General features: G+C 45.8%; 1 protein-coding gene across 2 annotated transcripts; it reads left to right on the top strand.

The window, feature by feature from the left end:
- The first annotated feature begins 53,002 nt into the window (after positions 1-53,002).
- CNNM3 (cyclin and CBS domain divalent metal cation transport mediator 3) lies at positions 53,003-207,793 on the top strand. Of its 2 annotated transcripts, XM_069214401.1 has the most exons (9): positions 53,003-54,377; positions 148,246-148,389; positions 149,620-149,775; positions 179,757-179,926; positions 180,504-180,600; positions 185,319-185,449; positions 191,394-191,532; positions 201,654-201,729; positions 204,677-207,793. In XM_069214401.1, the coding sequence occupies exons 1-8, from the start codon at positions 53,051-53,053 to the stop codon at positions 201,701-201,703; spliced, it is 2,214 nt and encodes a 737-aa protein (XP_069070502.1). In that variant the 5' UTR covers positions 53,003-53,050; the 3' UTR covers positions 201,704-201,729; positions 204,677-207,793. The 2 variants fall into 2 exon arrangements, with proteins under 2 accessions (XP_069070502.1, XP_069070501.1); XM_069214400.1 differs by lacking the exon at positions 201,654-201,729.
- Positions 207,794-288,358: the final 80,565 nt, after the last annotated feature.

Genomic DNA, 288,358 nt, shown 5'->3' with positions numbered 1-288,358 from the left:
ACATCACCTATATGGGGTCCAGAGAGCACTGAATAATCTGCCAAAACGGTCCTTGGTGGGACGCACTCCATATGAGGTTCTCTTTGGGATACCTATGTATGTCCCAGATCTTGATGCCCCTGGTATGGTGGCAGCAGAAACACCATTTGACATAAATGAACGTCTAACTGTTTTACAGGAACTTCAGCAATTTTGTGATGATAAATCATCTGCAAGTGCTGCCACTTTAGGAATAAGGGATTTAGCGAAAACTTCGACTGGCTGGATTCCTAAAGCTGGGGATCTGGTTTGTGAGAAGATCGCAGTGAAGAAGGAGTTCGGTCCATCACACAGAGCTCCTGTACCGGTCTTGGGAATAAAAGGCACCAGGACTGTCATCTTACCACCACTGTGTGGTTCTAAAACGAACAGATTCATCTCCATTGATGACATCAAACTACACCATGTGGCCGATCCTTCACAGTAGACCAAGAGGTCCCTTTGGTGGTTCCCGATCCCCTCTCACTACCCAACAGGACATACATCTACATAGTGGGATGAACATCACTACTACACACTATGCAACACTGTCAACCGCTGTTCCAGACACCTCCTTGACCATGAGGAGGGCGGAAAATAAACTCTTGTTGGTTCCAGTCACTACTTCAGTGATCACCCCTGTTCAAGATCTAGCTATTTTTTACAGAAACACATCACAGACTAACAACACTGTCTACCAAGAGCCCCCGTGTGAAGTGGACCAAAGTACGGATGGTGCACCGGCTCCCGTGTTTGCAGAGACTGCCTCTGGCTATTTCGCTGACATTGATTATTTTTCTTCAGACTCATCCACTACTGTGATTGACAATGTTTCAAAAAGTAGTAAGCTGTTCCAATGGCTTAAAAAGAACTCTTTGAAATACCCATGGAACTACTTATGGTTCTGTTTGACATTCTTTGCATTATTTTTATGGATTGGTTTTGTGACGGTTTTCTTTTTGCTTATAAATGGTCACTGTAGTGCTGATCACTACTCTGTGGAGCCTGTTGATGACGTTTTTACTCCACATCGTTCTTCACATAAGGTCTGAAGAGATTTGTCCCCTGTGAATATTACAGTAATACCGATTTCTGATGGGATTGTGTGGGACAAAGTTCCATTCGATATATACAGGCCTACTGAAATTATTCAAATACCATACGTGTTCAAAATTTCAATGACTGATGTAATTACACCTGATGTTGTCTCTGATGAGTGGGATGTCCAAACAGTTGATTCCATGCTAACTGAAATGAAGGACTATTCCGCTTTTGAAAGTGATGATGTATATGAACATAAAAAGAATTATGGGGAAATGTTCTGCTATAACAATTGGGGACATTAATACCTACACCGTGTCACTAGATAAAGGCCAGTATTAAACTACACACAGTGGGAACACTGTTCTACACCACAGGTGGGGAGCCCAAAGCACTATAGTGATAAATGTACATACTTTTCTGGGCATGACACAAGAAAAGCAGGATCGTATTATTTTAAAATACCTCTGGCACAAATTAGGAAAATTTTGCTAACTGATACAAAACTGATTTATTCAGATCCCTTTTATTTCCCGGTTTTATTTCCCGGTTTGCAGTTGAAGCTTACGAATACTGTAAGAGCACTATTGATTTGAAAAGTGTATGGGGAACACAAGATTGGCAAATACAGGGTAGGGAGGCTTTATTTCGAGCATGCCTGATTCCTGTGCAAATTATTTTCTTAAATTACACTATTCACCAGACATCCTGCCTGGGGTTAGCAAAAATTAAAGACCTGAACACGCCCAGTATCCCCACTCCGGCAAGGTTTAAAGATTGATAATACTTCCTTAATATTACAGAGGACAAGCTAGATGCAATGGTCAAGGCAGGTACCTACACTTCTTCAATTTCCAGTCCCGGCGGGTGGTTTAAATGGCCCACTGACACTAATGAGTGTCAAGCACATTTTTTGAACTCTTCAGGGAGTTTTTCAATTAACAGGCCAGACCCTCGCTTTGTATCGGGACAACATACGGGTATAGTTACGACATACAGTGTGGGTCAGCTGTGCCAGCAATGGGTACAGACGAACACGTTAGCCACAGTTAAGAAACACCTGAACACTCTTTCTGAATATATAGACTTGCAGGATTTTCTGCTGGATCCTAGGAAAAAGCGCTCGAAAAGGTTTTTATATGTTATGTACAATGAAATTTGGAAACTTTCCCAGATTGAGGCTGCTGCACGATTAAGGCAATTGGAGAAAGAAAATTTAGAAAAGGCGTTAGCTGTTGTCGACAACGGCATGAATACACTGTCCAACAGGATTTATTCACTATCAAATATAGTGTCATCTGCTATTGATATCACTCAGACAGATTTGTCCCGGTTATATCGTGGGCAAACACAGCTACGTTCCATCATGCAGCTGGGTTGGACTTTACAGACACTGAAAAATTGCCACATTCGATGGAAGTATATATTAATGGGAGTGAATTCTTCACTGCTTTTAATTTTTCCAAGGAACAACATACAATGGCTAAAAGGGAGGCTAGTTTCACCATGCTTTGCTTAGAAAAATTAGATAAGTTGCCCTTCACGGTAGCAGAGAGTCCTTCAACTATCTGGCTCTTACATGGCATAATTAATTTACCGATTTCGACCTTTCGTTTCTCGAGCTGCCTGAAACATCTTGCAGTGGGAAGGTACGAGCAACTAGGAGATAGCTATATTAAGGAAGAGTGGGCGCTGCCCTTTGACTATAAAAGTCTGAACGGTGAAACAGAGGTCTTTCTTCGCGGAAGCGAATGTGAGACTGCTGTTCGTCATTCCATGATATGCAAGCAGGTGTTGCTTCACTGTCTTTGCAATGCGGGGTCGCAAATTTGGCCTGTTTGCTGAAGGGTACTCCCGCCACTTTGATTTGTCCGGTATTTCATGTACTTTCCAATGGAAGTTAGGTAGTACTGAACGATCAAAGTTGTTGCGGCATGCAACCAGGAATTGCCTACGCAATCTCGGTCTCGAAGGTCGTTACGTGTTGTGGACATGTTTTGTTTCCCCCCCACACGAGAGATAAAAGTATCTGACATGTGGCCCCACAGAGATACTATTAATGTGAACTATGACAAGCTGAGCAGGCTAAAGGTCTTATTGTTTCAAAAACAGGTCGCCTTGACATCCGCAAAGGAGACGTATGCTCACAAGATTGCAAGATCATCAGCCGAGATACAATCCCTATTAAATACCAACTTCCCCAAGCACTTTGGAGAACCGGGTATCCAGAATATTCAATGCTTCGAGCACCACTGGGATTGTTCATTTCTTTAAGGCTGTCGGGTCTGGTTTCATGTCCATCTTCCAGACTGTCTTCGTAGTCATCCCGTCAGCCACCCATTCGCTCTTTTCAAGTGTGTTTGGTGGCTTTCCAATTATTTTGGCTTTGATTGGCAAACTATTACTGCTATTTCTTCTGATTCGCAGTGGTTGTTTCTTTCCAGCTACGCAGAGCAATGGAGCCGCTCCCACCAACTCCACTGTGCCGTGAGTGCATGGTTCGGGTCTTTGGTGCACCCTTGCTGGTGGAACTGGAGCATGACTGGTCGTTGCCATTTCGGCCCCTTCTCTGGTGCGTACAACCAGTCTTCCGCTGCATATGGTGTCACTTTGAACATCTGCCTATGGTCTGTCTTGCTGTTGCACCGACATCTCCTGTGGACCATTGACTGCTGATATCCCCGATGAGGGTTCATACACGGTCATGCCCCTTGAGACTTAGGTTGCTCCGCGAGGCCACCTATGAGCCTTCCGTTTTGAGATCTACCATGGACGAAGACACTGCAACAGATAACGTTATACTGGGAAATACTGCTCACTACTGCTCTGTGGATCCGTTTGTCCGCCCAGCACTCGATTTGACTTCAGATGATGTTGACTCATTTTTTATGTCCTTGGTTGGTGACTTCGATGACACTCTTCAAGATCATGCGTACAGCAAATAATTTGATGAATTGACTTGCCATTCCCGATTTAAAATTATGCATTTACATTAACTTGCTTTGGCACGCTGTGCTTGTCATGGTTGACATTAACATCTCTCTATGTGTTTTAGTGGATTTGTTTTTAATATATTTTTTACACATTTTAAAGATTTTTTTAGCTTGTTTTTATGCTTTTAGCTTTTAGTTCAGAGCAATTTTTAGCGTTTGGGTTCCTGTACCTTCGTCATACCTGTTACGGCAATGGGGAGGGTGTAGTGAACCCTAGTATGTTTTAATGGGATAACAGGAGTTAGCTTAGCCTCTGGCTTGCAGACTCGGCCCCCATCACCTAGTGACTTTTAACCAACTTAGCTTGCTCTGTCTTAGCACATTTAATTATTTAATTCTTCTAAGATGGCTGCCTTTGTTTATAGTTAGGCTACTTGTTATGAGTTGCATAATCAGTGTCACCGCGCTAAGGCGTCAGGATCAAGCAACAAAGACAAACAAACAGTAGGTGTTCACACTTAGGGATTTTCCCTCTATACTTTTGAGGGATTGATTATATTAATTGCCGTCCCAAGCATGACTGTTATCTATTGTTTGGGAACACACCTATGTCAGGGGTCCTTGTAGATCTGTATAAATATATCACACTTTAGACAGATAATCAGAGGGATTCTGACCAGAGGGCATCGCCACCATCGCTGATATCGATGCTGCACGTCGTCTTGACGCTGACCCAGTCTTCGTGTCCCTGCGGAGTCTGAGATAGAGACCCCATTCCAAGGTAACGAGGGTTGGGGGCTCCTATCATGGACATGGCATTGGAAGATTAGGTTTAGCAAACCCAGCTCTCCTTTAGGTAGGATGTTAGGCCTATCACATTAGGGTATTAGGGCATATTACATCTTGTATGTCTTTCCTATGCATTGCAAGATGGTGGGGGTCTTTGTAATAATGACTTTCGTCTTCACAATTCTGTTCCTTGCATTATTCATTATCCTAATCATTGCAGCCCATGCAACTTATTGCAAATAGCAGTTATGTTAAATAAAAACGATTGAAACTTTACTGCATCTTTGTCATTGCCTGTGTTTGTATGAGACATGATATATCTGTGAGAAAGGGGTAATCTCCGTTTAACCACGACACTCCCTGAGATGTCTTATTCTCGAGTCCATGCGTAAAGGCTGCCACAAATCACCTTTTACTATTGTTTTTCTGGTGAGGTGCTGCTAGTGAGCCGGTAAGGTTGGGACAACAGTTGCGACTTGTTGTAGGAAAGGCGTAGTCGCCTACAAACAAAAGTACTGTCATCCTTTAACCAGCAGTCTTGCCCAGAGCAAGAGTCCAAACTACGACAACGCTAACCAGGTACTTTGTGCAAAATCATCGTTTCAATTGTTTTCTATGAAGTAAGACCCTTATTGTTTTGAATATTCATATTTTAACTTGTGTATGTTGGATTTTTGCCGTTTTGGTCTTGTTTGATTTAAATAAATATTAACTATTTTTCTAAACTGGTGTGGGGTCCATTTTGTAATGTTTTCCCTGTGTTACTGTTTGTGTTGTTACAAATACTTTACACATTTATTCTGAAATGTGCCTGACTGCTTGTTCCAAGCTACCACAAGAGTAAGCAGGGGTTATCTAAGTGTGTTTCTCCATTACCCTGACTAGAGTGAGGGTCCTTGCTTGGACAGGGGGTGTCCTGACTGCCAACCAAAGACCCCATTTCTAACACTGGCGATCTGTGGTGCCTGGAATACGTTGTAAATTTTAGGTACACTTATAATTCTTACAACTCACCTAGCCACTGTATGGTCGTTGAGGACGTGGGTTCCTCGTCCCAGCAGCGCACAAGTCCTAAAAAAAGAAGTGGGGGACTAATACTCTAGGCAGTATGCAAGTGACATCACGTGACGTGACAATACAGCACGTGACATCACACGTGGCATCACAGGAGGTGGCATCACAACTCATAATTTTACAGGAAGTGATATTACAAGAAGTGACATCAGATCTGTGGTAGAGTGCAAAGTGTGGGGCCGGACTGGAAGTGGGGCACTTCTCAGCATGCCGACTCTGGAGAGGAAGAGGCGCCACTTCAAATAACAAAACGCCGGGAAGACGCAGACAATGAGGGCGGCGCGGACAAGGAGGAAGATGTGGACAACGAAGGAGGTGCAGAGAAGGAAGGAGACGCGGACAACAGCAGAGTTGGCGACGCGGAAGCAGAGGAGGCCTGCATACAGCTGAGCGAGCAGAAGGAAGGCAATCGACGAGGCAAGCACAGCGGAGAGCCTTGGCGTTCAGTGGCAGGGAACACCACATCGGAGCACATCTCTAGGCTGTTGGGGGAGAGACGGTGCGAAGGAGCCGGCCACGTTCCAGGAGAAGCATGGCCTTACCAGGTACGGTAAACAGAGTAGGGAGGGGGTGGAAAGGTTAAAGGGCATTAAGAGTTAGGAGCACTGGTTTGGTCCATTTTTGTTTTCAGAAACCCTTCGAGCAAAACAATCACTGAAAGAAAAAAACCAAAAGACGTCAAGGAAAGGCACTGGGTGAAAAGAACCACAGTACTAACAATTAAGAGACAGAACATAAGAAAAGGAAAAGGTACATTAAAGGCGGTGAGATAGGGAATAAGGGCATTAAAAACGGGTGTAGTGAAGAGTCTTCTGGATACTAACAGACGCATGGGAGGAAGGGCAAAGGAGGAACAAGGAAAATAAACGAAGACAGAAATCAAGGAAAAGAGACAAACAAGACAGGAAAGACCAATACCTACCAGATAGAAGAGAAAAAACGTACCTTCACATAATCAGGGTTCTTGTTTTTCTCCATCTTCCGGTGAACGGCCTTCTGGATCCCTGAGGTGCCAACCTATAAACTAAACAAAACGACAATAAGAAATAGGAAAGAAGAAAAGAAGACTACAGTCTACACACATAGAAAGAAGCAAAGATAGAAAAATTAAGACAAAGAAAGAGACAACAATTAGAGAATACAAATACAGAGTAAATACGTAAACCAAACAAAACTGCCTATCACGTCTCCATTTCTACTTACTTGTCACAAGATCTTATGATCTCACACATATGTTTAGCACGTCTATCATGAGTACTTTTAAGCACATTACGAGTATACATGCAACCACTCCTGTTTTAGGCAGTAGACTCACCCTTTTGAAAGCTACATATAAAACAATTTGCCTTTTGTCAGCGTAAAGCTTTCTTTACCAAAGGATTGAACAAACTAACTATGCTGCCATCCTACTCCAACAGGCATTATATTCCATATGAAGCACATTTCCATGTACATCTGATTGCTTTAGCTACCTGCGCTCTGTAGAGGTGCAATGCTTTCTCATGCAAAGTATGCTTACTCAGCCCTATCCACCACTTAATGTGACTGTAGTGGGCACCTGCACTCATTTTAGGAGATCAGGGCTCATTTATCACCAACAACAGTGACCCAAAGCAAGAAAGGACTGGAAGAAAGAAAAAAGATAGATAGGAAAACATTGATGAGGGCAGAAAAGGGGATGAAAAAGGAACCTGCAGGAATAAGCAAGTGTAGAGTAGTGAAAGAAAAAGGTTATGGCAACATTGGCATTCAGCAATAGAACCCTAAGAAAAAGTTCGACGTTTTGCATTTACGTTTTTATAAATTACAAACTGTCCTCCAAATTGTCACCTCCACATTTAGCAGCAGACATCCCTCATGTTCTTATTGTTGGCATAACTAAATCTAAACCACCCTCACATTCACCAGTGCAACCTGACATCTCACCCTGGAATCTGTACCATCAGAATATCCAGACTAGGAATGGACCATACATTTCAAAGGAAGATGTAGGAAACTGCCACTGTTGGCATGGTCACCCCCCCCCCCAACACACTTTGGCCCTCATTCCAACCCTGGCGGTCCCTGACCGCCAGGGCGGAGGGCAGCGGAAGCACCGCCAACAGGCTGGCGGTGCTTCCAGGGCTATTCTGACCGCGGCGGTAAAGCCGTGGTCAGAAAAGGGGAACCGGCGGGAAACCCCTGGCCCAGGGAATCCTGCAGCGCCGCCATGGGGATTCCGACCCCCTTCCCGCCAGCCTGTTTCTGGCGGTTTTCACCGCCAGAACCAGGCTGGCGGGAGCGGGTGTCATGGGGCCCCCTAACAGGGCCCACGGGTGCCACTGCACCCGTCGCACCCCTGCAACTCCACCGGCTCCATTCGGAGCCGGCTTCATTGTTGCAGGGGCTTTCCCGCTGGGCCGGCGGGCGCTCTTTTGGAGGGCGCCCAGCGGGAAAGTTGGAATGGCCGCTGCGGTCTTTTGACCGCGGTGCGGTCATTCGGCGGTGACTGCATGGCGGGCGGCGGCCACCGCCCGCCGCAGTCAGAATGACCTCCTATGTGCCTAGTGTTGATGCCAGCTTTGATTGGAAGTGTGCTGGGACCCTGTTAACCAGGCCCCAGCACCAGTGTTCTTTCCCAAAAACTGTACCTTTGTTTCAGCAATTGGCACACAGTTAAGTCTCTTGTAAAAGGTACCCCTGGTACCAAGGGCCCTGTGGCCACGGAAGGATCCTAAGGGCTGCAGCATGTAGTATGCCACCCTCAGGGACCCCTCACTCAGTACATGCACACTGCTTTGCAGCCTGTGTGTGCTAGTGGGGAGAAAAAAGACAAAGTCAACATGTCACTCCTCTCAGAGAGTGCCATTCCCACAACCCCCTGCCTGTGCCATAGGTAAGTCACCCCTCTAGCATGCCTTGCAGCCCTAAGTCAATTGTTAGTCATCGTAAGTGCAGGATAGCCATACTTAGTATATGGTCTGGGAGTCTGTCATTAGGAACTCCACAGCACCATAATGGCTGCACTGAATACTGGGAAGTTTGGTATCAAACTTCTCAGCAAAATAAACCCACACTGATGCCAGTGTGGGGTTTATTGAAAAATGCACACAGAGGGCATCTTAGAGATGCCCCTGTATGTTAGCCCAACTGCTAGTGCAAGGCTGACTGGTCTGTGCTAGCCTGCCACTTCCTTCCAAACCAGTTTCTGACCACATGGGGTGAGTGCCTTTGTGCACTCTATAGGCAGAAACAAAGCCTCTCCTGGGTGGAGGTGCTTCACACCTCCCCCTGCAGGAACTGTAACACCTGGTGGTGAGCCTTAAAGGCTCAAGCCTGGTGTTACAGTGCCCCATGACACTCCAGCTAGTGAAGAGGCCCGCCCCCCGGATGAGCCCCCACTTTTGGCAGCAAGTCCAGAGGCATAAGGAGAAAAACAAAGAGGAGTCACCCCCTCCAGCCAGGTCCACCCCTAAGGTGACCAGAGCTGAATTGACCCCCTCCTTGAGAAATCATCCATCTTGCTTTGGAGGAGTAGGACCAATATGGATAGGGATAAGGATGTGCCCACCTCCCCAGAGGAAGTGGGCACAAGGAGGGTGTAGCCACCCTCAGGAACAGTAGCCATTGGCTACTGCCCTCTGACCCTAACACACCCCTAAATTTAGTATGTATTTAGGGGTGACCCTGAACCCAGCTCTTCAGATTCCTGATGACCTCAAGAAAGAAGGACTGCTGAGCTGAAAACCCTGCAGAGAAGAGAAAGAGGCATCAACTGTTTCAGCCCCAGCCCTACAGGCCTGTCTCCTACCTCGAAAAACTGCAAGAAAAGAAGCAACGCGTCTTGCAGGACCAGCGACCCCTGAAAAGCCTTCAAGGGACTGCCTGCCTCACCGAGTAGCAGGAAACTCCTGTGGACAGTGGACCTGTCCAAGGAAAAGACCAAGAAACCAACTTTAAAGGGACTCTCACCGCGCTCCAGAAGCATGAGTCCAACTACTCTCCACCCGATGCCCCTGGCCCGTGTCCAGAGAAACCAACAATCCAGACAGGACCCCCGGATGACTCTGATGACGTGTTCACCCAGGGCTGACGTCCCTGCACCCCCACAACAACGCCTGCAGAGGGAATCACGAGGACCCCCATGACCACAACTGCCCGGGGCGAAGATATCCGACGCCTGGAGAAGCACTGCACCCGCAGCCCCCATGCTCGTGAGAAACAGACCACCGGTGCAGCAACGACCAGCAGGCGGCCCTCACATTTGCCCAGTCAGTGGCTTGCCTGAGAGTCCGCCCTGTGCCCTGCCTGCAGCACCTAAGTGACCCCCAGGTCCCTCCATAGAGTTCTATTGAGAACCCGACGCCCTGTTTGCACACTGCACCCGGCCGCCCCTGTGCCTCTGAGGGTGTGATTTTTGCACCTACTTGGGGTCCCTCCAGTACTCCTACAAACCCCCCGGTGTGTCCTCTGTCAGCGCGGGTACTTACCTGCAAGCAAACTGTAACTGGAGTACCCCCTGTCTCCATAGGCGCCCACGTTATTTTGGCTCCTTTTTTACCCCTGTACCTGACCGGCCCTTTGTTGCTGGTGCTGGGTGTTTGGGGTTACCTTGAACCCCCAACGGTGGGCTACCTATGCCCCAGAGACTGAATCTGTAAGTGTGGTATTTACCTCAGAAACTGTACTTTACTTACCTCTCCCAGGAACTGTTGAAAATTGCAGTGTCCACGTTTAAAATAGCTTTTTGCCATTTTAAAGGAAACTATGTACAATATTGATTCTATTCAAAGTCCTAAGTATTACTGTGCAAAGTACCTTTCATTTGATGTACTTACCTGGTAAATTAATCTTGTGGTTCTAGAAATAAATTAACTAAAGAATATTTTACTATATAAAAACCTATTGGCCTGGAGTTAAATCATTGAGTGTGTGTTTTCACTTATTGCTTGTGTGTGTACAACAAATGCTTAACACTACCCTCTGATAAGCCTAACTACTCGACCACACTACCACAAATAGAGCATTAATATGATCTATTATTGCCTCTTGGGGAACCGCTGGACTCTGTGCACACTATGGCCCTCATTTGGAAAATGGCGGGATAGCCTGCCGCTGACCATGCTGAAGGTCGACAGAAGACTGCCAGCGGCAGAGGCAGGCATCCCGCCATATTCCGACATAAGGAGCCTCACAGCCATTGATGGCAATGAGGCCTGCCATGCTGGCGGTCGGTGGCGGCCTCACCGCCACGTCAGTCCATACCCCGCCACGCCTATAATGATGCAGTTATGGGTGTGGCGTTGTATGGAGACGTGGTGATGCCGGCAGAGCAGCATCCAAGGAGTTCGTTCCCTCCCGGAGCAGCGCAACGGAATAGGTAAGTGCTGCCCGAGAGAGAAGGGGAGAGGATGTGTGCGTGAGTGTTTGTGAAGGGGGGATGTGTGTCTGAGTGTATAAATGTTTGTGTGCATGTAGGTGTGTGGGTGCATGAGGATGTTGGGGTTTGGGGGGGACCTGTATGTAGGGAGTTGGTGGGGGATGGGGAGGAGGGAGCTGGGAGGCCCACATGGAGATTTGGGGGAGGAGGGTTGGTTTTCAGGGTTTGGGGTGGGGACGGTTCTAGGGGCTTGGGGAGATGTGTAGCGGTAGTGGCAAGGGGGGGGCTGGTGGGACACATACAGGTGACAGGAATAAGAATTCCTGTCACCTGTATGTTTTCCGCCAGGGATTACCTGGCGGGGTATCTCGCCAGGAAATCCCTTCTGAAAATGGGATCATAATCCCACCGCCGGTCGAGCCTCCACCGCCGGGTCGAATGGGCCTACCGTCGGCCCGGCGGTCGATTCTGGCCTGACGGTGGGTGGTAGTGAACTGGCTGCTTTGTGTTCAGTATATGCCGTCGTTGGCTGTAATGGCCGCCACCGCCGGCGTGGCAGTCATTGTAGGAGGCTGGACTGGCTTGTAGTGAGTACCAAGGGGTACTTACACCTTGCACCAGGCCCAGGTATCCCTTATTAGTGTATAGGGTGTCTAGCAGCTTAGGCTGATAGATAATGGTAGCTTAGCAGAGCAGCTTAGGCTGAACTAGGAGACGAGTGAAGCTCCTACAGTACCACTAGTGTCATATGCACAATATCATAAGAAAACACAATACACAGATATACTAAAAATAAAGGTACTTTATTTTTATGACAATATGCCAAAGTATCTCAGTGAGTACCCTCAGTATGAGGATAGCAAATATACACAAGATATATGTACACAATACCAAAAATATGCAGTATAGTCTTAGAAAACAGTGCAAACAATGTATAGTTACAATAGGATGCAATGGGGACACATAGGGATAGGGGCAACACAAACCATATACTCCAAAAGTGGAATGCGAACCACGAATGGACCCCAAACCTACGTGACCTTGTAGAGGGTCGCTGGGACTGTAAGAAAACAGTGAGGGTTAGAAAAATAGCCCACCCCAAGACCCTGAAAAGTGAGTGCAAAGTGCACTAAAGTTCCCCAAAGGACATAGAAGTCGTGATAGGGGAATTGTGCAGGAAAGACACAAATCAGCAATGCAACAACAATGGATTTCCAAACGAGGGTACCTGTGGAACAAGGGGACCAAGTCCAAAAGTCACAAGCAAGTCGGAGATGGGCAGATGCCCAGGAAATCCAGCTGTGGGTGCAAAGAAGCTGCTACTAGGCAGTAGAAGCTGAGGATTCTGCAGGAACGACAAGGGCTAGAAACTTCCCCTTTGGAGGATGGATGTCCCACGTCGTGAAGAGTCGTGCAGAAGTGTTTTCCCGCCGAAAGACCGCCAACAAGCCTTGCTAGCTGCAAATCGTGCGGTTAGGGTTTTTGGATGCTGCTGTGGCCCAGGAGGGACCAGGATGTCGCCAATTGCGTCACTGGACAGAGGGGGCGCCCAGCAAGACAAGGAGCCCTCTCAGAAGCAGGCAGCACCCGCAGAAGTGCCAGAACAGGCACTACAAAGAGGAGTGAAACGGTGCTCACCCGAATTTGCACAAAGGAGTCCCACGCCGCCGGAGGACAACTTAGAAAGTCGTACAATGCATGTTAGAGTGCCGTGGACCCAGGCTTGGCTGTGCACAAAGGATTTCCGCCGGAAGTGCACAGAGGCCGGAGTAGCTGCAAAAGACGCGGTTCCCAGCAATGCAGTCTGGCGTGGGGAGGCAAGGACTTACCTCCACCAAACTTGGACTGAAGAGTCACTTGACTGTGGGAGTCACTTGGACAGAGTTGCTGGATTCAAGGGACCTCGCTCGTCGTGCTGAGTGGAAACCCAGGGGACCGGTAATGCAGTTCTTTGGTGCCTGCGGTTGCAGGGGGACGATTCTGTCGACCCACAGGAGATTTCTTCGGAGCTTCTAGTGCAGAGAGGAGGCAGACTACCCCCACAGCATGCACCACCAGGAAAACAGTCGAGAAGGCGGCAGGATCAGCGTTACAGAGTTGCAGTAGTCGTCTTTGCTACTATGTTGCAGGTTTGCAGGCTTCCAGCGCGGTCAGCAGTCGATTCCTTGGTAGAAGGTGAAGAGAGAGATGCAGAGGAACTCTGATGAGCTCTTGCATTCGTTATCTAAGGAATTCCCCAAAGCAGAGACCCTAAATAGCCAGAAAAGAGGGTTTGGCTTCTTAGGAGAGAGGATAGGCTAGCAACACCTGAAGGAGCCTATCAGAAGGAGTCTCTGACATCACCTGCTGGCCCTGGCCACTCAGAGCAGTCCAGTGTGCCAGCAGCACCTCTGTTTCCAAGATGGTAGAGGTCTGGAGCACACTGGAGGAGCTCTGGGCACCTCCCAGGGGAGGTGCAGGTCAGGGGAGTGGTCACTCCCCTTTCCTTTGTCCAGTTTCGCACCAGAGCAGGGCTGAGGGGTCCCTGAACCGGTGTAGACTGGCTTAAGCAGAAATGGACACCATCTGTGCCCATGAAAGCATTTCCAGAGGCTGGGGGAGGCTACTCCTCCCCTGCCTTAACACCTTTTTCCAAAGGGAGAGGGTGTAACACCCTCTCTCTGAGGAAGTCCTTTGTTCTGCCATCCTGGGCCAGGCCTGGCTGGACCCCAGGAGGGCAGAAACCTGCCTGAGGGGTTGGCAGCAGCAGCAGCTGCAGTGAAACCCCTGAAGAGGCAGTTTGGCAGTACCAGGGTCTGTGCTACAGACCAGTGGGATCATGGGATTGTGCCAACTATGCCAGGATGGTATAGAGGGGGCAATTCCATGATCATAGACATGTTACATGGCCATATTCGGAGTTACCATTGTGAAGCTACACATAGGTAGTGACCTATGTGTAGTGCATGCGTGTAATGGTGTCCCCGCACTCACAAAGTCCGGGGAATTTGCCCTGAACAATGTGGGGGCACCTTGGCTAGTGCCAGGGTGCCCACACACTAAGTAACTTTGCACCTAACCTTTACCAGGTAAAGGTTAGACATATAGGTGACTTATAAGTTACTTAAGTGCAGTGGTAAATGGCTGTGAAATAACGTGGACGTTATTTCACTCAGGCTGCAGTGGCAGGCCTGTATAAGAATTGTCAGAGCTCCCTATGGGTGGCAAAAGAATTGCTGCAGCCCATAGGGATCTCCTGGAACCCCAATACCCTGGGTACCTCAGTACCATATACTAGGTGTGAGAAGGTAGCCTCTTTCTAGCCTTGTTACCCCCACTTTTGGCCTGTTTGTGAGTGTATGTCAGGGTGTTTGTCACTGTTTTCACTGTCTCACTGAGATCCTGATAGCCAGGCCTCAGTGCTCATAGTGAAAACACTATGTTTTCAGTATGTTTGTTATGTGTCACTGGGATCCTGCTGGTCAGGACCCCAGTGCTCATAGGTTTGTGGCCTATATGTATGTGTCACTGGGACCCTGTCACACAGGGCCCCAGTGCTCATAGGTGTGCATGTATATGTTCCCTGTGTGGTGCCTAACTGTCTCACTGAGGCTCTGCCAACCAGAACCTCAGTGGTTATGCTCTCTCATTACTTTCAAATTGTCACTAACAGGCTAGTGACCAATTTTACCAATTTACATTGGCTTACTGGAACACCCTTATAATTCCCTAGTATATGGTACTGAGGTACCCAGGGTATTGGGGTTCCAGGAGATCCCTATGGGCTGCAGCAATTCTTTTGCCACCCATAGGGAGCTCTGACAATTCTTACACAGGCCTGCCACTGCAGCCTGAGTGAAATAACGTCCACGTTATTTCACAGCCATTTTACAGTGCACTTAAGTAACTTATAAGTCACCTATATGTCTAACCTTTACCTGGTAAAGGTTAGGTGCAAAGTTACTTAGTGTGTGGGCACCCTGGCACTAGCCAAGGTGCCCCCACATTGTTCAGAGCCAATTCCCTGAACTTTGTGAGTGCGGGGACACCATTACACGCGTGCACTACATATAGGTCACTACCTATATGTAGCTTCACAATGGTAACTCCGAAAATGGCCATGTAACATGTCTATGATCATGGAATTGCCCCCTCTATGCCATCCTGGCATAGTTGGCACAATCCCATGATCCCAGTGGTCTGTAGCACAGACCCTGGTACTGCCAAACTGCCCTTCCTGGGGTTTCACTGCAGCTGCTGCTGCTGCCAACCCCTCAGACAGGCATCTGCCCTCCTGGGGTCCAGCCAGGCCTGGCCCAGGATGGCAGAACAAAGAACTTCCTCTGAGAGAGGGTGTGACACCCTCTCCCTTTGGAAAATGGTGTGAAGGCAGGGGAGGAGTAGCCTCCCCCAGCCTCTGGAAATGCTTTCTTGGGCACAGATGTGCCCAATTCTGCATAAGCCAGTCTACACCGGTTCAGGGACCCCTTAGCCCCTGCTCTGGCGCGAAACTGGACAAAGGAAAGGGGAGTGACCACTCCCCTGACCTGCACCTCCCCTGGGAGGTGTCCAGAGCTCCTCCAGTGTGCTCCAGACCTCTGCCATCTTGGAAACAGAGGTGCTGCTGGCACACTGGACTGCTCTGAGTGGCCAGTGCCACCAGGTGACGTCAGAGACTCCTGCTGATAGGCTCCTTCAGGTGTTAGTAGCCTATCCTCTCTCCTAGGTAGCCAAACCCTCTTTTCTGGCTATTTAGGGTCTCTGTCTCTGGGGAAACTTCAGATAACGAATGCATGAGCTCAGCCGAGTTCCTCTGCATCTCTCTCTTCACCTTCTGATAAGGAATCGACCGCTGACAGCGCTGGAAGCCTGCAAACCTGCAACATAGTAGCAAAGACGACTACTGCAACTCTGTAACGCTGATCCTGCCGCCTTCTCGACTGTTTTCCTGCTTGTGCATGCTGTGGGGGTAGTCTGCCTCCTCTCTGCACCAGAAGCTCCGAAGAAATCTCCCGTGGGTCGACGGAATCTTCCCCCTGCAACCGCAGGCACCAAAAAGCTGCATTACCGGTCCCTTGGGTCTCCTCTCAGCACGACGAGCGAGGTCCCTCGAACCAGCGACTCTGTCCAAGTGACCCCCACAGTCCAGTGACTCTTCAGCCCAAGTTTGGTGGAGGTAAGTCCTTGCCTCACCTCGCTGGGCTGCATTGCTGGGAACCACGACTTTGCAGCTACTCCGGCCCCTGTGCACTTCCGGCGGAAATCCTTTGTGCACAGCCAAGCCTGGGTCCACGGCACTCTAACCTGCATTGCACGACTTTCTAAGTTGGTCTCCGGCGACGTGGGACTCCTTTGTGCAACTTCGGCGAGCACCGTTTCACGCATCCTCGTAGTGCCTGTTTCTGGCACTTCTCCGGGTGCTACCTGCTTCAGTGAGGGCTCTTTGTCTTGCTCGACGTCCCCTCTCTCTTCAGGTCCAATTTGCGACCTCCTGGTCCCTCCTGGGCCCCAGCAGCGTCCAAAAACGCTAACCGCACGATTTGCAGCTAGCAAGGCTTGTTAGCGTCCTTCCGGCGGGAAAACACTTCTGCACGACTCTCCAAGGCGAGAGGGATCCGTCCACCAAAGGGGAAGTCTCTAGCCCTTTTCGTTCCTGCAGAAACCTCAGCTTCTTCTGTCCAGTCGAAGCTTCTTTGCACCCACAGCTGGCATTTCCTGGGCATCTGCCCATCTCCCACTTGCTTGTGACTTTTGGACTTGGTCCCCTTGTTCCACAGGTACCCTAGATTGGAAATCCACAGCTGTTGCATTGCTGGTTTGTGTCTTTCCTGCATTATACCTCTAACACAACTCTTTTGTCCTTAGGGGAACTTTAGTGCACTTTGCCCTCACTTTTCAGGGTCTTGGGGAGGGTTATTTTTCTAACTCTCACTATTTTCTAATAGTCCCAGCGACCCTCTACAAGGTCACATAGGTTTGGGGTCCATTCGTGGTTCGCATTCCACTTTTGGAGTATATGGTTTGTGTTGCCCCTATCCCTATGTTTCCCCATTGCATCCTATTGTAACTATACATTGTTTGCACTGTTTTCTAAGACTATACTGCATATTTTTGCTATTGTGTATATATATCTTGTGTATATTTCCTATCCTCTCACTGAGGGTACACTCTAAGATACTTTGGCATATTGTCATAAAAATAAAGTACCTTTATTTTTAGTATAACTGTGTATTGTGTTTTCTTATGATATTGTGCATATGACACTAAGTGGTACTGTAGTAGCTTCACACGTCTCCTAGTTCAGCCTAAGCTGCTCTGCTAAGCTACCATTATCTATCAGCCTAAGCTGCTAGACACCCTATACACTAATAAGGGATAACTGGGCCTGGTGCAAGGTGCAAGTACCCCTTGGTACTCACTACAAGCCAGTCCAGCCTCCTACATTGGTTGTGCAGTGGTGGGATAAGTGCTTGAGACTACTTACCACTCTTGTCATTGTACTTTTCATAAGAGAAAAATATACAAAACAAGGTCAGTGTATATACACATAGCCAAAAAGTTTTGCATTTCCTCTTTTCATTCTTTTCTAAGTGCTGAAAAGTACTTCTAAACTTTCAAAAAGTTCTTAAAAGTAAAAAGTTTTTTCTGTCTTTCCAAAAAGTTCTGAAAACTTTTTTCTCTTTTTCTATCACTTTAACTCTCTCTAAAAAATGTCTGGCACAGGCCAAAGTGTTGATCTGTCCAAACTTGCATATGACAACCTTAGCTGGAAAAGAGCAAGGAGTCTCTGTATAGAGAGAGGTTTGAGTGTAGGGAAGAATCCTGCCTTGGAACTGTTACTTAACATGCTTAGAGAACAGGATAAGGCCATAGGGGCCCCATCTGTTGAAAAAGTACCTAATAGTTCCCAATCTGATTCAGGGACTCCCCCAGGAAAAGATTCAGGGAAGAAACTTCCTAGCCTGCCCATTACTAGACAATCTAGCATAGATGGTAATGATGATGAGCCACACCAAATAAATAGTGTTGTCTCACATCATAGCAAAAGCATTTATTCTCACCATACTGGTAGTAATGTTTCTGTAAACCAAGCTGTTAGGGTGGCTTCTGTAAGGGACAGGTCTCCTTCTGTTCATTCCCATCATAGCTCTGTTTCTAGAAATGTCCCTCCCACCAACCCTGATGACAGAATGTTAGAGAGGGAACTCAATAAGTTGAGGGTGGAACAAACCAGACTGAAGCTTAAAAAGCAACAGCTGGATTTGGATAGACAGTCTTTTGAATTAGAGAAGGAAAGACAGAAGTTGGGTTTAGATACCCATGGTGGCAGCAGCACTATTCCCCATAGTCATCCTGCAAAAGAGCATGATTCCAGGAATCTGCACAAGATAGTTCCCCCTTACAAGGAGGGGGATGACATTAACAAGTGGTTTGCTGCACTTGAGAGGGCCTGTGTTGTACAGGATGTCCCTCAAAGGCAGTGGGCTGCTATCCTATGGCTATCATTTAGTGGAAAAGGTAGGGATAGGCTCCTTACTGTGAAAGAAAATGATGCCAATAATTTTACAGTTCTTAAGAATGCACTCCTGGATGGTTATGGCTTAACCACTGAACAGTACAGGATAAAGTTCAGAGAGACCAAAAAGGAGTCTTCACAAGACTGGGTTGATTTCATTGACCATTCAGTGAAGGCCTTGGAAGGGTGGTTACATGGCAGTAAAGTTACTGATTATGAAAGCCTGTATAACACAATCCTGAGAGAGCATATACTTAATAATTGTGTGTCTGATTTGTTGCACCAGTACCTGGTAGACTCTGATCTGACCTCTCCCCAAGAATTGGGAAAGAAGGCAGACAAATGGGTCAGAACAAGGGTGAACAGAAAAGTTCATACAGGGGGTGACAAAGATGGCAATAAGAAGAAAGATGGTGAAAAATCTCAAGATAAGCATGGGGATAAGGGTAAAACCAAAGATCCCACTTCAAATCTTAAACACTCTTCAGAGGGTGGGGATAAAACTAATTCTTCCTCTTCTTCTCAACCTGCACACATTAAAAAGCCTTGGTGCTTTGTGTGTAAAAACAGAGGCCATAGGCCAGGGGATAAGTCCTGTCCAGGTAAACCCCCTGAGCCTACCACCACTAATACATCAAGCTCTAGTGCCCCTAGCAGTAGTGGTACTAGTGGTGGGACTGCTGGCAACAGTCAAGCAAAGGGTGTAGTTGGGTTCACTTATGGGTCCATAGTGGAAACTGATGTAATCAGTCCCAAGACAGTTTCTGTCACACCTAGTGGCATTGGCCTTGCCACACTGGCTGCTTGTCCCCTAACAATGGATAAGTACAGGCAGACAGTTTCAATAAATGGTGTTGAGGCCTTGGCCTACAGGGACACAGGTGCCAGTTTCACTTTGGTGACTGAAAACCTAGTGCACCCTGATCAACACATCATTGGACAACAGTATAAGATTATTGATGTCCATAACTCCACTAAGTTTCTTCCCTTAGCTATAATTCAGTTTAGTTGGGGTGGAGCTACTGGCCCTAAGCAGGTGGTGGTATCACCTAGCTTACCTGTAGACTGTCTCTTAGGTAATGACCTAGAGGCCTCAGGTTGGGCTGATGTAGAGTTTTATGCCCATGCAGCCATGCTGGGCATCCCTGAGGAATTGTTCCCTCTCATTTCTACTGAAATGAAAAAGCAAAGGAGAGAAGGCCTGAAAACTCAGGAACCCTCTCCATCAACAGGTAAAAAGGGTATCACAGTATCCCCTAACCACCCTACCATTCAGGATACCATTCCTGTGGTGGGAGAAACCTCTCCTGGGGTGGCACCTGTTCCAAGGGAATCATCAGTTGGCAAAACTGTACTCCCTGAGGTGGAAGTACCTCTCTGTGGGATAACTAACATTGGTGAGAAAAAGAGCACCATTTTAGTTAACATGGAGCATCCCTCCAACCCTCCCAGAGAAACTTTAGTGCAGAAACTCTGCACTGCCTCACAACACTTAGGACAGCATCCCTGCCCTAGTGTGGAGCTGATAGGACAGCATCCCTGCCCTGCTCCAACCCAAGAGAAACAGCATCCCTGTGCTCTCTTCCAGCCATATGGACAAAGTTTTTGCCCAGCTATGGCTTTTCTGAGACAGCATCCCTGTCTGGCATTTCCATCACTACAAATAGGTTCAGTGGACAATTCCCACTGCTCTAAACTAAAACTTACTGATAGAAACTCTGAAAATACATCTTCACATTGTTGCTTAGCTAAAAAACTTCAAACAGGGTGGTTTACATCCCCACAGGGAAGTAACCATATAGTGGATGATAAAGGGAGTAACCAGTCTATTGCAGAGCTACTCTCTACTTATCACCACTTAGACAATAAAGTCTCAACTGGCCAAGGTTAGCCTTATTGTCCTTCGTTTGGGGGGGGGTTGTGTGAGAAGGTAGCCTCTTTCTAGCCTTGTTACCCCCACTTTTGGCCTGTTTGTGAGTGTATGTCAGGGTGTTTGTCACTGTTTTCACTGTCTCACTGAGATCCTGATAGCCAGGCCTCAGTGCTCATAGTGAAAACACTATGTTTTCAGTATGTTTGTTATGTGTCACTGGGATCCTGCTGGTCAGGACCCCAGTGCTCATAGGTTTGTGGCCTATATGTATGTGTCACTGGGACCCTGTCACACAGGGCCCCAGTGCTCATAGGTGTGCATGTATATGTTCCCTGTGTGGTGCCTAACTGTCTCACTGAGGCTCTGCCAACCAGAACCTCAGTGGTTATGCTCTCTCATTACTTTCAAATTGTCACTAACAGGCTAGTGACCAATTTTACCAATTTACATTGGCTTACTGGAACACCCTTATAATTCCCTAGTATATGGTACTGAGGTACCCAGGGTATTGGGGTTCCAGGAGATCCCTATGGGCTGCAGCAATTCTTTTGCCACCCATAGGGAGCTCTGACAATTCTTACACAGGCCTGCCACTGCAGCCTGAGTGAAATAACGTCCACGTTATTTCACAGCCATTTTACACTGCACTTAAGTAACTTATAAGTCACCTATATGTCTAACCTTTACCTGGTAAAGGTTAGGTGCAAAGTTACTTAGTGTGTGGGCACCCTGGCACTAGCCAAGGTGCCCCCACATTGTTCAGAGCCAATTCACTGAACTTTGTGAGTGCGGGGACACCATTACACGCGTGCACTACATATAGGTCACTACCTATATGTAGCTTCACAATGGTAACTCCGAAAATGGCCATGTAACATGTCTATGATCATGGAATTGCCCCCTCTATGCCATCCTGGCATAGTTGGCACAATCCCATGATCCCAGTGGTGTGTAGCACAGACCCTGGTACTGCCAAACTGCCCTTCCTAGGGTTTCACTGCAGCTGCTGCTGCTGCCAACCCCTCAGACAGGCATCTGCACTCCTGGGGTCCAGCCAGGCCTGGCCCAGGATGGCAGAACAAAGAACTTCCTCTGAGAGAGGGTGTGACACCCTCTCCCTTTGGAAAATGGTGTGAAGGCAGGGGAGGAGTAGCCTCCCCCAGCCTCTGGAAATGCTTTCTTGGGCACAGATGTGCCCAATTCTGCATAAGCCAGTCTACACCGGTTCAGGGACCCCTTAGCCCCTGCTCTGGCGCGAAACTGGACAAAGGAAAGGGGAGTGACCACTCCCCTGACCTGCACCTCCCCTGGGAGGTGTCCAGAGCTCCTCCAGTGTGCTCCAGACCTCTGCCATCTTGGAAACAGAGGTGCTGCTGGCACACTGGACTGCTCTGAGTGGCCAGTGCCACCAGGTGACGTCAGAGACTCCTGCTGATAGGCTCCTTCAGGTGTTAGTAGCCTATCCTCTCTCCTAGGTAGCCAAACCCTCTTTTCTGGCTATTTAGGGTCTCTGTCTCTGGGGAAACTTCAGATAACGAATGCATGAGCTCAGCCGAGTTCCTCTGCATCTCTCTCTCTTCACCTTCTGATAAGGAATCGACCGCTGACCGCGCTGGAAGCCTGCAAACCTGCAACATAGTAGCAAAGACGACTACTGCAACTCTGTAATGCTGATCCTGCCGCCTTCTCGACTGTTTTCCTGCTTGTGCATGCTGTGGGGGTAGTCTGCCTCTTCTCTGCACCAGAAGCTCCGAAGAAATCTCCTGTGGGTCGACGGAATCTTCCCCCTGCAACCGCAGGCACCAAAAAGCTGCATTACCGGTCCCTTGGGTCTCCTCTCAGCACGACGAGCGAGGTCCCTCGAATCCAGCGACTCTGTCCAAGTGACCCCCACAGTCCAGTGACTCTTCAGCCCAAGTTTGGTGGAGGTAAGTCCTTGCCTCACCTCGCTGGGCTGCATTGCTGGGAACCACGACTTTGCAGCTACTCCGGCCCCTGTGCACTTCCGGCGGAAATCCTTTGTGCACAGCCAAGCCTGGGTCCACGGCACTCTAACCTGCATTGCACGACTTTCTAAGTTGGTCTCCGGCGACGTGGGACTCCTTTGTGCAACTTCGGCGAGCACCGTTTCACGCATCCTCGTAGTGCCTGTTTCTGGCACTTCTCCGGGTGCTACCTGCTTCAGTGAGGGCTCTTTGTCTTGCTCGACGTCCCCTCTCTCTTCAGGTCCAATTTGCGACCTCCTGGTCCCTCCTGGGCCCCAGCAGCGTCCAAAAACGCTAACCGCATGATTTGCAGCTAGCAAGGCTTGTTAGCGTCCTTCCGGCGGGAAAACACTTCTGCACGACTCTCCAAGGCGAGAGGGATCCATCCACCAAAGGGGAAGTCTCTAGCCCTTTTCGTTCCTGCAGAAACCTCAGCTTCTTCTGTCCAGTCGAAGCTTCTTTGCACCCGCAGCTGGCATTTCCTGGGCATCTGCCCATCTCCGACTTGCTTGTGACTTTTGGACTTGGTCCCCTTGTTCCACAGGTACCCTAGATTGGAAATCCACAGTTGTTGCATTGCTGGTTTGTGTCTTTCCTGCATTATTCCTCTAACACGACTCTTTTGTCCTTAGGGGAACTTTAGTGCACTTTGCCCTCACTTTTCAGGGTCTTGGGGATGGTTATTTTTCTAACTCTCACTATTTTCTAATAGTCCCAGCGACCCTTTACAAGGTCACATAGGTCCATTCGTGGTTCGCATTCCACTTTTGGAGTATATGGTTTGTGTTGCCCCTATCCCTATGTTTCCCCATTGCATCCTATTGTAACTATACTGCATATTTTTGCTATTGTGTATATATATCTTGTGTATATTTCCTATCCTCTCACTGAGGGTACACTCTAAGATACTTTGGCATATTGTCATAAAAATAAAGTACCTTTATTTTTAGTATAACTGTGTATTGTGTTTTCTTATGATATTGTGCATATGACACTGAGGCCCTCATTCTGACCCTGGCGGTCGGTGATAATGCGGCGGCCAAGCCGCCAACAGGCCGGCGGTCCAAAATATGCAATTCTGACCCTGGCGGGAACCGCCAACACAGCCCGCCGCATTAACACTCCGCCCGCCACGGCGGAACAAACAAACAGCGCGGCGGTCCCCGCCAACAGCCAGGCGGCAGACAATGTACCGCCCACCCTATCACGACCCACCAATCCGCCACCTTTTCCGGGGCGGGAGCACCGCCGATAAAAACACGGCGGAAACAGACTACGAACGGGAAAACGCTCACCTCTACGCACTCCACGCGAGATTCCGGCAGTATGGAACCCGAGTTGCAGGTCATCCCCGCACTCCTATACCTGCTCCTGTACCAGGAGCACGCCCGGCGGCGCGGAAGACATCGGTGAGTACTGCACCTACGACACAGGGGAGGGAAAAGAGTACCGGCACACACCCACCCACCCACACCCACTACAACACACACATCAATGCATTCCCACAGATCACTGTCACAACCCACAAACCCCCCCCTCCGAAATAATGCAAAGACCAAAAGAAGAGATCATAAACGGGCAGATATATTGAAATATGGACACCAGTAATCCCAATAAATAAATAAACTATGTACAAAATATATACAGCTACTAAATGTAGTCCAACCACTGTCCGTGGACCACAGGGGTCCTGTGCAAAGGGGCAAGGCCCAGTCCCACGACAAGAACTCCACGGAGAGAACACTGCAGGGGCATCAGAAAGAAAATAGGACAGGCACCTCAGGGGGAAGGGAAGGGGGGGCACCTCAGCCACTTGAGTACACGACGCCAGATCCACGAGGGGACTCCATGACCACTGGCCCATCCTGGGGAGAGCAAAGCCACAGTCCATACAGTCCATACAGTGGGTGGCCTGCCCTCTGGGCCATCCTGGGGAGAGCAAAGCCACAGTCCATACAGTCCATACAGTGGGTGGCCTGCCCACTGGGCCATCCTGGGGAGAGCAAAGCCACCGTCCATACAGTCCATACAGTGGGTGGCCTGCCCACTGGGCCATCCTGGGGAGAGCAAAGCCACAGTCCATACAGTGGGTGGCCTGCCCACTGGGCCATCCTGGGGAGAGCAAAGCCACAGTCCAAACAGTCCATAACAGACTCCACTGCCACTGGAGGAGGCATGTTGGCCAGAGGACATCCTGCAGCCCTGCCCGAGACAGATCCTGCCCTGCCACGTCTGCCAAAGGGCCCGCGGTTCTTGCCTTGAAGGGCCCAGTTCAGCGCTTCTTGCCTTGAATGGCCCAGTTCAGCGCTTCGTGCCTTGAAGGGCCCAGTTCACCGGGTCTTGCCTTGAAGGGCCCAGTTCAGCGGTTCTTGAGACGGCGGTCCCCAGCGGAGCGGTGCTTGAGACGGCGGGGCCCAGTTCAGCGGTGCTTGAGACGGCGGGGCCCAGTTCAGCGGTTCTTGAGACGGCGGTCCCCAGCGGAGCGGTGCTGGAGACGGCGGGGCCCAGTTCAGCGGTTCTTGAGACGGCGGTCCCCAACGGAGCTGTGCTGGAGACGGCGGGGCCCAGTTCAGCGGTGCTTGAGACGGCGGGGCCCAGTTCAGCGGTTCTTGAGACGGCGGGGCCCAGTTCAGCGGTGCTTGAGACGGCGGTCCCCAGCGGAGCTGTGCTGGAGACGGCGGGGCCCAGTTCAGCGGTGCTTGAGACGGCGGGCCCAGTTCAGCGGTTCTTGAGACGGCGGGGCCCAGTTCAGCGGTGCTTGAGACGGCGGGGCCCAGTTCAGCGGTGCTTGAGACGGCGGGGCCCAGTTCAGCGGTGCTTGAGACGGCGGGGCCCAGTTCAGCGGTTCTTGAGACGGCGGGCCCAGTTCAGCGGTTCTTGAGACGGCGGTCCCCAGCGGAGCGGTGCTGGAGACGGCGGGCCCAGTTCAGCGGTGCTTGAGACGGCGGTCCCCAGCGGAGCGGTGCTGGAGACGGCGGGGCCCAGTTCAGCGGTGCTTGAGACGGCGGGCCCAGTTCAGCGGTGCTTGAGACGGCGGGGCCCAGTTCAGCGGTTCTTGAGACGGCGGGGCCCAGTTCAGCGGTTCTTGAGACGGCGGTTCCCAGCGGAGCGGTGCTGGAGACGGCGGGGCCCAGTTCAGCGGTGCTTGAGACGGCGGGGCCCAGTTCAGCGGTGCTTGAGACGGCGGGGCCCAGTTCAGCGGTTCTTGAGACAGCGGGGCCCAGTTCAGCGGTTCTTGAGACGGCGGCCGGTCTATGGCCAACTGCTCATTGCCTGGTGGTGCCCTCCTGGGCAGCGGGGATGGTGCTCCTTCAATGCCCACCTGGGCTGTGGGTGGTGGGGCCCTCCTGGCCAGCTGGGCTGGGTCCTCCCTGGCCAGCGGCTATGGGGGTGGTGGGCTCCTCCTGGGCAGCAGGCCTGCAGCCTGACCTCTCCGACTTGCTGCCCTTGCCCTCCTTAGTCGGGAGTCTGTGGCCCTTTCCTCCCTTTGGAGCTGTGGCTGGTGACTGTGTCTGGGTGGTGTCCGGGGGGGATGTAGAAGCCGGGCTCCTGCGGCGCCCCTTCCGCCTTCTGCTCCTCTTCCCAGGGGGTGGGCTGGCTGTCCCCTTGCTGCTGGGCGAAGATCCAGACATGCGGGCTGGTGGGCTCCAATACCCCTGCACCCTTGTCAAGGGGGCTGCAGGGCTGGTGGTGGCTGAGGTGCTCTTCTTACCCCGACGAGAAGGAGGGGGGGGCTCAGGGTCAGGAAAGAAGTTAGCAGTGGCGAGGAAGAGTTTCTTGGGACAATGGAGAGTGGTAGGTACAGTGGGAATGGGAGTGGAGGGAGAGGATGTGGTTGTAGGTGAGTCACGTTTGCTGTCTTTGGGTGCAGGTGCAGGAGGGATAGGCTGTCGTGAGGTGGATGGCTGTTGGGTGGGTGGGTGGCTGCGTTTGTGTGGTGTGGAAGAGGGGGTGACAGACACAGTGGGAGAGGACACAGGGGACGTGTAAATGGCAGTGGGGGTGGTGACTGCACGTGTGCGGACTGGACTGGAGGGTGTGCTGGTGATGGAAACACTGGCTGATGGTGAGGTGAATGGAGGTGTGAGTGTAGACGTCACAGGGAGGGAGGAGGGATACGAGGAGGTGGGGGTCACAGAGGTGGTAGTGACTGTTGGCATGTCTGCATCGGAATGTTGCGTGTGTGAATGTCTGCGTGATCTGTGGTGCTTATGTTTGGATGAGCTTCTCTTGGGTGTTGAGGTGTGTGCAGGCTGGTCTGATGGTGTGGGTGGGACAGGCAGAGGAACAGGAGACTGGGAGGAGGGAGTTAGTAGAGGGAGGCAGGAGACAGGGACAATGGCTGCCGTCAGTGCTGAGGCCAGAGCCTGGAACGATCGCTGATGGGCAGCCTGACCCGAATGAATGCCCTCCAGGTACGCATTGCTGCGATGAACCTCCCTCTCCACCCCCTGGATGGCATTCAAAAGGGTAGTCTGCCCAACAATGAGCGTCCTCACGAGGTCAATGAGCTCCGCACTGAGGGCAGCGGGGGTAACAGGGGCAGGGCCTGAGGTGCCTGGGGCGAAGGAGATGCCCGGCTTCCTGGCAGAGCGGGCACGGGGCGAACGCTGAGGGGCTGCTGGGAGGGCGGAGATGGTGCGCTGGGTGGCGGCTGTACCTGTAATGGCGGGGGGCACGGATGGTGCCACCCCCGCAAGGGAGCTCCCTTCCGAGGACGTGTCCGTGTCGCTGCAGGGTCCAGTCGTCCCCGTTGTGGAGCTCCCCTCGCCCTCCGTCTCACTGGTCCAGTCAGACTCTGTGGCATGGCCCTCCTGGGCCATGTGAGATGCAGCTCCCTCCTGCCCCGATGCCACTTCTCCTCCGCCTGATGATGCTGATGCACACAAGCACAGAAAGACAAACAAAAAGGGGGGGGGAGAGAGAAATAAAGGGATATTGAGTACATGGATCTCCGGTACAGTTAGCGGACATGACAGACACAGATGCCCCCTGCACTAAGTTGCGCACTTGGGGTCCGCTACGCATTCCGTGGAACATGCCCTACACGCCTAGAGTTGACAACTGCACCCATGGATGACACGGCCCAGGGATGGCTCTACTGACACACTACTGAGGGTGGTGGCTGGGGACACAGGGGCTTACGGGGGTGCCCAGCCTACAGATATCGCCCTGGCCTAGGGGGACCCACAGCCCTCCTCCCCCACCCAGACACCTCCACTGCGCGACAACAGAGTAGATAATGCTTGGACTCACCCCCTTGTGTCTGCTGTGCTGCCCTCACGCACCCATCCAAATCAGGGTAGGCCACCGCCAGGATCCGGAACATCAGGGGGGTCAGTTGACGGCAGGCACCCCGCCTACGTTGGGAGGCCGTCCCCAGCAGAGACTCAGCGGTCTTCTTGGTCCCGCGTCGGATGTCCTCCCACCTCTTGCGGCAGTGGGTGCCCCGTCGATGGTGGACCCCCAGGGTCCGGACTTCCTTGGCGATGGCACGCCAAATCCCGATCTTCTCATGGGCGCGGACCTATGTGACACGTACAGGGAGGGAGAAATACCACGTTCAAGTTTGTCTGCATTTTCGTTGCCAGTGGCCCAACGCCCCCCATCCCCGCCAGGCCCCCCGCCATGCCCCCCGCCAGCCCCAACATGCCCCCCATCCCCGCCAGGCCCCCCGCCATGCCCCCCGCCAGCCCCAACATGCCCCCCATCCCCGCCAGGCCCAACATGCCCCCCATCCCCGCCAGGCCCCCCGCCATGCCCCCCGCCAGCCCCAACATGCCCCCCATCCCCGCCAGGCCCCCCGCCATGCCCCCCGCCAGCCCCAACATGCCCCCCATCCCCGCCAGGCCCCCCGCCATGCCCCCCGCCAGGCCCAACATGCCCCCCATCCCCGCCATGCCCCCCGCCAGGCCCCCCGCCAGGCCCCCCGCCAGGCCCAACATGCCCCCCATCCCCGCCAGGCCCCCCGCCATGCCCCCCGCCAGCCCCAACATGCCCCCCATCCCCGCCAGGCCCCCCGCCATGCCCCCCGCCAGGCCCAACATGCCCCCCCATCCCCGCCAGGCCCCCCGCCAGGCCCCCAAGCCAGCCAGTGGCCCCAAATCCATATTGAATTAAACTCACTTGTTGGTCTGGAGGACCGTAGAGTAGCGCATACTGGGGGAGGACCCCATCCACAAGTTTCTCCAACTCCTCTCCAGTGAAGGCAGGGGCCCTTTCCCCAGTCGCAGCAGCCATTGTCCCTTCCAGACCGAGGTCACAGCAACACTTGCAGTATAGGTCCTCTCCTGTGAAAGTTCAAGTCGCAAGTGGATAAGTAGATAGAAAATGGCGGTCACGTCCGCGGCGGTGCGTACCGCGGCGGTGCGTACCGCCACCGCCGGCGCCCTTCGCCATTGGCTCCTGAAACCCATAGGCTTCAATGTTAACCAATGCGGCTTCGCGCCGCGGTCTTCGACCGCTGACCGCCGCGGTGTGCCACGCCAGCGCATTGACCTCACATCCCATTGTCACACTTCACAGGTCAGGCAGCCGCCATTTCGAGGGTCCACATGGCTCAATTTCAACTGCGTCACGCAGGCCTAGGCCTTGCATAGCCACTCAGACACGCCATTCACTGCATAGAGAATCGTTTACTGTGCTAGCTGTGAGTACGTACCTGTGGGTTGCTTGACTGTGTGCTCCATGTTGTCCTTCCTAGGCACCGTCCGCTGGGTTTGGCGAGGAGACGGATGAATCCTCGCGTGTACCGACCGCTGGTGGACCTGTCGACAATGGAAGAACGCCACATTATCCTGACCTACCGTCTTGACCGTGCCACTATACATGAACTGTGTGCCCAGCTGGAGCCCGACCTGATGTCCCCCATCCGCCAACCCACAGGGATTCCCCCTCTGGTGCAGGTCCTGTCAGTACTCCATTTCTTGGCAAGTGGGTCATTTCAGACAACAGTGGGAATTGCTTCTGGGATGTCTCAGCCCATGTTTTCGAAGGTGTTATCCAGAGTGTTGTCTGCCCTGATGAAATACGTGAGGAGCTACATCATTTTCCCTGAGGTGGGCGAATTGGCTACAGTGAAGGGTGATTTCTACACCCTTGGACATATTCCCAACGTCATTGGTGCCATTGATGGGACCCATGTGGCTTTGGTTCCCCCAAGAGACAGGGAGCAGGTGTACAGGAACAGAAAGAGTTACCATTCCATGAACATCCAGGTGGTGTGTTTGGCTGACCAGTACATCTCGCATGTAAATGCCAAATTCCCAGGGTCAGTGCATGACGCCTACATCCTGAGGAATAGCAGCATCCCTTACGTGATGGAACAGCTAGAGAGACACCGTGTATGGCTATTGGGGGACTCTGGGTACCCCAACCTGTCGTGGCTACTGACCCCAGTAAGGAATCCCCGGACCAGGGCAGAGGAACGGTACAATGAGGCCCATGGGCGTACTAGGAGGGTGATCGAACGCACCTTTGGCCTCCTAAAGGCCAGGTTTAGGTGCCTGCATATGACAGGTGGATCCCTAATGTACTCACCTAAGAAGGTGTGTCACATCATCGTGGCCTGCTGCATGCTTCACAACCTGGCTTTGCGCCGCCAGGTGCCTTTCCTGCAGGAGGATGGTCGAGACGGTGGTGTTGTGGCAGCGGTGGAACCTGTGGAGAGTGACGAGCAGGAAGACGACGGGGCTGAAACAGACAACAGGGACAGAATCATTGAACAGTACTTCCAATAGGACACAGGTAACAATTCAAAGATAATTTAGTAAATCTGAACTACTCTCCTGCATCTCTGCTGCCTGTCTATTTGCCCCAGTGTATGATGACTGAGTTGTGGCTTTTCCCTCCCTATTTCAGATCTGGGGTCCCCACTACGAGTCCTGTGCTTCGTTTCCCCATGGACTACAGCTTTGTGGCAGCTGTTTGTTGACTTCACTATGTACAAGGACATATTTGCACTGTCATGTCAATTACAATATTTTGAAATCACAGCCAGACTCCAGATAGTTTTGTGCAAAATAGGTGTTTATTTCAGTGCTCAAAATGGGATGGGTGGTTTCAAGTGGGTGGGGGCTATGGTGAAGGAATGTCCATGGCAGAGTCCAGAGTAACAGTCACACAGGTGCATTGTCCAGAGGCCTGTGGAGAGATGGAGCATGGGCAGTTCAAGGATGGACAGGGTGACAATGTGGGACAGTGGGATGACATCAGGTGGTATCCTTTGCTGGCGGGGGTCTTGACATCCTACTCTGTCTTCTTGCGAGATCTCAGGGCCCTCTTGCGGGGTGGTTCTTCTCCTGCAGGAGGTGGGGGTCTGGTGGGCTGCTGTTGTGCGGGGGCCTCCTGTCCACTAGCGCCGGCGGAGGTGGTTGGCTGTTCTTGGTCCAGGCTAGTGGCAGGGGCCCTTTGTTGTTGTTGAGTGTCCGTCCTGGTGTTGATGAGGTCCTGCAGCAGCCCTACCATGGTAACCAGGGTGGAGATGAGGGCTCTGATGTCCTCCCTGTACCCCCGATAGTGTTCCTCCTGCAGTACCTGGATCTCCTGGAACCGGGCCAGTACCGTCGCCATCGTCTCCTGGGAGCGGTTGTATGCTCCCATGATGGTGGTGAGGGCCTCGTGGAGAGTGGGTTCCCTGGGCCCGTCCCCCCCCTGTCGCACAGCTGCCCTCCGAGTTGCCCTGTTTCCCTGGGCCTCTGCCCCCTGGCCGGTGTGCCCACTACCACTGCCCCCAGGTCCCTGTTGTTGTTGGGGTGGTGGGTTATCCTGGGTGCCCTGTAGTGGTAGACACACCGCAGATTGACGCGCCCTGGAGACAGAGGCATGGGCCCGCTGGGTGGGAGCTGTGCTGGTGTTCCCAGAGGGGTTTGGGTCTGTAGTGGCCTGTGCCTGTGTGAGGGGAACCGACTGTCCAGAGGTCCCCGATGGTCCGGGCTGGTCATCAGTGTCCAGGTCGACAGAGCTGCTGTCATCGCTGACGGCCTCTTGGGTGGGGGGTGTGGAGAATTCTGGGCCCTCCGCGGCGGTGTGTTGACGGTCGGGTCCTGCAGGGGTATAGAGGTATGGTTATAGTTTCAATGTGTGGCATATGGGTGTATCTGTGGGTTCCCGTGTCCCCAAGTGCTGGCATTCGTGTGTGGGGGCTTTGGTGAGGGTGGCTTGTGGGGGGGATGTGTATATGCATTGGGCATGCTTTGGTGATGGGTGTCCATGCTTAGTGGACGCATGCAGGCCTAGGTTTTGGGATGTGTGGGTTGTGATGGTGAGACATTGGCAGGGAATAGGTGTGCTGGGGGTGGGGGTGAGGATGGTGGTGGGGGTGAGGATGGTGGTGGGGGTGTGGGTGTGGGTGAGGATGGGGGTGGGGGTGAGGGTGGGGTTCGAGGATGGGGGTGAGGGTTGGGGTATGATTTGGCATGCAGGTGGGGGGGAAGCAGTAGTGAAGCTTCAACTTACCAGTATCCATTCCTCCGCCGACTCCTGCGAGGCCGTCAGGATGCAGGATGTTCAAGACTTCCTCCTCCCATGTTGTAAATTGTGGGGGTTGAGGTGGGGGTCCTCCGCCAGTCTTCTGCACGGCGATGTTGTGCCTGGATACCATGGAACGCACCTTCCCCCGTAGGTCGTTCCATCGCTTCCTGATGTCTTCCCGATTTCTGGGGTGCTGTCCCACAGCGTTGACCCTGTCGACAATCCTCTGCCATAGCTCCGTCCTCCGGGCAATGCTGGTGTATTGGATCTGTGTGCCGAACAGCTGGGGCTCTACCCGAACGATTTCCTCCACCATGACCCTGAGTTCTTCGTCTGAGAAGCGGGGGTGTCTTTGGGGTGCCATGGGGTGGTGTGTATGATGTGTGGGGTGGAGTATGTGTAGTTAAGTGTGTTGAGTGTGGTGGTGTGTGTTGTTTTGTGTGTGGATATTGTGTGGGTGATGGTGTTGAGTGGCTGTGGCTGCTAGTTTGTGGATGGTGGTGTCTCGCTCTGGCCTTCTTTCTGAATTTTTGGTCGTAGGGGTTTGTGGGTGATGTGGGTGTGTGTTTTATATTGTATTGTGTGTGTGGGAGTGGTGTGTGTATGTGTATCAGGTGTGTGGAATTCAAATCTGCCAATGTGGCTGAGTTTTGTTCGTTTGTGTGTATTCTGACCGCGGCGGTGTGTCCCGCCAATGGAAAACCGCGTTTGAAAGACCGCCGCGTGGATTCGTGGGTCGTAATGGCATGGGCGTATTTCTGTTGGCGTGACGGTGGAGGTTTTGTCACCTCCACTTTTCCGCCGACCGCTGGTCTGGCGGTCTGTTGTGGCTGTCGGATTTTCGGAGGTTTGGCTGCTGCGGGTCAGAATGACCGTGGCGGGTTTCCGCGACCGCGGCGGGATTATGGAGGATTTCTGACCGGCGGTAGGCGCCTTTTACCGCCGAGGTCAGAATGACCACCTAAGTGGTACTGTAGAAGCTTCACACGTCTCCTAGTTCAGCCTAAGCTGCTCTGCTAAGCTACCATTATCTATCAGCCTAAGCTGCTAGACACCCTATACACTAATAAGGGATAACTGGGCCTGGTGCAAGGTGCAAGTACCCCTTGGTACTCACTACAAGCCAGTCCAGCCTCCTACACTAGGGAATTATAAGGGTGTTCCAGTATGCCAATGTGAATTGGTGAAATTGGTCACTAGCCTGTTAGTGACAATTTGGAAAGAAATGAGAGAGCATAACCACTGAGGTTCTGGATAGCAGAGCCTCAGTGAGACAGTTAGTCATAACACAGGTAACACATTCAGGCACACTTATGAGCACTGGGGCCCTGGCTGGCAGGGTCCCAGTGACACATACAACTAAAACAACATATATACAGTGAAAAATGGGGGTAACATGCCAGGCAAGATGGTACTTTCCTACACAACTCCCCCCCTATCCCCCCCAAACGAAGGACAATAAGACTAGCCATGACCTGATGGGTCTTCATTGTCTAAGTGGAAATATCTGGAGAGTCCATCTGCATTGGAGTGGGTACTCCCAGGTCTATGTTCCACTGTATAGTCCATTCCCTGTAGGGATATGGACCACCTCAACAATTTAGGATTTTCACCTTTCATTTGTTTTAGCCAAAGTAGAGGTTTGTGGTCTGTCTGAACAATGAAGTGAGTGCCAAACAGGTATGGCCTCAACTTCTTCAGTGCCCAGACCACAGCAAAGGCCTCCCTCTCAATGGCAGACCAATGCTTTTCTCTAGGGGTCAACCTCCTACTAATAAAAGCAACAGGTTGATCCTGGCCCTCAGAATTAAGTTGTGATAGGACTGCCCCTACTCCTAATTCAGATGCATCAGTTTGGACATAGAATTTTTTAGAGTAACAAGGGCTTTTCAGGACAGGTGCAGAGCACATGGCCTGTTTCAGCTCCTCAAAAGCTTTCTGACAGTTTGCTGTCCATAATACCTTCTTAGGCATTTTCTTTGAAGTGAGGTCATTAAGAGGGGCTGCAATGGAGCCATAGTTATTTATGAACCTCCTATAGTACCCAGTGAGGCCTAAAAAGTAGTAGGGGGAACCCAATCAATAATTGTTTGGATTTTCCCCTGAAGTGGTGCAATCTGTTCCCCACCAACCATGTCCCAGATAAACCACCTTCCCCTGCCCTATCTGGCACTTTGAAGCCTTGATAGTGAGGCCTGCCTTTTGCAGGGCCTCCAAAACTTTCCATAGGTGGACCAGGTGGTCATCCCAGCTGGAGCTAAAGACAGCTATATCGTCCAGACATGCTGCACTAAAAGCTTCCAGCCCTTGCAGGACTGTGTTCACCAACCTCTGAAAAGTGGCAGGTGCATTTTTCAATCCAAAAAGCATTACTGTGAATTGGTAATGGCCTCCAATGGTTGAAAATGCAGTTTTTGCTTTTGCACCTACTGATAATTTGATCTGGCAATACCCTGCAGTCAAATCAAAAGTGCTTAGATACTTGGCAGATGCCAGTGTATCTATGAGCTCATCTGCCCTGGGTATAGGGTGAGCGTCAGTTTTGGTTACCTGGTTGAGACCTCTGTAGTCTACACAAAACCGCATTTCCTTCTTTCCATCTTTGGAATGAGGTTTTGGTACAAGTACCACAGGAGAAGCCCATGGACTTTCAGAGTGCTCAACCACTCCTAGTTCTAACATTTTCTGCACCTCTTGCTTTACGCAGTCTCAACATGGTCAGGCTGCCTATAGATCTTACTTTTGACAGGCAAGCTGTCTCCAGTATCTATAGTGTGATCACACCAAGAAGTGGTACCTGGCACAGTAGAGAAGAGTTCAGAAAACTGACCCAGGAGATTTATGCAGTGGTCTTTCTGCTCAGCAGTAAGACAATCTGACAGTACAACCCCTTCCACTAGAGCATCTTGTTCTGTGGAAGAGAAGAGATCAGGGAGAGGATCACTGTCTTCTTCCTGTCCCTCATCAGTTGCCATGAGCAGGGTGAGATCAGCCCTGTCATAGTAGGGTTTCAGGCGATTGACATGGAGCACCCTAAGGGGACTCCTGGCAGTGCCTAAGTCAACTAAATAGGTGACTTCACCCTTTTTCTCAACAATTGTGTGGGGTCCACTCCATTTATCTTGGAGTGCTCTTGGGGCCACAGGCTCCAAGACCCACACTTTCTGCCCTAGTTGGTACTGAACCAAAACAGCCTTCTGATCATGCTGTTGCTTTTGGAGCTCTTGGCTGGCCTGGAGGTTTTTACAGGCCTTTTTTATGTACTCAGCCATTCTTGATCTGAGGCCAAGTACATAGTCCACTATGTCTTGCTTTGGAGCTTTTAAAGGTTGTTCCCAACCCTCCTTAACAAGTGTTAGGGGACCTCTCACAGGGTGACCAAAAAGGAGTTCAAAGGGGCTGAAGCCCACTCCTTTCTGGGGTACCTCCCTGTAAGCAAAAAGGAGGCATGGTAAAAGGATATCCCATCTCCTGTGGAGTTTTTCAGGGAGTCCCATAATCATGCCTTTGAGAGTTTTGTTAAATCTCTCCACCAGTCCATTTGTTTGTGGATGATAGGGTGTGGTGAACTTGTATGTCACCCCACACTCCTTCCACATGGCTTTTAAGTAAGCAGACATGAAATTGCTTCCCCTGTCTGATACCACCTCTTTTGGGAAGCCCACCCTGGAAAAGATTCCCAGGAGGGCCTTTGCCACTGCAGGAGCTGTAGTGGTCCTTAGAGGAATTGCTTCCGGATATCTGGTGGCATGGTCCACTACCACCAAAATAAACCTATTGCCTGAAGCAGTAGGAGGGTCAAGGGGGCCAACTATGTCAACCCCTACCCTTTCAAAGGGAACCCCAACCACAGGCAGTGGAATAAGGGGTGCCTTTGGGGTGCCACCTGTCTTGCCTCTGGCTTGACAGGTTTCACAGGACTTACAAAAATCTTTTGTGTCCTCTGACATTCTAGGCCAATAAAACAAGGGAACAAGCCTGTCCCAAGTTTTCATTTGCCCCAAATGTCCAGCTAAGGGAATGTCGTGAGCAAGAGTTAGGAGGAACTTTCTGTACTCCTGAGGAATCACCAATCTCCTGGCAGCTCCAGGTTTTGGATCCCTTGCTTCAGTGTACAAGAGGTTGTCCTCCCAGTAAACTCTGTGAGAGTCACTGACATCCCCATTTGCTTGTTTGACAGCTTGCTGCCTTAGACCCTCTAGTGTGGGACAGGTCTGCTGTGCCACACTCAGCTCCTCCCTGGCAGGCCCCCCTTCACCCAAAAGCTCAGCAGTGTCTGCTTCCAGCTCCTCTGGTGTAGGTTCTGCACAGGGTGGAAATTCTTCTTCCTCAGAAGTAGAATCCACTGTAGAGGGAGGGATAGTAGGTAGTGCTTTACTTCTACTAGCCCTAGCTTTAGGGAGCACTTGGTCCATTCTTCCAGGATCCAAGTCACCCTGTCCTTTTTGCTTTTTGGCCTGAGCCCTGGTCAAAGCAAAAATATGCCCTGGAATGCCCAGCATTGCTGCATGAGCCTCCAACTCCACTTCTGCCCAAGCTGATGTCTCTCAATCATTCCCTAATAGACAGTCTACAGGTAAATCTGAGGCAACCACAACTTTCTTTGGGCCAGTAACCCCCCCCCCCAGTTGAGATTCACAACAGCCATGGGGTGGCTAAGGGTGTTGTTATGAGCATCGGTTACTTGGTACTGGTGACCAAGTAGGTGTTGTTCAGGGTGGACCAGTTTCTCTATTACCATTGTAACACTGGCACCAGTGTCCCTGTAGGCCTGAACCTCAACACCATTTATTAGGGGTAGTTGCTTGTACTTATCCATGTTAAGGGGACAAGCAACCAAGGTGGCTAAATCAATAGCCCCCTCAGAGACTAACACAGCCTCTGTGGTCTCCCTAATCAGACCAACCCCAACTAAGTTACCAATAGTGAGCCCAGCTACTCCCTTGGATTGGCTATTAGTAGGTTTGCTCCCACCACCACTGCTATTAGTAGGGACACTAGGTGTAGCAGTAGGGGTTGTAGTGGTAGGAGGCTTGGTGCTTTTCTTTGGACAACTGGGATCTGTTGTCCAATGGCCTTTTATTTTACATAAATAGCACCATGGTTTCTTTTCTTTGTTTTGATTAGAAGAGGATTTGGGCCCACCACCCCCACCAGAGTGTTTTTGTGGGCCTGATGAAGACTCATTTTTAGATGTGTCCCCACCCTTGTTAGAAGACTTACCATCCTTCTTCTTATTGCCATCTTTGTCACCCCCTGTATGAACTTTTCTGTTCACCCTTGTTCTGACCCATTTGTCTGCCTTCTTTCCCAATTCTTGGGGAGAGGTCAGATCAGAGTCCACCAAGTGCTGGTGCAACAAATCAGACACACAATTATTAAGAATATGCTCTCTCAGGATCAAGTTATACAGGCTTTCATAATCAGTAACTTTACTGCCATGTAACCACCCCTCCAAGGCCTTCACTGAATGGTCAACAAAATCAACCCAGTCTTGTGAAGACTCCTTTTTGGTCTCTCTGAACTTCATCCTGTACTGTTCAGTGGTTAAGCCATAACCATCCAGGAGTGCATTCTTAAGAACTGTAAAACTATTGGCATCACTTTCTTTCACAGTAAGGAGCCTATCCCTACCCTTTCCACTAAATGATAGCCATAGGATAGCAGCCCACTGCCTTTGAGGGACATCCTGTACAACACAGGCCCTCTCAAGTGCAGCAAACCACTTGTTAATGTCATCCCCCTCCTTATAAGGGGGAACTATCTTGTGCAGATTCCTAGAATCATGCTCTTTTGCAGGATGACTATGGGGAATACTGCTGCTGCCACCATGGGTTTCTAAACCCAATTTCTGTCTTTCTCTCTCCACTTCTAAGGACTGTCTATCCAAATCCAGCTGTTGCTTCTTGAGCTTCAGTCTGGTTTGTTCCACTCTCAATCTATTGAGCTCCCTTTCTAACAATCTGTCACCAGGGTGGGTGGGAGGGACATGCCTTGAAACAGAAGTATGGTGAGAATGTACAGAAGGAGACCTGTCCCTTACAGAAGGCATCCTAACAGCTTGGTTAACAGAAACATCACTTCTACTATGATGAGAAGGAATACTCTTGCTATGATGTGAGACAACACTATCAGTATGGTGTGAATCTACATCAGTACCAACTATGCTAGGCTGTCTGGTAATGGGCAGGCTAGGAAGTTTCTTTCCTGAATCTTTTTCTAGGGGTGTCCCTGGATCAGATTGTGAACCATTAGCTACGTTTTCAACAGATGGGGCACCTCTGGCCTTATCCTGCTCTATAAGCATGTTAATCAACAGTTCTCTGGGGGGATTCTTCCCTAAACTTAAACCTCTTTCTATACAGAGACTCCTTGCTCCTTTCCAGCTAAGGTGATCATAAGCAAGTTTGGACAGATCAACAGTTTGGCCTGTGCCAGACATTTTAGAAAGTGTTTAAGTGACAGAAAAAGTGAGAAAAAAAAGTTTTTCAGAACTTTTGGAAAGACAGAAAAAAAAAGTTTTAAAACTTTTTAAGAACTTTTAGAAAGTTTAGAGGTACTTTTCAGCACTTAGAAAAGAAGTGAAAAGAGGAAATGCAAAACTTTTTGGTTAGGTGTACATACACTGAACTTATTTTGTATATTTTTCTCTTATGAAAAGTACAACGACAAAAGTGGTAAGTAGTTACAAAGCACTTATCCCACCGCTGCACAACCAATGTAGGAGGCTGGACTGGCTTGTAGTGAGTACCAAGGGGTACTTACACCTTGCACCAGGCCCAGGTATCCCTTATTAGTGTTTAGGGTGTCTAGCAGCTTAGGCTGATAGATAATGGTAGATTAGCAGAGCAGTTTAGGCTGAACTAGGAGACGAGTGAAGCTCCTACAGTACCACTAGTGTCATATGCACAATATCATAAGGAAACACAATACACAGATATACTAAAAATAAAGGTACTTTATTTTTATGACAATATGCCAAAGTATCTCAGTGAGTACCCTCAGTATGAGGATAGCAAATATACACAAGATATATAATACAATACCAAAAATATGCAGTATAGTCTTAGAAAACAGTGCAAACAATGTATAGTTACAATAGGATGCAATGGGGACACATAGGGATAGGGGCAACACAAACCATATACTCCAAAAGTGGAATGCGAACCACGAATGGACCCGAAACCTATGTGACCTTGTAGAGGGTCGCTGGGACTGTAAGAAAACAGTGAGGGTTAGAAAAATAGCCCACCCCAAGACCCTGAAAAGTGAGTGCAAATTGCACTAAAGTTCCCCAAAGGACATAGAAGTCGTGATAGGGGAATTCTGCAGGAAAGACACAAACCAGCAATGCAACAATGATGGATTTCCAAACGAGGGTACCTGTGGAACAAGGGGACCAAGTCCAAAAGTCACAAGCAAGTCGGAGATGGGCAGATGCCCAGGAAATGCCAGCTGTGGGTGCAAAGAAGCTGCTACTAGGCAGTAGAAGCTGAGGATTCTGCAGGAACGACAAGGGCTAGAAACTTCCCCTTTGGAGGATGGATGTCTCACGTCGTGAAGAGTCGTGCAGAAGTGTTTTCCCGCCGAAAGACCGCCAACAAGCCTTGCTAGCTGCAAATCGTGCGGTTAGCGTTTTTGGATGCTGCTGTGGCCCAGGAGGGACCAGGATGTCGCCAATTGCGTCAGGGGACAGAGGGGGCGCCCAGCAAGACAAAGAGCCCTCTCAGAAGCAGGCAGCACCCGCAGAAGTGCCAGAACAGGCACTACGAAGAGGAGTGAAACAGTGCTCACCCGAAGTTGCACAAAGGAGTCCCACGCCGCCGGAGGACAACTTAGAAAGTCGTACAATGCATGTTAGAGTGCCGTGGACCCAGGCTTGGCTGTGCACAAAGGATTTCCGCTGGAAGTGCACAGAGGCCGGAGTAGCTGCAAAAGACGCGGTTCCCAGCAATGCAGTCTGGCGTGGGGAGGCAAGGACTTACCTCCACCAAACTTGGACTGAATAGTCACTGGACTGTGGGAGTCACTTGGACAGAGTTGCTGGACTCAAGGGACCTCGCTCGTCGTGCTGAGAGGAGACCCAGGGGACCGGTAATGCAGTTCTTTGGTGCCTGCGGTTGCAGGGGGACGATTCCGTCGACCCACGGGAGATTTCTTCGGAGCTTCTAGTGCAGAGAGGAGGCAGACTACCCGCACAGCATGTACTACCAGGAAAACAGTCGAGAAGGCGGCAGGATCAGCGTTACAGAGTTGCAGTAGTTGTCTTTGCTACTTTGTTGCAGTTTTGCAGGCTTCCAGCGCGGTCAGCAGTCGATTCCTTGGCAGAAGGTGAAGAGAGAGATGCAGAGGAACTCTGATGAGCTCTTGCATTCGTTATCTAAGGAATTCCCCAAAGCAGAGACCCTAAATAGCCAGAAAAGAGGGTTTGGCTACTTAGGAGAGAGGACAGGCTAGCAACACCTGAAGGAGCCTATCAGAAGGAGTCTCTGACGTCACCTGCTGGCCCTGGCCACTCAGAGCAGTCCAGTGTGTCAGCAGCTCCTCTGTTTCCAAGATGGCAGAGGTCTGGAGCACACTGGTGGAGCTCTGGGCACCTCCCAGGGGAGGTGCAGGTCAGGGGAGTGGTCACTCCCCTTTCCTTTGTCCAGTTTCGCGCCAGAGCAGGGCTGAGGGGTCCCTGAACCGTGGCTTATGCAGAAATGGACACCATCTGTACCCATGAAAGCATTTCCAGAGGCTGGGGGAGGCTACTCCTCCCCTGCCTTAACACCTTTTTCCAAAGGGAGAGGGTGTAACTGTCGCGCCGCACCACGCGAGCCGAGCATTCGGCTCGCGCCGCACAGCGCGCCCTCAGGACGCGGCGTGCCCCGAGCCTTCTGTGCACCTCACGAGGCCCCAGATTTTGCTTGGGGCCTCGCTCTGCTTTTCCTTGCGTTCCTGGTGCCCCCTGACCCCTCCTTACCTGTACTTTTTTCTTCCTTTCTTCTTTTCTTCTTGGGGCATTTTTGTTGTACTTTCTTTATGTTTTTTCCCCCTTCCCATGTTACCTTTCTCTTCCCAGCATTCCTTGTTCCTTATTCTCTATGGTTCCTACTCTATTCTGTTCTATGTACTTTTCCCTATCTAAGATGGTGTCCTTTTACTTCCTGTTGATCATTTCCTGTTTCTTGGTATTTAAGGGTTCTGTTTTCTCCCTTTCTTTGCGCTGCAACACTTTCTGCTCTGATTGTGTCTTCGCTCCTGATTCTTTGCCTTCGGTTCTGAATCTCGTCAAAATTAGCGTTTACCTGCATTTTGTTTCTTTTTGATTCCTGTTTTTTTGTTCTTGTTTCAGGAATCTACTGTTTGGAGGTTTTTTCCCCTTTTCAGGGGGTTTTTCCCTCTGGCGCTATTTCTGAAGGGCACGGTCTGTTCTTGGCGTTACCATTGCCTACAGCACCGTAGCTACTAGAAAGAGTCGCCCCTTTCTGGGCCAAACCCGAACACTCAAGACCCACGCCACTCGATCTGCGGATTCCAGGCGTAAGCAGCACGTGAGTCGTGACAGATTGCAGCGCGAAACCATCCCGACGTCCTCTGACACCATGGATGATACAGTGGCGGCTGCTGCAGATCCAGATCAATCTCTTCTGACAACAATTCAGCAACAAGCTCAGGAATTGCAACAACTACGCAATGAGAATGCTGTATTACGACAGGCTTTGGCCTTCCGCAGTGGCGATGTTCCGACTATCTCTGCTTCTACTCCTCGTTTCTCTGGTGAACCAACTAAACTGCGTGAATTCCTTGATGCATTAACGGTGTATTTTGCCTTCCGACCTACCCAATTCTCCCATGACAGGACAAAGGTGGGATATCTTATCAGTGCGTTATCCGGTCCTGCCTTGGCCTGGGCAACTCCGATGGTGTCATCCAACGATCCGGTATTGTCGGACTATTCCGCTTTCGTGACTCGCTTCAAACAAATGTTTAGTCGTCCAGGATTGGAGGCCTCAGCGGAAGAAGCCTTATGTGACATCCAACAAGGCTCACAAGATGTCCTTCAATATATTACACGTTTTCGTCAGTTAGCGGCAGAGACCACCTGGGTGGAGCGTACCCTGGTGACTTTGTTTCGCAGAGGACTTAAAGAAGAAATAAAAGATGAATTAGTACATTCCACCAGAGTTGAAGATCTTCGTGGCCTGATGGATCAAGCACTTTCCATCGAGTATCGTCTTCAAGAACGACGAATGGAGAAGAGAAGGAGTAGAGGGTCTTCCCAGCCAAGCACTTCACGGGTGTATCTGCCTCGTTCTGAGGAATCTCGTCCTCCTGCTAGAGACATAGAGGGGGAACCCATGCAAGTGGATACTACTCGAGGGCCGCTCTCTCCTAGTGAGCGGGAAGACAGACGTAAGAAAGGATTGTGCCAGTACTGTGGTTCTGCTGGTCACATGCTTCGTACCTGCCCTGTACGTCCACCAAGACCATCGGGAAACGCCACTTCCCGTCCTCTGTAAGAAGGGAGGGGGCGGGATCATCAGCTATACCTTCCATCAGTTCATTTAATGACAATACTACATACTTGTTCATGTTACCTGTCATGTTACAACTACCTGACGGCCGTCAAGAAAGGACTATAGCATTACTAGATTGTGGTGCTAGTGGTATTTACATGGATAAGACTTGGGCCACTAATCAACAGATTCCAACACAACCCAAAGAAATGCCTGAACAAGTGCACACAGTGGATGGATCCTTGATATCCTCTGGTCCAGTCGATACTACTACCCTGATGTTAAATTTACAGTTTGGTAATCATCAAGAACACATCTCCTTTGATCTCATATCATCCCCCAACCATACCATCATTCTTGGAATTCCGTGGTTTACAAGACATAATCCGTATGTGAATTGGGTAACCCGGACTATTTCTTTGTCCTCACAGTTTTGTCATGAGAACTGTTTTGCTTCCGACAAATATTGGTCACCGAACAGATTAACACCTATTAAAAGTACTACGGAATATTCCATCAATACTGTCCAAGGAGTCCCTGAACACTATTTAGAGTTTCAAGATGTGTTCCAAAAACCATCCAGACCTGTATTACCTCCACATCGAGAATATGATTGTGCTATTCCCTTGGAACCTGGAACTGTCGTTCCCTTTGGAAGGATGTATTCCCTCACGGAACCTGAAAAGGAAGTTCTAAAGGAGTATCTGGAAGAAAATGTACAGAGTGGTGTTATTGTTCCATCGTCTTCTCCGGCAGGGGCTCCTCTCTTTTTTGTACCCAAGAAGACAAAAGATCTTCGTCCTTGCCTGGATTTTCGAGGCCTGAATAAGATAACTATAAAGGATCGTTATCCTTTGCCTCTCATCAAGGATATTCTAGAGGCAGTCAGAGGGGCTCAACGTTTTACCAAATTGGATCTTCGGGGAGCCTACCACCTCTTACGTATTAAGGAAGGAGACGAGTGGAAAACAGCATTCAGGACACCATTTGGTCATTTTGAGTACCGGGTCATGCCTTTTGGTCTTACTAATGCCCCCGCAATATTTCAAAGATTTATGGACCCAGTGTTTTCTGATCTTTTGAACCAGACAGTTGTAATCTACTTAGACGATATCCTTATTTATTCCAGACACCCCGAACTCCATTCTTCCCATGTGAAACAAGTCCTTCAAAGACTCCGGGCACATCAACTATTCTGTAAACCCGAAAAGTGTGAGTTTGATAAGACGGAAGTCAAATATCTTGGTTATCATTTAAGTCCCACCGGCATAGCTATGGACCAAGAAAAAGTACATGTCACGACTCACGTGCTGCTTGCGCCTGGAATTTGCAGATCTGGTGGCGTGGATCTTCAATGTTCGACTTTGGCCCAAAAAGGGGCGACTCTTTCTGGTAGCCACGGTGCTGTAGGCAATGGAGACGCCAAGAACAGACCGTGCCCTTCAGAAAATAGCGCCAGAGGAAAAACCCCTTAGAAAAAAAGGGGAAAAAACCTCCAAACAGGAAGATTCCTGGAAAAAACAAGAACAAACAAACAGGAATCCAAAAGGAGCAAAAGTCAGGAAACACAGAATGCTGAAATCCAGAACCAAACGGTGAGGAAATCAGGAGCGAAGACACTAACTGAGCAGAAAGTGTTGCAGCGCAAAGAAAGAAGAAAACACAGCCCTTATATACTAAAAAACAGGAAGTGACCCACAGGAAGTAAAAGGACACCATCTTAGACAGGGAAACAACACATAGAACAGAATAGAACAGGAACCATAGAGAATAGGGAACAAGGAATGCTGGGAAAGAACAGGAATCTGGGAAGGGGGAAAAGACATAAAGAAAGGCACAACAAAAGACTGCAGGAAAGAAAAAAAAAGGAGAAAAAGAAGAAAAAGAGAAAAGAAACTAAAAGACAGGTAAGAGGGGTCATAGACCCCAGCATAGTGGAGAGCAGAAAGTAGAACGAGGCCCCATGCTATGTCTGGGGCCTCGATAAGCGCAGGAGAGGCTGGGTGCGCGCCGCGTCTTCAAGACGCGGTGTGCGGCCCGAGCCGAACGCCCGGCTTGAGTCGAGCTCTCGGCTCGCGCCGCACCGCGCGGCGCGACAGTACAAGCCATTCTGGATTGGCCTTCTCCCTCTTCTACTAAAGAAACACAATGTTTCCTAGGATTAGCAAACTTTTATCGGCAGTTCATTTTAGACTTTGCTAAACAGACCAGCCATATAACTCACACTTTAAAGAAGGACAATTTAACGAAGGGGTTTGTCTGGACTAAGGCGGCTGAAACAGCTTTTCAAGATTTAAAGAAGGCTTTCACTCAAGCCCCCATCTTAAGACACCCAGATACCAACAAACAATTTATTGTAGTTACTGATGCTTCCGAAAGAGCCATTGGAGCTGTCTTACTCCAACGACAAGAAGATGATGGTCTTGAACATCCTGTTTTCTATTTGTCCCATATACTCTCTACAGCAGAACAACATTACTCAGTACTTGAAAGGGAGTTATTAGCTCTGAAAACAGCCTGCCTAGAATGGAGACAGTTTCTGATGGGTTCCAAGGAGCCTTTTGAGGTGGGAACAGACCACCGTAATCTACAATGTCTACGTAATTTTGTATGCCAGAATAGTCGCCAGGCCCGTTGGGCCTTTTTCTTCAGTCAGTATGATTTTTACATCACCTATATTCCTGGATCCCAAAATATTCTGGCTGATGCTCTGTCTCGCCGTTATCCAGATTGTACTCCTTCCCCATCTCAGTATCTACTTGAACCTAGTAAGATCATTGGAGTTGCTCAGTCTTTCCTGGAGGAGGTACAACTGGAGTACTCCAGCCTGTCTAACCACGAAGTAGAGAGACTAAGAACCTTTTTATGCAAGAAGAAAGGATACTATTATCATCAGAATCTGTTATTCCTCCCTACTAACAGAGTTCGAGACAAGGCATTACAGATGTGCCATGATTCGCCTGTTGCTGGTCATAGAGGAATCAAGGCCACACAAGAACTTCTCTCACGATCTTTCTGGTGGCCTACCTGGAAGTCGGATGTTGAAAGATACGTTCAGGCTTGTCCCATATGTGCTCAGGTCAAGATTCCCCGTACCAGACCTGCAGGATTACTACAGCCTTTGCCTGTTCCACCAGCTCCATGGCATACTATTTCTACTGACTTCATGTGTTCACTTCCACCATCAGCAGGAAACCGGGTTATCATGGTCACTGTTGATTCCTTTACTAAAATGGCTCACTTCACTGCCCTAAAAAAGTTACCTGCATCCCAAGAATTAAGCCAGATATTTATCGACCATATTTTCCGTCTCCATGGACTTCCACATACCATTGTATCTGACAGAGGACCTCAGTATATTTCCCGGTTTTGGAAATATTTTTGCAAGACACTAAATATCAATATAGCACTATCATCCGGTTTCCATCCTCAGACCAATGGACAGACTGAGCGTCTGAACCAAGGATTAGAGCAATACCTTCGCTTTTTTTGTAATTCTACCCAAAGCAACTGGAACACTTATCTCCCTATTGCTGAATTTTCCTACAACAATACTGTCCATAGTGCCTCCAAAGTCACTCCTTTTTTCTGTTCCTATGGTTATCATCCTACCTCTTTTCCTACTTCTCCTCAATCTACCTCTCCTCTGCCTGCGATTACTTCTTTTTCCAAACGTCTTCTACAAATCCATAGACTAATTCGATCTAATTTATTAAACACCAAGAGATATATGAAGAAGATCGCAGATAAGAAACGTGGACCCACTCCAGATTATCACCCTCAAGATAAAGTCTGGCTTTCCTCCAAATTCTTGCCCTCACGCCTTTCTCTAAATAAGTTCACACCTCGCTATTACGGGCCTTTCCGTATTCTTCAGTTGATTAATCCTGTCACTGTTTGTCTTCGCTTGCCTCATACTTGGAAAATTCATCCAGTCTTTCATGTTTCCCAGCTCAAACCTTATGTACCTGACCCTTTCTCTCATCAGTTTCCTTGTCCTCCTCGTGTTGGTGAATGATGTACCTGAATATGAGGTTCAAGAAATTTGTGACTCTCGCCTTTTTCACAAACGTCTTCAGTATTTGATTCACTGGAAGGGATATCCTCTTAGTGAATGCTCTTGGGAAGATGCATCTTCTGTTCACGCACCTCTTCTGATTTCTCGTTTTCACCGTTTGTTTCCCCTCAAGCCTGGGCCTTCGGGGGGGGACCTACTGTCGCGCCGCACCACGCGGCGCGAGCCGAGCATTCGGCTCGTGCCGCACATCGCGCCCTCAGGACGCGGCGTGCCCTGAGCCTTCTGTGCACCTCACGAGGCCCCAGATTTTGCTTGGGGCCTCGCTCTGCTTTTCCTTGCGTTCCTGGTGCCCCCTGACCCCTCCTTACCTGTTCTTTTTTCTTCCTTTCTTCTTTTCTTCTTGGGGCATTTTTGTTGTACTTTCTTTATGTTTTTTCCCCCTTCCCATGTTACCTTTCTCTTCCCAGCATTCCTTGTTCCTTATTCTCTATGGTTCCTACTCTATTCTGTTCTATGTACTTTTCCCTATCTAAGATGGTGTCCTTTTACTTCCTGTTGGTCATTTCCTGTTTCTTGGTATTTAAGGGTTCTGTTTTCTCCCTTTCTTTGCGCTGCAACACTTTCTGCTCTGATTGTGTCTTCGCTCCTGATTCTTTGCCTTCGGTTCTGAATCTCGTCAAAATTAGCGTTCACCTGCATTTTGTTTCTTTTTGATTCCTGTTTTTTTGTTCTTGTTTCAGGAATCTACTGTTTTGAGGTTTTTTCCCCTTTTCAGGTTTTTTTTTCCCTCTGCCGCTATTTCTGAAGGGCACGGTCTGTTCTTGGCGTTACCATTGCCTACAGCACCGTGGCTACTAGAAAGAGTCGCCCCTTTCTGGGCCAAAGCCGAACACTCAAGACCCAAGCCACTTGATCTGCGGATTCCAGGCGTAAGCAGCACGTGAGTCGTGACAGTAACACCCTCTCTCTGAGGAAGTCCTTTGTTCTGCCATCCTGGGCCAGGCCTGGCTGGACCCCAGGAGGGCAGAAACCTGTCTGAGGGGTTGGCAGCAGCAGCAGCTGCAGTGAAACCCCTGAAGAGGCAGTTTGGCAGTACCAGGGTCTGTGCTACAGACCAGTGGGATCATGGGATTGTGCCAACTATGCCAGGATGGTATAGAGGGGGCAATTCCATGATCATAGACATGTTACATGGCCATATTCGGAGTTACCATTGTGAAGCTACACATAGGTAGTGACCTATGTGTAGTGCACGCGTGTAATGGTGTCCCCGCACTCACAAAGTCCGGGGAATTCGCCCTGAACAATGTGGGGGCACCTTGGCTAGTGCCAGGGTGCCCACACACTAAGTAACTTTGCACCTAACCTTTACCAGGTAAAGGTTGGACATATAGGTGACTTATAAGTTACTTAAGTGCAGTGGTAAATGGCTGTGAAATAACGTGGACGTTATTTCACTCAGGCTGCAGTGGCAGGCCTGTGTAAGAATTGTCAGAGCTCCCTATGGGTGGCAAAAGAATTGCTGCAGCCCATAGGGATCTCCTGGAACCCCAATACCCTGGGTACCTCAGTACCATATACTAGGGAATTGTAAGGGTGTTCCAGTATGCCAATGTGAATTGGTGAAATTGGTCACTAGCCTGTTAGTGACAATTTGGAAAGAAATGAGAGAGCATAACCACTGAGGTTCTGGATAGCAGAGCCTCAGTGAGACAGTTAGTCATAATGCAGGTAACACATTCAGGCACACTTATGAGCACTGGGGCCCTGGCTGACAGGGTCCCAGTGACACATACAACTAAAACAACATATATACAGTGAAAAATGGGGGTAACATGCCAGGCAAGATGGTACTTTCCTACAGTCATTACCGCCATGTTCATAAAGACCACCTATAGCTCATTTTCATCTAGTATATACTGAGCCAGCTTCCTAAATAAGTGGTATCAGCTCCACATCAAAAAGAGTGTTTTCCACCCAGGCTCCAAGGATGAAAAGGAAATGGTGATAAAGGTAACTCATAAGAAAAACACCCATGCAATTTCAGTCACAACTAGCACCTTCAAGAAAATATTGGCCTTCAGAAGGAAATATGGCTAGGTTGCGTAGAAAAACTATCCAAGTGGGGAGATGTAAGAACATCAAGAGACACCACAAACTATGGCCAGTAATCAGAATCTACACTAGAGTATGCTTGCTAATAAGAACTCTGCATATCCTAGACATGTTACACTGCCCACATGGTGCACTGGAGATGGGTGCTTGACCTACTTGTTTACAGTAACATTGATCTGGGGGCTCATCTATTCACTGTAACCTTGTCCTGAAAGAGCCATCTCTAAGTAAGCAAAGATAAGCTTTCATTTCATACACAGCTTAACTCTGAACTACATCCGTTTCCCAGACCTAAGAACATCATAGCAACAAAACTACTGTTTGTTATTGTGTTACAATACAGTACATTGCAAACTTTGCAACATAGCTGCAGTGGGTATATGTGAGAAAGGCAAAAAAACATGACCACTCATACTCCAGCAGGGTAACAACTTGGCAAAATTTAACCCTGCCATATACAGCGCTCTTGTATTTCCAGAGCTACCAAAAAGCAACTTGCCTTCCTTTCAAGGGAAACAGCTCTTCAACATTTAGTGATTGGAACTGGTAAATAAAGCACATCATTTCCCATGTTTGGAAATCATTTTGTGTAGCGGTGTGATGGCTTTAAATACTTCTGCACAAAAATGAAAGAATTAGGTCATGGAGGACCCAGCAAGATTATGCAGAGCACTCCTTACTTGAATTGAAATACGCCCAACTGCGGCATTTGTCTACCACCCACTCTCCAACCTCATGTACAAAGAATTAAAGACAAACATTAACCTTTGATGGGAATAGGAGGAATAATGTTATGCACATTTAGTTGCTGCATTTCACAAAGTGAATGTAGGAAACCTGTGTGCTGCCCATGACCTCCGTTTGTCTGCTGGGTACTGCAGTGATGATTGAGGGCTGTTGCCCTGTACATTCCTCTATTGAGAAAAGGACCAGAGAACCTTCTTTCTATGCAACGCTGTGACCTAAAAGGGCTATTTCCCAGTGTGCACTGTTACAAACCCTGTATACTAGGAGGAGGGCTGTCGCTATAGAGCAGTATGCAGCTGTGAAGGAGAAGCAAGCAATTACCCACAGAGGAAAAGCAACAATTCAATTATTCAACAATCTAGGATGGCGGCTGAATTCAGGGAGACTTACCACTAAGGTGGAGGAGCATGAGGAATCCTACCATTCTTATCATAGCATCCAGACTACTGCCCACCCCCGGGCCGCAAATGTGTAACAAGGCACTCCGAACCTCCACTCTAGCAAGAGTGGGTAAGACTGTACACTGGGCCACCAGGCGTAGGGTGCAACTTTAGCTGACTGAACACGGTACGGTGTGGAGGCACTTTAACTTTCTCAAAGCCATCATGGAACTTCTAAGACTTTAACTCAGTAGTGAGGCCTAGCTGGAATGTTGCCTCACATAAATTGGGAATAGCCATGCTCCTTTGACATGACATTGTGACTCGGGAGCTGACCCAGAATTGCTAGTGTGTCTACACAAAATACATGAGTGGATGTATGAGATTGCCCATCCACTACCCACGTATGCTTACTTGGCGCACAGTAGTGCAACTGTCTTGCTGTCATTTTTTTTTTTTTTCACTTTTTTAACATAGCCACACAAAAACTATCCTTTGAGGCTATTTTCTCTTTGCATGTGTGCTGCAGAATGCAGCATACATGCAAAGAAGAAATAATGAGTAGAAATAAATACTTTTCTCCTTGTTATACCAACCTCAGATAGACTCACCAGACTGGTGCCGATCTGTGTTTGCAAGTCTTTGTAAATATGGGTTTGTGTCTAAAAACGTGGGTTAATGCATCGTACGTCCAAGCACCACCCATGCAATACCTACCTGACGCATTGCAGGGCAATGTGCTGCCTTGATTTAGCTTTTTTTGTTTTTATTACAAAGCCATGAAAAAGGATTTGTGTGGCACTGTAAATCCCAAACCAGATTTTGCATCAAGGTAGTGCTAAAAAAGTGACACAACCCCTGTGCAAAATCTGGGCCTGAACTTATACATTTTTAAAAAAAAATCTGCCACAAAGAAATTGGCAAAATGAGAAATGTGGCAGTAAGTCTGTTCTGCTTAATTGGTTGCAAAGTCTGAATTTTAAAATATCGTATGGGATGAAGGCACCTGCTGCAGAGATGTTTCAATTTCCAGTATATCAGACGAAATTATAATGGTAAAATAACTCTGGCGGTTAACGGATTTGCTAGAAAGATATGTGTTTTGTCCAGTCCCAGTTTTGACTCAAAGTAGGATAGAGGGTTAATGTGTCTCCTGCAAAGAACATTATGTAAAATGCAGATGACAGATTTGTATTTAATGTAGCTAGGTAAGCGGGTTACTGCTTTTAACACAGATATATTTTTGTTACTCACAGTTACATTGTAATCCTTTATGTAACATATCCTGTACATTTATTTACAAAGTTGTATGATTAATTGCCAATATAATGTGTATGCATAAAGTGCCCTGACACCCTGCATTGGGATGAGTAATGCCATAAAAGGAATAACAACAATAGTGGTATTTAAATTGTTATTTTGTGTAAGTACTGTGACAGGCCACCACATCTGATATTCTTAAAGTGCATGCATTTCTCTTACCATGCCAATAGACCAGATTCAAACGGGAGACTCACGATTTTTAAAGCAAATAATGCTTTATTTTGTCTATCTCCTGCCTGAATTTACCTGGGCTTCAATAGACTTCAATTGGGACATACATTTGCCCGATTTTTTTTTTTATCTCCCAAATCCCTCTTCAAAAATGTTGGCATTTGTGATACAGGGGCTGAACAAAGTCAAAGGTCTGCCTCTCTTAAGTACGTGTGAAGGGTTAACAAGCTCTGCCCTTATGTTAACTTTTCACTGTATTTGCATCTAGGTGCGGGGCTACCTATATTTTCCAGCAAGGAGACTCGAACAAAAGAAGGCCAAATGGCCCCTTAAGTACGGTCTTTGTTATGGGCCCAGCTGGAGTCTGAAATAAGAAAGGCCCCACAGCGCGGCGTCTGAACGTTGTTTGTTGCTCAGATCCAAATCACACAATGTGCAGGCACTGCCGAATGAGAATTTCACAATATTTTACAATGAGGCCTAGCTTCTTGGCAGGGTGGACGGCGTTCACCCTGTGAAAATAGTGGTTGGACACCGTCCACCCATGTGTACCCCCGACTTCTGCCCTGCTTGCCAGGATCACTTAACTCTTTGTCAAATATGTAAACATGTAACAGGAACTCGTAGAAGTTGTGTATGTTTTACTAGAAAGATCCTGGTTCAAACGTGCCACAGACACAACTGGCACTCCTCCGTGTCTCTTCCAAGTTTCAGCCCATCAGTACATTCCATTACGCAGGACTCTACGATTACAATGCTAACACTCTAATCCCTCAGCTATTACAGATACATTCTTTGTCAAATTAATATATCTTGCAATAGCTATTGCTATATCAAAATGTATCATTGGAATAAAATGACTAGTGCCTAATAAACACCAAGCGTAAATAACAAGAACTTAGCTGCCAGAAACATAATGTTCTATGTTATATAATAGGGGTAATGTCGGGTCCAACTAGTGGGGTTACAGTAACCACGATGTCACAGTATGGGTACATAGAATGTTGGGGGTGAGATTGGGAAAGGTGACAATTGATAGTCAGCAGGCAAGGTAGAGGCTCATGCTTTAGTTGGCTTCAAATAAACGTACTAAACATTGGTTCCTATAGTGGTGTATTCTTCAACAAAGATCACATTTGCTAACTTAACAGCAAAACCATAATAAAGTAAAACAGCAAACTGAGCAATGCTCACTGCAAGCAAGTTCAGCTCTAGATGTTAAATAAACGTATGATAAAAGACACTCCCACAAGCTCTTGTTTACAGGACTACGTTCCGGTAACCAGCTGGACGGAGTACTGGAAATAATAGAACCATAACGGTTCAAACGCGCATTCCCGCCATCTTGAAATGGCTGTCTCTCTATGAATAATTAAAGTTTCACAAAAAAGAAAAGAAGCAGCAATATATTGAGGATCATCTCGCAAAAGGTTATTTAAAAAATAACAAGGCTCAGAACCCAATTGCTATATCACAGCTTTGTAGAATTGCTTATTTTATGAAGTCTTATACCCACACACAATTTCTACATTTCATTTTTAGGAGAGACTATATTTGTTACGGAGACACGTGACGTATAACATACCGCTAAAATAAGAATTACCGAGCCTACCATTTATAGTCTGTTTTCTTTTTAGCGTCTTGACGAGTTTATTAATCCTTCACCTCTCTCCTTATTGGTGGTTCTCTTTCCCTCTCGGACCAATGGGAGGTGAATGGCTGTGCGGGGCGTGTTTGCAGCTTTGCTCCTCCTAACATGGTGTTGAGCGGCCGGACTAAGATGGCGTCTGGAGAGTGGAGCTGGAGGTTGCTGGTGCTTGCACTGCTCCCGGCGGGCCCCGCGGCGCAGGCCCCGCCCCCCGCGCTGATGGGTTTGCAACTCGAGGATCTCAAAAGTGCATCCTTTAACGGGGGTGTCATCCGCGTACCCCCTGGGCGCTCTTTCAGCCTTCGCCTTAATGGAGTGGGACTACTTAATGCGTCTTGGGCCTGGCTGGGTTTCTCAGGAGGTGGTGTTGGAACAGCTTGCCGTGGACTGGGGCCCCAAGGTGAGGGGCCACTGCAGCTGGAACCTCAGGAATGGGGAGGGCATTGGGGTCTGGTGACAGTGACTGTCCCAGAGGGGTCTCCTGCAGGGCTATATCACCTTTGCACAAGGACGGCTTCGGACCAGCCCTGGGATACCTTCGCTGATGCTGTGGTGGTAGTTGATGGGAAGGTGACTCCAAGTTGTCCACCCTGGCTCCTAGGTATCCTGGCAGCTCTGGCAGTGGTGCTCTCGGGTCTTGCACGCGGCTTGCAGCTTAGCTCCTTAAGCTTGGACCCTGTAGAACTGCATGTGCTGCGCGAATGTGGTTCTCAAACAGAACGCCGCAATGCAAAGCGCCTTGAGCGACTGCGACGATGTGGCACTGTGGCCCTCGTGGCAACTGTGATCCCGGCAGCGGTGGCCAACGCAGCGGCTGCTGTCCTGCTGTACCTGGCTTTGGGATTACCAGCTCCTGCCATCTTTTTGGCTGCGGGCTGCCTTATGTTGGCAGGCGAGCTGGCTCCAGCTGCTCTCGCTTCACGCTGGGGCCTGGTGCTGGGCGCCCGCTCTCTCTGGCTGACACACTTGTGTATGGCAGTTACTTTTCCTCTTTCTTTCCCGCTTGGCAAGCTGCTGGATCTGGCTTTCCGTCACGATATCAGTAGGTGTCTGCTGCGAGAGAAAGTGGTGGACATGATGCGCAATGGTGATCCTTATAACGAGTTTGTGAAAGAGGAGTTCAGTAAGGGTGCTCTGAGGAATAAGACTGTGGAGGACATCCTGACGCCGGTTCGAGACTGCTTCATGCTGAGTGCGGGTGCAGTGCTTGACTTCAGTACCATGTCACAGATCATGCAGAGCGGCTACACTCGCATCCCTGTCTATGAGGAGGAGCGGTCCAACATTGTGGACATCCTCTATGTCAAAGACTTAGGATTGGTGGACCCCGATGACTGCACGCCCCTCAGCACCATCACAAAGTTCTACAATCACCCACTGCACTTCGTCTTTAATGACACTAAGCTCGATGCCGTGTTGGAGGAGTTCAAGAGAGGTGAGGCCTAACTTGCTTAAATAGCATGGTTTGGAATTTAAGGGCACTGGATGGTATTTAGTTCTTACTGTACCTTCGCTATTGTCTGCCAATCAGTTTCAGAGTGTTTGCGAGCTCTAGTTTCTGTTCCTGCACAATACTTCTAGCCACCCCTTTTTTTCCTCTGTCCCAAGACGCAAAATAATGACAATAATAATACATACTTTTTTTGCTGTTTACAAGGAAAATGTATGCTAGCTTTGCCACCTGTACTTTTTGTCGCTTTGAAGTATTGAGAACCAACTAGACACTGGCTAGTATTTATAGTAGGCTGTTTTTAGATTTTCTTTTGTTTTCATGCATAATGTGAAGTGAATTGAAGTGTATTCTGCTGTCAGTACTGTATGTTTAGAGAGGCACAGAAGGTGTTAACAGCCCTACATGCCAACATTGTTTGCAGAATTAAGTCCTATTACTCCGGTTTTAACCTGCTTACAGAAAGAAAAGCGTGTTTGCCTAATTGGTAAATTGTTTATGGTATTAGCAGTATACCTAATTAAACTCATGCATGCTTCTGTGTGTAACTCTCGCGTAGTGCTTTTTTCTGTAGGGTACTTTTGTTCCTTGGCACACATATTTAAGGTTCAGTTTATAGCCCAGTGATGGTGGGTCGGGCAATACTATTATTTAAACTAGTGCCTTGTTTGTTTTGAGCAATGCTAAGAAGATTAGGCAAGGTAAAGACACAAGAAAAGGCTGAAATACCTTGTATAAACTCATTGTGAACATGACTCCCTTCAACATTAAGAACATGCAGGACAGTAAAATAGTTTGTCTTCTCTTAGTGTGGATTTCATAAATGACTCCAATCATTAAGGAGGGATTGGAACAAACAACATTTGGTATCAACACGAGAACATGGACTAAGACCGTAATAAAATCAAAGAGTAATGTGTAGGGGACTCAATGAAGTTAAACAAAACATCTTGGCAGGCTATTCAGAGACCAGGTGCCCAGAGAAAGGATTCACCAGAAACACAAAGGTAGCAAATAAACCTAATTGGCTGTGGTCGGAAAGGCAAATGCTGCAGGGAACGTATAGAGCAATGTTGCGCAGTCCTAGCAAAACAGATACATTTGGCAGAGAGGTGACATGAGCTGTTTCGGTCTCTGTTAAAGTTCAGAAGTGAGGCATTCTCTTGAAGTTCGTTAGGGAGAAAGTTTGACTTTGGGAGCCACACCTAAACAGTTATCTCAGCCTGGATTGTTTCTGAAAAGTGAAGACTACAGACATAGGTCATGACTTCTCAGAAGGTGGTGTTGGCTATTAGTATACATAGAGACAAGAGTCTTGTGGACCAAGCAGGTGGCGTTAAGAATATTCCTGCTAGCCAAAGAAACCAGTTAAAAAAAATACAAAGATGAGCACAATGTGGTAAAACACCTGGTCCAAGTTGCATAGTGGTCTGCAACTGTAAGAAGACTGAGACAAGTCTTGGTTGGTTCTTTCAGGAGGGTATTGCCACAATTCAATCGAGAGGGAACACAAGCTTAGTCACCTGAAAGCTTGCAGCAGATGCAGCGCTGTTTTTTTTACGTGGTGCAGTAGAAGTCTCTTTTCACCCAGGTTGAACCCAGAGGACTTATAGTTGGAGAGAAATCAGGAGTTCGTATTGGGGAAAGAGGAAACCCGGGATGTCTCGATGACATGGCAAAGAGAAGAAATTCCGTTTTTTGAGGGTTCAGTATAGGCAGCTATGATTGGAGGGAGTTGGATTTGGAGTATCATAAGTATATCTTTAGTAGAAGCTCCTAAATAAAGTTGCATATTGATGGTAAGATGCTCTGCAGTAACTAGCTCCCTAGGTGAGTCCTGACAGTTGTGGCTTCTGTGTACCCCGCCATTTTGTTTCCAAGAATGTTTTACATGCTTCAAACTATGGATAGAAATTAGTTTCCTCAATTTAATATCCCATGATACTCTGGTATTTGCAGACTGTTGTAAAATCCCTCGCATCCTGCCTCCCCATATGTCTCTGAAACACACCTCTTATTTGTTTATGGACAAAATGTATGGGACAGAGTGCAACCAAAGCCTTAAACCTATGTGGCATTCTGAGGAGTAACAATGTGAGCAATTTGCTATGGACTAATGCTGCAGGATTAGAGCCTTCGGTCTGCCAGGACCTAGAGGATCTGCCATCTCCAGATGTTTTTGAAAACTAGATACCAAGAGGAGTCCTGGGAGTTGTGATGTAGGTGTATCTCGTCACTTCTTGATATTCGCAATGCCCTGGAAATGCCAAATGATGACCATATAAAACAGTTTCCTCAATTGTATGTTCTTAAAACTTTATGATTTGCCAAATCTGCCAAACTTCTTCGGATTATAAACCGTATCCCTAATGCTTTCTAGTGCACGTCACACAAAAGAGGAGCCAACCGAAATTGTGACCATACGAAGTCAATGCATTCTTTACATTGTTTTCGTTATTGCCTCTTGTCCACTACATGATATACTCGCCCACACATGTGAAGTAACATTTGTATTGGCAGTCTAAGAATGCAGAACAATGGGAATTTTTCCATTGTATGAACATTTTAGTTTTTGACTGAACACAAGTGTTGTAAATTTTTTTTTTTTTTTTTATAGGCCCAATTTGACAACATCAAGAAATTCTGGGCAGAAAACTAGTGCAATCTTCGAAAATAATGCCTCCTTGGGTTACACTGGTATTCTTGTGAAACATGTCTGGTGTTTGTACTGATGACTGAGTGTCTGTTGAGGCTAAATACTAGCCTGGTTCTGTCATGTTTCATACCCTCAGCCAGGGATCTGTGGGATCTTGTTGTGAATGCAGGAGTCTACAACATTTTGAGTTAACAGTAAATTCCCTTGAATACACGTGGATAAATGTGAGGGAATAGTACTTTTGACCAATAATGTGCATTTGCATGGTAATATTTTCGAGGTGAATTTGCACAATGTGTGCAAGTCACATCATCTTTGATTCTCTTGTGTCACTACGTTTCAAAAATATGCGGGGTTGGTAGGGTTTCATTGGTTGCTTGGAGAAAGCTGTAAACAAAAATACAATGACACCACACTAGACAAATGTAGACAAAAAATAAATGGAAATCTATTGGATCATATGGAAACACAGGCAGACAAAAAGGCGCACAAACTAAAAGTGCCTTGTCTCTGCAGTATGCCTTTTTCTGTGCCTCAAATGTCTGTTCCCCAGTCTTGTGGTGCCGCATGGCACTAGCGCTGGGTACTCACGTTAGGGAAATCAGCAGTAACATCAGCGCTAGCTTGTGTGGAATAAAAACGGGTTCCAAACATTGGAGGTGCAGACCGAGCCGGGTTGCACAGAGACCTGGCACAGGTAGTCTGTGTGCAGCGATGAATGGTGGCGTCGGCATGCGTTAGCATATTAAGGTTTGATGTGTAGGTTTTACTAATGCTTTTAACTAATTGTCTGGTGTCTCTAAATGTTAACATTTCATCCCGTTTTAGAATTGGATCATGTGTTTAAAAAGTTGCCTGAAAAATCCAGTTTTAGAGCATCTGTACATGGCAATGCTTTATGAAAGTCATGGTCCATAGTAGAGTCCTTACTGTCACAAAGGAAGGTTTAAAGTTAGTCTCAGAAAATCTGATCACAATGGAGGGGAGTTGCTCAGTGTTGATATCAAGGAAACCATAAATCTCTTTCGCTGCCAAGTGACGGCTGTAAGAAATTCCTTCTCAGTAGTTTAGGAGTTGTTGCATTTAAGGCAAATCCTGCCTCCCAATCAGTTTTTCTGCTACGGTCTGTGATGACGGCAGATATGGAACTTGCATTTGAGACTCATGCAGTCTCAAATGTTCAGCTTTGATGTGATCGGTAATGGATGGGGTCACATGGGTGAGAGAAAGGGATTATTCCGAGATTACCTGGCCACATTCATATTTGATTGTCTTCAGGATTTATAAGCTCTGGAGTTTATGGTAATGGGATGTGTTGTGATATATGTGATCACGTCATATTCAGGAGTGTGGGGCACATTACAAGTAATATGCCTGGAAGAATGCTCTGAAGTATTAGAATTGGAGTGCGGCTGACTCTTCTGGAGTGGAATTGCTGAGTGGGGGTTTGAATGGGCGCTTAAAAGAGCAGTTTCGGGAAGGAGAATGCTTTTGGAAGGGCGATGAATGCTGGGTTTTTCTGTCTTTGTGTATTCTCATACATGTGAATCGGCTTCACTTTAATGACAAAGCATTTCACTTTGAGGAATAGCTAAGAGATTAGTTCACTGGTCAAATTACTGTAATACAATATGGAATGGGTAATTACACATGTGAATCATGCCAATGGGCTGTTTAGTTCTGCTGCTGTTTTGTTGCAGATGGGCTTCAACAGGAGGTTGGTTGGCCGAACAAGAATTGATTCAAGGATGGTGGTGGCGACTGCAAGATCATAAAGTTTGGTTCTTGAAAGTACTTGTGGTTTGTTTCCCTAGCTTTGATCCAGGTTACTGTACACATTACTTCAATGTACGCAGGCATTTTGCAGTCTGCTTTCGTTCTCTTAGGGCTGTGTGGGTCTTAGGTACAGGGGAGCAGATGATGTTCAACTCATGTGGGAACCAAACCCCACTAATTCATTGAACCCTAGTAATTCAGACACTCCTAAATATACATTTGCCGGTTTGGCTCCAGTTTGAGAATAAAATCAAATAGTAACTGGTACCACTCAATATCTGAGTTTGAGATCAAAAACAAGTTTAGAGATTTATTACAGAAATCTTAATATACAAGTACAGATAAATGTAGTAAATGCCATGAAGGCTCAGATACAAAATTATAAAATCAAGAATATTTAAATCCTAATTAAATGGAAATACCCCTCTAAGTATTTAAGTGTCAGACTCACAAAGAGGATTGACTGCGTCCTAAGGGAGAAGAAAAGTCTTAAGAAAAATTGATATTCTAGGGAGTAAAATGAGAAGTCACCCGCAAGCTTCCAAAACTATGGGTATTTATACAATTAAAACATTTAGCAAAACTGCAGAATCCGCATGACATGAACATCATTAGCTCACACTCACATTGGAGAAATCAAAAGTAAGAATGTTACTCTAAATTTTCTTTAGCACTAACCCATTTTCTAAGGTAGAAGAATTCTTCCATAACTTCCACAGCAACAGTACCGCGACTTTTGCAGCTACTCCGGCCTCCGTGCACTTCCGGCAGAAATCCTTTGTGCACAGTCCAGCCTGGGTCCACGGCACTCTAACCTGCATTGCACGACTTTCTAAGTTGGTCTCCGGCGACGTGGGACTCCTTTGTGCGACTTCGGGTGAGCACCGTTTCACGCATCCTCGTAGTGCCTGTTTCTGGCACTTCTCCGGGTGCTACCTTCTTCAGAGAGGGCTCCTTGTCTTGCTCGACGTCCCCTCTCTCTGCTGGTCCAATTTGCGACCTCCTGGTCCCTCCTGGGCCCCAGCAGCGTCCAAAAACGCTAACCGCACGATTTGCAGCTAGCAAGGCTAGTTGGCGTTCTTTCGGCGGGAAAACACTTCTGCACGACTCTCCACGGCGAGAGGGATCCGTCCACCAAAGGGGAAGTCTCTAGCCCTTTTCGTTCCTGCAGAAACCTCAGCTTCTTCTGTCCAGTAGAAGCTTTTTTTTTACACCCGCAGCTGGCATTTCCTGGGCATCTGCCCATCTCCGACTTGCTTGTGACTTTTGGACTTGGTCCCCTTGTTCCACAGGTACCCTAGATTGGAAATCCACAGTTGTTGCATTGTTGGTTTGTGTCTTTCCTGCATTATTCCTCTAACACGACTACTTTGTCCTTAGGGGAACTTTAGTGCACTTTGCACTCACTTTTCAGGGTCTTGGGGAGGGTTATTTTTCTAACTCTCACTATTTTCTAATAGTTCCAGCGACCCTCTACAAGGTCACATAGGTTTGGGGTCCATTCGTGGTTCGCATTCCACTTTTGGAGTATATGGTTTGTGTTGCCCCTATCCCTATGTTTCCCCCATTGCATCCTATTGTAACTATACATTGTTTGCACTGTTTTCTAAGACTATACTGCATATTTTTGCTATTGTGTATATATATCTTGTGTATATTTCCTATCCTCTCACTGAGGGTACACTCTAAGATACTTCGGCATATTGTCATAAAAATAAAGTACCTTTATTTTTAGTATAACTGTGTATTGTGTTTTCTTATGATATTGTGCATATGACACTAGGTGGTACTGTAGTAGCTTCACACGTCTCCTAGTTCAGCCTAAGCTGCTCTGCTAAGCTACCATTATCTATCAGCCTAAGCTGCTAGACACCCTATACACTAATAAGGGATAACTGGGCCTGGTGCAAGGTGCAAGTACCCCTTGGTACTCACTACAAGCCAGTCCAGCCTCCTACATTGGAAGCAGCGACGGGATAAGTGCTTTGAGACAACTTACCACTCTTGTCATTGTACTTTTCATAAGAGAAAAATATACAAAACAAGGTCAGTGTATATACACATAGCCAAAAAGTTTTGCATTCCCTCTTTTCACTCTTTTCTAAGTGCTGAAAAGTACTTCTAACTTTCTAAAAAGTTTCAAAAGTTTTTTTTCTCTGTCTTTCTAAAAGCTCTGACAAACTTTTTATCTTTTTCTATCACTTTAACTCTCTCTAAAAATGTCTGGCACAGGCCAAAATGTTGATCTGTCCAAACTTGCATATGATCACCTTAGCTGGAAAGGAGCAAGGAGTCTCTGCATAGAGAGAGGTTTGAGTGTAGGGAAGAATCCTTCCTTAGAACTGTTAATTAACATGCTTAGAGTACAGGATAAGGCCATAAGTGCCCAATCTGTTGAAAAAGTAGCTAATGGTTCTCAATCTAATCCAGGGACTCCCCCAGGAAAAGATTCAGGAAAGAAACTTCCTAGCCTGCCCATTACTAGACAGTCTAGCATAGTTGGTAATGATGATGAGCCACACCATATAAATAGTGTTGTCTCACATCATAGCAAAAGCATTTATTCTCACCATACTGGTAGTGATGTTTCTGTTAGCCAAGCTGTTAGGGTGGCTTCTGTAAGGGACAGGTCTCCTTCTGTCCATTCTCACCATACTTCTGTACACTCTAAGATACTTTGGCATATTGTCATAAAAATAAAGTACCTTTATTTTTAGTATAACTGTGTATTGTGTTTTCTTATGATATTGTGCATATGACACTAAGTGGTACTGTAGTAGCTTCACACATCTCCTAGTTCAGCCTAAGCTGCTCTGCTAAGCTACCATTATCTATCAGCCTAAGCTGCTAGACACCCTATACATTAATAAGGGATAACTGGGCCTGGTGCAAGGTGCAAGTACCCCTTGGTACTCACTACAAGCCAGTCCAGCCTCCTACACTTGCTCTGCCTCCTCGTGAGACTCCTTATGTTTTAATAGAGGTGGAATGAACTATGTTTTACGCTTGTGCAAGCTGCTGCTTCTTCCCTTCAAACTGGAGGATGGCCACTGTTGAAAGCTGACTTCATTTAGATTATTTAGAGTTCCATCAAAGGTTTGAGGACCTGCTATTACACAATCCTTTCCTGGTTGAGTGGGTGAGGAGAAATTTAAGGCATAGCCCTGTTGATTATGGATGTTCCTACCCTTGGGGAGCAGTTCCAGCAATTGGGAGGACTGGGCCCTACTTTTTTTTTTTTTTTTTTTGGAGACCTTTGGATTTTGTTTTAGCTTTCCAGTGTATGCTTCCTCTGTCCTCTTTGCCCTGGTGGACCTATTTTGGTTTGCGGTAGATGTTTGTTTATACTTGGTGTTTTAGTATTTTTTTTAAAAAAATCTGTGAATTGATTAAGTTTTTTTTTTTATGTGCTTATTGTAGCTTTTCTTTAACAGTAAAACTATCTTTAAAAAACAATTAAGAATTTACATATAAAAATAAGATGAACTGAAAAGGCAAAAGGGTCCTAGCACCTTATAGGGAAAGATACAACCACATATGTATTTATAGTGCTAAAGTACAAGGTGCTACTAAGCAAGTAACATGCAAATCTAATGGCAAATTTATCTTAAGTGCATCTGTGGAGTTATGATTTGGGATTGTGAGATGAGGCATTTTTAGATGTATCTCGTATGTCTGCTCTAGTGTCTGTGGATGCAAATACTGCCAACACATTGAGTTTGAGACTATGCAGCTCGGTTTCCAGTACACAACACCCAAAAATTATTTTAGACTAAAAAAAACACCCCAAACAATTGAATGTCATACCCAGTTCAAAAGATAGTTTGAGGGTCCCATGGCCTGTACATCAATATCTTTATACAGAAAAACAATTGCTACATGGCATGTGCAGTCTGTCCAGCAGTGAGCCCAGATAAGGATGAATCAGTCTTCTCACTGATTTTTGCTTCAGTAACATTGGTAATAGTAGGTGAGCAGCCATTACAGAGTATGTCAGGAGTGCTTTTTAGATCAGTTTCTCCGTTTAGTCCATGATTCAAAATTCACAATCACCAAAATGACTTTGTTCTCCATTAAGTGAAACTGCATCAGAATAAAGGATGCACACTAAATGAGTGAGACCAAGGCGTTCGACTCCTATCCACTGAGTGACACTGTTTTAAAATGTAAGACAATGTGCTCCAAGAAGTGAAACCAGTGCCCAGTGAATGAGACTGCGCTCAAAGCGTCTGATATAAACCTAATAAGAGAAACTATGCAGCAAGGGGTTTGACATGTACACAGAGGAACTGAGCACACATTTGTGGGGGAGAGACTATGCATCAAATGAGTGTGCCTATACTCCAGAAGTGGGTTAGCAACCATGCGAGTGAGGCTGTGCTCCCAAAAGTGAAACATACAGTGAGCGAGATCACTAAAACTCATCCACAAAGAATTGTATGCTTCTTAGAAATAAAACATTTAGGCGACAAATTATTGCAGTATCATCATTATATCAGAGCTTTGATAAAGCTTCTCTGTTTATGCAAGGGCTTATATTAGGCCAGAGTCTGGATCCTAGCAAGGCTCTGATTATGCATCCTTGCGGATTTTACCGGACTCCAAATACTATTCCCAGATTCTGCTTGTAGGTTTAGCCAACTTTCTGATCCTGGTAGGGCTCTGAATGTGTCGGCACCAGTTTAGCTACCTGCAGTGTTCAACAAATATCATTGTACAATTTCTCTTATTCTTACATAAATGTTCGAAGAAGGAAGGACTTAATTTTCAGAGGAAGCGACTTGTGAATTATTGTGAGCATTTACTCGTGTTATTGTAAATATACCCAGATTTTACTTGTGGCAGTTGATGACTGGACCACAAGAGGATCAGCGAACCCCCCCCCCCCCCCCCCGCAGTCTGACCTTTTCCCCCCTGACCGCACTACCACTTGAGCAAATTACTTAATCACAGTGTGCCTCAGTTCCCGTGTTGCCAGGCCCCTTGTATATGTGTGAACGCTTTCGTTTTCACAACTAGATGAACTTTGGAAGGTCTTGTTAGAGTTCAAATGTTATAGACCCAATATTTAGGCTATTTAGAAGTGTCGGTTTGCCTTACATTAACAAAAGTTGGTTTTTACTCAAAAGAATTTACTCAGATTATGATTTCCATATTCACAAATCTACTCATGGGCTGGAAACCGGTTTAAAGTGGTAGTTTCATGGCTGGAATGCCCACTGAGTTTATGCAAACTTAAATGCTTAACTATTTTCATCTCTCCAAATCCTCTCCACTCTGGTAAAGATTGAGACTGCACTCCTGACAAAACCAGAAGTGCACTATTCGTAGAAAAAGGAGTTCCCTGGTAGTTTAGGTCTGGAAGGCTTTCACCCTATAGAGCAAAAGAATATGATGTTTTAGAGAATTTGCACTTGCTCAACACCGTTTACATTGAGCAAACGTATGGTTGTTTGTTCACTGGAATTTACAGCTGTTTGCTAGGAGTGTGGAAAACTGCAACAGTTGTAGGTTTGCAGAAAAACTTCTGGAAACGTTTGTGAATCACTGAAAGTTGTATATCTACCTTTATAGATATGAAGGCGAAATTTGTGAATTTCCTTAGCAAAAGGGCCACACTTTTGTTTTAAGTCAAGCCTAGGCAGCGCATATGCACGCTCTCTCGAGTGCTGCATCTGCTTCTGTGGGCATTCACCAAACCAATCATTTTCATTCATTCCTTGGCCCTCCTTTCAAAATTACTTTGGTTTCTTTGGTAAATGCTTCACATTTGTCCCGCCTTTTAGTTGTTTTGTTACCGTCCTGGAGACTGACCCTGTCACATGGATCAGTTTACTTCTCGCCATTTAGTTAGTTTTGACGCACTACTTTTTTTCTTCTTTTGACTCTGCTTGCTGTGGTTTCCTGTTAGTGTTGGCGCCTGTCCCAATTCAGTTAATCTCCCTCTGCGGCACGTCCCTCCACCACCTCCAACCTGTCGTTCTGTTTGGTGTGTTTTTATTTGCAGTTGCTCATGTTTCTTCTTTTTCCCCCTCCCATCTACTACTCGGATCGGGTACTCTGTAGAGTTGAAGGCAAGAAGCATCTGCTTGTGCCGCTTTCGCAACTCTACTTCTGCTGGTATTGTGGAGAGATTTGCTCCATGGAATGCATTTCTCATGAGATGAGCCTCAGTCACTGCCCTGTCCCTAGTGTACCGTCTGAGTGATTCACTGCTGCACCTGTACTGCAAGCCAGCCTGCCATTCTCATGCCTCTCGGTGAATGTTTGTTATTATTATATAGAATTGTTAAATTATATTGTACTTCTAAAGCAAAGAACTTGTGCCCTTGTGTAATGATATTTGTGTTTTGACCACTGACTCCATGTTGCACCACATTGCACATAGCTTGTCCACCGTCACGTAAGCGGTCATCAGATGGAGACTTCATTTTGTATTTAGCTTAGCCTTAGCTTCGCTGCCACGTTAAAAGCTGCAAGTATTTTCCATGCCCGTGTTATGCAACAAGTTTTTTTTTTTTTTTACTCATGTTTTTATTATACGTGTCTGTTCTTTCTCATCAAGAGCTAAGGCATAACATGGGGGAGTTAAGCTGATAAGAACGTGTTAGGATGATGTTTGTTACGTCAGGGAACGTTTTTGTTTTGGGAGAGGCACCTTGGGATTGTGGCCAGTTTCAAAATGTTCGTTTCAAAACGGACCTAGCCAGCATTTTTGAACAACAAATTGTGGAGTGGGGGGTGGGGTTCTAGAAATCCCTTCTCCGGCCTGCTTAAAGTATGTAAAAGACCAAAGGTTGACGGTGAGGAGATTCAGAGACCTCAGTCAGGCTCAGGACGCTGACTCCTGTTGTCCCGTGAGGGTAGTTCTCACTTTCTCCTGACAGTCGATCTGGGGTCTACGACTTGAAATGCTGGGAGAAAGATGAAGGGGCAACTGTGCCCCATGATGATGAAGTTTTACTATTTAGTTGCTTTGCATTGTGTTTAAATGGAGAAAAAAAAATACAAAAAAAACATATATATATATATATATATATATATATGTGTGTATATATATATATATTTATTTATATCTCTGTATCTTTGCATGTGTATATATTTGCTGTTGATTGAAGATTCTTTGTACATGTTTTCATTTAATTACTGCTCACATTTTAAACGTGCACTTTTGGTTGTACTGACCTTCCTCTACGAGCCTGCCAGCGTGATTTAATAAACGCATTCAGTAGACTAAGAGGTGCATTCCAGAGATTCTTTTCAGTGTGTGCGTGTGTGTATTTCAGCTCTGTCAGCAGTGAAGCAAAGCACCTTGTCAACACAAAGCAGCATTTTATTTTATTTTTCTTTTATCGGAACATTGGAGCATCAGCATTTCTCCTCCCTGCATTGGTAGATTCCACAGCCTGTCTTGTTCTTCCTCTCCTTCAGCGCCCCCACCCCCCAAGTCTGGAATTACTTGTCTGAATGTTTGTCGTCACCTGCCTTGTATGCTCGGACTGCACACAATAACATGCCCTGGCTGCAGCATGCATTTGGGAAGAGTGTTTTTACATTGGAAGGAACACATTAAGCAAAAGTAATACCCTCTGGGTTGTTTGACCCCCTAGTAAAATTTTAGAACGCATCAATCTTCACTATTACGAGTGAATGCGTCTTGTGTGCACTTTTCAGGCTGCTGGGACAGTCGGGAGATCCGTTAAAGTTTACTTCGTAAAGCAAACTTTTTATTTATATGTTATCTTCTCTGTTATAAAACAGTATTTAACTGGCTACACGGAAATCTCTGCCTGCCTTCAGTTAATTTAGCGAAAAAACACACAATAGCAATTGTTAGTAGGTTTTACGGCCAGGCTTTCCCCTTATTCAGTGATTCCTGGATTACAGCATTTGAAGGAATGCTGTGGCAATCCAGAGTGAAGGTGTGCAGTTTCGCTAGGTCATTTATTGGCAGACACCTGTAGTTGTCAGCAATAGGGTGAGCAATAAATGTCTGTAGCCCTAGAAAGCCCAGAGTCAAGGGCTGCAGGAATTCATGACTGTGTTGCAGTACTAGAGTACAAGGCGGGGCAGGAGGGGGAATACCCGGAACAACTGGCCAACTCTATTCACAGGCCACCCACCCCCCCCCCCCCCCCCCACCCCCGCTGCTCAACATGCCCCCCTGGGCTTGGCCCTCCCCCTATGGGCCACCAAACCAATTCCAAGCCCCGTTGTATCCCCAGCCACAAACGACCTGGTCCTATCCCAATGTTCCTTTTTTTGGGAGAGGCCCCGGACGGGGAAAGGGCAGGAAAAAAGGGAGTAAGTTGGAACCTAAAGGAGGGATTAACAGACGAATCCCCCAGTACAAGCAGAGTATTAGCAAGGGATCCACCACCGTTGTCAACCTGAGCCCAAGAGTACTAAATACCAATGAGCTCCAAGCCCTAGAGAAAGGTCTGGGTTTTGTCCCTACCCCAAAACTTGATATCTTCAAACTAAGGATAGAACTAGCAGAGTTCTTTCGCAAGATCAGACTGAGAACCTTTTTTCTTATGAACCCCGAATCCAATATAGAACAAGAAAGGAACACCGGGCTACGTCCCAAATCCAAGTTCACTCCCTCCCCTCACCTGATGCCACCAGAAGTCTTGGCATTTGAGAAATCAGTGAGTAGGAGGATCGACAACTTACAGAACACACAAAGGGAGATCTTCCACAATATCAGTACCGAAGAACTCACAGCCCTCCAGAACCTTAGCAATGACTCCTCCATCACTATTAAACCAGCCGATAAGGGCGGGGCCATAGTGATAATGCCCACAGTGATGTACAATACTGAATGTCTACGCCTACTGAACAACGACCATCACTATAAGAAACTATCAAGGGACCCGACAGAAGAGGTCAGGGAAGAAATCACTTTCCTGATCGACAAGGGTATGAACAACGGGTGGATCACTAAACATGAGGCCGCCTTCCTCAACCAATCTGACCCCAAAACTCCGTACTTCTACATCTTGCCCAAAATTCACAAAAATAAACACCCACCCCCGGGAAGACCAATAGTCTCCGGGATTGGCTCCATACTAGAACCATTGTCCCAATTTTGCGACTGGTTCCTCCAACCACTCGTGAAACAAATTCCCACATACCTCAAAGACACAACAGATGTGCTCTCCCTTTTAGATACCCTGGAATTTGATAAAGACAAAGAACATCTCATAACACTAGATGTGGAATCATTATATACCAACATTCCACAGGAGGCAACTCTGGAAGTGGTTAGTGACCTACTAAATAGGGGTATCTGGAACTACATTACCCCCCCAGAATTTATCCTGGACTTAGCTCATCTGGCCCTTACTAGAAACTTCTTTGAGTTCGATAAGAACTTCTTCTTACAGATCCAGGGCACTTCTATGGGTAGCACTTTCGCTCCAAGCCTGGCATGCCTATATGTGGATCACTTCGAGAAAGAAATGGTCCTCACTGAAGAGAACCCATATGTCAATCATATCAGGCTATGGAAGAGATACATTGATGACATCCTGGTCATCTGGAGAGGCACAAGGGAAGAAGCAAATATTTGTATCACTTGGCTGAACACCTTGAATCCCTTTCTGAGATTCACAGCCACACTGGGTGACCCAGCGGTCTCCTTTCTTGACTTATTAATAACAGAAAGAAATGGCTCACTGGCAACAGAAGTATTCTACAAACCTACTGATCGAAACACTCTCCTTCAGTTCCAGAGCTTCCATCCACGCTCCCTCAAGGAAAACCTGCCAGTGGGCCAATTTCTCCGTCTTCGGCGGAACTGTACCGAACTAACAGATTATAAAAAACATGCGCAGCAGCTCACTAACAAACTTCGAGCAAGAGGATACCCGGACCATCTACTGAGAAGAGCCGATAAACGTGCTCGTGTGAGCCCTAGAGACACCCTACTGCATCCTAGCAGCAGAGCTAGTAAGGGAGACCCATTGATCTGTGTGACTACATTTAACCCAGCGTCTGATATGATCAAAAAGATACTAAATGAAAACTGGAAAATCCTCACTTCTGGGGGTCTTCCCTTTCAGATTCCAATGAATGCCTATAAAAAAGCAAAAAGTATTCGGGATATGATCCTACATACACGCCCACGGGTAAACCCTACCACAAGTAGACAAAGGACCCTTTGGGACCTGCCTCCCCCCAAAGGACACTTTCCATGCGGCAGCTGCAGCGTGTGCGCACTCACCAAGAAAACCCTTACACTTGATTTAGGACTACGGACGCCCTGGGAACTGAGACAATTAACAAATTGCAACAGCAAAAACGTGGTATATATGATCACATGCCCCTGTGACAAGAGATACATTGGGATGACAACGAGAAAAGTGGGCACACGCATCGTCGAACATAGGAGCACCATCCGGTGCAAAAGAGATGCCACAAGACTCACTGAGCATTATATCTCCAATAATCACCATCCTGACCACATGCAATGGGTGGTGTTGGACCAATTGAAATCAACAACAATCAATGCCAAACATAAACTATTACTATATGAACAGAGGTGGATATGGAGGCTGCAAACAGACACTAGAGGATTGAATGACAATATCCAGTGGTCATCTTTAGCTTGATGACTAGATGTCTTTATGATTCCCTCCCCATATGAGAGTCCCCCCTGGGGCCTTATAATGCCCTACTGCGGGTTCCACTACCCACCCGCTTGTTATTATTTTTGACCAGGGGAGTACCCCTATTAACCAGATCAGTCTCCTCTCTCCTGCCATCAGAGCTATTGTCGCTCATTTTCTCTCTCTCTCTCTCTCAAATCTTGTTCCTTTCCTCTTCTGCACATACCCCTCTATTCTCTCGTTCCCTGTCGTCTTTTCCCTCCTCTTTCCCCTTTCCTTCTTCCTTTTCTTCCCCCCCCTCGTCGCTCTCCCTCTTTGATACCCTCTCCTTTCCGCATACATCCCGTCTGTCTCCTCTCCCCGACCCTTGTGTTCCTTCCTCAACTTCCTTCTGTCTTTCTTCTTTCTTGTCTTTTCTTTCCCACTTGCCCTCTTCCATTTTCTTACACCCTTTTTTCCCCCCTCCCCCCCCCCTTCTAGCCTTCCTTTTTAACCCCTTTTCTTTTCTGTCTTCTTCTCCCCCCCCCCCGCACCCCCCCACTTCTTTCTTTCCCTTTTTATCCCCTGGCTTCACCCCTTTTCCCCCCCATCCCCCTCCCCTTTTTTAGCCTTTCCTTTTTTATCCCTTTTCCCTTTTCCTTTCCCTCCTCCTCCTCCCTCTTCTCCCCCATTCTCCCCCCCCCCCCTTCCTTCCTTCCCTTTTTGTTCCCCTGGCGCCCCCCGCCCCTTCTTTTCTCTACTCCGCCTGGGCGTCCTACTAGGACTACCAGGCGCGCTCCGCGGGACTCCATTTCCCAGAGTCCCGCGAGCGTAGATCACGCGCCGCGCCTTCCGCGACGCGTCTCGGCAGGACGCTCTCCGCGCCTGCCAGCCGCGCCGCATCCTCATCACGTACTTTCAGCACGTCTCCCGCGGGCCTCGGTTTCTCAGAGGTCCCGCGGGTGGATCCCGTATTAAAGCACCGGCGCACCCCGCACGGGGGCGCGGCCGGTCTATGGGCATGGCAGCAATACTCCTTGAGAATCGGGAGTCTTTTAGGCAATACGCCCGACACACCTGACAATCCTTACACCGGACCCCGCCCCCAGGCTCCCCAGCCTCTTGCCAATTGGTTGTTGATCGACATAAAATTGCAGATCAGCCCTCTAGTCAGTACCAGAGCGGCCTGGCTCTGGCATGTAGGTACCCCCCATGGTATTCCCTTTGGAGTGGTAAGTGTTGGCCTCCCTGGCCCCTTGGATTTTTTCTTTGCCTTTTTCTTTCACCTCTTCTACCCTTCTTTCCCTCTTTTTGCTTCCATTCTGCCTAGCTTCAACCCTTTTTCTTCCCCCTTTTTTCCTGTTTTCCTTTCTTTTCTCTTTGTCCTTTTTTCCCTTGTTTCCCTCTTTTTTCTTTTTTCTTTCTTCCTTTCTCTTTCACCAACCGCCAACTCCCGCCCCTTTTCTTTCCCTTTTCTCTTCCCTATGTCCCTGTTATTGCTTTCCCTCTCTATCCTTACTTCCCTCTCTGGGTCTCCCTCGTGCCCTCATGTTCTGCCCTTTCTCTATACATTTTTTTATCTTCTTCCCCTCGTTCTTCCCTACTTAAACTCCTAATCTCCTCAGAGTGTGACTACAAGGGAAAACCCCTCCCCGGCACTAGCCAGACCAGAGGCAAATCGCCCCCTACCCCTTGGTAAGTCACATCTGCATGCGTGTGTGATTGCCTTTTACATTTTTTACATGTTTTCACCTTTTGCTGTGTGCTTTGCAGTGGTTTGCCATGGTTTTTCTCACTCTGAATATATTCTGAATAAATTGTGGTTTATTTATTTTCTATCACAGACCTACCCCACCGTGAACTACCCGTTCAGGTAGGCCATTCATTATCCACTCTGAGCACCCCACTTACCGCGTGTGCTCCGACCCTGACGAATGCCCCTGACCTACCAGCACCTAGTGAGGGCAGAAACATGTTGGTCACCCATTTTTCATTTTAGACTCCAGGAGACATTACTCTCTAACGAGCCTCTTCCCCTTGTTTTTAGTCTTACCAGCATGCACCTATATTAAAACTAGTAGCAATTATCGGTGACATGCTTGGTAATTTTATTACTCACCTCATCTGGATCTAAGTAACTATCCAGTCAGTTTAATTTCAGTACTCCCTCTGGTTCTTTTAACCAAGAGGTTGAGTCCGCCCAAGCAGTATCATCTTGCTTGGGTGGGGCTAGGTGGTCATATGATGAAGCATGACACTATTATGTGTGTGAAACCACCTAGTCCGTAAGGGAAATTCCCCCTTCCCCTGTAGGACAACACAGCACCCCCCCCTGCCTGGATATTCTCCAACAATGACTCCCCTGCTTTAGGATCCAAAGCAACCTAACCAATACTGGACACCGATATAAGACTGACCCAGTCTTACCTTCGGTTCCCTACTACCCCACACCTTCAGTGATTTATATAGATTTCTTTAGGGAGGCGGTGTGGGCTAGCAACACTCCCAGAGCTCTCCTTTTGTGTATTTGTTGCAGTACTAGAGACCTTTAAATTGAATTGGTTGTCTACGCCCCAGGAACCAAACCCATCCGCCTTTCAAACTTTAAACTGATTTTTTGTTTCACGTATCCAGATGGTAAGTGGTAGGAGTCTCTGATTCATAAAAAATGTATTTACAATTTGAAGGTTACTCTCCCTCGTGTATGATTCAAGGGTTCATAAAATATTTCTGGAACAGAAGAGTGTGTGTGTGTGTGGCGGGCGGTCATTGCCCTCGACAAACACTCTTCACAGTGTATATGTACAAATAATTTTATGTTTTTAACCGTATGTCATAATTTCTAATGTTTAAAACATTACAGGACATCTTCTCTGAAATGACCAACATTTAATTTTTCACATATAAAAATGTGCACCGTTATATGTTTGTTTAGGTATTAAAAGTGGATGCCACAGCGCACGACCTAAGGACACCCCAGAGACCCTTAAAAGGCTACATGTCACCGGTAATGCAATTGCATTTCTGCCTTAATGGATGGCATTGTTTTGAGGGCACATAAACCAAACAAGCAGTTAGGAACAGCAGCCTTAAAACCTAAAAAAGAATCGGAGTTCTTGGATATAAACTCCCAGCAGCCCAAAGCCACTTATGGTTTCTATGATAGCACATTTTCTTGCTCTTTTTAGGTCGAGCGCACAAGCCCTTTATGACTTGTTGTCATCTATCTGTGGGCTTTTAACCACGCTCACCTCACGCCCATCACTTTCACTCGTTCGTGAGCTTGCCTTTTCAAAATCTTGTGATGTCATTGGTAAATGCTTTACGTTTGTCCAGCTTTGGGGCGTTTTTGTTATCGTCTTGCCGACTGACCCTGTTTCTTGGTTAACACCTTCGCTGCCAGGCCTTTCCCCCTCCTGTGCCAAGCCTTTTTTTTTTGGGGTTATTTGGGGGCAGTTCGCGCGTAGGCCCTCATAACTTTTTGTTCACATAAGCTACCCACGCCAAATTTGCGTCCTTTTTTTTCCAACATCCTAGGGATTTTAGAGGTACCCAGACTTTGTGGGTTCCCCAGAAGCAGGCCAGGAAATTAGCCAAAATACAGTGAACATTTTCGTTTTTTTTTTAAATAATGGGAAAAAGGGGCTGCAGAAGAATGCTTGTGGTGTTTTCCCTGAAAATGGCATCAACAAAGGGTTTGCGTTGCTAACATCACTAGCTTCCCAGCTTTCAGGAACAGGCAGACTTGAATCAGAAAACCCAATTTTTCAACACAATTTTGGCATTTTACTGGGACATAACCCATTTTTACAATTTGTTTTTTTTGTGCTTTCAGCCTCCTTCAAGTCAGTGACAGAAATGGGCGTGAAACCAATGCTGGATCCCAGAAACCGAAACATTTCTGAAAAGTAGACAAAGTTCTGAATTCAGCAAGGGGTAATTTGTGTAGATCCTACAAGGGTTTCCTACAGAAAATAACAACTGAAAAAAATAAATATTGAAATTGAGGTGAAAAAAACTGCAATTTTTCTCTACGTTGTACTCTGTAAATTTTTCCTGCAATGTCAGATTTTTGAAAGCAATATACCCTTACGTCTGCTGGACTCTTCTGGTTGCGGGGATATATAGGACTTGTAGGTTCATCAAGAACCTAGGTACCCAGAGCCAATAAATGAGCTGCAGTGGGTTTTCATTCTATACCGGGAATACAGCAATTCATTTGCTGAAATATAAAGAGTAAAAAATAGCTATCAAGAAAACCTTTGTATTTCAAAAATGGGCACAAGATAAGGTGTTGAGGAGCAGTGGTTATTTGCACATCTCTGAATTCCGGGGTGCCCATACTAGCATGTGAATTACAGGGCATTGCTCAAATAGACGTCTTTTTTTACACACTCTCTTATATTTGGAAGGAAAAAATGTAGAGAAAGACAAGCGGCAATAACACTTGTTTTGCTATTCTATGTTCCCCCAAGTCTCCCGATTAAAAATGGTACCTCACTTGTGTGGGTAGGCCTAGCGCCCGCGACAGGAAATGCCCCAAAACACAACGTGGACACATCCCATTTTTTTACAGAAAACAGAGGTGTTTTTTGCAAAGTGCCTACCTGTAGATTTTGGCCTCTAGCTCAGCTGGCACCTAGGGAAACCTACCAAACCTGTGCATTTTTTTAAACTAGAGACCTAGGGGAATCCAAGATGGGGTGACTTGGGAGGCTCTGACCAGGTTCTGTTACCCAGAAACCTTTGCAAACCTCAAAATTGGCTAAAAAAAAACACATTTCCCTCACATTTCGGTGACCGAAAGTTCTGGAATCTGAGAGAAGCCACAAATTTCCTTCCACCCAGCATTCCCCCAAGTCTCCCGATTAAATGATATCTCACTTGTGTGGGTGGGCCAGGTGCCTGCAACAGAATAAGGCCAAAAACTTGTAGAGATAGAGGGGATAGCACAGTGAGTTGATAAGGACATATTCTTCTTTTATACAGCTTTAGGCTGACTCTGCTTTGGGGACCCACACAAGTGAGGTGTCAGTTTACTTGGGAGACTGAGGGGAACGCTGGGGAGTAGGAATTTCGTGCTGGAACGGTGATCGTACAAACGAAAGTCAGGAAAATATGCTTTTTTTAAGCAAATTTTTAGGTTTGCAGAGGAGTCTGGGTAAGAAAATGTTGGGGGATCCACGCAAGCCACACCTCCCTGGACTCTTTGAGGTGTGTAGTTTTCAAAAATGTCTGGGGATTCCCTAGATGAAGGCCGCACCCAGGACCAAAAACATAGGTGCCCCCCCCCCCCCAACCACAGGTAGTTTTTTAATATATCATTTTGATGTGTCCACATACGTCTGTGATGTGCCAAACACTACAATTGTGAATAGAAACGCACTTAGGTTATGTGAAAAAGACTCCTCACCCACCAACCAAGTTGGTGGCATGCTTCATCATCGGGGTCCCACCCGAGGCACCTAGCGTGTCACAGGTGTGCTGTGACGCCTGATTAAATCGGAGCAGGTTTTGTCATTTCTACCACACATACTGGTTGGATTTGGCACGAGGGTGAGTGATGGTTCAGTGGATCAAATTGTATTAACGAGATTTCACAAAAATGAAATGCACTGTTAATAACTGAAAGGCCAAAAAACTGAACCAATGACTCATAGCTCGTGAGCTGTAAAGCCATGGCAAGGCACCAACCGCTTTACAGTCCATTCACACACCTTTCATACATGACACGCACAAGACCATTCACGCCGCCAGCCACGGGCCCAGCACATTACAACACTCGCATCGACAGACAGCGCCACTCAAGGGTCCATCACTTACATACGCCCACATGCCTGATACAACAATCACACCAGCTATGGGAGTGTGTGGACTGGTGTTTGGCTGGCAGTGTGTTGCAGTAGCCAACAGCAAGTCAATATGTACACTAAGTACACCCTCAGCCAAGCCCCACTCCACACACAATGGCATCACTTTTTTTTTATTTTTTATTTTTTTTAAACAAAGAAGCCCCTAACTAATTAGAAATAATTACAAAACTACAAACACAAAAGCACTAACTAAGTACATGACAAAAATGCTAACCATGAAACTGAACACATGAAAATACAAAACAGACATGAGTTTACACTCCTGGTTGTTCCCAGTAATTCTTCTGGGTGTGGTAATTCTTAAAACAACCGCCCACACACAGCCAAGGCTTTGAAGGACAATCTGGGCAGTACATTCGAGTCTCCCTCTGGATACCTCTTCGAAAACACACTCTACATTTCTTAGCTGGAAAGTCTTTTTTGGGTGTGGGAGGAATGTGATCTGGATCTTAAATCTAGCCACATCCTCCACCACTGCTTCTCTAGGAACTCTGGCCTGTTCCACCACAATAAGGCTCTCTATCACTGACTCCTGAAATTTCACAAATGTCATCTTTGACTCTGGAGACCTATCCTTAAACACAATAAAAGCATTAAAAGTTGCTAAGTGGAAGAGGTGAATTGCTAACTTCTTATACCAAATGTAAGACTTACGAATAGCAGCATAAGGTTCCAACCTTTGATCAACTCTATCTACACCTCCCATGTGCTTATTGTAATGTAAAATGCACACAGGTTTGCGCACTTCAGCAACCTGGCCCCAAACAGTCACGGGGGAAGTACTTTCATCATGGATGGTACTTAGCATGTAGACATCCCTCCTGTCTGAAAACTTCAAAGCTAGCAGCTCATCATTCCGCAAGGCACTACACTGCCCCCTCTGAAGTGTTTTACAGACAAGCTCCCTTGGATAGCCTTTCTGGTTACAACGAATTGTGGCACAAGCAACAGTGTCCACTCTAAACAATTCCTTGAACGACTGCATTCCAGTGTAAAAGTTATCTACATACAAATGGTGACCTTTGTTGAACAGTAGTCTACCAAGTTCCCACACAATGTTCTCAGTAACTCCAAAAGTGGGAGGACAAACAGGGGGTTCAATACTGGAATCCCTACCAGTGTAGACACGGAAATTATACACATATCCTGTACTACTTTCAGACAGCATATACAATTTAATTCCACATTGTGCCCTCTTGCTAGGAATGTACTGCCTAAAAACCAAACAACCCTTGAAGAGGACCAAAGACTCGTCCACAGCTATTTCTTTGCCTGGAACATAGACCTCTGAAAACCGATTTACAAAATGATCAAGGACAGGCCTAATCTTAAAAAGACGGTCAGAACCAGGGTGATCTCGTGGCAAGGCTAATGCATTGTCAATAAAATGCAGCATCCTAAGAAGAAGCAAATACCGATTACGACTCATTGTTGCAGGAAATATAGCTGTTGCCATCAAGGGACTAGTAGATCAATAAGAAGCCAGTGATAGCTTCCTTATCAACCCCATCAAAAGAGTCAAACCTAAAAACCTTTTCATCTCCTCCAAATGTGTGGGAATCCACTAGGCAGCTCTAGAGTGCGGCCTAAGTCTAGCAGCGTTGTCCCTCAAATACTGCTCTGCATACAAATTAGTCTGCTCAACAATCTCTTTCAAAAACACATCATCCACAAATAACTCAAATAAATTGACAGGCAAAAAGTTCTCAGTATTGCCTCTACACCCCGGAAGACCAATAAAGGCAGGCAACTCTGGCTGCTCCATGTTTGGGGCAACCAAGATTTCAGGTCTTCTTCTAACGGGAAACCTTTCAGCCCCAGGTTGCTGCACTAATGGCACATCAGTGTCCTTCCCTGAAACAGGCCCTTCATCTGCACTGAGTGTGCCTTCCTCATCAGAAGATTCCTCTCTGACAGAAACTTCACTGCCAGAATCCCTCACCTCCTCCTCTGCCTCAGATGCAGAGTCAGTCTCAGAATCATGATCAGACAATGACTCAAAAAGTATACCAACCACCTGCTGAATGGTCATCCTGCGGCTAGCCATGATCTTTCCTACGAAAATTAACTGGACAAATGCACCACCAACAACCAGCACTGTGTAAGATAAGTAATAAAGTGTAGCTTTATTAGTAAGAGTTATAAATTCAAAAACTATACCGCTCACTTGTCTGAAAAAGCTTGAATCACCAGCAACTACTCTGCACAGACACAGCAATCACCAATAATATCCCACTAAAAAGAAAGAAAGAAAAGCAAATTAGGAATAAGACAACACAAATATCATTGTGCACAAATCTAAGGACAATTTCACACAAACCTGCATTTAGTACACCACCTACAAACATGTCATTCATGCATGGCAACAATACTCATTTGGAGTAAATTGTTTTTACTTACCTAAAACATGCAACTGTGCAAACTGCAGGTCAACCACCGCCAAAACCGCAAGGAGCCACAGCAAAGAAAGCAAAAGCTTTGAACTAGAACAAAAAGGAGGAAAAAAAGTATAAAAAATGCAAATACTTCGTCAGTTGACAAACATCCCACCATCAAGCATTTAGAAATTGGTGCCCAAGTGGACTCTGCCATAGGGGCAGATGGGCCTACTAAAAAATAGGCCTATCTGCCCCAAGGAGGGCAGAAAATAGTAGTGTGTCCCCAGGGGGAGCGACCCTTGCCCAAGGGCCCACCCCAAACAAAAAACAAACCCCACACACACACTCTATCCCTGGTGCCTACGTGGCTTCTGTCCCCCTTGGGGGGCAGATGGGCCTAAAAAAAATAGGCCCATCTGCCGCCAAGGGGGGCAGAAATGGCCAACAGTTCAATGCCCCCCTTGGGGGGGTGCCCCTTGCCCAAGGGGACGCCCCCCACATAAATAAACATTTTTAAAAATCCCTGGTGTTCTAGTGGTTTGTGCCCCTCTTGGGGGCAGATCAGCCTAAAAATAATAGGCTGATCTGTCCCCAAGGGGGGCAGAAATGGACTTGGTACACTTGCCCCCAAAGGGGGGGGGGGCGACCCTTGCCCAAGGGGTTGCCCCCCCTTCCACTAACACACACACACACTATCCCTGGCGTCTAAGTGGCTTCTGCCCCATTGGGGGCAGATCAGTCTAAAAATTATAGGCCGATCTGTCCCCAAGGGGGGCAGAAATGGCCACAAGAAACATGCCCCCAAAAGGGAGCGACCCTTGCCCAAGGGGCCGCTCCCAAACACGTAAACATTTTCTACAACAACAACAACAAAAAAATCCCTGGCGTCTAGTGGATTCTGCCTCCCTTGGGGGCAGATCGGCCTAAAAATAATAGGACGATCTGCCCCCATGGGGGCCAGAAATGGCCAACATAAACATGCCCCCAAAAGGGAGCGACCCTTGCCCAAGGGGCCGCTCCCAAACACATAAACATTTGAATCATAATATTAGAAAAAAAATCCCTGGCGTCTAGTGAGCATTCCTGCTGCCCGATCGCAATGCAACCGTAATGCTCAAAGAGACACCGGGGGAAAGGAGAAGCCTTTCCTTTCCCCTGGTGCCTCTTTGGCCCAAACCCCCCACCCGCCGGAGGAGAAACTCACCTGTTTCTCTCCTCGCCGCACTGGAAGCAAATGGCTTCCAGTACGACTGGCAGTGGGTGATGTCAGCACGCTGACGTCATTACGGGGGAGGTGGGTTGGAAGGGAAGGTCTTCCCCTTCCATCCCTGCCTTGGGGACTATTACATCCGCGGCACAAAAGGGGTTAATTGCACGATTGCTGATATCCTGCAACTACTTTTTTTCTTTTGTCTCACCCCTTCGTACTCCATGGCAGCCATAGCCCTCATAGTGCCAACAACGTGAACTCTCTTGGCGGCATTGAATCGCTGGTCAGATTGTTCACACTGTTACTTAATCAGAGTCATTTCTTTTGGCTCTCCCCTTTGCACTCTATAGCTTTCCCAAAAACACTTATAATTGATAAATGGTTTACTAAAAACACAGAAATCTGCAACATGGCTGTCCCGGCACAGTGGGAGATCCGATACTTCAATATTCACTGCGCTTGGGGGAAAACGTGACCCATAATGCTTTGCAAGCATTCTTTGTCACAACATTTTTGCCCATAACTCAGCCTGTGGTGTCCTAGGACAAAAGGACCACCACCAAAATGTTCAGCACAGCACATTCTTTCTGTTTAGATCATCTCTGGTCCCCACAAATTTAATGGGCACCCCAAAATAATACCCCTCCTACTCCCATTGAGTCCCTTTTTAAGCTCTTTTATGGTTGAAACTTTTCTTTTACAGCTGAGAGTAGTTTATTCGGACTTAGTATTGCAGTAGGCCTGCTAGTCCTGAAAATATGTAATGCAGATCATCTCTGGATCCCCACGCTAAGCAAGCAGGGACCCCAAATTAATAATCCATCCCACCATTTAGTGTCTTTTTAACCTCAATCATAGGTGAATTTTTTTTTTTAATGAGAATAGTCTGTGCTCTAAGGGTCTTATTATTGCCGTAGGCCTGCTAGATCTGAAAGTGTGTGAGACACTACACCCTCGGGGGGGCTAAATATATGGTTGCACTGCATTACTTTATTCCATCTGTTTTCATTTGGTTATGCCCTCTAGGGGGGGCTTTATGGTTATGTGACCATGGTGTCCTCTAGGGGCTGTTCTGAGCATTATAGTTAACACACTACAACATTTGCTGCTCTTGGTCGTCCCATAATGCTTTGCTGGGCATTCTTTTGCAAAACATGTTTGCTTATAACTCAGCCTGTGGTGGTCCCAGGGCAATGGGGTCACCTTCAAAACGTTCACTACAACTTGCTCTTTCTGTCTAGATCATACCTGGGTCCCCACACTAAGTTGGTGAGGATCGCAAAATAATAGCCCCTCCGACCATTCAGTGTCTTTTTAACCTCTGTCATGGCTGGAACTTTTGTTTTACAGCTGAGAGTAATTTGTGTTTTAAGGAACGTGTTTGTAATATCATTGCAGTCGGCCTGCTAGCCCTGCAAATGTGTAATGCACTACACCCTCTAGGGGCTAAATATATATTTATACTGCATCACTTATGGTCATTTTCTTTTCATGTGGTTATGCCCTGTAGGGGCTAACTATATGGTTACATGGCCATGTTGCTTACAAATGCTATTTTCATTGTGGTGTCCTCCTGGGGCTGTTCTGAGCATTACATTCTAATGCCAAACGTTTATTTCTGAAAAAGGTTTTTTAATGGCTTCATATAATAATTGTATATGTTTTATTAATCTCTCCTTATTGCAATTATGACCATGATTCAGGCCAACTTAACATCCTTATTACACTTTGACAGTTTGAACACTCTTGATATATTTGGATGACACTTCTAGTTTATTTCTCTTGTTACTCCTCCATGGCTGTCTTGTGTCTTTTTTTGGGAATTTTATTAGCCAGCCTGCAACTCTGATGGTGGGGCGGTGAAAGTGGTATTCTATTGGAATTAGCATGGCAGATTTAAATTGGGATGCTAAATGGCTATATTTTCATTTTTGGCTATAGATAGAGGAAGAGGGTAAATGGAAGTGCTTTAGTTATATGCAGGGCCACTGGAATTATGTGGCAGGAAAAGACCAAATTATGAGACAGGGTTGGCCAATATATTTGGCAAGAAAAGTCCAGTTATGAATTTACAACGCCAATAGCTCTAACTTAAGCAAATGCGAGACCTATTGCATTGCAAATGCTTGTTACTTGTTTGTGTTGCTGCGGAGCAGTTGTCGAAGGAACTCTGGTGCAGCTGAAAGATTTGCGCTGGTGATGTTTCTTTCCGCATTTCAGTATTCTCCTAAACACTCTGGTACTGAGTTTTGCCCATGTTTTCACCCAGCACGTTGTCATGGAGCATCTAGCATTTAAAAGATGAAATACAGAATGATAGCTTAAGAATCACACTCCTCTAAAGTTCTGCAGTTTCTTAGTAGACACTTAGTGAAACTACATTTTCATAATGTGCGTTTGTGTCTTAAAAGAGCTTTGTTATGTAAAGTGAAAGGTGCATAGTTCATAGTAGCATGCTAAAATAATAAGCAAGTTAGTGAACAAATCAATTGCATAGCCCTCCCATGAGCAAACTTTGAGGTGACTTGATTTTGGCTTTCAAAGTGCTCGGCATCTGACCATAGTTAGAAATATAGGCCTCACATGTTGCTTCTGTACTACACCAGATGTCTCCTGCATGTAAATGGCTGCTATTTGCCGTTGGGCATGTCTAGGTCCGTAGTTTAGATCTTGAGGGCATTCCCAGCTCTTCAAACAGTATTCCTATTAACATGACATACAGCGCCACAAAATTCCTTATGGTACAATTCACTGCCACTCAATTCAGCACTACCTAACCTAATTACATTCCACATAATACCATTCAGCGCAACATAATTCAACTCCACATAATTATATTCGCCCCAGTACCAGATAAATACTCCACACAGATAACCACTTTATGCCATCTAGCAACAAACCACAAAAATACAATGGACACCATGCCACCAAATTCCAATTAGCAAAAGTTCCCTCCACACCACACAGTTCTGTGCAAGACAGTTCAACTCCACACATTTCTATTCCACACCACAAAATTAGACAACAAACCACATTTCAACACAATTACACTACGCATCAAATACATCGAAACCACACCACAAAACTCCACATCATGTCACAAAATTCAACAATACATCACATAATTAAACTCTGCTACATACCACTCCACATCACAAAACACCAATCCACATAATTAAACTCAATGCCACATAATTACTATCCACTTAATTCCACTGCACACATGCCTCATAATTCCACCACACACAACCATTCCAGACCACACTATTCCACACCGCACAATTCCAAAACTAACATTTCCAATCCAAACCACACAATTCAATTCTGCACCACATAAATCCACTAAACTCTATAACACATTGGCAAAAGACAGTGTCATTTACAACACCAATGTTTAGTTTTAGGCAGAGACAGCCCACATCCCACCCGCTCCTCCGTTGTTCCCCTAATTTCCTGTTACTGCTGCAGCTCACACGTTTGTCCTCCTAATTAATCTTTACAGCCCCCAACTCCTATCCGCCATGACGCATAAATTCACTCCACACCAAAAAATCCCACCTCACACAGTTCTACAACGAATTTGAATCCAACCCACATAATTCTACTTCAAACCTCATTCATCCACTCCACTCCAAACCAAAACACATGGGTAAAAGACTTTGTCATTTACAGTGCCAGTAGTTCTAACTCCCTCAAATGTGAGACCTATTGGCATTGCCAAAGCTATTTATATTTTTTATTTTAATTTTTCTTTTTTTATACATGTTGCCAATAATGCCTTTACACAGATTCTGTACTATTACCTTTTTAAGTATTGGCATGGATCAAACATGTTTTATTAAATAGTACGTTTGAGAATGGTATCTGAGATTTCCCTTAAAGTTTGCAGTGGTGTAGCAAAACTGTCTGTATTCTGTGTGTTTATTTCATGTTGCAAATATGTTTGATTTCATTTTCTTTATTTTTTATTTATTTTTCAATCCCACAATAATTTTGCAAAACGTGAATAGTCATCCATTCTCTTCTTTCAGATTGCGAGTATTTTTCTAATCTAATCTTGCTTACTTTTTTCTGCTTGAATGTGCATACAGTAAATGAACTACTGGAGAGCATTATGAATAGACACAGTTTGCTAAAATTTGCAAACTTGTCCACATTTCTATTTTCGAATCACTGTCAATAATGGACGGTCCGCTCACTGTATTTTCGTAGAACACTCTTGCTTTAAATGCTTTGCATTAATGAATAAATTGTACCATTCTGAGCATCTTCTGCGTATGGATGCATATCCTACCCTCAAAGCAGAAAAATCCTCTTTGCCACAACCATACTGTGGCAGTGTAAAATGGCAGCCAAAGGGATCATTCTATAGAGCAGCAGTTCATAATCGGTGGTCTTTTGGAGCTCTGCTAGCCTGCGATGCCTCATGGGGTTAGCAGCTGCTTAGAATTTCATCCGTTGTGTGTTTGTTTGATGAATACTTGTTTTTGTGTATTGTTTTTAGGTTCAAATCATCAAAGCTGCTTAAGCTGGGGCCCCCAGCTTTCAGAAATGACTCGGTGGGGGCCACAGGTTCCAATAATGATTCACTGAGAGTCCCTGGATTCCAGTAATGATTAAGTGGGGTGTCTGCAGAACACGAAAGGTTAAGAACCACCGCTGTTCAGGGATATTTCAGGCTTCTTGTTCTGTTGACCAAATAAACATGAGTACATGTCCTTAAGCCTGTACAATAAATATGTACTGGGCATTTGGTGATAGTTATGCGCCCCTTCAGAATTCAAAATGGCCACACAGCACCCACACCATACCTGTCCTAAGACCTCCCTACCTTCTTATTCCTGTAAGCAGTCTCTTCGTTCCTGGTTCCTCTGTATGGAGACTATACATACTTGGGAAAGGAAGACCGCTAAGCTGAGAGAGCTGCTCTGGTAGACTGAGGCAAGAGTCTTTGAACGTTTGTGCTGGAGTACATTCAACATGGCTACCTGGCTGGAAGGACCCAAAGCAGCACTACACACCACAGTGGATAAGTAGAAATGGGAGCAGCACCTAGATGTGTTAGAGGCAGGAATTTTGGACTTTGTTTTTCTGAGTGGAGTGGGAGCCAGAATGCCTTGTACTTACTATTTATATGTGCAATTTCACAATTATTGCTTTTTGATCATAATTTGGGTGTAGATGTCGGGCAGTAATTTTATTTTGAGTGTAACATGTTTCACATTTTAAGTCGGTTGTTATTCATACTAACCCCGTAGGGTGTTAGTTATGGCGGTATGAGGGCCTTGTTCAGGAAGTGTAGTGACTGGGCATAAGGTATTGTATTTTTTGGGGGGGTGTGGCAGGATGTGACCTTTAGGGTCTCCTTCTGAAGAGTTTGCAGGTCAGGACACCGGATACGGGCATTTTCTTTTGATGGTGTGAAAGTCGTTGCAATGTTTGATGGTTGTACAGGGTGTGTTGTTTGGGGGGGGTTTGACAGGAAGGAATGTAAAGAGGGTTGGCTGAAGGTTCTGGGCATTTTGTATTGTTTGTCTGTGTAGTGTAGTGTTGGAAATGGCCCTTTCTGCAGGGTTATCCCCAAGCCTTTTGCCTTTCTCCTCATATTTTTCTGACCCTATTTTTGTTGGCTTTAGGACTCTGGGCACTTTACCACTTCTAATCAGTGCTAATGTGCATGTGTTCTCTCCCCTTTAACTTGGTATAATTGTCTTACACCTGTTTGGCATATTTAATTAATATGCAAGTCCCTTGTAAAGTGATATACCATTTACCCAGGGCCTGTAAATTAAATACTACTATTCGGCTTGCATTGCAGATTGTGCCACCCACAGAAGTAGCCTTTCAAACTTGTCTCAGGCCTGCCACGGCATCACCTGCATGTGCAGTTTACTGCCACATTGACTTGGCAAGTCAAAATACTTGCCAAGGCCTAAACCCCCTTTTTACTACACCTAAGATGAGTCCTAGATTGCCCTATATGCAGGTTGCTGTGTATGTAAAAGATAGGACATGTCCTTTCATGTTTTACATGTCCTAGTAGTGACAAGCTGCCTATTTCGCTTTTCACTACTGTGAGTGCTGGTCTTCTCATAGGCTAGCATTGGGAATTTCCTTATATAATTTTAAGTGGTAATTTTTGATCTGAAAGGAGTAGCGTGGGCATGTTTGGAATGGTAGTGAGAAATCATGCTTACTGGCGTGGTTTGATTTTACATTTACTGTTTAAGAAATGTCACTTTTAGAAAGTGAGCATTTCTCACTGCCTATAACTCTAGCGCTTTGCAGCCTGACTCCAAACCACATCTGTGCAGAGTGGCAGCTCTACTTGGTGCATACTTTCCAGGCAGCGATAACACAGGAGGGGCTGGGTGTGACAGAAGAGGCAGGCCTCGAGAATTGTACTTACCCACTCGCTATGGGGAGTCATATTTTATCAGTTTGAGCTATTTTTTTAGGTCCTACTCGACCCTTCTGGCGAGTTAACAATGAACAGATGTTCTGTTCAGTTAGAACGTGAAGGGGTCCTTTAAATCTTATTCTTGTCACATTTGCTCTGTGTTCAGAGACAAAGGTCAAAGTTAGTTTGTCTTACAATTACTTCTCCTTCTGAATGCAGAGTTCCAGGATTTTGTCAGTTTTTTCCAAACACACAACATTTAAATAGCTAAGTCAACTGTACAAACATTTCAAAATATATTCCAGTAGTTGTGAAAACACATTGTTTGTACTTCTGTGTGATATAAAAAATATTTTAACAGGATGAAAACAAATCAGAATACTTTTACTTGGTGATGCGCAAAGAATAAATGTTTTCGGAAACCCGATTTTCACAGATTTGTTAACACTTTATATAGTTTTATCAGAAAAGCTGCAAGTTAGTGGGAAGGATTTTGGACATTTCCTGGAAATGTTATCTTTGTAAATGACATTGTGCGACACATCATGCTTTAGTACTATATTTATTAAAAATTAGTGTTTAATCATAAACCTAGAAACACTTTTGCCCTGGTAGCACTGCTGTTAGTAAAGGCAAGTAGTGGCTTATGTATCCCCTATATGTAGGCTACATTCGTTTCATACATGGAGTGAATGTTTATTCCATTTAATGAAAAATAATTTTTTTTTTTTTTTTGTACAGCTGAAATGCTGAGCTCACATATTTGAAGGTACACTCATGTAAATAAAGGAAAAAGGCATCTTCTTAAAGTAAAATATTTGCCTGGAGTCACACAATTGCGACCCATTTATTGGTCAAGTACATTATTACAGTTATGGTTGAGTAGATCATTCAAGTTACTCGACCTGCAGGTCCAGTAGCATCTCTAATTTTAAAAGGCCTGCTGATCATGTTCCTGAGCTGGGCTGAGGGAGGGCTGTTCACACGTTACATGTGAATAGGCGGGGTCCTGCCCTCGCACAATGGACTGATTATCTCCCACAACCAAACCCCCCCCCCCCCAACCTACTGAGTTCTGCAAACCGGACTGGCTTGAAACGGTTTCTTTGAAGCTACCCTCTAGATAAAGGCCCTTTTGGAGTATAAGTACAGGAGCTCTTGCCCCATGATTCTTAGAGCATTTTTGTAACTGGGACTGAACCTCTGCCGGAAGGACTGCTGGACTGCTCAAAGGACTCAAGCTAGACTGCTCTCCTGTTATTTGCCGGCTGCCAATTATCTTCTGGGTGGCACAAAGGACTCCCCTTGATTGCTTTTCTGCTTGTTGCCCTGCTGCGAGCTGCTCCCTGACTCTGGTCCTCCCCGCAAAGCCCTGGGGTACTGCCAAGAGGAACCGCACAGGGAACCTTAGCTGTGTGCTGGCCTGCTTTCTACCAGCCCCCTACCCTGGGCCCGTGCTCTCGAAGGGGCCTGCTGGTTTGGCCCACCTGTTCATTGAGGAATCTAGAGTACCCTAAAAAATTCCTCCTGATTGCTATTTTGCCTAAAGCAAGGAGAGTACGTTATTGCTTTACATCGTGTGTTGAACGCTGCCTTTGTTTCCCTACAGTAATTCTCCCAGCTCTGCACCTGGTGAGCGCTTACCTTTTCCCCATGAGCTTCTATCCCGTCTGGGGCCGTGGGAGGAGTTAGCGCAGTGTAGTCACAAGGACAGTGAGCCTTTTGTGTGGACTCCCCAGACAGCCCCACAGGAGGAGGTCAACCCGTCGGAAAGATGAGCCGCTAGAGGGACTTGGTTACTATTGGGAACCACCACGCTTGTCTTTCAGAAATCTCCAAGTGTGCCCCCCTGTGTGTGTGTGTGTGTGTGTGTGTGTATGTGTCTGTGTGTTTTTATCACATTGGGTGAGCCCTAACCTAGATAGAGCTTGCAGAGAAACGTTTATGTAGGGCTCTGTACAACTTCACCTGCTGCATAAATGGATGATGTGGTCCAGTACAGAGAGTTCGAGATGGGAGAGAAAGAGGGAGAGGTGTGTTGGAGATGGGTAAGCATCGAAGAGAGGTGATAGGAGGTGGTTATGTTACACAGCACAGGCATGAAACTGTATGCTTTCTAGTTAACATGAGATCCAAGTACAAAATCTATGGAAGTGCGCAGTGGAGTAGGCAGTGTGTAACTTGCCCCTAGTGCAAGGAACTAAATAGATTCTGTTTAAAATATAAAATGAAGCAATAGTCTGGGTTCAATGGGCCGCTGAGGCCTCAGTGTCCTGGTGCCACTGCATTTGTTGCATGAATTGAAAGTACTCCATTGGAAGCACAGGTACCAAGGCTAAGGACAGGAGAGGAATGTTGAGCCTTGAGAGTAGTGATGTTGGGGGGATGGGTAGTGTTAGAGAAGGACACATACGCATAATTTGTATGTCACAACGGAAGCGGGCTCAACATAGTGGAAAAGGTGCGTAGTAGAGTAGGCAGAGTGCATTGGATTGTGGTTCAAGTAAGGAAATGTACTCCAGCCTGGATTGCGAAATAAACCAGTGATCTGGGTTGAATGTTTTTTTGTGCCACAGTGCTACTGTGCCTGCAACACAGAAACTACGGCTCAATACGTGAAGTTGTATAAGCTATGGAGGGGAAAGGAAGACGGAGAGGCATGTTGTACGTGTGAGTGTGGGGGGGGCTTTAGAACAACATGTTGTTTTTTTAAGCAAAGAAGACAGTGCAAAAAAGTGGATCAGGGTGGGGAGAAAGGTAGAAATGTTAAATGATGTGTGTTGTCAGGAAGCTGGAATGTGATTTTGTTTTTTGACATTAAAGTATGTGCTGCAAGAAGGGTGAGAACATAGAGAACAAGGGAAACACATGCATTCAAATAGAGTGTTTTTACAAAAACAAAAAAAGTGTCCAAAAACAAACAGTTGTGGAAGGATAAAATGAGCCAGTCAGAGACATGGTAAACAGGCTATGTTCCACAAGCGGGCCAAACTAGAGATGTGCAGGCTAAAACAAACAAAGTAGGAAAACAAGAGTGACAAAACAAAATGCTGTGCAGCTGTGCTGTTTGACAGACTACGACCTAAAAGGGCTTCAGATAAAGCAAAGGTAAAAAACCTTTACTTGGTGTGTCTCCAGAGATTTGAAGAATGCTGTGTTTCCAGCCTCCATGGTACTAGATGAAGAATCCACTGCTAGTGCCTAACTGAAAAAGAGAGCAGTCGCATACAGGAAGCACTGAGGAGTTGGACTGGAATGGGCAGCCCCTGGTTAGTTAAAAATTGGGCTGAAACATTAAGGGCAATAGCACAAGAACCCTTGATTTCTTAATTTTAGAATCGGCTTGATGATGCATGGTATCATGTCTTTGATATGTATGACTAAGACAGACGGTTTTGTTTCTTATTTCCTTTTCCTTGTGTATTTCATTTGTTCCAAGAGGGTAAAAAGGTATTGGAGCTGGTATGGACTCACCACTTCAACATGTGTTATTCTGCTTATGTATTGTGAAGGCAGTCGAAGTTGGGTAGGAAGGCCGAAGACTGCCTGGGGTGCCTGTGAAAGTGCTGCCACACGTTTTCTTACATTTAGTGATTTTTTTTTTAAAATATATATTCTGAGGAGTGAAAAAAACAATGTTTTTTGCATCTGTGTTTGTGTAAAGATCTGGAAAACAAGGAGCCTTTTTACATCTTGGCTAGACAGAGCATGCACTCTCTTGAAGAGACCTATAGGTTTCAGTCTGGGGCTTCAGCCTGCCCATAGGTTTACCATTTGCTTGCTCCATCATCCGTTGGCCTCCATTTCTCCATGGTACATGTGTCCTGCCTCTTCTTGTGTTTAGACCTTCTTCAGAGCACCGACTAAGTACTTCGGTCCATCCATAGCTCCAGTTTATGATCTAGTTCAGTGGTTCCCATCCTGGGGTCTGTGAAGCCTCCTCAGGGGGTCCACTACTGCTTAGAAAATTAAATAATATTAACGGATTAGGTCCCTAGCTTTCAGTAATGACGCAGTTGGGGGGGGGGGGGGGGTTGTCCCTGGATTCCAATAAAGATTCATTGGGGGGTCCCTGGGCTCCAGTAATGATAAAGTGGTGGTCCACAGAAGTCAAAAGGTTGAGAACCACTGATCTAGTGTTTTTTCTTTATATTTCAGCACTCCACTCGAGTGCTTGCATTTTCACTTGCGTCAACAAACAAAATGTTTTGTTCACTTATCTGAGTTCTTAGACCCTGTCACAGTCTGTCATGGTCATTGGAAGTTAAGTACTCTAGGAGCTGTTCTGCAGAATGGTTGGTTTTTTTCATGCTTGTGCCGTACTTTTGAATTTCTGTGCTCAGACATATTCGTGGGAGTTACACCAAGAGAGCTTCACTCAGTTGCCTTCGCTGTTTGGATAGATGTGCTGGTTGTGTCCGATTTTGGAATGCGCATAGTCCTTTTATATGCTTGGTCATATAGTTATGGGCTTGATTTGTGCACATGGGGAAGACAGCTGCGTAGAAAATAAAGTATAAAAACTTCACTAGCACTTAACAGTTATTGCAAATGAGACTGGAAACGAGAACGGGATAACTTGGCTCTCTCATTTGCTAAATCGTTTTACTTCATCTGTCTTGAGTGCATTAGATTTACAAGGCCCTTCACGGAGACCTTTCACTTCCGCATTTATTTATTCTACCACTTCGGCAGCAGCTTGGTCAAAAGGTCACACTGTTGATGGAGAAATACACAACACAGCTGGGTCTGGGACAAAAATGGGTCTGGTGTTGGGGGCTGTGCAAGTACCTGGGAATTGGCCAGGCCAAGGAGCATCTATGGGAGCTGGGCTCAGGAACGTGCTGGTCGGGCGCTTTGTTTTGTTTAGGGTTGAGTCTGCGCTAGCATGTGCATCTTGCTTCTGAGACACTTTAGTATATAGAAAAGGGCTTGGAGCCTGCTCTTGCTTACCATTTGTTGGTTTGCGTGCTCCTCTTCTTTACAGCTAACTGGCTAACTGGCTCACCCCCCCCGCCCCCCCCCCCCCCCACACACACACACACCAACGACCCCAACACAGGAGCATACAACCTCTCGAAATGGATCACTACCTGTGCAGACACACTAGCCCCCCTCAGAAAACACATCGCCACCCGCAACATCAAGAACGCCCCATGGTTCACCCCGAACTCCAAGACTCCAAGCGCAAATGCCGCCAAGCAGAAAAAATATGGCGACAAGAACCCTCTACAACCAAATTCTTTACCCTCAAAGCCACCATTCGCACCCATCACCAACTCATACACACCACCAAAAGAGATCACTACAAGACACGTCTTGACAACAACTCTCAAAACGGCAAAGAACTCTTCACCATCATTAATGAACTAGCCAAACCCAAAGCCAGCAACATAGACCCCTCACACACACAGCCCCTATGTGACGCCCTCTCCAACCACTTCCACCACAAAATCCTACACCCACAACAGCCTCATACCACACACCCCTCACTCACCCAACTCAACCCCCACTCATGATCCCCCCCCCCCCCCCCCCCACCACACTCACCACCTGGGCCCCCACCACACACAAAGAAACTGAAACAACCATGAACTCATCCACTCCGGATCCCCCTTCGACCTCTGTCCACATCTCATCTACAACAAAGCCAGACCAACCATCGCCCCCACACTCCGCGACATAAACAACTCCTCCTTTTGACTCCACCACCTACCCAGACCCCTGGAAGCACGTGGAAATCACTGCTCTCCTAAAAAACAAAGCCGACCCGGAGATCCTCTCCAATTATCGCCCCATCTCCCTCCTCCCTTTCCCCGCCAAGGTCGCTGAGAAACTAGTCAACACCCGCCTATCCCACTTCCTCGAAGAAAACAACACTCTTGACCCCTCACCATCCGGGTTCCGCAAGAACCACAGCACGGATACCGCCCTCATCGCATGCACTGACAACATTAGGACCAAAGTCGACAAAGGCGAGACCTTCGCACTCATCCTCCTAGACCTCTCCGCAACCTTTGACACTGTCTGCCTCTGCACACGCCTCCATAACATAGGATTTCGCCACAAAGCCTTAGACTGGCTCACTGACCAGACCCAGAGAGTTCGCCTTCCACCTTTCCACTCCACCACTACCAAGATCATCTGCAGAGTCCCCCAAGGGTCCTCCCTCAGCCCCACACTCTTCAACATTTACATGATCCCCTAGCCAACATCCTCCGATCACACGGAATCACTAACTCTCCTATTCTGATAACTCCCAACTCATCCTCTCCCTCAACTGCAACCCCACCACCGCCAAAACGAACCTACACGCTGCTCTCCTCAACACCGCCAACTGGATGACAACTAACCACCTCAAGCTTAACTCCAACAAAACTGAGATCATCATCTTCGGCCCCAACAAAACCATATGGGACGACTCCTGGTGGCCCACCGCCCTAGGCCCCGCCCCCCGCAAACCACACATGCAACTTCGGCATCATCCTGGACCCATCCCTCTCCATGACACAGCAAATCAATGCTCTAACCTCCTCCTGCTTCCACACACTCCGCACTCTAAAAGAAAATCCTTCAAATGGATTCCCCCAGAGACCAGGAAGACAGTCACCCATGCACTCATCAGCAGCAGACTACAGGGAGTGCAGAATTATTAGGCAAATGAGTATTTTGACCACATCATCCTCTTTATGCATGTTGTCTTACTCCAAGCTGTATAGGCTCGAAAGCCTACTACCAATTAAGCATATTAGGTGATGTGCATCTCTGTAATGAGAAGGGGTGTGGTCTAATGACATCAACACCCTATATCAGGTGTGCATAATTATTAGGCAACTTCCTTTCCTTTTGCAAAATGGGTCAAAAGAAGGACTTGACAGGCTCAGAAAAGTCAAAAATAGTGAGATATCTTGCAGAGGGATGCAGCACTCTTAAAATTGCAAAGCTTCTGAAGCATGATCATCGAACAATCAAGCGTTTCATTCAAAATAGTCAACAGGGTCACAAGAAGTGTGTGGAAAAACCAAGGCGCAAAATAACTGCCCATGAACTGAGAAAAGTCAAGCGTGCAGCTGCCACAATGCCACTTGCCACCAGTTTGGCCATATTTCAGAGCTGCAACATCACTGGAGTGCCCAAAAGCACAAGGTGTGCAATACTCAGAGACATGGCCAAGGTAAGAAAGGCTGAAAGACGACCACCACTGAACAAGACACACAAGCTGAAACGTCAAGACTGGGCCAAGAAATATCTCAAGACTGATTTTTCTAAGGTTTTATGGACTGATGAAATGAGAGTGAGTCTTGATGGGCCAGATGGATGGGCCCGTGGCTGGACTGGTAAAGGGCAGAGAGCTCCAGTCCGACTCAGACGCCAGCAAGGTGGAGGTGGAGTACTGGTTTGGGCTGGTATCATCAAAGATGAGCTTGTGGGGCCTTTTCGGGTTGAGGATGGAGTCAAGCTCAACTCCCAGTCCTACTGCCAGTTCCTGGAAGACACCTTCTTCAAGCAGTGGTACAGGAAGAAGTCTGCATCCTTCAAGAAAAACATGATTTTCATGCAGGACAATGCTCCATCACACGCGTCCAAGTACTCCACAGCGTGGCTGGCAAGAAAGGGTATAAAAGAAGGAAATCTAATGACTTGGCCTCCTTGTTCACCTGATCTGAACCCCATTGAGAACCTGTGGTCCATCATCAAATGTGAGATTTACAAGGAGGGAAAACAGTACACCTCTCTGAACAGTGTCTGGGAGGCTGTGGTTGCTGCTGCACGCAATGTTGATGGTGAACAGATCAAAACACTGACAGAATCCATGGATGGCAGGCTTTTGAGTGTCCTTGCAAAGAAAGGTGGCTATATTGGTCACTGATTTGATTTTGTTTTGTTTTTGAATGTCAGAAATGTATATTTGTGAATGTTGAGATGTTATATTGGTTTCACTGGTAATGATAAATAATTGAAATGGGTATATATATTTTTTTTGTTAAGTTGCCTAATAATTATGCACAGTGATAGTCACCTGCACACACAGATATCCCCCTAACATAGCTAAAACTAAAAAAAAAACTAAAAACTACTTCCAAAAATATTCAGCTTTGATATTAATGAGTTTTTTGGGTTCATTGAGAACATGGTTGTTGTTCAATAATAAAATTAATCCTCAAAAATACAACTTGCCTAATAATTCTGCACTCCCTGTAGACTATGGTAACGCCCTCTACGCCGGCACCACACTCAAGCGCAAACTCCAGAGAATCCAGAACCCAGCCGCACGCCTCATCCTTGGCCTATCCCGCCACGAAGGAATCTCACCACACCTCAAATCCCTTCACTGGCTCCCCATAAACAGGAGAATCACATTCAAGATCCTCATCCATGCACACAAATCCCTCCACAACACCGGCCCGACCTACCTCAACGAAAGAGTGAACTTCCACACTCAAACCCGCAACCTCCAATCGGCCGACCTCGCCCTAGCCACAGTCCCCCACATCCAACGCACCACCACAGGAGGAAGGTCCTTCTCCTACCTCGCCCCCAAAACCTGGAACCCCCTCCCCACCAACAATGGGAAAACCAAAGACCTCCTGCTCTTCAGAACGAACCTCAAGACATGGTTGTTTGAACAGTGACCCTCCTGCCCTCCCCCTTGCCCTTCCCCCAACCCCCCCAAGCGCCTTGAGACCCTCACGGGTGAGTAGCGTGCTTTATACGTTTTTTTGATTGATTGATTGATTGACAGCTACGTAATAGGTCACTGCAGGTCTAGCAGCATTTCGGTTACTGACCCTGGAGCAGAGGCCAAGCACTGAGTGATGCAACTTAATCATTGCCCGTCCTCTGCTCCTGAGGTGATTGAGATAGTATGGTATCATTTTTAAATTCCAGTGCCCTGCAAACAGAAGACGTGTGGGTGGCAATAACGTGACCAGCTGGACGATGAAAATTACAAAGTTTTCTTGTCCATAGTTAACTTTTGATATTTTGCCAAGTGCTCTTTGCTCACTTTGCACTCATGTTTTGTTTTTGCAAGTGGCCGCTGTTCTTAAACGATGTCTATTATCTTGTTCTAAATATTGCAAAGCAACATTGTTTCTTTCTTATGATTAATTTTCGAAACTATGCATCAACACATAAATTTGCAATCCACTCCAATCTGCCCCTCTCAATCCAAAACAGTTTGCCCCACTCCAATCCAAAATTATCTGTCCTGCTCCAGTCCAGCCCGCTCTGCTCTAGTCCACCTCACTCAATCCAATCCACCTCACTCCATTCCAGTACACCACACTTCAGTCCACCCCCCCTCCAATCCAATTTAACCCTCTCAATCCAGCTCACCCCACTCCAATCCAACACACCCCACTCCTATCAACCCAACTCCAATCCAATCGATCCCCCCCATTTCAATCCACTCCACTCTACTTGAGCCCACCCCACTTTACTCCAATTCACCCCATCCTGTTCTAAACCACCCCATCCCGCTCCAATCCTCCCCACTCCATTCCAGTTCTCTCCTCTCCAGTCCACCATACTCCATTCCAATCTACCCTACTCAACTTCAGTTCAGTCCAGCCCACCCCACTCCAAGAAATCTACTCGCCACCCCACTGGATGCCAGTCCAGCCCAGCCCCCTCCAGTCCACTTTATCCAATCCAGTCAACCTCACTTCAATACACCCCACTCCAACCCACCCCACTTGACTCTAGACCAATCCAACCCACACCAGTTCAGTTTACCCCACTCCAATCCATCAGGCCCACCCACTTCAGTTCCTTCAATCTAATCCAGTCCACTCTCCTCCACCCCAATCCATCCACTCCAGTCCATCTCACTCCAATCCAATGAATCCACGCCAGTTCACCCTAATCTAGTTCACCCCACTCTTGTTCACCCCACTCCATCCCACCCCAGTCCAATCCACCCCACCATTGTCCTATCACTTCAGTTTAATCACCCCACTCCAATCCACATTGCCCCATTTTAATCCACCCTACTCCATTTAATCATCCCTATTCTACCCCATTAACACCAGTCCACCTCACTCTACTCCAAACCACCCCACTCCATCATAATTCCACCCCACAACACTTCAGGACACTGAACTCTACTCAGCTCTACAACACTCTACTCCTCCACTCCATGACACTTGCTTTCAGCCAAATTGAACAGCAGTCACACTGGTGTACAAAATGGCAAAGAAAACATTGCCAATAGCTCTTGTGCAGGCGTGACCTATTGGCTTTGCCAAAGCTTGTTTTAAGAGATACTGTTTGTGTACTCTTGCTCAAATATTTTATTTCACCAAATTGAATCCCTTGTTAAAAATGCTTGGGAGCAGATTGTCCGCATTACAGGAAGAAACTAGGAATTTCCACATAGAAAAGACTGTACCTATAACGCCACCCATAACATGAAGCGACAATATCTCCTCAAAGTAGAAAATAAGCATAGCAGAGACCAGAGTTTGTAGGGGACCTATAGACTTGAGCAATCTGAGTGACACCATGATGCAACACAAGCCTAGGCGCATTAAGAAACCATGGTATAGGATTGAGGGCAGGTGGGTGGCGAGGATACGGGGGGTAGTCTAGAGTTGAATGGCACTGAGTATCATTGTATCCTGGTTTATTGGTAAGAGAACTATGCACATTGTTTCCCTCATGCATACGTATACAGAGACTAGACATAATTAGAGGGACATCGGAGTGAATGCTATATGTTTCTTCCAACCTGACCCTCATGCTTTGTGACTATGTGATGACAGCTAATGCCGCGAGGAACTTATCAAAATATGTTCAGTGATTGAAGATATATGTATAAAGATACTGGGCCATTCCCGGTAATTGAATGTTGTTGAATTAAAAAAAAAAATATTTTTTAAAAAAAATCTGTTTAAAAAAAGAAAAATGAAATCCCTTTCAAATATGCGAGTTCCAGAATAAAGCTCAATGAGTTCTGAATATAGCACAGTGGGCTCCCGCCAAATATTTTATTTCACCATAGCTTCTTTCTTCATTATCGCCCATGAAAGCGCTTTCAAATATGAGAGTTCAGAATACAGCACAGTCTGGGTCATTGCTAATTTTTTACATGACTTTCAGCCATGCTGAACAGCAGCCTTGCTGCCATTTAGCATGGCTGAAATACATTGACAACTCTAATAGCTCTTAGATTGCCCAGACCTATTGACTTTGCCAATGCTTACTTAAGAATGTGGACTTGCCAAAGTCTGTATGTGTGAATCATGATTCTATGTCAGTTGACATAGTTTGAGGCGATGGAGAACTCTGTTTTACAGTGACTGTCATGGATTGAGTGAGTTTAAAAAAAAAAAAATATTTTTATGTTGGATTGGAATGAAGAAAGGAATGTTCCCATAAGTCACCATTCCATCAGTTTTTCAGATTTTCCAATTGTGTATCAGAACTATTATGTGACTTACAAGTTGTAAACTACTGCAAGTTAGTGTTTAATAGGCACAATCTTCATTTGATATTGAACAATTTCGGCTCTGATTTGAGTTTGTTATTACCGTTGTGGTATGGCTTCCAGTAAAACTTCTGTCAAATCTCCAGAGCGTTCTCCACTTTTTTCCCCAATGGGGTAACACATTTTATTGAAACTCCCTGTATGTACGTTTGACCCAGTTATCTCCCTGATTTAATCCATTTCCACCCTAAGTGCTGACACTTCTTCCAGCCTCTGAGATACCTTAACCTTCAAAAATCTAGGATTTACCATGATTGTCTACTTCTCTATCACATGATCTGGTCAACCTACCCCCATTGATTGCTTAAAGTCTCGTAGCCTTGCCCTCCTCATCCCACCCTAGTCTCTGAAATGGCTGAAACTCAGAGTTAGTCAGTCTTTCCCTCAAAACACCCACCCTAACCATCACACTTCAAGAATGAGACAGTTAAGGAAAGGTTATGTTTCACTACTCAATACATTTCTCATTATTTTTACTCCAGTACCCGTCAGTACTGTACCCTCTTGAAGAATGCTAAGTTTTACTTTTGATGGGTATACATGCCTTGCTTATCCTGTATCCTTTTTCAGATGCTGCTGTTTGAAGCCTGAGTTGAGGTGTTTTCTGTGCATGCTTATATGATACATTAGTAATCAAGGGGGGCGTGGCTTGCCGGCTAAGATGGCAGGCACAAGTTGAGTGCACTTTGTGGCAACACCCCAATTATCCATACATTATATGGACTTGGGGAGCTGATCGGAACCTGCACCAGTGCTCATTCAAATGTAGGACCCCCCTGGAGCTGGGGGGGAACTGTTCGGGTATGCTGTGGAAGCATCTGGACCGCCGTCAGAAAGGCTGGCCCGTGCATGGGGACAGGAGTTGCGGCCTGCCCCAAAGCCGCCACGCAGCCCAGACCGGTGGCGATCGGACATACGCATCGGTGCCACCAGACCTGAGGGAGGCAGCGGAGGCGGGGAGTGTGCCCGACGCTGTGGTGACCATCGAGTTCAAGTTGGGCGCAGAGGTATGGGGGCCACCTGGCTGAAGGTGAGTGACTGGCCAGCTCAGCCGTGAAGAATTGGCTGGACGATACTGTGGCCCTGTGGTGGCTGGGTGCGCGGGCCCTGCGATAGTTGGGCTTCCGAGGCGACAACATAGAGCCGAAAAAACTGTGGCAAATCAGGAAGCAGTGCTTGGTGGGGCCCTGGGCCCTATAAGTGGTGATGGCCTGCTGTGACTTGTTTTACTGCTCCCCGGCGGCAGAGGGGGGGAGCGGCTGAGGCTGTTCCTGTCACGGGACCTAGAGTTGTGCACTGGAGGGTGGGGGCCAACAGGTGGAAGGCCGCTGCCCCGTTCGGCCGGCCTCCCCACCCTGCAAATCTTTGTTTGCCCATCCAGAACTGCCTGACATTATTGCAGCTGACCCCCGGAAGTAACAGATTGGTGAGATCCCTGTGCATCTGGACAGCACGGAGAGGGAGGCTGCTCATGCTGCTGCGCCTTGACTGTAGTGCTCTGCATGCAAGTGAGCCTCCTGCATGGACAATAACACACGGGCTCCCACGCTTGTGACCTGAGTTAATGCACGTAGCCCCCCCCCAAATGACAATATGGCAGGAGCGGGCCGCCTCCGCTCTGGAACAGGAGCCAGGCTGCAGATGCCACGATCAGAGACCCTACCCCTGGATGGCAACAAACTGGATGTGGTGCTGGAAGCTGTGGAGCACATAGGCACCTCTTTAGATCAAGCTCAGACCTCATTAAAGGGCAAAATTGGTAAAGTGGCCAGTGATCTTGCCCTCCTGCACGCGGACCACCACAAACTAGCAGATAAAACGCGCACACTACAAGGCCAGCTCCAGGACTTAACACATAAGACGGACCGACTGGAAGATTCGCTGCAAAATGCACTGGACCGGATAGGGATCCTGGAGCACCATGTAGAAGATGCAGAGGGCCGCACCAGATGGAACAACATCAGTCATAGCCCTACCGGAAGGCGCGGAGGGCCCAGACACAGTTGCCTTTGCTGAATCCTGGCTTCAGGAGCTGATGCTGAGGGCTCGTTGATGCCCTTCTTCTCAGTTGAACGAGCCCACAGAGTTCCTACCAGGGCCCGCCTGCCAGGCGCTGGACTGAGACCTTTCCTTCTCAGGCATTTACATTATGCAGACAGGGATATTATTCTGCAGGCAGTGAGAACACACCCCGCAATCCGAGTGCACAATAATCCGGTTATATTTCCAGACTACACCATTGCCGTACAAAGAGAGCATGCAACCTTCTTGCCAGTTAAGCGCAAACTCTGTGCCCTCAATCTGTCGTATTCCCTTCTCTTCCCAGCCAAGCTGCGTGTAGTAGCTGATGATAAAACACATTACTTCAGCACACCAGAGGTGACTTGGGACTGGCTGGAGTCTTCAGAACTGGTCAGTCAGGTAGACCCTGATATAGCCAGGCCAACGACCTGGGACCTACAACCCCATAAACGGAGACATTGTAAAAGGTGTGTGGCTGCCTTGGGAGAGGTGCGACACGCTCCCGACCTGGAACAAATTATACAAGAATGCAGATGTGCATTGCAAACCGCAGTAGCCATCAGTATCCTTTTAGTTGCCTCGGATGGAGAATCGGACCTCACTAACTCTAACGGAGATGAGGGCTCCTCCCTCGAGACTGCCTCTGAACTTGGGTCATCCCACCATCCAGCGGTGACACCTCCAGATAGCAGACAAATTACTCTGACTCTACTCAATTGCCAAGCAAATTTACTGTCAAGCAGTCAGTGGTAATGTTCAATGTATTCCTCGAATAGACGTGCACTGATGCACCACATATCTCAATCTTGCTTGTGACCGCACGTGTGTTGTCTGGCGCTGCTGACCCTGCTGTTGTGGATCGCAATCCTCTGGGCGTCGCACCTCCATATGTCCCCTACAATACATGCTACACTCAGCCGCTGTTGACTCCCCGCGCTTCTGCTGGCTAGGGGTTGCACCCTGACTCTTACCACACATCACCCACCTCGCCTACCCCACTCTCCCACTAGAGGGGTCCTTTTCCTTGTATTGGTTACGCTAAATAGACGTACTGCTTAGTTTGGCCAGACACAAGTTGTCCCTCTGCTCTAATGGTATTCACCTACGTTACTATTGGCCCTGTTATTGGTCCTAAGCTGTTTTTGTTTCTCTTTGTATGTGACCCTTGGGGCACAGCTACTAGTCTGGTGGTGATCCCTGTCTCTGGGGTGGGGGCTCTGGAACACTATCTACCTACTGATCCACCATGAAGCCTTTCAATCTCCTTACATGAAATGTGCGAGGCATACATACGCTAGCACGCAGATATTCCATATATTCATATCTTAAAAGGCGTTTAATACACATAGCGTCCCTGCAGGAGACCCACCTCGCGCAACCTGAGGTGGCTAGATTGCAACGGCGCTGGCGCGGACAGCCTTATGCGACAGGTTTCCCCTCTTATGCTGGGGGCACTTATTTGGATTAAACCAGGCACCTCCTTTGTAGCTGATGATCATATTGTGGATGCACAGGAACGATATGTGCTGGTGCGCGGACGCCTTGCTGGCCGTGCAATTCTGCTGGGGTCTATATATGCTCCGAATACAGATCAAGCCTCTTTCCTACACAAGTTATCCAACCTCCTTTCTCGCTAGAGCGATCTCCCCTGGTTATTAGGGGGCGACTTTAATTGTGTCCTAGACCCTTATCTAGACTGCTCCTTCCCTCCATTACCCACGGCACCTACAGTTACAGCTGCACATGCGCTACGCACCTGGCTTCAATACTGGCAGTTAGTGGATTTGTGGCGCCAGCGTCATCCCACTACTAGGGTCTATTCATTCTTTTCTGCCCCACACCAACTGCATGTCTGTCTTGACAGGATAATATGTACCACTAACTTATATCCTGCAATACTGTGGTCCGACTATTTGGGCTGTACTCACTCTGATCATAATCCACAGCTTCTACAACTGAGATGGGACGCATCTCGCCCCAGTATCCCCAGTTGGTGGCTCCGCCTGGAGCTCTTGGAGGATGCAGCTTTTAGGGCATCGCTAGACAAGGCAATTCCTGAATACTTTGAACATAATATGGGCATGGCATGCTCTGAACTAGTTGAATGGGAGACATTTGAGGTCATTGTATAGGCACACAGTGGAACTTGCGGAGGTCTGTTGAGAGTGACTTGACCAAAGATGAGAGGTCCGTGATGAGATATGAGTATGGAAATTCCCACCTCGCATGAGACTCGCAACATCTAGCAAAGGCCAAAGCAGAACGCATTTCCTTACTAGAGAGATTGTGCTGTTTAAACTATGCAGCTTACTCGTCTCTCACACATGCCATGACCAACAGCTCGGGCAAATTGCTGGCTTGGCTTATTCGCCAAGACCAAGGTCCTATTATGGAAATCCGTTCGGCAACGGGGAACATCATCCACACTCCAGGAGATTCACTCTGAATTTACTGAGCATTATCAGTCGCTTTACCGTTCCACTGTGACAACAGACCTAGAGGAAAGAGCTGACTTTTTCTCATTACTTACCTTGCCCCGATTGACGTATGACCAGCGAGTAGAGCTGGAGGTGCCCCTAATATTGGTTGAAGTGTATGATAGTATACAAGCCTTATCAGCAGGCAAATCCCCAGGCCCGGATGGTCTCCCGTCTGATTTTTACAAGACCACCTCTACAACGCTCGCGCCTCTTCTTCTCTGTCTTTATGAGCAAGCACTGCAGGAGGCATCTCTACCAGCTTCGCAGCGCGAGACGCTGCTGGTGTTGCTCCCTAAGCCAGGCAAGGACCCATCTGAGCTGGGTTCCTACAGGCCACTAGCGATGCTCAATATTGACTACAAAATCCTGGCAAGAACGACTTTGTGCCAGCACGGGACACCTCGCACAATATCGGGCGCCTATTCAGAGTCTTGAAATACTTAACGCGCGATTGGCTTTGTGCAGGATGTCTAGTGCTCGACCTGGAGAAGGCTTTTGATTTCTTGGAATGGTCTTATCTGTTCGAGTGGCTGCACCGATTTGGTATCGGCCCACAGTTCCTGCACATGGTCTGGCTGCTGTATACCCGGCCTCGGTCCAGGGTTGAGGTTGGCACAGTCATATCTGACCCAATAGAGGTGGGCAGAGGTACTAGACAGGGCCGCCGCCTCTATCCATTGGTGTTTTCTCTGGCGTTGGAGCCTCTGGCTGTGGAATTCCACAGGGCCGGAGGGGCATGGGGCATCCCATTGGGTGACGGCCTGCACAACATATCTTTATATGCGGATGATCTTCTTCTGTATCTCAGAGACATTGATAACGTCCCTCCCGACATTGCGTCATCCTGCATCGTTTCGCCACACTCTCCGGTCTGCGTGTTAATTGGGCAAAATCGTGCCTCTTCCCCTTTGATCCAGGACTGCCAGATCTGGGACTGAGACTTTCCGAAACTGATGTCTCCTGGCAACCCAGGACGTTCCGTTATTTGGGCCTACATATATTTCACAAGGAGAGGGACCTTCACGATGGCAATCTTCGTAGACCAGTGTCCTCCATCCGATCTCAGATGACCTTCTGGCAAACACTGCCGCTTTCGGTAGACCGCAGGATTGCCCTCCTGAAAATGGTGGTGCTTCCTCGCCTCCTCTACTACTTCTCTAATTTGCCCTACTATTTTCCAGCCAGCTTCTTCCAGGAATGGGAACCTATAATGCGGGAATTTATCTGGAATAAAAGTCGTTGCAGAGTGGTGTTGAATTTTTTTAAAAATAAAATAAAAAACTCGACTTACCCCTGCCCCAAGGTGACTTCTTGATGCCGAATATGGAACATTATTCCTTGGCTTCTCAGCTTCAGTGGGTGGTGCTTTGGCTGGCGGGCGTTCACCTTGCTGACACTGCGACCAATTCCCCCACCCTGGACACTGACTCGAATTCTGCATCTCTCCCACCCCCTTACAACATCACGGTCCCCTGCTGAACTGTTGCTGAATGTGGCTCACTGTTGTTACTGTAGGTCTCTGCGCCTCACAGGTGACACTATTCCCTATGCACCAGCTTTAGCCTTGCTAGGTATGCAACGCGGCGCACAACTACAACCGCCACTGAACTGGGACCTTGACACGCAGCTGACCTACACACTCTTGGTGATCTACATAGCGAGGGTGGGCTGATTCCGTTCCGTGAGCTCTCGGCGGAGATGGGGCTGCCACCGGGGCAGTTTCTCCTGTGCAATTCATTTCTGATGGTGCAATCGCGCAGATGGGGAGCCATGACATCTGAACCCCGCACACACTTACCAGTTATGGGACAAGGTAGACACCTGATTCGGTGGTTCACTGATGTGCTTAGAGCACTTACACTAAATACCCACACTGTTTTGCGTGCCAATTTGGAGGGTGATCTAGTGGAACCTTTCACTGAAGGCGTATGGTCAATGGCACTATGCAGCCATACTAATGTTGCCCGCAATTCCAGATTCTGCCTTATTCAATTTTATATTCTTCACAGAGCTTATCTCACGCAAGCCCGCATTAACAAATACTTTAATCGTGTGGATGCCGCCAGTCCTCGCTGCAACTTAATTGGGGCGGACTTCCTTCACATGTTCTGGTCTTGTCCTTCCTTAAGCATTTATTGGCATGGAGTCACATCATCCCTATCAAAATACATGTCACGTCCATCACTGTTAGATTGTGGCTCATGCCTCCTCGGTCTCTTCCCGAGAAGCAAAAAGCATCCACAAGATTCCTGGACTTGAGATTTCTGACAGCAAAGCGACTCATCACTAAAAGGTGGAAAGCCACTGAACCCCCATCGGTGCTGGCCTGGAAGCGCTCCTTTCTGATATGGGCAGAGGCAGACTGGGCTTGCACTGCGATGCAAGTATACTATAGGCATGCGTAAATATCCTCTATGTGCTAGCTGGAATGAGATGTTGACCCATTTGCATAGAACGGAGCCTGACACAGATGCTGACGATGCAGTTCCACACAACACTGAGCTAGTGCTGGCTTAGTCAAGTTATATGCTACAATTGCTGCCTGGTCAATTATTGGTATATTTTCTCACATAGGCGCCTAGTGTTTCAGCTAAATTGGCATTAGCCCAGTTATCTACCGTGCCTTGGACACGAGTGGTGACATGGTGACGCAGCCACATTGGGAGGCTCCTGGGCAGTGGAGAATGGGCTCTAAGTTTAGTTCTCTGTTTCTCTTGTTTGGTGTTAATTCTTTTTCTTATCATTGTTGAATCCACAAATTCATTGATAACTTCCTTAACAGGAGACCTCGTTTATGCCAGAATTGTGCGGACACTGGATTTTCTGGGAGTAGTTCACAGTATATATGTAGCTACCTCTTGCATGATGTTGAATTCCAGTATATCTTTGGTTCTCTGTCATTTTAATAAGGCCGTGCAGAATGTCAACACCACTATTCCTTTATTGAACCAAGCGCATCTCCTTGCTTCTCCCTCAAGGAGTTCAAATGTGTAAATTGTGTATGTACTATATGTGTTTGAAGAATGTCATTGCCAAACAAGTCTGTATGAAAAGAGGTGGAGCTATATTAAATGGCTAAAACCACTAAAAAGATTTTTTTTTTCCAAACATGTTAGTAATCAATGTTTGTATGTAATGTAGTAATCAATGAAGATCTGGCCTGTGACGTGTGTATGACTTGGTTAGCTGAACCCCTGTCAACCTACTTAGATGATGCCCATTGCTCATATTAATGCTGCTATGCAATTACAGCATCATCTCAGTATTCCGAGATTATGCCTACCTAGAATCAGTACTCTTATTTGTCTGTCATCCTTCGGTTGTCCATAAGTTGACCCACTAACATTGTATGTTATGAAGCATTTGCTCTCTATGGTTATGTATGCCCTCTTGCATCTTGTTTTTTTTTTCAGTTCTCAACTTCACTGCTAAGTAGTGGGGACAGCAGAAGCTGAGTAAATTTGTGCTTTGTGCACAAGTACTGCATGTGAAATATGCACCCCTTCTTTCTCTGCGTGCGTGGGTGGCCTCTTGTAACAAGGACACCAACAATGTTTTGATCTTTCGTCTCATTGCTTTTCTTTCCCTGTTTTCTCTTACTTCAGCTGTTGTAGCTGAACAACACTCCGGCTTTAAGAAATATGAGCCTAGTCACTAAATTTATGCAGTGCTGACATAAAAGACCTCTCCTTTTTTTTTTTTTGGTCTAATGAACAGTTCAATGTGCTCTGTGTGCTACCATTGGTCTGCGGTTCCTCCGAACATTTTGACTAACATGCAATCTGAGTGGGCACTGGTTCCACGGGAGATGTGTGTTTTATAATTGGGAACACAAAAGATAGGAAATTAATATATGGCCTCGGTGACCAGGCAAAATTCCACATCACTTTCTCTGCCCCTACTTGGGATACTATTCTCCATGTTGCAACTGCATGCCTTTCCCATCTTTATAAGTACTGGCAGCGTATCTGAGGATACTGTCTGATGAAGATTCTCACTTGGCTGTCTCCTTCCAGGGGGAATGCACTCTGAAGCAGAGAGGTCAGGATTGCCTGACCCACTGGAAGAGCTGTATTGGAATATAGCCACCTCTCAGTTCTCCCTAGACATGTGCAGGCTTTCAAGCTTTGCTACATTACTTTTTCACATACCTGTCTCAAGCTAGGTCTAAGATATATGAAAAAGCGAGGGACACTTTCCAGCTCCTTCCACCTATAGTGTTGGTTTAACTATTTCCCACTATGATGCAGCTCACAGAGCTCGATGACCAGATGAAACAGCGAGTGCCACATTTTCTGTGTAACACATCAAAGGGGCCATTGCTGATGTGTAGTACTACTTGAGTCCACTACACAGTCCTCCTACCTATAAGGGGACCAGGAATCTAAACACCAAATTAGAAACGCTGCATTCAGCTAGACGCTACAATGTTATCCTATCCAAGCCTTGGGAAATGCTGCTCCATTTACACCCCCTAAACAAATCGAGAAAATCCTTACGTGGCTAGAAGAAGCCCATTCTCGAGCCCTAAAAGAAGTCAATGAGCCCCAGTTATTTCCCTATGGACCAGCTGCCCTTTTGAGTGTCATCTCAGCCAGCAATTTTCCATGGGTCTTGAGAGGATACTGCTGTGCTATCATCACTGAATCCTGATAGTTGCAAGTGACCTCTGGCTGGTGAAGAATGTCTATGCCCTGCATTTTCCCCATGTTGCCCCCATAAAGTCTGTTTCTTTCCCATTCAGCTTCATAATGTTGAGGTTCCTCCTATGAGGAGCAACATAAAGCTGATCTGCCCCCAGAAAGGTGAGGAGGGAAACTATTCTATCTGCTTACTTATAAAGAAAAGGGTAGTTCTGATGGATACAACTACCTGTGGATTCCTCACCTCATGAATACTCCCATGGCGCCAGCATTCGACGGAAATCTTCTTACTAGTCTCTGCACGTCGACGAGGACGTCACTGTCTCGCACGCGACGCCGTCTGACGTCATACAGGCAATAAGAGGTCCTCGACGACGTGCGGACGTCAGTTCCCTTTTTTCCGTGCATTCGAAACGGTTATCTTCGAGGGAGCAACTGTTACTCTTGCGGGTACAGTGTATATCTTGCTGCGTACTCTTTCTCTGTGGAAATAATGTCGCAGAGAAAGTCTGGATTTAAGCCTTGTCGTGAGTGTGGAGGCAAGATGTCGGTGACGGATCCTCATTCCGATTGCCTTTGGTGTTTGAGCTCCGACCACGACGTCTCGACTTGTGATTCGTGTCAGCACATGAATCCGAAGGCCATTAAAGAACGCGAGGCGAAGCTGTTTATGGCCAAGTCAAAGGAGAAGCATCACAAGAAAAAGTCTTCTCCAAGACATCGGCGTCATCGAGACTCCCGGCGCCGTAGAGAATCTCGGCGTCATTCAAGGGAGGCTCGTTCCAGGTCTCCGGATCGGCGCCGGAGGACATGGGAGGTCAGCCCCACGGTGACGCCGCATCCTTCGACGCCGTTGCTCTCTCCGACGTCTCCAACTTCGCCTGGACAGGCGTCGGTGATTGAGGTATTGGAGCCTCAGGTGTTTTCTCCGGCGCAGACGCTGAGGCCGGCGTCGGGGTCGCCTCCGAGTCAGGCACCCCAGTATCCGGCTTTTCCCACCCCTGGAGCCGATAGTTCCGCATTCTTGAATGCGATGTATGCCATCTTCCAACAGATGGCTCCAGGGGGTGCTCCGGCTGGGCCTTTGGCCTTTTCTTTGGGTGATCCTGCGCCTCTTCGGCCGGCACCCTTTATGCCCTTTCTCCCGTTTGGGAACGTGGGCTCGGCGCCAGTGTCGGCGCCGGTGGCCGCTCCGATGGCTTCGGAGGGATTGGCCCCAGGGATTTCCATCCCGTCGACGTCGAAATTTCGGCCTGTGACTCCGGTGGGTCCATCCGTTTCATCTGCTCTTCAGTCGGCGCCGAAGTTACCTGTGGCGCCGGATGCGGCGTTGGTGGCTTCGGAAGATCGGCGCCGATCTCCGACTTCGGCGGAGGTGTTGTCGACTCCGCGGATTGAGCAACGACTGCATTCAAGGAGGCGTGCTCTCCGGGTACTAGAGGAGCAGGAGTACCAACGAGCCCTAGAGGAAGGAGAGCTAGAGGACTCGGGTGATGGGCTGCGTGGACTGGAGTCGGCCAGTGGGCTGGACACTTCCCCTGAGTGGGACCTTTCGTCCCCGGGGGAATATACCGAGGAAGCTGCTTCCTTTCATACAGTGGTACGGAAGGCAGCTAGTTTTTTGGACCTGCCTTTGCCGGTGGTGGAGGCGAAACAAAACCTTTTGACAGAGGTGTTGCATCCGGCCTCAGCCGCGGCGGAGCCTCTATTACCTTTTAATGACGCTCTGCTGGATCCGGTCTTAGAGGTGTGGAAGAAGCCGGCATCTTCCCCAGCAGTTCACAGAGCCGTGGCCAGGAGGTATCGGACGGCTCCAACTGATCCTGGTTTCCTATCTAGGCACCCTACGCCGGAGAGCTTGGTTGTGCAGGCCTCCTGTTCGTCCAAGTCAGCGCCTGGTTCTTTCCCGACGGTGCCTGGGGACAGAGACTCAAAAAAGCTAGAGGCGCAGTCGAAGAAGATTTTTTCGTCCTGCAGTCTGGCGTTAAAAGCCACTAATGCGACCTGTATCCTGGGGAGGTATATTCATGCTCTGATGGATGACATCTCCTCTTCGTTTACAGAGCTTCCCCAGGGTCTTTTGGATCTTGTCTCTGATGCCCAGGCTGCTGCGACCCAAATTATCCAGACGGGACTGGATACCACCGACTCGGTAGCCAGAGCAATGGGCACAACTGTGGTGGAAAGGAGACAGGCCTGGCTCCGTAACTCGGGCTTTTCGGCAGATGTACAGTCCACATTGTTGGATCTCCCGTTTGATGGGGACAAACTGTTTGGGGCTAAGGCTGATTTGGCCTTGGAACGTTTTAAGGAGAGCAGGGCCACGGCTAAGTCGTTGGGACTCCAAGCTCCTTCTTCCACGGCCTCTTCCAGATTCTTCAGGAGGTTTCGTGGATTTGGGCGTGGCTCTTCCTCCTCTTCCTTTCGGGGAAGATATCAGCAACCTGCCTCTTCCCATCCCTATAGATCTTTTAGGGGGAGGGGTAGGGTCCGCACCAGGGGAGCCTCTCAGCAGCACTCTGCCTCTTCCTCATCCTCTGGCGGGGTGCAGCAGGGGAAGCAGCCTTAGGCTTCCACCATTTCCCACTCACTCCTCTCCTGTAGGGGGAAGATTACAGCATTTTCTCACCAAATGGGAGACTGTTACGTCGGACACTTGGGTTCTCAGTGTTGTGGGAAAAGGCTACACCCTTCCCTTTCGGGAGTTTCCACCCCTCATCCCGCCCCGCCCTTCGTATTGTTCACAAGAACACCTCCTGTTGCTAGAACAGGAGGTAGAAGTCCTCCTTTTAAAGGGCGCGGTGGAGTTGGTCCCGGAGCAGGAAAGGGGTCAAGGAGTTTACTCAAGGTATTTCCTGATTCCCAAGAAGGATGGTCGTTTGAGACCAATTCTGGACCTGAGGATCTTGAATTGGTTCCTCAAGCAGGGAAAGTTCAAGATGCTGACCCTAGCACAGGTGCTTTTGGCGTTGAACATGGAAGACTGGATGGTGTCTGTCGACTTGCAGGATGCTTACTTTCATATCCCGATACTCAAGTCACACAGGAAGTATCTCCGGTTTGTGGTGGGATCGCAACACTACCAGTTTGCGGTCCTTCCATTTGGTCTTACTTCAGCACCTCGAGTCTTCACGAAGGTGATGTCGGTGGTTGCGGCAGAGCTCAGAAGGAAGGGGATAGCAGTATTCCCTTACTTGGACGATTGGTTGATCAAAGCCAAGTCCCCGGAGCTTGTGTTGCGTCATCTGCAGTCAACAACCCAGTTGTTGTTCGACCTGGGCTTTTCGGTGAACGAGCCCAAATCTCACCTGGAGCCCTCTCAGCGCCTCCTGTTCATAGGGGCAGTACTGGATACGACATTGGGTCGGGCCTTTCCTCCGCCTCCGCGGATTCAAGATATTCAGGATTTGGTTCCAATGTTTCGAAATGGAGCGGTAGTTCCAGTCCTCAAGGTCCTTCGTCTGCTCGGTCTTTTTGCCTCCTGCATTCTGTTGGTCACGCATGCTCTCTGGCACATGAGGGCTCTTCAGTGGTGCCTCCGAAGGCAGTGGTCTCAACACAGAGGGGATCTAGAGGGTACTGTCAAGATCTCCAGAGATGCTGCTGTGGATTTGAAGTGGTGGATTGCAAGCAACAATCTTTCACAAGGAAAACCGTTCCAGCAGTCGCCACCAGTGGCCACAGTCATAACGGATGCTTCCACTCTAGGGTGGGGAGCTCATCTGGGGGATCTGGAGATCAAAGGTCTTTGGTCTCCAGAGGAACAGATTTTTCACATCAATCTGTTAGAGTTACGGGCTGTACGTCTGGCTCTCAAGGCCTTCCTCCCTTCCCTTCGTGGTCAGTCGGTACAGGTCCTAACGGACAATACTACCACGATGTGGTACATAAACAAGCAGGGAGGAGTGGGGTCGTACCTTCTCTGCAGTGAAGCTCTTCGACTATGGTCCTGGGCAAAGGACCATCGGATTTGCTTGATAGCAAACCATCTGGCCGGAGTCTTGAACGTGCGTGCGGACAGTCTCAGTCGCCACTTCTCGGCAGACCACGAGTGGCGTCTCCATCCAGATCAAGTCCGTTTAATCTTCCAGAAGTGGGGGTTTCCTCGGGTAGATCTGTTCGCCACTCGAGAGAACGCGCATTGTCCGTTGTTCTGCAGCCTTCAGTATCCGATGCAGGAAGCGTTGGGGGACGCGTTTCAAATGACCTGGTGCGGCCAGTTGCTTTACGCGTTTCCTCCCATACCCTTGATTCCTCGAGTATTGAGGAAGATTCGCCAAGACCGGGCTCTAGTAATTTTAATAGCTCCGGATTGGCCAAGGAGGGTGTGGTACTCCGACCTTCTCCAACTCTCAACGTGCCTGCCGCTCCGTCTCCCTTTCAGGGCAGACCTCCTCTCGCAGTCGCAGGGGCAGGTTCTACACCCCAACCTCCAGAGTCTGCACCTACATGCCTGGAGATTGAACGGGGCAACCTGAGTTCCTTCTCTCTCCCGCCTGAGGTAGTGGATGTTATATTAGCGGCCAGGCGACACTCCACTAAATCTATCTACGCTAATAGGTGGTCTAAATTTGTTGCGTGGTGTGGAGAGAGGCAGATTGATCCTTTACAAGCTCATCTATCGGACGTTTTGTCTTTTGCTCTATCTCTGGCGCAGAAAGGTTGTGCAGTGGCTACCATTAAAGGTTATTTATCGGCCTTGTCAGCCTTCATATGTCTTCCAGACCAACCATCTTTATTTAAATCCCCTATTGTTATCAGATTCTTGAAAGGTCTTCTAAATCAATATCCTCCAAAGCCATTCGTTATGCCGCAATGGGATTTGTCCTTAGTCCTGACTTTCCTTATGGGGTCCCCTTTTGAACCTATGCATTCTTGCCCCTTGAGGTATTTGGTTTTAAAAACAGTCTTCCTGATAGCTATAACATCAGCAAGGAGAGTGAGTGAGTTGCAGGCCTTATCAGTAAAACCCCCTTATACAACTTTTTATGGGGATAAGGTGGTGTTGAGGACCAAGGCTGCTTTCCTCCCGAAGGTTGTTTCACCCTTCCATTTGGCTCAGGCAATTACTTTGTCCACGTTCTATCCTCCGCCTCATCCTTCCAAAGAGGAAGAAAGACTGCACCGTTTGGACCCAAAGAGAGCGTTGAGCTTCTTTATCGATAGAACAAAGGATTTCAGGCTGGAGGATCAGCTGTTTATTGGATACGTGGGCAAGAGGAGAGGAAAGGCAGTCCACAAGAGAACACTATCCAGGTGGGTTGTTCTTTGCATTAAAATATGTTACTCTTTGGCAAAGAAGGATCCTCCTGAGGGCATTAGAGCTCATTCCACCAGAGCTAAGTCGGCCACTTCGGCCTTAGCCAGAGGTGTTCCTGTGGTCGACATCTGCAAGGCCGCAACTTGGTCGTCCCTTCACACTTTTGCAAAACATTACTGTTTAGATTCTGAGGTTAGAAGGGACGGCCATTTTGCACGGTCAGTGCTGCAGGATTTCTTGGTTTGACCATTTAGGCACCCACCGCCGGGCGTGGTACTGCTTTGGGACTCTATTCATGAGGTGAGGAATCCACAGGTAGTTGTATCCATCAGAAGAACGAGTTACTTACCTTCGGTAACGACTTTTCTGGTGGATACATTAGCTACCTGTGGATTCCTCACGGTCCCACCCGCCTCCCCGTTGCCTTTATGGTCTTGCCAAGTAATCCTTGAGTGCGCTCCTCTTGATCTTTGAGGGTGCAATAGATGTATATATATGATATATTTATATATATATAGGTATATGTGTATATATCTTTATGTATATACTTGGTGTGTGTATATATTTTAAAAGAGAGAGTTTTATATATATATATATATATATATGTACATAAAAAGATTTACAGTTATTCATACAATGTGGTGTATTTTTACAATATAATGGATGTTGCTTTGTTCTTTCATTGCATTGCCTGGTTGTTCTCATGCACGTAAAAAATGATTGGTACTGACGTCCGCACGTCGTCGAGGACCTCTTATTGCCTGTATGACGTCAGACGGCGTCGCGTGCGAGACAGTGACGTCCTCGTCGACGTGCAGAGACTAGTAAGAAGATTTCCGTCGAATGCTGGCGCCATGGGAGTATTCATGAGGTGAGGAATCCACAGGTAGCTAATGTATCCACCAGAAAAGTCGTTACCGAAGGTAAGTAACTCGTTCTTTTGGTTCTATAGGATATTAATTAGTTTCACCTAACAGAAGTTAGGTTCAGGTCCTTGAAGCCATCCAGAGCAATGACTGACTGTTTGGAGAAATATTTAATATGCTTACTATCACATATGTGTAAAATATTTAAAATGTTTACTATCACATATGTGTATCTTACAAACCCAGGCGGTAACTCAGTTGTTGTATAAGAAATCATACTGCTGAGGACTAGGCTGCCATTTGGTCTGAGTGCTGTCCTCGTAGTCTTGACCACAATCCTGTCCACGGTGGCTGTGGGCGGGTCACTGCTACCCCTTCATGGAGGCCTATATGACCTTGTCTTGCCCTCAAGATCATACTTGTATACTATCTGTGGTTCTCAGTGAACTCCTCCTTGATACTCTCTAAGAAGATTTAATTTAGTGAGGCAGTGCTGGAGTCCTCCAGAGTGGGGTAATAGCTATCATGCATATGGTTGGGTCACATGCTGAATGAGTCAGTGAGTCTCTAAAGGTTTCAGAGGTGTCGGGGAGTTTAAGCATCCTCAGAGGAGTGCTCACATATCCCAAACTCTGCAAGCATACTTTGCACCTCCTTTAGCAGAACACAGAGCGACGCTGCAAGGAGTTGAGTCCAGGCTCATCCAATCCCCTGCATCCTTGGTCCCAAGCTTGAGATAATAGGCACAGACTCAAACCTTATGGTTGGATTCCCCTTCCATTTGTCATGGCCAAAGCTCAGTCAGTCTCCTCCAAGAGTATTGGGTACATGCTCACTGCAGGAACTGGCCTTCTGGTCTTCAGTGCATAGTGGAACAAATATGATTGGTCAAGCAGCATTAGCTTGGCAGTGCAAGATTTTTTGTCTTTTTTTTTTTTAACCATTGGAAGCCTTACATCGTTGTACTAGTGTGATGATGATCTACAGTGGCTAAACCACAGTGTGCTGTATGTGAGAAAGAAAAGACCTCAAATTCTCTGCAGCTTCATCCGCTGCTATTTGAACTGTGGAAATGGGACTTGCAGAATAGTATCTTCCTGCTAGCCTTCCACTTTAAGGGAATGAACAATAACAGAGCATACATCTTAAGCAGGAAATTCTCCAATAAGACATCTACCCCAGCCTCAAGACATAGAATGGCCCAACCATAGATGCTTGTGCCACTTGACTGAACACCAGATGCAATCAGTTCATCTATTTGATCTCATGGGATGATGTTGGACTAGATAAGCATGATCCAATGTTTCTTCCCTCTGACTCTGTTCTAGAAGGACCCGCAAAAGCTTTCTCTCTGCCCAGAATGTTTAGTCATCATCCAGGAATCTACATGGCCATGCCAACTTTCATTCACAAACCTGCTCCATCTTCATAAGATGAACAGCACCTGGAAAACACCGAGATGAGAGACTCCCCTGTGTCCATGGGGAAAGGTTGAGTTCTGCATCACGCCCTCAACCTTTGCTCAGTTTTAAAGCATGGTTTCTGAGGTGCTGACATTTGCAAACCCAGGCCTCTTTACAGCGAAAGTTGATGTTTTGACAGCTGCTAGGAAGTTAGCCATCGGAGCTCAGTACAGAAGCAAATAGCTGAAGTTCTTGAAATTTAGCACTCTCAGAAGAAATCTACCAGTTTGCTAGCTTGTTGATTGGCTTTTCCTTTCGTTTTGGCTCTAATAGGGGCGCAGGTGGGCACCTTCAAATCTTACCTTGCAATCACTGAGGTGTATCACAACATTCCTTGTGATAACTTCAGTGGCTGTGAAGAAGTAATCAAAAGTTAGGTGATGGCCGTGATGCATTAGTTGCCTCAGGTGAGTCCTCCTCCATTAGTCCTAGGCGTGCTAATGCATAAACCCTTTGAAACGTTGACCTCATTTGATCTCAAGTTCATCCCAACTGAGTCTTCTTTCATGGTGGTCGTAACACTGACTGAGTGAACTGCAGGGGTAAGAACCCTAATGCCACCTTTGTTTCAAAGGGTGTTGTTGGAAGTCCATTTCATAAACCTATTATTAGTCTGGTATTTTTCCGTATCTGCCGGTCTCCTCGTCCTAAGAGACACTTCACTAACTTGGCTTCTGGTGTACTTTGCCCTTTCACCTTGATTGCACCGGAGTCAACCTATATTCACTCATCCAACTATTTATGACTTGTAAAGGGAACAATACAAATCGGCTGGCTGCCAGGACCATCATTCTTGGAGACTTAGGATCTGTATTATTCCTTGTTACATTCTGCACTGGTCCAGCATCTACCTGGTGCCCACTGGAGCTAAGGCTTAATTAGTGTCATTCTCTAGTCTCAAACCTATGACTGGTGGCTATGTGAGCCTCCCTTCAAGCATTCCGCAGACACTGGGCTTGTGAGACTTCCTGTCAGAGCAGCAGGCTTTGGCCAAGAAGTTTTGTGCAACATGTCAGGCTTTGCTAAGCTATTTGGTGCTGCTTTTTCTTCCTCCCTTCCTCATTCGCTGTGCAGTCTACTAAAAATGCGGAGAGTGGGAAAGAGCCAGGCTGTAGGAACAAGATAAATTGAACTTGAGTACCTTTACCAAATAGTAACTCGCCATAAAAGCAACCACATCCTATTGGGTAATGTATTATGGGTTTATAGCTACTGTATGATGACTAGTATGGGTGGTTTCCTGGTGCCTGTGCAGGTCCACATCTCTTATCTAGTTTATCGCCTTACTAGAAATTTACATTTTTCTGTATTTGTCAATGACATAGTCCTTGGCCTTTGATTTCTTAAATTTCAACTGTTCCCATGATGTGCAGTGCTCTTGCTCCAACTGGATAACAAAAATCAAAGCTACAATCTGTTAGTAAATGTGTACATTTCCTTACTGTCTTTGAAGGTTGTGAAACCTCTAAAAGATTGGCAGTGGCATGATCCACATGTCAGACCTGAACTTTTGAATTGCTTGCAGGATTGTGATCGAGTTGGTCACATTCATGTGCTTTCTAGAGCTGGTGCATTTAGTCATGTCCGGTTCTGCCTAACATGTGATTCATTGCCTGCAAGCTTGGGACGTCTCCCAGGCCTTCAGTTTTCTGGAATAACATGGCCATATCTTGATGGACTAGCTGGTCAATGTATCTCTATATAGATAAAGTATATGCACTAGTGAGTGGTGGTGGCTGTTGGGTGCACTGTGTATATTTACCGTATGCTCTGCATTGCTGAGAGCAAAGAAATTGATGGCTAAAGGGCTTCTGCTCCTGGGTGCACAGAGCTCTTCTCACCAGCTGGGATGTAAAAGGTGGCTTTGGAGTGGTACCCGTGACAAGCCCTTGCTGTCCTCAAGATCCACTTGGCAGAACTCCATTAATCTACCTTTATTTCAGAGTGAAGTGTTTAGGTAGCAAGAGATGGATAGATAACATTGTTTAATCAGCTTGGATCGGCCTGCTTGTAAAGAAGGGTTTGGGTATGAATTATAAGGTTGTCTGCCAGCTCAATGATGGGGCAGGTAGGTTATAGAGGGTTAGGTTAGTATAGAGAACACTGTATCTTTATACCATCTGTATATGCTCTCACCCCAAATGTAGTACATGTCCTTCCAAGGGGGAAACTCAACTACACCTTTGATTTATGGTCAGTAGGAGAATAAAGGTTATTGGTATATAAAACGATGTAGATGCTGTTTCCCCAGGTTACAGCACAAGGCTGGTGTCGCAAACAGTCAATGCAAGTTTTTATTTGTTTACTTATTGTATTATAAAGCGTGGATTTCACCCTACCTTCCCAACCTTGTTTAATAGCGCTAAACTTTATAACCTAAAACGTTTTTTTGCCCGTGAACCTAAAGTGTTAGTTCTGGTGTCGTCCTCTGCTCTTCAGCCTTTTTTTTTTTTTTTTTTGCCTCAAACACTTTAAGCACCCAGCTTGCCGCTTTAAAGCGGCGACAGGTCCAATAGTCCCTTGGATACTGGAGTTCCGACTTATGGTCAGGACACAAAGCCTCTAGCAGGAGCTGCATTAAAGCTAGTCTGTCCTTGCCATGTCTCTCAAAAGTGACTCAGTTTGCTCGATGGAAACTTGAGGCTCCAGGAAATCGCATTCTCTCTCCTGCCGTGCCTTTTGTAAGTTTTGTAATCCGCCACCACCTGAGCTCTTCATTCCCTGCTCTGTGCGTCACTCCCAAATTGGTGCTAGGCATTTGAACTTTTCATTTAATCACATCTTAGAAATTCAGCAATTTGATGTTTTGCATGTTTCCGGGCTAGTGCTACTGCTTGCCCTCAGCAGATTAATATGTACAAGATTAAATCTTTTGTGGAATTCAAGCAATGGAAACCCCCCTATTATTGGAGCTTGGTAGCAGTGGCACTAAAAGCATAACAACCCGAAGACCCTTGTGTACCCTCTGTCACCTCAGAATACAGGTGCTAGGGCATCTTTGCCCTAAGTCAATTCTTTGTGTAGTACTAGATATCCTTGCAGTCAAGAACTAATACCTTTTTACCCAGGTAGAGTGGCGTAAAACTTAGGGAAAACTTGCAACAAAGGTCACATCGGAGTCCATCTTCGGGATCCCACTTCATTCTGACCCTCCAAAAACTCCACTGCTGCACATCGCTACAGAAGAAAACTAAAAAGTCTTTCCCAGCGATTACTCTAATATAATGCCTATGTACTTTGCACATCCTAATTACTTGATTGTGGGGCTTTGACTACATATCAGTACTGTTCTGACCGATTAATTCCTACTTCTGCCTCTTCACTGTAGCGTGGTGGCCTTACTATTGTGGGTCACTTTACTATAGAGCTACGTGCAATACTGTTGCTCAGACATTTCACTTTCAAATAAAATTACCCTGATAAGCCTCCACACAAGAATGTAGTCATGTGGATCTTTGCACCCTTGGTATCTTGTGTGGAGTTTCATGGATGCTTCTAATCCAGGGCATGAAAACTCTTAAACCTAGGACTGTCCACTTTGGTACATTGTAATCCAGATCACTTCAGTGCCATGCTTCATTCACCTCTGTACCCCTGATTACTACAGTGTGGATCTGCGGTGATCCTTGTATCCCAAACCCTTCAGCAATTAACCTGAAAACCGTTGTACCAGCAATCACTACATTATGACCCTTCATAGATCTTTTCTCACATCTCGGGTAGCCTTGTAACCCAGTCAATTCAGTGTGTCGCTCTTGTGTATGAGTTCATCTCATGGTGGGTGTCAGTGGGCCTTTGTTTCTAAAGTGGTTGTAATATGATGGACTGTGGAACATAATGCATACCTCGCTTCATTGTAGAGTTTAAGGGACCCTTGTACCAACAGATATGTGTTCTTTTGACCCTTGTGCCTCTGCCACTTCATTGATGTTTCTTCTCATTACATTATGGAACACTAGGGACCTCTGCACTTGTATTGTAAAGCATTTTTTTTAACTTTGTTCCTGAGAGATGGCAGTGCGTGGTTGCTCGAACAGCTGTACCATGTGTCACTTGGGTTTGTTGCTCGGTGGACCCTTGTACCCCAGGTCACTTAACTCTGTTTCTAGTAAAACACTTGTGCTCTTACTGGCTAGTGTGCAGTCCAGAGTACAGTACTGTGATGTTGGTGTGGTGATACCATATCGCATTGTGCGTCAGGTACCTGCGTTGTGGTGCTCCGGGTTCTTTTTATCCACAGCATTTCATATTTAAAAGATCTACTCACTAAATAAAATTATTCTCTCCCAATTTCTAGGACTAGAGAAGAACCTCTGCTTTTTCTCAGAAGCAACATTCCGGTCTTCTGATTGGAATGTTGTCTGTGAATTCGGCTCAAAGCCTGAGTGCCATAGTATACGGTGCATACTGTTGGCCTAGAAAAATTGATACAGGTTAGCATCAAGTGTCCTAAACTTGGTAGCGAAAAGGAGGATCCCTTTGGCCATGCCTTATGATTTACTAGATGTATTTTCCACTTTGTTGTTTCATAAGAGGTTATCTTAAATGGCTATGCCCAGATATTTTAACATTTTTATTTTCTTTATCAGCTAGCCCCCACAAAGAGTTGGTTTGTTGACTGGCTTTTTTTTTTTTGAGTCCAGATCCTGACTCCTGAGTTTAATTTCAGTATATTCTTCTTTCAACACTTCTCCATGGCTGTCAGTTGTGCATGATGGACATTTTGGGGCAAGCATTGAAAATGTAGTATTATTTTTACCTCTTTGGCTTACTTATAGCACACCTGATGTGGCTGTTAGAATTGCTGTGTTCGTATTGTTTTTGTGTGGTTTGAACACTGGGGGCCCAGTAGGCTAATCCTTTGGTAGATGTTGAATTTGCTACTTCATTTGCATGCATTTCCATTTAATTTCTGACTTGTGCCACAGTTACTTCAGTTTGGATCTGGAGTTTCAAGGACCCTTTTAAGACTGGTAAATTTAGTGCAGAGTTATAGAGACTATTGTACCTGAGTCACTTTTTTTTATTTGTAAAAGTAAACATCACGGGCAGAATACAGTCACAATGTAATAGTTTGAAGAATAACTTTACAGCGCATTTGTTGCACAGATGCAACCGCATAGCGTTACCTTTCGGAGGAAAAGCTTACACAGGAAGCAACATTGAAAACAGTGGCACAAATAGTGACGGAACTGTTGGGTTACACATGCCCAGCTTATTATGAGGGCAGGAGAGATTCTCCGTTACAGGGGCTCTGGAGTTGCACTTCTTCCAGCCGCAGGGTATAGGGCCTAGAGCTGGAAGCGCACCAACATCTGTTCCCATACACATCTAACTGCTCCTGGCGATAAGCTGCACCCTGCAGCCATTGTTGCAGAGGAGCATCGCCTCATTAACAAAAAATAATGCCCCCAGACACTGTCCAGAGATGAAAAATAAAATAGTAATAAACTTAATTTATTGCCTTTTTTTTTCCCCTTCTTTTCTTCATCACCCTTCCTGAACCGAGTATCAGGATGGGGTGGCGCTAGCTAAGTGATAGTGCCTATAGCAGGGAGGAGTGGTAGGCTGTCTGTGCACTTGTTTAAAGTGTGCATGTCTCTTTGTCCGGCTGTCTTGAAACAGCCAGCCAGACATGTGCACTTTAAACCTCTCAACCCAGCTGTCGTAGAGCAAGCACAGGCCTCCAGTGTCCTTGGTAGTACTGAGAGGCCTCTCCCTCCAATCCTGGTGCGTCTCTCGTGCTGGTTAACAGCATGAGAGCATCTCCAGGATTGGTTAAGGGTGTTGGAGTCTGGAGAGAAGAAGGAAACCAGAGAGGAGGACGTGTTGGTCACCTTACAAGGAAGGTAAGTTATTTTTTTAATTTTTTTTATTTAATCCTTCCTTAAATGTAGCGTGCGTGCACCCACCTCCACTTATTTGCCCACCCCACCATTCTCATTAGTTGTCAGCTGCCCCTGGTTTCAGCTAGGTTGGAGGACGCCTCCCCCAATGAATTGCCACGCCACTCTTGGCCAGGAGTGGCAACATGGCAGTGAGATGTCGTACCCCAGGTAGCAAATCTTTAGCATAGTCTAGGAGGGCCACAAAGGCAGGGCACTGGGGCTATGTTCTGTGATTGATGCAGTGGTCATGTATACCTCTGTCCAGTACTGGGCAATAGGGGGTGGAATGGTGTGCGGCCAGATGTATGAAGGTGGCAACATGTGTCAGACATCTCTTGACACCTCCTGTTCTTTGACAATATTTTTCTGCACTGGAGAGGGTGTGTGGTGCACCATTTAAATATTCAGCATTTATGAGCTGAAGCATATAGTTTGGCGATAAGGCGAGAGGTTGAGTGCAACAATATTGCCATTGTTCTGCTGATAGGGGTGTGGAATTGAATAAAATATCTACTTGTCCATGGGACAGGATACTTCATAAATCTACTTGTCCTGTAGGGGAAAAAAAAACTATTTGGTGCCATGTAGTGCGGCAACAATTTATGGCAGTAGTCTCATTAGATAAGAGTTCTAATGGTAGCCCCTCTGATACCAGGGCTAATTCTATAGTAGAGTTTGAATACTTGCAATTTACTTATTTTGCCACCATTCTGCAGAGCTAAATACTAGTGCTGGAAGAAGCAGTAAGCAATAGTTTTAAAATCCTTTCCCATGCTGAGAGAGGTTTACTCCCGATAAGGCCAGAATTAGGAGTTCTTCCAAGGTTGGGAAAAAAGTGTTTGGAGGGAAAGTGAACTTGTAAACGCTGAATAGATTTTTGCATGAGCAAATCTGCACATGCGTATTTGCTCTTTCTAAAATACAGTTTACAAATTGTTTCTATAAGTGTGATTTCCTAGAGTTTCTTTAAGAATTGGGCCCCTAAATAGGTTGGGTATTTACCTAGGCTTTGTGTTTTTATTATTAAAATTCTATTTCTGTATCGATCCATCCATCATCTGGCTTTACTGTGAGTGATAGCATTCTGCTCTTTCACAAGGAGCATTTTGGCACAAAGTAGTTTTGCTCACTGCTTGGAACTACTGTGGCAGTGTGTGTTTTTGATTTTTTTTTTCTTTTTTTTTTTCTGCCAATGTTTGTTACAAAGGTGGGGGCATGGCAGCCCCCACAAAAAAGGTTTTACAAACACCATGTCAAAACAAGACTCACATTAACAAAACCAAAAGACTGACCACTAATATTGAATCGTTGGCCTTGCCATTCCCTGTTTATTTTCTGTTTTCCCATAATCTTGTGGAACCTGGCTATGTTGATTTTTCCATTACAAATATTTTTGGGAAATACTGGCATGCATCAACGCATTTTACTAAATGATGCTTCAAAGACATTTTTACATTAAAATGTCATAGTAATTTAGCAAAAGAAATGTTTTTCCTAGTTGTGGTTTTTCTGAACATTTTTTGAAAGCAAGGAATCATCAGTCTTGTTTACAAGTGTCTGCAAACATTTGCATCTATTCGAAGAGCATTCTGGGAGCATTACACATAGCCTTGTATGGTTAAACATTTCAAATGTGTGTACACATTTCTTTAGTATAACCACTGTCAGTAGTCCGAGCTTACAACATTTATTTAGAGTTCACCCTAATATTTAAGGTTTTACATTGCTGAACCATCTATACACGTTGGAACAGCATTAACATATGGACACAAATATTACCTCAGCTACAGACATTTCCCCTCCCTGTAAATTGGCAACTAAAGGGTTTTTGCTGCAGGGGGTTGGGCCTTCTTGTCCCAGGGACAAAATAAACATGAAAACTAGTTGGCCTTGATGCCAAACAATATGTCCTGGGCGAGTGGCCTTCATTGTGGTCCCTGGGGCCTTGCCCTACATGGCTGCATATAATCAGGAGTTTAGTTTATGTGGTGAAGGGTTCTCAATGAGTATATCCAGTAGGTGCAATGTCAGAGAGAGGAGGCCTCCTGAAATGCGTTGTGGAGCCCAAGGACTTCAGCACGAGTTCTCTAATATAAAAGGATGTCTAGAGATGTGTGAGATGGATTGCTCAATATGTGCCATAGCGCAAGGAATCGATCCTTGGGGTAGAAATTGCCATGTGTGTGTAGCTTAAGTCATTGTAGTTGATGGCAGGCACCCTCCTCATCCAAGGCAGGGAACACAAGGTTCTTCGGCACAAAGCGGTAGTGCTATCTAGCTCACTGTAGCAATCCATTCTACGTCAGCATAGTGTATGCTGCAGTATCAACTTCCATGTGCGGCCTTCTGTCTAGAAGCCAGAGAACGACGCCCGGAGGCCAAGGGGCCACGCTTTATGCTTGCACCTCATGTGGTTGCAAATTTCTGGTAGCACCCAATGTAATTTGAAATAGTGCTTGTGTGCAGTAGTAGCCGAGTTCTGTCAGGGCCACCTAGGCCCCCTTTTTCAAAAGGAAGAGTCAGTGTTTCCCAAGGAATTCTAGACTGCTTACGGCCCATACCAAACTTATTTTTTTGGATTGGAACTATCTAAAGAAAGCTAAAGAGTAAAGCAGGATGGGAATGTTTGGAAAGAGATAGAGGAAATTGGAGAGGATCTCCATTTTAGCAATTGCTGTTCTGCCCAGCAGAGAAAGAGTTTAGACCAGTTTGGGAGCCTTTCCTCCAACCAATGCATAAGGGTGCCATAATTTGCTTGCCACAGTTCGTCAGTGCTCCTGCTTATCCAAACTGCAAGATAGTGGACCGGTTCGGTTTCCCATTGAAGTGGGCATTCCCATTCAAATCCCCCCACACAATGCTTTGCTAGGCAATTCTTTTACAAAACATATTTGCCAATAACTCAGCCTGTGGTGGTCCTACGACAGTGGGACTAACACAAAAATGTTCAGCACGACACACTCTTTCCATCTAGGTCATCTGTGGGTCCCCACACTAGGTTTGGCGGCGGGCAAAATAATAACCAAATTAATTAACTCATTCGGTGCTGTGAACGTAACGGTTCAGTCCTCAGCCACTGTGATAGTGTGCTGAGGTAATCTGCTGTAACGAAGGTGGGGGGGGGGGGGGATGAGGGGGCGGCACATGGCCACCTCGCAACCCTGGAGACTGCCACCTCCCTAGGACCGGGGACCACCACAGCCCTTAGACCAAGTTAATTGTTGGAGGGGGCCTTGCGCCGCTCTTCATGGAGCCAATAATGGCCATGGGGATCAACACCTCCCAGGACCAGCTCCTGTTATGTCCTGGGGTGCCCACCCCCAGGACATAGCTGTTCGCTCTAACTTGGCAAGAACTTTGACAGCTCCCACCAAGTCAGAGCAAACACTTGGTTTCGAGCGGGCGAGAGCTGTTGAAACGGTTGCTTCCAGCAGGCAAGAACTTTTTATCTTTTCTAGCCCGCAGAAATGCGGGCAGGGAAAGCGATGAAACAATTGCTTTTACAGAAAGGGAGCTGTATGTTTAGCAGCTCCCTGTGTGCAAAAGCAATGCCGGCTCCCGCAGGAGGTGGAGAGCCTGCTGGGACTGCGGGACCCTGAGGCGCCCCCTCCTGCGGTCCCATTGCACACTGTGTGCCCTGGGGTGCACCCAGGACAGATGGCGGGGCCCCCGGGGGATGGGGGCCCCACTGCTTCTTTTAATGAAGGTCGAGAAATGAGATCCCTGGAGCCGAAATTGGCCCTGGGAGAGAGGTGGCTTCACAGCCCCCTCCTGTATTGAATGACGGCTGGGCCTAAGGGATGAAGTCAAAATCTGACTGGGGAGAGAAACAGTGCAGATATATATTAACTCCAGATCCCGGGGGATGAGGTTTCTGGGGCCAAAATCGGCCCGCGTAGGGGAAGCCATGTGGCCCTCCTTGTAGGAAGCTGGCTTGTAGTGGGTACCAATGGTACTTACACCTTGTGCCAGGTCCAGTTATCCCTTATTAGTGCAGAAGAGGTGTTTCTAGCAGCTTAGGCTGATGGCAAAGCAGCTTGGCTGAACTAGGAGACATGTAAAGCTCCTACTATACCACTGGTGTCATATGCACAATATCATAAGAAAACACAATACACAGAAGTACTAAAAATAAAGGTAATTTATTTTTATGACAACATGCCAAAAGTATCTCAGTGAGTACCCTCAGTATAAGGATGCCAAATATACACAAGATATATGTACACAAACCAAAAGTATGCAGGTAATAGCAAGAAAAGTAATGCAAGCAGTGTAAAGTTACAATAGGTTGCAATAGGAGCACATAGGTATAGGGGCAACACAAACCATATACTCCAAAAGTGGAATGCGAATCACAAATGGACCCCAAACCTAAGTGAGCTTGTAGAGGGTTGCTGGGACTTTAAGAGAACAGTGAGGGTTAGAAGAATAGCCCACCCCAAGATCCTGAAAGGTTGGGGGTAGTAGGTGCACTTTACACCTGAGAGCACAGAAGTCGTGATAGGGGGATTCTGCAGGAAGAACAAACACCAGCAATGCAACAACAGTGGATTTCCGGACCTGAGTACCTGTAAGACAAGGGGACCAAGTCCAAGAGTCCAGACAGTGTCTGGAGTGGGCAGGAGCCCAGGAAATGCCAGCTGAGGGTGCAAGGAAGCTGCCACCTGTTGGAAGAAGCTTGGTGTTCTGCAAGAACGAAGAGGACTAGGAACTTCCCCTTTGGAGAATGGATGTCCCACGTCGTGAAGAAGCTTGCAGGGGTGTTCCCACGCAGAAAGACCGTAAACAAGCCTTGCTAGCTGCAAGGGTCCCGGTTAGAGTTTTTGGATGCTACTGTGGCCCAGGAGGGACCAGGATGTCGCCACTTGGATGAGGAGACAGAGGGGGCGCCCAGCAAGTCAGGGAGCCCTCACAGAAGCAGGCTGCACCCGCGGAAGTACCTGAACAGGCACTGAGGAGAAAAGTGAACCGGAGTCCACCCGAAGTCACAAAAGGGAGTCCCACGACGCCGGACAACTCAGAAGGTTGTGCACTGCAGGTTAGAGTGTCAGGGACCCAGGCTTGGCTGTGCACGATGGAAATCCTGGAAGAGTGCACAGGAGCCGGAGCAGCTGCAAATTACCCGGTACCCAGCAATGCAGTCTAGCGTGGGGAGGCAAGGACTTACCTCCACCAAACTTGGACTGAAGAGTCACTGGACTGTGGGAGTCACTTGCACCGAGTTGCTGAGTTCCAGGGACCACGCTCGACAGGATGAGAGGGGACCCAGAGGATGGGTGATGCAGTCTTTTGTTGCGGTTGCAGGGGGAAGATTCCGTCGACCCACGGGAGATTTCTTCAGAGCTCCTGGTGCAGAAAGGAGGCAGGCTACCCCCAGAGCATGCACCACCTGGAAACAGTCGAGAAAGCCAGCAGGATGAAGCGATACAAGGTTGCTAGTATTCGTCTTTTCTACTTTGTTGCGGTTTTGCAGGCGTCCTGAGCAGTCAGCGGTCGATCCTTTGGCAGAAGGTGAAGAGGGAGTTGCAGAGGAACTCTGGTGAGCTCTTGCATTCGTTATCTAAATAATTCCCCAAAGCAGAGACCCTAAATAGCCAGAAAAGGAGGATTGGCTACCTAGGAAGGAGGATTGGCTACCAAGAGAGGTAAGAGCCTATCAGAAGGAGCCTCTGACGTCACCTGCTGGCACTGGCCACTCTGAGCAGTCCAGTGTGCCACAGACACCTCTGTTTCCAAGATGGCAGAGGTCTGGGACACACTGGAGGGGCTCTGGGCACCTCCCCTGGGAGGTCAGGGGAGTGTTCACTCCCCTTTCCTTTGTCCAGTTTCGAACCAGAGCAGGGCTGGGGGATCCCTGAACCGGTGTAGACTGGCTTATGCATAGATGGGCATCATCTGTGCCCATCAAAGCATTTCCAGAGGCTGGGGGAGGCTACTCCTCCCCAGCCTTCACACCTATTTCCAAAGGGAGAGGGTGTTACACCCTCTCTCAGAGGAAATCCTTTGTTCTGCCTTCCTGGGCTAGGGCTGCCTGGATCCCAGGAGGGCAGAAACCTGTCTGAGGGGTTGGCAGCAGCAGCTGCAGTGGAGACCCCGGAAAGGCAGTTTAGCAGTACCCGGGTTCTGTGCTAGAGATCCGGGGGATCATGGAGTTGTCCCCAACAATTCCATGATCTTAGACATGTTACATGGCCATGTTCGGAGTTACCATTGTGACGCTGTACATAGGTAGTGACCTATGTACAGTGCATGCGTGTAATGGTGTCCCCGCACTCACAAAGTCCGGGGAATTTGTCCTGAACGATGTGGGGGCACCTTGGCTAGTGCCAGGGTGCCCACACACCAAGTAACTTTGCACTCAACCTTCACCAGGTGAAGGTTAGACATATATGTGACTTATAAGTTACTTAAGTGCAGTGGTAAATGTCTGTGAAATAACGTTGTTGTTATTTCACTCAGGCTGCACGGCAGGCCTGTGTAAGAATTGTCAGAGCTCCCTATGGGTGGCAAAAGAAATGCTGCAGCCCATAGGGATCTCCTGGAACCCCAATACCGTGGGTACCTCAGTACCATATACTAGGGAATTATATGGGTGTACCAGTATGCCAATGTGAATTGGTAAATTTAGTCACTAGGCTGTTAGTGACAAATTTGTAAAGCAGAGAGAGCATAACCACTGTGGTTCTGGTGAGCAGAGCCTCAGTGAGACAGTTAGGCATCACACAGGGAACACATACAGGGCACATACTTATGAGCGCTGGGGCCCCTCCGACCATAATCGGCCTAGGAAGGGGTGGGTGGGGGGAAGAGAATGCGTGTCCTCCTTCCTCCATTTGTTTTTGTGGTCGGGCCACGGTGGATGGTGACCCTGGGGCCAAAATCATTTGGGTGATTATAGAGGTTGGGTGCGGGCCCAGCAGCTAAACCCTGCTCTTCGTGACCGAACACCTTGCGCAGCATGGAGCTGGGTGGTTATAGGAGTGGCCCTGCGGGGCTGAGTGTTTATAGGGGTTGGCCCTATGGTGAAACCCTGTCGCACACGACCAAAGGCGTGCGCGGGGTTGGGTGGTTATAAGGGCATGACCTGGCCAAAGGCAGTGCATGGCAGTGGTTGGATTAAGGTATATTAACTAAAAGTACTTTGTAAAAAAAAAAAAAAAAAAAAAAAAAACAACGAAATTCACTGACAAAAACAAAGGTTACAGGGACATTATAGTTAGGAAATGTAATTTAAAAAAAAATAGAAATTCAGCAGTTACAGATAGTTTAAATAACAATAACTTGCACACTAAGGTATCTGTAACTATTACCCTCACCATGCACTGCTAATTACCCCAGATATGACATTATTCATGCCAACGTCAGTAACATTATTAAAAATATAAATGAAACATTAGCAGTCAAATTAATGAAGAAAAAACTGTGCATGGCGGGGCGCGAGTTAGTTACCTTAGGTCGTGAGTTATAGTTTCTTGAAATAACTCTAACTGCTGAATTTCTATGTTTTGTACGAGTAAATTTAGACCCTAACTAACATCTCTGGAACCTTTGTTTTTTCAGTGTGTGTGTGTGTGTGTGTGTGGGTGTGTGTGTATACAAATATATATGTGCGTATGTAAAGGCATTTTTAGGGGTGGATGAGGGTATTTGGGTGGCAAGGGTATTTTTAGGGTGTAGGGTGGGTAAGAATTTTTGGGGTTTATGTGTGGCTGAATAAACCTGGGTTTATTCAGATTATTTTTCACCCCTTCTTTCCTTGTCATTTTTATCTTATTTCTTTTCCACTTTTGTATTTTTCTCTCTTCTTATATGGGTCAAAAGTCTGATGAATAAAAATAAGTGCTGGTTAGGGGTGATATCATTATAGAGAAATTTGACCAGTGAGCAAGGGGAGTGTCCCCAAAGCATATTGGGTATTGTGCAGCTACCTAAATAAACTACACTGATTTATCACCGCGTAAAGCTTGTGCTTTATTGTGCCTTCCTTGGATGCCATTGATTGGAATTTATATCGGGCTTCCCACGCCAAAGACACGACCTGGCGCTCGAAGTGGGCGGAGTACTGGGGGAACATTGTTTGCAACAATATAAATTTATATGGCTTAATCTGGGTATTACATTTTTCGTTGTTATGACGTGTGGTAAAGGCATATGCATGGTAAAAAAAAAAAAATGTGTGGTAGGGGCGTGCGTGGTTCTGCCATACATCCGGGCCATTCAGTGCCCACTCCTAATTTAAGCACACATCATGGTATGGTGTTCCATACCGTTATTCTCAGTCAGCGGAAGAGGATACAAGCCGCGGCCCTGACACCCAGGTTTTGCCTACCACTCCTGCTGTCCTTATGTTAGGTTACATGCTTTTATAAAGCAAAGCTTTAATCAATTCTTGCCTCTTGTCGCTAAATAAGGCAGGCTTATATTTGCCAGAGGGCGCTTTTCTACCGGAGGCTTTTCATGTCTCTACCTCCTGCTCCTGAGACCTGCTGCTCCCAGGTGAGGAGTCTTCCAGTCTGACTGGATACCCTAGAGCAAGAAGTCACTCCTAAAACAGCGAGAAACTCTGCCACAGTAAAACTCGTTGGACATACTCCTGGCAGTTTATGATGTGACCAAAGGTTAGTTGGTTTTCTGTGTCTGAGCGAATTCAGTGCCAGACCTTTGGCACAGTACAGTGTGAAACCTCGGAAGAGAGCCCTAAATACTGAGCAGAGCCATCAACTTGTCACTCGGTGGTGGACCGCGGCCTGTGGCGAACTCAAGGTTTAACGTGCGAAGCCTCGGTGTTTCCGTATAGTGCGTCACTCCGTGGAAAGCATGCTTTCTAACCTCTGGCCTGTCTGCTGCCTGCGGCAAGCACCGGCATGCCTGTTTAACTTGTCAATCGCGTGCCCACCCTTTCAGTCACCTCTGACCGCGCGCGCCTAGGCTCCTCATGTTCGTTTCCATGCACAACGTATTTTTTAGTTCGAGGTGGTCTTTCTCTGTCTAGTTAGTCTCTGGTTCTCAAGCCTCCTGTGTTTTTTTTTTTTCTTGTTTTTTTTTCCAACTAAGACAATAATTCCTGTTGTAGTGCAGACCTCGGTCTCTTCAAGGTTAGCTGAAAATAAACGGTTGCTCATTTCAGCTCAGTGCTGGGTGCCCGCTGAAAATATCTGGGCCGATTGCCAGTGGCAGATGGTGCCCTATGCATTCATCAATCACATAATATAGAAAACAAATAAATATTGCAAAACCATTACATACACGGATAGTGTAGGCATCTGTGGTGTGGAACTCAACATAATATAAATGCTAGCGTGCCTTTGGCTGAAGCTGCATGCTCCAGATTCTTTCCATCGTTCATTGGCCTCCCCTGCCCCCCACTTCCCCGAGGACTGGGGCCAATTTTCGGTTAAAAGTGGGTATACTCGTTTCTCTTGATCACGTGGGAAAGCTGCTACAAGGGGAGAGGTACCGCGACTGAATCCCAGCCCGTTTATATCGTTGTACTTCTTGCCCCACAGGCGAAAGGACGGGGCCCATAATATTAGGTTTGTTTTGCATAGTTTGGATGCATGCTTCCTTTGCACGCTCCCCGAGATCCCTCCACACAGTGACTTAAAGTCTCAAGCAATCACCCTCTTCCTTCCCAAGGCTGCTTGAAGGGGATAAGGGTCCCGTTTTGAAACTATGCATGCCCCATGCGCTCCCACCCGTGTTGAATCGGTAAACTGAGTGTCATTAAATTGACTAATAGCAACTCGTGGTATTTGTTTCTGGGGCGTAGAAATGGCACACATATGGTACGAAGTGCCACATAGAAACAAGTTATTTTTAGTCATGTTCTGCCCATCTGTTTCCCTTCATCAAAACCAAATTTCTCTTTCGTGATGCATTTTCAAATGAAAGAAATAAAAAGCAAAAAAGGCAGGAAGGTCCACCCTACTACTAAATGAATTAGTTTGTCACTGTCGTTTTGCAGCAGGAACAATGCACATATTTGTGGCGAGCATATGGGCATCATATTAAGCTAGAAAGCGAGATGTTAATTACATTGTGCAAAAGAATGCATGCAGGTCTCCTGTACAGTGATTCATAAACATGCACTTTGGTCAGTCTGATTTTCTCGTGCGTTTCTCTGCTCTGTAACTAGTCCCACGGCTCTTCTTTATAATAGTATCTTTCTTCTCCCAGTCTCGCTCATCCCCCATACCCTGTTTGTTCTTCTCTACCATATTTCACCCCTTTACATGCCAACATCACCTCTCCTTTTCCTAACTTAGCCTTCTCTGTGTCAGCCACTTGGCTCTCCTGCTGCCCTGTATCGTTCTATCCATTGCCCATCTTCACTTGCTCTGTCTGTGTACCTCTGTTCTTTCTCTCTACCTCCTTTCTTCCTTGTCAGTCATCTTTGCTGCATTCATTCTCTCTCTGTAGCCACCATTGTCTCACTTCCTTTTTTTTCTTCCTCTCCACAAACTCTCTCTCACCCTCTCGTGTCTCCAAGTATGGCTGTCAGAGACCTAGAGACTCTTCCACTCTCCCAGCAAACCCTGTCCTGTCCCATTGTGTTGTGTGTATTCTTGTTCTCTGTGCAGCATCTGGCAAGTTCCACGCCTCTGAACCCTAGCAGACTTTGGCCCATTTAAATGGAAATGGATGAAATGCCCTTATGCTAAGTTTGCTCCTACCCCCTGTACTCTCTCCGTTTTTCCTCCATTTTGCAAATGCTGCCACACCCCATCATCTCAATTCCCCACCACTTCTACACCTCTTCTCTTAGTGTGTCTCAGGAAGGGACAGAGAGGCTAAGGGCATCATCCTGCTGTATCTTCTGTTTTAGAGCCAAATAAGTTTCTTGATGGAACCCTTGTCCTCATTTCCCAAGATTACTTTTTGCAAAGCTCCTCTCCCTCCCTTTTTGTGTTACTGATCTAGCTAAATCTTTCAACAAGATTATTCATCACCTTTCCTTCACCTCGGACCTCATATCATCAGCTACTGTGGGTTTCACCACTCCCCTCCTGGGTTGACTTCTCAGAGCAAGTAGAATGGCTGACTGCATAATGCCATTTCCTATTGCTTGCACCCTGCTGTTCCTAGATGAACTCATCAAGAGAATGTGGCATGGCTAGTTGTATAATGCCAGTTACCATAGGTTTCTCCTTTGCCATTCCTATGTGCACTATAACGCCTATCCTGCAAATGATGGAAGATTGCACCATTCTAGCGAAACACGCTTCACCACTGGCCACCTTCATATGGTCTATACTCAGTCTGGTTTAAATTGCACCATGCAGACTGCTCCAAAAATGGTAGATAGTGTATGTAGCCACATGTGCATCTGTATCTGTTTTCAGACTTACACTCCACACATACATAAGGGCAGCTACACACTTGCTGCACATGGTTTGGAGGACCTCCGCTGTAAATGCACAGCACCAAAACACTTTCCACATAACCTCATTGCTAATGCTTACTTTGTAAAGGAAGTACTGGGGCCTGTAATTTTGCTCAGAAGCTTGCTGCCAGCTCTATTTAGTTTCCGCTTGCGGAATTCCAAGACTGTTTAGTCTACATTCCACTTCACGCCTCTATCATCAACCAACTCAGCCATACTCTCTCACTCTACCAGGTTCTTTTTCATCCCTTCTTTCCTTCTTTGTCATTTTTATCTTTCTCCTTTTCCACTCGTGTTTTTTTTTCTCTCTCTACTTTTATGGGTCATAAGTCTGGTGAAGAAAGATAAGTGCTGGTCCCCAAAGTTGAGTGCTGGTGGGTCCATTCTGCAGCCACTGGCCCAAGTTAAGCACTACTCACAGCACACAACAATTCTGTCCTTCCGTCCACATACAGTGTATACAATGACCTGTGTGTAAAGCTCTGTTGTAAACATGCATGACCTTTTTAGGTGTGGATTGGCAGTGCAGCTGTTGCTTTACCCTACGATGATCGACAGAAAAATAGGTTTAAGAAGCATTACTGAAAGCGGGGCTTTGTACTCACGAATGACAACATGTTGAGGGTGCATAGTTTGATTGGGCAGAGCATATGTGCCTCTGCTGAAAGTGTTTGTTTGCACTTTTTGCTCTGTTGGAAACGTTATACTCAACACAAAAGTACTGAGTTGAGTATGGTGACAAGCCACTGATCAGAGTTATCGGTCTGATTTATTTATTATGAAAAAGGTATGTTAAAGGCAATGTGCCGAATTTATTTTTTGTGAACCGCATATGACCAAGCCAGTTAGCCCTTACAGATGAATTGTCTTTACACTTTCTTAAAGCTTCTAGACCAGCGTTGCAAGCCAATTTCTGGTGGGTTGGAAAGTCCTTGCAATTAAAAAAAAATAAAAAAAATGTATTTAACATCTGTGTTTCTCTTGTGACATTTATAGGTGATTCTAAGACACTGGTCAAATCTCATACTATGTCTTCTGACATATTGTTGCGTTTACTTTTAACATGGGGATTGATGTTTACTTTTCTTACTATGACTGCAAAGTGAGAGAAGTGTTTAAAGTAAACTATGTGACAATCTTCCTGGAGAACAGGCAGTGTGAAAGGAAGGATGTCATTTTTTTTGCATATCACAACTAAATATAAATACGTGTAAATTTACTGTATGCTTTCAGCAGTTAGGAAAGCAAAAACAAACTCCTTTTTTGTAATTCTGCAGTGCTGGAAACAAATTTTAGTAGGATCAGAACAAAGAAAGACACTTTACTTGGTGATGCACAAATTATACATATTCGTAAAAACCCGATTTCCATACATCATGTGTGCTGTACTGTTTTATCAGTAAAACCTTATGTCTGTGTACGTTTAGTGGCCCTAGTGTTTGTTTAGTGTCTGTAAATGACAGTGTGCTACCACACGCTGCTTTATTTACATTAAAGATCGCAGTTTCTCATGTCTATTAAAGAGAGATGGGTCAGAAAAGTCGGTCGTTCATGAAAGTGGGATGTGGGTCTACAAAGTTTAGGAGCCACTGTTCTAGACAGATATTTTGTTCCTGGGTATCTCACAGATAACCAACACCAAACCTTTGCCTGATATGGTAATCTCTTGTGAGAAACCCTCTGGATCGAACAGTGCTTAATTTGTAAAGAACTAAGTGTCAGGGACCTAATCAGGAGATCATTGCAGCTTGCACGACTCATTGCCCCTGCCATTGCTGCCATCTTACACAGCTGCTAACCATCACACTCCTACAGGTGTGACAGTTCAGATTATTCAAGGTCACCAAAGCTATAAGAATAGCATGGGCGGTAGATGTTAAGAGTTTTTATGTATATTTAATAACTGTTATTGTGCTCATCTCCAAATTACACAAACAGAGCCACCGTGGGGCAGACTAATATAAATGCCTTTGTTGCTAATAAAATGCTGGTGCGAAGCACCGGAAACCACAGCACAAATTAAGCCCTGGGATGGAAGATCTGCACTTTGAGAATTCTTGCATTAGTTTTTATAATAGGTTGTATATTATGCCAATTGTAATTTTGTACTTATTGACAGTATACAGGTAGTTTCCCTGTGAGAAAGCATATATGGAATACAGCAGGCCTGCAATCGATATTGAGACACACCATTGAATAAGGTTGTATATAAGCCTGACTGGTTCATTGGGAAAAGTTATGTCATAGGTCCAATATTGTTATTATGACAGTTTAGGACTTATGCAGTATGCCTCACATATTTATTATGAAAGTTCTGTGTTAATAATTCACCCATAAAGGCAACTGGCTTTAACCGTGAAAATGCCTGTAGACCAGTATTGCTTTATATGTATTCTCACAGATTACTGTGGTAGGTAAGGGTTTTTAAGTTGTTTTCCCCCACACGACAAGACCTGCAGGTGGAAGATTTGCATTTTGAGAATCTTCCTTAGGTCCTCTTTGTGCATATTGCTACGTTTATGACTCTGTACTTGATGGCTAGATTGTAGGAAATCAACTGCTTAAGTTAGTAGGCCTGAGTTGGTTATGGCGATCATCCAATGATTGAGTTTTAGACCTGAATGGTTCATTTGGATAAATTTGTCCGCTGCCATAATTCCAATATGTTTATTTTGAAAGATTACAAGAAAGGCGATAGACCTGACTTATTTATCATAAAATCCAAATGTTAACATAAATATTGTAATGGGAGTGGATTCATATTGCAAATTCTCAATGTCTGTAGAATGGTATATATATATATATATATATATATTTTTTTTTTTTACATGGACTCTCAGATTACTGTAGCAAGCAATGTTTTTTGGTAGGTACCACCTTTGACAAACCCTGCAGTAGAAGACTTGCACTGTGCTCCGCCTTCTAAGAAGGGCATGACAGGTGTAGTTAGTAACTACTAAGTGTATTGTCTGATTAATAAAAAAAAAAACATTAAAATGTATATAAAACATTAATAAAACATATACACACCCTAGTATCGAGCTAAAAAAAAAAAGAAATACAGACCGTAAGCGGATGATTATTATTATACAAGGGTTGTGAGTAGTGCTAAAGTGCTTCAATGTTCACAATCCATACTAAACAATGTCTGCCTGTTGTGCCAAACTAATGGAAAATAACTAGTGCTTTTATAATTACAAACCATAAAAAAAACAAAGGTTGGCTTTATGTACAAAATTAATCCAGCTGTTAGGTTTTTTGTTGTTATTTTTACAAATATGTTTTACTGCATCATAACTACCAGAGGCTTTATGAACAACGTTCAGTAACTCCTAGTATTTCCACCATTATTCTAATTAAAATTAGGATGTTTTATTGCATTATAAATTACGCTGAACATGGTGAAATAAACAACTACTCCGTCGTGGTCTTTAATGATTTTAAACCTGTTTTCAACATATCTTCCACCATGAGCAAAAACCTGGTAAAACGACTAATCCGGGGGATTGATGTACTAGATAAACAAATTATAATCGCTTGACGACATGTTCTCACATCAAATTTACTAAATAGCGGTTTCAACAAGATTATTCATGCTTGCAGTAGACCAGGGCAGACACCGACCATATGCAGTAAGGATTCTTTTGGAAAGTTACGGAGTCTGCAGCTGTTTAATGGCCATTGTTGCCCCCATCTTGGGCTGCCATCCTTCGTTTTATAGCTGCCAAGTATTAACTTTAAAAACAAATCCCTTATATGCGGTTGAATTGAACAATTCCCTTATATGCGGTTGAATATGGGCCCATAAATAAAGCTGGACCTCAAGTTTTTCTAACTAATTAATAATTGTCCAAGCATGCCTTTTTGCTTCTATTGCCTCTTTATCCATTAGAAAAGATAAACGAGTTGCAGCTCAATTTTGAAAATATCTTTATAGAAGATGTATTTGCATTCAATACCCAACAAGCTGGAGATTGAAAGTATGAAGACATTGTAGGAAAGTACCATCTTTCTTGGCATGTTACCCCATTTTTACCTGTATGTCAGTATGTTTTTGCCTGTCTCACTGGGATCCTGCTGGTCAGGACCCCAGTGCTCATAGTTTGTGGTCTAATGCGTGTGTGTGTGTGTGTGTGTGTTGTCCGTAATGCTTAACTGTGTCACTGGGACTCTGCTAACCAGAACCTCACTGCTTATGCTCTCTCTGCTTCTAAATTTGTCACTGTAGGCTAGTGACTTCATTTACCAATTTCAATTGTCACACTGGACCCCCCCTTATAAGTCCCTAGTATATGGGACCTAGGTACTCAGGGCATTGGGGTTCCAGGAGATCCTTATGGGCTGCAGAGTTTCTTTTGCCACCCATAAGGAGCTCAGACAAACCCTTTCACAGGACTGCCACTGCAGACTGCGTGAAATAGTGCACACACTATTTCACAGCCATTTTCACTGTACTTAAGTAACTTTTAAGTCACCTATATCTCTAACCTTCATTTACTGAAGGCTAGGTGCAAAGGTACTAAGTGTGAGGGCACCCTTGCACTAGCAAAGGTGCCCCATGCTGTCCAGGGCCAAATCTCCAGACTTCATGAGTGTGGGGACGGCATCACACACATGCACTACATGTAGGTCAATACCTATATGTAGCTTCACAATGGTAACTCCAAATATGGCCATGTAAGGTGTCTAAGATCTTGGAATTGTCCCCCCATTCCAAATCTGGTATTGGGGAGCCAATTCCATGAATCCTGGGGGCTCCACCATGGACCCCCAGTACTGCCAAACCAGCTATGAGGCTTACACTGCAGCTACAGTTGCTGCCACCTCACAGACAGGATCCTGCCTTCTTGGGGTCTGCGCAGCTCAGTCCCAGGAAGGCAGAACAAAGTGTTTCCTTCGGGAGGAGGGTGTTACACTCTCACCCTTTGGCAATAGGTGTTACAGGCTTGGGAGGGGTAGCATCCCAGAGCCTCTGGAAATGCTTTGAAGGGCACAAATGGTGTCCTCCTTGCATAAGCCAGTCTTCACTGGTTCAGGAACCCCCAGTGTCTGCTCTGGCGCAAAACTGGACAAAGGAAAGGGGAGTGACCACTCCCCTGTCCACCACTCTCACAGGGGTGGTGCCCAGAGCTCCTCCAGAGTGTCCCAGACTTCAGCCATCTTGTTTTCCAAGGTGTGGGGACACTCTGGAGGCCTCTGAGTGACATCAGAGACCCCTCCTGATAGGTGCATACCTGGTTAGGTAGCCAATCCCCCTCTCAGGGCTATTTAGGGTCTCTCCTGTGGGTTTCTCTTCAGATTCTGCTTGCAAGTTTCCATCAGGAATCCTCTGCTCCAGGAACTGCTGTAACTGCAACAAAGTATCCAGAAGGACTACTTCGACTCTGTTGCAGTTGCTGGCTGGAGCTGAAGTTACAGTTTCTACTGGTTTGCATGCTCTGGGGACTCCCTGTCTTCACCCTGCACCAAAAGGACCGCAGAAATCTACTGTGGAGTGACTGAGTCACTTCCCTGCTCCAGCAGGCACCTTCTAAGATGACAACCGGTTCTCTTGGACTCCTCTCCTGGCGACGAGCGTGCTCCTTGGAACACAGATGGTGGACTCCTTCGACAGAGATTGTCCTAAGGTCCTGCTGTCTAAATTTGGAGGAGGCAAGAGCTTGCCTTCCTTGTTTGCGACAGTACCCCTGTGCCCCACTTCATCTTCACCTCCTGAGGCCTCTCTGCACTATCTGTAAGAATCCTTCATGCACAGCCTATCCCAGGTCCCCAGCACTCTATCCTGTGACCCTCAACTGCCTGAGTTGTTGTCCGGCGGTGTGGGACCTTCTTTTGTAGTGCTGCAACAACTGCAATTTGTCCCTTCTTTGTCCCTGTGTCCTGGGACCTCAGTGGGTGCTGCCTGGTCATCTGTGGGTTCCCTCCAATGTTGGGAGCCCCCTCTGGCTCCTCAGTCCGAGTTGAGGCCCCCAGGTCCCTCCTGGGTCCAGGCAGCGCCATTTTGATGCAATCCGAGACATTGCTTGAACCAAGGCTTGTTGGATGAATCCCAGTGCTGCAACTCGCCTGCATCCAACATCTCCACGTGGGACATCCTTTGCATCACACATGAACCCGCAGCCATCTTCTTTGGTGCTCTTCTGCAGACTTCTAACCGGAGAATCCTCTTTTGCACCATTTTCTAGGTTGGCAGGGACTCCTGTCCTTCCTGGAATCTTCTGCGACTTCTGGACTTGGTATCCTCTCTTTACAGGTCTTCAGGTCCAAGAATCCACCATTTGTTGCTTGCAGTCTTGCTTGGTTCTTGCAGTAACTCTAATCACGACTTGTAGTGTGTCCTAAGGAAACTTGCAGTACTTTACTCCTATTTTCCTGGGCTCTGGGGTGGGGTATTTTACTCACCTTTGTGTTTTTCTTACTCTCCCAGCGATTCTCTACACACTACACTTGTCTAGGGGGGAATTCGTGATTCGCATTCCACTTTCTTAGTATATGGTTTATGTTGCCCCTAGACCGATTTTTTTTCTCCTATTTCATTCCAAGGTATTTTCTATTGTTTGCACTATCCTATGACTACTTACTTACCTTATTTTGGTGTCTAGTGTATATATTGTGTATAATACTTACCTCCAGAAGGAGTATTGCCTCAAATATATGTTTGGCCTTTTGTCACCCAAATAAACTACCTATTATGTTTGGTAACACTGAGTATTGTCTTCACTTGTGTATAAGTACTGTGTAACTATAGTGGTATTGCAGGAGCTTCGCATGTCTCATAGTTCAGCCTAAGCTGTACTGCTATAGCTACCTCTAGCAGCCTAAGTTGCTACAACACTACTACATTTCACTAATAAGGGATAGCCGTACCTGGTATAGGTGTAAGTACCCACTAAAAGCCAGGCCAACCTCCTACAACATTCTTGTTCATTTGATCTCCAGGCACTTTTGAAAAAAATCCTGATTTATAAGTTCTTGCCAATATAAATTAGCTAAGGAACCGGGTTCTGATAAAAACAAAAGATATAGACTTTCTACAAAGGCAGACTGTCTAACCGGAACTTGGCTTAGTGAGCCAAACTACAGTCCGATTTCCGGTTGACCAGTGTTTCTCAAGAACTTAAAAATTTATTTAAAAGCTTTAATTTGTAGAATATTCAATACATTTGCACCAGGGCCTCGGAAAATTACCTATCCGTAGCCCAGAGAAGGCACAAGTTTAGCCTTCATGATTTTTATTAAGTTCTCGTGGCTAGGACATGATAGCTTGTCACACGGGGATCTAAAGGTGAAGATAAGTGAAGCAGTCTTTGCCCTTAATGTGTTAAAATGGCACTTGAACAACACTCTATATACGAATGTGATACTTAGATATTTATATGACCTGACTGATTCAATCACCATTCCACGTACTTTCCACTCACGAGGTCTAGGTGTAGATTGGCTGATTAACATTATTTTAGTTTTCTTTATATTCATCTTTAAACAGTTTGCTTTTATATAATTATCAAAAGACCCTATTAGCGGTTGTAGATCTATTGGGGTACGACCACATAGTATGGTATCCGCATATTGTAAATATTTTATATTACAACCTGCAAAATTGAGCATTTACATATGCAAATGGAAAGGTAAATCAGCCATGAAGTGGTTAAAAATAATTTTGCTAACACACAGCCTTACTTCAGGCCACTAAAAGTGGCAAATCAGAGCCTCACCTGCCATCACCCAACTTCGCCTGGACCATGTGTTTGTAGATAGCAATATAATCATGTCAAGAAGCTTTTGCGGCACTCCCCATGTAGCTAATTTTGACCATAGTAGCTTACGTGGGACTGTATCAAAGCCGGCATTGAAGTCAGCAAAGCAAATGTATAATTTATGCTTTTTATGACTCTCTCTCTCTCCGCCATCAAAGTAAGAGACAAAAAGTTTGTGGTTGTTGCCTGGCCCCTTTTAAAACCCGATTGATAAATTGTAATTATGGTAGTCAATGCTGCCCACTTCTCAAGATCCTTAAGTAAACATGATGCAAAAACCTTAGCTTCCAAGTCAGTTAGGGCTAAGAACCGATAATTTGCTGGATTTTTCAAAGGCCCGCTTTTGTAAATGGGCTGTAAAATACTTCCTTGCCATGATTCTGGGGCGGATCTGGTTACTAAGATCTCATTTGAATAGTGGAGTCAGCACTCTAACCCACAGCTCGAGACTAGATTTAAAAACAGCATTGGGACTACCATTAGGACCTTGCTCCGTTCGATCTGATCTTGCCTAAAAGGGTAATAACAGTTTCACTATTAATTTTCTTTGAGTGAGTCCGTTTTTGCAAGGGGGATTCTACTGCCCAAAGTTAACATTTTGTTTTTCCTTCCCATTGGGTGTTTTGTTAAGTAATCATTTCTTAATGTTCACCATATAAGCCAGAAATTAAATTTTTTCCACCAGAATTTGGGAAATCTTGATATTCTGTGCCCTTCATCCTCCATTTCCAGATTATTGATAATTCCCCCAAAATGTCTTAATATTATTTATCTTACTAGCATAATGTAACTTAGTCCAAATCACCTCACGGTATGTCCTTTTAGTCTACCAGATGTCTTCTTTATATGCCCTTCTCAGGTATTTCAATGAGCGCTTTCATGCAGAAGTATGAACTGAAAGTGGTTGTTTAACCCCTTCACTGCCGGGCCTTTTCCCCTCCTGTGCCAAGACTTTTTTTTTTGGCTATTTGGGGCAGTTCGCGCTTAGGCCCTCATAACTTTTTGTTCACATAAGCTACCCACGCCATATTTGTGTCCTTTTTTTCCCCAACATCCTAGGGATTCTAGAGGTACCCAGAATTTGTGGGTTCCCCTGAAGGAGACCAAGAAATTAGCCAAAATACAGTGATTTTATTTATTTATTTTTAAATGGGGAAAAAGGGCTGCAGAAGGCGGCTCGTGATTTTCCCCTGAAAATGGCATCAACAAAGGGTTTGCGGTGGCAGGATCACCATCTTCCCAGCTTTCAGGAACAGGCAGACTTGAATTAGAAAACCCAATTTTTCAATACAATTTTGACATTTTACTGGGACATACCCCATTTTTACTATTTTTTGTGCTTTCAGCCTCCTTCCAGTTAGTGACCCAAATGGGTGAGAAACCAATGGTGGATCCCAGAAAGCTAAACATTTCTGAAAAGTAGACAAAAATCTGAATTCAGCAAGGGGTAATTTGTGTAGATTCTACAAGTGTTTCTTACAGAAAAAACAGCTGAAATAAATAAAATATTGAAATTGAGGTGAAAAAAACAGACATTTTTCTCCACGTTTTACTCTGTAACTTTTTTCCTGCGATGTCAGATTTTTGAAAGCAATATACCGTTATGTCCGCTGGACTCTTCTGCTGGCGGGGATATAATAGGGCTTGTAGGTTCATCAAGAATCATAGGTACCCAGAGCCAATAAATGAGCTGCACCTTGCAATAGGTTTTTATTCTATACCGGGTATACAGCAATTAATTTGCTGAAATATAAAAAGTGAAAAATAGGTAGCAAGAAAACCTTTGTATTTCCAAAAGGGGCACAAGATAAGGTGTAGAGGAGCAGTGGTTATTTGCACATCTCTGAATTCCGGGGTGCCCATACTAGTGAATTACAGGACATTTCTCAAATAGATGTCTTTTTTACACTGTCTTACATTTGGAAGGAAAAAATGTAGAGAAAGACAAGGGGCAATAACACTTGTTTTGCTAATCTGTGTTCCCCCACTTCTCCCGATAAAAATGGTACCTCACTTGCATGGATAGGCCTAGCACCTGAGACAGGAAATGCCCCAAAACACAACGTGGACACATCACATTTTCACAAAGAAAACAGAGCTGTTTTCTGCAAAGTGCCTAGCTTTGGATTTTGGCCTCTAGCTCAGCCGACACCTAGGGAAACCTAGCAAACCTGTGCAGTTTTGAAAACTAGACACCTAGGGGAATCCAAGATTGGATGGCTTGTGGGGCTCTGACCAGGTTCTGTCGCCCAGAATCCTTTGCAAACCTCAAAATTTGGCACCAAAAAACTTTTTCCCCTCATTCCGGTGACAGAAAGTTCTAGAATCTGAGAGGTGCCTCAAAATTCCTTCCACCCAGCGTTCCCCCAAGTCTCCCGATAAAAATGGTACCTCACTTGTGTGGGTAGGCCTAGCGCCCGCGAAAGGAAATGCCCCAAAACACTATCTGGACACAATAAAATTATCAAATACAAAACTACCTGTTTTTGCAAGGGGGCACCTGCGTTTTTGGTCCTGGGCTCAGCAGCCTTCTAGGGAAACCTACCAAACCCAGACCATTTCTGAAAACTAGACACCCGAGGGATTTAGCTAAAAAAAATCACATTTGTCCCACATTTCTGTGTGGGATCACCACACTGGGAGACATTTCATACCACCCAATGTTCCCCTCAGTCTCCCTGTAAAAATGATACCTCATTTGAGTAGGTGGGCCAAGTGCTTGTGAAAGGGAAGAGGCAAAAATATGTCGATATTGAGGGGGAACAAAAGGGGTCCAAAAGGGCAGTTTGCAAAAAAACATTTTGAGGCTGACAAGTGCAGCAGAATTTTTATCGGTATAGATGAGACAATGCTGGGTGGTAGGAATTTTGTGGATTCCTGCAGATTCCGGAAGGTTCCATCACAAAAACGTGGGGAAAATGTGTGATTTCCAGCAAGGTTGGAGGTTTGCAGGGTATTGTGGGTACAAAAATGGTGCGGGTGCATGTGAAACACACCACCCTGGAATCACCCAGATGTTTAGTTTTCAGATGTGTCTAGGTCTTGTGGATTTTTCTACATGGCAACCTCCCAAAGTCCATAAAGTGCAGCCCTCACCTTTCCAAGTGTGACGATTTTGAGAATAGGCCAAGCTCTTGTGGCCCAAATGTAAAACTAAAACCCATAATAATCAAATGTCTTCTTGCTTGCTGTGGGATAAGATGTTTTAGAGTGCGGGGGAGAGCTGAAGGACTGTTACCCCCTTCAGGTGAGGTGGGGGCGTAACCAGGCCCATACTGGTTGGTAGCCACCACCCCAATATTTTTTTTTTTTTTTTTTAATTCCCTGGCATCTAGTAGACTTTCGCCCCCCTGGGGTGTGGATCAGGAGTAATTGCCCCATCTGCCCACTGGTGGGCAGAAAAACCTTGGCCCTATTTATTTGGGGTGGGGGTATGGCCATGCCCCCCACCCTCTTATTTAAAAAAAAAAAAAAAAAAAAACTAAAAAAAAAAAAAAGCTTTCCCTGGCCTCTGGTGGGCTTTCTGCCCCCCCCCCCCCCCCCTTTTGAGGGCAGATGGGCCTTCCAAAAATAGGCCCATCTGCCTCCAATGGGGGTCAGATATGGCCAACAGTAATGTGCCCCCATGGGGAGTAACCCTTACCCAAGGGAGAATACACACACACACACACACACACACACACCAATCCCTGGTGCCTGAGTGGTTTCTGTCCCCATGGGGGAAGATCAGCCTCATAACAATAGGCCGATCTGCCCCCGGGGGGGGGGGCAGAAATGGCCTAAAATAAATTCCACCCCCCTGGGGGAGCGACCCTTGCCTACGGGGTTGCTCCCCTTGCGTGACATTGGCGCAAAAAAAGATCCCCGTGTCTAGTGTTTTCTGCCCCCCCTTGGGGCCAGATTGACCTAAAATCAGTCGATCTGTCCCCAAAGGGAGCAGAAATGGCCTAAATACAATTTGCCCCTCCAGGGGAGCGACCCTCGCCTAAGGGGTCGCTCCCCATCTGTAAAACAACAAACATCCCGGTACCTAGTGGATTCTGCCCCCCTTGGGGGCAGATTGGCCTCATAAAAATAGGCCAAATGGCCTAAATATAATTTGCCCGTAGGGGAGCGACCCTTGCCTAAGGGGTCGCTCCCTACCTCTTTTTAAAAAAAAAAAAAAAAAAAAAAAAAAAAAAGATCCCTGGTGCATAGGCCTTAAAAACAAAAAAAAATGCCCCCCCCCTGGGAGCGACCCTTGCCCAAGGGGTCGCTCCCCTCCTGCCAGTTTCCTTTTGTAAAGTAACTCCCTGGTGTCTAGTGGGTGTTTTAGCAGCCGGATTGCTTTGCAATCCGGCTTCTAAAACGCTCAGAGAGACTTCAAAGGGAAGGAAATTCCTTTCCTTCCCTTTGAAGCCTCTCAGGCCTCTTCCACGTGATCGGAAGAGAAATGCTTTGCTTTCTCTTCCGATCGCACTGGAAGCTGAGCTTCCAGCGTGATGGGAGGAGGCCTCTGGGATAGTCAGCGCATCACGGGGGGTGGTCTGGGGGCTGTCTGGGGCAGAAGGGGAAGGGCTTCCCCTTCCATCCCTGCATTTGGGGGGGTGGGGGGAAAACCCCACAGAGGGAGCGCTACCGCTCCCTCTGGGCTCTGTGCCCAGGACGTAGTGGTTACGTCTTGGGCACACGAGCACTGTGCCGCAGGACGTAACCATTACGTCCTGGTCACAGAAGGGGTTAAGTACTGCTCTTGTTTCCCTATTAAGGGCCTTCTTTTGCAGCTAAGATTTTCGGAGTACCAACTATTATAGGCTTATGTAGTGGGGATTCCCCTTCATGTGGATCTGGATGGGAATTCCTCAATTAAAGGCAAACAAAATTGCAACCAGTTCTCCCCCATGGGTACTTCCTTCTGGGATTCATTAAGAACAGTTCTCATATGTACTGCCTCAAAACTCATAATTTCAGACGGTTTCGTTGATTTTTCATATCAGCAGTTATAAAAGGTTGGCATTAAAGGGAGTTGATAGGACTTTGACTGACTAAGCATTTAGCCTCAAAAGTTACTGTTTGAGGGTTACGATCACTTTCAACTTGCGGGTCTACACGATACCCACTAATGCTTACCAGCTCTTTAGAAATGATGGTATAATCAATTATAGAGTGGTGCTTGGAGTTTTAAAAAATTGGCACTGTTAAATTATTTAAAGGATTTTCTCTCCGTATTATTAGGTCAAATTTTTGTAATTGGTCTCGATAGAACTTTATTAAAGTACTGTGTGAAGTTTCAAGAATATTTCTGTTAATCATGTGAGTGTTAAGGTCACCTGAAATTACGAAACTTTACACTGCATAATGTTAAGTAAGGGTTTTGACCATCTCTCAAAGGGTGGTGAGCTGGGTCAGTTTAACTGTTCTCATTGTACTCAGATGAATGTTCAATAGAATAATTGGAATTTGAAGAACAATTTTTACACATTGAAGCAATGGGATTTTTAAATCAATTTCTTGAGGCTTAATGTCAAATTCCAATGCAAGGTACATTGAGAGCCTGCCTTTCGCACGGCCAAATGAAGATGAACTAGTGGCTATATACATAAATACATATAAGGTTGTACATTGAAACTTTTGTGTGAGCAATACCCCAGCACGTGCCTCCAGGTGGCTCGGTTTGGCTCTGTTTGGCATCATGGGTGCCAAAAGTGACTTTGTGGTCACCTAAATAGATGGCACCCAGGCGTGAGGGCATCAGTTTTTTCTTTCTGTGACAGTGCAGGTCCGGAGAGAACTCCCGCTCTGCTTTTTGACAGGCTTTATTTTCAACTTTTGTTTCGAGTTTTTTTGTTCAAGTGTGTCGAGGATGTCTTTGAGGAAGGCTCGGTTCCAACCGTGTGGTGCCTGTCACTGCGCCATTTCTGTTACAGACCCCCCCCTCTTGTTTGCCTCTGGTGCCTTGAGCACGACCACAACTCCAAGTCGTGCTTGGACTGTCGGGTTAAAGCTGCTTGTGGCCTGGCAGTCGGCGACACTGACATGGGCGACTCTGTCTTAATCTTGGTTGAGAAGGAGGTCGCAGGATTGCCCCAGGAGCCCCAAGTCCTCTTCATTCCATTTAAGGTCCTCAGGACACTTGGGAAAGAGAAACTAAAAGAAGTCCAAGGTGACTTCAACTTCACTTTGTCCGTCGGCCAACGAGACAGGCGGGGAACATCGGCATTCCAGACACAGTTCTGCAGAGCGGTTGCACAGTTTGACTCTCGCTTTCCAGGAGCTGGATAGACTCCCACTCAAAGTAATTAATTTTGTGAGGTGATGCGCTGCATATTCGAGCAGGCTGACCCTTCTGGTTCATCTTCGGGCCCTGCAGGTTCGGAGGAGGCCCCCTCTAGTTTTACATCCGTGACTAAGGGGTCTCTTGGATCCGATCCAGATCTGGACTGGTGCCAGTCATACCCAGGCAACTTCATCTGGTGCTGGTCCCAACACCGATGCTTCCGGTGTCCACTGTCGGTGCTAACCCTATTCTGATTCCTGACGAGCCGGAGACGGAACAGCGTCAACAACGCCAACAGGTGTGAGATCATTGCCTGAGCCTTATTTCACACAGCCAGGCATGGGAGACAATTGGGAGGAGTCACTGGACCCTTTAAAACACCAGTTGTGGAGAGTAGTTTGGACTGGTATGAGGAGCTAGGAGAGGTCAGTGGTCTGCGTAGCTCTCCAGGTTTCTGCATTACTCTCTCCCCCCCAGTGTGTCTATGGAGGAGGGGGCTTCCTATGAAATGGTGGTGCACAAGGCAGTGGAGATACTTAACCTTGAACTTCCCTCAGTGACTGTCAAAACGAACATCTTGACAGAAGTGGTTCAGCCTGGGGCTTCTACATCCAAATTCCTTCCTCCCCTCAATGAAGCACTTAGATGTTCTGCTGGGAACTTGGTCCAAGCCCAGCACAGGGGCTCTTGTAAATAAGACGATTGCCCGCCATCGCCTTGCACCAGGTTGACCCTAGCTTCCTCAGCCAACACTCCACCCCTGAGAGCTGGGTAGCCAAAGTCTCCACTTTACATGGAGAATTCTCTTTCGCTCCCCTGGACAGGGAATCCAAGAGGCTGGACCATCTTGGGAAGAAAATGTTTTCTTCCACCAGTCTGGCACTTAGGTCGGTGAACACTTCATGCTTTTTTGTGCTGTTTCTCACACACCATTTGGGAAATGGTTGCGCAAGTGCTTCTTGGGGTCCCAGAAAAGGCCCAGACCATACTATCCCAAGCAGTAAAAGATGGTAGGGACGCAGTTAAACAGTTGCATCAACAGTGGCCATAGGCTGCCACACCTGGCTGAGGACATCTGGTTTTTCTGGGGATGTCCAGGCAAACCTGATAGACATGCCCTTCATTGGCACTCGCTTGTTTGGCGATGAGGCAGAGTCAGCGCTAGAGCACCTTAAGGAATCTCGGGCTACAGCCAAGTCTTAGGGCCTCTCGTGACCCTCCTGTCCACCGTATGCCTTTCGCTACTTTTGTGGCTACGGCAGGGATGTGGTGCCGTGCCAGCCTTTTGCCAGCTACCATCCTACGCAACCACCCCAGGCTATGCGAGGGCGTTGTTCCTTCAGACCTAGAGGGTCCGCAGGCCAGAAGTTGCCCACCACCAAGCCACCAGCACCTGCAGCCTCAAAGCCCACCTAGTTTGGTTCTGCTGGACTATGCTGGCCTAGTTGGAGGGAGCATATACCATCATCTTCTCCAATGTCAGTCCATAACATCGGACACACGGGTTGTTTTGGACACAGTGCAGTTTTTTGGCTTATCCTCCCAAAAAGCAAGTCCAGGATGTTCAGTCTGTGATACGGATGTTTTGGCCTCTAACCTAGATTTCGGTGAGATAGACTCTAAGGCTGCTAGACCTCATGGCCTCCTGCATCCTGCTGGTAAAACATGCCAGATCTCATATGTCGGCTCTGCTGTGGGAATCTGAAGTTCCAGTGGGCTCAGCCTTAAGGAAATCTCTCCGACATGGTTCAGGTCTCAGAGAGAACTACGAAATACCTACAGTGGTGGATTATGAACAGCAATTGGGTCAGAGACAGACACGTCTCCCTCCCACAACCAGACCTCAAAGTAGTGACAGATGTGTCACTTCTGGGATGGGGAGGCCATCTGAGAGAGCTAGAGAGCAGAGGAGTCTAGTCTCCGGTGGAATCCAGTCTCCACATCAACATGTTGGAACTCCGGGAGATCTGACTAGCATTGAAGGCATTTCTTCCCTTTGTCAAGGAGAAGTTAGTGCAGGTGTTCATGGACATCACTGCTATGTGGTACTGCAACAAGCAGGGTGGGGTGGTGTCATGAATCCTTAGTCAAGAGGCCCTGTGTCGCTTGGCATGGCTGAAACCGGAGGGCATAACCCTGGTGGACCATCACTTGGCAGGTTCTCTGAACGCCCGGGCGGACAAACTGAGCTGTCCATGCCTAGCGGATCACGAGTTGCTTCTCCATTCGGAGGTGGTGCAAGGTCTCTGTTAGCAGTAGGGAGAGCCTCGGTTACATCTGTTCACCTCTGTAGAGAACGTGCAATGTGAGCAGTTTTGCATGTTGGAGTTTCCAAGGCAGCAATCCCTCGCAACACTTTTTGTCGCAAGTGGAGTTCAGGCCTCCTGTACGCCTTTCCACCCATACCACTCCTGCCAAGAGTTCTCAAAAAGATCAAGAACGACTGGGCCCAACTCATCCTTGTGGCTCCGGACTAAGCACGGAGAGTCTGGTATCTCAAACTTCTGAAAATGAGCATCAGTCCTCCGTTCTGTCTTCCCCCTTGGAAGGATCTTCTGTTGCACCATGAGGGGAAGGTTCTCCGGCTGAACCTAACAACTCTGCGCCTTCATGCATGGGGATTGAGCAATGGCAGTTAACAGCTTTTGACCTTCCTCCTGAAGCCTGTAATGTTATCTTGGCAGCCAGGCATTTCTCCACCAAAACGTTATACGCCTGCTGTTGGCAAAGATTTGTAAAATATTGTACAGAGAAGTCTATAGAGCATCTTTCTGCTCCTCTCTCTGATATTCTTCTTTTCATTATGTCTCTTGCCAAACAGGGCTCTGCTATGGGCACTCTGTCTGCTCTCTCTGCTTTTCTGCGGCTGCCTGACCAACCTTCTTTTTTGAAGTCCTGCATTGTAAATATGTACAAAACCTTTGAGAAACATAAGTTTCCCCCTATGCCCTTTATCGTGCTTCAATGGGATTTTAACCTAGTTTTCACTTACCTCATGTGTGCTGTCTTAAAGCCACTGCACAATTGTCCCCTCTGGCTGCACACCATAAAAACAACCTTTCTCATGGCTGCCCGGAAGGGTGAATGAGATACTGGTCTTGTCATCCAGACTCCCATAGCTCACGATATTTCCCGACAAAGTAGTGCTTCACAGATGTGCCTCTTTCCTTCTGAAGGTGATGACCCCCTTTCATTTGGGACAAATCTTTAGCTGTAATCGTAGGAGCTGTAATAACTTCCTACGTAAATCCCCATTGCTGTAAGAATATTCTGTGTGTGTACAGTAATAACTTTTTGTGCTCTTTTTCTACAAGTGTGCAGTCTACCATTGTGCGCACGTCTATCTATTGGTTATATCAGCTCCATAGGCTGCTGTTCATGTTTTATATGCTGATGTTAGCTTGCAGAGCCTTGGATGTGAATCATAACCTCCCTTCTGCATCATGTTTCTATTTGCAGGTAAATCCCATATGGCCATTGTGCAGAAGGTGAACAACGAGGGTGAGGGTGATCCCTTCTACGAGGTCATGGGGCTGGTGACACTGGAAGATGTAATTGAGATCATCATCAAGTCGGAGATCATGGACGAGTCCGACGATTACAGTGAGTCATTTGTTCTCCAGACCTTTAACCATCTTCCCCTTCTGCTTTTCCTATCGTTCAGTACTTCCTCCCCCTCCAGTTTCTACCTTTCCTTCAAATCTGTGCTGCTTTCCGTTTTTTTGATCTCCTGGCTGTGCTTACTATCTATCCTTGTGACTTTTTCCTAAACTTTGTGTCCCTGTCTTTAACCCTCCCATTTTGTTCTGTTTCACCTTGCTTGTATTTCCACGTTTCCCTTCCTTTGTAATAGTTTTGCTGTTGAACCACCCTAGTCCTCTTAGTAAGTCTTACCACTCCTTCTTTCTCTTTTCAGTCTCCCTCTCCCTTTCTAATATTTTTGCTGTTGACATCCCAATCTTAGTTCACTGTAGAGGTGGGCGAGCCAACAAATTACAGGGTTAGCCAAGCCAGAGCAGAGCCAAAGATCTGGCTTGGGTCCAAGAGCCTGTGTGCAAGCTGATCCCTGAAAATATTTGGCATGCAAGTTATGCAACAGACATGTTAAAATAGAATGTCACTTCCAAATTCAAATAAGTGTATTATTTAACACCTGAATGCTTTCAGCACTTGAGATTATATACTGCATTGAGAAGTATTTTATTAAAAGTGATTTTGTTAAAGTAAAAGCATTAACCCCCCCCCCCTGTTGATAATGCGATTAGAGAACAAAGGCAAGTCAGCCTTTTCGTGTATGGAATGTATTTTTTTTATTGCAGATGGAGCAATGGTATAGTTTATTAAACAAAAACAAAAAACCTCTAAAAAATGTAGAGGTAGAGCGGCACATCCTGAATGCATGTATTTGACGGTTCTCTCAAATCTGCTAATGAAGAAAAAGCAGTCGATGCAATTTAATGTTTATCTAGGATCGCACAATTTCGTCAAGCGGGGAAGCTTGTATTTTTTGTTTTACACTGATTCGACTACTAGATGAGTATCTGTTTCTCTCTTGTCTGTTTTACCGCAAAGGTCTGTCATCAAAGCGTTGTCTTTATTTATTGGTGCATGAGGTTACAGCCCGAGTGGCAGGCAGCAGCATGAAAGCACGGCTCGTTTTGGGGGTCCATTGGGTCAAGAGGCTAGGGCCAGGCGTCCAGGTTCCATTGGCTCGACCACCTCTAGTTCACTGTACCTCCCTCGCTCATCAGTCAATGTGATGACCCTATTGCTTCTGTTTCTTCGCCCTTTCTGTTTATGCTATCTTCTAATTTCCCTTTACATCTTGCACAGAGGAGCACAAGGTGAAGAAGAAACAGCCGGCTCCCTTGAACACAGTGCTGGAGCGACGAAAGGAGGATTTCTCACTCTTTAAAGTCCCAGAGATAGAGCATAAAGCGAAGATCTCCCCTCAGCTACTGTTGGCCACGCAGCGTTTTCTCTCTCGAGGTCAGTTTGAGGCAAGAAACCATTGACGGGTTCTCCAGGTGTGTTATAGAGAAGTATTCACCCCCTGCGATGTAAGGAAGCTTGCTCTCACTATATCGATTCTTCTACAGCACGCTTCTTTCCCTACTGTTGCACAACATTTGAAAGAGTTGCCTTCCGCGATATTTGTGTTTCTGTGAAATGACCAGTTTCCGTCCGTTCGTCACTGCTTGTAGCGTGGACTATGTTTCAGCGGTACTCTGTCGAGTTTCATGATATGCATGATGTGAAAATGAATCCAATAACGATTGTTACAAAATGTACTGCAGCTGGTCTCTCAGCGTCTTTAATGATCTGGGGGTAGTGAACTCTCATGCACTAGATCGTTGTTTTCAGCCGTGATTGAAGTAACTCTGCTTAGTAGTTGGCTTGCATGCACAGTTTGTAAAAGTTTGTCTTGGATTGAACACCCATTTGCATGGTGTAAAAGCGATAGCGGTTTCTTTTCTTGTTTCCTGAGTTTTAAAGAAAGTTTTTCATCTTGACTATCAAGCGCACTTGCGCCAGTTTTAGCTGGATTGAAATTGTGTTAGGTTTTCCTTACTGCTTCCATTTTCACATTTAGCCATTTCTGAAATAAGACATGTCATTGTTGTTGTTATGTGGCAATTATAGTGGATTAGTCTATGATGCCTCCATCTCTTAGGAACTAGTCAGAAAACGGGCAGTAAAGGGCCACACAAGAGTTTTAGAAACTTAACTTCAGAAATTGGTAATCTTGCCGAGATATGAATGAACTCGGAGTGTTACTCATTTCCTTCTGTGTTAATTGTGACTAGACCATCACTAAAACTGTGACTAGATCAGCTCTCTAATTAACAAATGGACGTCATCAGGAACTGTTATTGATAATCTTTACATTTAACCAAAATAAAGATTACATTAATACAGATTAATTCTGTAATTAGATTTTATAGAAATTATAACTTGATCTTGTAGCGTTTGTGTTAAGTGTACAAAGGTAGTCATTTGGTGTAGCTCTGAAATAGTACCTGTGAATGTGGGACAGTGGTGTGAAAAAGTATTGCTCAAGACAGAAACTGCCAGTAACCACTGAATGCCACAAGGCCAAATTAAAATGCTCCAAGGTCTCGATATATCAAACCAAGTGATATCCTTTATCCAACGATCTGATTTAAGTGAATTTAGTATGAAGAGAACCAATGTGTTGTATGATTTACTAGATTTTTATTGAAATGAATACTGTGATAACAGGTTTGGTTGTCCAGAGTGCATCTGAATCCTCTACAACTTTCTTCACATTTTTGAGACTTTCATGTGACAAACATTAGTTCACGTGTTGCACAATATGAAAGGGAGCTAGAGTTTGGGAGATGAGGCTTATAGTTGGCAGGCATAATTTAGAATTGGCCCAACGGTGCTTAATACATGCACTAGAAAGTATGAAATGACAAACACCATCTGTTAATGAGGGCTCCTGTGGCTCTGCAGAAGATGAATTTGTTGTTGGAAAGTTATGTACCAAATGTTTGCGCCAATCGAATGTTTCCTTAGAAAAAGCAAAAGGAAACCATACAGATCCTGTCACAAGTAATCGTAGTCGCACCCGCTTCCCTTTGGTGTTGCACTTACACTTTATTTAACAAGATATGACGGAGCACTGGGTGGTACTTTATTTCTGCCATATTGATTATGACTAAAACTGTGACAAGTTGATCACCATAATGAACAAAATAGCATCATAAGGTACTTTCCACTTAAGTATTTAGGTTGGTTAAATAAAAACATTATTACATGTACACACATAAATAACTCGTTTGCTTTACCGAGATTAATTCTGTAATTTCATTTGATTGAAATGACAGAATTAATTGGGCCTTTTTTCATACTCTTTCTCAGTAAAACGCTTTTGAATCTTGCGGTAACAACTGCCTGTTGTAATCAATGATGGACGTTCATTGGCTGCAAAAGAAGTAGTTTTATTAGCTTATTTATAGGTTACAGTTAAGGTCCCACCTGGAGCAGCATCCTGTCGCTTAGCCCTTCTCACTCCAACTGTCCACTCATCCAAGCACAGACACTCAGCATTCCAATCGTACAATGACCTCACTCACTGGCTGTGCTGCAGGGACCATTGAGACTGTGAGGAGAGTGGATAAGATAGCAAGAGTCCACAACACGTCACCCCCCTTATGAAAACAATAGGAAATTCAGCAGAATGAAAGGCGGCAAAACACCCCCACAAAACATCCTACAAACTAGAATTACCACCCCAGCGAAATAAACAGAAAAAGTTAAACACTCTGCATAATTTCAGTAGTCCAATGGGATGTGAGATGGTAAAACACAGTTAATCAATACTTTCCACAAATTTACAATACAGTTGCACAAATAACTCAAAACGTTCCTGCTCACTCAACAGAGAACACAAACTACCTGTTCCCCTCCACAATACGCACACCGTAACAGGACCAGGGTTTAACTTGCCTTCTACTGTATTGGGGTGTAACCACGTACCCCCTTCACCATTTACTTAAACATAACCATGGTTTCACCTACCCTCTACTGAATTGGGGTGTAACATGTACCCCTTAACATTGGGCATGATACACTGCCCCAACCTCCTTAACTCCTAAGGAAGGAATGACACATCACTAAGCTGAACCTTCCTTCCCCCCCTTAACATTGGGCTTACTATACTGCCCCCACAACCTTAACCAATTAAGGATTGTAACATATCACTGGGGTGTACCACCTTAACATTGGGCTTAACATGCGTACCCCCTTAATATTGGGCATAATACACTGCCCCTACACCCTTAACCCCTTAGGAGGGATGGTAAATCTAGCCTATGGGCTTAACACACTTCCCCTACATCCAAAACATCTTAAGAAGGATGGTCAAAAACACGGTCCCAAATATGGACCAAGATACTAATATCACAACTTTAAAATGTCACTCTGTACATGTGACTCTAGCATCCAACCTCAAATTATATATCTCTAAAATTCAGCATGGTTTTGAAATTTCAGCCCAATATACACATGGAACATTTTTGGTAAGCAAAAATTAATGTTAAAATAACATTATGGTGCAGCTGACATCCGTAACATACATGCCACGACTCAACAACTTTGAAACACGTCAGTAACGGTATAACATTTCTCAGTTCAGTATAGCATTAAAAATGTATTTCAGCAGCGGTAAGCATTGTCAGCATAAACATAAGATTACTCAATTCAACCCAGCACATCTTTAAAATGCAGTATGGCAGTATTGAAAAATACACTCAAACAGTGTATGGTATTGAGTAAAATGCACATGACACTATATCTTAAGTTAAATTATTCTCTGGAAAATATTAAAATCCTCTTCACTGGTGAGTGACTTCTCACCCGAACATACAAACATTCTCCTTTTTTGTGTAATCAATTCCAGTTGCAGCACATCAGTTTTGTATAGGTCTGCTAGTGTCATCTTTTCTCCTTTCTCCCAGTTTGTGCCTCACAATGTGTGTTAACCCACTGATGAAAGCTGTGGTGTTTGTCTTTGAATATCCTGACACTTGGAATTAAAATGAACACCAGGGACTGAAACTTTTTTTTTTACTACTACTACTCACGCTTCAGTCGCCCGCCACTGCGCATTCTAGCCTCCTATCAGTTACGTCAGCAAATAGCCTGCAACACGTACATTCCTGTGCCTGAAATGCAGAACCACCTTGCTCATTACACAGGCACATGGCTGGAATTTCACAAACGGTGCACCCCTTCCTCACAGATACTACAGATGTCGCACTCAGTCCTCGCTCCACAGATTGTCGGTAATGGCGCATGACAGCCTTGTGACCATCCCCATGGCTGCACCTCCCTTGACAAACCGTTAAAGTAACACGTGCTGTAAATGTGAAAAATAACACTCGCAGAAGCATTCAGTGGGGAAAGCATACTCTCCCTCACTCTTAAAAGTGGGTTCTCACCATCACTTGAAGAGCTGAAAGTGTAGCTCAGCTTAGCTGTTGTATAAAGTGCATCGCATTGATCACTCTTAGGATAGTGTTTAAATGCTGAAACCAGTTGTTCCTCCAACTGACTTTCCACTAAGTTGTCAAATGTTTAGTGTCATACAATTTTAACTCTGCACACATGCAGTTCAGCAGACCATTTCCTCAATATAATCAGTCCATAAAAGCAGGTACAAGTCTGGCTTCGTGCACAGCCAAGCAGACCACTTTCTCAATCTGCAGGCGACTGCACTCCTTGTTCGCTTCACGCCTAGTAGATTAAATAACTTGCCTTGAAATTAAACAGGTCACATGCCCTCCAACTTCTATTGAATTCAGGCTGTCTGGTAGAATAGTTACTGGTGGGGCATTCAGGGCTTTTCTATTTTTCGTTACCAGTCTCCACTCTCTCTTCTCTTACTTTTTCCTCTGTAAATTTTGCTTCCTGAAATTTTGCTTAGGTTCTTCCCTAGTCGTTGCCAGTGTTGTAGTCAATGATGACGCTTGTAAGTTATAAAAGAGGTAGTTTTTTTAGCTTAGTTGTAGGTTACAGTTAAGGCCCCTCTAGGAGCAGCATCCTGCCCCTCTGCCCTTCTCACTCCAACTGTCCACTCGTCCAAGCACAAATATTCTCAACATTCCAACCATACAGTGACCTCACTCACGCACTCCCTGGCTGAGCAGCAGGGAACATTAAGACTGTATGGAGAATCCATAAGATAGCAAGAGTCCACAACACTGACTTATTGACTTTAAAGTGGAGGCAGAGGATTGGACATTCTTTACTTTAATTCACATATTCAGCCTTTTCTATGACTTTGTCATGTTTTTAGTTCCCTGCTGAGGTTGGTAATTTTTATTCAAATCTAAAATCTTTGTCGACGTTACCTGCTTCTGGGTAAACATTTTAATTCCTTCTCTTTCCTTTACTCGTCTTAACAACTGAATACTTTTCTTTGATTCTGAATGCAATCTACATGTCTTATTAGTAATTGGACTAATGTAAGCTAATAAAGTGTACAGATGTCTGCCCTGTCACATTTGTACTCCTTATGTTTTGGATGAAAGATCCTTACTCTGACAACTTAATGTAAATGCCTCAGAGTTGGCCACAATGCAGTGACACTATGTTCTCAAATAACTGTAAAATGTATTAACTTGATTCAAGACTTTCTCCATTAAAAATTATAAAATTCACAAATCGGATTTTGCTTCATATAACTTCATTGCAGTAGTCACGTTGGTTGGCACACCCATATCAGATCATGTAATCGTTCCATTTGAGCATTAACTTACAAATACAAAACATCATAGAAATATATAAGACATTTTTTTCGTATTAAAATGGAGTAAAAAAGTAATTCAGTCTATTTTAAATCACCCATATCAAATCTTAAGCCATAGAACTTGAGTTCCAAGCACACCACAAGAAGTGGACCTTAGCACTCTGCTTTGCCTGATTGTATTTGCAGGGTGGGAAAGCCATCCACACTGTTGTGTCCAGCATTTTGAAGGATCGGTACCAGTCACATTCTTTACAACTATTCATATAATGGCCAAAATGGGGGGGGGGGAAATATGCTATTGTACCTGTAACTTACCTAAATGACAACATGTTGAAAGCATGCCCTTCCTCTCCCAGAAGAATGCTAGTGGAAGAACAGTTAATGAGTAGGAAGTAGGTGCCTCACAACCAAGAGAACCACTTCATCCTGCTAAGTTCCAGTTAATCAAGTCATGTATGCTTAGAGCAAGTGCCTCCGCAAACTCCACTGCTCTTCCTCTCACCTCGGATTTTGTCAGTTTACTTTTTTTATTTTTTATTGCTACCACTTGGTAAAACATGTTCCTGAGTGAATGGCTTACATGCCCAAAGTGAGATTCTCTTTCAGTGTATGCTACTTCCGGGGTAAGAACTCGCCATGTTGCAGTACTGCAAACTTCCTATTGGTGCCACAGATAGGGATTTGTTCACAGGTGAAACCAGAATAACAGTGACCAAAGGTTACACCTGCATCAACCTATTCCATGCTTGCTTTAATTTCATGTGGTCATAGGTGTCTTTGGACCTTTGTGAAGGGATTTCCTGATAATTTTGTCTATGCTGTCATTGGTAATTGTTGTTAAATCTTTCCTTTGACAGTAAAAAATTGTAGAAGGGTGTGAAGTGCATTATAGGAATGACTAAGAAGAATAGAGCCTGCTACAGAAATGATTCACATTGATAGAAAGGTTTTTCATGCGTCTGCAGTCACTGTAAATTACAGGATGGTTATTCTCGATCAATTAGCATTGTTCGTTAAACCTCAGCAAGCTGGACTAAAACATCACAGGCTGAAAAGGCGGAACGGTCCATCTGCTGGTTAGTTTAAATCAGGGGTCTCCAACCTTTTCTCTAACAAGGACTACTTATGTTCAATGAAAATAAACCAGATCTACTAATATTGGGACATAGTTGTAGACAGTCCATCCAAGATTGTCATAATTGATCGGATCAGTGTGTCAGGCAGGGTTACCAGCAGTATTGTCCTGTACATTGGTAATATATAACAACCATAGCTGCACCCGCGGCACCGAGGTAATACTGGGAGTAATACATCTCCAACTCACGTAATAGATTTAAATATATTTTGAAAATTCATTTTTCTCCAAGCTTATGAGTTCTAAAAATACACACGTTTACATCTTGAATATATGCCTTTTCATTTTGGAATACAAATAATAGTTCAGCCAAGCAAAACCTTCTATTGTAGGAGGTTTGGCTGCACACACGAGCTACTCAAAAGGAGCCGGAGAGCTACTGGTAGCTCAGGAGCTACTCCTTGGAGATGCCTGATTTAAGTGAAAAAGCATTTCTGCACATCAGTTTAATGTGTTGTTGGTTAAGTTATTAAAAGGAAGACATTTCCAATATTTTAACAAACGTTGATTTCACTTATGAGTTTGTGTGCTTGTGTATACTACCAAAACTAGTCCTTGGCCACATGTGTGTGGGCTTTAGCTATTTTAAGTTTATACTTCAGTGGTCAAATGGAGTTCATTTATTTTATAGTTGTATTGGCACAACCAAGTAAGCTTCTGGCCTTTTTAGAAAAGCCACAGCTACAATGAATTGGAGGTGGGTGCGCCTCAGACTACCAGCCATTTAAAGTGCTTTGGGGTTCCATTGTGAACACAGAACATCCGTACTGCCTATCTGAGTGGTCATTTGGGATAATTTGTGTTTGTTGTGAACGAGTTTGTGAGTTGCAAAGCACTTTAGGTTGAATTTTTATACTTATTTAGTTAGACCAAAAAATGATTTAGACTGAGTTGATCATTACTTTCTGTTTGAAACACTGCATTTGTTAGAGTTCGGGAAGATGCTTGTTTCACATATATATATTTTGCTTTGTTGCGATACTCAAAGTGTATTAAAAATCAATGCTCTGATGAATCATCCTTTTCTAATAGACAGGGGTACCACCAGGGTGTTTTCTTTCTGACATGCTTTATACTCAAACGTTTGGACATTTTTTTTTAAACACACAGAGAACATTTAATGTGACTTTCTGTATTGTCTGTGTCAGATGTGATGTCCGCCATGGTTACTGTTTATTGGGTTTTCTTTGGCTATACTGTCAATGCTATCCATTTCTATTTCCCCACCCGCCCTATAAATATGCATCTTGAACAAAGATGTATTTGGTAAAGTAAGGCACTTTGTTATTTGACAACAGACTTGATTGACCTCGTTGCCCTCAGCTGAGGTTGGGAGTGAGACTAGGTTGTTGAAAGAGGCACTAACACAATCTTCCTTCTTGTACGTAGCCATACCAAACAGTGGTACAATCTTTTGTGCTCATTATGTCATTGTAGGACGCTGGCTCTCTATATGGTGCACTAAAAAGAAGTACACTCTGCAGAGTTAAGTGGCTCTCCAGTTGGTTTGCAGAGGCAAAAGTAGATAGTACTAATGCACTATTTTGTGGTAGTGTGGGTGAGCAGGTAGGCTTATTAGAGGGTAGTGCTAAGCATTTGTTGTACTCACAGAAGCAATAAATGGGACACACACTCAAAAAATAAATCTGAGACCAAAAGTAAACCTTCTTTTTTTATATATACTTTGAAATCAAGAACTTTGTTAATAGATGAGCTTGTTTTTAAGCATAAATACTTTTCACTTGCAAAAATGGACACAGTGCAATTTTTGAGTTATTCAATGTTCACCAATGGGAGGAAAACAAAGTCAGCAAACAGGTACTTTACACCGACTTACGAGACCAATCTCAGAGACTTAAGATAAGATTTGGGCAAGGGGCAGGACCACACCAACAGGTCACTTCGGGCAGCACTGGGGCGGCCGGGTGCAGAGGTGTATTACGGCGTTGTGTGCCAATTCTGTTTCAGTGGGGCTTGGCCGCCTTTGGGGTGAAAGGCTGCAAGCTCTGGCTAGGAAGCCAGAGGGATTAAACCAACCGGTAGGTAACAAACGTGGGGTGCTAAGGGACGTAGGTGCACCTTTTGGTCTTCTTCTCCAAGGCCCAGCAACGACGGATGCAGGGGTGTCCTTTGACATCGGTTTCCTGTGTCTAGGAGCACTCATGGTTGAGGGATCCTATGGTCTGAGGCTGCAGAGGTCGTCGTGGAGTCCAGAAGGGGTGAAACCACATTGGACTTAAGCTCAGGAGATCTGGGGGACATCATTGACACCAGGGACCCACTTCAGATTTGGCTGTAGGCGACAGGTGATGGTTGTTTTAGGTATTGGGTTTCTTTCACCACAGAGGCTGCGGGAGAGGAGACCTGAGTGCAGAGGAGGCAGACGTCTTCAGGGAGTCCAGGAGGGGTGAAACCACAATCGATTCGGACTCTGGTGAGCTGGGGACCCTTGTTGGCACCAGAGTCCCACTCAGGTTGATGACGGCAGGTGCAGTGGTGACTTCAGGTGTCTGGTCCCTGCGGTTCCAGAGGCTGTAGAGACCTTTCTTTATAATTGGTGGGGGAGCAGGTTCGCTGCTCACGGTAGTCTAGAGTATGCCAAAGGCAGGGGAGAGTCCTGGGTTTCTGAAAGCTCAGCTGCAGGATGAGCCGTCTTTTGGTGCAGAGTCTGTTGAGGATTGCAGACACGCTGGCAGAGTTGGTATCAGGTCAACTGCTTCTCTTCTTTGTCCTTGGGCTTCTTAGATCATCATCATATAAGTTTTTGGGTTATGGGGTGCCACCTAAATACTCAATTTAGGGGTGTTACAGGGAGTGCCAGATGGCAGCCAATGGGCTGCCCACCTTTAGGTTTCCAACGTCCTGTTTATGACCACTTGCATAACCCTAGAGATGTAATTTCACCCAAAACAATATGGAGGAATTGAAAAAGTGGTGTCCACTTCAACTCGGCCACCTTAGAGGTGGAACTGGCATGAATTAGGCACAGCTCGTAATCTGACTAATTTTCCTGCCTTTCTTGTCACCAGGAAGTGGAGTCAGGAAAGGCGGGGGGGGTTGGGGAGGGGGGAGAGTTATCTGGTCATTTGGAGAGACCTGGGTCGCACTAGAATGGTGGCTAGGCCTTTGAAGCTTCCCGCCCTGAAATGTCCTTCCTGCCTGGAGGAGGTGTCTATACCCCTGTCCAGTGCAGACTTTTGTCTCTATCCTCCGAGAGCACTGGCTCTCACTTTAGGGGGGTCAAACTTGGCTAAGGTGGTTGAACACACTAGTAGATGGTTGGTTTTCAGGGGGCACCTCTAAGGTGTCCTCGGGGGCGCATGTATTGGTAAATCCAACACTGGTATCCGTGTAAGTTCACCAATACGAGATGTTTGATACCTAACATCCCTATCTTCAGTGAAGCAGTCATGTAGCCAGGGAACTCATAGTGATCAGTGTCCAGCATATGCATTTAAAATGGCTTTCCTGGTCACTTACTATGTCTGGGAATTGAGAGAGACCCAGTAGGGACATATCTGCTCATGCAGACATGCCCTCACATGTAATATAATGCACCTTGCCTTGGGGCTGTAAGGCCTGCTAGAGGGGTGACCTGCCATATTACATGCAGTGTTGGGGGACATGGCACACAGGCTGTGTGCCATGTCATGTTTTCACTTTTGTCTGCACCATGACAAGCAGCCTGCAATGGCAGCTTGTCATGTGCTTGGTGAAGAGTACTATTTACTAGGGACTTACAGAGGGTGCTAAAGGTTTTGCCAGTTGGGGAAACGACTGTGCAGTTTTGGGGAAGGGATCTGGCACTGGGGCCCTGGTTAGCAGGAACCCAGTGCACTTTCAGTCAAAATTACATCAGATACCAGGCAGAAAGTGGGGGCTAACTAGCCCAAAAAGTGTGTTTTCCTACACTCTTGGACCCATCATTGCCCTTCAATAAGTTTATGGATAACTTTTCTCCAATATTTTAGAAGCATGCCAAATCTTTGCCAATGGCATGTGACATTCTTCATTATAGGATCTGCTCCTTTATGGATGTCTCACCTTAGTCAGCGTAATCCAAACGTTTTCTAAGATGTGGATTCAGTTTCATTTCAAGGATAATCGGAAACCTGACATTTCGTCTAAGGTAAGTACTGTCTCATTGGCAACCACTGACTCACGCTTCTGTTACCCCTTACACTAATGGAAACACTTGTCAGTCCCTTAAGAGAGGTGCTCGAGAAGTCATCAGATGAGCCTAGATAAACCTGTGGGAGGTATTGACTTTCAGATCTCCGTTCCACAACTTTAAAATTAAGAGGGTACATTTATGAACACTATCACTTGCAAAATGTATGTTTCTGTACGCTTAACATAGCCTTCAAGGTTTCAGCTGAATTTATCTGGACAAGTGCTCTGGGTGAACTATAGACTCTGCTGTGTTGTTAATGTAAGTTTTAACATTGGGCAAGTAACTAGGAGTCATACATCCATGGCAAAATACACACATTTGATGGCATGTGTGACTTTAGATACACATGCTCTGCATACTCCTGCATTTAGTGTTGGGTCTGGAAGTGTGCTAGTTGTTTTTCTTCAAAATGTCTTTCAAGCCACGAGGTGTACCAGCTCCTCCTTTTCCTGGTAATGCGTATGGTCACTGATTCCATTGTTAGATTGTTTTCTTCTGCCGTCAAGTCTGGTTTTGTATCACCGAGCTCTGGTTCGAGACTGTGTTTTCTGACTTTTTCTGTTTTTCAGGTCCACCTCCCCTTCATCAGTATTACCAAACGTAAAGGGCGAGTTGTGGCTGTGTGATACAGTGGTGCGCACTTCCAAGATTTTTGCTTATATTATGAGTATGAAAAAACAGTCAATCATATTGAAACTTCAGCATATCAATTTCAAGAGTGCCAGGGTGGTTCCACACCCAGCCACAGGGTGTGTAGATTGTGAGCCAACTGGTCCACAGTGGACATATAGAATTGAGGGAACCACGGCACATCCAAATATTCAAAATAATGTCCTTTATTCTTACTTTTAGTTATCCGTTGAAAAACATCAGCTATAGTGTTCAATGTAGAAACAGCCGACACGTGTTTCGTCGTAACATCGACTTTTTCAAGGCTGTGAAATAATGTTCAGATACAATGGTAAACCAGTAGTTCCATTATCCCAGCATTTTTACTATTTATTAACATTACGTTACGATACGCTGGTGTAACTTTTGAATACATTATAGTTTGGCATCCAAATACATTGACAAACAATATCCTGTATATAAAATTGAAGTATTCAGTTGTCTTAGGACACAGACATATGTGCGGTTTTTTACAGCGCAAGAGCGCATTATCACATATTTTAAGTACAACACATGCCTGACGTACATGGTCCAGGCACGTGTGTGCATTTTTTGTATAAAGTTAAGTTAGTACGCTTATGCACATACTCTATATGGGTTCATTTTCGGTCAATTAGGGCATAGCCTAGTTGACATCGTATGTTATCCATTTTGGACTTCCATTATAAGGAAGCAAGTGGTTCTTGGCTACGTTTCTTTGTCAGTTGGGTAGTTTACGACTGATAATTCTCATCAATCTGTTTTTATAAATTGAGACGCTGTGTATAGAAAATATGCCTGTTTTTTTTACTTTCTCAGCCTTTTCAGACACTTGGTTAGAGTTGGTGTTTACTCTGCTTTTCGCTCCTTTTTTTTCTACATTTAGACTTACTATGGTCTAGGTGCGACTATTGATTTAGTCTTATAGTGCACCTCAAAACGCAACATGGAGTACCTTCGTATAGGAAAGGACTCTTCACTCTAAATGCCTCAATATGGACATAAATGGCACACTTTGAGTACAATATACTATATCAGCAAGGTATGTCCTCTGAGATTAATCTTGATTTCCTTGGCACTACTCTTATTAGGGTCATTTAAATGTATATTTGCGCACTCTTTGGTGTAATACTGTACTCTCAAACATTTACCTATCTTCAGTATTATTATCTTTTACTATTTATATTTAATACTACAGGGAGCACAAAACAGTTTACTATTAACTCACCATTCACTGTGGTAAAGTTAACTGAATACATGAAGAAAGTTTTTTTTGGCAATCTATATAGCCAAGCAATCTGGTTTTATCACATTTCGGGTGGTAGTTAAGACTTTACTCTGGACAATTGGAACTACTGGTTTACCATTGTATCTGAACATTATTTCAGAGCCTTGAAAAAGTCGTCGTTACGACGAAACACGTGCTGGCTGTTTCTACATTGAACAATATAGCTGATGTTTTTCAACGGCTAACTAAAAGGAAGAATAAAGGACATTATTTTGAATATTTGGATGTGCCGTGGTTCCCTCAATTCTCAGTATTACCAAATGTGTTTACCCCCATCTTTTGTGTTTCGAGACCAAGAAAACCTCGCCCATCGGATCAACGTGCTTGATCACAGGCCCTATGGGCTGCTCCCTCCAGGCCAACCATTTTCTATTCCTTTGAACTAGATAATGCCTGCTGAAGGTGTCGCACAAAGTTCTGCTGACTGACCAACATCAGGTCTGCAAACTCTGTTTGTCTCCTGACCACAGAGAGAGGACTGCGAGACCTGCCAGTCGTTTCGGTCTAATAAGACTCTGCGAGGCCAAAGAGCACATCGCAGGGAAATGCAGAGCAGAAAGTCGAAGATACACCTGATATCTTCCTATAGCAGGATGACAAACAACAAGAGGAGGAATTCCACGAGGCCTCTGTGGCTGAAGAAGAGTTTTTTTTTTTTTTTTTTTTTTCATCGAGAGCTCGGACTCTGAGGTGGAGAAAGACCTCAAAATGCAGGATCTCCCACCGGCCCAACATACTGTAAGTACTAATATCCCCATCCTGCCACAGAAAAAAACATCCACGCTCCTCTGAAATGAAGGCTTCCGGACCACTACTGCCAACAACCCATGGTGGGCATGAAAATTGCATTTGAATGCTCGGGCTTGACATCGGAATGCAAGCCTAAGCCCACCACCTCGGTGCCACGTCGACAAGCTCCACCTTTTGGCATTGACCACTTCTGCTCCACATTCAGCACAACCACTTCAGCATTGAAAGATGTACCTCGCCCAGCTTTGGCATTGACTGTTTCGGCACCAAAACACAAGACCACTTCAGCTTTTAAACTTCCTAGACCAGCACCAAAATCAGACTCCAGTGCCTTGCTCAAACCAAGTCCTCAGAAAATGAAGGGCAAACTTGATGCCAAGCAAAAAGCAGACTCACATGCAACCTCAAACCAGCCGTATTTTCCCAAAGAATGTTATTACCCTTGCCGCCTTCATCAAAACAACAACTTTCTTTTGAAGAGGCCATTGATTTGGCAGTGCCTGCTATTGGAGGACTGATAAAGACTCCAGCCCTTTACATTCTCCTACACCAGCCTTTCCTCCAACACCGCATCCACGGCCTTCACCCTCCACCTCATTCACCACTCAGGGGTCCCCACATTCTTTCACTGGTGAACATGGGACAGGGGATGATGAACCACAACCCTCTGATCCTTGGTCAGCTGTGTTGCCGGACTGGAGAGAGCCTATAGCGCAAGTGTGTTTGGCCGGCCTGAGACGGCTGGCCAAACACACATGTGCTCGGAGGGGAGTGCACAGTGTACTCCCCTCTGCTCGTCCCCTCCAATGCTCCGCCCCTTTCTCAAGGAAGGGATAATGAACAATGTTTACTATCCATTCCTTGTGAAAAGATTCACAGCGGTTGTTGCTGGCGGGGAGGTGACGCTCCTCTGCCCTTAATGGAGGAGCCGCCCCTGGATTCACATGCAGTGCACTATTCCCCCATCTAGTTGTTGTGCCCGGAATTCTCCACTATTTTCGAGTCCTTCCTTTGTTTTTTTGTTTTTGTTCACAAAGTCCTTCTTCTCTTTCTTACTTTTTTTTTGTTAGTGGGCGTAGACGCTACCTCCACCATTTGGTGTCCCCTGTGACATCATTGTGCATCGTCTGGAAGCTTCCACCTTTGTTAGCCATCTTCAGATTTATTTTTTCCGCAATTGGGTCTGGAATCCTGCTGAAGGAACTCCAACTAAGGGACTAAGTTTATGTTGAATAAGGTCACAAAACAACTGAAGAAGTTCAGAAAACAACTGAGGAAGTCTTCAAATTCGTCTACACCACCGACCCAGCCACTGGAAGAAAGTTTAAACAACAAAAAAAGTCAGGAAACTGCAGTCGCAAGTTTGCACAGAAGGATACTCACCCAGTCTGTAACCTCTGCCTCCTGTTGTACCATTGAAGCGAAGACTGCAATGCGTGCTCGGCTTTCGCACCAAATACACTAAGAATAAGGGACAGACAGAGAAAAGCTCACTATAATATGCAGAGCTAGCAGGTGATGCCATCTTTTAAAGATTTAGGCATCTCAAGCGGGTAGGAGGTTTAAGATGCTGAGGAAGCTGGGAGAGAGACGTCAGATGCGGAGGTGAAAGTTGTCAAGGCTGCACAACAACCAAAGAAAGAGAAGGTCAGAGAAACCTTAAAAATTCAAGGGAATAGAAAAAATCTGACTTTCTAACATCAAAAGGAGCAGCTGCGTCAAAGCACATGCCGCTGGCAAGTATCCTCCGAGAAGAGGAGTCCCACAGATCCCGTATGGAGGAATCTGGTGGAAAGAAGATTCCTGAAAATTACAGATCGTCAGAGGACGTACTGGAAAAAGACACAGTGGTGTCCAAAAGAAGTGGTTTGAGACTGGACCAATGAAGCTTGTTGACTGCTACATTGTCAAAATAAGCTTCCTCAGAAAAAAGGAAGACTCTCTCTTTAAACCTCTGACGAGCGGATCGTCGAAATAGAGAAGAAGCAGAAAAGGATGGAGGCCGAAATGTCCGCACTCCTACAGAAAAAGGAGTTCAAAACAGCCTCAGGGGCTACAGAATTCCATGAATGACCCCCAGTGCACGAGGACATCGGAGAACGAGTAGTCAAGGATTTTGACCCTTCCCTAATTCCTGATCCTCAAGCTGAGGAGGAAGAACAATTCTATGATGAAGAGGAACAAATCATGAAAAGCTTTCACGGCTCGGAAGCAGAATATCAAGCAAGCAAGCAAGCTAGCTAGCAAGAGCTAAAAGCCATCTCCCCAGAAGAAGAAGTAGGTGCATATCCCTTGAGGTCTTCACCACCAGATTATACAGGCATGTACAACCAGGTCATCAAACAGGCCGTGGATAGGTTTGGGGTACAACTTGAGGAAGAAACGTCACAATGTTCCTCCTTGAAACATTAATCCCAACACAAGCAAGAAGCCAATTCTTACCAACGCTCCCTAGTGTTTTGGATCAAGGAAGGAAAGCTTTCTGGGAACCGGAGTCTTGCAAGGGAGTAACCCCTAGGGCTGAGAAGAAGTTTAAAAACTCCACAAAAGATCCACCTTGTATTAAGGGCTCAATACCTGCAGACTTAATCATTGTCTCGACGGCACGGAAGAGAGCTAACATATCTACAACAGTGGGCTAACCACCAGGGAAGGAAAGCAAAAAGATGGAACTCAAGGGGAGAAAGGTGGAAGGAACGTAGTGTGGCCAACCAATGGTGGAATGCACTATTGAACCGTCATGCACATCAACATTGGGATGAAATTGGAGAACTTTTGAACACCTCCCGGAACAATTTGAGAAAAGAGCAACACACTTTGTGGAAGGTGGTAAGAACATTGGAAACGCATGCCTGAAATCGGCTCAGGATGCAGCTGACTTATCCAGTCGCCAGCAAATGATGGGGATTACTCTCAGAAGACACTCATGGCTAAAAATGTTGGGTTTCAAGCCAGAAGTTCAGGCCAGCATCCTCAAAAGTCCTTTTAACAGGTAACAACATTTTGACAGATTTGTAGACTAAAAGCTGAACCAATTAAAGGACAACGAAACTGCCAAATCAATGGGCGCCTTTCAGTACACAGAGGGTATAAGCAGAGTATCTCCACTTCTATGCAGACCTGTTGAAAGAGGGAGTTTTCTGACTGGGAGCACACACCAAGGCTTCCAGGGAAACAGACTTTGAGTTACCAACAAGGGTGGCAGACCAAGCAAGAGGGCGGACAGTCCTTTTGAGGAAGAGGCAGAGGGAATGGGTCAGCCCCACAGAGGAGGAACAAACCCCTTCCACAAGTGACTCAACACACCTAAAAAGCCTCCAGCACAACACCAAACAGAGGCAAGTAGTAATCCTATCAACATACAACACCAGTAGGAGGCAGATTAAAACATTTGCTTCGTGAGTGGAGGAAAAAAATGTCAGCCAAATGGATTCTAAATTTTAATCAAATTTGGATATTGTGTAGAGTTTAAAAAAACACCATCAAGGAGGGGTCCAAGGAGAAAGATACGCACCAGAGAGGAACCTTTAAGATTCCTCAAAGAAATAGAAGAATTACTGGATAAGAAGGCAATAGAGGCAGTCCCAAGACTAGAGATAAACCAGCGAAACTACTCAGCATTTCCTGATCTTCAAAGTAGACGAATCACTTTGTCCAATATTAGACTTAAGATTTTTAAACAGGTTCATAAAGACTCAGAAATTCAAGATGACAACTCTACAGGAGGTCGTTCCACAACTACAGGAGGGAGATCGCATGGCAACTATAGACTTAAAAGACGCTTACTTGCACATTCCCATGAATGCTCATTGAAAAAGATTTCTAAGCTTCATGGTAAATGACTCGCTACGCTACTAGTTTTCAGTACTGGCGTTTTGAATAAAACCTGCACCAAGAGTCTTCACAAAGTGTCTGGCAGCAGCCCACCTCAGAAGAAAGGTTGTACCTGTGTACCTTTACTTGGACGTTTGGTTGGTGTAGGAGGCTGGCCTGGTTTGTAGTGAGTACCAAGGGAGACTTACACTCTGCACCAGGTCCAGGTATCCCTTATTAGTGTAGAAGAGGTGTCTAGCAGCTTTGGCTGATAGAAAAGGGTAGCTTAGCAGAGCAGCTTAGGCTGAACTAGGAGACATGCAAAGCTCCCACTATACCACTGGTGTCATATGCACAATATCATAAGAAAACACAATACACAGATATACTAAAAATAAAGGTACTTTATTTTTATGACAATATGCCAAAAGTATCTCAGTGAGTACCCTCGGTATGAGGATAGCAAATATACACAAGATATATGTACACAATACCAAAAATATGCAATAATAGCAATAGAAAGCAATGCAAGCAATGTACAGTCACAATAGATTGCAATGAGAGCACATAGGTATAGGGGCAACACAAACCATATACTCTAGAAGTGGAATGCGAACCACGACTGGACCCCAAACCTATGTGAGCTTGTAGAGGGTTGCTGGGACTGTGAGAAAACAGTGAGGGTTAGAAAAATAGCCCACCCCAAGACCCTGAAAAGTAGGTGTAAAGTGCACCTAAGTTCCCCAGAGAGCACAGAAGTCGTGATCGGGGAATTCGGCAAGGAAGACCAACACCAGCAATGCAACAACAATGGATTTCCGGACAAGAGTACCTGTGGAACAAGGGGACCAAGTCCAAGTGTCGCGACAAAGTCATGACTGGGCAGATGCCCAGGAAATGCCAACTGAGGATGCAAAGAAGCTGCCACCGGATGGTAGAAGCTGTGGTTTCTGCAAGAACGAAGAGGACTAGGAACTTCCCCTTTGGAGGATGGATGTCCCACGTTGTGAAGAAGCTTGCAAAGGTGTTCCCGCGCAGAAAGACCGCAAACAAGCCTTGCTAGCTGTAAGGGTCACGGTTAGGGCTTTTGGATGCTGCTGTGTCACCAGAATGCGTGAGGAGACAGAGGGGGCACCCAGCAAGACAAGGAGCCCTTTCAGAAGCAAGCAGCACCTGCAGAAGTGCCGGAACAGGCACTACGAAGAAGAGTGAACCGGAGCTCACCCGAAGTCCCAAAGGAAAGTCCCACGACGCCGGAGGACAACTCAGGAGGTTGTGCACTGCAGGTTAGAGTGTCTAGGACCCAGGCTTGGCTGTGCACAAAGGAAATCCTGGAAGAGTGCACAGGAGCCGGAGCAGCTGCAAATCACGCGGTACCCAGCAATGCAGTCTAGCGTGGGGGAGGCAAGGACTTACCTCCACCAAACTTCGACTGAAGAGTCACTGGACTGTGGGAGTCACTTGGACAGAGTTGCTGAGTTCCAGGGACCACGCTCGTCGTGCTGAGAGGGGACCCAGAGGACCGGTGATGCAGTCTTTTGGTGCCTGCGGTTGCAGGGGGAAGATTCCGTTGACCCACGGGAGATTTCTTCGGAGCTTCTAGTGCAGAGAGGAGGCAGACTACCCCCACAGCATGCACCACCAGGAAAACAGTCGAGAAGGCGGCCGGATCAGCGATACAAGGTTTCAGTAGTCGTCTTTGCTACTTTGTTGCGGTTTTGCAGGCGTCCAGAGCAGTCAGCGGTCGATTCCTTGGCAGAAGGTGAAGAGAGAGATGCAGAGGAACTCTGATGAGCTCTTGCATTCGTTATCTAAAGAATTCCCCAAAGCAGAGACCCTAAATAGCCAGAAAAGGAGGTTTGGCTACTTAGGAAGGAGGATAGGCTAGCAACACAAGTAAGAGCCTATCAGAAGGAGTCTCTGACGTCACCTGCTGGCACTGGCCACACAGAGCAGTACAGTGTGCCAGCAGCACCTCTGTTTCCAAGATGGCAGAGGTCTGGAGCACACTGGAGGAGCTCTGGGCACCTCCCAGGGGAGGTGCAGGTCAGGGGAGTGGTCACTGCCCTTTCCTTTGTCCAGTTTCGCACCAGAGTAGGGCTGGGGGATCCCTGAACCGGTGTAGACTGGCTTTGATCTGTGCCCATCAAAGCATTTCCAGAGGCTGGGGGAGGCTACTCCTCCCCAGCCCTGACACCTTTTTCCAAAGGGAGAGGGTGTAACACCCTCTCTCTGAGGAAGTCCTTTGTTCTGCCTTCCTGGGCCAAGCCTGGCTGGTCCCCAGGAGGGCAGAAACCTGTCTGAGGGGTTGGCAGCAGCAGCAGCAGCTGCAGTGTAACCCCAGGAAAGGTAGTTTGGCAGTACCCGTGTCTGTGCTAGAGACTCGGGGGATCATGGAATTGTCTCCCTAATGCCAGAATGGCATTGGGGTGACAATTCCATGATCTTAGACATGTTACATGGCCATGTTCGGAGTTACCATTGTGACGCTATACATAGGTAGTGACCTATGTATAGTGCACACGTGTAATGGTGTCCCCGCACTCAAAGTCCGGGGAATTTGCCCTGAACAATGTGAGGGCACCTTGGCTAGTGCCAGGGTGCCCACCCACTAAGTAACTTAGCACCCGACCTTTACCAGGTAAAAGTTAGACATATATAATTGGTAAAATTAGTCACTAGCCTGCAGCGACAATTGTAAAGCAAAGAGAGCATAAACACTGAGGTTCTGGTTAGCAGAGCCTCAGTGATACAGTTAGACACCACACAGGGAACACATACAGGGCATACATTATGAGCACTGGGGTCCTGCCTGGCAGGATCCCAGTGACACATAGGCAAAAACAAACATACATACATACAGTGAAAATGGGGGTAAGATGCCAGGCAAGATGGTACTTTCCTACACTATTTCATTCACCAAAATTCTTACAACCTGCAGTGTTGGCAGGATGTCGCCATCCAGGAAATCTGGGTTTCAACATTGCCAATCCTGCCACAAGCAGATGTGTATCTCTGACCCCCTACAAGATGTATGTGTGTTTCCTGGGGTGATGTGATAAACATAGCTATATACACCTGATGGTTAGAGCAAGAACTGGCCAGCGACAACAGTCAGGCGTGGTGCCGTTCTAGAACCACATCCCACTCCAAGTCTGTCCATTTGCCACGACCATCAGGTCCCCCAAGACATCTAGGGACAAAGTCAAGAAAAATCGCAAGAAGCACTGTAGCTCACCATTGAGAGAGCACGCCCACTGTAAGTCTTCAGGTTGTTTACATTTTTCCCAATTGACCTCCTATTCAGAACCTGAGCTATTCAACATCACCCTGTTGCCTGCCCTACTTTGATGCTGACTCTTCCTGGAGTTTCCAACCCTCAGAGCTGACCCAACGCAAATCACAGCCTTCTCTTAGGCAAAGCTGACCTTGTTCCGGTAGGCTTTCTTTGGTGCACCCTCAGGAGACAATGACCTTTGGTATTTCCTGACAGATATCTACAGATGGATACACCCTGGGCTCCAGTCGGTACCACACCACCTCTCCTTGGTAACATAGTGGTACCATCCAATGCCATTTCTGTGCAGTGATAACCCTCACCAGTGCTGGCACAGACATTATCTTCGGAGACGTTGATACCATCTTCAGACCCAATGTATGACAAGATAAAGTTTGCCAAGAATATGACCATTTTAATACCTTCTCAGTGCCAAGTGCAGATGCTAGTAGAGAGGTCTGAACACTAACCCCTTCTTACAGGCAAAAGCTTTGATCTAATGCATGAGTTATTTAGGTCAGGCTCTGATAGCATACAGATGCCTAAAATAGTCGAACATGATAATGATGACAGCAGCGAGGTGGCTAACCCTCTCCTTCTTGCAAACACAGATGCTGGGGGCTATTTCGCTGTACCAGATGCTAGCAGGTAAGATACTCCTCCAAATATTTACTTGGAGTGTCGTTTAAGAGCCCCATGGCAGGAAGTGGTATCATGCACAGCTGTCTTGTAAAAGCCTTTACCCATCTAAGAAAAGAAGCCAAATGTTTTTACTGATGTTTTGTAACTGGCATCTTCGTTCTATCAGTCTTTGCTTCTCTTCAGTGAGGCCTGAAGAGAGTTTATAAGTGTACCTGCTAACCAACTTCTGGCCTGGCACCTGGGAACCGCACACTTTTCTTTGTCTATCATTCCGTAGAAAATCTTTTGGTGCAGGTGTTTTCCTGTTTGAAGCAGAAGTCTGGGTCATTCTGAAAGACTCTCCTCGAATGGTAATGTAGAAACATTTATGGCATAGAAAAAGAGCCTTGCCCTTCACTCCACAAATGCAACCAGCCTCCATAAATGCTGTTTTCATGCCCTTTGGGAAATTTGCAGAGATTAGACATGATGTGCAGCATGCATCCAAGCAAATGCTTAGGTCATGACTGGCCATGGCAAACTCAGTGGTGCATTTGATTTGGTTCTCTGTTGCCATTCATTGCCGTGCCTGGTTACAATGGCAATGGAGAGTAAAATAGAAGGCTCTGCTTTGCTTGTCCCTATACCCTCCTTCTTTTGAGAGCCGACCTTCTTTTGAGAGCAGACCTCCTTTTACAGTTGAGGGCGGGCTGGTCTAACATCCCAACATCAAGGCCCCCCATGCCTAGGAGACTGAGGTAAATCGGAAGAACCCAGGCTCACCGCTTCAGAGGTGATGGATGCCATTTTATCAATGCATTTTCCCTGTACCAAATGTGTTTACTGTGGATGTTGGTCGCAGATTGTCTTGGTGGGCTATTTAGGAGGCTGAACCTATTAAAGTGCTTCTGTTGTATGTATTGTACCTTGTGCTTTCTTTAGCCCAGTAAGGCCTTGCAAAGGATACTGTTAAAGGTTTTCTTTTGGCTCTGTCTGCCTTTCTTTGCCTACTGACAGTCCTGATTGTTATGAGGCATCTTAAGAGGTTATCCTACAGGTTTCCTTCTTCATTATTGTAATTCTCTGTGGACCATAACTAGATGCTCAAATTCCTCATGTGACCTCCGTTCAAGCCAATGCATAGATAGTCCTGGCTACTGTTGGCTTTTAAGACTGTGTGTCTGATTGGTATTGGCTTGGTGTTTTAGCAAGCAGAAGGCTTTGCCTATTTGTTCTCTTCTCGTTTCCTAGGTAAGCTGGGTCTCTGTACTAAAGCTTCTGATCACCTCATCCAGGGTAAGAGGAAGAGATGCTCAACTACTTGCATCGTTACAGAACTCTGTTTTTATGTGGACAGGAACTATGGATGCTGGAACGGTGATTTGCCAGCACCAAGAAGGGCAGAGCTATTCAGATGAGTCTGCTTTCCAAATGGATTGTGTTATGCATTAAGATATGGAGTGCTTTTGTCAAAATGTAGCCTCTACAGGGAATTATGCCAATTATGTCACAGGAAAAGCTGCTTTGACGCTTTAGAAGGGTGTCCTAGTCCTGGACATCTGTTGGGGCATCTTTGACCAGATATTATTACCTTGACTTAGAAGTCTACAGGATGGCCATTTTGCCAGATCGGTTCTGTAGGACTTCCTCACTTATTTATTTAAGAGATGAGGTTTCTTCAGGCAGAAGTATCCATCTGAACAATACGTTACTTACCTTCGATCACTATGTTTCTGGGTGAAGCTCCATCTACCTGCACATTGCTCAGTGATCCCACTCTCCACCCTGTTTAGAGGGGTGCTTCTAGATCCATTAATAAGGTTTCAGTTTAGTCTTGGTACACTGCATGAAATCTTCAGCCTCATCTGTCTCATCTGTCTCTAAGGCCATGTAAAAAAATAGAGTAGCAAATGATGTCTGTGCACCTGGTGGCATGTGTAGGGCTTTGTTGATGCCATGTTTGTGGCGATACCCAGCATTGATGAGTAAAGCATCCCCTAATGGCACAGAAGAGCACTTTTGAATTTTCCAGATTTAGTTTTATGCCTGGAGCAAATTCAAGAGATGAAGAATACGCATATAGACTAACGTTCAGAAAGAGTGTGTCCAAAGCTTGTTCTTTTTTTCTTTACTTTAATAATAAATTAACTTTATCTAGGTTAGCTAGTGCTGGTATTGCTAACCTGTATCTTCTCATAGGTTTTCAGATTTTTAACTTGAAAGCTAACCTATCAGTGTCCAAATTGCTTCATTTAAGTCAATATAATTGGTTCAAAACATATTAGAAAATGTTATTGTTAAATCTACGTTGCATTCCTAATGTTGCAGGCGAGGTTTGTGAATCAGGTTTGTATAAAGCAGAAGAGAACCTTGATATCTTTGCACTGGAGCAAGAGGATGGCATTGAACCAACCTACCCATTTTATTGTACTATCAATACAATAAAACAATTTACTTTTAATTCTGTTGGTAAAAAGATTTAACTGTTTTGAATTCAGTTGATTATTAAGGTTTGAGGGACTTGTATGATAGCAGAATTTGTCTACATCTGACTGTTTGTGTATCATTGAGGACTTTGTCCATGCCCCTTCTCACCAAAAGACCAGAGGCCCTACAGTTGCATGCACTATACACTATCATTGCAACAAACCCTTTTGTACATCTTCTTAATTGAAGTGGATTTTGTTTTGCTTGCTCATACTACACCGCAGCTCAAACTCTTCTTTAATTTTTCTAATTCTCGTGATGAAGACAGATCTGGATTCAGGGATGTGGAATTCCTATCGCCCCACGCCCGGGACATCTTGTTTGGGGTCAAGGGCAACAAGTTTTTATGTTTACTTTGTCCTTGGGACAAGTAGGCCCAACCCTCTGCAGCACAAACCCCTCTGGCTGCCTGTTTACAGAGAGTGGAACTCTCTGCAGTTGAGGTAATGTGTTTCCGAAAGACAATGCTGTTCGAACTTGTATTTATGGTTCATTATTTGAAAACCTTCATTATTAGGGTGAGTGCTGTAAATAAATGTTTTAAGGTCACACTTCACTACTGACGTTGGTTCCAGTACAAAAAAAAAAAAACGTGTATACACATGTTTGAAAAGTTTAGGCTATGAGGCTAAGTATAATGCTCCCAGAATGCTCTCTGATTAGATGCAAATGAAGTGTCATTTAGTAAAATGTTTTGATGCATGCTAATATTTCCCAAAAATATTTCTAATGGAAAATCAGTGTAACCATTTTCAACACGATTATGGGAAGCATGAAAATAAACAAACACTGACAAAGCCAACTGATCTGACATATTTTTATAAGTCTTTTAGTTTTCATCAATGCGTGTCTTGTTTTGACATGGCTTTTGTAACACTTTATTGTTGTGGGAGCTACCAGGCCCTCAACATTGTAACAAACACTGGCAAAACAAAACCAAAACGTTTTTGAACTCTAAAAGCACACGTTGCCACCAGTGGCATAACAAAGGCCCCGCAGCTGCCCTCCAGGGGGACCCTTCAGCACAGCACCTGCCCTGAGTGAGTCTGGATAGGGGGCTCCTCCATGTTCTTTGCAAAGGGGCACCCTCCAGTTTCGTTACGTCACTGATTGCCACTGTAGTTCCTGACACTGAACAAAACTACTCCTTGTGGAAGGGCAGAATGCAATTACTCACAGCAAAGCCAGCCGAAAGAGAGAGAGAAATAGAAGTTTAAAAAAAACAAAATGTCTTTGTTAACACCAGACCTAATTAGGGGCCAAGACCCACATGTTTGCATGTCGCAAACGTCGACTTTCGCTGTGTGCGACGTGCAAAAAGCACATTGCGATGCACAAACCCAGTTTTGCGATTCGGTAACCTGGTTACCGAATCGCAAAACGGGTTTGCGACTCGCAATTAGGAAGGGGTGTTCCCTTCCTAATTGCGACTCGCAGTGCAATGTAGGATTGTTCTGCGAACGCGGGCGCAAACCAATCGCAGTTTGCACCCATTTCAAATGGGTGCTAACACTTTCGCAAAAGGGAAGGGGTCCCCATGGGACCCCTTCCCCATTGTGAATGTCACTGTAAACATTTTTTCAGAGCAGGCAGTGGTCTTACGGACCACTGCCTGCTCTGAAAAATTGAAACGAAAACGTTTCGTTTTTGTAATGCATCTCGTTTTCCTTTAAGGAAAACGGGCTGCATTACAAAAAAAAAAAAATGCTTTATTGAAAAGCAGTCACAGACATGGTGGTCTGCTGTCTCCAGCAGGCCACCATCCCTGTGAGGGCCGCCATTCGCAAGGGGGTCGCAAATTGCGACCCACCTCATGATTATTCATGAGGTGGGCATTTGCGAAGCCCTTGCGAATCACAGATGGTGTCAGGGACACCATCCTACATTCGGATTTGCGACTCGCAAATTGCGACTCGCTCTGACTCGCAATTTGCGGGTCGCAAATCTGAACCTACCTACATGTGGCCCCAGATTCTTAAAGAAAGTCACAAAAGTGCACCCATGGTATATGTCGTACCCCTATAAAATATTTGTGAACTGTATTTTAGCATGGTTAAATACGCATGTGTAGATTTGCTCATGTGAAAATCTATTGAGCATTTGCAAGTTCATTTTCCCAACCCTGGAAGAAGTTCTAATTCTGCCATTGTCAGGAGTAAATGTCCAACCTTTCTTATTATGGGAAAATATTAGAGAGAAGCTGGTGAAAATCTTTAAAACATGCAGGTTAGTAGGTTTGCAGACTCAAAGGCATTGCAGCCCTGGAACTATTGCTTACTGCTTCCTCCAGCCCCAGTATGCAGATCTGCAGAAAGGTGGCAAAATAAGGAAATTGCTACAGTAGGGATTGAAACTTCAAGTATTCAAGCCCTACTATGGTAGTAGCCCTGGCATATCAGAGAGGTTATTATCAGAGCTCTTACATAATGAGATTGCTGCCATAATTTGGCGCCACACTACATGGCACTAAAGGGACAAGTAGATCATTTTACAGGACAAGTAGATTTGAGAAGCAACCTGTCCCCTGGACAAGTAGATATTTTAATAAATTCCACTCCCCTGCTGGATCTATGTCAGAATCTGACTGACAGTTTGCATTTATTCAGAAGTTTGTTTTTGTGTAGAATACTAAAATACACACCTTAATAGGAGTTTGTTTTAATTTGCCTGCCAATTACTTTGAGCAGGATTTTTTTTTTTTAAATCCAGAAATAAACGAGTAGGTGCTGTACTTGTGAATGCATTTAGTATTTATTAAAAGGGATTGATTATTTTTTGATATGGAACAAAATGTAAACTTTATGTTCAGTAATGGTTCATGCTGGGATGTAAGTGTCTTGTGGACAGGAGGAGTTTATCATTCACATATAGAATGATTTGTTCATTGTTTTCATTTTATATTTTGGAATATTAGTAGTTAGTATAGAATGTTGATCCTTTCCCCACTCCTCTACAATGCCTTTAATAGCATCTTGAGGATTTGGGTGTACTATATGACATGGCTGGGTGGCCTTATTTGCCATACACTTGCAAATACTGACTTGGGTCCAGTCAGATACATTTACTTAACCTTAAGCTCAATCCTGGGTAGCTGTGGCTGCGAGCTGTAAGGTTTAGCAAAGGAACAATATGTAAAGCATTTAACAGTACCAAACAATGAAATAGGAAAGTCACGCAAAAGAAACAAAACACCAATTAGAAGAAAATAGAGCTTATTTTTATAAATGTTTAAAGACCTCATTCCTCAAAATCCACCGGAGGGTTCCAGGGATACAGATTAATACACTTTTAAATCAACTGCAAACAAACATTGGCCAACAAAAAGTTTGGAAACTTTTGAAATGTTTGAAGCAGTTTGATAAGTCTGGCCTGTGTTGGGCAACGAAGTCTGACAGGACAGGTCCAGGGGGGCAAAAAGGATACTTTGGACAGTTACCTGGCCAGCAGAGTCTTTTTAGAGCAAGATCCAAACTTTACAGGGTGACCGCCATAGACTACAATGGAGTGGTCCTGATGCTGAGGGATGCAGGCTTGAAAATGCTCCTGATGCTGTCCACGGGGGTGAAGTTCTGTCGAGTCCTCAGTCCACAGGTGAGTAGGGGGATGGGGGCACTGTCCACAGATCTTGGGATCCCACAAAGTCCTCTGTGCAGGGTTTCAAGGGCCGCCGATGTAGACCCTGTGCTTTTGTAACACAGTGGTCACGATGCAAATCTTTGGTGGAGGCTGGTGTCCGCTTTGGGTGACAAATCTGGTCACAACCAACGCACAGGTCCCATCTGACACAACTGCACCTCTTTGCTATCTCTGAATTGTCCTGTGTGGTGCCCGGCGTCTGGTAGCGGCAAGACTTCAGCAGTGGCTACCTGAGATGCGACTTGGGCTCTTTCAGCTTAGATGTCACTAATGCAGGTCTGGGAAGTCAGCCACTGACTCTTGGAGTCACTGCTTCGGACTGGGGCTGCAAACTAACTTTTCCCCAAGCAAGGCATGCAGAACAGGGTCCAAATTCCCCTAGCTCAAAGTGTGGCAAGTGCAGTCGCTCCGGCGTCAGAGTATCTTTGTGCGCTTCCTACAGGTTCAGAATGGTCTCCTTCTCGTCCTTCTTCCAAATCCCGCGAGTACCGAGGGTCAGCGTGCTAGGGATACCAAATTTATCTCAGGAAAGTGCCCCACTTGGGATACTGGGTCCCCCTCCTACCTAGTGAAGACATTTCTGTGATGTGTGGCTTTTGACTATCCCAGAATTACTCATTTTTGCCCCTTTCAAGATGGCATGACCCTTCCTTGGACGTGAGGAGCAAGTTACCACACCCTAGAGGTGTGGCTACCTGAGGGGAACACGTCTATGGTAAAACTGAATTGGGGGTGCGTTTTCCCCTATCTGTCCCAGTCTCTACACTGTCCACAGGAACAAAATGCATTCTGCTCGGGGATTTTGGGCCAGACCGCCCATCAGAGGCAGCTTACCCTTTGAAGCTTGCCTCTGGGCTAACCCCTGAGTAGCCACCCGGGCAGATTAGGTGGCACTTCACTGCTACAGCACTGCCCTTTGTTCCTGTGCCTGGGAGTCATTCATACTTGTCCCCAGACAGTCAGAAACCTGTCTGAGTGTGTATGCCTTTCTGAGGCTGCTGGATAAGCAGAGCACAGAGGGGCAACTTTCCGAAAGCTGCTCACCATTAATAGTGACATTAATTTCGATCTGGACATCAGGTCACATTTAATGCCACAATTAATTTGATACCTCACATGACAGAGTTTGGTTGTCCCAGTCAAAAGTTAGTCAGATTGGAATGCCATGTGGTAACTTTGTATTGGCCAGTGCGCTACCAACTTTACCTGCAGCAAATCGGAAATTTGGATGTGTTGCTGCCAAGACATATTAAAAAACATGTGTCTTACTTAACAACAAAATATTGCTCCCTGACACAGGACTCTATAAGCCTTTCTTAGGGTAGACATAGAGGAGGAGCTGCAACACTTATTCTCCTTGACTTGTCAGCAGCTTTCGACACGGTGGCTCACAGTCTGCTGATCAAATGTCCTAGGGTTCTGGGAATCAAGGACAATGCCCTGATCTTACTTACCTCTTTTCCCTCATATATACTACAATCAGTAGCACTGAGTCAATTTGAATCTTCCCCTTTCTCTCTTCCATGCGGAGTTCCGCAGGGATCATCCATCCGTCATACACTGTTTAATATTTATTGCAGAACTGGCCATGTTAGTTAAGTCCTTTGGCCTTTGCTTGACCTCCTAGGCTGACAATACACAAATCGTTCTATCAGTAATTAGAGTATCCACTCATTTCCATGGCTGCATGTTGGTAATGAACTCAAGGATGAACAGACACTGTCTGAAACTTAATTCAAATAAAACCGAGGTTGTTCTGTTCAGGAACCTCTCTCCTGCCTGGTCGCATACATGGTGGCCAGAAGAACTGGGCCTTCCCCTTAGTCCAATGAACAAAGCTAAAAATCTAGATGTTCTCACAGACGAAAAGTTAAACTTTGGCCAGCAAGTGAATGCTACGGTCTTTTCCTGCTTCAGTCTGCTCAGGATGATTAAGAAAATACTTCCTTTCATCTCAGAACAAAAAGACAGTGATCACTGCCTTAGTTTTATCTAAGTTATATTATTGTAATGGCCTCTATGTTAACATGCAGGAATGGCTCTTCATCAGGCTGCAAATGGTGCAGAACGCAGTAGCTAGGCTCCTTTTAGGTATTCCAAAATTCAAATCGGTCTCCAAGGAAATCAGGCAAGTACATTGGCTCCCTGTGAGAAGCAGTATAAAATTTAAGGCTCTCTGCACTGCCTTTAAAGTCTTAAATAATGTTGCCCCTGAGTTCCGGAAGCAGTCTTTCGAGCGGTGTGCCCCCAGCAGATAGCTGTGTTCTTCAGGGACCAAATTATTGAGGGTTCCCATAGTCTGCAAACTAAACTGGAGAGGCAGTAGTTTTATCACTGGAAACCACTAAGCTCTGGAATAGCCTTCCCTCACACATCAGAGCTGTAGCTATACTTATCTCCTTTAGAATGGAGCTCAAAACCTGCCTTTTAACAATTAGACTCCCTCTCATACGCAGTGGTAGTCGGCGCAAAGACACCCTAGGGGAGACGTGCGCCTAGTAAGTTGTGATAACATAACAAACAAATAATGTTAAGGGATAGGGTGGTTTGCCATAGATTTAAATGCCACAGTCGAACTGGCAGTCCAAGCACTGCCCTTCCAGTCTGCAGTGGCAGGCTGGGAACCATTTTGTACATTGTCATTCAAAGGGTGGCACAAACAGTGCGGCAGCCCTGAGTGGACACTCTGTCTTAAATGCCCTAGGGACTTATAAGTAAGTCAGGCCTTGCCAATTTGGTGTATCCAATTTAACATGCAATTTGTATGGGGTTAAAACACTGGCTCTGAGGTTTTGGTTAGCAGGCCTCCTTGCACTCTGAATCGAAAGCCAGGCACTTAGTGTTGCATTTTCTCTTTGGTAGAGGTTGACCTGTTTAGCCCCTCCCGGATTTCAGAGAAGGTCCTGCTACACTTGCTGAAGCACCCCAGCGTCAACCATGAGGTGAAGTTTGATGAAACCAACCGCCAAGCCCATGAGCATTATCTGTACGAGCGAAACCAACCAGTGGACTACTTCATCCTCATTTTGCAGGTATCTGTATGATGCTTAGAGCTGCAAATGGTGTGTGTTAGTGACCGTAGTTACCCATTAACCCTTCCTTTACTGATATTACTCAAGGGGGAGAACATGGTATTGCCCATGGGGCGGTATATAGGCTGTGCATGTGAGACAAACAATTCCCCTTCTTCTCTGCACCCCCAACCCTTATCTTCTGCTGAGTTGTATGGTACTGCCACTAGGAAGGCAGGCTGTACATTTGTGGATGTCATTTTTCTTCCTGTTCCCTTTATATTTCTTTTGCAGGTGTTCTACCTGCTGCTGCTGCCATAGGCGCACCCTTCCAAAATGAGTTATTCTCACCATAACCAATTCACCCACAGTGTTGCTTAGGAGGAGAGGGTGGCTATCTTTCCACAGGCACCTGTGCTGTTTTCATTGTGCACTGTGGTTTTTATAAGTTGCTCCCACCAAGTACCAGCTCAACAATCCACAATTAGGTTGATATCAAACTGTTTGTAGTCCCAGTGTTGTATGTTTTGGGTCTTGTCAAACTGCTTTATGTCACACCTGTATGCTAAACTTTTATCTGTTTTTTTCCTCTCTTCAGGGCAGAGTGGAAGTAGAGATTGGTAAAGAGGGCTTGAAATTTGAAAATGGAGCCTTCACATATTATGGAGCTTCTGCTCTGACCTCTGCATCCTCAGGTGAGAGCCAGCATTCAGACAGAAAGAATTTCATAACTTGCTGCTCAATAAGGTGAGGGTCACCTTTGAAGACTGAGAACCCTTAACTCACATCGTGATCACTAGAGACAGGAGGGCCGGGGGAAATCTGTATGGCTGCTGTGTCATCGGATGAGAGCTATTTTTCAGGGATGGATCTAATGACTGACAATTGAAACCATAGATAATAGCAGTCCTTAGAGGTAAACCTTTCAACGTTCATCTCACTATTGGCAGGTGGGTGAGATCTCCAAATGTTTCCTACTTGGATAAGTGCTCCTATGAGGGTCCTAGGTTTGTCCTTGGGACAGGAACTGAGAGCTCCTCAGCCACCAAAGTGCCTTTAAGTGGGACATTCCGATGCTCATCTTAAAACTCATGAGACCAGGTGACTAAACATTTGGGCTACTGGTAGAGTGGGGTCAAATGAAGCTGCCCTTTTTTCAGTAAAATGTACACTAAATTGACCTAATCCCATGCTACCCCCATTTTAAATGGCAGGATTATTTTTATTTTCTAATATTGCACATAAATGCCAGCGCAAGCCCTTGAATGAAACTGAGTGGTTAGTGCCTAAGATTACTCATGCGTGAATGGTGAATCCATGGGTGCCAGGATACCCTTCCAGGTGATAGTATGCTGTACAAAGCTGCATAATGGTGGTAAATATTGGAACTGGAATGTTCCTTCTGTTGCAAACAGGTATGTACCCCTGCTCTGTGTGACCTGTCTGCATGTGAAACTGGTATCCTAACATTTTTGGCACAGCTAACATTCTGATGTCATGTGTGTACTGACACCTAGGCCTGTCCTCAGTAAAGTCGTAGTCAAAACCCTAGTCTATGACCTGGACAGGCACATCAATCATGCTCGTTTATCAACATGAGACTGTTGTACATGTCCTGGGTTACTGATTATACACAATGGATCATGGCAGTGTGCTGATTTTTGTGAATAGTTTGGAAAGGACTTTTTCGCTGTATCAGGAGGGAGTTCGGCTTATTAGCCCCACTCATGTAAAGTTCATTTGCGTGCCGCCCCCGTGCCCTTGCGTGGGAAATGCCCTCAACGCCGACTCCTAAACAACGAAGTCCTGGTTAACGAAAGCGGAACAACGCTTTTGTTAACCACGACTTTGTTGTTTTGTGCCTTAACCATGCATGTGCTGAACAACACACATGCGTGGTTAAGGCACAAACAAGGGAGTCGGCTGAGGACAATGTGGCTATGACTCAGGTAAGTGGGGCGGGGGTGGGGGTTTTATTTTTGGGGGTTGGGGTATTTTCTGGTGGGGGGTCGGGGTATTTTCTGGTTTGGGTGCGGGGTGGGGTATTTTCTAGTTTGGGAGCGTGGGGTCAAGGTTTAAGGTTGGGGGTCGGGGTATTTTCTTGTTTGGGGGTTTAAGGTTTAGGGCTGGGGGTGGGTGGTCAGGGTATTTTCTGGTTTGGGGGCGTGAGTATGGGGGGTCGGGTTTTATGTTTGGGGCGGGGTGGGGGGGTTGGGGTATTTTCTGGTTTGGGGTTGGGGGGTTGGGGTTTAAGGTTTAGAGGTGGGGGGTCAGGGTATTTTCTGGTTTGGGAGTGGGGGTTGGGTTTAAGGTTAAGGCCCGGGGGTGGGGGTTCGGGGTATTTTCTGGTTTGGGGGTGGGGGTTCGGGGTTTAAGGTTTAGGGCCTAGGTGGGGGTATTTTCTGGTTTGGGGGGAGGGTGGGGGGTTTGGGGTTTTAGGGGTTGGTTGGGGGGTCGGGTAATTTTAGGGGCGGGTGGGGAGTTGGGGGAGTTTAGGTTAGGGCCGGGGGTGGGGGGGGGGGTCAGGGTATTTCCTGGTTTGGGGCGGGGGTGGGGGGTTTGGGGTTTTAGGGGTTGGTTGGGGGGTCGGGTAATTTTAGGGGCGGGTGGGGAGTTGGGGGAGTTTAGGTTTAGGGGCAGGGTGGGGGTTGGGGTATTTTAGGTTTCAGGGGTTGGGGTTGTTTTAGGTTTTGGGGGTAGGGTGGAGGTCAGTTTTGGGGGTGGGGGTTGGGGTGGTTTTGGGGGTAGGGTGGAGGTCAGTTTTGGGGGTGGGTGTTGGGGTTTTAGGTTTTAGGGGTGGGTTGGGGGTCGAGTAATTTTAGGGGCGGGTTGGGGGGGGTTTAGGGCAGGGTGGGGGTCTCGGAATAGTTTTAGTGGTGGGGGTACTTTAGGTTTCAGGGTTGGGGTTATTTTAGGTTTTGGGGTAGGGTGGGGGTCAGTTTTGGGGGTGGGGGTAGTTTTGGGGTTGGGGGTAGTTTTAGGGGCGGGTAGTTTTAGGGGCAAGGGTGGGGGTGGTTTTGGGAGGAGGGGGGCCAGAGGGGACGCATGCAGGAACAGTGGATGCCTATCACTAATGCCTTTACCAGGGATGCCTTTACAACGAAAAATCGTTGTTAAGGAATTCGTGGTAAAGGCATTAGTGGTAACAACGAGGTCGTTGTTCCGACCTCGTTGTCCAGGCATTAGTTGTTCCGGAAGGCCTCGTTCCGACATACATCCCCCTTGCGCCGATATTCTGTGTGCATGTCAAATGCACTAATGCTTTGTACATGTGTGGCACATATGTGCTAGTAGGATTTTCTGTGTGGGGAAATTATGATTACAGGGACCAGCCATATCTACTCGGATTTCCTCTGGTTTAGTATTACACTAGATGGAGGGTGGCTACAGATTCCCTAGATAGTTGAAGTGTATTTTCTGCTATTCTAAGCTGGAGGTTGGAAACCCAAGCACTGAACCGAAGAAGGATGGAGCTACCTAAGGAACTCTATGAGCTGGGGATTATCAATTACATTTTCCTGAACATTGCATTTTGGTGGCTGGTAAGGGATAAGGGTTTAAGTTAGCAGATTCTGTTGATGAAGGTGAGGAAGTTTCGAAACATAACCTGCTTCTTTGTCAGCTCCTGATTGCTATTTCGGGAAGGTTGTTGACAGTCAGGTGCAGAGTCTTCACACTTCATTGTACCCATTAGATACACCTGCTTGAATCTAGCATCATCACGGCCTGCTGAGAGAGCCAAAACCTTGCACAGAGGCTGTGTTTGCATTGCACCCAGGAAATTACATTTGAAAGGAAACCACCTCAAGCCAATTCCAGGACCCTTAACACTGAAGCAATACATGCTCAGTGTGGAAAAGTGTTTAAAAGTGGAATCCAAATAACCACATTTTATTCAAGTTACAAATTATCCTTGACCAAGTAAGAGTGCTCCATAGAGTACTCTAGGCGTTTCTGTGTGACCTGCCCTCATGACAACTCATCTCCCAAAGATGAAGAAAGATCACCTGAAGTCTGCACAACTTGCTTGGGAAAGCTGTGGACTTGCCTCGTACCTAAAAGGTGGTCTACCTCCTCGGAGAGAAGGAGAGTGCCTTCTTCTGCAGGAGGAAAGACTGTCCAGGAGGAGGAGCCGAACCGTGACACTGATGTGTGGCACACTGACATGGAAGCAAAGTTGGAGACGGCTTGTGTTGAGTGTGGTCGTCTGGTCTCCCTTTGTGATTCCTGTGGCAAACTATGTGAAGAAACTACAAAAGTAGAACAAGTGTGTGCCGTTTGTGCACCTGCAGTAAGTCTGAGGGTCCTGTGCTGCCACTGCCTGGTGTGGGACATACTCTTTGAGAGGGTCTTTGCTGCTGGAGTCTAGGACCTGCCCCCGGCCAAAAGAACACAATTGCCAAAGATGAGGACCCCTCAACCAGCCTGCATCTCTGTTCATCCCAGGGCCCAAGTGGAGAGCACAACCACCATCTGAGGTCTTGTGCTGCCAAACAAGACCCTGCCAGTGAATTACCAACAAGTATCCCATCTACCTCTGCATCAGACTGTGTCTATGCTGTGGAGGTAACATGAGGACAGAGATTCCAAGAGTGAGGGAATATAACTTATATACAGACAGAGAAACTTGCAGTTGCGAAGCTAATATTTGCCACCTTGACTCAAGAACTGTTATTGCTTACTGAGCTCTCGTGTGTCCCATCTTTTGCCTGGGACTGCATTTCTGATACATAACTATAGATATTGGGACTCACCCTAGAAAGGGGAGAGGGTATTGCTAGAAGACTTCGGTGGGAGCAAAAGATCCTTGTGTCTGGACCCACAATCAAACTGTGTAGTATTATAATTTGCTATGACATTAAAGTGCTTCATTGTTTTTTTTACTATGATAGACTGTGGGCTGGATAGTAAATTATTGCATAGGTGGTTTGATTTTGAGTCTCTCCCCCACACTACCTCCCTGAGAAGCATTTGACTGCTCACCCTCGCTACCCTGAGTGTCAAGTGCAAAAGTAGTGTACTTGGCCTAGTTTAGTATGCGTGCCCAGGGCAGACTACCCTAAACTCCACAGTTGTGGTGCAATAGGGCTCTTATGCCCTGTGGCCCCAGAATGGTGTCTGAAAATAGCATACCTAAAGGGATCGACTATTTGGCATCCGTTATAATTAAACTATGCAACATAAATGCAGTACTTGGTTAGGTTTAAAATTTTGAGTACTTTTCTGGCTTGTTTATACGTGCCTGGATGTCCATAAATTGATCTAAGTTCTTTCCAGGCATCTCTGCAGACTATCTATATATTGAATATTTCTCTTCTAGTATTGAGTGGAAATCAGCTTAGCTAGGCTTAGGGTGTTTGTGACATATTGGTGTCTTCCCTTCCCTCATGTTTTATTTTTCTAATGTTTACAGTTCATCCTTCTCCAGTGTCGACCATTCAGCTGCACAGTCGAGATCAGTTTGATACATCTGAAAATGTGAACTACTCCATGTACTGTCCAGACTACACAGTTCGGGCTCTCACGGACCTGCAGCTCATTAAGGTTAGTAATTGAATCTGTCCAATAACTGAAAAATGGCTGTATTCTGTTTTGTGGGTACATTGCCTACATGTGCGGAAGGCGTTCTTCACTGACCTTTTGAATCATTTAAGACTCTGAATCATAGACTGGCTCCCTCCTGTTTTGTAACTTGACCATCATGGAATGCACACTGCTCTGCATAGTCACCAAACATCTCCACCTATTTGTGGGATTCTGAAATACTTTACAATGGAGAAAATTATTTCTGTTTAAATTGTTATTCTAAAGGCAGCATTTCTTTCTTTGTGTTTTAATAAGCAAATTAGAAAGTCAAAATATCATTTCTGACAGGTTTTGATGCTCAAAGCTATATTAAAGCCACTTAAAAAAAGAAATTAACTGTTCGTAAAGGTATCAGTCTGTAGTTCATTGTCCACTCTGAAGCAGGATCCCTTCTGACTGAAAAGCTTTTAGAAAATTTCTTTAAGATGTAATTCAGCGTCTTTTGCACGTTATTACTTGCAGCAGTTCTTCATTAGGGATGTATAGAATAGCAGCATATGCTCCTTTAAATCTCATGTTGTGCCCATATTGTGCACACTGGTGTAATATATTATTGCGCTCAAAATGTTATCAGTATTTCTTCAAAGAAGTACTTTTTGTTTTGAGACCCTAGGACCGTGGAGCCCAGAGGCCCACCAACCATTAAACTCAGAGGCTCCAATTTCAGTAACCATGGCTCTTCCGCCCCCATAGTGAAACCTGCATCAACACCAAGGGCCTTTTGGAACAACCCTGGCCTTGAAAGGTCAATGTCCACGTACATTATGAGGACCATTCTCCTAGTGGATTGATCTACAAGGGAGTCTTGCCTGCAAACCAAAGAACAGAAACAAAAAGAATGCCATACCTTGGTTGAGAAAACGCCTTGTGAAAAGGCTTGACCCTTCAGTTGATGCTGCTTTTTAGAGCACAATACTGCTTTGCACCAAAAAAGCCCTTCGAAATCCTTTGTTCTGCCTTCCTGAGCTTGATCAGATCAAGCAGCAAGAGGGCAGGAACCTGTCTGAGGGTTGGCAGCAGCTTGGGCTGCCTGGAAAACTCTGTAAGACTAGTGGTAGCAATGCTGAGGGTCCTCTAAGGAGCCCCCAGAGTCCATGGAATCATACTTCCAAAACTTGCAACAGTATTGGGGTATGATTCCTACATGTTTCATACCAAACATGCCCAGGTGTGGAGTTACCATTGTGTAGCTGAGCATAGGTAGTGACCGATGTCCAGTACAAGTGTAAAATGGCATCCCCACACTCACAAAGTCCAGGAAAATGGATCTTGACTTTGTGGGGGCACCTCTGCTAGTGCAGCGATGCCCTCGCACACAAGTACCTGCACCTTGCCCTCTGGGCTGAAAGGGCCTACCATAGGGGTGACTTATAGTGACCTGGTGCAGTGATCTGCAGTGACAATTGGTGCATGCACCCGTTTCATGCAGTCTGCAATGGCAGGCCTGCAGAACCCTTTGCATGGGGCTCCCTATTGGTGGCAGAATAACTGCTGCAGCCTATAGGGGTCCCCTTAAATATTACTTGTCTACATATTTTATTATAACTTTATTTTTTATTTTAAATATCTCTTTAATTAATTTAAAATTAAATTATTCATTCTTACTATTTGAGTCTTACTTTACTTTAAGATGAGTTCTTACTAATTTTAATTACAGTGAACTTCTTAACAGTTAATTTTTACACACATCTGCCTACTTGTGAAGTACTTCTGATGTAAAGGTAGTAAACCTTAACTCCAGTGTAATGACTCCTGATGTAATATCCCTGAAGCAATAGTAGTGAGCCCTCCTAGGGAGCTATGCTGTCTCATTCAGGGCTAGAGATGGACAATTCTGGTGCTAGCTGGCAGTCTAGTGGTCTGCCTCTAGCACAGTCTCCTTGAGGGAAAAGAAAGTACTCCACAGATAATCCACATCATTGTTGCTGAACATGTACTGGCTTTGTTCTGACACTCACAGAAGCATTGGTGTTTTACACTTCTGAGCCCAAAGCATGTTTTGCTTCCTAAGATGCCTGCCTGTCCTGCTTACGCCTGGCATCCACCTGAGTCTCAGCATGAGCCACTGTACATCTGAGCCCTGCTTCTACTTTCATTTTCAGAACATTTCTCATTGTTAACAATGAAATTGAATGTTTTTTTTTTAATCAAAAGCTCTCACCATGAAGAGTATTTACCTATTTTGCAGAATGTTTTACAAGATATGTGTGAGTTTACCACACCTGTCAAATACCTCTGCTGTACTTAAAATTATATTTTGGGCCTTGAAAAGTGACATCTCTTGACAAAAGATGTTCCGGAGCCCAGGGCAGATGAGATTGCATTGCATAATAACTGTAGTTTCCACTGCTGTAGGCCTGCAAAACTGTACTAGCGTCAAGTACTTTAAGAAAGTATACTCTATATTATAATTTTTGAAATATTTATTAACCTTCGCTGTCCTACTCTGATGACTAGGGGACTTATTTATTCATGAAATGAGAGCAATGAATATATTTGCCAGAAAAAAAAACGGTTGGTGCTTGTTAACTTGTCTTCCTGTACAGAGCTCGGTTAACGGTACCTAGTGAAAGCAGCGCTGTGTTTTTTCAAATATTACAGCAACTTCTTTCACTGTGAGACTTCATATTGGTTGTTAATACCTATTATCTATCCACTCAGTCTGATTGGTCCCTAACCTTATCCCTGGTGGTACTCCACAACCGAGATCTAGTGCAGGCTGACTAGTGCAAGGTGTTATTTGAGAAAGGTGTGATGTGGATTCTGACTTCCTGGAGACAGGAGCCTTTTCTTGGAAGCTCATGCTAGTTGAACAGGGCACTACTGGAAGTTCTCATTAATATAATTTTCATGATTTGGTCATAGAAAAAGTGGATCCACTGAACAGACTTGTCGGAAGTCTACTGATTAAAGCTGTATCAAGAAGTGTTTTACTTCTGATCAGTCGCTGGACAATTCATCCTTTTCCACCACAGAAAATGCAGAATACTTGGACTGCACCTTCAGCTATCTGTGACATAGGTCTCTTGCCAGTGTAACTTTCCTTAATCTAGTCAACGTGAGTTAGAAAACAAAAGCAAAAAATAGAGACTGTCTGAGAAGGGCAGATAAAGTATGTTTTTTTTCTCTTTAACAACGCACAATGACAAACGACCATGCCAACCACCAAGTGTTGAGATTCTGGCAGTCATCTTGCATTTCATAGAGATAGAAACCCGTGATGCATCTTATGTATGGCATTCTGTCAGTCTACAGTCTTGGCAGTTGTCTGAGGGCACAATGATGCATTGTGTTTTAATGGCTTTTCAGAAGGAGATTATCACCATGTCAGGAGGTGCTCTGGTAGCAGGGAGTCGTAAGGCTCTGAATCTGGCATGCATAACCATACAGGAAAGCAAATGTTACCAGTAGTTATTTTTTATTTTAAAGGGTACGCACTGCAGATTTTTTTCTTAATAAAAATAGGTGTCTTTTCTTCAGAAAGAAAGATTCTGACCCTGTGTAAGTGCTGCAGGCAAGTAACAAAGCCAGCATTCTCAGATAGACCATGATGAACTGATCATGTAAGACTCTGGAATTCACCAATGGGTGAAGTTTATTTTCTGGAACTAGAAGTCGCAGTGTTCTGCAGTTAAGGTTTAACAATTATTATTTTGTTAATCCTCTAAGATAGTCTGTGAAGGCATACCTTAATATTAACTTAACTACACTGAACAATTTTGATTCCGAACCAACATATTTAGAATTGTTACCATCTCAAGAACAAATTACAAATATGATTGTGTTTGTCCACCTCAATAGAGTTTAATGGAAGTTACATACATCCTGTGGGATTCATGTCTTGTTAGGCAGAAGTTAACATCTGAATATAATCATAGAAGATCTGGTTCTAATCTTGAGTCATCTGGGGGTAAGAAATAACAATGTGTTTTATTATACCATGGCAGCTAAAAACGTATGCTTGAGAATTAGGGCTTTAACTCAATCATACCACGCTCTCAAGAAAAAAACAAAGCTTGGAATTTGGACACTTCATACATTTTATCAATATTGGGCCCAGTGGAATTTCAGAATATTGTTGAAAATCAGCCAGTCCCCACCCCCTCCTCATTCGTCGATCTCATTTGTTGTGGGACCCTTGTTCTAGGAAGGCAACTATTTTCAAGTCTAAAAACCCCATCTTCCAGAGTTGGTCCCTGCTGGCTAGGTCTTGAACCAGTGTTGGAGCCAGTGTTTTATAAAAGAGGACTTCAACATTTGTCAGGTGGACACACAAATTAGTTGCCCTTTGTGCCACTGAAGGTGGGCTGTGCACTTAGCAAGTCCTGCAACAGTCACTGGTGGTAGGATTCCCACCCTAAATTAAGGTTTGTGCAGGTCGAAAATACCTTCATCCACCAGGAGGGTTCGTTCCTACATCTGTCCTGTTCTTCTCTTGTTTTCTGTTCCGTGTCGCTTAACAAGTCTGGTGCCACTGTTTTCGAGTGTGGTGTAAGCACACTCCTCCCCTTCCTTCACCAGGATGCCAGACAATGACTCGGGGAGACATTGCCACCTGCCATCATGTCTAATGATTGGTACTCTGACCTAGACCATTCCACGATAGCACACCACCACTCTGCTTCCAACTGTCTAGTACAGTGTCTTGCACACGTTATCTCTTAGGATAGAACTGTGATTCCCCGCGCCCACATTTAGTATCTTCCCCGTCACATTCAAGGACATACTAAGAGACAGACCCTCCCATGGGGTCCCACCTGTTGCTGAGAGTTCATCCATTAATACACTCACCGGGACTGTGACACTAAACTGTCACTTATGAGGTGAATCAGAGTTGGGTAACTAGGACACCATCTATCTCCTAATCCAGACTCATGCCTGTGACCTGGCACTGCATGCAGCCACCCATGTTTGCTATTTAGAGAGGAAGTCTTAACAGAAAGCAAATACTTTCCTTCCTCAAAATGGCCCATGGCAAAAACAAAAACACTTAAAATTAAGCTAGAGTTTTTAAGCACAAATTATCCTATAAATCAACACACCGTAAACAGAGAACAAAGTTACAATTACCCGGTTTTACCTTAAATACCTAACTGCACTTTTTTTTACTTTTCTATCTTTACATCATTTCAACATTTTTAAGTTGTGATTTGACTTCAGTACACCTGACCTGCCTCAGAGACTGGCAGAGAGACGTCATTTGTAAATTGAAGTTTTGTTCATCTGGCCTCTGCAAAAAAAAAAAATCCACAAACCTTAAGCTTAATTTAGGAACCGGAGAGTGATGGGAGTTTCCTTTTGTCTGTTGGTGTAACACTGCTTATGTTTTTTGTTGTTTGTTATAAATATACTCCTATAACAGATTTCCATCCACACTCACACCCCTAATGTACAGAGGCACTGTGTATTGCTTTTTCTATAGTTTGATTGATATCTACCAAAACCCAATAACACATATTAAGTGTTATCATGCCTACGCAGAAGTTGTAAACTAATTGACAGCATGATATTACCAAAGGACAGTTTTTGCCAAGCTTTGGTTTTGTCTGTAGCATATAATTCAGTAAGATATTTAAACATTTGTGATTTCACAATTTCAGTTTAGTGAGCTTGCAAACTTTAGTTGTAGAGGCACTGAGCCTGCAGAGAGAGACCCAAATTATTGTAAATGATAAATGTTTTTTGAACTGAAAACAGGTCATACCCTTCATATTGGGTTTTATATTTGCTCTGCTCCAGCATATGAAAACAGCACACATTCCTTGGAACTTTATCCTATTGCCTAGAGATGTTCAGATGGAAGAGGTAAAGCTGTCTCTCCTCTTAGGCATTTGGCCAAGTGGATATGATAAGTTATGGCACTTGGATATTCAGTTATAATTTTAAATACATTTATTCTCAGGTCACTAAGATACAGTACGTGAATGCTCTTATGGCCTCCCGGGTAAATACATCCCCGCAGTCTCCAGAAAGCCTTGAAATGAAAATTTTACCGAACAGTCAAACGAAACTGCTGAACCAGAAAAACACCTCGTCTTCAGGTATGGCAAACTGTGGTTTTGTTTATTCTGCCTTGCTTGATGTTGTTGAAGCTACTGCTGAGAGAGAGACATGCGTTAGAAGTGGATTCATTGTAGAGGGAAGAAATTATGCTATGTTGTTCATTTTGTCCTTGCACTGTGGCAAAAGAAAGTTACATCAGCGCCAAGGTTGTCACAAATCTCCTCCCTTCATATCACAGGGGTAGGCTTTATTATTGTATCCTCCTCTGTCCCCTTTTCACCCATTTGGGAATTCCTGCCACTTAAGATGCTGCCTGAAAACGTCTCTCCACAAGAGGCTGTTACTTAACATGCCAGTCCCTGATGCCCCTGACCATTACTAACTAGTTCAAGTTTTTGTTCGCTTTTGGGTAGGGTTTGGAAATGCAGACTATTGCTTTTTGGTTGGTTACTTTTACTGAATTCCCGTTTCCCCCCAATTTGTGTTTCTGAGGTTTATTTACATGTTTTCTCTTAAAATTGCTGCTATATGCTACTGTCCTCAGGCAGTGTATTGGGTGATGTGAATAATTCTGTGTAGCTGATCCACACCAAGCCATTCCTAGCTGCCTAGAAAACCTCCATTTGACATCCAGAATTCAAAAAGGTACTCCAATTAGTAATGCCTTTCAGTAGGAACGCAACCTTTTTCTCCTCTGCTAGAGTGGCCTCTGCCAGGCACGTCTTCTGGCTCCACAGCTGAATCCTCAGTAACCAAGGGCACTTCTGACACAATAATTCGGTCCTTGCTGTCTGAATATTTTTGTTGTTGTTTTTGCTTAAGTTGAGTTGTTTAAATCCCCTGCAGGGGTTCAATCTCTTCAGAAGAATAGCCTAGCTTTCCTGAACTTAGCTTCAAGTAGCCTCTTGGCGAAGAAAGTTACCGTCTTGTTTTCGGGGAACTTAAAACCTGGGCATGACACAAATTATGGAGGCCTTAAGCTTGCCTCCATTCAGCCCCTGTCGACAAAGGTTTTGATGGATTTCTCTTTTTGGACTGACTGCCTCAACTTTCTAAGCGATTTTTGGGTATGTAAGCTTTAGTGTATGTTCCCATTCTATGAACATACCTCTGACCCCTCAACATCCATTGATTTCAAATGTCTGTCAGTGTGTCTGTGTGTGGTGTTTGTGTGTGTGTGTGTGTGTGTGTGTGTGTGTGTGTGAGAGTGATGGGTATTCAGAGGAGTGATGCTGCCCAGCATGTGTATAAGCAGCAGTAATGTTCCTAGCTTTACTTGCTGTTTTAGTGCTGAAATATTGCACAAACCTAGTTCCAGAACTTTGAGGTGGGTCTGTTTATTTGGCCATTTGTGAAGTGCGGAACCAACCCTCCTAATGGGAAGCCTTCTTTACCTCTGTAAGCATTTATCAATGCGTTCTGTCCTTTCATTTGCATTGAACATCTTACAAATTAGAGTGCTCCATTCACCACCATTGTGAAACTGTTTGACTTGTTTTGCATTCATCATGTAGCCGGAAATGGGCTTAGAATGTTGGTCTACCTTATTTGCTAACTCTTGTTGCTGATACTATGTGGATTATTTTTGAAGAATTGCAAGGGATTTGAGAGTACAGAATGGTGTTCTGACTTATCAACACAGGAATCGCAATACATTATTCAGGCTACATATAGAAGCTAAATAACTATTAGAAAGCCCCCCACATTGAGATGGTGATCCTGCCCTCCCTCTAGCTGGTCATATTGTACACCTCAGTTTTTGTGCATTTCAGTTCTACTGATATTGTGCATGTCAATTTACTGCATTTTATCTCTTTTTGATTTTCTCCTTGAGTCATCTCTTAAGTGCCTCTGCAGCCCATCATGATCTTCAATGGTGTTGAAATTATGAGCAAGAGTGGGCAAAGAATTTCAGAGCATGTATATGGTCCTAGTTCTCTCTTATTTTATTGCAACATTTATAAAGTGCTTACTCCCCCTTTGTGGGACATTTAAGTGCTTGCCTATATGGGTACTCTGTAGAATGTGCGGTTTAAAGCATGTTATCTTTGTTTTTATCCTACGTATGAAGTGTTTCCGTTTTGTGCATGAGAACCACTGAGGTGCGGTTATCGTGTTATGGGATGCAGCGCTTAGCAGAGTGGCCGATGAAGGAGTGTTAGAGATAGATCAGTTATAGGTTTAAGTAAGCTGGCAGCTTTGAGCAGGTCTCTTTTTGGTATTTCTTATGTTCAAAACACTGAGCTGGTTACTGCACTGGGTTGTCAATTCTGAGATATCTTGTTAAACATGTTTATGGTCCTGAGCAGGTGTAGGCTAGAGGGAAAAATGGTGGTGAGATCTGTTGGGATGGACCTTATTATCCCACATCTGACTGTCATTGTCCGATGCAAAGAAGTGGCTGTAGTGTGGGACTAGTCTGGACCTGCAGTGGTGGACTAAATTAGTCTTCAATTGACCAGGGGTAGGTGGCTGATCTCTTCAATTATTCCATGCCTGTTCAGATGGTAATAGGTGGTTTCTTGGACATGTACACTACTGAGTGATAGATAAGACCCATAGCTGTTTTGTCTTCTGTGAGTGAAAGAGTCACACAGTAAAGTGAATTATTATCCAACATGTAAGAACTACAACCGACTGACTGCTGAGTGTTATAATGTTAGTTTTGGTGTGGGTTTTATATTGTATTGTGTTCACATTAAATACCACTTACTACCCCCAGATGAGGCATTGTTGTGCTTTAAGTCGGTTAGCACGCTGCTACATGGCCCAAGGTTAATGTTTTTGTTTGTGTCTTGAATTAGTCTTGTGCTATATGGAACCATTCCATGCCTTTTAGGGGTGGGGGAAATTTCATGCATTGATTATTAGATGAGCTAAAAGAAATTAGGTATTTTTGGGGTGCAGGGGTATGACTTTTAAAGTAGAGGTTGTGATCTTTGAAATATGGTGTGGGCAATTTCCAGAGGTACAATAATAATAATTGAGGCAAACTTGCTTGTGACTTAGAGTATACTGTGCTCAGAGAGGGGAAGCACGCTGAGGATGGAAAGGAAGGAGAGGGTCATTTGAAGGAAAAAGAGTTGAACAATCTGAAGTTGTTCACTCAAGGTTTTTGGAAATATTTTGGAGGCTTTCTGAAATGCCATGAACAAAGTTTTAAAGGAAACAGCATTATTTGCATGTGTTACAATATGCCATGAGAACCCTAAAAGCTTACACACCACCATCACCCATTGGGTAAATACACTTGAATAAATATGGTTACATTTCCCATAAAACCGATGGCAGCAAACCACAAACGAGGAATGTTGCACTTTAGAGTTTTATGCTTGAGGTGTTCTTCCCCTTTACATCTGGCAATCAGAGCGGAATGAAGGATTACAGTCTGTTTTAGTGAATTTGTTTATAATTTATGAAGGTAGCACTGGAGTGTCCCAATTCTGAAGCACAATACAGCCACAATCAAGAGTGAGAACCTGCATCTGACTGTTATTAAGCACTCCTGTAGCAATAATAATACCCCCAAAAGGAAAGACTTTGTCTAAAACACCCTCTGTTGAGCCATAGAAACTGCAACCTTGCACTTCACACTTCCCATCTCCAACACTTGCAGTGCTCAGGAAGAGCAAGTAATTAGCATCCCCTCCCCAATGAGAACCTGTAGGAAGTTGGCTCTGTATATACTATTTCAAAGTAAGAAATGGTGTGCACAGAGTCCAAGGGTTCCCCTTAGAGGTAAGATAGTGGCAAAAAGAGATCATTCTAATGCTCTATTTTGTGGTAGTGTGGTCGAGCAGTAGGCTTATCAGAGCGTAGTGTTAAGCATTTGTTGTACACACACAGGCAATAAATGAGGAACACACACTCAAAGACAATTCCAGGCCAATAGGTTTTTAAATAGAAAAATATATTTTCTTAGTTTATTTTAAGAACCACAGGTTCAAGATTTACAAACAATACTTTAAATGAAAGGTATTTCACTCGGGTATCCTAGAAACTTTGAATAATCACAATAGCATGTACAGTTTTGACAAAAATGTCAATGAGCTATTTTAAAAGTGGACACAGTGCAAAAATCAACAGTTCCTGGGGGAGGTAAGTAAATGTTAAGTTCACAGGTAAGTAAAACACTTACAGGGTTCAAAGTTGGGTCCAAGGTAGCCCACTGTTGGGGGTTCAAGGCAACCCCAAAGTTACCACACCAGCAGCTCCGGGCCGGTCAGGTGCAGAGGTCAAAGTGGTGCCCAAAACACATAGGCTTCAATGGAAATAGGGGTGCCCCAGTTCCAGTCTGCCAGCAGGTAAGTACCCACAACTTCGGAGGGCAGACCAGGGGGGTTTTGTAGGGCACCGGGGTGGGTTGGGGGGGGGTGCTGGGGACACAAGCAGGCACAGAAAGTACACCCTCAGTGGCACAGGGGCGGCAGTGTGCAGAGTGCAAACAGGTGTCGGGTTTTCAATAGGAATCAATGGGGAGACCCGGGGTCTCTTCAATGATGCAGGCAGGCACAGGGGTGGAGGGGCTTCTCAGGGTAGCCACCACCTAGGCTAGGCAGAGGGTCGCCTGGGGGTCGCTCCTGCATTGGAGTTCGGTTCCTTCAGGTCCTGGGGGCTGTCGGGTTCCTTGAAGCAGGCAGTCGCAGTCAGGGGGAGCCTCTGGATTCCCTCTGCAGGCATCGCTGTGGAGGTTCAGGGGGGTGAACTCTGGCTACTTACGGGCTCGCAGTTGCTGGGGAGTCCTCCATGTAGTGTTAGTTTTCCGCAGGTCGAGCTGGGGGTGTCGGGTGCAGAGTGGAAAGTCTCACGCTTCCGGCGGGAAACGTGTGGTCTTTAAAAGTTGCTTCTTTGTTTCCAAAAGTTGCAGTTTCTTGAACAGGGCCGCTGTTCTCGTGAGCTTCTTAGTCCTTTAGATGCAGGGTAGTCCTCTGAGGCTTCAGAGGTCACTGGACCCTGTGGGATGCGTCGCTGTTGCAGTTTTCTTCGAAGTAGGGAGACAGGCCGGTGGGGCTGGGGCCAAATCAGTTGTCGTCTCCGTCTTCACTGCAGGGCTTCAGGTCAGCAGTCCTTCTTCTTTAGGTTGTAGGAATCTATCTTCCTTGGTTCTGGGAGCCCCTAAATACTCAATTTAAGGGTGTCTTTAGGTCTGGGAGGGCAGTAGCCAATGGCTACTGGCCCTGAGGGTGGCTACACCCTCTTTGTGCCTCCTCCCTGTGGGGAGGAGGGCACATCCCTAATCCTATTGGGGGAATCTGGAAGATGGAGGATTTCTAAAAGTAAGAGTCACCTCAGCTCAGGACACCTTAGGGGCTGTCCTTACTGGGCAGTGACTCCTCCTTGTTTTCCTCATTATCTCCTCCAGCCTTGCCACCAAAAGTGGGGGCAGTGGCCGGAGGGGCGGGCATCTCTACTAGCTTGGATGTCCTGTGGCGCTGTAACAAAGGGGGTGAGCCTTTGAGGCTCACCTCCAGGTGTTACAGTTCCTGCAGGGGGAGGTGAGAAGCACCTCCACCCAGTACAGGCTTTGTTCCTGGCCACAGAGTGACAAAGACACTCTCCCCATGTGGCCAGCAACATGTCTGGTGTGTGGCAGGCTGGCAAAAACTAGTCAGCCCACACTGGGAGTCAGGTATGACTTCAGGGGGCATCTCGAAGATGCCCTCTGGGTGTATTTATACAATAAAGTGCACACTGGCATCAGTGTGCATTTATTGTGCAGAGAAGTTTGATACCAAACTTCCCAGTTTTCAGTGTTTCCATAATGGTGCTGTGGAGTTCGTGTTTGACAGACTCCCAGACCATATACACTTATGGCTACCCTGCACTTACAATGTCTAAGGTTTTGCTTAAACACTGTAGGGGAATAGTGCTCATGCACCTATGCCCTCACCTGTGGTATAGTGCACCCTGCCTTAGGGCTGTAAGGCCTGCTAGAAGGGTGACTTATCTATACCATAGGCAGTGTGAGGTTGGCATGGCACTCTGAGGGGAGTGCCATGTCGACTTAGTCATTTTCTCCCCACCAGCACACACAAGGTGGCAAGCAGTGTGTATGTGCTGAGTGAGGGGTCCCCAGGATGGCATAAGACATGCTGTAGCCCTTAGAGACCTTCCCTGGCATCAGGGCCCTTGGTACCAGGGGTACCAGTCACAAGGGACTTACCTGGGTGCCAGGGTTGTTCCAATTGTGGAAACAAAGGTACAATTTAGGGAAAGAACACTGGTGCTGGGGCCTGGTTAGCAGGGTCCCAGCACACTTTCCAGTCATAACTTGGCATCAGCAAAGGTAAAAAATCAGGGGGTAACCATGCCAAGGAGGCGTTTCCTTACAGAACCTATTTGAATTTCAAAGGGAAACCCTGTTTCCATTGCTTCCCAACCCACCATCTGGTAAGCTGTAGAAATGAAGGCAAATGCTACATTTACACTTGTGTTAGCTTTGTTCAGCGCTCTTTCAGCGATTGGATATGGTCACGCTTTATAGAATGTAAAATTAAATTTGCTCTATATAAGACATCACCTTTAGCACCCTATAAATGTGTTATGTATTTGTAGTTTAGCTACCTGTTTCACAGTGTTATGTCTGGAAATAGACTTCAGTTAGTGCACAAATCTAAGATCGGTTCACATGATTGGCCTATGGTGTGTCAGCTTAACAGATGTGGTTATAACCAAGGGCGACAACTTTATTTTAGTTATTTGTGCAAGGCTTTTTCAGATTCTATTCCATAGTTTATTTTCCATAATCTCTGCAACCCGTGGTTAGGGGTCGTTCAAATAGACCTTACCAGGACCTTTCTTCTAGTATTTCTGGTTTCTATACAAAAACATGCTAATCATTACTCTGTTAATTTGGTGCTATAGACCTAAAATAGTCAACAAAGCACTACTATCCTTAGCATTAATATCTTGTGCAGCATTCGTCTGACCACAGGAAGGTTTTCAGCATCTTCATAAATGGCAGCATTTGACTGTTGTTTCTCAAACCACCCAGTAGCGAATAACCTAGGAGGTAAGCAGCAGTTGGGCAGGCTTTTCCACCACCCTTCTTACAGAAGCCTCTTGATGTGATTTTTTTTTTCTTTCTTGTGGTGATCTTATGTTCCTAACCAGAAGGTGTTTCAAATAGAATGGAGCATTACCCAAAACTGATTTGTGTGTTAAGATCATGAGTTCAATTGAATCCTAGAAACTAGTGGGGGTAAGTTTATCTTCTGCAGCAGTGGGAGCTGCATACCATCCAGGTCTTGTTAGAAACAGCCCTGACTGTCCAAATACATATGACTTGTAGTTTCCTTAACTTAGTTTTAGATGCACTGGCCAGTAACAACTGCCTTAGTCTGTCTTAGTTTGTATTATAACTCTAACTACTGTTGCTGTGTCTGTCTTGTTTAACGGGTACCATGTTTTCCTTCATAATTTTGAATAATTTGATTATAGAATATAGTTTTGCTGATTTTACACTGAAAGGAGGGTGTGAAAAAAGATCCCTAACTGCTTTGCCGTTCTTTTTTTTTTTTTTTGTTACAATGTGTTTTGAATTAGTGGTAATGGGAGTCACTGTTCTTGAAACCAGGCATCTGCATCTGTGCAAATGAAGCTTGCCTCTTCTTGCCTTTCGTTATGTTTCACTGAGCAATGTTAGTTCAATGTTTTGGTGTTTAAATGCCTTGAACAGGAGGAAAATTCATGAGGAATTGATGGAGCACTGATTTCTGTTGGTGTTGAGAATGGGTAGTCGTTCATTGAACTCTGGCTGGATCCTTCTAACACATGTCCAGTGCGCTAAAATACAGGAGTAACCAGGCATATCAACACTTAACACTACATAAAAGCCAATGGATGAAGTTGTGTCTGCTGTAGTCGGCAGAAGCAAAATCTGAATGGCATTCAAACAGACAAAAGAATGAAGCGAGATGACCGAAATTTAAATTTAATATAAATTTAATTTACAGCCTTTGAATTTATAATTCTTTTGAAACTTGAGGCTGCAAAGTAAGCCTGTGTGGAAGACTTTGATGTAGGGCTGTTATTTATTAGCGAATACCTTTTTTTTTCCCTCTACTAAATGTCACTGCATCAAGTGTCTGAGCTCCCCAGAAGTTAGCTGTGAGCTCTCAAAGTGGTGCCTTGACCCTTCTCTTTTTTGCTCACCTTGCTATCTATGCGGTGCTCCATGTTGGTACAGAATTTATGTGGAGCGAACGCTCTGAACAGCTTTGAGAGTGAAAGCTAGCACAGCAATCTGAGATTTCTCAGAACAAAAGCAATATTTGTGACAGCCGCAGATTTGATGAATAAATAAAAATTGCAAAAAGAAATGTAAAACATTCAGCACCCAGTCAAAGGTCTGGGTCTGAATCCATTGTTTTGTTTGCTAACCACGCCATTCCATTTTAGACCCAGCCATATGCAAATCAGCCTTGACTCTGTTCCCCATGGGAACAGTCCAGCCCAAGCTACCAGGCCTTCCCTGGACTGGAAACAAGCATCCTGGGACTGGTTTCAGGGTATCACCCCTCATCAGGCAGGCTAGCTTGACTCCCATGGCATGGTGAGTATGGGACCCACATTTGGGTATACCCGTCCCACTAAGGGTGATAAATGCAAAAAGAACAGATGATAGATGGAATGCTGGACAATGTCAACCGTTCACTCCCAGTTCAAGATCTGGGCCTTAATCCATTGTTGGTCAGGTTTTCCCCGGACCAGAAACGAGCATCATGGGACCTGTTTCAGGGTATCACCCCTCATCAACTGGTGGTCCAGTTCAGGGAGAACCTAGCTTGGCATTTCGGGCTGGACTGTTCCGATTGGTGCTGGGTCTAGACTGATTTACATGTAGCTGGGTCCAAATAGATAGATAGGGATGTGGCCTGAGTGATTTACCAGTGGCAGAGATACATAGCAGTTACAACTTCACATTCACTTCTATCAGTGGTTAAATTTAGAGTAGTTTAGACGTTTTGAAAGGGATGCTCTGACCTTTACTTAACAGGATCTCCAATTATACCTGTAACTTGAACAGTGACTTGTGAGTGCAAAACTAATGGTTGAGGCAAGCAACCATTCTCTTCTATCCAATTCCCTTCTGTTCTTTTCGTATAGCAAAGCTGGAAGACTACTGCCACTCTGCTTCCATAGTAGCTAGATCAGGCTCCTCCAACGAGTAGCTTGTGAGCTACTGCTAGTCTACTGCTACATGCAAGTAGTTCTTCTGTGTGCAACCAAGCCTACTAAACTAGAAGCTTTTGCTTGGTTGAATTAACACATTTATACCAAAATTGAAAGTGTATATTCCTAACAAATATATACTTATTTTCAAAACTCAAAAGCCAATATTTGAAGAAAAATACACACATTTCCAAAATATATTTAAAGCTGATATTTGAGTGGTAAAAACCAAACTGTGTTGAGGAGACTTTAAACTTGGCGCTAGGGACATATTAGCGATGGCTATCTATTACCCATGTAGAAGCATTTAACATTGACACAGCATTTTTTTTAAATTACTGCTGGCAACCATGCCTGATGCACTGAGTTGATTGCATCTGATAATTTTGCACATGGTGGCTACTAAGGTAAACTTGTTTGATTAGGAATACTACATCTCTAATAAGATTAATAGTTTAGGAGGATTTTTGTTCAACATTACTAGGTCTTAAAACTCTTCAGATTTGGTGAAGTGAAGATGAACCTTTCCTAGTTAATGTGACAGCAGGATCCCCAGTACTTCCTGAGCCATGAGACTGTTTTGCTCAATAATTGAAGTAGGGGGTGGCACGTTTACAGCTGGAAATTCAATCCACTACTGAAAGTGTAGCATTGAGACAGTTTTGCACGATTATAAAAGTGAGGGATGGGAAGCGTCCCTTGCTGTCAGGACTGTATCTAAAACGTTTTCACTCAGATGTTAGCTTAGACTCCACACCAGAATTGCCACATTGATGGTTGTGAGGCATAGATGCACCTCCTAGGCCTGTAATAGAATGAACCTCTTGAAAATGATGGGGTCTTGTCATTTATCCGGTAACTATTTCATTAGTTGTCCAAAGTGTTTTTCTGCTCCATGGTGGTCTGTCTTTTGCTCTCTGCTCCAGACTCCTTAATGGACTCCTATATTGACTACAACCTTTCCTTCCTCTTCTCTCGTCTCCAGCTTTACCTTTCAGTCTGTCCATCTTTAGCAGTATTGAGCATTGCAGTTAATCTTCAACTGATAATGAATGTCGGAGGTAACTTGTATGATTCCTTTTTCTGCTACACTTCTAACTTAGTGCTGACTTGTGAATGTTGTTCTGTCTCTGTGCTGCTCATGGCCTGCATACTCACCCTAATTTGCAATTCTGTTTGCATGCATTGACTTTATCCCAGCTCGTACATTTCATCCTTGACTTAGTTTAAGGTGTTGCCAATAGCTTTAATTCCCCAAAGATTTCTGCTTTTGCTTTTTATTAAAAGCGTTTAGCCTTAAACGCAACATCTTGAAAAATTGTTTTTGGGACTTAGTTTCTTTCGTTATAAGGTCTTTCCATCTCTCCTCCAAAGGTGTGAGGGGGGGGGGAGCCGATCCGGGGATGTCCGTATACCTTAAGCCATGATTGTCTGTTGGCATTTTTCGATTTGTCTGTTCTAGTGAATGCCTTTGTGTGTGTGGCACAAAAACTGGCCTTTGTTAGGCAGCGTGTCCTAGCTTATTAAAAATGACTGGACCCAGTTTCTTGATGCTTTACTGTCCCTCCTAAAAATAAATAAATAAATGAAATGGGCCAGTGCCCGATATTTAACGGGTGTTCTCAAACAAGCAGTGATAATTACACTGGTTTGAAAAAATGCTTTGCATGTAAGCCGGGTTAGGGTTTGTTTCCTGTATGCCTGAATGGTGTGTGTTACAGGCATGTATATTAACTTCTACTTGTCAACGATTTTAATGCCACCCAGACTAACTGGCACTAATACCATTATAATTGCCTTTTAGTAGTATCCGTGTATCCCAAACTGCACTATTCCAGTCCATATTATGCTGTTTTGCTGCTTATGTGTACTGTTTCGCTATGCATAATATTGAGACATTTGGTTCTGTTTTTTCATACATGCTAAATACCAGCAATACAAATCCTGCATGCATACTTCATACTAAGTAGACATTTCAGTTAATTAGTAAGTTTTGACCATATCTCGTGCTTGATGTGATAGGTGTAATGCTGGTGCTCCTTGATAGTGTTGCATTGGGACTCCTGGAAGATTCTAGATAGGTAGAAGGAAGAAGAGCGAGTATAATTCTGTTTGTCATGTCTAGTGGTGATCTATCTTCCGGCCGAAGGATAGAAACTTCTGCCATTAAGTGTGAAAGGATTACTGTATTTAGAAAGCTTTGTCCCCATTCATTTTATAAAACTGAGAGGTGGCCTTGCCTGTAAGACATATGTTGAATCTATTTCCTGACTTTAAATGGAAAATAGACTTTAATTTTTAATAGGGCTGTCACCAACACAAATGTGTGGCATACTTTAAGTCCTCGCCTGGTACATCTAGCATTACTGAGCAGGTTTGGCCTCACTTTGGTGTAATCACTAAGAATTCTTGAGGGATCTGAAAGATAGTTAATTAGCCTAACGGTGAATCCATGTTCAATGTAACCTTGTCACCTTTTGGCAATTTAAAAATGGAGCGGGATGTGTATGTAAATGCTTTTGACAGTTCACTGGTCATCACCTTTCAGCTGGTTAAGATGAGCCCCACGGATTAGCCAGCTTTTAGTAGGGCCATACGGATCCCTTAAGTATGTGCTTGTCATTATGTTCAATATGTGTGAGATTTTCGTAACTAATTGTCCGTAAACAGCTTGCACTCACTACAAGCACATGCATACACTATATCACAATTGAGTTTAATGTGTGACATCTCAGGAAGGCTGGACGCTACCAAGCAGCTGAATTATTTATAAGGGCTAAATCTGACTGATAGGATGTTGCAGTCAAGTTAGACTCATGTCAAACGAACTCCAAAAAACTTCCGGTGGGTGCATCTGATTATGGTCCAGTCACTCCTGCATGAGGATCATAATTATGAAAGGCATCCTTTTTAATAACAGTGGGACCCTTATTTGTTTGGTTGGTCGTTTTTAGGAGTAGAAAACAGTAGGATTCAACAGGCAAAACTATATTGATGTGTTACAAATGTTTCTTTCTTACTTTTGTGTCTTATATTCATGTGTTAAAAATGTTCCTCCTTTTTTTGTGTGACTTGTTTAAGGTCCAGTTTTCAGATCTTGCTGTTTGTGAGCATACAGATTTGATAGTTTGTTTGCCTCATCACTGAATAATGGTGTTTTTCCTGTAAGAAAGTTGGTTACTGAGTTTAACATACTGTTTTTTTGTACTTTTAAGGAGATACTTCCCCTTCGTTCACCTGGCACTCGATCTTTATTTGCTAAAGTAACTGGCATATTTAAACATGGTATATGTGTTCTGAATTAAATGATTTCTTAACACATTTCTGCACGCAGCCGTACTTTACTCAAGTATCAACAACATAATGTTAAATTGATTAGTTAGGTTGATTAGCATTTAAGAGGGCTGTAGGGCAAAAAGAGCTTGGAATGGGAAGCTACCGACAACATGGCGATCACTCTCCCAACCTGGAACTGAAGGTGAGGAAAAGCAAATGCGTGTAGGCAACACACCCTTGTGTGTTCCCTCCTTGAACAGAAGTCTTACATGAACTCTGCTTTTGAAAAAAAAAAAAAATTTCACCAGCTTTACTGAGATACCTACTGCATTTTTGTATTTCCTAAATTGTACTTGAATAAATATCCAAATTAAATAGTCTGGATGTCGCATTGGTTGGCTACTGAAAGTATCTCTAATTTAATGAAATGATGCTCATTAATTTAGGTCTACCTAGAAAGGGAAAGTGTAAGTTTGGTGAAAAGAGTTTAAATTTTTTTAAAAGTCCAGTGTATTGAAGGTTTGTTCTAATAGCCTTTTTTCAAAATTTACTGAAAAATATTCTCTTGAACTTTTATTTTGACCACATTTTCAGGAGATGAATTCTTGATGTGCCCACTAAAATACAAAATAATAAAATGTCTGTTACTTAGTCACTTATGATCCAGCTGAAGCCTCAACACTGAATTGTTCTGCACACCAAGTAATGTCAATCTTTTGTTTTTTGTTATAGGCAATGGTAAGAGTATAACTGATATAACTGAGGAGGAGAATGTGACTGTGAATCCAGTGAAATGACATCAGCTGGAGGAGAGCGACGATGACATGGCTCGTCCTGTTCTAAGCCTGATGCCGTCAAATATTTCGCTTCTCCTCATCGGTTACTACTTTCCAACTAGATTTTTTAAGACACTGAATCCCTTCTGTCCCTGTTTTATCTAAGGAGAACTGGTAGGGGAAGAATGAAAACCAAAGAGCAGAATGCAGCTCTTTCCCACCAATTCCTTTAAAGAAGCAAATAGTCAAGTCCTGATTGTTCCTGTTAGGGTTCTTTCGGTGCTGGGTAGACAATCATGTCCCCCAGGAAGATAATCTTGGTAAGAACATTTGGAAAGGACTTTTTTATGTGAATTTCCTCCCTCCTTCTCCCCACTTAATTTAATGAGGTGCTGCACCTGCAACAGATCCTGTTCGCCTCCTGATGTGTGAGATCGTTCCTCTTCATGCCTCAGCCAAGTGGAAGGAAGAGCTGCTAGATTTCTTTCTAACCATGTTTAAAATGATTTTAAGATAGCTGGTTAATTACTTTTATTAGGGTGTCTTTTTTATTGGTATGCCACTGGTGGACCTTAGGACCTGTGGTTCTCTTGCCACAACCAAATAATTCCTGGGCTTGGGATCTCCTCTTGAAACCACCTCTCTAACTTGCCACCTGTCCTCAATCTCACAACTCAACGTTTACTTGCTTCTGGACAATGTTTTGTTTGTAGCCTCACTGAAGACCTTAATGATGAGATCCTTCTTTAATTACCACATCTGTGCCCTTCTTGTAACAGAGGAATGTGTCTTATTTCATAACCACTGTTTCTCCTTGGTCTCTAATGAACAGTTCGCTTCCCAGTACCGGTACCTGGATGCTGCCTGTCACCCATATCTCTAATCCATATAATTTAACGGACTTTCACTGTCCTTGTGCCATATTTTTTTTTAAAGGTCTATCATTTCATGCATTATTTTATGTGCCTAGTCTCCATCTCCCTGTCACGGTGCATGCTGTATAGCAGAAGAGCTTTTTATATCAGTTTGTTCCTGTAGCATGTTCTCCTGCATGCTGTATAAGGGATTTGATCTATGTCCACTCCCCTGTGCCATGCTCTGTAAGGGCTATTTTCTGTTTTTGTTCCCGGGTAGTGTTATGTCAGATACTTTCATGTCTTGTTCTTCATGTGCCATGCTCTTTAGGGAGCCATCTTTCTCTATAAACGTCCATGAGCCAAATCTTGTAAATGGTTTCCTGCAGCATTCCCATGGCCCTGTGTCAGTACTGTATTTTCATCTCTCCTGATTCACACACCGATTTCCCAGAATGAAAGATATCCTCAGTTTCGTCTATTTGAATTATGCAGTTGACATTTCATCTCATACCTCCTCTAGCCTCCCAAGGGATTCCTGGAGAAGGTTGGGTACTTGCTGGTGCCATCTTCGGTCTTGCTGTGTTGTAATTCACACTTGTATTGTACCTCGCTCATCAAAAACCACAATGACACAGTGTATGGAGGACTCATTTCTCTTGCTGATCCCGGTTATATTGTGAGCAAATGAAATATGATTATTGTACATTGTGTCGGAACCTGTTCCTATTGAGTTATGGTGCCCCTTAATTCTGCTTTCAATCTACCATTGAGTGAGAGAGTGTTATTGTGACAGCCATTCAGTCCATGAAGGTAGATAGTATTGGTGTCTCTTATGAAAGCCTTAGAATCCTGTCAGCTTTTTTTTTTCTAGCTTGTGTTCATCATGCAGTACTAGGACTCAAGAGTTTGCTACTTTTCAAATGGATCAGGTGTTGTGCTTTTTAGTTACGTCAGAAAGACCTAGCACTTTTCTAAATTAAATTTTCAGGGATCAAGTTTACAGATAAAGGTTTCTCTAGAGGCTAAGGGCACACTTCTACTTACTGGTTGGTCAGGTGTCCAGTTTTCCAAACTGCTGTTGCTACACCTGTGGTATTCTTGTGGAAGTAGGTGCAGCTCTTGGAAGGGGCACAAATCTCTAAACTCGGAATTCGGATGCAGCGATCTGGACCCTTTTCTACGCCTTGATAATTGGTAGATCACATAGGGTAATGGAAGGTTTATTTTAGTGTTCAACATCTGCCTCTCCGGATAATTTTATCTTCACACTTTAACATTAAAATAAAATTGAGAGGTTAACTATATATATATATATATATATATATATATATATATATATATATATATATATCTATCTCATTTGGGGACAGTTTGAGTGCACTTAAACAGATATGTGTTTTAGCAAGAGTGTTGCTGATTATTCCTTAATCCTATTGACTTTCGGTTGCCTAGAAGGGCTTCCAACCCAAGGTGAAGATTTAACTGCAGGAAAAAGCCTGAGCTTTGATGAAAGGATCGTATGGTGATTTGCAATGAATAATTGGAGCGCTTGGCTCAGTGCTCTACAGTGTTACCTCCCTGGCTTTGGGTCAGTAGGCTCTAACGTGCTCTGCCTCCATCCTGTGCCACACAGTGATCAAGGGCAAGTCACTACATCTCTAAGTCAGTCACCAAGCTGACTGCAGGGCGAAGTGTGTATGATGTACTCCTGCACATCTGACCCTGAGCCATCACCGTCTGTCACTGCTTCCACCACACAACCACTCGCTGCTATCCAGTGTGGACCTGGGCAGAGTTGGATGAGGTGATGCCAAAGTGAGACATGCAGCACATTGTATCAGAACAATCAGTATTTTTATTAAAACTGGATTGGGGCAAGTGGAGTCGTCATCTGCGAACGAACAAACATTTTAGGTGAATATTTAATTGCTCATAAATCTACAGTCTACGTTCCTGTACAATTCCTATTTTAATATTTCTAGATGCATATAAATATGTGTATATAAACATATATGTATATATATAGAGAGAGAGAGAGCGAAAGAGAAATATCTATTTAACAAGTACTCCGTATTATGTACTGGATATTGGCACCTTGCCCAAGATTGTATGTAGCGATTTACTACCATGTATCTGACGTAGCTGAATGTTTTCTAGATGCCAGGTATGGCAACTTTTCTGTACCAGGGAGATTAAAAGATTCCTTTTTATATTTACATGTTTGAGTCTCGTTTTCGTTCTTTTTCTGGGATGAAATGCACAGAGGAAAGTAGGATGGAGAGGAAAGGTGGTAGTTGGTTCGTGAGGTGAGTTTGTTTTCCTATGCTTATCCATTGTGTACTGGCTCCCTCAAGCTCATTAACTGCCACAAGCTGGCAGCTGGCGAACTCGGTGGTTTCATATCTTCCAGGACAGCGCTGCTTGCAGCGCCGCCCTGGGGGTTGGGAGTCCCCATCCGCCAGCCTGGTTGACACCACCATTGAAAGGCTGGCGGAATGAGGGATTCTGGGGGGCTCCTGGAGGCCACCTGCACAGCCAGATCACGCATTCCACTGCCCGAATTATGGGCAGTGGAATGCGCGATGGGTGCTGCTGCACCGCCACATTGGTGCTGGCTCCGCTAGGAGCCGGTGTCAATGTTTAGGCCCTGTTCACCGCTAGGCCGGCGGATGGAAACACTGTGTCCAAATGCTGGCCCTGCGGTGAAGTCCTATTCGGGCCTGCGGGAAGAGGCCGCCCGCCAAATTCTTAATGACCACTTATGTCTATAACTACTTGAATCAGCTATTGCGTCACATGACTTGCTTATTATCCTACAATAAAACGGTTTGATTCAAAATTGCTGATGCGATACGTTTGCAAATATAAAACCTGTAGCTTATTGAACTGAACAATCCATTGCACTACATCAACTACAACCTAAAAGTGCCTAGATCGTAATCAGTAGCAGTATGTGGGCTTCAATATGAGGACTTTGGGCTTCTTATAAGAGGCCTTGATCTAAGAGTGTAATTATCAAACATGTCTTCTTGTTCAATAACATGTGGCTGCAGAATACACATGCTTTGCGTAAGTTCACCATCTAGTGTTGGGCTCGGAGTGTTACAAGTTTTTTTTGTTTTTAAGAAGCTTTTTCGAGTCACGAGATCGAGAGACTCCTACTCTCGGTGATAGTGCGCATGGGAATCGAGTCCTTTGTTATATTGTTTTCTTTCTGCCGTCTGGTTTGGACGTGTTTCCTCTTGATCCGGTGAATCTTGATTCGGTAATTCAAAACATATTCTACTCTTTCTATAATATCGCCGGTATTGTTTTTGATCGTGTGCCCATCTATGCTCTATCTGATTTGGACCATTGGGTCGGTTTTCTCGTCCTTACAAGGGCAGCACCCATTAAGGGCCTACTTCAATGTGAGTCTGCTGGAACGGACTCCATTTCGATTCTGTCATCGGTGTCATGCTAAATTTGATGCTTTGTCTATCTCCAGACCATCAAGAAGACAATTGCGACACCTGTAGATCTTTTTGATCTAAAAAGACTCTTTGGGACTGTGGGGCTCATCTTCTCGAGATGGTGTTGAAATCAGTAGAAGACACACCGGACATCTTCGGTGAAGAACATGCCCAAGAAGAAGTTTGACAAAGGGCAGATTTTTCCATCCAAGACTCCGACTCCGAAGAACATTCTGATGATGACAGCCACTACGTGCCTGCGGCGCAGTACGTGAGTACAATTGCCCCATCACACCACACAAAAATGATTCAAAAGACTCCAGCACTGGCCGTCGATCCTCCACTGCCTTCGGGCCATGGTCTGATTCGAAAAGAAAGTCTGGATGACCAGCCTTCGGATTCAGCACCAAAATTTAAGACTACGGAGCACTCCGCTTCGACCAAACAGACTCCTACACCGGGCTCGGAGTCGAGATGAAAATCTGAAAGCACCATCTTCGGAGCCGAAAAGGATTACACCATCTTCAGAGCCGGCACTTTCGGTTCGAACAAAGCATAAAATTTCGGAGCCGAAAGCCATGGTTGGTAAAGAAACTACTTCTACCCAGGAGTCCATAGATATGCAACCTATTTTAGAGGTGATGGACGCCGAACAAAGAAAGATACTTATTCAGAAGGACACAGGAAGAATAATTGCTCCCCCTCCAATGTCCTGCACCTCCGTCAAAGAAGGTCTTCAAGCACAAACAGGGAGATATTTCAACGCAGAAGCAGCCTTCACCATCATATTCTCCTGATCCTCCTTCCACACCACCTCCATCACCTACATATGCAGCACAATTATCACCACATACATCTTCAATTTCACCACTTGGGGATAATTTTAGTGATGACCAACAGGACACAGATCCTTGGGATACATATGACTCTGATCCCATTTTACCAAATAACCCTTATTTATATCCTACCAGACCCTCACCACCAGAAGACACTACAGCATACAATCAAGTAGTGGGTAGGACTGCAGCATACCATAATGTGCAAATGCACACCAACCATATAGAGCAGGATTTTCTGTTTAACAGACTGGCATCAACGCATAGGCAATATGGATGTCTTCCTATGCTCCCAGGCATGCTCAGACATTCTTCTGATATCTTTCAAGAGCCTGTTAAAGCTAGGATTATCACTCCTAGAGTGGATAAAAAATATAAACCAGCACCCTCCGACCCTGTGTTTATAAGAGCTCAACTACCTCCTGATTCTATTGTAGTTGGTGCATCCAGGAAAAGGGCTAACAGTCAGTCCACAGGAGATGCCCCTGCTCCTGATAAGGAAAATAGACGCAGCTGAGAAAAGGGTGGCCTCACAAGCTGCTAATCACTGGAGGATAGCCAATTCACAAGCTTGTTTGGCTAGATATGACAGAGCACACGGGGTGAAATGGAAGAGCTGTTACAATACCTCCCTCCAGAACACCGGAAAAGGGGACAACAAATATTTAATGAAGGGCAAGCAATATCTAACAATGCTATTAGATCTGCTATGTATGCAGCTGATGCAGCAGCTAGATCAGTTAACACCAGTCTGCTTATTAGGAAACATGCCTTGCTAACATATTCAGGTTTCAAACCAGAAATACAGCAGCCAGTTTTGAACATGCCCTTTGATAAGCAGCATTTATTTGGCCCTGAGGTGGACCCAGTAATAGACAAACTTAAAAAAGATTCTGAAACAGCCAAAGCCGTGGGGGCTTTGTATACCACACCCACCATTGTTAATTTTTGTAGACCACAATTTTGAGGAAACAGCAACCACCTATCAACCCCAGGACCTGCTCCCATGAACCCTCGCCATCACAGGAACTCTGCAACTCCCTCGCCACTCACTTCCGTCGAAAGATCAAAGGCATCCACAACAGTTTTGAACCCCAGACCCCTCGGACAACCACAGACACCCAAGAACCAGACGCATCAAACAACACCAACTCTCTATGCTCCTGGCCCCACGTCAACAATGAAGACACCATCAACACCATGGCCTCCATCCACTCCGGCTCCCCCTCGGACCCCTGCATGCACCAGATTTTCAACAGAGCCAGCAACATCATCGCACCCCACCTCTGCGCAATCATCAACAGCTCCTTCGAGACAGCCACCTTCTCGGAGAGATTGAAGCACGCTGTCAACGCCCTGTTGAAAAAACCCAAAGCAAATCCAGATAACACCATTAACTACCGACCCATCTCCCTCTTCCCCTTCCCAGCGAAGTTCATTGAAAAAGCAGTGAACAGCCAACTTTCCCGCTACCTGGAAGACAGCAAAGCGCTCAATGCCTCCCAAACCGGATTTTGCAAAAACCACAGCAGGGAGACCGCACTCATCACTGCCACAGATGACATCAGGTCCATGCTCAACAAAAGCAAAACTGCAGCTCTCCTCCTCTTGGACCTTTCTGCAGCCACCGTCTGTCACCACACCCTTCGTACACGTCTTCACAACACCGGTATCCATGGCAAGGCCCTCGACTGGAACTCCTCTTTCCTCTCCGGCAGAACCCAGATTCCGCCTTCCGCCCTACCTGTCCGAATCCTCCAAAACAGTCGGTGGTGTCCCTCAAGGATCCTCCCTCAGCCCTCTTTTCAAAGTTTACATGGCTCCCCTCGCCAACATTGCAAGATCCCACAACATCAACATAGTATCCTACACAGACGACACCCAGCTGATCATCTCCCTCACTAAAGACCCCACTACAGCAAGAAACCACCTACACAAGGGACTTCACGCTATCGCCGACTGGATGGAATCAAGCCGCCTCAAACTGAACACAGATAAAACAGAGGTTCTCATCCTCGACAACAACCTCTCCGCCTGGAACGACTCCTGGTGGCCTTCATCCCTCAGAGCTGCCACCACCACCCTAGTACGGAACCTGGGCATCATCCTGGACTTCGGCAACGCACTCTACGCAGGAACCTCGGCCAAACTACAAAAGAAAATGCAACGCCTCTGCCCGACTTATCCTTGACGTCCCACGCCACAACCATATCTCAGCCCATCTCAGAGAACTACATTGGCTACCCGTATTGAAGAGGATCACCTTCAAACTACTCACCCACGCACACAAAGCCCTCCACAACACAGATCCGGCCTATCTCAACGACACTCACCTTCCACACCCTGGCCCACCAGCCTCGCCCTGGTCTCTGACCCCCGTATTCACCGCTCCACCACCGGAGGAAGATCCTTCTCTTACCTCGCTGCCAAGACCTGGAACTCCCTACTGCTCCAACTACGCCAGACCAAAGACCTCCTAGCCTTCAGAAAACTCCTCAAGACATGGCATTTTGACAACTAACCTCCCCCTCCCCCGCGCCTTGAGAACCTAACGGGTGAGTAGCGTGCTTTATAAATGGTTTGATTGATCGATCAAAAACAGTCCTCACAATTTTACACTAGGGGTCATTTAGAAGCTCGTATAGAGGATCCAGTAGTAGAGGAAGAGGTCAACCCACATCCAGCAGTTTCTCACAACCAAACTGACTTCCTCACCATTCCCACAGAGCACACATCTCCTGTGTGGGGGGTGGGTGGGGGAGACTGGTAAATTTCTATCCACAATGGCACATCATCACTACAGATCAGTGGGTTCTGTCAATCATCCAACATGGTCACTGTCGAGAACTTGTTTCCACTCCACCAAACATTCCACCTCGTTCACACAAATGAACTCAGGAGCATCTCATTCTATTCTATTAAAACAAGAAGTACAATCATGTCTACTCAAGGATGCAATAGAGTTGGTACCTATAGCTCAACAAGGGAAAGGAGTATATTCTCTATACTTCCTTATACCAAAAAAGGATGGTACTCTCCGACCAATCCTGGATCTCAGACCTCTCAATCAGTTCATTCTCTCAGAGCATTTAATACATGGTCATTCTTCAAGATGTCATTCCCCTACTACAAAAACAGGACTACATGACAGCATTGGATTTAAAAGATTCGTATTTCCAGATTCCCATACATCCAGCACATCACAAAGATCTAAAGGTTTTTGATAGCAGGCAAGCATTACCAGTTCAAAGTGGTACCCTTTGGAGTAACAATAGCACCAATAGTATTCACCAAATGCCTTGCAGTGGTTGCAGCATACCTCATAAGGCAGCACATACATGTCTTTCCCTATCTGGACCACTGAATCATAAAAACCAGCACCATTCAAGCCTGTCAACGGCATACACAATACACAATCGATACCCTGCAAAGTCTAGGGTTCATAAAAATCTAATCTCCAACCAGCGCAGATACAACAGCATCTGGTGGCAATTCTGAACACTGTCAGCATTAGCGTACCCAAACCCACAGAGAATTCAAGCTTTCCAAAATCTCATATCACACCTGCAATACAATGAAACTAACACAGTAATGTTTATCATGAAGCTCTTGGGAATGATGGCATTGTGCATAGTAATAGTACCCAATGCACGTCTAAATATGAGACCGCTACAACAGTCTCTCGCAAAAACAGGGGGTGTGGGGGGACTCATCCCAATTGTCCCTTCTAGCACAGACAATTTGGAAATGGGCAATTCACAATCGCATTCAACTACTAGCAGAGTATATCCCAGGGATACACAACCATCTAGCAGACCTCTTATGCAGAACTCAGCAACAAATACATGAATGGGAGATTCATCCACAAGTAATTCAGCAGTACTTTCAAATGTGGGGAGCACCAGACATAGACCTTTTCGCAACAAGTGAAAACGCAAAATGACCAAACTTTGCATCCAGGTACCCACACCCTCATCCCAACGGCAATGCTCTGTGGATCAGTTGGTCAGGGATATTTACTTACACTTTTCCGCCCTCTCCCACTAATTCCATTTCTGGTCAACAAAATATGTCACACCTCCCTCACTATCATACTCATAGCTCCCACGTGGGCACATCAACACTGGTACACAACACTGTTGGATCTGTCTGTAGTACCACATCACAAGCTTCCAAACAGACCAGACCTATTAACTCAGAACAAAGGTCAAATCAGACATCCCAATCCCAGTGTGCTCAACCTGGCGATTTGGCTCCTGAGGTCATAGAATTTGGATATGTAAAGCTCCCATCAGAATGTAAGAACATTTTAAAAGAAACACGCAAACCTACATCCAGACAGTGCTTTGCAGCCAAATGGAAGCGTTTTATATACTACTGTCAACCCAAAAACATTGATCCACTTAAAGCATCAGTACAGGATATTGTTTATTTGCTTTACTTACAGAAAGCAAATCTTGCATATTTATCTATTAAAATTAATCCAAAAGCAATATCATCCTACCTCCAGAACAGAGAGCATACCTCACTGCTTAGAATTCCTGTCACACAAGCTTTTATGGAAGGCCTTAAAAGAGCTATTCCACCTAGAGTTCCACCAGCTTCTGCCTGGAACCTTAACATTGTGCTCACAGGGCTTATGGGGCCACCATTTGAACCCATGCATCCTTTCGCTCTTCAATTTCTCTCATGGAAAGTTGCTTTCCTGGTAGCTATAACTTCCTTAAGGAAAGTTAGTGAAATTCAAGCATTCACTTTAAAAGAACCTTTCTTTCAAATTCACAAACACAAAATAGTACTTAGAACAAATCCAAAATTCCTACCCAAACCAAAGTGGTTTCACCATTTCACATCAGTCAGTCAGTCTTCTTTCCATGGCCAGATTCAGTTGCTGAAAGAGCTCTCCACACTCTTGATCTTAAAGCAGCTCTCACTTATTATGTAGACTGAACAAAAGATTTTAGAAAATCTAAACAACGTTTTGTGGTCATCCTATTTCAAAACCAGGATTGGCCAGATGGCTAGTAAAGTGCATTCAAACTTGCTATTTTAAAGCTAAAAGGCAACTATTAGTAACTCCTAAAGCACATTCTACTAGAAAGAAAGGAGCTTCAATGGCATTCTTAGGAAATATACAAATGGCAGACAAATACAAAGCAGCAACATGGTTCACACCACACACATTTACTAAACATTACTGTGTGGATGTGCTATGTTGCCAACAAGCAAATGTTGGTCAAGCAGTGCTTAAAACACTATTTCAAACTACTCCAACTTCTACAGGCTAGCCACCACTTATTTTAGGAGGAGGCAGCTTATCAGTCTATGAAAAACATGTGTATCTTCAGCTACACATGCCATTGAGTGTAAAATGTCACTTACCCAGTGTACATCTGCTTGTGGCATGTCATGCTGTTGATTCACATGGGCCTTCTCGGAAGCCTGTAGCCGTTGTGGTACTTTATGTAAATATGTATATACCTTGTATGGACATCCTATTTACTTACTATATATGTGTACGAATACAGTTCTTCACTCCTTACTTCACCCTTGTGCGGGAAAACAGTCTAACAAAGGACTCAATGCCCATGCGCACTATCATTGAAAGGAGGAGTCACTCTATCTCGTGACTCCAAAAAGCTTCTTTGAAGAAAAACAACTTGTAACACTCCCAGCCCAACACTAGATGGGTGAACTTATGCAAAGCATATGAATCTGCAGCACTACATGCCACGAGCAGATTTACTCTGGGTAAGTGACATTTTCCTTACTTGTTGATTGATGACAATTTCATAGGTTGCTAATAAGGCAGTTGTGCCCATCTGTTACGAAAAGCAATGGCACCTAGAAGAGTTTCAAGAATAGAACTGAGTCGCAAATGTGACAGTTCCATTGGTAAGTCCAAGAAATTGGGCCCCATAATCATGGCGTTTAACCAAAACGCTTATTGCCCATAAAGATCATGTGCGATGTTCATACCAACAATGTGTAGTCTATGGAATGCACAAGCCTGGATGAAGTATAGTGAGCAGTTCTGTTCACTTAGTACTCATGGGTGCTGTTTAACATATATTTGGCTTCCTGGCCAAGGTACTTGAAACTGATTTTGTTCTCAACTTCCAGCTAGTTAAGGTCGGATCCTACCACTGAATAGTTGGCTCTATGACAAAGGCCTACTATTGGGCCTGCTACAGTTTTCTTTGAATAGGTGATGTTTGGCAAGATGCTTCTTTGCTAACACTAGATACAAGTTATTACTGGAGTGCAACACACAAATGTTTATGGGTGAAATTAATGCAATTAGCCTAATCATTGGCAATTGGTTTGGGAAAGGTTATGCACAGACATGGGTTTCTTTCTTCCTGTGCCACAGGATTGAAGCTATGTCTCAGTGAAGAGGCCTAACAAGGCTGAAACTGGTCTGGAATTGCTTGTGGTCCCTTAAGAAGGGATCCTCGCCTTCCAATTTAGAATGGATGATTCCCATGAGGAGCAGGTTCTTCCTGATTTGCCTAAGGCTGACCTCTGGATATAGTGGGACAGTAGACAAACATCATGGGTGGGAATACTATCCAGATTGACTTTTGTGGTTTGGACTCTTTGCAAGCATTCTTTCATCATCTTCTGTGTGTTTGATGTGTAATTCTCTAAGTAGCCAAATGCGTGCTTAGATGTGGGTCCCTTACTCACTGTGGTACAGAATCTAAGCTACATCTTAATGACTAGGCCTAACAAGGATGAAACCTATCTGGGCTTACTTGTAGTCCCTTCTGGATGGTGTGGCTTGGAAATTCGGGATGGACATTTCCCATGAGAAGCAGGGTCATTATCGATTGGTGGTCCTGTGTGTAGACTGGTACAATGGTGAAAATAGAGTGGGGAAAACTGATAGGCAAGAATGCTACCCAGAGCAGCCATTACCAATAGTGTCAAGAGCCTGTAAGCTCCCCCCGTCTCTGTGAGCTTTATTATGGGAGTCAAGCCTAGAGGCAATAACTAACACGGTCACCAAATTTCCTAAAAATGTGGAATATCCTGTGTGATGTTTGACATCAGAAACCTAGAGTCCGATTTTCATGCAAATTCCAATCTTTATGTGGTCAGGCAACATAAGGACAGCAGGACCAATGTTCTTCCTTGTATTTAACTAGTTGAATATTTTTTGGTCCAAACAGAATTACTTGTGCTTTGGTGGCTTCCAGTTCAAACCAGTTGTCTTGTAACTGCTGATTGATATCTGGAAGTGAAAACTGTGTGCATCGCCGCATGTTAGAAATGATCCTGCTACAGTTGAACTGTTCTCTATCTCTGGGTTAATTTAACTCTTAATTCAGGAAGATTCTTCCAATCCCTCCCAATAGGACAGTTTTGGGGGTGAAGGGAGGAAATCGGGTGATGCCAAATTGAGGATATATATTTTTATGGGGTAGTTTGTTAAAAAAAAAAAAAATACACTATAGTTATACAGCTAATTCCTGTAGTTGTTAATGCATTTAAAACATTTAAATTTCACTTGACCTAACAATTTTCAAAATGTGTATTGCATTATTTCTTCCACTTCCTTTCACTTTTTACCCCTTACTCTTTCAGGAATATCCTAAGATAAGTTTGTCATCATCACCATTTTGATGGAGATAGACACACTATTGTTAGAAATGCTCACATTATGTCGAGGTTGGGCAGCACTGTGCTAGGGGCCATTATTATAGTACAGTGTGTGGGGGTAGCCTATGCCAGGGAACATTTTTCCCAAAACCATCTGGACATTGAAGATTTGATCACAACCTTCAGTAGCCCATTGTGAAGAAATTGGCAACTTCTTCAACAATAAAATTGACAAAATGCATTCCACATTTAATACCCAACACTCATTAGATGAACTTCCTTGGGAACAAATGAGACCCCATCTTGAAGCAGACACCCACATGGGATCATTTGAAAGGATCACAGAGAAGCCATTTGAGAAAATGATGGTGGTGATAGAGGTCAAGTGTAGCTCCCCTCTTGATCCCTGACACCACTTCATTTACACTAGTTTAGATTCCATATTGAGTCTAGCCCAAATCTTCAACCTGTCCTTATCCATTGCAGTTTACCTAAACATATGGAAACAAGGATTAATTCTACCCCTAACCAACAAAAACAGGAATTGATGTCTCCATTCTCTCCTATGACCAGCCTATATATTTGCTCCCATACATGTCCAAAATCATGGAAAGATTAATGGGCAGCTACCTACTTTCCTATAGAACCATAACCTGGTAGACCCATCACAGACAGGTTTCTGAGCCGAAAATAGCATTGAGTTCACCCTCCTTCCCGTGCTGGACAATATCAGATTAGTAGTGGATCCAGGAAATGCAGCCCTGATATTACTTGAACTTCCCACTGCTTTTGATAACCGTTTCTCTTAGCCTATTGATTAAATGAACTTCATGAAATCAGACTTCCTCCCAAAACCCAATATTGGCTTGGCTCCTTTTAAGAGAAAAAGAACACAACAGTTAAGCACTTTCAGATCGCATTCCCCATGTATCCAAATGCAGACAGACGTTTTACTCTTCAGAGGGGCCCACCAGATTTGGGACTCATCCTGGTGGTCTGCCTCGTTAGGATCCGCTCAGGAGCTCACAAAAGTTGTAAACAATCTTGGGCTTCTTCTTGATGACTTGCTATCCATGCAGGAGCAAGTTCATGCCACCTGTGGCAAGTGCTTTGGTATCCTCAAACACTTAGTCTGCTCCGCTGGATACCAGTTGATAGGCAAAAAGCCATAGTTTAAGCTCTAATCATGAGTGGATTGGACAATGGAAATGCACTACATGTGGGTATGGCAGACTACCTGTTCACCCGACGCAGTGGACACGCTTATCTGCAATAAAGACATACAGCTCGCCATCATCCTGCCTGGCTACACTTCACTGGCTGCCAATGAGGAAGAGAGCCCATTTCAAACTTCTCCGTCTTGCCCATAAAGCACTATATAACACTGGCCCCAAAATTCTACAAGCCAAAGTGGAATTCTATAATACAACGTGTGATCTGAGATCATGAAATCTTACACTTGCTAAAACAAAGCAGATAAAAAATTCTGATTTGGTGGCTGCTTACTTTCCCACCTGGCAGCGACCCAGTGGAACACTTTACCCTTAGACCTTCACCTTTCTGACACCCACCTTTAGGTTTAGAAAAAAACTGAAAACATGATTTGTAGAGCTAATGTTAATATTTTAGCTAACATAAAAAATAACCTCAGTGTCGCGGTTAGGATAGGAAGTATCTCAGCACAGTTATAACGTACTGCAGATAAATGTGCTCTACAAAACCTGCAAATAAACAAATATTCACTCAAATATACATGCACACATAGACACAAATACATGAGCCCAAAGTGACAATGGTCTCTAAACCAACCCCCTACAAGCCTTGCTACTATTAGGGTGTGATGAAGTTGGTAAATTTCAGTGGTATCTAGTAAGGTGGCTTTTCTGTTTTTGGGTGACTGTTGAAGACTGCACAATAGGATTGTGGGTGAAATGCGTAGAGCTTGCCGTATATTGTTTATACCCATACCTCCAAAGTATACTTTTTTTTTTTATAGCAAGAGGGACATACATGTATGCACGTATTCCTTTCTGAACCATGCAATGTGGTTTACCGTTTTCTTAGTTATAGTGTGCTGTGTCCTTTTGACTTTGGACCGTTCCCTTTTGCTCTCTGCCATGTCACTATACTTCACTGATGAGACTGTTAGGTTCTGATGGGCCGGCACCACACTGCCTAGCTGGCCCACTCACCAAGAGATCGTGGTGGTCATGTAAACTCTCAGGTACCAGGTTCGCAGCCAACTTAATTTGCTGGTTCTGCTCTGGACCTAGATCACTGCCACAACGTTTCTCACCTGTTTGAGTCTTCAAGAAAGTTTTTCAGGTGGGTGATCTCATTGATGTTCTTTAGTGGCAATGATTTATTTGTCAACGTATCACCCAATTAGGCGCCCAAAAGATTAAGAGTAGTAATGCAGTTATACTCAACGATTTGCGTTAGTCTAACCCGAGGTGAATGATATGGCAAAATTGCTCTAATTAGCTTGATAAAATTATTAAGTTAGAACATGTTTTTTTTATCGAAAAGCGGGAAAGCACAGCTAAAAACAATCAGAGTCCTATGATGCCTGCACAGAGTTTCAGCCAGACACTTAAAGTAAGGCAGAAGCAGACATTGGCTCAGTATGCCATGATACAGACGAAGAGACCCCCCCCCCCCCCCCCCCCCCCCCCCGGACAGTGAAGATCTATAGCAACAACAACACCAAAATGGTGCAATGGCAGAGCGCCCAAACGATGAGTGCTGACAGTGGAAGGCTCAGATTAACCATCATCAAGCCACAGAACCACTTGGTACACGGGAGATCGAAGACAGAGCCAAAAGGGTCAGACTGCAGAACGAAGAAGTCTTCCTCAGCTTTGAAGATCTATTGGGTCAAACGATGTTCAAGAGACCAATTAGATTCCGCAGAAGGCATACCCGCAGAACTGGCCTGGACTCAACAGGGTTGTGTGCTTGTACCTACTTTTTATTTTCAATCTGTTCCTTTCTGTCATTCGCCAGCAGTCGTGGATGGTTCGCTCTTAATAATTATACAAAGCTTGAACCCCAGAGCCACTTTGGAGAACCCTATAACATCCTAATCAAGCAACAGTTTTAAAAATATAGGCTGGGAGTCCTGCTGGCACTGAATCGTGCTGCACCATGTAAAAGAGGTAATACAGGTTATGTGGACAAGGGACTGAAGACATGGTTCCCCTGCTATGCCTGTACAACACGTTTTTATGGGAGAGGCAAACAAGCAATAAAGACCTGCAGGGAAGCGGTTGTAGCTTGTTGTAATCCATGTGATCCTACGCTGAACTGTTCGGTGGTAAAATATCTACAGAGGGCAGGGAGAAGGCATCAAAGCTGCCAACAGAAGTGGAAACTGTGTCAGAAGATATAGAGGGTCATTCTGACCCTGGCTGGCGGCAGGAGCCGCCCGCCTGGCGGGAACCGCCGAATGGCCGCTCCGCGGTCAGAAGACCGCAGAGGCCATTCTGGCTTTCCCGCTGGGCTGGCGAAAAGAGCGCCCGTCGGCCCAGCGGGAAAGGCCCTGCAACAAGGAAGCCGGCTCCGAATGGAGCCGGCGGAGTTGCAGGGGTGCGACGGGTGCAGTTGCACCCGTCGCGATTTTCACTGTCTGCAATGCAGACAGTGAAAATCTTTATGGGGCCCTGCACTGCCGATGCCACCGGCTTGGCAGTGCAGGGACCCCCAGGGGCCCCACGACACCCGTTCCCGCCATCCTGGTTCTGGCAGTGAAAACCGCCAGAAACAGGCTGGCGGGAAGGGGGTCGGAATCCCCATGGCGGCGCTGCATGCAGCGCCGCCATGGAGGATTCTCCCAGCCGGGGGAAATCCGGCGGGAAACCGCCGGACCCGGCTGGGCGACCGCGGCTTTACAGCTGCGGTCGGAATCTCCACTGAAGCACCGCCAGCCTGTTGGCGGTGCTTCAGCCGGCCTCCACCCTGGCGGTCATAGACCACTAGGGTCAGAATGAGGCCCATAATGTTAAGATGCCATACAAAACCATCAATGCTAAAGTACTGAACATTTTAACACACGATCAGCATGGTCTGAAAGCATCAACTAAATGACTAGTTTAGCACACTTTATAAATCAATTATTGACCCGAGCCGGGCAGCGCCTAGGCACAATAGCACCCCTCACTCCATCATATGTACTGCTTATCTTATTTATGCATCAGTCGCTTTACATATAAGATCAGAATGCTGCACTTAATGAAAACGTAATGCACGATGTTGGTGCTGTCGATACCAGAGCACTATTGTTTGTTAGGCAGTTGTCTGGCACTGAAGCACTTTAATTTTAGCCATATTTGTAGGAGGCTGGACTGGCTGGTAGTGAGTACCAAGGGGTACTTGCACCTTGCACCAGGCCCAGTTATCCCTTATTAGTGTATAGGGTGTCTAGCAGCATAGGCTGATAGATAATGGTAGCTTAGCAGAGCAGCTTAGGCTGAACTAGGAGACGAGTGAAGCTCCTACAGTACCACTAGTGTCACTTGCACAATATCATAAGAAAACACAATACACAGATATACTAAAAATAAAGGTACTTTATTTTTATGACAATATGCCAAAGTATCTCAGAGTGTACCCTCAGTGAGAGGATAGGAAATATACACAAGATATATGTACACAATACCAAAAATATGCAGTATAGTCTTAGAAAACAGTGCAAACAATGTATAGTTACAATAGGATGCAATGGCGACACATAGGGATAGGGGCAACACAAACCATATACTCCAAAAGTGGGATGCGAACCACGAATGGACCCCAAACCTATGTGACCTTGTAGAGGGTCGCTAGGACTATTAGAAAATAGTGAGGGTTAGAAAAATAGCCCACCCCAAGTCCCTGAAAAGTGAGTGCAAAGTGCACTAAAGTTCCCCAAAGGACATGGAAGTCGTGATAGGGGAATACTGCAGGAAAGACACAAACCAGCAATGCAACAACGATGGATTTCCAGTCGAGGGTACCTGTGGAACAAGGGGACCAAGTCCAAAAGTCACAAGCAAGTCGGAGATGGGCAGATGCCCAGGAAATGCCAGCTGTGGGTGCAAAGAAGCTTCTACTGGACAGAAGAAGCTAAGGTTTCTGCAGGAACAACAAGGGCTAGAGACTTCCCCTTTGGAGGACGGATCCCTCACGCCGTGGAGAGTCGTGCAGAAGTGTTTTCCCGCCGAAAGACCGCCAACAAGCCTTGCTAGCTGCAAATCATGCAGTAAGCATTTTTGGATGCTGCTGTGGCCCAGGAGGGACCAGGATGTCGCAAATTGCGTCAGGAGAGAGAGGGGACGTCGAGCAAGACAGGGAGCCCTCTCAGCAGCAGTTAGCACCCGGAGAAGTGCCAGAAACAGGCGCTACGAGGATGCGTGAAACGGTGCTCACCCGAAGTTACGCAAAGGAGTCCCACGTCGCCGGAGACCAACTTAGAAAGTCGTGCAATGCAGGTTAGAGTGCCGTGGACCCAGGCTTGGCTGTGCACAAAGGATTTCCGCCGGAAGTGCACAGGGGCCGGAGTAGCTGCAAAAGTCGCGGTTCCCAGCAATGCAGTCTGGCGTGGGGAGGCAAGGACTTACCTCCACCAAACTTGGACTGAAGAGTCACTGGACTGTGGGGGTCACTTGGACACAGTTGCTGGATTCGAGGGACCTCGCTCGTCGTGCTGAGAGGAGACCCAAGGGACCGGTAATGCAGCTTTTTGGTGCCTGCGGTTGCAGGGGGAAGATTCCGTCGACCCACTGGAGATTTCTTCGGAGCTTCTAGTGCAGAGAGGAGGCCGACTACCCCCACAGCATGCACCACCAGGAAAACAGTCGAGAAGGCGGCAGGATCAGCGTTACAGAGTTGCAGTAGTTGTCTTTGCTACTATGTTGCAGTTTTGCAGGCTTCCAGCGCGGTCAACAGTCGATTCCTTGGCAGAAGGTGAAGAAAGAGATGCAGAGGAACTCGGATGAGCTCTTGCATTCGTTATCTAAAGATTCCCCAGAGACAGAGACCCTAAATAGCCAGAAAAGAGGGTTTGGCTACCTAGGAGAGAGGATAGTCTAGCAACACCTGAAGGAGCCTATCAGAAGGAGTCTCTGACGTCATCTGTTGGCACTGGCCACTCAGAGCAGTCCAGTGTGCCAGCAGCACCTCTGTTTCCAAGATGGCAGAGGTCTGGAGCACACTGGAGGAGCTCTGGACACCTCCCAGGGGAGGTGCAGGTCAGGGGAGTGGTCACTCCCCTTTCCTTTGTCCAGTTTCGCGCCAGAGCAGGGCTAAGGGGGTCCCTGAACCGTTGTAGACTGGCTTATGCAGAAATGGGCACCAAAAGTGCCCATGAAAGCATTTCCAGAGGCTGGGGGAGGCTACTCCTCCCCTGCCTTCACACCATTTTCCAAAGGGAGAGGGTGTAACACCCTCTCTCAGAGGAAGTCCTTTGTTCTGCTATCCTGGGACAAGCCTGGCTTGACCCCAGGAGGGCAGAAACCTGTCTGAGGGGTTGGCGGCAGCAGCGAAACCCCAGGAAAGGCAGTTCGGCAGTACCAGGGTCTGTGCTACAGACCACTGGGCTCATGGGATTGTGCCAACTATGCCAGGATGGCATAGAGGGGGCAATTCCATGATCATAGACATGTTACATGGCCATATTCGGAGTTACCATTGTGAAGCTACATATAGGTATTGACCTATATGTAGTGCACGCGTGTAATGGTGTCCCCGCACTCACAAAGTCCGGGGAATTGGCCCTGAACAATGTGGGGGCACCTTGGCTAGTGCCACGTTGCCCTCACACTAAGTAACTTTGCACCTAACCTTTACCAGGTAAAGGTTAGACATATAGGTGACTTATAAGTTACTTAAGTGCAGTGTAAAATGGCTGTGAAATAACGTGGACGTTATTTCACTCAGGCTGCAGTGGCAGGCCTGTGTAAGAATTGTCAGAGCTCCCTATGGGTGGCAAAAGAAATGCTGCAGCCGATAGGGATCTCCTGGAACCCCAATACCCTGGGTACCTCAGTACCATATACTAGGGAATTATAAGGGTGTTTCAGTATGCCAATGTGAATTGGTCACTAGCCTGTTAGTGACAATTTGTAAAGAGAGAGCATAACCACTGAGGTTCTGGTTAGCAGAGCCTCAGTGAGACAGTTAGGCACCACACAGGGAACACATACATATATGTCACAAACTTATGAACACTGGGGTCCTGGCTAGCAGGGTCCCAGTGACACATAACAAACATACTGAAAACATAGGGTTTGCACTATGAGCACTGGGCCCTGGCTAGCAGGATACCAGTGAGACAGTGAAAACACTCTGACATACACTCACACACAGGCCAAAAGTGGGGGTAACAAGGCTAGAAAGAGGCTACTTTCTCACAATATTTTGCACTGTATGGTCTCTTTATTTGAAGTATTTATATTGTTTAACAATCTGAAAATGTTTGAGCTAGGCCAGGAGTGAGCATCTACTGAACGTATCCGTCACTGTTAGTATATGAAGATGGCAGACAGACAGAGATAGAGATGTGTGCATATACTATCTTGCATATGTATACTTTTCCAGAAACATCTCTTAATGGATTTACAATGAATATTGTATTAAAATCCTAGTTTTGTTTTGCAAAGCTTTTTCTGAATCAAGCAAATAAACCATATTACTTAGTGGGGCCTCGACTTCGAAGATTGAGAGCACGGAGGGAGAAGTGGACCCAAAAAAGGAGAAATTTGGCACCGAAAAAAGGGCTCCATGGGTCAGTGCTGTAAAGAAAACGCTTGACGTCAAAAGCAAGAAAAGACACCTCGAGGATGAAATGGAGGCCCTCATCAAGAAGAAGAATGTGTTGATAACTCCTTGATGGAATCACTGTCAGCATCTAGATCGTAGCAGAACAATCAGAGTTGCTATCACTGGCAACACGTGAACCAGCAGAAGAGGAGTAGAGACCTTCTGATATGACAGAGTTAAATGATATCCAGTATTAGGAGGGTGCCTTGAGGCTGAACCACCAGTTGCCTGGCAGGACATCGATGCTGGCTCACCGGTCAAAAATATGAACACACATCCCGGGAGATCTTTGCTACCAGATAACATCTCAATGTACCACGTGGTGGTGAAACAAAAAGCCAACACCTACTGTCAAGAACACTAGCATAAGCGTCATTGTGGCATAACAGCATGAGCTGCCGACTTTGGATCTGGGACTTCGGAGCCAGGGGAACCAGGTTAGAGTGTCGGCTCAGCAACCTGTGATTCTGGGCAAATCACTTAATATCCTGGTGTCTACAGTTTAGTGTCCGACGGCCCTCATGGGTGATTTCCTTAATGAAGGCAAGATGGCATGGTGCAAATGGATACCCAGGTTGGAGGCATCAATCATCCTATTTTAAAAGTGTCCCCTGGCTGTTGTTCAGTTCCTTAAGACTCCGAAAAAAGCAATATTTAATAAGGGTGTCTACAGTGGAGCTCAGTGTTCTAGTCTTTTTTTTATTACAGCACGAGCGTCGTACTATATTGTGCATGCACGAGGATCTTGATGCAAATTTCAGCCTTTTTCCCGTCAGGAGAGTAGTGTCTCTTTGACGCTCTCATGTTTCTGAGTAAAAAGACCTGAAATTCTTCACATAAGACTTCCGCTTCCTTAGTCTGTGTGCACACTCGGAGTGTTGGGATGGAAACGTCCCCTGCATGGTTAGAAACCTATCCAAACCCTGAGTGCCCAACAGTACTGTTGTCTAGATCTCTTATGCTGATACCTGTTGTCATAAGTGTACACTGATCATGTGTGTGAGCCATGACATAGGCCTGTTTCACGTATTGCGGTCTTGTTGGACTGGAAGGGGGCATTTAAAGCACTGCCCTCATAGTGGTGGAAGGCTACAGCTTTCACCAAGTTTTAAGCAACACTGACCTCAAGGATGTATACTTACACATGCAAATGAACAAAGGTACAAGATGTTTTTAAGATTCGTGCAAGACGGGGTCAATTACCAGTTCCCAGTGCTGCCCTTTGGTGTAAAATAGGCATCATGTAGCTTCACAAAATACCTGGCTGCCGTAGTGGTGTACCTGCGAAGAAGAGTGATCCACATTTACCCCAACTAGGGCCACTGGCTCTTAAAGGCAGTCATAACAGCAATGCAAGAAAAACGCAAACTCTGCGATACAACACTGCACAAACTCATATCCTTTATCAACATGGAAACGTTGTCTACACAACCAGAAAGACAAAACCTTTTCTTGGAGACCACACTGGGCGCATAATGGGCGAAAAAGCTTGTCCAGTATAAAATAAAGTACAGGCAATGACGGAACAAGTTCATCTCTACCAGAAGGAGCAAACTCTTACAGTGGGGACACTCATGGGTGTGATGGGATTATGCTTATCGCTGATACTGAACCTCAGGCTCCACATGAGACTGCTCCAGGAGTGGTTAGAGAAACTGGTCACAAGCAACCAGGAGTTGGGAACATCTAATGGTTGTAACAGAAAGTGTGCACAAGGAAATGCAGTGGTGGACCTGAAAGGACACAACCGTAGGCAGACCTTTCAGGCAATCAACTCCCACAGTGACCATTACAACAGATGTGTCCCACACAGGGTGGGTAGCACACATGAACCTCAGGAGCCTGTGTAGTCTGGGAGACACAATCAAACACATAACTATCCTGAAACTCTAGATAGTGTTCCTAGCCCTTAAAGCCTTCTAATCTCAAATCAAGGGGAAGGTGGTACAGCTACAAAGGTAAAACACTGCAACCACTTTCTACTGCGACAAACCAGGAGGGGGGGAGACAAGATCGGTCCAACAATCCACCCCAGCACAAGAGATATGTCAAAGGGCTTTGTAAAGGAACATAATGCTAGTGGGAATCCACCTGCCAGGAGCGGGCAACACAGAAGCAGACAGGCTAAGCAGGAAGAACAGACCGTCCCTTGAGTAGGAATTAAGCCAGCATGTACTGCAGTGGATCTTCAACTAGTGGGGAACCCCACAGGTGGACTTGTTGTTAACAGAAGAAAACATAAAATGCCAAAATGTTCTATCCAGATACTCAAGCTGCCACTCGCTGGAAAAAGCCCTACAGTTAGAATGGTCAGGGAAGTTTGCATACCGTTTTCCACCAATCCCCCTAATTCCCTTAACTCCCTTTGTGATAGAGATGTACAAACAAGTGAACATGACCCTCATCCTAAAAGCGCCACAGTGGCCCAGACAGACCTATTTCTTTGATCAAGTGGATCTAGCACAGGAGCACGTGATGCTGCCACTAGTACAACAGTACAGTCTAACTATACAGTGGGGCAAGGTATTCTACACTGGACCACAATCACTTGGCTTGGCAGCATGGCTCCTCAGTACATAGAATTTAGATATCTCTGGCTGCCAAACAGAACCATGGAAGTACTCAAAGAAGCAAGACCAACAACACGGAAGTGTTACTCCACAAAATGAAAAAGGTTGCTAAAATGGTGCACCAGTGACAATGACCCACAAATACCACCACGGTCCTGAAATAGCTCATGCACCTGCTGGACAAGGGACTTTCTTAAGCCACACTGAATGTAAACCAAGCAGTTTTGGTAGCATACACGAGGGATGTGATGGAAACAAGTTTATTCCATAAGTGGTCAAAAGGTTTTTGTAAGGTACCAAAAAATAGTGCCACCCAGAGCAGCATCCACTCCCAAATGTAGCAATACGTATTCTTATGCAACTTATGAAACCCGTTTTGAACCCATACACAGAGCTGGGTTATAATTCCTCGATTTAAAAGCACCCTTGTTGGTTGTCATCACACTGCTATGCAAAGTGAGGGAACTGCAGACACAGTGAAATTCAATTCAAGCTGTTTTTATGTAGCGCATAGCTACCCAACCAGGCCTCCCAGCGGTTATTGCAACAACCTCTTTGGAACACCTTCATGAACCCCAAGGCTGCAGCCCAAGCTTCAGAAAAGAAGGATTTGTAGAGGTTTTCTGAAGCCAGCTTCCGACTGCTGACTTCTAGGAGAGGTGGATAGGGCGATCCAGAGCCTGGGAACAAGATAGGTAAAGGAGCAGCCACCAATTCTTGCTCTTTTAACCTTAGGCATTGACAAGAGCCACTGACTGCTAGAATGAAGAGACCTCCCTGGAGCATATGCGGTAAGTAAGTTCTGAATAATGAGCGGCCCTTTCCATGAACTGTTCGATGAGCAATACAAAGAGCATTAAAATAATTCTCTTTTGAGCTCAAATCCAGTGAAGGACTATTAAGGCAGGTCTGGCTGATTGGTGCTTAGGTATTTTATAAAGGACTCTGCCTGCTGAGTTCTGAATCACTTGTTTTGGACTCCCTAAGTAGAGGGAGTTCCCATAGTCTAGGCTTGAGTTTATTTGGCCCTGTTCCATTGTCATCCTAGTGAAATGTGGTAGCATGTGTAGGAACTTTCTGAGGGATCTAAGGATGCCAAAACAAGATCTTGCAACTTTTTTGGCCTGTGTTTCCATCGTACGTTTTATCATCTATCAAAAAGCTTATACTCCTTACTACTTGGGCAGGCTTGGATAATTCTCCAAGTTGTTCTGTCTATGCCAGTTCCAACCATCTTAACTTGTTTTCGATCACAGGTACCTCAGTTTTATCGTCATTGATTTTAAGACAGCTTGCAGACTTTCAGTGTATGGCCTACTTGAGGCATGAAGGTTCGGCTGACATCGGGGGTCAGGGCCATGATGATTTGAGTGTCATCTGCATATGACACTAAGGCAAGGCTGTGTGACTGTAAATCTCTGGTAGGGGCCATACATAAAGAATGAAACTTTGTGGTGCTCAGTTATGAGCCCTGAGAAACACCACTATGTAGAGGATGATGGTCAAATAGAATTGGACCTCCGCACCCCTTGAAACCTCTGTTTCCTAGGAAGGCTTCCAACCACTTAAGAATGTCCACAGAGATTCCCACTTCCTGCAAATAGGATGCAACAGTGTCAAAGGCAGTGCAGAGATTCAACGTTCATTGCTGCTGAACCACCTTGATCTAAAATAGAACGAAGTTCCTTGATCGCTACCAGTAGTGCGGTCTCTGTGATACAGCCTGATCTGAAGTCCGTCTGGGTGGCGTGGAGAATATCATGAGTTTCCAGGAAACTTAACAGATGTTTGACATGCTTTTCTATTAGTTTGCCCAGCACTGGGAGCAAGGAGATGGGTCTATAGCTTTACTATAGCCATAGAGCAGTGAAGAACCATACATTCAATTTCACAAGGACAAGATAGTAATGAGAACTAACCCTAACTTCCTTGCCAAGATTATAATCACACTTTTATGCACAGCATGTTAGTTAAGATAGCCCTCAGGCTGAAAAACGAATCCGAAAGGTGAGTAACCAGTTTGTTTCCATTAGTCAAACTCGAGTTGAGTGATGCTTGGCAGGGGTGAAATCTTCTAACCAAGTTCAGAGCAAGTGAAGCAAGGTTATATTTGTTCACATCTTTAAAAATGATATAAGCAGTGCAATATGCTGTCATACATAGAACAATTAAGACACAGGAGCAACAGTTCAGGGTACCCCCATACACAGAGAAGGGCAGTAGAAGTGTACCATCCTGGTTTTTCAGCTTCTTTGACTTCCTCTAGCGGTTGACCCCAAATAGGGTGCAAATTGAGTCTTTGGAAGATGGAGAAGAGGTAACAAAAACAGAAGAGATGCTGTTTTATAAACACTGTTTTATGAGGGTTGAGGAGAGGTCTTCCTAGTGATATGTTCATCAAGGACAGGAAGCTCCACCTGGAAGACGGTACCTGGTCAGTTTTCAAAATCTCACTTTAGTGTTTACTCTCTTTGAGGCTTTTTCTGCCCTACCCTCCTCCCGAAATGCCCATGGTCAACACTGAAGCCACTAGGCACTACAACATCCCATCGCCCTGGGCTGAATTGTGCCTGAGTGGCCCTGGACATTGCCTGCTGATAGACATACAGGGGGGCAAGGAGTAACTTAGCATGCTGGTATCTAGCCCAGCTCATTTGCCCTTTTCTGGTGTCAAAGGGGTGTGTACGTATAACTTGGTTGTCAACTTAATATTTTTGGAATTAAATCCTGTTTATCTCCTCTAAGCAACTTAATATTTTATGTTGTTTGCATTGTTATTATAAGACAGCCCAACACCTAACAGAGCACATTACACTAAACACCTTACATACATTCAACACAGCGTTGATCTGCTCTGTAGTTGACAATTGTGTTCTCATCAGCCCCATCTCTAAATTCCCCTTTGACAAACCGCCAACAGAATAGACTACTTAGCTAAAATGTATTCCATGTTGTTGTTTTTCACAGAACTCTCAACAGCACTTGCCACAGCCCACACAAACATGCCGCAGAACAAGTTAGAAAGAGCATATTGCATACGGCCAATATAGCAAAGCTAATCACTATAGTGGCTATTCTGGTACCTATCCAAGACACACCACACACAAGCATACAAAATAAAAAATAACGCACATGAAGCGCAGCATAGATGTACAATGTTTGCGACTAAAGTGCCATTTCTATCACCACCATTTACAAACTACGACACAAACATAGCACAGACAAATAGGGGACTATTGCATTTCCATTCACTGCAGTACCCATTTTGAGAAGCCGCACAAACATTAGACGCCACATACAGCCAATAACACAACATGGACACACCAATGGCACTCACTACTTAGGAGACACCTGCGTCACTAACATACGACATTCTGATCCAAGTGTCACACATGCAATGCAGCTCGAGATACCACACATAAACCGCAATAAAATACTCAAACTATCCTCAACCGCTGAGCATAGAACTCCTAACCGACCTGAAAGAAGCAGTAGCTATTTGCCACAACACAAAGGGGGTCATTCCAACCCTGGCGGTCGGTGTTAAAGCGGCGGCAAAACTGCCAACAGTCTGGCGGGGGAAAAAATGGAATTCCGACCCTGGTGGAAACCGCCAACAGAGAGCCACATTAACACACCGCCCGCCACGGCGGTACAAACAAACAGCGCGGCGGTCACCGCCAACAGACAGGCGGGAGACAATGGGCCTCATTCCGACCCTGGCGGTCATAGACCGCCAGGGTGGAGGCCGGAGGTAGCACCGCCAACAGGCTGGCGGTGCTACATGGGCAATTCAGACCGCAGCGGTAAAGCCGTGGTCAGAAAAGGGCAACCGGCGGTTTTCCGCCGGTTTACCCCTACCCAAGGGAATCCTCCATGGCGGCGCTGCTTGCAGTGCCGCCATGGGGATTCCGACCCCCTTCCCGCCATCCTGTTCCTGGCGGTTGTTACCGCCAGGAACAGGATGGTGGGAACGGGTGTCGTGGGGCCCCTGGGGGCCCCTGCAGTGCCCATGCCACTGGCATGGGCACTGCAGGGGCCCCCTAACAGGGCCCCACATAGATTTTCAGTGTCTGCGTGGCAGACACTGAAAATCGCGACGGGTGCAACCCCTTCCATTTGGAGCTGGCATCCTCATGGAAGGGGGTTTCCCGCTGGGCAGGCGGGCGGCCTTCTGGCGGTCGCCCGCCCGCCCAGCGGGAAACTCAGAATTACCATGGCGGTCTTTTGACCGCGCAGCGGTATTCTGACGGCAGGACTTTGGCGGGCGGCCTCCGCCGCCCGTCAAAGTCAGAATGACCCCCAATGTACTGCCCACTGTATCACAACCTACCAATTCGACACCTTTTCCGGGGCGGTAGCCCCGCCGATAAAAACACGGCGGAAACAGCCATTTTGAAGGGAAAACGCTCACCTCCATACACCCCACGAGGAATCAGGACAGCATGGAACCCGAACTCCACATACTCCCAGCGATAGTCTTCCTGCTCCTCTACCAGGAGCACGAACGCCGGCGCAGAAGACAACGGTGAGTACTGCACCTACGACACAGGGGAGGGGGGAGGGGAAAATATTACGGGTACACACATACGCGACACACCTACCCTCACCCTCACCCACTACAACACACACATCAATGCATAGCAACACATCAGAGTTACAGCCCCCGGAAGAATGCAAATACAAAAGGAAATGATTCTAAACATTGGAATATATTGTATTACTGTCCAAAAAATATATATACACATCAAAAACTCTTATATACATAAATGTACAAGTCCGAGCATTGTAGCAGGCATTGTTCGTGGACCACTGGGCCCAAATCACATGGGCAAAGCCCACACAGGATACCTGACTCCAATGGAGAGAACACTGCAGGGGCATCAGATAGCAAAACTACAGGCACCTCAGGGGGAAGGGAAGGGGGGGCACCTCAGCCAGATGCGTGCACGACGCCAGATCCACGAGGGGCCTCCATGGCCACTGTTCAATCCTGGGGAGTGCAAAGCCACAGTCTCACAAGTCCAGACAGTGGGTGGGCTGCCCACTGTTACATCCTGGGGAGTGCAAAGCCACAGTCTCACAAGTCCAGACAGTGGGTGGGCTGCCCACTGTTACATCCTGGGGAGTGCAAAGCCACAGTTTCTCAAGTGGATAACAGTCTCCACTGGTTCTGGAGAGGGCCTGCTGCCCAGAGTGCCTCGTGCAGCCCTGCCCGACACAGATGCGGGCCAGTCCCTGCCGCTCATGGGCCAGCGGTGCATGAGATGAAGGGCCCAGTGCAGCGGTACTTGAGATGAAGGGCCCAGTGCAGCGGTGCTTGAGACGGCGGTGCCAAGTTCAGCGGTGCTTGAGATGGCGGTGCCCAGTGCAGCGGTACTTGAGATGAAGGGCCAAGTTCAGCGTTGCTTGAGACGGCGGTGCCCAGTGCAGCGGTACTTGAGATGGCGGTGCCCAGTGCAGCGGTACTTGAGATGGCGGTGCCCAGTGCAGCGGTACTTGAGATGAAGGGCCCCAGTGCAGCGGTGCTTGAGATGAAGGGCCCCAGTGCAGCGGTGCTTGAGATGAAGGGCCCAGTGCAGCGGTGCTTGAGATGAAGGGCCCAGTGCAGCGGTGCTTGAGATGAAGGGCCCAGTGCAGCGGTGCTTGAGATGAAGGGCCCAGTGCAGCGGTGCTTGAGATGAAGGACCCAGTTCAGCGGTGCTTGAGACGGCGGTGCCCAGTTCAGCGGTGCTTGAGACGGCGGTGCCCAGTTCAGCGGTGCTTGAGACGGCGGTGCCCAGTGCAGCGGTGCTTGAGATGAAGGGCCCAGTGCAGCGGTGCTTGAGATGAAGGGCCCAGTGCAGCGGTGCTTGAGATGAAGGGCCCAGTGCAGCGGTGCTTGAGATGAAGGGCCCAGTGCAGCGGTGCTTGAGATGAAGGGCCCAGTGCAGCGGTGCTTGAGATGAAGGGCCCAGTGCAGCGGTGCTTGAGATGAAGGGCCCAGTGCAGCGGTGCTTGAGATGAAGGGCCCAGTGCAGCGGTGCTTGAGACGGCGGTGCCCAGTGCAGCGGTGCTTGAGACGGCGGTGCCCAGTGCAGCGGTACTTGAGACGGTGGTGCCCAGTGCAGCGGTACTTGAAATGAAGGGCCCAGTGCAGCGGTGCTAGAGATGAAGGACCCAGTGCAGCGGTGCTTGAGATGAAGGGCCCAGTTCAGCGGTGCTTGAGATGAAGTGCCCAGTTCAGCGGTGCTTGAGACGGCGGTGCCCAGTTCAGCGGTACTTGAGATGAAGGGCCCAGTGCAGCAGTGCTTGAGATGAAGGGCCCAGTGCAGCGGTGCTTGAGATGAAGGGCCCAGTGCAGCGGTGCTTGAGATGAAGGGCCCAGTGCAGCGGTGCTTGAGATGAAGGGCCCAGTGCAGCGGTGCTTGAGATGAAGGGCCCAGTGCAGCGGTACTTGAGATGACGGGCCCAGTTCAGCGGTGCTTGAGACGGAGGTGCCCAGTGCAGCGGTACTTGAGATGAAGGGCCCAGTGCAGCGGTGCTTGAGATGAAGGGCCCAGTGCAGCGGTACTTGAGATGAAGGGCCCAGTTCAGCGGTGCTTGAGACGGCGGTGCCCAGTGCAGCGGTACTTGAGATGAAGGGCCCAGTGCAGCGGTGCTTGAGACGGCAGTGCCCAGTGCAGCGGTGCTTGAGACGGCGGTGCCCAGTGCAGCGGTACTTGAGATGAAGGGCCCATTGCAGCGGTGCTTGAGATGGCGGTGCCCAGTGCAGTGGTACTTGAGATGAAGGGCCCAGTTCAGCGGTTCCGGCCATGGCGGGGAGGTCATTTTCCACCTGTCCTGTGGCTGGCGGGGCCCTCCTGCCCATCTGTCCTGTGGCTGGCGGTGCCCTCCTGGGCAGCTGTGCCGGGGCTGTTGGTGGCCTCCTGCCCACCTGGGATGGGGCTGGCGGGGCCCTCATGGCCAGCTGGGCTGATGGCGGTGTTGTCGGGCATGCTGCCCTTCCCAGCCTTCCCTGATCGCCTGTGGCCCTTCCCCACCTTGGGCAGTGTGCCAGCTGTCTCTACACTTCCTGCCGGAGCCATGGTAGGGGTTTTAGTCCCTGGTGTTTTCACCCTCTCGCGCCGGCCACTGCCTATCTTGGGATGTTTCTCGGGGGTGGGCTTCCCGTGCCTTGGCTTCGCACCAACTGGCTGCCCTGGAGGGTGGGGCACTCCACAGTCCATGGCAGACTGTGATGACAGGGGCCGGTTTTGTCGTGGCTGAGGTGCTGACTGTAGTCCTATGACATGGACGGGGTGGGGGAGTTGGTGGAAAGAGGTTGAGTTTAGACAGGAAAAGCTGTTTAGGAGCAGTGGGACGGGTAGGTGTAGTGGGTATGGGAGTGGAGGAAGAGGTTGTGGTTGTAGGAGTTGTAAGTCTGGTGTCTTTGGGTGCAGGTGCTTGGGCTGGAGGCTGTCGTGAGGTGGATGGCTGTTGGGTGGGTGGCTGCCTGCGTTTGTGTATCTTGGAAGAGGGGGTCACAGACACACTGGGAGAGGACACAGGGGACGTGTAAATGGCAGTGGGGATGGTGACTGCACGTGTGCGGGGTTCTGGTGTGTGTGCTGGTGAGGGACGTAGTGGCTGAAGATGTTGTGCATGCAGGTGTGAGTGGAGACGTGACAGGGAGGGAGGAGGGAGAATAGGAGGAGGGGGACACAGTGGAGGCAGTGGGTGTTGGTATGTCTGTATGTAGATGTTACTTGTGTGAATGCCTGTGTGATGTGTGGTGCTTATGTCTGGCTGAGCTTCCCTTGGGTGTTGAGGTGTGTGCAGGCTGGTCTGATGGTGTGTCTGGGATAGGCAGAGGTACAGGTGATAGGGTATGGGTGGAGGAAGTTGGAGGGGGGAGGCTAGGGACAATGGCTGCCATCAGTGCTGAGGCCAGAGTCTGGAACGATCGCTGAAGGGCAGCCTGACCAGAATGAACGCCCTCCAGGTATGCATTACTCTGGTGCACCTCCCTTTCTACACCCTGGATGGCATTCAAAATGGTAGACTGCCCAACAGTGAGCATCCTCAGGAGGTCAAGGACCTCCTTACTGAGGGCAGCAGGGGTGACTAGGGCAGGGCCTGAGGTGCCTGGGGTGAAGGAGATGCCCACCTTCCTGGGGGAGCGGGCACGGGCCAAACGCTGAGGGGCTGCTGGGAGGGCTGTGCTGGTGCGGTGGGTGGCGGCTGTACCTGTTGTTGCGGGGGCCACAGATGTTGCCGCCACCACAAGGGAGCTCCCTTCAGAGGACGAGTCGGTGTCACTGATGTCTGCCCGAGTCCCCGCTGTGGAGCTCACCTCGCCCTCCGTCCCACTGGTGAATTCGGAGTCCGTTGCGTGGCCCTCCATGGCCATGTGGGATGCAGCTCCCTCGTGCTCCGATGCCACTTCTCCGCCTGATGATGCTAAGGCACACCTGAACAGGAAGACCACAAAAAAGTTGGGGGGGGGGGGGGGGGAATAAAAGACATGTTGAGTGCATGCATTGGCGACACCGTTGGCGGACGGGACAGACACAGAAGCCCTCTGCACTACGCCGCACACTTGGGGTCGACTACTCAATCCGTGGGACATGGCCTACAAGCCTATGGATGACATCTGCACACATAGATGACACAGGGCCATGAATAGCTGTACTTGGCACCCTACAGAGGTGGGGGGCGGGGGCACAGGGCCATGCCTTACGGAGGGGCCTAGCCTACAGAAATCGCCCTGGCCTAGGGATACCCACAGCCCTCCTCCCCCACCCAGACACCTCCACTGCGCGCAAAGTCAGCAGAATGAGAGTGTACTCACCCCTTGGTGTCTGCTGTGATGTCCTCACGTGCCCATCCAAATCGGGGTAGGCCACCGCCAGGATCCGGGACATCAGGGGGGTCAAAGTCCGACTGGCACCCCTCCCACGTTGGGAGGCTATCCCCAGCTGAGCCCCCGCCGTCTTCTTGCTCCAGCGGCGGATGTCCTCCTATCTCTTCCGGCAGTGGGTGCCTCGTCTGTGGTGGACCCCCAGGGTCCGGACGTCCTTGGCGATGGCACGCCAAATATCGATCTTCTGGTGGGCGCTGACCTATGTGAAATGTAGAGGGGGAGAAGAATAGTCATCACCTTCTGCACCCTCAATGTGAGTTGCCCCCCATCCCTACCCTTGCCATGTGGCGCATGCTCTCACCGTCGTTTGATGCATGCCTCAATCGCTCCCCTCCCCACCATCTTTCATCCACCCCACTCAACACAGGCATAGCCCATAAAGCATGCTCCCGGTGTATTTACCTGTTTGTCTGGAGGACCGTAGAGTAGCGCGTACTGGGGGAGGACCCCATCCACAAGTTTATCCAACTCCTGAGCAGTGAAGGTAGAGGCCCTTTCCCCAGTCGCATGAGCCATTGTCTCTTCCAGACCGAGGTCACAGCAGCACTTGCAGTGTAGGTCCTCTCCTGTCGAAGATCAGGTATCGAGTGATTAAGCAGATAGAAAATGGCAGTCACGCCCGCGGCGGTGCGTATCGCGACCGCCGGCGCACATCGTCATTGGCTCCTGAGACCCATAGGGTTCAATGTTAACCAATGCTGCTTTGCGCCGCGGTCTTCGACCGCCTACCGCCACGGTGTGCCACGCCAGCACATTTACCTCACATTCCATAGTCGCACTTTACAGGTCAGGCAGCCGCCATTTCAGGGGCCCACATGGCTTACTTTTTACTGCGTCACACATACCTAGGCCTTGCATCAACACTCATACAAACCATTCAATGGATTGAGAATTTTGTTATGTGCAAGCTGTGGTTACGTACCTGTGGGTTGATTGACTCTGTGCTCGCTGTTGTCCTTCATAGGCACCGTCCGCTGGGACATGCGAGGAGATGGAGGAATCCTCAGGTGTACAGACCGCTGGTGGACCTGTCGACAATGGAGGAAAGACATGTCATACTGACATACAGGCTTGACCGAGCCACTATTCATGAACTGTGTGCCCAGCTGGGGCCAGACCTGATGTCACCAATCCGCCAACCCACAGGGATCCCCCACTCTAGTGCAGGTGCTGTCAGTGCTCCATTTCCTAGCAAGTGGGTCATTTCAAACAACAGTGGCCATATCAGCAGGGATGTCCCAGCCTATGTTTTCCAAGGTGTTGTCCAGAGTGTTGTCTGCCCTGCTGAAACACATGCGCAGCTACATCGTTTTCCCTGAGGTGGGGGATTTGCCTACAGTGAAGGGTGATTTCTATGCCCTTGGACATATCCCCAACATCATAGGTGCCATTGATGGGACCCATGTGGCTTTGGTACCCCCCCCCATAGGAGTGAACAGGTGTACTGAAACAGAGTTATCATTTGATGAATGTGCAGATGGTGTGTTTGGCAGACCAGTACATCTCCCATGTTAATGCCAAGTTCCCTGGCTCAGTGCATGACGCGTACATCATGCGGAATAGCAGCATCCCTTACGTGATGGGTCAACTCCAGAGGCACCGTGTGTGGCTAATTGGTGACTCTGGTTACCCCAACCTGTCATGGCTACTGACCCCAGTGAGGAATCCCAGGACAAGGGCAGAGGAACGGTACAATGAGGCCCATGGGCGAACTAGGAGGGTGATCGAGCGGACCTTCGGCCTCCTGAAGGCCAGGTTCCGCTGCCTCCATATGACAGGTGGATCCCTATTCTACTCACCAAAGAAGGTGTGCCAGATCATCGTGGCCTGCTGTATGCTTTACAACCTGGCTTTGCGACGACAGGTGCCTTTTCTGCAGGAGGATGGTCCAGATGGTGGTGTTGTAGCAGCTGTGGAGCCTGTGGAGAGTGAAGACGAGGAAGCCGAAGAAGACGACATAGACAACAGGAACACAGTAATACAGCAGTATTTCCAATGACACACAGGTAAGAATACACACCGGCATATTACATATACTTAAACACTACTACCTCTCTACTGTCTGTCCTTTTCACCCAGTGTATGGTAACTGAGTTGTGACTTTCCCTTCCGATTTCAGAGATGTGGGCCCCACTGTGTGACATCTGCATTGTTTCCCCATGGACTACAGCTGTGTGACATTGGTATGTTGGCATCACACTGTAAATAAGCATTTTGGCACGGTAATGTCTAATACATTTGTTCAAAATCACAGCCAGACTCCTGATTGTTTTGTGCAATAACTGTGTTTATTACAGTGCTCTATATTGGTGGGTGGTTGCAAATCGGTGAGGGGTGATGGTGGAGGAATGTCCATGGCAGAGTCCAGACTATTTGTATCACAGGTGCATTGTCCAAATGCCTGTGGAAAGTGGAGCTGGGGCAGTTTAAGGATGGTCAGGGTGACAATGTGGGACAGTGGGATGACCATCAGGGAGGTATCCTTTCCTGGCGGGGGTCTTGGCATCTTACTCTGTCTTCTTCCTGGATATCAAGGACCACTTGCGGGGTGGTTCTCCTTCTGCAGGAGGTGGGGTGCTGGTGGCATGTTGGTCCTGTGGCGGGGCCTCCTGTCCACTAGCGCCGGCAGAGGTGGTAGGCAGTTCTTGGTCCATGCTAGTGTCAGGGGCCCTTTGTGGTGCCACAGTGTCCCGCAATGTGGTGACTACCAGATTCAGAGCCCCTACAATGGTGCCCAGGGCGGAACTGATGGTTCGTAGTTCCTCCCTGAAGCCCAAATACTGTTCCTCCTGCAGGAGCTGGATCTCCTGAAACCTGGCCAGTACCGTCGCCATTGTCTCCTGGGAATGATGGTAGGCTCCCATGATGGAGGAGAGGGCCTCGTGGAGAGTGGGTTCCCTGGGCCTGTCCCCCCCCCCTGTCGAACAGCAGCCCTCCCAGTTCCCCTGTTTCCCTGGGCCTCTGTCCCCTGGACCGTGTGCCCACTACCACTGCCCCCAGGTCCCTGTTGTTGTTGGGGTGGTGGGTTAACCTGGGTGCCCTGTAGTGGTGGACACACCGCTGATTGACGTGTCCTGGGGACAGAGGGATGGGCCCGCTGGGTGGGTGCTGTGCTGGTGTTCCCAGAGGGGGGAAGGTCTGCTGTGGCCTGTGGCTGTCTGAGGGGAACCGACTGTCCCGAGGTCCCCGATGGGCCGGGCTGGTCATCTAGATCCAGGTCGACAGAGGTGCTGTCATCACTGTGGGCCTCTTCTGGGGGTGGAGTGGAAATTTGTGGACCCTCCTGCGCGGTGACGTGGCATTCGGGTCCTGCAGGGGTATTAAACCATGATTATTGCATCTGTGTGTGCCATAGTGTGCAATGGGTGGGTGCCTGTGTACCCCAGTGCTTGCATTTCTGTGTGGGGGCTTTTGTGACGGTGGTTTGGGGGGGGATGGGGATGTGCAGTGGGCATGCTTTGGTGATGGGTGTCTATGCTTTGTGGTCGCATGCAGGGCTTGGGGTTGGGATGGGTGGGTTGTGATGGTGAGACATTTGCAAGGAGTAGGTGTGATGGGGGTGAGGGTGAGGGTGGGGGTATGAGTTGGCATGCTGGTGGGGTGGGGGGGATGAAGTAGTGAAGATGAGACTTACCAGAGTCCATTCCTCCAGATACTCCTGCGAGGCGCTCAGGATGCAGGATCGCCAAGACCTGCTCCTCCCATGTTGTAAATTCTGGGGGAGGAGGTGGTGGTCCGCCGCCAGTCCGCTGAACTGCGATGTTGTACCTGGATACCGTTGAACGCACCTTCCCCCGTAGGTCGTTCCACCGCTTCCTTATGTCATCCCTATTTCTTGGGTGCTGTCCCACAGCGTTGACCCTGTCGACTATTCTGCTCCATAGCTCCATCTTCCTGGCAATGGAGGTGTGCTGCACCTGTGTTCCGAAGAGCTGTGGCTCTACCCGTACGATTTCCTCCACCATGACCCTGAGTTCATCCTCAGAAAACCTGGGGTGTCTTTGCGGTGCCATGGGGTGGTGTGGGTGATGTGTGGGGTGGATTGTGTGGTGCTAAGTGTGGTAATGTGTATTGGTGTGTTGTGTGAAGTGCGTGGTAATATTGCTGGGTGATGGTATGATGCGCGTCTGGGTGCTCGGATCTCTATTTCTCTGTGCGTGGTCCCGATTCTCTAGGAGTGGAGGTTTGTGGGTGATGTGGGTGTGTGTTCTATATTTAATTGGGTGTGTGGGAGTGTTGTTTGTATGTGTATCAGGTGTCTGTATTTTGAATTGTCCAATGTGGCTGTGTTTTGTAAGTGTGTGTGTATTTTGATCGCGGCGGTGTGTACCGCCAATAGAATACCGCAGTTGAAAGACCGCCGCGTGGATTCGTGTGTCGTGATAGTGTGGGCGTATTTCTGTTGGCGTGACGGTGTCGGTTTGGTTATCGCCAGTTTCTCGCTGGCCTTTGGTGTGGCGGACTTTTGTGGATGTCTGTATTTTGGCGGTTTGCGTGTTGTGGGTCAGAATGACCGTGGCGGTTTACCGCGGCCGCAGCGGTATGTTGGCGGTCTTCTGACAGCGGTATGCTCCTTTTAACGCCAAGGTTGGAATGACCCCCTTAGTCTTGTGGGCTGTTTAATTTTTCTCATCCACTCCCTCTATCCATGGAACTCTTTCGTAATACGGAATTGCATTATGTACCTGTGGAACTGAGGGCTCTGTTGGCAACTGGTGAGACCCCCCTAGTCACTATACTTTGGGGTAATGACTAAAGCCTTTTTGATTAAACTGCCTTTCCTGTATCTTGCATTTGCGACTGATTGTTCACAGAGCACACCAATATTATACCCATCACAGTTCAAAGAAGACAGAATTGCTACCAAACAAGATCACTGTTCATTTTGCATTTTAATTCAATGGCCTTTCTTACTGCAGGCAAGTTCTAATACACACCCTATAGATGTGTCAGAACATAGCAGTTTAAGCCTATCATCACAAGGTTAGTCAGATTCCAGTGTGTCACGAGAACACAATCTTGCAAAGGGCACCACCTGACAACCAGCAGTATTAAAAGACCATACCATTGGGAGCACTGCCCTGCAGGATGCCTAAGTCCGAACATCTCTATTAACTCCTATCAGCAGCCAGCCAATAGATCCTTGCATTAGTCTATCACAGGCTCAGGTTCTTACAAGGCACCTCTCAGATGCTTGTGAATTTATAGGCACATTCATCTAGCAGTCCTCAATCCTTAGTACATATGATATAACATCATCTGCGTGCTTTGTGCCTTCCTATAGTACAGTTGAACCCTTGGGCTCATGTATGCCAGTTTTCTTTAAATTCTGTAAACACTGGTCCCTTATGTCACAGAGAGAAACCTTTGTTTTGCAGCGTGGTTCTTTTCCGGAATCCCATGCTGTTCGCCATTCATCCATCTAATGGATGGGTAAAAAATGTGTTGGTTTTTTTGCCGTTTTTATCCTTTTTATTTTAAGCTTGCACTGTCTAGTTGTCCATACCTCGATGATAGGTTCCACCTTGCATGACGTCAGATATACTCCCTGGAAACCCTTAGCCGTATTCACCATCTTTAGAATCTTTTTTTCCACTTTTGTACCTGGGAGCACAGGTGTGAGCTCTGAAGTTTAGGGGGTAGTTTCATCAAAGAAAATCTATTTTTGTCAAGAAAAAAAACTAAGGACCATGTCAAACATATAACTTTTGTCAAATGTCAAGAGAGGACAAAGACACTGAAAAACATAGACTTTGGGATGGTTAACACAGACTTGCAACCACTTGGGTCAAGGAATGAGTGAGGGCCATGGGCCATACTTCCTTTAAGTTTTAACATCACAAGTACAACCAGAAAGACAATCATCCTGTCTGCAGTTGCTGCCTTCTGAAGGGTCAGGGGTGTGTGCTGCATGTGCAGAATTCCAACCCAAAGCCCTCAAGGCAAGTAAGAAGCAGATGTGGAGCACTATACAATGGCCTCTTCACAGCGAAAAGAAGTTCCTACAAGACTTTGGGTTGTTTTACGACAGTGAAGAAGCACATGAATACACTGAGTTGGCCCAAGGGGAGGATTGCAGCTTTGAGGAATTAGTAGAGGAGTAAATGGAGAAGACAGCCAAGGCGATGTATAAAGTGTAGGAAAGTACCATCTTGCCTGGCATGTTATCCCCATTTTCCCTGTATGTATGTTTGTTTTTGCCCATGTGTCACTGGATCCTGCCAGGCAGGACCCCAGTGCTCATAATGTATGCCCTGTATGTGTTCCCTGTGTGGTGCCTAACTGTATCACTGAGGCGCTGCTAGCCAGAACCTCAGTGTTTGTGCTCTCTGCTTTTCACATTTGTCACTGCAGGCTAGTGACTATTTTTACCAATTCTGATTGGCACACTGGAACACCCTTATAATTCCCTTGTATATGGTACCTAGGTACCCAGGGTATTCGGTTCCAGCAGATCCCTATAGGCTGCGCCATTTCTTTTGCCACCCATAGGGAGCTCAGACAATTCGCACACAGGACTGCCACTGCAGCCTGAGTGAAATAACGTCCATGTTAATTCACTGCCATTTTTCACTGCACATAAGTAACTTAGAAGTCACCTATATGTCTAACCCTCACTTGGTGAAGGTTAGGCGCCAAGTTACTTAGTGTGTGGGCACCCTGGCACTAGCCAAGGTGCCCCCACAATATTCAGGGCAAATTTCCCGAACTTTGAGTGTGGGGACACCATTACACACATGCACTACACATAGGTCACTACCTATGTGTAGCGTCACAATCATAACTCTGAACATGGTCATGTAGCATGTCTAGGATCATGCAATTCCATGCATCTCCGGGTCTCTAGCACAGAACCCGGGTACTGCCAAACTGCCTTTCCGGGGTCTCCACTGCAGCTGCTGCCAACCCCTCAGACAGGTTTCTGCCCCCCTGGGGCCTGGCCAGCCCAGTCCCAGGAAGGCAGAACAAAGGATTTCCTCTGACAGAGGGTGTTACACCCGCTCCCTTTGGAAATAGGTGTGAAGGGTTGGGGAGGAGTAGCCTCCCCAGCCTCTGGAAATGCTTTGATGGGCACAGATGGTGCCCATCTCTGCATATGCCAGTCTGCACCAGTTCAGGGATTCCCCCAGCCCTGCTCTGGCGTGACACTGGACAAAGGAAAGGGGAGTGACCACTCCCCTGACCTGCACCTCCCAGGGGAGGTGCCCAGAGCTCCTTCAGTGTGTCCCAGACCTCTGCCATCTTGGATTCAGAGGTGTTGGGGCACAATGGACTGCTCTGAGTGGCCAGTGCCAGCAGGTGACGTCAGAGACCCCTCCTGATAGGTGCCTACCTCTTTCAGTAGCCAAGCCTCCTTTCTTAGTAGCCAAACCTCCTTTTCTGGCTATTTAGGGTCTCTCCTCTGGGCTATTCCTCAGATAACGAATGCAAGAGCTCACCAGAGTTCCTCTGCACTTCCCTCTTCGACTTCTGCCAAGGATCGACCGATGACTGCTCCAGGACCCCTGCAAAACCACAACAAAGTAGCAAGACAACTACCAGTAACATTGTAGCGCCTAATCCTGCCAGTTTTCTCAAATGTTTCCTGGTGGTGCATGCTCTTGGCTGTCTGCCTTCACCCTGCACTGGAAGCCAAGAAGAAATCTCCCGTGGGTCGACGGAATCTTCCCCCACTGCCAATGCAGGCACCAAACTTCTGCATCACCGGTCCTCTGGGTCCCCTCTCATCCTGACGAGCGTGCTCCCTGGACCACAGGAGCTGGGTCCAAGTGTCTCCCACAGTCCAGTGGCCCTTCTGTCCAAATTTGGTGGCGGTAAGTCCTTGCCTCCCCACGCCAGACAGTAATCCTGTGTACTGCGTGATCTGCAGCTGCTCCGGCTTCTGTGCACTTTTCCAAGGATTCCTTTGTGCACAGCCTAGCCTGGGTCCCCAGCACTCCGTCCTGCATTGCCCAACTCGCTGAGTTGGAATCCGACGTCGTGGGGCCCTCCTTTGTGGCTCTGAGTCGACCGATGTCCTCAAATCTTCTAAGTGCCTGTTCCGGTACTTCTGCGGGTGCTGCCTGCTTCTGCGGGGGCTCTATGAGTTGCTGAGCGCCCCCTCTGTCTCCTCCTCCAGGGGGTGTCATCCTGGTCCTTCCTGGTCTCCAGCAGCACCCAAAATCCTCAACCGCGAGCTAGCAAGGCTTGTTTGCGGTATTTCTGCCTGGAAACACTTCGGCAACCTCCAGCACGCCATGGGACATCTTCCATCCAAAGGAGAAGTTCCTAGCCCTTTTCGTTGTTGCAGAATCTTCGGCTTCTTCCACCCAGAGGCAGCCCTTTGTGCACCTTCATCCGGGGTTTAGTGGGCTCCTGCCCCCCTGGACACTTTCGTGACTCTTGGACTTGGTCCCCTTCCTTTACAGGTCCTCAGGTCCAGGAATCCGTCTTCAGTGTTTTGCTGGTGCTTGTGGTTCTTGCAGAATCCCCTATTTAGACTATACTGTCTTTCTGGGGTAGTAGGGTAACTTTACTCCTCCTTTTCAGGGTCTTGGGGTGGGGTATTTTGGACACCCTTACTGTTTTCTCACAGCCCCAGCGACCCTCTACAACCTCCCATAGGCCTGGGGTCAATTCGTGATTCGCATTCCACTTTTGGAGTATATGGTTTTTGTTGCCCCTAGGCCTATGTCTACCTATTGCACCCTATTGTGATTCTACATTGTTTGCACTACTTTTCTTACTGTTACTTACCTGTTTTGGGTTTGTGTACGTATAATTTGTGTATATTACTTACCTCCTAAGTGACGGTATCCTCTGAGATACTTTTGGCATTTTGGGCCTGATTACAACTTTGGAGGAGGGTGTTATTCCGTCCCAAATGTGACGGATATACCACCCGCCGTATTACGAGTTCATTATATCCTCTGGAACTCATAATACGGTGGGCAGGATATCCGCCACATTTGGGGTGGATTAACACCCTCCTGCAAAGTTGTAATAAGGCCCATTGTCACTAAAATAAAGTACCTTTATTTTTAGTAACTCTGAGTATTGTGTTCTCTTATGGTATTGTGCTAAATGATATAAGTGGTACAGTAGGAGCTTTGCATGTATCCTAGTTCAGCCTAAGCTGCTTTGCCATAGCTACCTCTAACAGCCTAAGCTGCTAGAAACACCTCTATTCTACTAATCAGGGATAACTGGACCTCGCACAGGGTGTAAGTACCACAAGGTACCCACTATAAGCCAGGCCAGCCTCCTACAGAAAGATATTGACATGAAGAAGCGCAAGACTGTTCATGAAGGATGCACAGCAGCTGACCCAAAAGCTTCAGACTCGAGGATCGCTAAATCTGCATCAACCCCAAAATCTTCAACGCCCGAAGAGAGGCAAAGGTCTGAAAGAACCCCACTTTTCCAAGACACTGGATACCAGTGACGGAAAGCCCTCTGATCCAGGCTCTGCCCCTGAAAGAACAGAAAGTGTGGGAGGGACAAAGTTTCTTTGAGGAGGAATGCCCCAACGCTAAAGACCAGAGCCAAAATGGTCTACATCAAACAAAAATCTCTTGATGCCTCAAGGCAGAGACAGAGGCCCTAATGTGCAGAAAACAAGAGTTTGATGAGAAAGAGCAGTAACAGGAGGTGATTGAACTGGAGCCCCCATTTACTCCAGGATCACAGGACGAGGTGGAGGAAGAAGAATTCAACTACGAAGAGGAGGAGGAATTTTTCAAGCAATATTCATCCCAGATAATAGAATCTACAGGAGATCGGAAAAACGTAAATGCAGACTCGCCAAAAGAGGGGGAAGCTTCACATCCGTCTACGCCATCTCCCCCTAGACATCACTGTATCAAATGCAGTAATAAAGATGGCAGCAGATATCCATGGCATTCAGTTGGAAGAACCGAAGGCATAAATGTGCTTCCTGCTAGAGACCTTATTGCCTGACCAAATGGGGAACCGTTCTTCCCAATGTTGCTCAGCATCTTGCACCAGGGTCTAAAAGCACTCATAAAGCCAGATGCAGCAAAGGCTACTCAAGAGTTAAAGAGAAATAGCAATATTTGTACCAGAGACACTCCTTACATCAAGGGAATCATGGCAGCTAACTCTCGTATCATAGGCACAGCTCACAAAAGGGCCAGTGGTCCCACCTCTATAGGTCCAATACCAGACAAGGAAATAAGCAAATGGACATGGTGGGTATTAAAATGGAGAGGTCAGAGGCTATGTCCAACACACTAAAAAACAGGTATACCAACAAGAGTGGAACCAGATCAAAGCCCTTATACAGCAACTACCTGAAGAGTTCAACAAATGCATCACAGTCATCCAGGAGGGCAAGACTATTGCCACCACCTGACTCGAAACTGCGTTAGACACCGCTGACACTGCCAGCAGACTTTTTATGCACAGCCAGCACACTACAGTGCCATGCCTCGTTATGGGTGGCAGGCTTTAAACAAGAAGAGCAGGCCTCTGTCATCAACATTCCTTTCACAGGAGACTATTTGGGGACATGGAGGATGAAGCGATAAAGCGCATGAAGAAAAATGATGAAACGGTGAAGTCAGTGGGGGGCCTTGCAATACAGTGGTCCTTCTCAAAGAACACCCACAAGGGCGGTAGCCGTCAGCAACACACACACATTCTCACCCACAAGGGGGGTAGCTGTCAACAACACACGTATCTTTCTCATAACAAGCAGTTGCCACACCAGCATTGTTGCAATTTAAATGTGTCCCTCTCACAACATGCCTTTTGAGAAAGAGGAGGTACCCCCAAGAGGAGGGAATAACCTCCACCAAGTGACTGTACAAAAACTGCTGTCCTAGACAAGTCACCAGTTTAGGAAGAATCAGTCTATACGGACAGGAATGAGAAAATTCACTGCCAACAAATGGATTTTAAACTGCATGGAACTATGAAACACACCTACAATAATACCACAAACAAAAAGTATCCTCAAGGAAGAAAAGATTTCCTTGTAAACAAAAGCCAAAGACCTCGTAGGCAAGAGATCGGTAGAAACTGTACTGCATGACAAAAAAGGAGTCTACTCAAACTTAACCTTGGTACCAAAGCTGGACAGTACACTAAGGCCTTTACTAGGTCTGCTAGCACTGAACAGATCAATCAAGACACAAAAGTTCAAGATGTCATATTTGCAGGAAGTCATCCCTCCCATACAAAGAGGATACTACATGGCAACTATTGAAGATTCATACATCTACATACCAATGAACTGGGTGAATGGAAATTCCTCAGATTCGTAGTGCACAAGTACACTACCAAATCAAGGTATTACCTTTCTGAATAAAGTTGGCACCAAGAGTGTTAAAATATCAAGCTGTTGTGGCAGCACACCTTGGAAGAAGGGGAATACATGTGTACTCCTACCTGGGCGATTGGCTAGTAAAGACAAAGAGATTCAAGCTATGTAGAACAAAACATAAACACAGTAGTAACACTTTAAAACTGGGGTTCTCCATCAACTCTGCGAAAAAAAACTTCCTGGGGGCAATCCTAAACTCAGAAAAGACGACTTTCCCAGTACCAGAAACAATCCAAGCAATAGTGGACCACATTCTCCTTTATCAAAAGGATCAATTTTTGATAGTGGAAAGGGTGCTGGGCCCAATGGCTTCCTGAATCTCCCTAGTGTATGCCAGGCGAGGTTAAACATGAGACCACTACAAGAGTGGCTACAGCACAAATGGTTACAGACATCCAGGAGTTTGGACATTCTAGTGATCGTCACAGAAAAGGTACAAAAGGAAATACAGTGGTTGAATGCAAGCAACATTACAGTGTGAAGAACCTTTCAAATGTTCAACCACCTCAAGGACCATTGCAATCTACACATCCCACACAGGATATGGGGGAGTGGGGGGCACATGCAAGGTCTGAATATCAGGGAACTTTAGAATCCAAAAGAAGCAGGTCAGCACATAAATGTGCTGGAACTCGACAGTCTTCTTAGCACTAAAAGCCCATCAGAAATACATTGGGAGGACAGTACTATTCCAGACAAATGGGGGGAACAAAGGTTTGCATGCTATCCAAACTAGCGCACACATAGTGTCGCATAAGTTCTTATTGTCCTAATGAGACTACTGGATACGGGCAGCAGAATCACCAGTACTGTGGGGGACTTGAGTCTGATCCTGCACCATGTGACACCTGTCAGCCTAATCCGGGTTTGTTCCGGCTAACTAGCAGTGCCACATCTCCACACGAAGGCAAGGATGGTTGGGGCAACCGGGCAAATGACATAAATTACTCCTCAGGGGAATCATGGTCCCTCAGATCTCATCCGTTTCTTTTAGTTACATTAGTCTCGCATATGCAAGGACAAACAGAGGCAGAGGATAGTTCAATAAGATTTTACTGAAGTAACTGCATCTTAGATGATACAGCATGTATTGCAATAACTAGGACGATGAAGCACAACAAGATTAAAATTGTGACAGAGAGTAAAACACAAAAATATCGCTCCCATTTTGTCACTAGAGTTTATAAGGATAGTTCCTACCTAAGCTATGTTAGAGCACAGCATGTTAAGCTCTAATTCTGCCCTTCAGGTTCCCCCTGGGAAGACATCATCCCTCATACCTGAGCAAGAGGCCTGTAGTCTACATTAGCAGCTGTAGCGAAGCAATCAGCATACAGTCGTGGTCATCTGGCTGGAATCTCCCTCTGACGTACGTGGGTCAAAGTAGTGTTTTTATAATAAAACAGCTGATGTTCCAAGAACGGATACCCACATAAAAGTGTGTATGTTTCTGTGAACATTGGAAACAAAGCGTACCGCTTTTGCCAGCAACCTATCTTACTGCAGCCTTGAGAAAAGCACAGAGTGAAAGAAATGTCTTGTTTAAGAACGTAATGCTGACCTAGGCGAAGAACAGCTAGATAAAGAAAATAAAACAAGACCGCAAATGTGGCTAATGTTAAAATAATATAACAAAGCTGAATAAAAACATATCTAGGGTAAAGTGCACAGCAGCAGGCCTAGTGTGCTAAAATAACGTGTATAAAACTATAGCTAAAATGACTACACATCACCCTCCCCTTGCCGGTTCAAAGCCTAAATATATGTATAAAAGCTACTAAAATTCATCCTAAGGCATATATATGGGAATGTCAATAATAACAAAGTTAAAAGGACACTTGAGCATGTATCAAAAGGACAATTTAAAATGCTAATTGTGGCGTCACGAACAGCCGAATTTCAAAAGTCAGAGTCATTTTTAAAATCACCAATTGAATCCAGGATAATTGAAGTCAGGAAATCTTCCACTTCGGCAGGTGGTAAAGTAGGAAGTTCATCGCCAAGGAAAACCAAGGAGCATTTGTGTTCCAAAGCCTGAGCTCCAGCCAAGGCAGCAGCATTCCGTGCTGTGCCCAACAGTGAGTATAGAGCCACATGATCCACAAAGGGTAACTTGTAAACGGCTTCCCGTAGCAAACACACCCTCAACGCGCATGTCTGATAATGAGCCCTCAGCGAGAACATCAACAGATCAGCTTTCATTAAAAGCAAGCGCTGCGTAGAAAGACAAACTTTCAGTGCACATTCAAAAGGGCACCAGAGGCACTGAAACACGGCTGCACACAATGCAAAACCGGTCTGAATGACAGAGACCAGTCGCACTCCAATTGCTCCAGGAGTGATGCTCCAAAGTACTGCATCATGCGTTCACGACACAGCTGCGCTGGTGGAAGCGCTTTCAGTCCTCCTTGTTTTAGCAGGACAGCCATTGCACATAAAAAGTAGCAATAGCAAGATGCCACCTATTATTACCAAAGTTGTCAGAAATCCCCTGAAAGTACTGGAAAATATTGAGTGAATGGCTAAAGGTATTAAGACAAATATAGAGGAGAAGGTATGAACGAACCCAGAACCAACAGCCTTAAAGAAATTTGCGATTCCAGTAGTACTGGACGTGTTAAATATCTGTCCCACGAGCTCACCAAAGTGTCTCAAAAAGTTAGTACTTAAAAGGGACTGTATCTCTGCAGATACCCTCACAGCCTGAAGCGCACAGGTCTCGTGTGCAGATGTAGGCGCAACATGTTTTTGAAGCAATAAAGCCTTGACTCTGCTCAGCTTGTCAAATTCACATTTAAAGTAGCAATATGGGGCCAAATCTCAGCTACTTCTCTCTGTTGTGTAGGAGGAAAAAGTACATTCCCGAAGAATGTAACAATTTTGGAGACCGAAATGACATAAACTATTCCGACTCGCATCCCACAACAGCTCTCACTATTAAGGAGCACATAGCAGCCACTCGAGAGCACCTGGAACGCAGGTCTAATCAAGGGGACTGGGACTCCCTTCAGATAACAAGCCAAGTTTGCTGCCGAAGCATTGCATGCTCCATGCAAGAACAGCTGTTTACAAACCATCGAATGGCTGACAGAAGTCTTGCATTCACTACTGCTAAGAAAGACCTCTTTCACGCCACTAAGACATTTGTACGAGAAGGGTAGCTCCCACACCTCGTGTTTGTAACTATCTCCTAGCTTTTCAGATCTGCCCACTGGAATGTGTTTTAAGCAGGATGTGAATTGAAGTGTTGAAATAGGCAGATTGATTACCCCTTGTATTAACCACTCAGCAGATGGTATTTCAGCCACAGTAAAAGGCAATTTTCCTAATTTCTCAATATTTAACATAAGTCGCTTCTTTTTAAGCCATTAGTAGTAGTTGTTACGGTAAATTAAACGTGGCAAATATATCCCTCGCACTAACGTGTTGCCAGGGAACGCGACCTGCCTTAAGTGTCCAACCTAACTGCATAATGGATCTTAGCTGACTCTGTCCATGGTGTAAGGAGGACATGTCGCTCTGTACTAAGTCTATTGCAGAGGAAAAATATGTTTAAAGTGTATATTCGGTCAGACAGGGTATTAATCCCATTATCTACAACAGCTAATGCCTTCTGTAAATTTTCCTGATCTATTTGCCTTAACCAGGCAGCGGCTTCTTGTGGAGAAAGCTTCCAAATTTCACCATAAACTGCATATAAGAAGCGCTTTCTGCATTGTTTTCTGGGGCCTAACAGGAAATCCTGTAAGTCAGTATTGTTAGACAGGAGACTGAGGTGTTCTTTAACAGCATCTAGTGAGGAACTCTTCAACCATTGCTGGCATAGTTTCCCTACACTGTATGTCTTCACTATAACCACATGTTCAGATGACACATAACGAGGGTCAGGCCTACTTGTTCTAAAAAACCCCGTGGAGTTTACAAAATGTTTGACACCCATTGGTATCCACTGGCCACAATAACCACCCACCAGGACATGAAAGTGAAGTATTAAACGTGCCATTTTGGACCCATTCATCGAGCTGATCTTCTGTAGCATTGATAAACTTTTGCCATTTGTAAAATGTTGCAGGGGCAGGAATACTGGGCGCATTCAAATCCTTTTAATTTTTGCTAAGCCTTAACAGCTTGCCTGTTGTACAGTTTCATTTAAAAATATCATTTGAACAGATATCAGGAATGCGCTAAACAAAGCTTCCTTTCCCCTTATTTCCCAATTTTTTGTTACCCACACACTTTAAGTCAATCGACTTCTACCAATATTCATAGCCTTCTATAGCCAACCGGGAAACAAAGGAATCTAAATAAAATAATTTTGTGTCTGTCAACAATATATGGACATTTTCCATAAATGGCAATTTGAAATAATGACTCGGCATTTTTAACATCGTGCCCAGAAAAATATGTACATTTTTCAGAATACGTTTTAGAACTTCCTTGTGGAGGAGTTGGACAATGTTCCCATTGTGTGTAATTAAAATAATCTTTGGGGTACTTGAATGAAATGGTGTCCATAAGGATTAAAGCAGAACACGTCACCATAATTCTCTTTGGATTGATGAACATCCTCACTCTCAAATACAGTAAAATACTGCAACTTAGTCATCATGGAATCATCTGTTTTCACATCCCAGTCATCAGAAACAACTTTAGGTATTATTATGTCATTCGTAAAAAGTTTAAACACACATGGGCCCTCATTACAACTTTGACGGGCGGCGGAGGCCGCCCGCCAAAGTTGCGCCGCAGGAATACCGCACCGCGGTCTGAAGACCGCGGCCGGCATTCTGAGTTTCCCGCTGGGCAGGCGGGCGGCCGCCTTAAGGCCGCCCGCCAGCCCAGCGGGAAACAACCTTCCCACGAGGACGCCGGCTCGGAATCGAGCCGGCGGAGTGGGAAGGTGCGACGGGTGCTACTGCACCCGTCGCGTATTTCACTGTCTGCTATGCAGACAGTGAAATACAAGCGGGGCCCTCTTACGGGGGCCCCTGCAGTGCCCATGCCATTGGCATGGGCACTGATGGGGCCCCCAGGGGCCCCGCGACACCCCCTACCGCCATCCTGTTCCTGGCGGGCGAACCGCCAGGAACAGGATGGCGGTAGGGGGTGTCAGAATCCCCAAGGCGGCGCAGCATGCTGCGCCGCCTTGGAGGATTCTGACGGGCAGCGGAAAACCGGCGGGAGACCGCCGGTTTTCCTGCACTGACCGCGGCCAAAGCGCCGCGGTCAGAATGCCCTAAGGGGCACCGCCAGGCTGTCGGCGGTGCTCCCGCCAACCGCGAGCCTGGCGGTCACAGACCGCCAGGCTCGTAATGAGGGCCATGGTATTTAAATCACCTCCATTGGGCCGTATATATCAAATGTGACCTTCTCCCAAACAATCCCATCAAGAATTGGTATAGCGTAAATGTTCACAAAAGACAAGTCTGCAGACCTTGTGAGAAGAAAAATGTGGTATTAGGACCTCACCCACCAGTTCAACTGTAGATCTTTCAGGAAGGTAATGACCATGTATTAGTAGAAAGACAGTAACAACAAAGCCAATCTAAAGGAGGAAAGCTAATACAGTCAAGGAAAGCCACAGATAGTTCCATGGGAATATAAAGTAATTTGTTTTGAGCCAAATTGTCAGCTTACGTGGTTTTGACAGTTCAGATGAAGAAGAGGCAGATGAGTCAGAGAAAGTATCAGTGATTTCGGCGAAGTATCCAGAAGCAGTTCATGCAAAAACTGGAGCTGTATTTGAAGGAGGAGAACTGGTAGAAGTCTCCCGCGATGGTTCATAATAATTGATGCCTTTGTTTGTATAGAGGTCGAGTCAAATTTGAACAGCAATTTCTGTGTTGCCTGTTGCAATAGATGTTAGTGGAACTAATGCAAGATCATTTTCCACCCTCCCCAAGCTCGGAGAGGTGTCAGCTTTACTGCTCAAAACTTGTAGAGGGACATCTTGACCAATAGTGAGAGGGATTTGGGTACGACTGGTTGTTCCTTTTGGTCTGCTGTGCAGGATCGGCCACATGGTGTAACTTGACATTGTCGATGGAGACAAAGCGGTTTTCTTTACAACTAGGCAGCGGTGGTGGAATAACAGTTCTGGTACCATGTATCCCTAGGACTGGAACTGGTGCCGGGTAGGAAGGACCAAACTCCTTTTTCACAGCAACGCTTTCATGTACTAGATTTGCAACCTTTGGAATCCAGCCAGTAGATGTTATTGGTACATCCTTAATTCCTGCAGAGGCAGCACTGGCAGAAGCGTTGTCGCCACAGAACTGTTGTAATTCCTGCAAGACAGTGACATGTTCATTTATGTCAAAAGGTGTTTCTGCCGCCTCCACGCCAGGACCATCAAGATCTGGAACATACATTAGAGTTCCAAACAGGCACTCTTATGAAGTTCGACCCCCTAGGGACCTTCTAGGCAGATTATTAAGTGCTCTCTGGACTCCATACAAGTGGGTAAGCCAACAATGACCCGTACCTAGTACTCTGGCTGTTAAGGATTGCTTTAAATCTCTGTTTCGTTGCTCCACAACACTATTTCCCTTGCAATGAAAGTGAGACAAGTAATGGAGTTGGACCACTAACAAAGCCATGGTGTCTCTGAATGCCCTTGTGGTGAAAGCTGGGCCCTGGTCTGAATGGAAAGCCACAACTGCGTATGTGCCGATAAAAACTTCCAAATCTTTAATAACAGTCCGAGCGTCAGCCGAGTGTTGTGGCCACACCCATAGAAATCTGAAGCAGGAGTCAACCGTGACTAAGATGTATTTGTATGCACTGTCAGGTGTCAGATGACTGCAATGGTCCAAGTACACACATTGTAATGGTTTGTTAGAAATTAGGAGGGGTGTCTGGGGTGGGAGTTTAACGGTGGAACCCTTAATTTGTTGGCACATATCACAACAAAGGACATACTGCTTGGTCTGTTTTTATAGACCTGCCCACCAATAATGAGCTTGCAATAATGATATTGTAGCCGCCACACCAGCATGGGCAGAGGCAAATCCCTCAGGCGCTGCTTTGTTCAACTCTAGTCTTAGGTCTTTGTTAGGAATTACTCGAACTCCCACACCTGGTATTTTTACTTCTGCGTCAAGGAAGCCTCCCATCCGGTAGGAATATTTAATGGGATATTATTGAGGTAAAGGTGTGCCGTCAACCAAGGCTTTCACGGCAGCCAGTATTTCATTGTCCGGTTTCATTCTAGAACGAGTTACTGCAGCAACCTAAGCCGTAGCTATTGCTGATTTGGCTGCTTCATCAGCCAGTGTATTTCCGGCAATGTGTATTCCAACGTGCTAGTGTCCGTGTATGTACAACGTGGACATTTGTTAGAGTTTCCTTCAGATCTGCTACTTTTCCCCACAGAAGTCTGTGACTGATGGTGTTACCTTTAGAATCTCTGAACCCATTCTGGCGCCAGTAATGCAGATATTCATTGAAGGACTGTACACAGTAGTACAAATCACAGACAATCAGCATTAGCTGGTCAGGATCCGTATGTTCCAGTGCCATCACCAGAGCCTTTAGCTCGGCTAGTTGTGCAGTGCAATCCCCTAGGGTTTGCATAAAGGTTTGTTGTGGATAGAATTTACTATCTTCCATGTAGCCGCTTACGACTACGCAAGCAGCGGAGTATTGATGCTTTGTCCCTATTGCAGGTTGTGCTGAGCCATCGGTGTACATGACTCTTTGATATTGATCAATAGGAAATGTATTTGCCAGAACTGGGTATTCTAGTTCATATTGCAAAAATTCTTGAGTTTGTAACTTTGGGTCAAAAATATAGTCCACATCAGTGGCTGTCTGAGACATTGCCCATTGGATCCAACGTGGATGTAGTGCTTTAGCGTTTGGAATGCTGGCTGGGATTGGAGATGCGACAATAATGCGTTACCCCTGGGCTAATGGTCTTTCTTTAATGACAGTCATCTGAACAGCAGTGAGAATTTTCTTAGTGGGAGCAAAACATTGTTCTGCTGTTGAATACAAATGTGATTTGTATGTAATCGGGTCTGGCTCACCCTCATTGAATGTTACATAGGTGAAACCAATGGCACCAGGAATTACTCTGATGACTAGATGTTTTTTATTGTCTCTTGTGTGTAGGTGTTGCACTGCAAGCATGTCTTGTTGCAGTGCTCTGAGGATACGTGTGTGTTCGACTGTCCAGAATTTACTGGAAAAGTCAGGCTGTATCAAGTCATATAAAGGTTTGATGCAAGAAGCATAATCTGGAATGTATGTTCTGCCAAAATTTAGAAAACCCAATAGTAATTGCAGTTTTTTTAATGGTATTTGGAGGTTGTAACTGTGCTCATTTTTCTAAGAATTGTGGCGCTAGGCTATTTCCTTCACTTGCTAATTTGTATCCCAGTGCATTTATTTTTTGAGCTGATCAAAATGGAATCTCTTCCCGTTTGGCGGGTACCTTACCCGTAGTCAAATGTACAGTCGCAGGATTAATACCTGGCGTTGCTGCATGTGGTTGTGCCAGGGCAACACATGCTGGATTTGTATTTAATGTTTGCATTACAAATTGTACTAATAGTCTGTATATTGCTGTAAGTTCTGCATATAAGCGGCGAACCTCGGCTACCGTCAAGGTTGCTGCATCAGAGTGCGCTGTAAATGTGGGCAATGAAGGTCAGGTAGGACCATCATTACTTAGAGGACCTAATGTGTAGGACTGTATGTGGTAGGGTGTCATCAAGCCAATTATTATGGTCTTGATAAAATAGAGGTATTTCTAAATATGCATAAGCTCTCTTTTGTGCAGATATGTTTGCAGGTGTATAGTGGTGAAATGTGTTTGTGTTCCCATCAACTGATGGAAATTTGACCCAAGAATAGAAAATTTCTGTTCTGTATGCTGCATGATCTCAAACAACAAATGTAACTGGACCCCCGGGCCGTTAGGCCATGTGCCAATAAATGTGCAGTAAGGGGTGGTTGCATATTGACTGCAATTGCTACCCGTTGCGGCTTCGCCATGATAAATCGTAAATCTTGTTCAGAGATAAGCACACCAAATGGGGATTATCCTTTTAGGGTTCAAGCTTGAACAACCTGCAGCGTTAGTTAGGTACTCCCTACTTAGCTGAGGAGGAAAATCCTCAATACCATGAACGTCTCCGTAAATAGTACTGAGGTGTCATGTCGTGAGACAGAGATACTCAGGAGGACCTGAAAATGAGTGCCTGACCCAAACGTTAGCTGCTCCATGTTGCGTAGGTTCTCACTGTCCTAATGAGACTACTGGATTTGGGTGGCAGAATCACATGTACTGCGGGGGACTGAGTCTGATCGTGCACCATGTGACACCTAATCCGGGTTTGTTCCAGTTAAGTAGTAGTGCCACATCTCCACCCAAGAGGAGGGATGACTGCGGCAACCAGGTGCATGACATAAATGACTCCTCAGTTTCTCTCAGTTACATTAGTCTCACATATGCAAGGACAACCAGAGGCAGAGTATAGTTCAATAAGGTTTTATTTAAGTAACTGTATCTTAGATAATAAGGCATGTATTGCAATAACTAGGACAATGAAGCTCAATAAGATTAAAATTGTGACAAGGAAATTAAAACATAAAAATAACGCTACCATATTGTCCCTAGAGTTTATAAGGATAGTTCCTACCTAAGCTATGTTAGAGCACAGCATGTTAAGCTCTAATTCTGCCCTTCATGTTCCCCCTGGGAAGACATCATCCCTCATACCTGAGCAAGAGGCCTGTAGTCTACTTAAGCAGCTGTAGCGAAGCAATCTGCATACAGTCATGGTCATCTAGCTGGAATCTCCCTCTAACGTACATGGGTCAAAGTAGTGTTTATAATAAAACAGCTGATGTTCCAAGAAAGGATCCTCACCTAAAAGTGTGTATGTTTCTGTGAACATTAGAGACAAAGCGTACCAATTTTGCCGGCAACATCTCTTACTGCAGCCTTGAGAAAAGCACAGAGTGACAGAAATGTCTTGTTTAAGAACGTAGTGTTGACCTAGGCGAAGTACAGCTAGATAGAGAAAATAAAACAAGACCGCAAATGTGGCTAATGTTAAAATAATAAAATGAAGCTGAATAAAAACATATCTAGGGTAAAGTGCACAGCAGCAGGCCTAATTTGCTAAAATAACATATACAAAACTATAGCTAAAATGACTACACAACTATGGAAATGGGCGCTAGAGAAATAATAATTGCGATACACCTATCCAGAGATTTCAACACAGAGGCAGACAGACTAAGCCTAAGCAGGCGAGCAAGCACTCATACAAGTGGGAACTAAAAGGGGTACTAATATGTTTTCTAATGTTGGGGCATGCCACATGTGAATTTGTTCACAACCAAGAAAAACACAAAATGCCAAAGCTTACCCTCTAAATTTCACCACAAACATTTGTTGGGTAATAACTTACGAGAAAATAGTCAGGGATTTTTGCCTACCCATTTCCATAATACCTGTGATAGTGAGTGATACTTAAATGCAGGCCGGCATGCATGACACTAGCCCTCTTAGCCCCTTAGTGGTCCAGACAAACATGACTCTCAGGCCTAATGTAAATGCTGCAGGGCCACGTCAAGAAGCTCCTAGCACATTAGGTTCCATCAACAATACGGGACATGCAGGTATGCCATCAAGAATCAGCTACCCTAGGTCTGCCAGCATGGCTCATGAAGACTTAAAATTTGGACACCTAAATCTGCCAACAGGATCAATGGAAATACTTCAGAAAGCAAGGAGGCCAAACACAAGGCAGTGTTGTACTGTCACATGAAACAGGTTCAAGCACTGGTATAACAGGAAAAGGGCCTGTAGGGACAGGACACAAGATGTGACCCTTAGCAAATATCTTACACGTTTGCGCCTCACTAAAGGTCCACCTTGTGCTCATAGACAAGGGCATACTCATGGGGGCTAATGGACAAGTATTTCTTGACACCTCCAGGTGTAAAATGTTTCAGAGAAGTGGATAAAAAGATCAAACTCCAAGAACTGCATCCAATCGATACCTTAATTTGGTTCTTTCACAGCTGTTGAATCAATGCACAAATTAGAACTAAAATACTTAACAATAAAAACAGCCTTCCTGATGTCTATCACATCAATAGAAACGTATAACAGAAGAACCATTTCTGCAAATAAAGATAGTAAGGTAGTAATGTTACTAGATCCACAATTTATACCAAAAGTGGTATCCCGTTTTCTTATTAACCAAGCCATGCACTTGCTGACCTTCTTGGATGTTTAAGCCTGTAGGGAAGCCCATATGGGGCAGTGTTAAAACCACACACTCAGCGTACTGACATATGGTGCCGCTACACAATTAATGCACAGAATTTTCTTGATTCAATTGCAACCCACCCATCCACCTTCAAGATAAGATGAATCTGCAAAGAGGAGTTCACAACGTTGGAATGAGTAAATCAAACCCAGAAAAAAGTTTTCAAAAGGGAGGGTGTGGGAGAAGTACCCGAAGATGGTGACCATGTCTAAGGCTTTCCAGGGTGTACATCTAATGTCATGCAAGGAGGGACACAGCACAAAGTGATTAATGTGGCGTTGCCTACTCAAACAGATAAATAAAAGACTTAGAAACAATTCCAGACCCAACCACTAGATGGCGGAATATTATACACCAACTGAATTCGTAAAATCATTAAATTCTTCAAGCTGCTAAACCACTCCTTCCGGTAAGTAAAATTTTCAGTAGCTTAAATTGTAGAGCCAGAAGCTCCACATCATCCTGTGCCTTTTCTTGGACTATCAATTGGGCACTCTGTGGGTTTTTACCTAGATGATCTTACTCATCCAATATGCTAAATGTTCCTAAATTCAGATAAGTAAGCTTCCGGCAATGGAACACCCCGACCAGCATGTTGAACTACCTGCATCTTAAGCTACATTCCATTCTCTTGATAAGCAGCTCTAGAAAGCGTGCATATACCTAATTCTGTGTTAAAGCTTACTAAGACTGGCAACTTTGACCTTTTCCACAGCATCAAGTAACCTCATGGTAAATGAGCACTGTAGAAAGGATTGTTGCCCTAATGCAGACACTGACTCTGACAGTGAAGGTGCATGTCTAGTGTTCCGTTAAATGATAAATAAATGCATGCATTTTTTCGAGTCTGGCTCCTGACCCTCTGCCTAGGGACTCCGTTATTTCACTCACAAGAATGCAGGTGCGCTTCTTCACTATATCGTAAAAGAGTTGTTTCTGAAGTGTGAAAGTTTAATTCATTTGTGATAGTCCAAGCTCAGCCTTGTATTTGTAGCATTCTAATTTCCAAACCTTTTCATCCAGGCAGTATCTACAAATGGAAACAGTATGTTGTAAAATGCTATTTCTACAAGTGATAAAGGAGTTCTCCCATATGATCATGTATTAAAGGGCTTGTTTTTCTAGTAAATCCTCATTGCCTCCTGTGTTCAGGGAAAAAAGCCAATGTGATCCATGGCAATGGGATGCTACTAGACATAAAGTTTGGCTTAAGTCTTACTACTAGATGGAAGAAGCACGATTTAGAATTTACATTTGCCATTTGAGGAAACGGTCCTTTTTCATCCCATATGTGATGTCCACGCATAGGGCAAGACAGGTTTACTCAGTGTAAAATTGTGGATAATTGTACATGGTGATACCATAAGAAATGTTCTTACAAATCCTCAACCAGCACTTGGAAAACCATCACACACACTGGTCACAAGCAAGCTAGACTATTGTTGCATCCTCTATGCCGACATCAACAAAAATCTCATCAGGCTATACAAACCATTCAGAACTCGGCATTAAGAATCACTCAACCTCCTTTGCCGCTTTCACACCACATCATACCTGAAAGAGTTCCACTGGCTCTTGATTCACAAACAAGCACACTTCAAACGCCTCAACCACACTTTCAAGGCACTACTTAAGACGGGCCCAGCATACCTCAACTATTGCTCTACTATGAGCCTTCCAGACACCTCTGCTCGTCTGGACTCCTACTTGCACAAATTCCACTCAGGTGGAAAACCAGATCTGGTGGTCAAGCCTTCTCTTACATCACTCCTAAAGCATGGAATGACCTACCCCTACACACAAGTCGCTTCCCCACTTCTTGAATTCCACAAGCAGCTGAACACCTGGCTTTTCAAGTAGTCCCATTAGGCCTGGAGTGTGCCTAGACTCGAACCCGCTCAGCACCAGGACACTCTCCTGTGTGATAGTGCACTCTACAAATCTGCATAATATAACATTCTAATTGTTCTGATAAAACCCATCAAAGGTTTACCACAATTTCACCAAAATACAAGGTAAGCAAACCTCACTTTTACTCTAATTAATGTTGAACCGAAAATAATTTTAAAGGGTTTTTCACTTCCAACATCTGCCTTTGAATTACCCAGAAAACAACTATACAAGACAACACTGCCAAATCAGTGCCCTTCACTTGTTGAACAACATTCCCCACCTGTGTGCGAGTCAGCAGTATTTTCTACTTACATTGGTGGATGCTAATATCTCAAGATCCGTCAACTTTTGCGATTGCAGGTCAGTAATACAAATCGGATTCTCTGCTCCCTCAGGCTCGCCTCACATCCCAGTGTACACCGATACCAATTAGCATGTTCAAAAGCATATCTACTTGGAGCAGATAAAACAAGTTCCTTACAGGTACACTGTAGTTCTTCAGTATGGATATCTTTCAAAGATTCACATGCTTGAATATTCCCCATCGTCATGGATGGATTCCTGTGGTGGTTATATAAGGATGTGGAATTCCTGTCTCCCAACACCCGGAACATATTATTTGGGGTCAAGGGTAACAAGTTCTCATGCTTATTTGGTCCTTGGGACAAGTTTCCCCAAACCTCTGCAGCACAAACCCTTTGGCTGCCAGTTTACAGCGAAGGCAGTTGTCTGCAGTTGAAGTAATGTGTGTGTCCATTTGTTAATGCTATTCAAACTTCTATTTCTGGTTCATTAATTAAAAGTCTTCATTATTAGGGTGAGCGCTGTAAGTAAACATTTTAAGGTCACACTGCACTACTGACAGTGGTTCCAGTAAAAAAAAAAAAGTGTACACACTTGTTTGAAAAGTTTATTATGAGGCTAAGTATAATGTTCCCAGAATGCTCTCTGACCAGATGCAAATGTTTGTAGCAGCTTGTAAGCAAGAGTGAGGATTCTTTGCTGTCAAAATACAATGTTCAGAAAAAATTCAAGTAGGAAAGAAAACGTTTCGCTACTATGAAATTGTAGGTGCTATTTCTTTGAAGCGTCATTTAGTAAAATGTGTTGGTGCGTGCTAGTATTTCCAAAAAACATTACTAATAGAAAATGAGTGTAACCATTTTCAACAAGATTATGGGAAGCATAAAAATAAACAAGCACTGCCAAAGGCCACTGATCTGACATTTTTTTTGGAAGTCTTTTGGTTTTGTCAATGCGTGTCTTGGTTTTACCTGGCATTTGTAACAGTTTATTGTTGTGAAAGCTGCCAGGCCTTTGCAATTGTAACAAACATTGGCAAAAAGAAAAAAAAGTTTTGGTCTCAACAAGCACACATTGCCACCAGTGGTGTAACAAAGGCCCGCAGCCCCCCTCCATGGGGCCTCCTCAGCACAGCACCTGCCCTGAGTGAGTCTGGAGGGAGGGGCCCTCTGCTTTTTGCAGGGGGGCCCCCTCCAGTTTCGTTAGCCACCGATTGCCACAGTGGTTCCTGGCACTGAACAAAACTACTTTGTGTGCCAATATGCTCCTTGTGGAAGAGCAGAATGCAGTCATTGACAGTAAAGCCATCCAGTTGCTAAATAAATGTTTAATAAAAACAAAGGCCCACATTTTTTTTTTTATAAACACATTTTTAATGTTTTGGAAAAACAAAGGGGAAAAGGGCCAAATTTAACGATGTCCTTGCGCCATTGAATGCCACATTAGCGTAATTTTTCTGATGCTAATGTGGCATTAGATTGCTAAAAATGCTGCACCACATCTACAGAGTGGCATACTGCATGCATTGCGACCCTTTGCGCCACATTATGCAAGCACCATGCATAATATATGCAAAGGGGACGTTCCGGCACAAGAAGGCCTGCAAAAATGGCACAATGAAATCTACAAGACTTCATTGCATCATTTTTGGCATCATTTTTAACACCTGCTGAAAGCAGGCGATAAAAGGACGCACCAATTGGAATCAATGGGCCTACTTGCACTTTGCTCCAGTAGCTTTAGAATTTTTGATCCTAGTGGAGCAAAGCGCCACAATAGCATAAAAAATGTTGACGCTATTGTACCTAGTACCATCATGGTGCGCCGTATCCTAAATATGGAGCACACATGGTGGCATGTGGGGGGGCGTGTTAAAAGTGGCGCTTCACAGTGTGAAGTGCCACTTTTCTTAAATCTAGGCCAAAATGTCTTTGTTAACGTCAGACCTAATTAGGGACCCAATTCTTAAAGAAAGTCACTAAAGTGCACCCATGGTATATGTCTCTGAATAAGTGGCTTTCATGAATTCACGAGAACTTACAGAAAAAGACCTGGACATCGTAGTCCTAGAAAATATTTGTAAACTGTATTTTAGCACGAGCAAATATGCATGTGTAGATTTTCTCATGTGAAAATGTATTGAGCGTTTACAAGTTCACTTTCCCTCCAACCACTTTTTTCCCGAACCCTACTTCTGCCCTTGTCAGGAGTAAATTTCCAACCATTCTTATTATGGGAAAAGATTAGAGAAGAGCTAGTGAAAATCCTTACACATGCAAGTTAGTAGGTTTGCAGACTCAAGTGCATTGCAGCCATGGAACTATTGCTTGCTGCTTCCTCCAGCCCCAGTATGTAGATCTGCGGAAAGGCTGCAAAATAAGGAAATTGCTATTGTAGGGATTGAAATTGCAAGTACTCACGCCCTACTATAGTAGTAGCCCTGACATAAACAGAGATGCTATCATCAGAGCTCTTACATAATGAGATTGTTGCCATAATTTTTCACCAAACTACATGACACCAAAGGGACAAGTAGATAATTTTTTTTACTGGACAAGTATATTTAAGAAGTAACCTGTCCCATGGACAAGTAGTTATTTTATTAAATTCCACACCCCTGATTATAACAAGCAGGTAAAAGATATACCCCATGCAGCATAGCTTAACCAGTTCCAATGTGTTGGACGACCAGAAGCTGTACAACGCAACAGTGCCTTGTGTGTATCGGACAACCCACAGCTGTCCATGTGCACAGAACTGGAAATTCCTCTGGTGCTGGCACCTGAGGGATTTCCTTTACAAAAAAACATCCTCTGGAGCTGGGGGAGGGCTTCCCCAGCTCCCAACACTTTCTTTGTTTTCAGTGAAATGACGATCAGCGAGCGTGTGGCATGCTGACATAATTTTACTGAAAATGAAAGTGAAATGAGCTGATAGGCTCATTTCATTTTCTCTTCCATGGTGCTTATGGGGCTATCACTGCCCCATAATACTGCATCCAGTGAGGATGGGCCATATTCAGGGAGGATGGGGTAGGAGAACTAGGCACCAGTTTTTTTTTTTTTTTTTTTTAGCTAGTGTAAAAGGGTGGGGCTTCCCAAAATGGTCGTGTCAGTGTACCCCCCCGCCACATTCTGATCAATGGGAACAGTCTTTCTGCCTCCCCTGGGGGACTGATGGGTATTATTAACCCCGATTTGCCCCTGGTGGGCAGAACGCCCATTAGACACCAGGTATTGATTTGTGTTTTTTTTTATTATTATTTTTTTATATGTATCCGTTGGGCGTGGGCTGCCCACAGTGGGCATGGCCATGCCCCCACCCAACACAAATGGGACTAAAGTCTTTCTGCACCACCCCCTTACTTGGGGGGGAGCCCACTATGCAGTGGGGATTTCTTTTTAAATGTCTAGCGGTGAGGGCAGCCCACCCCCAAAAAAATGGGCACAGTCTTTCTGCAACCCAATCCTCATGGGCATATGTGGTAATTACCCATGATCTGCCCCTGGGAGGCAAAACGCCCACTAGACACCAGGGAATACTTTTTTTTTTAAAACAAGGGGTGGAGGCAGCTTACCACCCTGGGGATGGTTAAGCCTCCACCCCCAACTGAAGGAGTGATAGTCTTTCTTCTCCCCCTGCAGCCTAAACCAGCTCATCCCAATGGCAGGCCAGAGCACATTTGACTCTTTTGGATGTTGATTTTACATATGGGCCAGGAGAGCTTGGCTAACTCCTAATATTGTCGCACTTGCAATGGTGAAAGGCTGCATTTTTTGGGGGGTTTGGGTAGACTGTTTCTTGGAAAAACCTACCAGGCACAGACACTTATGAAAACTAGACATCTGGAGGAGTGCAGGCTGGTGTGCTTCACAGGCACTCCACAATATTTTTTTTACCGACCATGCCCTGCAAACCTCCAATTTTGCCTGAAGTCATGCATTTTCCCTAAATTTCTATGAAGGAGATATCCGAAATCCACAGGAATCTCCAAACTTCCTACCAGTCAGCATTCCCCCATCTATACAGATTAAAAACTCTGCCCCACTTGTGCGGCTGGGCCTAGTGCCAGCAACAGGAACGGACCCAACCGTGGGCAATAGGAGTCTCCATGCAAGGGCTCCCTTGGTTTGATCCCTTCCTGTTGTGGCACTAGGCCCAGACACACATGTGGGGCAGCGTTTTTATTGACACAGGTGGGGCAATGCTGGGTAGTATGAATTTTGTGGATTCCTGTTATTCCTGACGTTTCCATCACAGAAATGTAAGTAGAATATGTGATTTCAGGCAAAGTTAGAGTTTTGCAGGGCATTGTGGGTAAATAAAACCTAATGGCATCCACGCAAGACATGCGATCCTGGATTCCCCTAAGTGTCTAGTTTTTAAAAATGTACAGATTGGCCAGGTTTCTCTAGGTGCCGGCTGAGCTAGTGTCCAAAATCTAGAGCTACCCTCATCAGAAAAAGCAAGTCAGTTTTTGTTGGAAAATTGAGCTGTGTCCATGTTGCGTTTTGCTCATTTCCTGATGCGGGCACTAGGTCTACACACACAAGTGAGATACCATTTTTATCAGGAGACGTAGAGGAATGCTGGGTGAAAGAAAGTTTGTGGCTCCCCACAGATTGAGCAGTGAGTTGCTTTGCTGCAAATCAGAGTGCTTCACTCAGAAAGCTGAGCGTTTCACACGGAAAGCGGAGCGTTTATGGAATGTTGCAAGCGACTTCCAAAATCATTGAGAACCATGCTTGCAAGGTCCAAAAAGCAGTTATTAGAATAAGGGAGCATATATCTAGTCTCACCTTCTTGAGGACCCTCTGGATCATTGCAAATGAAGGGAAGGGGGTAAGCCTTCATTCCTTTCAAAATTGTAGGAATGTGTTCACTGCTAGATCACCTGGGTCCGGCATCCAAATGTAATATTTATTCATTTGAAATATCAGTCTGCTTGCGAAGAGATCTATCTCTAGCTGGCCTGAAAAGTGCGATATTTGACTGAAAAATAACTCTACACCACATTTTTGGCACAGTCACATCGCACCGCAGCGATCATCTAATCGGACCCCTCTGCCCCGGTGCACTTGTTGTTGGTTTGTTGCTTCGCATGCCAGATAGACTACTATCGGCAGGCCGTCTATCTCAGTGGGGTGCACAACCACCATGGTCTGCTATTCCGGCTTTGGTATTGTCTGTAACTTATAAGAGCAACCACCATCTTGCTCTCTGCTCAATGAATTGTCTTTAACTAATGCGAGAGAGGGAACCATTTTCCTTTGCACTGATTGCCCTTTCTTTATTTCTACCTACAATAGCGCAATGCAAATGCAAAATCAGCTGTTAGTCAACAGTTGATAGCTCACATCGCGCTTCCTTAGGGAAAACAGCTGGTAGCCTACTTCACTCATTATTTCTGGTATCGTTGAACTAACCAATTGTCATGGCAATTCCCCTTATTTAATTTAACTCATGCCTCTATCTGACTCTTAAAATAGTATTAACTCATGCCTCTATCTGACTCTTAAAATAGTATTAAAAATAATAATATATATATATATGTATATATATATATATATATAGATAGATAGATAGATAGATAGATAGATATATACACAATTTAGTTAAATATATAAATTAATAAAGAGAAAAAAGAAAATTATATAAAAATGTCGGAATCTGAGGATCACCAAGCCATACCAGAGGGCAGAATTAATGAGGAGCTAATTAAAAAGCTCATACAACACGAAATGCGCACATGCATTCGTGAGACAATAAATCAAGTTATGAGCAATAAGAGGCAGTCTAGAACTTCTGATTACGAGACATGTTCCATATATAAAGGCTGAAAGAAGAAGAGAAAAACAAAACACTTTAAGTGAGGAAGCTATACCCTCATCTGTGATGGAAGGTAGAGACACATTCAGAGAAGTGATGGCCTTTGCGGCACAAAAAAGAGAGGTGGCCCTAGTGGCACAACAAGATTGGGTGACGCTTAAGGCACAAATCAGATTGAGACTCTAGGCTTAGAGTCTGGGGATGAAGACCAGAATAGAAATCCTATGGCGAATATGTACTTGATTTGGACCAAGGAAACAGGGACACAGATGATTTTTTTGATGATCCATCCTCCCCATTTACTAAAGAAACTATCAGAAACCCTTTGGGAGAAGAGAAGTTCTCTCCAAAGAATATCAGACACCCAAGAAGGTCCGAGTCGTGACCTATGGAGCATGTGGGTGAATTTATCAGAATGTGGATTAGAAACCCACTTGAAAAGGAGGCATGTAACCTACTCAGAACGGAATGCCCATGACTGATAATTGAAGAAAAAGTATGCCTCACTCCAAACCTTGATCCAGAGATTACCTCTTTATTTAAGATGGGACGTGACCCAAGGAATGGCCTAGAGAGGTCTCTTAAAATATGCCAGGGCCATCTTCTGGATGTCATTGGTCCTCTGCCAAGAATAATTGACATGTCGGAAGAGGCATATGTGATAGGTCTGCTGATAAATCTAGAACTTCTCCAAGGCTGGAGCCAGCCAACCATGGTTTTTTTGGGAAACGCAGGCCTGAACACTGAAAGGCGTAAGGTTTTACTGCTCAAGATCAACCCTAAACTCGGTAATCTAGCGGAAAAAGAAAGTTCAGAAAACCCTGAGGGACTACTCTTCAGCAACAACATGGTAAAGAGCTTGGGAAATTTGTGGCCACATTCACAATCCTTGATAAAACACAATTTAATATGTGCAAGGTATTTAATCCAGTTTTTGGCAGGGATGGCAGAAAAGGACTTTCTGTTGGCAGATACCAACAAAGGTCTCAGTATAATTCATCAAGAACAAAAGGAGGATTCAGCAGGGGATATCAATCTGGCGCACAATCCAACTTCTACCCTCAAAGGGGATGATCCTAAAGGAATAGAGGAAGCAGAGGTGGGCAAACTAGCACTCTCCAAGGTGAGTGTTATCAATCCACCCCATGAGTGGTGGGGACGTCTGAAATGTTTTGCAAGAAACTGGGAAACTATTACTCAGGACACCTCGTGTTAGAAACCATTCAAGGATTCAGAATAGAATTCTTTTGAAATTCAACTAACCTATGCGAGGGAAATGGTACTCAAGAGAGGCCAACTAGAGATTGTAGAGAAAGCGGTAGAATCTATGCTTTTGAAAGGTTCTATTCCAGAAGTAGGATTAGAAGAGAGGGTTATTACAAGTACTCTTAAACCTACAAAAACTGAACATGTTTCTAGTTCACCGCCACTTTAAAATGGAAAGTATTCACCTATTAAGAGATCTATTTCTGTAAGACGACTGACTAGTGAGGTTAGACCTGAAAGATGCTAACTTCACGATCCCTATGGCGTTAGAATACCAGCCATATCTTCAGTTCTTTTGGCAGTAACACCTTGATCAATTTTGCTCACTACCATTCGGACTATCATCAGCACCGTGGTGCTTTGCCAAGGTACTGAGACCAGTATCTTCCTATCTAAGGGAGAGAGGCATCAGATTGATCATATACCTATACAACATTCTGATATCACAAAGTTATCAACCGATACTAAGGGACCTGAAGTTGCAAGTCTCCTAGAAGATGGATTCCCTCCATATTGAAATGTCTGTGGGCTACAAACTTGTTCAAATTTCTTACATTTATCACAGGTCTTCAACCCTTGTACCTTTTTTTTTTCTACTAAGAATAGCGTACTTACGAATAGTCTTTCTGTTAAAGGAACTTAAACAATAGCTCCCTTTTTTTAACAAGCTTTTTATCTCTTCCTCCACAATGCGTTTTTGAGCATGTTTTAGGAGCAGATCTCTCGGGCCAACTAATTGGAAAGGTTTTGAACCCTTAGATGGTATCTGAAACCCTTGGATCTTGTGTTTTTGTCTGCCAAAAGTGGAAAAAGAATTTGAGGCAACCTCCCACTTTTACCTGGGACGAAGGTAAATCTGTGGTACTTACCCTAATAGCCTGAGGAGGGGTGACCAAGAACTCTGTTGCCTCTGCCGCAAAAGCCTTGTCCTCTCTGGGCGGAGACATTTTTAGCTTGGTATCCTCTATCAAAGCCTCTTGATCTCTATAGAAATGGGGCCTTTGTGACAACTGGTGACAGAAAGTGCTCTACTGCCGGTCTGTCCAAAAATATTCTGGTTATACACCTGTTGTCCACAAGCGGTATTGCCTTCACTGATTTCCCGGATGACTCTTTGAAGTCTTAAATTAATTAATCTGATTATTTTATATATATAGAAGGTCAAATCTCTTTTCAATCTCTCTCCAAGGCAGGAAAACTTCCTATGTCATCAGGAGTGAAGTTAGAGGTAGGCGGGGCTTTTAATGGTGCAACATAGACATTCCATTCTTACCCAGCGTTGGCTGATCTTGAATTATCTTACCCTCTTCTGGTTCTTCTTCATCAGAGTAGTTATCATGGATAGTAATGGATGGAAGCGTTCTGTGTGGTGGTGCTTGCTCTATATGTGATGAAGGACTTCCCAGTGCTTGAGCCAGACAAGGAGTCTGTGGCAAAACATTAGGTTTTGGAGCAGAATTTGTTGTGGAGGTAGAGCTTGCTCACTTGAATCTGGAAACCTCTGGTAATAATCAGCCAACATCTGGTGAAGATCCATAATTAGAGCAGTGGATATCTGCATAATTTCTGCCAAGATTTCAGTGGTGTGTAATGTAGGGCCACCAATTTAGTTGCATTCCCATCTAGTTCAAAGCTGCTGTGACAGACTTTGTGGCACAATGCAATGTGGAAAAGTGCACATTCAAATGAGAAATGGGCAGTGGTGGTTACAATGGCAAAATGTATAAATATGATGTCTGTATCTAAGGCCCAGTTTTAATTGTAGAAATGTGCAGGGTTGTTTAATTATGGTAAAGCTCTTTTAAACCTATCTTTAACAGTGGAGCTTTCTCAGTGATTGTTTTTTTTTAAAACCTGTTAATTGGCATTTTCACAAATTAAAACAGATACATTAATGTGTCACTTTCCACAAAAATTTAAATATTAGTTGAACTTAGCAGGAACAATGTTCTCGATAGACTGTGGGTTAAGAAGCATCCATATTATACAGCTCACAAGTGCGTAACATAAATATTGTAAGTGATACAGTTGTTATATAACTGATGTATTGCTCCGCTTCTGTTCTTCAAACTGTTACAAGATAGGAAACCCACCTCTCAGTAGAGGCCAGTCTCTGCCTCTCTGATCTCTTCACTATGCTGCCACTTATCAGCTATAAGCAGGAATCAAATTCCCAGCAGTAATGTCTATGCATGCGGCTAAGGCCAGTATCCTGGTGAGATGACCACCCAAGAAACTCCCACTGGTGCTTGTGGTAGCCCATGTGTCATAACCTCAAAAAACTAAAATAACGTGAATAATCTAACTACGCTGTCTCTGCACCCCCCCCTTCATATGTGGTTAACGTATAAGAAAGTGTTATTCTGTAGAACCCTTATTATCAGGCGTCTGGAGTGAAGAGTTAGGCCACAGGCAAGTTCCCGTCTCCTGAATACATCTGGAGGCAATGTTTACATAGGTGGGGTTTGGTGGTGGGGGGGTGTCTGGCGATAGGGACAAGAAGTGTGGGGGGGGGAATCATGCAGGACCTAAGTGACGTGACAAGACCAACTAATGCGGTGGATTGACCTTTGGCACGTCCCACTCCTCAGTGTTTGTATGGTGAGACGAGGGACTTGATCATATCGTGTTAGCCCCTCCTTAAGGTCTATCTGCTCCTTCTCCGTCGACATCCATGTGATCTGTACTGGGGCTCTCAGTGGTTGTTGTGTCCTGTTCTTCCACCCTATCTCCTGGAGTCTCCTCTGGGTGTTCCCAACTCTCCAGAATCTCCCCCCACATCTCCACTGTTGGGAGTCTACATATGCCACAGGCATCTTCTCTAATTAAAGCCCTCTCTTCTGCTCACGCCCACACGGTGATCTCCCTCACCCATAGTTTGAGTTGGACCCGTCCTAGACTTCCACTGGAGGGCTGTTGGTCTCTTTGGTAAAGCAAGGGCTACATTTAAGAACTTGCTGCCCATTTTCAGTGCCCGCAGTTTGGGGAAGAGACCTAGTAGGCAATTTTCCAGATTGCAGTGAAGTGTATTGCCAAGGGTTGTGTTGAGTGCACCTCTCACCCCTTCCCAGTATGGCTGTAGACGGGGACAGCCTCAAGTGACATGGACAAAGTCGGCATCCAACATGTTACACCTGGGGCATGGCCTGAGCCCTCCCACATATATAGTCTGTAGTATGTGTGGCATCAGGCATGTCATATGTACATAGTTAAACTGGATGTACCTAAGCCTTTTATTCCTAGAGACACTCTTAGGGTATCCCAAACCCTACTCTGCGTCTGTGAACTCCCGACCCAACGCTGCCTCCCATTTCTCATGTGTCTTCACTAAGGGACTTGAGGTCTTTTCTGTCAGTGATTTGTAGAGCCATTTCATGAGTTGTCTCACAGAACCCATAGTAATCATAAATTGTAGGACTGGGTGCGTCTTCGGCTATTCTCTGCCACTGGGCCATAGGCGCCTAAAGGTCCTCACCAATGCCTCCTACATTAAGAACTGTCCTGGAGGTAGGTCATAGTCTTCCACCGTCAACAGCTCAACATCTGTCCAAGCAGAGAGCTGGGCCTCCGTAAGGAGAGCGAGTGGGTCTACATGTGAAAGTCCCACTGGGGCAATGCTGGAGCATAGAGTGAGGTATCCGTTGTCAATTGTAGACACCTCTTTCAGTACCTCAGGGCGACTATCAGTAGTATTCCTGGGTGGCACATCTCAACTGCTGGGTACAGTAGTTTCACCAATAGGGTCTCCTGACTAATGGTCAATCAAACTGTATTTATTTGCCCATGGTGGGTCCCATCAAGCCAATGGGCAACTCTCTGTATTTGTGCTGCCAGGTAATACAATTTGAAATGCGGGGTCTCCAGACCACCCTTCGCAGGAGAGAGCTTAAGGACCTTCATAGACATCCTGTGTCTGCCCCCACCCCAAATCACTTCTCTTAATAGTATGTCCAAGTGTCTGAACCAGGCACCCTAGTGTTTTGACTTGAAGGTTAGTAAAGAAATACAATAACCTGGGCAGCATAACCATTTTGCATAATGAAATTCGGCCATGATGGGGAGCTTCAGGGATCGCCAGAAGGAAATGCAGGATCTAAGGGAGCAAAGAGCAAGTATTGCCACAGGCGATCATGTCAGTGCCGCTGGTACATTTCCAGGGTTCAGGGCTCAACGGGAAATGCAGTAAGTAGCTTCATTGTGAAGGCTGCCCCTGCAGGGCCATACCGCAGATAGAGCAGTATATCTTCTGGGTTTAAGGAGATGAAGTGTTCATTACCCTCCATAGTTATTGTGGCCCCTACTCCCTCCCTCCCTCCCTCCCTGCAGAAGAGTTCTGCTAGTGGCTCAATAGCAAATAACAGGAGGGACAGCAGGCACCCCGTTTAGTGCCCTGGTACAAGTTATATTATAAAGCCTGTTTTGACCCGGGTAGTGGGGGCAAAGTACAACAATTTATCAAGGTTTCCTCCAGTCTGATCCTGAACATCACCTCGAAAAGAAAGTCCCACCACAACAAATCAAAGGCCTTTTCAAGTTTTACTGACATAACGATTCCATGGGAATGGATCAGGGTGTTAAAGGATGTGATACAGCCTTCGTAGATTGAGAGAGGTGCTCCATGTTGGAATAAATATGTTTTAGTTGCTGTGTTTTAACTGTGTCTGGTGATGAAGAATGCTGGGGGCCAAAACCCTGCTGAGGAATTCAAAATCAATGTTTAACATTGAAAGGGGGACGGGATGTAGACTGAGGTCAGTGGAGCGCTTGGGTCTGTGGACTTGAGGAGGGGAATCACCATGGCATCCCTAGTAGATTCCGGAAGGGGCTCTGAGGCTCCCTGGTCCAAAACCAACAGTGGTATGTGCGCTAGAAAATGGCTAATGACCTCCAGGGTGAGGGGTTCAGGTTGTCTGTAAAGAGATTCATAGTATTCTCAAAAGGACATATTGATCGCTTTAGGTGAGTAGAGCGCTGTGCCTTCCCCTGAGATGATCTGTGTGATAGGAGCCTCCTTCATTTCTAGTCTGATGAGCCATGCCAGTAGCCGGCCTGCTCTACCCTCTTCATCATGTGCCCTTGCAACTTATTCTTATTCAGGTGCTCCAATAGGACTTTATATTGTTCCCTGGTCTCTAGTTGACCTGTCTGTACACCATCCTCTAACACTAAGGTTACGTAGTAAGTTCTCCATGCAGTTCCCTCTTGAGGCCCACCAATTGTCTCAGACAATGGCCACAGACCACAACCTTGAATGACTCCTATTCAGTCAGGCCAGAGGGGGGGCATGCCCTGATTGTGTGAGAAATAGTCAATGATGACAGTGCCCCGGGTGTCCCTAAAGGCGTAGGGTGTTCAGTCTCTGTGTGGATATCTCAGGTCGGTCTTCCACAGGGAACATTTCAGGAGTAAGGGGCTGTGGTCAGACAGGGTGCGACCCAGAGTCTCTAAGTGTGTCACATATTGGCCTATTCTAGTGGAACATACATAGTCTGATGTGTGACTATATTAGAGAAAATATGAGTACTCCCTGGTCTGTCCATGTTGAACCTGCCAGATATCCACCGCCTCTATGGTCCAAATAATCCCAGTCTCTTTCTGATATTTTATGGGCCAAGGCTCCATGTAAGGGTGGGGTAAAACAGTAAAGGTGTATGGGTTGGGTAGAACAGTAATGGGTAACGTCTGCTACATAATTGAATCTCCTCCTATGAAGAGATCATCTGTTGCTAGGGGTGCCAAAGAGGCACACACCACATGAAGAAAAGCTACCTGATCTTGGTTTTGTAGCATACACTCTCCCTAATGTAATTTATCTGCCCAGAAGTATATCCTTAATCAGCAAATATCGTCCCTCTTTGTCTATTTCTGCGTGGGTTAGAGCAAATGATGTCCCTGCCGTGATCCATATGAGGGCCTCCCTAGCATATGCCGAATAAGAGGTTGCATATAATTGCCCCCGTCATCACAGCCTGTCAACCTCCACCCCACTTAGTAAAAAGTGGCTCATACAACATTGCCACCTGCACTCCCCGCCGGTTCAGATATCTATGTATGTTGCATTGTTTGACAGCAGACCCCAACGCTCGACAAATTCCACAATAGGACAATTATTTTAGGTCTAGGGCCCTTTATGTCCCCAATGGATGCAACTGAGTTGTAGGGCGGCTCTTTGTCTGACCCCACCCCTTCCATCCCATACCAAGACAGGATCCTCCGAAATAGACAACCAAGCAAGATAATGTCCCCAAAACCAGGAACACCCCATTCGACAAGCAGCCCATTAACGTCTGTCCTTCCAAACCTGAAATAAAACAAGAGCATTAAGATGAGAACGCCACCTCCAATACTTTGGCAGGGGCTAATCCAGGTGGAGCGGGCTGCTTCAAACAAAGAGCCTCCGTGCCATGCCAGCCCAGACTCCAGGGTACGGTCTTAAGCAGACTTATTGGTCTACAGTTCAGTGGTGGAAAGACAGCCAACCAGGGGTCACAAATCACGTCTTGGCCCCAGGCAAGGGGTGCTGTCTGCACAGGCATGTTTGATAATGTGAGACCAAAGATGTCCCCAATTCGGTCTCTCCTGACAGGGTAGAACTTCAGGGCCAGCATTCAAGAGACCATGCAACAACTGTGATTTGCACATGTTTCCCACCCCACCCCCTTCATGCTGCAGTACTTTCCTTTTATATCAGGTCGCCTGCAGACTGGAGTGATTTTAGGCATAGGTCCCCCATTACTGAGTGAGGTGTTGGTGTCCGAGGCCAAAGATCCATGCTCAGAGGGAGTGCCGGAATCCGATTCCCTCTTTTTAGAGAGGGCGATCTCCATGACTGTGAGCAAGTCCCTCAGTTTGGGAGGGGGATGGTTTTGTCAGAGACCTCCCTGTTTGAGACCCCCTGCATGTTTTCTGAGTCCTTCCTTAGTACAGCCCGCCTGGGAATGTGTGTTTGGGAGTGTCAAGCCATTTCTGTATGCTTTAAGACAATCCCTGGCTGCCTCTAGGTTGTCGCAAAAATGGGTCGGGCCATCTAGGATGTTGTGTAGCATAGCCAGAAACATCATTGAATATTGCAACCCCTCATTGCAGAGGGCCTTCTTGACAGACCGAAAAGAAGTGGGAAACGTCCTTAACAATGCGTCCTTAAGGACGTGGGCGTTTCACAGCACAAGGCTTTTTCTGTGCCTTAACTACTCATGTGCTGAATTACACATATGCGTGGTTAAAGCACAGACATGCAGTGTTCGGAAGAGGACGGCCTGAGGTAAGTGGGACAGTGGTGTGGGGTGGTTTAAGGGATTGGGGTGGGTGAGGGGTTGGAGGTGGGCTATTTGTCTTTTTTTTTTCTTTTTTTTTTTAACGGGCTTGGGTGGGGCGTTTGGGTATTTTTTTAAGGAATTAGGCAGGAGTTGGGATTTTTTTTTTTTTTTTTTTTTTGGTGGCAGGGGTGGGGGGGTTTGGTTATTTTTATTTAGGGCTTAGGGTGGGGGCAGGGAACTTTATTTTTAAATGGGTGGGGAAAGGTTTAAGGAAGGGTAGTAGAAGAGAAGCGGAGGAAGTATCAGGAGAGGACATGTGAGCTAAGTGGGGCTAGGGCAGGGTTGGTGGGTAGTTTTTAGCAGTGGGGGTGGATTTAGGGCTTAGAGTGGGTGGAGGGGTACTTTAGTTTTTAGGGGCCGGGTTGGATATTATTTTTTGTGTAGGGCTCTGGGTGGGTCGGGCTAATTTAGTTCTTGGGGGGGGTCAGGATAATTTAATTTTTTAAGAATTAGAGTGGAAGGGAGTATCGGCAGTGTTTTTTTTTGTTTTTGTTTGTTTTTTAGGGCTTAGGTTGGGTGGGGGAGTCTGCAAAGGTTACTTATTGAGGGGGAGATTTTAGGGCTCAGGGCGGGTGGGGTGTGTCAGGGTAGTTTAGTTTTGAAATGTGGGGTTCAGGGTAGGTTTTTCTTTTTTTTTTTTTTTAGGGCTCAGTGTGGGTGGGGGAGTCAGGGTATTTTATTTTTAGGGGCAGGGGATCGGGGTAGTTTTTTTTTTTGTGCTCAGGGCGGGTCTGATGCCAGACTGGTAGTTATGTAGGAGATGATTAGTGTTTATATGATCTTGGAGTTGAACATAGACTGCTTTGTTAATGGGTTAGCAGTTGAATGATTAGGTGAGTGATGGGCCTATAATTGGCAGGTTTATCAGGATCTAGTGTAGGTTTCTCAAGGAGTGGGAGGATCTGGCGTGCTTTAAGAACTTCTAGCAAGTTATCTTGAGTAAGGGAGGCATTGAAAATGCTATGTAGGAATAGGAGCCTCCGCAGAGACAGCTTTGAAGAAGGACAATAGTAAAACATAATCTTCATAAACAATGGTTTCGAGGCAGTTGGGTATGTCAGTGAGCTCTGGGAGTGATATGGCTTTGAAGGAAGACCCTTACAGGATTCTACGGGAAAGGGTGGGTGTAAGAATTGAAGTAGGCTTGGTTTCCTCAATGTGCTGTTGGATCTTCTTATGTTGTTACTGAAGAAGAGGTTGGTGGGATTGCACCTTTCTGTGTAGTGAGGAATGGTTGAGTCTGGTAGTGGTTTGATACTATGCATGCTTGGCTTGAACAGTGTTCTGCATTTGTTGGTGGCTTCATTGAAGGTGTTGGTATAGTATTTTGCGTTGGCTGGATGTCATGAACTGCCTGTGCGTTGAATGGAGTGACTTCAGTATCAAGAGGACCTTAGGAGTTCTATTTCTTGTCCATTTTCTTTCCTGCCTAACGGTGGATCATTTAGTGTCAGCAAGATTTTTAGAGTACTGGGGTGCACTTGTGTGTTGTAATTGAGGTGGTGATGTTCGCATACGATAAAAAAAAAATGAAGTTGTTTTGAAGGGTGTTGAGGAGATGAGTTTAAAAATTGTGCTTTTGGGTTGATGATGGGGAAATTCACAACTGAAGTAAAGGTGTAGTAAAAAAATGGGCCTAAATTATTTTCCTATACCCTGCAGGTCTAGGATGGGAAACAATACACTACTTATAGAGGGACGGACAAGTACTGTATTTTTTTGTTTTTGTTTTTTTTAACACTGACACCTATAGGCCGAGGCTGCTCCTGTGGGAACAATTTCAAGCATGCCCCTAAGCACTAGACAATAAGTGTATGAAGCATTGTCAGCATGCATTTTATCTACTTATCGTACCTACACAAGACTCAACATGCAAGGTTTCTATTTGTTATTTTTATTTTGGAAGCCACATGTTAAGAACAGAACCAAAGTAGAAAAAATTCAATTTTTTAACTCATAACTGATGGATGTCCTTAATTTACACGGATTAAAAAAACATCCTGCAAGCAATGTCTGTACCAGCCAAACAAAGTTGCACCTTAAACAAGAGCTCAGGTCTATGTAACTTGCAAAATATTCACAATATACAGAGATGTGTTTGAAACATGGTCAACATGCATTTAATCTGATTATTGTAGCCACACAACAAGACTCAACGGGACAGGTTCATATTTGTTCTTTTTTGACAGCCACCTGTTAAGAATATGACCAAAGTAGAAAAAATTGCAAACTTTTCACTCATTAGTGACGGATCTCTTCAATACACAAGAATTAAAAGAAAAATCAATATCATGCAAGTAATGTTTGTACCAGCCAAACAAAGTGGCACTTACACAAGAGCTCAGCTCTACCCAACTGCCAAAATATTCACATTATACAGAGAATGAACCCCGGTGTCGACGCACCTCGTAGAAAGTTTGCACATCCTTTTCAGAGTTTATTATCGTATTGAACAATGGTGGGTAGCTTGAGGAGAGAGGGTATTGGGGGACAAGTTGTCCTTTATTAAAATAACCAATCTGCTTTGCGACAGTCACCTTCACTTAATCACGATGACCAGTATACTGTATTGCTTTGGACCACTGGTTTGGAACTATGTTAGTTTACTTATTCTCCTGTTCCACAACTTCAAGTGAAGCAGCCTATCTTCAGGATCTAGTTTTGTCCATTATACTCCATTTCCAGCAAGTGGCATATCATGTGCCTCTCTTGCTGAATCAGGTGGTAAAGTACCAGTTCTCCACCCTGCCATTGCCGCATCTCCTTCTCAGAAAGAGATTAGAGTTAAAAATGCCTCTGTGAGATTTGGTCGAGCTTGTGCCTCCATCTAAATCGGTTGGTACTGTGCATGCCTCTTGTCAGATTTAATATGTCCTGTTAGAGTAAGTGGTAAAAGCGTGTACTGGCAGATTCATCTATGGTGGATATGAATTACCACCAGTCAATGGCCTCTGCAATTCACAACCAGATCCTGCACCTACGATGATGCAGCATACCCCTCACTTCCCAGCAGGCCAGTACCTTCCATCAGAAAAGGTGATAAATCATTTGCCTCCCTGGTGAGCGGGCAATAATAGGTGGGTCACTTCTTGTAACACTGGTCCCCCTCTACAGAGTGAGTGTGGCCCTTTTTACTTCAGCTGGGTGACACTTGCATCTCAACCACTGCCTCTGACAATCAATCTTTACACCTTATCTGCAGAGGTTAGTGCTGAAGTCGGTGACCTCTCAACAGATCAGGCAATTAAAATGGAATGGCACTCAAAACAAAGAGGATGCAGGCTCAACTGCAGATCATGACCAACCTAGTCAGAAAAATCACAATAGCATGCCTGAACTTTATCCAGTGCAATGGACACTACAAGTCACTTTGAAGTACTACAAAATATTAAGGATTGTGCTGAAAAATACTAATGATACTGGCAATACTAGTGAAAACCCAGCTCTAATCCCTAAAAGGTCGACTTGGAACCTGTGCATGATTTTGTGAAACAACGAAACGCACATGTACCGTACTGGAAGAGCACTATATTTCCGTTATCACCATTAAAGCCCTATTACAATTTGGCTTAAGCGGAATCTCCAGGAGGGGGAAAACAGCTGCTACTACCTAGGAGTAGCACTATATTCTAAATTTGACATGGAAAACCACATCAAGAACACTTATCTGAAAGCATTTGGAAATCTGGCAGCATTGTGCCAGTCAACTACTAAAGATGCAATGAATGTCTGTAAAGAGCAAAGTCTGTATAATCAATAGAATTATCAGTGATACACAGCAATAATCGCTCCAGATCCAGTGTTTGCAAGGAGCATCACCGAAAATCTCTGCAAAGCTCCTAGAATAGGCCCTAAGGCATGCCTTGCTACGCAAGAGCAGCAGACCCCAAGAGAAGAAGAAAATATGTTACTTACCTGTAACTGCAGTTCTCCAGTATTGGTATCTTTCATAGATTCACATGTTTGAATCATTCCCGTCGTCGAAGTGGGAGTCCCATGGTAACTTAATAAAGCAGTGTGTGTATATATGTGTGTGTGTGTTTTTTTTAATATATATATATATATATATATATATATATATATACATACCACTGTCAGGCTATAATGGCAATGACATGCTTGAATACGAATAGCAATCAGTTACTGAATTTGTATATCTTATAATATTACCGTAAATAGCAGATGGTGGGTAGAAAATGTATCTATATAATGTTCATATGCAATTTAATAAATTAATATGTAAACACAAATATTTACACCATACATTAAAATTTGCATGAATACGTAAACACATGTAGCCAAAAGGGCTCCCCTTATTGAAATAAGTAGTGTAGTAAAACCTGTCCAACCACTGCATCACTGTGCTGTGCCGATTCCAGGTAATAATGCTGCATAAATTATATGCACACTTTTCCAAGTCGCAGCACAACATATCTCCTCCAAAGGTACTTACACAAAGTAGTTTAGGTGGAAACTGCCCCAGTTGAATGCACCCTAGTTTTCTCTGTGAGGGGCAGGCTAGTCTTTGAGTGGCAGAACTGGATTGCAGCTGAAATTCATTGAGCGATGGTTGCCATTGTGACTGGAGCACCCTTATGAGTGTGTCAATCTGAGTCCAACAGTTGGTAAGTTCACACGAGTTGTTTAGTGCAATGCAAGTAGAATTTTAGATGTCACTTGATACTGAGCGTATGAATAGACCTCTCTGATGGTGATGTTGATTTCTGGATAAAAGTCCAAAATATTATAAGTTCATTGAGGCAAAATCTGAAGGAACCTTGGGTTACATCTTTGGATTGGTTCAGAGAAGTACTAAATTGTCTGTGAGACGCAAGAAGGTTCTTGAGTTGAGAAAGCCTGTATCTCCTCTACCCTGCTTGTCGAAGTGAGTGCTAGTAAAAAGACGACCTTCCATGTGAGAAATGTGAGGTGTGCTCTGTGGGTGGGTTTGAATGAACTCTTCATGAGTTGAAATAGAAGTATGTTGAGGTGCCAGCCTGAAGAAGTAGCCCTTACTGTAGGAAAGAACTCTGAATAATTATTTTATGAACTGTTTGATGATTCTACAAGAGAAGAAAGAGAAAACATGAAGAACATCTATATCTTGATATGGCTGTAAGCCGTAGCTTAACGGACATATATACCAACTGTGACTGAGCTAATGAGAGGAGAAAGGGTAGTTATTTGTCAGATTATGCTAGTAGAGGATGTAGGTTTGATCTCTGGCACCACAGGCAGAAACGTTTCCATTAATGTTTACATGTCTTTATTGTGGCTTCTGCTTTGATTGGGAGAGATTACACCTGCAGTCCTGTGGAATATTGAGACCTTTGAAGTCCTTCAATTTAGGAGCTGTACGCACAAGAGAAGACAGGTCGAGTCAGGATGAAGGACCTGGCATTAGTTACTTGTCAAAAGTTTACAGATTGTTGGCAGGTGAATGTGGTTGTATTCTGATAGCAGGAAACGCTCCATGAACCAATACTGCCCGGGCCACCTGGGAGTTAGCAGGATGAGACAACACTGCTTTCCTCTTGGTGAGAACCTTTGGTATTATAGTTATCAGGGGAATAAGGGAGGTATAGATCCTGGACCATCTGTCAAAAAACATTCCCCCATGATCCTGGATGTGGATGCCAGCTTGCATAGAACTGGCATTTGCAGGTTTTGTTTGTTGCAAAGGGCTGCAGAGCCATTTTGTCCCAGAACTAAAAGATCATACTTAGAGCCAACTGATAAAACTACCCTTTGTGGAGGCTGTTTCCAGTTTTGCTTAGTATGTCTGCTACGAGATTTCTGGTTCAGGGAACATGTTCGGCCCGAAGAGTTATCCCTGTGTGTTGTTAGGTGGCTCCAGATTTCCTGATCTTCCTTGGACAGCACCAATGATCTTGTGCCGCTTTCTTTACTCACATATTGTATATTGGTGGTATTGTCCATGCAAACTCACACCAAAGACTTTATAATTGGCAGGAAAGTTTCGAGACTAAGCAGATGGCTTTGAGATGTAGGTGACTGATATGCATGCTTTTCTGGAGCAGAGACCACTTTTCGTGAATTAGAGGTTCTGTCGGTGACTGCCCCAGCTTTCCAGGGAAGCATCTCTAGTCTGAAGCCACCTGGTTAGAGCTTCCATCATACTTATGTGAAATTCACCAGGCCAGTTCCTAGAGTCTTTGTTGCTTTTCTTGGGCTAAGTCAGCATCTAGTGTTGAGGCCCAGGAACAGTATCTTCTTGGATGGAGGAGTTGATGATTGATCTTTGATAACTCACAAGGAGACTTAGTTTGTGAAACAACTTTAGGCAAGCCTGTGTGGCCTTGGATGCTTGAAATGCCACTGGTGCTTTCATCGAGTTGTCGAAGAAGGGGAATATCCGAAGACCGTCCTTCCTGAAAAAAGCTGATTTTAAGCCAAATGGAAGAACTCTGATGAGTGGGTGGGAATGCGGAAGTATGAATCCTGTAAATTCAGAGCTGTTGTGTGCTGTGGGAGAGGGTGACCACGTAAAAGGATTGTTTCTGTAAAAACCTGTTTAATTTCCAAAGGTCTATGATGGATAGACACTCTTCTGTTTTCCTGTTTGAGGCAAAACTGAGAATAGATGCCTATTCCTTACTGAGAATGTGGGCCTCTCTCTATGGAACCTTTGGCTAGTGTACCTAGTACTCCCTTCCGAAGGAAATGGAGATGACGTGGGAGCCCTCATTTTGGTGGAGTAGTGGGTGAAAACTGGGTGAACTAGAACATCTGTCTATATGTGATGAGATCCCAGACTTATCTGTCTGATGCTATTTTCTGCCATAGAATACATTATTTTTGGAACTGTTTCCCACACAGGATGGTGTAATCAGAACTAGAACGTTGTCACTGTAGGTAAGCTAGCCTAAGGGCTGCTGAAAGGGTTGAAAAGTCAGATACTTCTGGTAGCCTCCTTGATCCGGCTTAGTGTCTTTCAAGGGCCCCTCTAAAGATTGTTTCTTTCAAAATTGTAATGCGCCAATAGATCTTGCAGTGTCAGTCAGCCTTGACTGTTTGCAAGGAGTTGTTGACATGCTTGCCAAACAGAGGATTAGCATGGTACGATAAAAAATATTCTGTATATTTGCACTTCAAATTTTAAACGTTATGGCCTTGAACCAACCTTTCCATCCAAGGACCAGTGACCCGGCCAGTTGTGGGTATCCTATTGAATTGCTATACCTATATTGCCATCTATGTTGTCAGATGAGGACATTTTGCCCCCCTGCAGCAGCATTTTCTTTTGTCTTTTATCTTCCAGCAAACGTTTTATCTATGTGGCTATGTCTGACCACATCTGGTGGCTATACCTGCCCTGTATTGCCAGTGAATTGGCAGCCCGTACAGTAGCTCTGGACATAGATGAGAACATGTCCTTGCTGGTTAGGTGGGATTATGAGTGATAGAGTTTTCCATGATTGTAATTCCTACTGAAAATGTCAACAATTGGAATAGGTTTTACAGCTTGTCTTTTTAAAATCAGAAAGAAAAAACAAACTAATTTTGTGTTTTCTACAGGAAGCCAGAAGAGTTTGAACGCTCACTCCCAAGGGTATGTAAACCACCTAAATTTATGTGGTGGGGGAATCCACCAGTGTGGGTGTAACATGCTCTGTAGGTCTATTACTATAGCTACATGGACCTGACCCATGCTCTGCAGTAGGAGGCGGAGTGGTGTAATTGTTCCACATGTTGCCCCCCTCCATATATTGCTGATTGATGAAGAAATGCTCATATTAGTACCTTAATTCTTGACACAAAATTATCCTGGATTATGTGTGTTTTGCTATTGTTGACGATTACGTGCTTTCGTCTTAATTTGCATCGGCATAGTGGATGAAGAGGTCACATAAACGACTAGACTGATGTAGACAATGTTTGTTGTTGAGGCCATCGTAGAGGATGCAGTCAAAGACAAGGCTGTTGTAGACGATGCAGACGAAGAAAAGGCCATCGTAGATGTGGTTACGTAGACGAGGTCATTGTAGACAAGGCTGTTGTAGACAATCGTCATAGACGAGGCTGTTGCAGATGAACATCCTAGATGAGGCTGTCTTAGGCGACCGTCGTAGACAACCATCATATACGAGGTTATCGTAGACCATCGTAGACGAGGCTGTCGTAGATGACCATCGTAGACGAGGCTGTCGTAGATGACCATCGTAGACGAGGCTGTCGTAGATGACCATCGTAGACGAGGCTGTCGTAGACGACCATCGTAGATGAGGCTGTCGTAGACAACCATCATAGACGAGGCTGTCGTAGACGACCATCATAGACGAGGCTGTCGTAGACGACCATCGTAGACGAGGCTGTCGTAGACAACCATCGTAGACGAGGCTGTCTTAGATGACCATCGTAGGCTGTCGTAGATGAGGCTGTCGTAGATGACCATTCTAGATGAGGCTGTCGTAGATGACCATCGTAGATGAGGCTGTCGTAGATGGCCATCGTAGATGAGGCTGTCGTAGATGACCATCCTAGATGAGGCTGTTGTAGATGACCATCCTAGATGAGGCTGTCGTAGACGATCATCTTACATGGGGCCGTCCTGTCGTAGATGACCATCGTAGATGAGGCTGTCGTAGATGACCATCGTAGATGAGGCTGTCGTAGACGATCATCTTACATGGGGCCGTCATCGATGACCTCCATAGATGACTGTCGTCCACGACTACCGTATACGGTCGTCCACGACTACCGTAGACGGTCGTCCACGACTACCGTGGACGACAGTCATCTTCGGTCGTCCACGACTACCTACCGTAGACGACTGTCGTCCACGACTACCATAGATGACTGTCGTCCATGATGACTGTCGTCCACGACTACCGTGGACGACAGTCGTCTACGGTCGTCCACGACTACCTACCGTAGACGACTGTCGTCCACGACTACCTACTGTAGACGACTGTTGTCCACGACTACCTACCTACCTACCGTAGACGACTGTCATCCACGACTACCTACCGTAGACGACTGTCGTCCACGACTACCTACCGTAGACGACTGTCGTCCACGACTACCTACCGTAGACGACTGTCGTCCACGACTACCGTAGACGACTGTCGTCCACGACTACCGTAGACGACTGTCGTCCACGACTACCGTAACTACCGTAGACGACTGTCGTCCACGACTACCGTAGACGACTGTCGTCCACGACTACCGTAGACGACTGTCGTCCACGACTACCGTAGACGACCGTAGTAGACGAACGTCATAGGTGAGGCTGTCGTAGATTATGCTATTGTAGAAGACGGCATTCAGAGATGAAGGCATTCACAGTTGTGGCCACCTTAGATGAGGCATTCGTCTGTGGTCATTGACTATGTCATCGTAATTGTTGTTAATGATGATTTTATGGGCATTTTTTAGACGCCCCATTGTAAGGTTACAAGGATCTCTTTGATGTAGTGTCAGGGTTGAAGAGAGAGTTGAGGGTCTTTAAAAAAAAAAAAAAAAATCTCTCCTCTCGAGAAGTGCCTTATGAAGTCTTTTATGGCTTTTCTGCGGGCTTTCTGGGGACCCTGGCTCCATCTCTCCCTCTGATCTCTCCTGGGAGGTGAAGTGACAGATTTAAGATTCTGTAGTCCCAATAACAGCCTCATCTCTCAGAACGTAAGAGTTTTTGAGGAGACGGTTAGACATATTTTTGTAGTCCTTTACTGTGTTTTCTGCTGCTCTGACATATTAGTGCCAGAGTTGGAGAAAGGAAACATGATTTATAATCTTGGATGATCTAAAAAGAAGTAATAGCTAAGCAGAGAGCTGAGGGAGACTCCCTTTAACGACGTGTGGTAGAAGATCTGAGGGACTCAGCCTCTGTTGGGAGTGTTCTAGAGAGTGCTGTCACCTGATTGGTTACAGTTCAGTTTTGTTCGCTTTTTTAAGGGTACAGATAGGCTATTTAACTGACTTTTTCATTGCCATTATAGCCTACGGTAGTGATAAATATTATTCTTAAGTTACTGTGGGACTCCCACCTCGACAACAGGAATGATTCAAGCATGTGAATCTATGAAAGATCCACTACTGGAGAAGATATTATTCTGAGATTAGAAGAACACCTATAGGTTAACAGATATCGATGAATATCTTGAAAAAAATGGTGAAGAAACTCACTGACATTACATCAAATCATTTTGACCAATACCCATCACCCCTAACATCAGTGATCATGTCAAACAATTCAGTGTGTCAAAGGTCAACAAGTAAATAACACTATACTAAGCATTCAAAAGAAAATAGGAGTAATGAGTGTCAAACCTCTGTATCCAAAATCACCACTGCTAGATTAAATAGGACAGCCAGAAAGATGAAGACAAGCAGGGTGACCTGAAGGAGGACATCTTCCTAGGACAGAAAGCATCCGGATTACATCCTAAGAAGAAGCTGGGTGGAAAATTCCAGCTCCAGAAGAGATGTTTCACAGTTTTGACGAAAGAAGGTAACTGCAGCCTAGTTGTATCTTCTTGAAGGAACGTTTTTGATGTATACTGGGTTTCTGGAATTGTGACACGGGACAGCTACAAAAGTAGAAATTGTGCCATTACTCTTTAGTACAAAAGCTATGTTACATAAACTTGACTGGGGTTTTGGCGCTACAACACTGCTGAATTCTTCAACTATCAGTCACAAGTCTGAATGTAGCATGACAGCAGCAATTACTTGCCAACCCTTCTGTTTTAGGAGGCTACTTTTTCATCAAAACTATAGGCATCCTATTCATCAAGGTAATTCCTTTTTTTTTATTGCAAAACTACAATTGTACTTTTTAAGAGGCAAAGTCAGCTGTCTGAACAAAAAAAAAATCACCAACAAGATTATGAAAGCTATGCACTGTTTTTGAAGGTATGGCTACAGTGCTGAAATAGCTCCAATTTATGTCATTTTGCTTATTTCGCAACAGGTCTTTGGGTGCTGCTGATCCTCATAATGTGAGACCAGTGAGAACATGCTTTGTTGCAAACCCCAGTCTCACAGAGTTACAAATTGTCCAAAGAGCTATGGTGAGTAGAAACCTCTTTCTTTCCTGATGTAGAAGCTGGCCCTGATGTCTTTGTGCACCATCACCACTCTGTATGTGAGCAATAGAAGAAATGTGTTGAACACCAAGAACATCTTTTTAGTTGTGTTTATGTGCAGGGACATAGCTGTTCTGTGCCAAAGGCACTGATGTAGAGGTTCCGCACAATATTTCTCACCACCGATTCTTTGAAGAGTCGGTGGTGACTGCACTGCTGGTGAGACGGGCAGAAGGAACTAGCCATTAAGAAATTTAGGGGCTGTTCGCAAAGGTAACTTAAACTTATGAGTAAATGACATTATTTAAAATATAATTCATTATTAAAAAACATAATAAAACAAAGCCAATCTATGTTTTAATTATTAAAAGAATTAACAATCTTTTCTGAATTTAGAAACAAACCTAAGTTTCAATAAAATATAATTAAATTACTTTTAACTCTGTATATCTCTTTTAATACTTACTAAGTTTAACACCTGGCTGAGACCAGATGTTTACCCAGAGGGCAAGCGGGCGAAAGGCAGGAAGATCTGAAATACAGCCTACTCATCTCCTCATGCACGGAAAATGAGGAAGCACTCTGGTAAACACAGAAGCCTCCTCAGGAACGTATTCTCGACTATTTGCAGCTCAGCCTGATTAACATAACCCCAGATTTCACTCCCATAAGATGATTTAGAAATACATTTTTCTCAAATCTGCAAAAGAGCCCTCAACAGTTTGCTGCCTGATCTAGTGGCAAAGCTAAAAACAGCATCATTCGCACACGTAAAATCCTCTCTTTTCCTGTTAATAAGGGTGCGCCAGCCTAAATCTGAGTCAAACAGCCCCAGATAAGAAAAAACTAGTCTTTGGGAGGGCACAAGGACCTAAATTAAACTCAGTTGGTTTGATGGAGTGAGACTCCACTACCATCACATAAGATTTCCTTTTGTTGATGGATAGATCCAGCTTTTCCATAAATCTAACAAGAGAATTCAACAGGCACTGGAGACCTCTAAAGGCTCTAACCAAAAGTACTGGGTCATCTGCATAAAGTAAAACCAAGAGACTGATAGGCCACAGATGTGGACAGTCTGCTTTCGACGATTTGTTAATATACAGGTTGAATAAAATTGGGGCCAAGATGCAACACTGTTGCACACGTTTGTTGATACGAAAACTATGTGAAAAGGTAAGGTCTTTGGAGAAGCAGACAATATGAAGATCATGTAAAAACAGAAAAATGTCCAGCTTCCACTACCAGCATCAAAACGGCCTTCCACTGCTTAGATCTGTTAACCCAATCAAAGGCAGATGAGAGATCCATGAAACCTAAATAGATAGCACCCGAGTATGCAACTGTGTATTTCCCTTGGGTCAA

This window comes from Pleurodeles waltl, chromosome 11, assembly GCF_031143425.1.
Source record: "Pleurodeles waltl isolate 20211129_DDA chromosome 11, aPleWal1.hap1.20221129, whole genome shotgun sequence".
In the NCBI taxonomy this organism is placed as follows: domain Eukaryota; kingdom Metazoa; phylum Chordata; class Amphibia; order Caudata; family Salamandridae; genus Pleurodeles; species Pleurodeles waltl.
Note: the sequence above shows the minus strand (reverse complement) of the source record. Positions and strands in the feature narration are given on the sequence as shown.

Coding starts and splice junctions, on each gene's coding strand:
- CNNM3 (XM_069214400.1), top strand. CDS start 53,051: ATGGTGTTGAGCGGCCGGACTAAGATGGCGTCTGGAGAGTGGAGCTGG. Junction 180,601..185,318: donor TCTGACCTCTGCATCCTCAG/GTGAGAGCCAGC, acceptor TAATGTTTACAG/TTCATCCTTCTCCAGTGTCG. Junction 185,450..191,393: donor CGGACCTGCAGCTCATTAAG/GTTAGTAATTGA, acceptor ATTTATTCTCAG/GTCACTAAGATACAGTACGT.